The sequence below is a fragment of the Malaclemys terrapin genome, chromosome 6 (genome assembly GCF_027887155.1).
Source record: "Malaclemys terrapin pileata isolate rMalTer1 chromosome 6, rMalTer1.hap1, whole genome shotgun sequence".
NCBI lineage: Eukaryota > Metazoa > Chordata > Testudines > Emydidae > Malaclemys > Malaclemys terrapin.
Genome location: NC_071510.1, coordinates 31,892,186 through 32,157,605, shown reverse-complemented (window position 1 = coordinate 32,157,605; position 265,420 = coordinate 31,892,186). Strand labels below are relative to the sequence as shown.

General features: G+C 41.4%; 4 protein-coding genes across 12 annotated transcripts; 3 read left to right on the top strand and 1 right to left on the bottom strand.

Moving 5' to 3' along the window:
• Nucleotides 1-21,529: 21,529 nt before the first annotated feature.
• LOC128838837 (interferon epsilon-like) lies at nt 21,530-22,105 on the top strand. Its single transcript, XM_054031275.1, has one exon. It carries the CDS (start codon nt 21,530-21,532, stop codon nt 22,103-22,105), a length of 576 nt encoding a protein of 191 aa, XP_053887250.1.
• A 12,936-nt stretch (nt 22,106-35,041) lies between these two features.
• Nucleotides 35,042-35,605, top strand: LOC128839793 (interferon kappa-like). The gene has a single exon (XM_054033069.1). The coding sequence runs from the start codon at nt 35,042-35,044 to the stop codon at nt 35,603-35,605; it is 564 nt and encodes a 187-aa protein (XP_053889044.1).
• Nucleotides 35,606-40,245: 4,640 nt separating this feature from the next.
• HACD4 (3-hydroxyacyl-CoA dehydratase 4) lies at nt 40,246-69,040 on the top strand. 9 transcript variants are annotated; one of them, XM_054031542.1, is made up of 10 exons: nt 40,246-40,497; nt 47,082-47,244; nt 48,845-49,104; nt 51,204-51,307; nt 52,068-52,195; nt 55,351-55,463; nt 59,844-59,950; nt 60,653-60,784; nt 64,463-64,533; nt 68,968-69,040. In XM_054031542.1, the coding sequence occupies exons 3-9, from the start codon at nt 49,064-49,066 to the stop codon at nt 64,507-64,509; spliced, it is 672 nt and encodes a 223-aa protein (XP_053887517.1). In that variant the 5' UTR covers nt 40,246-40,497; nt 47,082-47,244; nt 48,845-49,063; the 3' UTR covers nt 64,510-64,533; nt 68,968-69,040. The 9 variants fall into 9 exon arrangements, 8 of the variants coding, with proteins under 8 accessions (XP_053887517.1, XP_053887516.1, XP_053887513.1 ...); XM_054031538.1 differs by lacking the exon at nt 68,968-69,040 and adding an exon at nt 62,846-62,934 and having other exon boundaries at nt 40,247-40,497; nt 63,681-67,580; XR_008445333.1 differs by having other exon boundaries at nt 40,248-40,497; nt 62,846-64,533; nt 68,968-68,986.
• On the bottom strand, nt 67,580-262,783 carry FOCAD (focadhesin). Its single transcript, XM_054031536.1, has 44 exons — nt 262,702-262,783; nt 251,065-251,154; nt 247,828-247,902; nt 243,761-243,915; nt 237,619-237,723; nt 222,699-222,800; nt 218,642-218,846; nt 212,005-212,211; nt 210,497-210,584; nt 209,565-209,767; nt 202,081-202,338; nt 170,460-170,564; nt 169,941-170,042; nt 166,929-167,059; nt 164,321-164,447; nt 141,558-141,692; nt 140,369-140,419; nt 139,675-139,758; nt 137,564-137,693; nt 133,439-133,627; nt 132,779-132,900; nt 117,432-117,524; nt 114,249-114,337; nt 111,954-111,995; nt 108,519-108,627; nt 104,773-104,889; nt 102,199-102,437; nt 100,307-100,396; nt 95,968-96,115; nt 92,295-92,414; nt 89,197-89,319; nt 85,675-85,752; nt 85,204-85,275; nt 84,903-85,005; nt 83,447-83,527; nt 82,348-82,476; nt 78,767-78,882; nt 76,107-76,367; nt 75,317-75,406; nt 73,926-74,103; nt 72,687-72,784; nt 71,546-71,797; nt 69,030-69,105; nt 67,580-68,033 (listed from the first exon to the last, which is right to left on the bottom strand). Exons 2-44 carry the CDS (start codon nt 251,119-251,121, stop codon nt 67,960-67,962), a joined length of 5,409 nt encoding a protein of 1,802 aa, XP_053887511.1. The 5' UTR covers nt 251,122-251,154; nt 262,702-262,783; the 3' UTR covers nt 67,580-67,959.
• Between the last annotated feature and the right edge of the window lie 2,637 nt (nt 262,784-265,420).

Sequence of the window (265,420 nt, the reverse complement as noted above, 5' to 3'; positions counted from 1 at the left end):
CATAATTTATCCACAGGCCAACTTTTATTTATTTATTTAAACATATACTTATTGCCCGTATTTATATTTATATTCATATTTATAAATAAAATTATTTTATTCAAACTATAAATCTACTACAGAAATGGTCTGAGTTAATTACATAAAAATTATGATATCTTAAAATACTTACATATTTACCAAAACATTTACCTCAGAAGTGGTTTACTTTAAGTTCACAATTCCCTAGAGAATACCACCAATTGTGTGGTAATCAATCTTTCCATTATATGGTGTGAATCTGCATCCCTTGTACTTCCAAAGGACTATTGCCAGGAACTGATGTCTTTGATGTTCAGGGCCAGGAGTGCAGGACCAGGCCCTCATTGTTATCTCCTGATATTTACTGAATTTATTCCAACTCTACCTGTACATATCAGACACTCTGATTCTGAAGAGTCTAACAAAACTAGTTTTTTTCTGAGATCCTTTCAAAATCAATCCTGCGTTTCATATAATAATAAAATATTTCTTAAATGAAGATGAAGTAATAAGAATAAAATATAAATCTCAATTATTGCTATTAATACCTTGAACTTATATAGAGCAGATGTCAGAGTATTTTATAACCAAATCCTTATGCCCTTATTCACAATAGTATTTCCATTAAAACAAAATCCAAAGTGAATTACTTCTGTGGTGTGGGAACAAGTCACCAGTTGGCATTATTAGACATGCCTCTCCTGTTGATCTCAGGCATTCTCAACCATTTTTATAGTGTGGAAGAGGACTTTTCAAACTATTGAGATGTTTGTACAGTATGAAAATGATTGTTTCATGGACCAGCTTCCCTGCCATTAGCGATCATATTCACAGAAATAATAGAAATGTAAGAGTGGAGGGGACCTTGATAGGTCCTCTAGTTCAGTCTCCTGCACTGAGGCAAGACTACGTATTATCTAGACCATCCCTGGCAACAACCTCCCTAGGGCTATGTACACATTACAGTTTAAGTCAGTATAAGTTATGTCGCTCGGGGTGGGAATAAGCCATTGTTCTGAGTGATGTAAATTATGCCGATCTAAGCACCGACATAACTACTGCCACTCGTGGTGGCTGGAGTAATTAAGTCGACAGGAGAGCTCTCTCCCGTTGGCTTAAAGCATCTGCACTAGCAGCGCTACAGCAATGCCACTGTAAGCTGTGTAGCTGAGTGATAGCCTAAGTGATTTGTTCCAGTGCATAACTACCCTAACAGTTAGGAAGTTTTTCCTGATGTCCAACCTAAATCTCCCTTGCTGCAATTTAAGCCCACTGATTCTTGCCCTATCCTTAGAGGTTAAGAAGAACAATTTTTTTCTGCCTCCTCCTTGTAAAAACCTTTTATGTACTTGAAAACTATTATCATGTTCCCCTCAGTCTTCTCTTCTCCAGGTGAAACAAACCCAATTTTTTCAATCTTCCCTCATAGATCATGTTTTCTAGACCATTTTTGTTGCTCTCCTCTGTGCTTTCTCCAATTTGTCCACATCTTTCCTGAAGCATGGTGCCCAGAACTGAACACAATACTCAGTTGAGCCCTTATCAGTGCTGAGCAAAGTGGAAGAATTATTCTCATGTCTAGCATAAAACAGTCCTGCTAATACAACCCAGAATGCTGCTCACTTTTTTGCTATTGTTGACTCATATTTAGTTTGTGATCCACTATAACCCCCAAATTCGTTTCTGTAGTACTCCTTCCTAGACAGTCATTTCCCATTTTGTATTTGTGTAATTGATTATTCCGTCCTAAGTGTAAGACTTTGCATCTGTCCTTATTGAATTTCATCCCATTTAATTCAGACCATTTCTCCAGTTTGTCAAGATCATTTTTAATTCTAATCCTGTCCTCCAAAGCACTTGCAACCCCTCCCAGTTTGGTATCATCTGCAAACTTTATAAGTGTACTCTCTATGCCGTTATCCAAATCCTGTATTATTTTCCCAAAAGATATCTGGGTAGTTGAAGTCTCTCATCACCACTAAGTCCCATGTTTCGGATTATTTTGTTAGGTGTTCCAAAATAGTCTCCTTTACCTCTTTTTCCGGGTGAGGTGGTCTATAGTAGACCCCTACCATGATATTGCCCTTGTTTTTTCACCCCTTTTACCTTACTTAGAGACGTTCAACAGGTCTGCCTCTCCCTTCTATCTCAACCTTAGTGCAAGTGTATACATATTTTATATACAAGGAAATGCCTTCTCTCTTTTCACCTTTGCCTATCCTTCCTGAGGGATAGCTCAGTGGTTTGAGCATTGGCTTGCTAAACCCAGAGTTATGAGCTCAATCCTTGAGAGGGCCACTTAGGGATCTGGGGCAAAATCAGTACTTGGTCCTGCTAGTGAAGACAGGGGGCTGGACTCCATGACCTTTATTTTAGGGGGAGAGTATAGCTCAGTGGTTTGAGCATTGAGTTCAATCCTTGAGAGGGCCATTTAGGGATCTGGGGCAAAAATCTGTCTGGGGATTAGTCCTGCTTTGAGCAGGGGTTTGGACTAAATGACCACCTGAGGTCTCTTCCAACCCTGATATTCTAGGATTCTATGATTCCTGAACAAGCTATACCTTCTATACCCATATTCCAGGCATGTGAATTATTCCACCAAGTTTCTGGATGCCAGTTATGTCATATTTGTGATTATTCATTAGTATTTCTAGTTCTTCCTGTTTATTCCCCATATTTCTTGCATTAGTATACAGACATCTAAGATGTGACCCTTTACCCAGGTCTCCACATTTGGACTTAACTATGGGCTTTTGTCTCCTGTCCCCATCGAACCTGGCTTAAAGCCCGCCTCACTAAATTAGCTTGTCTGTAACCAAAGATGCTCTTCCCCTTCCTTGATACATGAACCCCATCTCTGCTCAGCAGTCCTTCTTCCCGAAAGAGGATCCCATGGTTGAGGAAGCCAAAGCCCGGCTGACAATACCATTCATGCAGCCACGTATTTACCTCCAGGATGTGTCTGTCTCAGCCGAGACCACTTCCCTTAACTAGAAGGATCGATGAGAACACCCCCTGCACTCCCTGCTCCTTCACCCTCACTCCCAGAGACCTGTAGTCACTTCTGATCTTCTTAGGGCCATACCTTGCAATTAGTGCCTACATGGATAAGCAGCATGGGGTAGTAGTCAGAGGGCAAGACAATCCTCAGCAATATTTCAGTAGCATTTTGGATACGAGCCTCTGGCAGGTAGCATGCCTCCCAGGATGCCAGGCCAGGCCCTTAGAAGGGAGTCACCAACCACCAACACATTTCATTTCCTCTTGGGAGTGGTGGCTACAATCCTTCCAGCCTGGGGGCACATGGATTCTCCTCCTTCCCCTTTGGGGGTGATTCCTCATCCCTCATTGCCATGGCAGCATACAGATTTTTTCTCTCTCTCTGGATGGTGGATTGGGAGTAACAGTGGAGTACTGCCTGCTGCCAGAAGTAAACAGCAGCCAGCTTCCACCCTGTAAAGGAGCAGTTTCCTTCTCCCCTGATGGTGCAACTACAGTCCTCTCCAGCTGGATTTTTTTTTTTCAAACTTGGAGGTCTCCATATGCATGTTTTTAATGAATTCCTCCTCTGCACAGATGCTCCTCAGCCGAGCCATCTCCTCTTGTAGCTCTCCCACCTGCCCCTGTAGCTCTCTGACCTGCCTCCTGAGGATTTTACCAGTAGCACCTGTCACATTGGATGGTCCCTCCAGTCTGGTGTTCTATGATGGGGAAATGCAGTCCACAGTCTGCAAATCCACAACAGGACCTGGGTAGAGGCATCCATATTATGGGTTGGGATAAATTTAATTGACACTGGTGGGTGTAACAGCCACCCTTCATTTGGGAAAAATGTAAGACACTGTTAAGCTCTTTTATGCAACCAAGTAGCTGAAACAGCAGCCTCCATCTAAAACACAGGCGCCTGTCACCATCCAAAACAAAGGCTCATGTAAAGCATATGTGGGAGGATGGGTTTAACTGGACCTTGTTTTGTGAAGGTCTGTGTGTCTGTGAAAGAAAGGCACAAAGTCAAGAAAAGCGGAGCTAGATGTCACCATGGAAACAGCCACAGAGGCACTGGGAGCTTGGCCCTGAGAAAAAAGCTAGAAAAACCAAGTGCTGGCTAGAAAGGAACTTGAACCTGTGAGCAAAGAAATTGTCTCCTGCTGTTTGACTCCTGCTGTGTTCAGGGAAAGATGACTTTGTACATTCTTTATAAATAAGCAGAACTGCATCAAAAATACCTGTTTCCATCATCAATTTCTCCTCCTAACCTAAACAACCCACTCGACCCTGAATTTCAGCTAACCATTTGGGTCAAAAAGGGGTAATAGTATAACCACTGGTCTACAATTTTTGAGAAGTCGTCTGCTTCAGAGATAAAATGTGCTATTTATTATGTATTTTGATGTGCTGAATTCAAAGATGACAATTAAAACAACTGATTGGCTACTGTTTCTAAGATATTTAAGTTTTTACATTTTATGTCTATGTATATTGTGTAGATACTAGAGTTTTAATCATAAATTGTAAACCTAGGTCTTTTCATGTGTTTATGGTTGCTTTACATGATAATATTTCACCTGTTCTGTTTATGTAACACTTTAAAAATCAGCAAAAGGGTTATATAAATAAAATTTATTATGAAACAAAAGGCAAAAGACTATTATGTACATAGTTTAGTCCTATTCAGTGTCTACTCGGCGCTTCTTGGCATGTATCTTTTATTCATTAAATGGAGCATCTCTTGTCACTGTCCAGCAATAGTCTGCAAGCATTGATGGGCTCCATTCGCCCTGATAGCATTTCTCCATTGTTGCCATGTCCTGTGAAATCGCTCGCCGTGCTCGTAGCTCACTGCTCCGCAGTTCGGTGGAAAAAAATCTAGATGAGAGTGCAAAAAATGTATTTTTAGTGACATGTTGCAACCAAGGCTTTTGTATGCCTTGAGGAGGTTTTCCACCAACAACCTGTAGTTGTCTGCCTTGTTGTTTCCGAGAAAATGTATTGCCACTAACTGGAAGGCTTTCCATGTCGTCTTTTCCTTGCCACGCAGTGCATGGTCAAATGCATCATCTCGAAGAAGTTCACGAATCTGAGGACCAACAAAGACACCTTCCTTTATCTTAGCTTCACTTCACCTTGGAAATTTTCCACGAAGCTGCTTGTGTTTTGTCAATGGCCTTGACAAAGTTCTTCATCAGACCCAGCTTGATGTGTAAGGGTGGTAACAAAATCTTCCTTGATTCAACAAGTGGTGGATGCTGAACACTTTTCCTCCCAGGCTCCAATGACTGTCGGAGTGGCCAATCTTTCTTGATGTAGTGGGAATCTCTTGCACGACTATCCCATTCGCACAGAAAACAGCAGTACTTTGTGTATCCAGTCTGCAGACCAAGCAAGAGAGCAACAACCTTCAAATCGCCACAAAGCTGCCACTGATGTTGGTCATAGTTTATGCACCATGTTGTCATAGGTTTCCTTCATATGGACTGCATGACCAACTGGAATTGATGGCAAAACATTGCCATTATGCAGTAAAACAGCTTTAAGACTCGTCTTAGATGAATCAATGAACCGTCTTCACTCATCTGGATCGTGAACGATGTTGAGGGCTGCCATCACACCATCGATGTTGTTGCAGGCTACAAGATCACCTTCCGTGAAGAAGAATGGGACAAGATCCTTTTGACGGTCATGGAACATGGAAACCCTAACATCACCTGCCAGGAGATTCCACTGCTGTAGTCTGGAGCCCAACAGCTCTGCCTTACTCTTGGGTAGTTCCAAATCCCTGACAAGGTCATTCAGTTCACCTTGTGTTATGAGGTGTGGTTCAGAGGAGGAGGATGGGAGAAAATGTGGGTCCTGTGACACTGATGGTTCAGAACCAGAAGTTTCATCCTCTTCCTCTTCCTCATCTGACTCAAGTGAGAATGATTCTGGTGCATCAGGAACCAGCAATCCTTCTCCGTGGGGTACTGGGCATAGAGCCGATGGAATGTTTGGATAATGCACAGTCCACTTTTTCTTCTTTGACACACCTTTCCCAACTGGAGGCACCATGCAGAAGTAACAATTGCTGGTATGATCTGTTGGCTCTCTCCAAATCATTGGCACTGCAAAAGGCATAGATTTCCTTTTCCTGGTCAACCACTGGCGAAGATTTGTTGCACAAGTGTTGCAGCATATGTGTGGGGCCCACCTCTCGTCCTGATCTCCAATTTTGCAGCCAAAAGAAAGGTGATAGGCTTTCTTAACCATAGTGGTTATACTGTGCTTTTGTGATGCAAAAGTCACTTCACCACAAACATAGCAGAAGTTATCTGCACTGTTCACACAAGTACGAGGCATCTCTGCTCACTTTGGCTAAACAGAAATGTGTCCCTTTGCAAAATCAAACACTGACAAATAAGAGAGCACGACACTGTATGATTTCTAGAGCTGATCTAGGGCAATTTGTTCAACAGAGTGATGTAAGCTTCGTTATGATTGCATCATCCATGACTTCTAGGAATAACATGATGCAATTCATATCATGTATGATGCAATACCAGCTTCAGATTGCATCATTCATTGTTTTGCCTAAAAAGCAAGTATTGTCCAAACCCAGTCATAGATTTATTCATAGATCCAGTCAAAGATGTATTTTAGTCATTTCTGGTTTAAATTGAGATCCCTTCCCTTTAATGAATTCCTTATCCTCCGCCATTCCCAAGTCAAGGGTCGTATATACTGACCCAATAGGATATCTTGAAAACTAGAGCCAATCAACAATTTGAAGCATCATTTTCATTCTCAGTGACCCAGAATTAGTAAAGTTTGACTACATTTATTTCAGAAGCATTTTGGCTGTAGAGCTGTGTAATATCCCTGTGGCAACTACAGTAGATGTTTATATTGCCAAGTAAAATTAAAATAGTATGTATTCTTAACTGTCTGTAATATTCTAGACTAGACAGAAACAAGGAGTGCCAGGACAATCTCACCTGACAGTTCTTCAGGGCCTGCCATCAAACATTCTACAGTCCACAAGTGCTGGTGATCCAGAGACTACAGCATGTGAATCACTGTCATAGCTGCATAGGAATTAATTATTTAAATGAATGCTTATTAGTTCTGGTGCAGTTCTTTCCAGAAATTGTGCATCACCAATAAAAATCTGTTAATGTATAAATCTCTGACTAAAATTAATTCTCGTATGTAGCTGCTGCACACAGATTATACACACACAAGCAAATAAAGACAACAGAATTTGGCCCTACCAAGTAAGAAAGGGATATGAAAGGAGGATTTTGCAACCCCCCAAATCAGCCACTTTCATGAGGTAACACTCATTTGGTTAGGAGCATGCAGCAACACTAGAAATTAGTGCACAAGAGGAAGTGAAGAAAAATTCTATATCTATATGAAACTGCAAGAAGAACATAATTGTATTGGAATATGAATAACTGAGTTGGAATTCAGCCAGGAAACTGGAATTAACACTCCTAAAATTCAGAAAAAATTGTCAGGGGTCTTCAATGACCTCACTGCTCAAGGTCTTTGTTTTACTTACATAAAAGAAAATGGCACCATTCAACACCACAGTACCCAACACCAAGATGGACAGGCATTCCATAATGACATGGGGCCTACTGCTGCAGCACTTAAGCAAGTGAAACTCTCACTAAAGTCAGTGATGGATGAAGCCATTTATAGTGCCTGATCCAAAGTCAATTGCAGTTAATGGGAATTTTTCCATTAACTCCACAAGGCTTTCCATCAGGCTCATAGACTGCAGGAATAGCTCCACACAAATTGCCATGCGCCACATTACAAACACTACTTCCTGAAGATTTTAGGTGCTCTTTGGAATGTCAGGGAAAGTGGTAGTCATCTACAGTAGTAGCAATGTGGTCCATCCCTGCCCAGCTAGTAGAATATTACATAGTCTTGAAGTAACTTTCAGGCTGTATGAAAAGTCATCTCACACCACAGTCATGTGATGTGTCTTTGCTGTTTTATGTGGCAAAACCCAAGTTTGTCCTATTAGTTAAATAAAGACAGAGTGAAACTCTGGCCCCTTTGAAGTCAATAGCAAAACTGTCATTAACTCCAATAAGGCCAGGATTTCTCCCACGGTGATAGTAATTTGCATTCCATCAGGAATCTCAACGTGCTTTACAAAACATTAACAACATAAAAAGTTATGTTGCCATCTGAAATTTGGTGTCATTTTCTGTATGTGTATGAATCTAAATGTAGTCTTGACCCCTTAGAAGTATTCCTGATAGCTCTGTGGCAGGCCAAAGAACAAACAAATAAAAGCCATGCCTTTGGACTTCAAAAGATATTTAACCTGTTAGGAGCTTTGTTTCAGTTTGCCCCAGCAAGTCACTCCCAACTATCCACACTCTTTTTAGAAACTGGTGCAGATCCTCCTTAGAGATGTTTGCCTTTAAAACAATTACAAAGCAAAACAAACTAAGACAAATGGGTTAACTTGGGTACATTTTCAGGAAAAAAATCTCATCATCTTAACCAACCTCTTCTTGCTCTTCCTGAACATGGGGGAATCTGGGACATAAGGGAGTAGATAAAACCAGGGTACTTTCCAGAGAGCATGATGACAAGTGGGCTGCTGTCTATATTTCCTAGCAACTCTGCTCCCAAAAATCCTAGATAGAGGCCAGCTTGGCACTGAGTCAATGCTGTCCCACACTACTGAGGGAAGAAGTGAGTTCCAGCCCATACTGCTCATAGGTCCTGGGCCCTGGTTGCCTGAACCTCAGTGACTATATCCCCCATACCATATGCATGCCTGAAAAGGCAAAATCTGGAACAGAGAAATGCTGGTTCAGGAGGATTTCCTCAAAAGCCAAGAGGGCTGCTACCCAATAAGACATAGTTACAACGAAGTGGAATACAGCTGATACACTTACAGAGATGCAAGACTCTTGAAAACAAGAAGAAATGTTCCTGAAGATTTGGAGACATCAGCAAAAGGGAAGTCATGAGAGAGCCCAGCAACTACAGATTTATAAGCTTGTAGTATATTGGACATGCTCTTCTTCCTTTCTTTATCTTTGGAGGAGTTTTTCCTCCAAACACCCTTTACCTTTATGGGGAATCTTGATTCCTGTCTGCAAAATAACTTTGCTGAGCTAGTTCCTGTTTACTTTGTTACTTTATTCAGAGTTACGAGATGCAATTCAGTTGGGACTAATTCCTCCTGAGTGTCTGTCTGCCTCATTATCCATTCCAGTACAGGGGGCAAAACATATCAATATTCATTCTGTTTTCTTCTAAAAAGCACATAGCCCAGCCTAGGAGCTGCTACATTAGTTTCTGCCTTTCTTTAAAAAGAAAAAGTTGAATAATTAATTTAGCTCTTTGGCAAGATCACCCATATTTTGGGCAAACCAGACTCTCCTTTGGAAAAAAAAGCCATGAGTGGGAGAGATAAAGGAAAGAAAAACTCTGCCAGGACCCCTCACTGCCAGGACCCCTCACTGAGCTCATCCCATGCAGGGACAAGTCCATCCCCATACTCGCTGGATCCCCTGATATCTGCGTAAGTCACAGAGGATCTACAGAGTCTTTCTGCAGATTGAGTAAAAGAGTCAGTTCTGGGGAACCATCAGATGCTCTGCCCCTCTTCCAGATCCCTCGTAGCATAGCTCCGTTACATCCACAGTCTTCTCTGACTATCCCTAAGGCCTATCTTTCAGTGAAATCTGCATGGAGCTGACGAAGGGAAGATACACAGCTCCAAGGATTTGCCCTGTAACTGTCTGACCCCACCCCACGTACCTACCTCAGGACCTGCACTAACACTGATCCCAGTCCCATAAAAAACAGTCCACAGAGTCCTGGAAATTAAGGATGGGTCTCGAAGGCAAAACGGTTCTCTAACTAACATTTTCTAGTGAGCAGGGCAACTTCTGCGTCTGCTTGCTGTTAACATTCTGATTTATTCAAAGAGTTTGCCTTTACTCCTTTGAACCTTTTTTTATTTGATACTTTAGCCTTTCCTGTTAGTATTTATACTTCTTAATTTGTTTGTTTCTCTTAGTCATCCTCTCTTGCAACACAATCCTTCCATATAATAAACAACCAGAATACCTACTAATGGAAGATTTTAGTGCAGAGCCAATCACAGTGACTCATATTTTTCATGAACATAAGCAGATTTATTGTCTTTAAAGAGACATTAATTTAGGGCCATCTTTAGTTTCTGATAAAGGGAAGTGTATTGGGAGCCTGGGGGAATTACCCAAACTAATATGAATAGAAAGGTTGTCATGTTTTGTTCATGCCTTTTTGCTTTCTTAATTGTGTGAAAAATTGTTTTCTTTTTTTCTTCAATTAAAAAGTCCCTCTGCCTCCTGAAACGACGTAAACTCCAACATACCAGACTGGTGTTAGAGCATGAAAATCAGAAAGTGAAATTTGACCACACGAAGCAGATTAAAACAGACCAGTCCAGTTTCCCTGTCCAAACCAAGTAAAATCCAAAGTGTTAAAATAAATCAGAGACAGAAACAATAACATCACTAATATAGCATAAATGGTAAAAGTCAAAGTAGTTTATTAAAATATCTAAATTTTAATAATCTAGGGTAATAGTGGTAATCTATTTAAGGTTTTAAATATATATATACACAATATGGTTTTATAATAATTTCCTTTTAACCATACTATAAAAGGCCCTGTGTCTAGACAGGCAAAACGGGTGTTTTTCAAATGTGTTAGTTGCATTCAGTTTAGCTTAACATGATTTTAAAACCCAGTCAAGGCACAGGCTAACATTTAAAGCTGTTTTAGCTGTTTGGGTTTTAAAAAGAAAAAAAATCTAGTGGGGGAGACTCTGCTAAAGCAAAGTCAGTTAACACTGTTTCACATACACTACTCTCCATCTTGACAGAACTCTTCAATCATATTAATTTAACTCTATTGAGATAACAGCTTAAACACACATCATTTTGCCAGTCAAAGTATGTTTTAAAGGACATGGGGTTCTCTCGCTCCCCAACATTTATTGATAACACTGCTCTACAGCCAAAATGCTTCTGGTGCCTCCAGTTGGGAAAGGTGTGTCAAAGAAGAAAAAGTGGACTGTGCATTATCCAAACATTCCATCAGCTATACGCCCAGTACCCCACGGAGAAGGACTGCCGGTTCCTGATGCACCAGAATCATTCTCACTTGAGTCAGACGAGGAAGAGGAAGAGGATGAAACTTCTGGTCCTGAACCATCAATGTCACAGGACCCACATTTTCTCCCATCCTCCTCCTCTGAACCACACCTCATAACATAAGGTGAACTGAATGACCTTGTCGGGGATTTGGAACTACCCAAGAGTAAGGCAGAGCTGTTGGGCTCCAGACTACAGTAGTTGAATCTCCTGGCAGGTGAAATATTATCATGTAAAGCAACCATAAACACATGAAAAGACCTAGGTTTACAATTTATGATTAAAACTCTACTATCTACACAATATACATAGACATAAAATGTAAAAACTTAAATATCTTAGAAACAGTAGCCAATCAGTTGTTTTAAGTGTCATATTTGAATTCAGCACATCAAAATACATAATAAATAGCACATTTTATCTCTGAAGCAGACGACTTCTCAAAATTGTAGACCAGTGTAATTGCACAATCCATTTTATGAATTACTCTCCATGTACCATTTTTCAGTCCTGGATACATGAGTAAGTTTTCCAGTGTCATCTGCAATACTCCCTTAATTCTCCTACAGAAGTGTTTCCCCACTATCTACACTATTAAAATTCCTCAAAGGATATAGACAATATCATGGTCACACAGACAAGAAAGACCATTTCATCATTTTGATGCAGTCAGGACATTTTATGACTACATAGAGAAATGAGATCTGCAACAGTCCAACCATTTCCCGCACACAGAATGTTGTAACTTTATCAGAAGGAAGTTTCTGTTGTGGTAGCAGACTTTCCTACCTGTCTTATAGTGATATCTGCAGATAGATAGTTCTGAGTTAACTGAAGAAGAGAGTAACACAAATAGCAATATTCCAGAGTCAGTGACAATTTTAATGTCAGAGAGTTCCAGAAGGAAAAAGACGCATTTTACCAGAAAACAGGTTCACAGTTCTGCAATGGTACATTCAGCACTTATTTTTAACCAGGACAGGAATAGACATATTGAATTTTAGATATTGTGATATTTTATAGATAAAATACTTAATTTTTCAGTTGCTAAAAATGTGTATGTTATCTTTTCTTCCTGTACTCTAAGATGCATATTGCTTCACCACTTGTGAATCATGCAGCTATTACAAACCAATAAATGGTTTTCAACAGTAATAGAAACACCTTATAAAAATAGATATCCTAGGATGTAATTTGGGTATGGATGAGAACAAAAATGAACACCTTTTAAACAATCTCCAATCAAGATGACATTCCAGTCAGGATCCCAGAAACCTGAGAGAATATTCTATTCTTTTTTAAAATCTGCACTATATTTGAGGTGATAGCTTCTACTGAGGCCTTATTTTGAAATTATTGGTTTTGTTTAGCTTCCGCTTTAAGTAAAATAATATATAACAGGACTAATTGGGGTAAAATTAATGCAAGAAGGATTAGGATTTATGTTCTCAAGCATCCTTTAGAAAACATTTAATAGGGAACTATTCAGAAATTGACTGAGTTTTAAAATATTTTCTCTTTTTCATTCATGCTTCTATTTCTGATTCAATGAAAACAGTGAAATGAAACTGATGTGGGCACTGGAAGCCCTTGTTTTTCAGTTGCATCTTCCCATAATTATTTCCATCAAGTTAAAATTTTATTCCTTGAATTACACAATAGTATCACCCTGCTATGAAAATACCATCTGTATGTTATATTACTATATCGCTTTGCTTAGTTTATTAAAATTATATAAGAAGGATGTTGGTGAAAAAGTGCTAGAAGACAAGTTACTAAACAGAAAGGCAAAGTAATAAGCCTCATAAACATAAATCAATAAAGAAACATCAAAGAAAAACAAAGGAGTCTATGAAAGCTTTAACAAGCTCTAATCTTTACAGTTATTCACAAAGACAAGAACTGTAAAACTTCTTGATCGTTATGGTGACTGTGTGTTTGCTGAAAGTTAGCTGTATGCTACTATTCCCCACTGAAATCTCATCTCCAGACTTTAACTTTTCATTTCCAGCAAGACAATGTGAACCAAGGCTGCTCTCAAGTTCTGATAATTTTAAAAGGGGTGGTATTTTCTCGGCAATATCTAAACAGAACAACACAATCCATGTTCCCTCAAGAGGTTCTAAAGCTTGAATAGTCCCAGAAAGAGAATGTTAAAGTGGCAATTCAAGAAATCCTCAAACTCATCTGGCAACATCTAGAGGAAAAATCTCTCCCAAGCTGCCTGGGATGGGAGTTCAAAACAGACATTCCAAAATGGACTTCACCCAGTAAACTGACCAGCTGTGGGCATGTCTGAGTAAAGAGATGGAGAAAGAGATAACCTACTTAAGAATCAAGGGCCTCCAGCTCACCAGGAAAATAATATTTCCAAAGAATGAACTATTTCCAAAATAGAAGCAATACAGACCCTGTTCCTGAATGACACTTTGAGTAGAAATACAATATTTTCTATTTATTGACAAACTCACAGGGGCTTAAAACTAAGGCAAACAAACATTTTGTTGAGACATAAACGAACCAAGCAATACCTTTTTATGCCTCAGGCTGTTCTAAAGGTAGTCACTTATAATTAACAGAGGGTCCTGTGGCACCTTTAAGACTAACAGAAGTATTGGGAGCATAAGCTTTCGTGGGTAAGAACCTCACTTCTTCAGATGCTCTTGCAACCTCACTTCTTCAGATGCTCTTTTTTACCCACGAAAGCTTATGCTCCCAATACTTCTGTTAGTCTTAAAGGTGCCACAGGACCCTCTGTTGCTTTTTACAGATTCAGACTAACACGGCTACCCCTCTGATACTTGTCACTTATAATTGTTAAGCACTGTTAGTACATAATCTTTAAGTGCATTGTCAAGCTATTTTCAGGTCATTTCACTGGATCTGTAGTGCTATTTATCATATTAGTCAACCTTTATTTATAAATATCAAAAAAACATTTATATTATGTTGTGACCAGATCACCGGGGTGCAACCTGGGACTGTGAAACGACTGTGGCCCCCTTATTTCTCCAGCCTGGGTTGTCTCTCACAGTGCTTTGCTAATAACAAGAAGCAAACCCCTCCAGGCACTGTTGTCACTCAGCAAAACAGCATGTCGAGCCCCACACTCAGCTAGATTGCATGAATGTGCCCAGAGCCACTCATGAATCACACAGAGAAAGGCACCAGCCAAATCCCCCCAGCTCCCAGCCTTGTACCTCAGGAATGCACCATCTTGCACAGCTCAAAATGAGCAGTGCAATTTTTTTAACTGGTTCACCACTTCATCAATGGAAAGTGGATATACATCAGCCTTTGCAAACCTGAGCAGATTTATCACCATTTCAGGCAAACTCACTGGTAAAGAGAAACAGTAAAATAAGTTTATTGACAACAAAAGATAGGTTTTAAGTGATTATAAGTGATAGGCAAAGAGTCAGAGTTAGTTACCGAAAGAAAATAAAACATAAGCATGCAATCTAAATTCTCAACCCCATTAGACTGGGCAGCAACTAGGTTAAGCAGTTCATAGTACACAGGATTCACCCTTGAAACCTGGGCCAATCTCCTCTGTTGTAGTCTTCAGTCTTCTGAGTGTCCTTGTTGCTTGCAACATAGGTGGGGTAAGGAGAAAAGGCCCAGCATGGGGCCGTGGTGTTCTGTTTTATACCCTAAATCATGTGCTTGGAGAACACAAGTCCAGACATGTCTTGTGGGCATTGCTGAGTCACCAGGCAAGGTTGAGCCATTCTCCTGGTGTGGCCTTATGATGAGTCATTGAATTGTAACTCCCTTGCTGGACAATGGCTGTTGATGGTTGTTTGAAACCCACCCGGACCTTGGTTACTTTTCTTGCTGTTGTCTCTGGGGAACTAATATCTGGCCGATTCCCCAATGTACAGCATGTTTTACTGACAACCATACAACACAATCTCATAACTTCATATGCATTAATGATGTACATATTTAGCTGAAGGAGTGTGTTTCAGCAGATCATAACCTTTCCCATGATACCTTACAATGCATGCTTTATATGAAATATCACAATTATATGTAAATGAGGAATATGGGGATGTAGCAGGGTGCTGGTGCAAAAGCACCTAATTAGCCCCTGCCCAGTCAGCTCCAATCAGGGGAAGCAGATTGGGGCTGATGGAAAAGGCCTGATGCCGGCTGAGGATTGGCAACACCTGCTGGCCTGACAAGCCAAGGGCTATAAAGGCTGGGAGGGAGCCAGAAGGCAGGGGGCAGCCGGGCAGAACTTAGTCAAGGAGGGAACTGGAGGTCTCCTATCTAAAGGCTGGCTGTGCCTGGAAAGGAGCTTAATCCTGTAAAACTTGTACATAGATGGACACTGGTGGTGGAATGAAGTTAAGTTAATAAAGACATGGGTGTTGCACAATCCTGAATCCTCCCTGAGCCTTATTGGGGAGGGCAAGCGGGCCCCAGGAAGAAGGGTGGGTCATGAACTCTGTTACAGGGGGTTACAAGGTGCTTCCCCCAAGATATAGAATGTTACATATGTAATAAAGTATTTCTTCATAAAAACATGTCTACTGCATAAGTGACTTGGATTAATTATTTATTTAACCTGAGACAAACAGTTACTTAAGTTAATTGCACATTTAGGCCCCAATCCTAAACATATGCCAGTACTTAACTTTAAGCACATAAGCAGTCCCCTGAACTCAATTATACTATGGATATTCTCAAAATTAAGCACATGTGTAAAAGCTTGCAGGATTGGGGTCTGACCATGTAAATTACCTCAAAATGACCATATTTTCTTGCAATAAATGCATAGTGACTGTATAGGAAAAAAACATCTGATCCTGTATTCCTTTCACACCCCCAAACTCCTGTTGATTTTTAATTTTGTGCAAAGAATCCAGAATTAGGTCCATAGCATTATCTCCTCATAACTGTGCTATTGATTTTACCCCTGCTAAACTTGTACAAACGCAGATACTATTATTCTGAAGGGAGGTTGCAAGGCTAGTTGTACTTCTTCTCCCTTTCTGGTCTTTCTGCATACATCCCCTTCAAGTGTTCTGCCTCTTGCCCTTAACCTGTCTCAGGGTGGAATCTGGCTTCCACGCTTAGATCAGGACCCACGTACACTACCCTATGCATACCAACCACTTATCACCCTGGCTTTTGGACTTCTGTATTTCCTCCCTTCAGGAACCTGTGACCAGTGATACTGACCAACAGTCTTCTTAAGACAAAATATTTGTATGTAGCAGTTGGAATAAAGCATTAAAGAAAAAGAGGATTTTAAAACAGCTAACATCACACATATCTAATAACATATAATCCTACCTACCCTTCAAGCTAAATTAGATACATTTTCACACAACGCACAATCAACCTGTGGAACTCCTTGCCAGAGGATGTTGTGAAGGCCAAGACTATAACAGGATTCAAAGAAGAACTAGATAAATTCATGCAGGATAGGTCCATTAATGGCTATTAGCCAGGATGGGCAGGGATGGTGTCCATAGCTAGGAATGGGTGACAGGGGATGGATCACTTGATGTTTACCTGTTTTGTTCATTCCCTCTGGGGCACCTGGCATTAGCCAGTTTGGAAGACAGGATACTGGGCTAGATGGACCTTTGATATGACCCAGTATGACCGTTCTTATGTTCCTCTTAAATTACAGGAATGAAAAAGAACCAACTTGCAATCTCCTAATGAGCCCAGATCCTTCCGTGACCTACCCTGGTCACCATTCACAGCATTAACTGCAGTTCTTCTTACTGGTCCAGGCAAGCTAGGGGATGTCTTCATCAGAGTTAGCCCAGGCTTTTAACCAATGTGACACCCTCACCAACTCCACTCCAACCCATCCATCCACACAGAGAACCCTTTCACCCAAGTTTAGTAGCACTTTCAACCTGAGCTAGATGACCTAACTAGGGATGTGGTATAGATCACAGTTTCCACCCTTACTCAGGCTGATAATCTACCCACTTTGCAGTGAGGATGCAGGCTAAATCACTAAAGTGTTGCTAGTCCAATGCCTTCCTACAATTTCCAGAAGGACAGCCAAGTTCTCTCACAGTTCATTAGGAAAGAATCATAGGGCTGTTCATCTTACTGAAGCATAAAGAATCATGGGATATGCCCCCAAGAATCCTAGAAATACATAGGGTGGAGTGTAGCACCAGTGAGGAGACAATAATTTATGTGTGGCTTTACAGTATGGCTGCACACACCTGGGCTAACTCTGCAGCGAAGACATACCCTGAGAGTTACAATCTGCTTCTCTCAGTCTGATCCACCCTGTTCAAACAGATTAGAAGACTTTGCTTGTGAAGGATAGATTGGAAATGGAGAAATAGTTTGCAATTCCTCTGCATCAAGCATAATCTTTTTCAGGATTGGCTGAAATAGGTATGCTTCAAGGTAACTTGTAAGGAACTGTTTGGTTTAGGAACCTACATCATACTGGGCATTTGGGAGTAGGTCATTGTTTCACTCTCACATTCTCTAAAAAGTCATGTCCGATTTTGCCAATCTTCTTTGCAAAGAAATAGGAGAGCTCATCACACTTGGAGAAGTCTGAGTAATTTTTTTAAAAAAACAGACAGTATGATTTACCACAACAAAGTCTTCTAAACCACAATATAACTTCCATTCATCTGTGTGGGTCTTTTATTAATATATTTAATAGATTTAATCTGTTAGATTCCTAAATTTCAAACTAGCCAAAAGACAAAGCAAAGTTCATATTAAAAATTTTTAGTAAGATGATGTTAAAAAAAAAGTGAATAGAGTTTGAGCAATAGAAGTTTCTGGTTATCAGGGAATAACATACAGATTATCGAGGGTGCAAAGTTTTGTTTAAGATCGGGTGGCATAAGGAATACATAATCTACAATATCCCCGATTGGGGGTAAAAGGTTGATGGGTGAAAGTACAGGCATTGAGATATGAGGGTATGAAGTTCATAGCGTGGCTATGTTTGGGTGTGGAGTATAATGAGTAGATATGAGGATGAGGATGGATTGACCCTCATTTGGTGAGATTTAATGTTCAGGGAGTTTATGGTTCCAGTTCATATGATCCAACAGAGAAGATCACTTGGTCCCTTTCTCGTAGTGGGAGAATGATGTCACTCTGGCTCACACCTCCTGGTACAGTAGGTGGCCGGTGATGTGCTCGATGTAGATGTCCCTGGACCATCGGATGGCGTCTGAGACCATGAGGCACCACATGAGCCGTGCGTAGCGTCGACCGATCCCGCAGGTCCGCAGCACACACTCATTGCAGGGGTCCCAGGCACCCAGGGCTCCGACAATCAGGGTGTCCCTCTGCACCTCATAGCCCTTCGCTCTCAGAGTGTCAGCCAGGGGGGCGTACTTTTCCAGTTTACGAGCTCGGGCTTCGCGAAATGCTGGGGTCCTGTTCTCAAAGGAAACTGTGACGTCGACGAGGATGATCTTTTTCTGGGCCTCGTTGGTGTCTACAACTATACCTGGTCTTCAGGAACACAAATTTCTCAGGGCTGGTATCTATTACAGTGATGAATGTTCCAGTTTCTCAATGTCCTCTGCCAATCGTTTCTTGCTTCCATCTCTAGTTAACTGCACTTTTCAGTTTGCTGGAAACTGCATATCTCGAGGTTAATATTTTTTGGAAGGTGGGAGTGAAGGGAATACTGATTCATTGACAAAGCTTCCTTCCCCACAAATAGGAGTCACTCATGGGATTACCACACTTGATATCGCTCTCAAATACAGGTAGTAATGGGAGTGAAGGATGCAACATGTTACAATAGATTGCACAATAATATAACCAGAAAATCCTTTACAGTTTAAAAAGCAGTACTACCCTGAAAAGTGCTGCTGTAAAAATGGCATTGTGTGATTCCATGTGTATTATGCCTTACTAGATGCATATCAAATTGCTCAGTTTAAAAGATAAGATGTGTTTTCCTAATTGACAGCCCTGCAAAATCAATCTGGGAGCCTTTGGGGTGAAAAGATTCCTTAGGGCATATTATTCCAGAATATCCCTTTCTTGAGCCCTGCACTTGAGAACTGGTCAATTTTAGTGATGTTAAACAAGCCAGAATAAAATCCAGCTTGCTCTTATATAGCTGTGCTTACCTCTGAAGAGCTATAGTAACAAAGTAGTAGGAAAATGTATGCTACTAAGGTGAGCAGATGTAACAACACACGGGCTACACATTTCTTCAGTAAGAAGATGATTGTAACAATGTGGCTTGCCCCTTGAGGGATAGAGGCATGGGGACAGCCAACCCTCATTATTGAAGAGACATACCTGAGAGAGATCAGGTGATTCTATTATAAGAGCAGCAGGAAGTTATAGTGAGTTCAGGAAATGGCAAAGAGTGAGAGAGATTTTAGCAGAGAAGACCCTAACCCCAGGGGTGGTTGGAAGTCAGAGCTAGAAATCTGACCTCCACCCAGGTAAGGCTTGTGAACAGTGATTGAATTGGCACCCAGCTCTAGGAAGGTGGGCGGGGGACTCTGAATCTAAGGGGAGAAAGACATTAAATGAGGGTTTGGCCATGAGAGCCAAATGCTGTAAGGACTAAATAAACTGGACTCTAGGAGGACAATGTTTTAAGTTAACCTTGGACTGGGGAGTGGAGTTTAAAAGCCCCTGAAGAGGAGAAACTGAGGCAGGCTGCCTAAAGTGTGCCCCTGAGCCATGAAGAAGTGGTCAGCTCTATGACAACTAGCCTAGTCTGTAACATCCTCTCCCATCAAGAAGGCCAACAGTGCAGCAGTGGAGAGCAAGATGAAGGAGAGAGTCACACCAGGGACTGCAGTATCTTCTTGAAACTCCTGCAGGATCAGCAGAGGCAGTGGGAGGTGCTATGGTCAGTCTAATAGAATCAGCAGCAGTAGTATGAGGCCCACCACCATCAGCAAGAGAGTAATGCCCAGGGCTCCTGTTTCCAGTATAGGGAAGTCAGGACATAAAGAGTCTGAATGTTGCAGGTGGTAGCCTGATTCCTGGGTGTGAAGGCTAGAAGCAGAGAAATGCTGATGGATAGACCTGAATGCTTTGTGTGTGGAAAGGAGGGGTACTCTTCCATGAAGAAGCAGTTGGGGAGACTCTTCTAGAGCAAGGGAGGTAATTCTCCAGCCAGAAAAGTCAAGGGGGAGAGGGTGCAGCAGATCCCCACTCAGAAACCAGTAGAGATAAAGGCCAAGGAGCACTTGTAGAATCAGCCCCTCTTCCCTCCCCTCCCCGCCAGGATATGGACTACTATAGTTTGCTGGCAAATGTGCAAAGACCAGAGATATGGCATGAATGCAGACTGTCATGAGTAAACTGATTATACAGCATAAAATTACCCCCCCCCTTTTTATTAGACAGTATGAAATGTAAATAAGGGGGAATTAATTTCATGTTGTATAATCAGTTTACTCATGTCTGTCTGCATGCATTTTAGTTAAGGAATGTCTTTCAGCACAGTAAAGGTTTTCCCCTCCAGTAATGTTATAACAGTCAGTTCAGGGTGAACAGACAATATTTCAGAAGTTTCCTTTCTCGTTGTCATGTGCCCACCATTCCAATTCTCCATTAGCCTGCTCTGAGCCCATTACATTTCCCTACATCTTTTGCATATGTTTGCTGTTGGTAACCAGATGAAATTAAAAAGACATAACTTTGAAAGCAAGTTAGTGTAATACTGAGACTAATGATTGAGTTTTCACTCTTTCCTGAACAAATAGTTGTGCGTTTAACTAACTGTATCTTCAGAAGAAGCAGATAAACTTTTGGGAAACCTCAACACACTAGACCTCTGAGGAGGCACTTGACTTAGAAACAGCAGTTTGTGTGTCTGCTTAGCTCATTAAATTAGTAACCATTACCATAAGGATATCTGTATTCATATATAACACTTGTATAGGAGTGACAATTACTACACAAGCTGACTTTAAATTGAAGTGAAGTGACACATATGGCCTGCTTCAACTCTAGATATTGTACTACCAGCAGATAACATATCTATAAAAATGAAAGGTCTAATATTTGAATAATTTCATAACTGAAATGTGTTGTAGAATGCCATATTTAGTACATTACATATACCAGCACTTGTATAATTGACAGACATGTATGCATTTCTATTACAACCTTTGTAATTTGCTCACTTCCATAAAAAAGGAGAGTAGAAAAAATACCAAAAAATGAAGCAATTAGACAAAGGGCAAATAAGCCTCAAGGGAAAACTTGAGATGCAGAAAGTGATGAAAGAACTTCACCTATAGTATATTTAAATCACGGACATGGATGAAAAATACATCCATGAAAGACACTGCATAAGCTGCTGTCTCCAAAACACTTCACACAGAGGCGGAGCAAAAGAAGACCTCATGATCACCATGTGTTTGCTGCACATCTGCCTTATAATGCTGTTCTCCATTGAAATCTCTTCTCTGGACTGTACCATCCTTCACTTCCAGCAAAATAAAATGAACATGGAAAGCTTAGAGCTTCTGAGCAAAATGGGTGGACAATTTCCTCTACAATGCCTAAATGAAAATAGGAACTTCAGGCTCCCCCAGAAAGCTCTCAGGCCCAGAGAGTCCCAGGAGAAGAATGCCAAGATGGTAATCCAGGAGATCCTCCAGCAGATCTTCAATATCTTCAGCAAAAACCTCACGCAAGCTGCCTGGGACAGGAGTTCTGTAGAGACATTACAAAATGGACTTCACAAGCACACTGAGAAGCTAGAGACATGTTTGCATTTAGAGATGGAGAATGAGAGACCCTATTTGGGCAACAAGAAACTCCTGTTCCCCATGTTGAAACTGAAGAAATACTTCCAAAGAATCAGGGATTTCCTGAAAGAAAAACAATATAGCTTGTGTGCCTGGGAGACCATCCGCTTGGAAATGGGGAGATGTCTTTTGTTTGTTGACCAGCTGATAAAAAGGCTTAAAAACTAAGGTAAGATATAAATATCCTCAGAATAACTTATTTCAAACAATATTGCAACCCAAAAGGCATGAAGTAGAATTTAATATACAGTAACTCCTCATTTAAAGTCGTCCTGGTTAATGTTGTTTTGTTTGGTTGCTGATCAATTAGGGAACATGCTTTTTAAAGTTGTGCAATGCTCCCTTATAATGTTGTTTGTCAGCTGCCTGCTTTGTCCACTGCTTGCAGGAAGAGCAGCCCGTTGCAGCTAGCTGGTGGGGGCTTGGAACCAGGGTGGACTAGCAGCCCCCACATCAGCTCCCCACTCCCCTAAGTTCCCTGTGTGGCAGCAGGCTATCAATTGCTGCAGTTCAGCTGTCCCTCCCCCCACTGCCATGTGCTGCTCCTGCCCTCTGCCTTGGAGCTGCTTCTTGGAGCCTCCTGCTTGCTATGCAGAGGAGGGTGGGGGAGGTGTGCTAATGTCAGGGTGTCATCATCCCCTTACCTCATCCACAGAGCAAGGGGGACAGGACAGGGCTCAGGATAGAGGGAACTTCTTGGCAGCAGCTGCTGTCTCAACTTGCTGATCTAATTAAAAAGGCAATGTACTTAGAGTGAGGTCAGCGTACTTAAAGGGGCAATGCGTGTCTCACACACACAGCGTGTGTGTGTGTGTCTCTGTCTCTCTCTCTCTGCCATGCTGTGTGTGAGGCTACATTAACAAGAATGTGTTAACCCTTGAGGGCTCAGCTGAGTGCTAGTTCCTCATTTAGCAGTAAGGCATTCCCTGGGAAATATCCCAACCTCTGACTCCACCACCTCGACCAAGCTTCACAATCATCATTGCCGTGTACAGCATTAAATTGTTTGCTTAAAACTTACTTTGTGTGTGTGTATCTATATCTCCCTGGTACCTAAACCCCCCCACCCCATTTACATTAATTCTTATGGGGAAATTGGATTCGCTTAACATCGTTAGGCTTGAAGTAGCATTTTTCAGGAACATAACTACAATGTTAAACAAGGAGTTGCTGTATTTAGGGTTCTCTTCCCATAGAAACCATTTGCTAAACTCTTTGACTTCAATAGTAGCAAGATCAGGTGATTACCTTCCTCTACTGTGCAAGTGCTGTAAATTAGTACCACTGGATTTGTACTGGTATGTATATTTTTCTCTTTATAAGAAGCCATGTAACAATATGGTAATATCTAGGTGATGCATTCTATTTCAGGCCCCTTGATAGCCTCACCTGAGCCCAGCCCACTAATCATCTCTGCTGGTAATTATTTCAAATATTGCAAGCCCCTAACAGTTTCATACAGCTGCATTTACATTTTTTTAAAAGCTTCCAAAAATGTTTCCCTCCCCTCCACCCTAAAAATGTGTACTTACCACCAACCCCTCCTCCCCCCAAAAATTACACTAGCTTGAAGCCCAAGGCAATAACGTTCAGTCCTGGACCGATGACTCTTTGAAAGTCAGACTTGATATAACTGATCAGGCCTAGAAACTCAGTCAAGAGGTGTGGGAGTTTTAGGCTTTTGTTTAAATATGTAGTGATTTTTGGGGCCCTCAGTTTTCAGATGCCCAACTTGACATTAAAAGGACCCAACTTTCAGAGCATGGGTGCTTGACATTTTCTGGCCAGAACCTTTATACCAGAAAAGGGAGAGTCTAAGTTTTCAAATGAGGCACCGAGCATTTGTTTCTAACACTGGGGGATTAGAATAGATTCTAAGTGTGTCCCTTTTTGCATTAAAAAGGATGAACTTTAGGTAATCTTGATAGGCTTCAAAATTCATAAGCTATATTTTTTCTGTGTTCTATACAGCTTTGGCACTCTCAGGAGGCACAAATCCCTTTTCACTTATATTTGTTGTGTGTATTATATAAAAAAACATTGTATATCCAGGAATATAATTATTTCCTATAGGTTGAAGGAATGGAGAGGAGAACAAGCTACCTCTAAACAATCTTCCTCAACTTTATTGTCCTAAACCAGGGGTGGGCAAACTACAGCCCATGGGCTGGAACCGGACCATGAGCCATTTTAAGCCGGCCCACAAGCTCCCGCTGGGGAGCCAGGTTGGGGGCTGTACCATGTGGCTTGGCCCCGCTCTGGTGCTTCAGCCAGGTCACCAGGTTGGGGGCCACACCACACCTAGGGTCTGGGGCCACTCCCGGCCTAGAAGCCAGAGAAGCGACATGCCACTGCTTCTGGGAGCTGCTTGAGGTAAGCGCCGCTTGGAGCCCTGCCCTAGCTCTGATTCCCACTCCCGCTCTCCAAACCCCTTGATCCCAGCATAGAGCATCCTCCTGCATCCTAAACATCTCATCCGCAGCTGGAACCTGCACCCCGTCCTGCACCCTGGCCCTGATCCCCCCCCATGCCCTCAGTCCCAGCCCAGAGCACCCGCCTATACCCCAAACTCCTCATCCCCAGTCCCACCCCCAACCAGAGCCTTCATCCCCTCTCATGCCCCAACCCCAATTTTGTGAGCATTCATGGCCCACCATACAATTTCTATTTCCCGATGTAGCACAAAAAATTTGCCCACCCCTGTCCTAAACAGAAGTGTCATCTTGAGTGAATATTCTGTCCCCATATTGCATTATCATTACATAAGTGACTCCTGTTAGAGAGGGAGTGAGGGGCAGGCTGAAAGGGATAAGTAGAATTTTTCTGTTCTTCTTCTTCATGGCTATACAGAGCCAATAAATCTTGCATTGCTTCAGTTTATACGCACAAGAGCACCTTAACTTAACTTTCTTGCATTAATTTTAAGATAGATGCTCATTTCTGAAAATATTTATTAGAGATCCATTTAGAAACAGATTGTGTGTTTGAACTATTTCCCTCTTCATTCCAGCTTGGAATTATCAGTACTTCAGCTACAGATATAAAGACAACCGAATGAAATAGTCTACGCCAGAATCTCACCTTTCTCAGTTGCCTCTTCTAAGTGAAAAGTTTCTGCCTTTTGAATTAAGCAACAGACTGAGATAACATGCACTCTACACGTGTTCTGTATGATCAAATTCACTTTCATGATATTTTGAAATGCTTTGTTCACGTCTTAAAATTCACAGAAGAGGAAAATGATGGTAGCGGAGCAGGGAAACCACTTTGTTAAAAAACAAAAGTTTTAAGACTTGGACATAAATCAGTTCAGAAACATGGATTAAAATATATTGAGTCTGCAAAAGACTTTACAATCCACAGTTGATATTAACAGACAGGGAGTGTAAGACTACCTGAACTTGACAGCTATGTATCTGCTGCAAATGCTAAGATGAAGTCCAAGAGATCGCACATCAGAGCTTCAGTGTCTTTAATACAAATCTCACCCAAATTGCCCGGAATGGTAATTCCGTAAAGACATGCCAAAATGAACATCATGGAGACATGTTCAGATGCAGATTTGGAGGGGAAAAAATCAATTCAGGAAGTGTGTGGATCTAAAGCTTTACCCTGACACTGACAGGGGAATGAAACATTGCAAAGACCTATTTCCCAAAAGGTGAACTTATTTGCTTATATGCCTGAGAAATTCTCCAAACAGAAACTAAGTTCAGTTATCTGTTTACTCAACATCAGAAGGCTTAAAGTCTGATATAAAGATCAGGTCCTGGATCAAACAAAACAGTTTATACAAAGTTATTACCTAAAGAGTTGAGTATTTAAAACTATTACTTTTGTTTCCTAAACTGAAAACACTGTTTACTTTATTTTGTTTGTAGCACTATTTGTTTGAAATCATCTTTCACACTATTTGTAAATAAAATTATTTTTATAATCTAGAAAACTACTCCAGGTGTGATAGTTACCCAGAGAAGCAGTGACATCTGTTGATTTGTGCATTTGTCACACAATCATGTCACTTTGCAGCAAGTTCAGTGACTCTGATTCTGCATTCCTAGAACACACAGTAAATTAAATGCAAGAGTGCACCAAACCTGTTCACATGCAATCATTGCCCTTGATTTATTCCCACTTGATTTACTAGTTAGGATTCTGGGGACACTACAGGGATTTATCTCTTGCTACTATCCCATCAAAATAAATGCAAAAGGCCAAATCCCACTCATTAAACCATGAGGGATTTTAAGAGACCACTAATTTAAATAAAATAACTAGGATTAGGCCATAGCTAACTAAAACTATGGCTAGGGTTTTAAAGAACTCTAATAGTTTTAAAGAATATAGCAACACTATAAAACAATTTAGATGAAGCAATTAGTAGTGTCAGGATCTAATTCTCAAATCCCCCTTGCAGTTTCAATTTGATCAGGACACTAGAATTAACATACCCTAGTGGTGGGTAGAAAGGGGTGTTGTAATGTGAGTACCAAGAAACTATCACAAAGAACACTAAAAATGTATAGGCTAGAAGAGTGGTGACACAACTTTTTGTCATGCCTCTCCCCCCATAATGTGATCGGTGTGCTGCCCCTCCCCCTCAGAGCCAGGGTGAGAGGCTGGAGCTGGGGCCAGGAGCAGAGCTGCGGCTGGGCTGAGGTAAGGGCTGAGTGCAGTGGGGGTGCAGCTTGTGGCAGGGCCAAAGCAGGGCTGGATGGCACTCCCTCCCCATCCCCTGTGGGGGCTGACCCAGGCCCTGCCACGCTCTCCTGAATGTTCCTCCGTGCCAAGCCCTTCCTATTTAAAGGACAATTTTAAACTCTACCTGCTTAGGTGGATTGCCTTGATGTTTGGGGTGTCTTCGGGGGTAGGGTTACTGATGCCACTTTGGGGTCAATGGAGCAAGGGAGTTCCCATTTCTTAAAGCTGACCCATTCAACTCTTTTCGGTGCACAGAACTGGGGCTCAAACTCTGGCTCTGATCATCCCCACTGCACAACTGATCTCAGTCATTCTCCATTTACCCAGCAAGTGCATAGCTCCCACAACCCCTTGGGATATTGAAAATGTGACCTTTAAAAAGATTTCCAGTTCAGGATTGGTGCATGGCAAATGGAGGGGGTGTTAACGGGCCACTTCACCTTGAAAGATCCTTTGAAACGTTTGAGTGGTAGCTGTGTTAGTCTGTATCAGCAAAAAGAATGAGGAGTACTTGTGGCACCTTAGAGACTAACAAATTTTTTGGGCATAAGCTTTCCTGGGGTAAAAGCCACTTATGCCCAAATAAATTTTAGTCTCCAAGGTGCCACAAGTACTCCTTTGAAATGTGTTAACTACTTATGTTAAACAATCTGTTCAAACCTGGTATTTAACAGCATCCCTTTGAGTCAGGCCTTGTCTACACTGGCAAGTTTCTGCGCAGTAAAGCAGCTTTCTGCATTGTAACTCCCGAGGTGTACACACTGCCAATCCACTTAGTGCGCAGAAACTGCACAGTTGCAGCGCTGTAACAAATCCACCCCGATGAGAGCTGTACAGCTTTCTGCGCCGGGGTACAGTGCTGCGGTGCCAGTGAAGACACCCTGGTTGATTATAGTGCTGCAATTGGCCTCCGGGAGGTGTCCCACAGTGCCTGTTCTCGCCTCTCTCGTCATCGGTTTGAACTCTACTGCCCTGCCCTCAGATGACCAACCGTCATCCCCACCCCATAAATTCCTTTGCAAATTTGAAAGTTCCCTTCCTGTTTGCTCGGTGATGTGTGCAGTGGTCTCAGCACATCTTTCTAGGTGACCATGCCTGCTCCATGCACCAGGCGATTCCCCCACTTGGAGCAATGCCGAGCTGCTGGACCTATCAGCATTTGGGCAGAGGAGACTGTCCAGTCCCAGCTGTGCTCCCGCTGTAGGAACTGTGATACCTATGGACAGATTTCATAATGCATGACAAAGGGGCCATGACCGGGACACATTGCAGTGCAGGGTCAAAGTGAAGGAGCTGCAGAATGCCTACTACAAGGTGCAAGAGGCAAACTGGTGCTGCACCCACAAGCTGCCAGTTCCACAAAGAGCTGGACACAATACTTGGTGGTGACCTCACCTGCACTGTGAAGGCCACTGTGGCTACTTCGGTAGCTTGCGTGCCAGTCAAGAGTGGACCAAACCAGGAGGAGGAAATCTTGGGATGAGGAGCGGGAGGGGAACACAGAGGCAAAGGATAACTCAGGTCAGAGATGCATGCAACCCTGAGCTCTCCTCTACCCCAGAGAAGGCTAGCCAGTCCGAGCTGTCGGATCTTGGCGAAGCACAAACAGGAGAGGAGGCCCCCTGGTAAGTGGATTTGATTTGGGGAATCGCTGAAGCAAGTTGTTGGGGGTAGGAGGGTTGCAGAAAGCAGGCTTGTGTCTGTATGATGCACGTACCACCACATGCCTAGTCTGAGCAGTGGAACAGGACGTAGATTGACTCTCTCACTTCATGGGAATCTGCCTCAGAGATCTCCAGGAAACTCTGATGGAGATACTGGGCAATCTGCTGGTACAGGTTCTTTGGCAGAGCTGCTTTGTTTCTTGCCCCATTAAGGGTAACTTTCCCGCACCACTCTGCCATCACTGGAGGGCGGCAGGAGCACCATTGCTGCACACAGGTGAGCTGGGGGATAAGGAGCAAGGCAGAAGCTACTTTCTTGGAGAAGGCCATTCCTTGATTCCCTGCTCACCCTCAGCAGCAAGATATCATTCAACAGTCATTCTGCACCTGCTCAGCCTGTTGTTGAACCGCTCCTTTCTGCTGTCAAGGTGCCCCGTGTATGGCTTTGTAAACCACGGCATTAAGGGGTAAGCAGGGTCTCCCGGAATCACAATGGGCACATCGACTTCCACTATATCAGTGATCTTCTGGTCCAGGAAGAAAGTCCCTACTTGCAGCTTCCTAAACAGGCTAGTGTTCTGAAAGATGCATGCATCATGCACCTTTCCTGACCAGCCTGCGTTAATGTCTGTGAAATGCCCACGGAGAACCATAGAGAAATACCCCTTCCGATTAATATACTCGGTGGCCTGGTGCCAGAATTGGAATATGTGTGCCATCTATCACCCCTCCGCAGTTAGGGAAGCCCATTTGTGCAAAGCCATCCACAATGTCACGCACGTTGCCCAGAGTCACGGTCTTTCAGAGCAGGATGTGATTAATGGCCCTGCACACTTCTGTCAACACGAGTCCAATGGTCGACTTTCCCACTCTGAATTGGTTAGCAACCAATCGGTAGCAGTCTCGAGTATCCAGCTTCCACAGTGCAATCGCCATGCGCTTCTCCAATGACAGGGCAGCTCTCATTCTCATGTCCTTGTGCCACAGGGCTGGGGCGAGCTCATCACATCCCATGAATGTGGCTTTCCTCATCCGAAAGTTCTGCAGCCACTGCTCATCTTCCCAGGCATGTGGGATCCCACTACTCAGTGCTTGTTTTCTGAGCTCAAAAGCGGCATTCCACTGTGGTCAGCAGCTCCGTGAATGCCACAAGCAATCTCGTGTCATAGCTACTATGCGTGGTGAGATCAATGTTCCACTCCTCTTGCCTTTGTAGTGTAAGGAATAATTCCACTGCCACTCGTGACATGTTAGAGCGAGCAGCATACTGGACAACAGTGCAGGATCCATTCCTGCAGACCGAAGAGGCAGAGCATGCAATACACAAACCATTGAAAGATGGCGCCAAATGCGGATGGAAGCACAGGGACTGCTGGGATGCAAAGCAATTCATCACGGGGCATTGGGACAGGACCCAGGATGGCCCATGATCCCCTCCTCCTTCCTACAACTCTTAGCGGCAGAAGAGAAAGAGATGCTCTGTGGGATAGCTGCCTAGAGTGCACCGCTCCAAATACCGCTGCAAGTGTGAACACGCTATTGTGCAGGCAGCTGACAGTGTGAACACACAACAGGGGTTTCCCTTCAGCACTCTGAGTGGCGCTGTAACTCTGCCAGTGTAGACATACCCTTCATTTCCCACACCCACAGAAGAGCTCTGTGTAAGCTTGAAAACTTGCCTCGCTCACTACCAGAAGTTGGTCCAATAAACAGCAGCGGCTCCAGGCACCAGTGCTCCAAGCGCGTGCCTGGGGCAGCAAGCCGCGGGGGGCACCCTGCCGGTCCCTGCAAGGGCGGCAGTCAGGCAGCCTTCGGCAGCTTGCCTGTGGGAGGTCCGCTGCTCCTGTGGATTTGGCGGCAATTTGGCGGTGGGTACGCCGAAGCCGTGGGACCGGCGGACCTCCCGCAGGCATGCCGCTGAAGGCAGCCTGCCTGGTGTGCTTGGGGTGGCAAAAAAGCTAGAGCCGCCCCTGACGATAAAAGATATTACCTCACCCACCTTGTCTCTCTAAATGGATTACAATGCAGTTGTTCAGAAAGACTAGACAAGAGGGAGGGTTTCTAAGCCACGTTTTTACATGACATTGGTGGTTCAAGGGACATGATGAGGCCATTGAACCTGAGCTGTAGCAATATAGCTTCAAAACCTACGCATGGCAAAAATCTAAGGAAGACCTGTAGGCATATTGCTTCAATCTAGCCTTGTGGATGGGGAGGGTAGTTTTTTGGGGGGGAAAGCTTAATTGAGCACAACAGATAATTTAGAAAGTGCTCAAACTATTTTTTTTTAAATTACACCTGCAAATGCTTGCTGGGAGAAGGGAAGGGGCTGTTGGCTGTGGTAAGATATTATGGAGAGGGACTAAATGGGAACGTGTGGGAGGGGAAAGGAGTTAGGGGAGCTCAGGTCAGGGGGGAAGGCATGCGTGGGACATTGAAGAGGGGACAGTGGATTGGGCAGGGGGGAACCTGTCAATCCCACATCTTCTCTTCCTGTGTGTATGCTAGGATGGTGGGGAGGAGGGAGACCTGCCCCTCTAAGGGGTTCTGAGATGCTCTGCCTGCCTAACTGTGCTGCGATTGGGGGGCCTGCCCCTCTATGGGTTGAGGCTTGGTTAAGTGGCTGAGTAGTAGGGCCCTCACTCTGTGTACAGTTCAGACTACATAACTCAGAAAATGTGTAACTCTCTAGTCTGCTGCTGCCTGGATATGAATATGTAACAGCAGAGGGGCAACTTTTCACACCCTAATGGTAATGGGACAGGAAGGAGAGGATGAGCTAGAAACATTGGCTGGATATTGTATTTTGTGGAGAATGGCGGGGGGGGGGCAGTGGGTGGTGAAGGAGATGGACACACAAGTCTTCTCTCAGGCTCTTAAATGTATTGTAACCACCATCTAATAAAACTTCCAAGATTTGGGACCTAGATTATGTCTCACTGGCCCTGTTAGCAACTACACACCGCAACAATTTCAAAGCACAACCATTAGCTCCATTCCACTATAAAAGTATATGGGGGGGTACACTTAGATACACATAGCAACTGTGTTGCCTAATTGAGAGAGTACTGGACTGGGACTTAGGTTTTAGTCCCAGCTCTACACTAGTCTGCTAGCTGACAAAGTCATACTACAGCTATGTGACTCACTTTCCCCATCTGCAAAATGGGGCTAATAATCCTTTGTAACATACTTTGCACTGATCATCTACAGCTAAAAAGCACCATGAATGCCAGGTATTGTTATTACCTAGCTACAGTAGTATATCAACCTGTGTGATAATCTCAACTGCCTAAATGACCACTAATTCCTCCAAAAAACACATTTCTGTTTACAAACCCAGGAAATTCACTGACAAAGAAACATGAATGTACTGTTAATGTACTAGACCCTCTGGTGTCTAGTAGCCTTCCAGAGTGTTGAGTTCTATGACACTCAAACCCAGGAAATGAAGTATTAAGGTATTTCAAAATAATCTTCAGAAAACCAGGAAATACACAATTAAGGTACATGACAATGCAATCTTAACTCTTCCTCCCTGAAGTGGGCAATAGCCACTGAGAATTATCTGCACGCATTCTAGTTGTGTTTACTGTGTTACACCAAGCTCAGGAGGGAGGGATAGCTCAGTGGTTTGAGCATTGGTCTGCTAAACCCAGGGTTGTGAGTTCAATCCTTGAGGGGGCCACTTAGAGATCTGGGGCAAAATCAGTACTTGGCCCTGCTAGTGAAGGTATGGGGCTAGATTCAATGACCTTTCAAGGTCCCTTCCAGTTCTACAAGATAGGATATCTCCATTAATTTAGCAAACAGGATGTTAGGGATCATTAAAAAGGGGATAGAGAATATATTATTGCCCTTATATAAATCAATGGTACACCCTCATCTCAAATACTGCGTACAGATGTGGTCTCCTCATCTAAAAAAAAGATATACTGGCACTAGAAAAGGTTCAGAAAAGGGCAACTAAAATGATTAGGGGTTTGGAACGGGTCTCATATGAGGAGAGATTAAAGAGGCTAGGACTCTTCAGCTTGGAAAAGAGGAGACTAAGGGCGGGATATGATAGAGGTATATGAAATCATGAGTGATGTGGAGAAAGTGGATAAGGAAAAGTTATTTACTTATTCCCATAATACAAGAACTAGGGGTCACCAAATGAAATTAATAGGCAGCAGGTTTAAAACAAATACAAGGAAGTTCTTCTTCACGCAGCGCACAGTCAACTTGTGGAACTCCTTACCTGAGGAGGTTGTGAAGGCTAGGACTATAACAGCGTTTAAAAGAGAACTGGATAAATTCATGGTGGTTAAGTCCATTAATGGCTATTAGCCAGGATGGGTAAGGAATGGTGTCCCTAGCCTCTGTTTGTCAGAGGATGGAGATGGATGGCAGGAGAGAGATCACTTGATCATTGCCTGTTGGTCCACTCCCTCTGGGGCACCTGGCATTGGCCACTGTCGGTAGACAGGATACTGGGCTAGATGGACCTTTGGTCTGAGATGGTACGGCCGTTCTTATGTTCTATGTTATGAATAATGGAAGGAAGTGCTAAATTTAGAGAGATTTACACTTTTTTCTTTTCACAGTCTATATGTGATGTTAAAAGACAACACTTTCAGGGGCTTGGGTGTATTGAAATATCAGCTGCTATCACCTTTTCATTGATTCAACACTTTAATGTCCTGGTAGCTTCTTCAGCTCATATACAATCTAGTAATGCACATGTAGAAGGACTGTAAATCATCTTTAATTTTATGGTCATCTTCCTTTTGACTTTGTGACAAGAAAATTCTCAGAACATCATTGACATTAGAATTTTAACTCTTTTATTTAGTTCATTTGCTGAGAGATCCCTTTAGTTCCCTCAGTATTTAAAAAATTATGTTTCAAATGACTATTTTCTATATAAAAGCCTTTCAGCTTTAAAGACTTTCTAAGCTTAAAAGATTTTTAAAAAAGTCTTTAAACTTAAATGATCATCAAAGAAGATATTTTCTCTTAACAATTCTTAGAGAGGCGCTTCCTGTTTTTGAGCATGGTGAGAAAGTTGTTATTTAAGCAGTGTCTGATAACTAATTCCCTAGTTAATATAAATAATTTTATACTCGTGACTTCTTAGCCAATTACAAGGTTATTTGATTCTATAGTGATACATTGTTCAGATAATGATATCAGCAAGTTATTTTAGATGCTTTCATTTAGACACAAAACATTTGCAAATGAACATCACAAGGTGAATCTATACCACATCGAGCATTCAAGGAATAAACAAAGGTTTTTGCTTTTAAGTGGAAATATGAGGTTAGAAGTAAAGAATTTCCCAACTATACATGTTTACACTAAAGTTAAACAACTGAAGATTTTGGAGTACTTATAAGAGAAATCATTCACATTAAGAATATTTCTAGAATTCTTTGTGTAGATTTAAAATTGAGATTTTTCTCTATAAAGAGAAATGGAGTAGCACAGGGCTACTGGCCTAGCTTTTGTGGTCACGATAAACCAGGTGCTATACATCAGTTATCTTTGAGATCCTAGAAATAAAGAATAGTCATATTCCCTTAACAAGGGGAAATGACAGGCTGTTTCAGAAGACACTCTTATTGTTTGTTTGCCTTATAACCAAATAGTTTCCAAGATTAAAACAACACAACATGTAAATACATCTCTAACATAATACAAAATAATATAGAATACTAAAGACCTGTGTTATACATCTTATGAAAAAAATTTCCCCCTGACACCAGGCTGTGCATGGATTCAAAACACACTGAGGGCCTACTCGAGAGGAATCTAAGCAGGCAAAACTTCTGCTGAGGTTAATGGGAATTTACCTGCAAAAATAGGCCTTCAGATAAAACTGTCCATTGTTGCATTATTAATACCACTCCTGAAGCTCTGAAGTGTTCTTTGAAAGCTTGAGGGAAAGTGGGGGGGAGCACTCTTCCCCATTCAAGAATCAAGCCAGTCCAACTCTGTTTAGCTAGTGAGAGGTGACCAGAACCTAGCACAGGAGAAAATAGAAAGGAAGGAAAACAGCAGAAGAAACCTAAAATTGAGCCTTACCTGTCAAGATCCTAATATCAATGACATTACCACAAGCTTAGTATACAAATTCCTAAACAGCAGCCCTGTCTGCTTTTCTATACACACTTCCTCACCTCAGATTAAACAAAGCAAAAGAGAAAGGAATTATACCAATTTTACAGATAGGGAACTGAGGCAGAGACTTCTTAACTGAATTTCAGGAAGAGTAAGTCCTGCTAAATAATGTTAAACACTTTCCTGTCCCAAAAGGGAAATGATAACATTATACATGTATTTAAACAAACTCTTCTGGTGCTAAAATATTAAGAATGAATGACATTTCAGTAACAGATCTGGCACTTCTTTGAGACCTCTTTCAATCCTGAGTAAATTTACAATAGATAATTGACAGGAGTATGGAGTAGATGACCTAAGGGGAGATACCATATTTTAATTTTCTGATTAAAAGAAAAAGGAAAGTGATACAAGACAATGAAGTCATTAAGCAGAAAGTGAAAGTGGTAAGTTTCAAAAACACAGGGGAAAATCCTTGAAAACCAAAAGTGATGAAAGAAAACTTCTCCTACAGAATAATTAGGTTTATAGCTATGCAAGAAAAATGCAGGCATCTACAAAAGACCTTCAAAACATTCCAGTGTGTCTGTCTGGATTTATACTCAGTCGAGAAGTATAAGACATCATCATTATCATGACCATTTTTTGTTTGCTGCAAATTAGTCTGGTGCTGCTGTGCACCACCAAAATCTCAACTCTGGATTGTAATATTCTTCCCCTCCTGCACAACAAAGTGATCCAGGGCAATTTACACCTTCTGAACAAAATGGGTCAACAATTTCCTGAGCAATGTCAAAGTGAAAAAATTCACTTCAAGTTCCCTGAGCAGTTTCTAAAGCTCAGACAGAAAGAAAATGCCAAGGTGGAAATCCAGGAGATCCTGCAACTGATCTTCTATATCTTTACCAAAAACCTAACCTTAGCTGCCTGGGATGGAAGATCTCTTGAAAGATTCCAGAATGGACTTAATCAGCAAATTGAGCATCTGGAGGCATGTTTGACAGAGAAGATGGAGAAAAAACAACCCTTCTCAAGAAGTGAAGAAATCATTAGACTGAAACTGAAAAAGTACTTCCAAAAGATAGATAATTTTTTAAAAGACAAACAATACAGCCTGTGTTCCTGGGAGATCATCCGCCTGGAAATGAGGAGATGTCTTCAGTTTATTGACAAAGTTATAGGAAGGCTTAGAAACTAAGGTATAAACATTTTGATCTGAGAATTGGAATCAGAAAAAAAAATTATCTACCTACATTGTGAAAATGCTTCTAGTTAAATTTCACTGGTTTTCTCTTACTATTTATATGTTGTCAATTATGTATTGTTGCATTTAAATTATTGCAAAGTAATATTTTGTTTATAAACAATAACACTTTCTTTATTAAACAAATAATTGCACACTGACCACAAAATAACCCACATAATTTTCAATAAGTATGACTGCATAGGACAGTGGTAATTTTATGGCAATGAACATTATTGCTATAGTGTTCCCTTCTGAGAAAAGTGTGCTACTTATTTTGGTTCCCATTTCACCTGCCTACACAAGATCTCTTAATTCTGAAGGAACCATCAAGCCATGACCTTTTCAGAAATCATGTAAATCAATTATCTGGGTTAAAAATAAAATAATGGTATTTTTCTGCTATATATTTTTTAAATTATGTTTTTGTTTAAAATAATTCATCACTCTTTCAAGATACATTACTGGAAATAGCATATCTGATACGGTGTCTGGTTAATTCCAATGTTTGCTTTGTTCAAGCAGTTCAAGTTATCCTCTAAGGGTTTGTCTACAGAGGGAAATTGACCAGAGCAGCTATTGCAGGATAAACTATTCTGCAATAGCTCCCCATGCAGACACTCTTATTCCAGCATATGTGTGTCCATACAGGGAGCTATTCCAGAATACCTATTATGTTTTAAATGTATTCCCTGTCTTATTTTCCCCTGTGTAGACACATCTTAGGGTCATGTTAGCTAACTACACCTCTTAATGCTCTGTGTGTGTCTTCAAGCTGGCTGCTGAAATCACATACACCACTACTCACACTATTTTATTACTACTTAAAATTTTCTGTCCCTTACCCTTTGTTTGGAAGTGCAACCAGTGGGAAGAGTTAGCCCTTGGTATTCCTACATATTTTACACAAAAGCCACATGGTCCTGAACATAATAATTACAAAGTAAATGAGTTCCTCAAAATGTTAAACTTACTAGGGGTGAAATCCTAGCCTCTGTTGAACTCAGTGACAAATCTGCCATTGACTTACATGGGTCTAGAATTTACCCTTGTGTAAATATTCATTGATAATTGAATTCAGCTTCAGCTCATAGTTTTCCCCTAGTAATCTGATGTGTGTTATTCAGGGGAAAGCACATCTTCAGCAGTTCAAGAAACCAGGATGCAAAGTTGTAATGGTAAAATTCAATCTGATAAAAGATCAATGATGACAATGATATTCCACAGCCATTAAGACAGTATAGGTGGCACAGATCTCTTTGCAGGATGCACCTACTAACTTTCCTCCCTGATATCCAGTTGTGGATAAAAGCAAAAAAATCAAGAATCAGCTAAAAAGACTACAGTCCAAGGACAGCAGATCTGAAACAGAAACATCACAAACGCAATCAAGTACAGAAGGAATGAGGATCTGGGACAACAAAAAAAGAAAGATTGAAGGAATAAAGTTAAGACTGAACCCACCCTCTTTTGAATGAGACACTAGTCAAAATAATATGGTTTATAAAATTAACTTTCTTTGCTCATGTTACTAACACCACACTTAAATATTACAACTGCAAGGATGTTTAAACACAAATGTATGGTTATTTCTATTATTTGGCTGCTTTGTGCACTTTTTGAAGCCTATACTATGAAAATGCAGTTTGTCAGTTTCACTTCCTGCTTCTGATACACTAGCATGCTGCTGCAACATACTATGTTGAAATCTAAATGGCAAATTTTATTGAAATACAAGTTACATAAAATGTTAAATGTTAGAACTCACAGTAATTAGTAAAGAGCATATGGTAAAACTACACAACAGTTTAAGAAAGGAAGTGAAGAATACAGTAAATATCCAACTGAACCTGGGGGAGATTCAGGAAAGCTGAAAAGAATTACTTCAAAATTAATTTGTCCATTAACACACCTAGTCTCAGGAAAAGACTCCTAGGATCTTTAATGACACATGTTGATCAGGACTGCACAGCGCAGTACTTCCCAGCATCCTGCTGTGCATGTTCTTAGTACAGGAGCTTGATTTTGTAATGCTTAAGCAGGCAAAATTGCTTTTGAAATGAATAGGAATTCATAGGACTGCAGGACTGAGCCCTCAGATCGAAGTGTTATCTAGGACATCATGAATATCATGTTATAAAGCTCTGAGGTTGTTCCGAGTATGCCCCATTCAAGCCTCAATCTAATCCAACCCTTCTTTGCTGGTGAGAAGTGACAGGATGTTAGCACAGGGTCCTCTAATCATCCCATAAACTCTCAGCTCATTAAGCTTCTCTTTTCAGTTCCTACTCAACCGCTCTTATTTTTTGCACCTTGCAATGTAATCGCCGCAGCATTGCTGACTACAAATGTATGGAAATCTATTTCAATCAAAGGTATATTTTGCAATGCAGAAAATACTGCTACATTGGGCACTAGAGGGCAAAGTGAGATTATAGCTAAAATGCCACAGTAAAATCGTTCAGTGCCTTTAAAACAGTAAGAATTGCAGGGGAATAGGAGGAAATTTTTTTCGCTTTACCTATTCCAGTCAATTTCCCTGTGCAGACGAGACCAAGAGTTTTAGAATTTAGCCTGTTGTGCCATCATGTGCCATCTCTAAATTTTAGGTACAATCCTGCAAACCCTTATGCCTGTGACTAACCTTACACACCTGAGTTACCCCGTTGACAATAACAGAACTACTTACAGGCATAAGCATTCGCAGCTTGGGCGCACCGATAGCGGGTGCCATAAGACTTCAACGGTTCCCTAGATCAGGGGTTCTCAAACTGGGGGTCGTGAGGTGTCAGCCTCCAGCCCAAACCCCACTTTGCCTCCAGCATTTATAATAGTGTTAAATATATTTTAAAAGTGTTTTTAATTTATAAGGGAAGGTCACACTCAGTGGCTTGCAAGGGGTCACTAGTACAAAAGTTTGAGAACCACTGCCCTAGATTAACTTTCACCCCAATAAGGAGTCAGCAATTTCCTCATAGATGTGGGGGGCGGGGGGAGACTGTGTGTATGTATGTGTGAGAGAGAAATTTCTGGCACCCCAGAGAAGCAGTGCAAAGGCTTGGGGGGAGTCCAAGGTGTTGGAGAAGCTGAGAGAAGAGGAAGTAATTGTTGGGAAAGTACTTGGGAGTGAACCTGGGGTTTTGTTGAATGTGGTGAGAGAAGTCTGGAACAGGTTTTTTTTGGGGGGGGGGATTGTTGGGGAGCCTCCCTCATGCAGACCCTGCCTGACCCCTAGCCTCTCCCATTTGGTCAGGCACATCTGCCCCTCGCCTCATGTGTCCCTACACCCCCAACGCCCCTGTCCCCATATGGCCCTGCACCCCTCACTCCCATTCAGCCCAATGTTGTCACCCCACTAGTTCCCAGAGGTGCTGGAACTAGGGGTGCGGGGTTGCTGCAGCACCCACTGGCTTGAAGTGATTTCTGTGGTACACAGGGTTTACAGTTTGGTTCAATGGCTCTCAGCCCCCCACGATACACATTGTTCCAGCCCCCTGCTAGCTCCTGTGCCCCAGCCTAGTCTTCCCCCACTAGCCCGTCTGAGCCCCAGTGCGTGTGCCCCGCTCTGTGCGGCCTCATATCCCGGTTCTCCTCACCTGGCCCCTGGGGCAGTGCGCTGTGCCTCTGCCTCTGCCCCTCCCTCTGGTGGCTCTAGCCCCTAAGCCAGCGGCCCTCTCTTCGGGGGGCACAATGGGCACATCCGCCCCTGGTGGGGGAAAGGCGTAATTGCAGGAAAGGCGCAAGAGCCTTGCTTGGTGCACGGAGAGGGCGGCATGAGAGAGTAACAGTGATCAAAGGAATAATGAAAGGGGGAAGTCTGGGAACTCCCGTCATTCCTCGGTTTGCTCTAGGAACTTGAATTTACATCGCGTAGGTCCAGCTGGTTAAAAAGAATCCAGCGTTTTGAAACCTTCTTAGGAGGTTAAGTATTCTGATAACCTCCTCAAAATACCCCAATGGGGGCGGTCACCATTTCTGGTGCGGATTTCTACAGCTAATTCAGCTAACCCTGCTGACAGCAAGATATCTTGGTACGAACACGTCCGGATGCAGGAAACTCTTCTACATTAGGGCACCCGCTGGTTTAACTGAACTAGTCATAGCTGCGACGAGGAAGTCTCCTGGGTGCATTGCCCCTGAGTAAGACAAGTTTCAGAGCGAAAGCCTGGTGCTAAAGCCAAACAAAACCCAAAGGGGCTGCTGGAGGAACGCTGGGTGCTCACAGACCCAATGCAAGAGAGACAAGACAAATACCTTCCAATTCTGGATCGGCCAGAGACAGCCAAGACGAACTAATAATAATCATGAAAAAGATATGGCAGAAAATGACAAAAAGCAATAATCCAGAAATAATGCTGACGGTAAAATGCCTCCAAATCCCGGAAGCTCTCTAAAAGCAAGACCTCCTTAATGTCGCTGGAAATAGAGGTGCCCAATTGGTTTTTGAATGTCGACATAATACAACCAAAATGACCATACACTGTACCGGGGTGTAATCACGTTGCTGCTTGTATGCGAACCAGAGCTCTAAAGAAGAATGTTTATTGGCCCTTGAAAAGCCTCTGGGGGTTGGGGGCGGGATGAAAGGATGTGTCCATTTAAGACCAAATCTTCTAGGCACGGTTTTGTAGGTTAGTTCCGCGCTGGGGCTGTGAGGAAAGCTCCCCACTAAGCATTAACGCTGTACACATGTGGACGCTGGATTTCCTTCCCCAAAACGCTGCATGCTGGATTTTACTTTGTTTCCGGGTGCAATTTAAGACTATAAAGGGAGTGGGTCTTCAAGAGCTCAGAGATCACCTTTCTTCTTCGTACGTGTTACTGTGATAGCAGAGATCATCAGACATGTGAGCTAAGAACCTCCGGGTTTAATTGCGGGGGGGAGGAGAGGGGACTGCAGCAAGGGGTTCTTGCAGAGGGGACTGCAAAGCCTATGTAGAATTCAATTCGTGCCTTAGTTGGCTGGAACCTGAATGCATTGACCTTCGGGCTGTGCTGCAAGGCTAATTTGTGTGCTCAGGCTGATATGCTTAAAACATGAGTGCCTAAAGTTAGGCTCCTAGATCTGTATTTAAACGTAAAACTTAATAAACAAAAGTAACCTGAATTTTTAGGGGTGTGGAATATGCTCCATTCCTACTGACATGATTTATATTTGTAGGTACTCAGCAGTTCTGAAAATTCAGGCTCCTTTCCTAAATACGGATTTTTGAGTCCTAACTTCAGGTTGAAAAGGTGTTGTTCCTCCCCTCCTCCCTCCCTTTTCTGATTGGAAGATATTAGTGGTTGCTTGAATAAGGGCAATAAAAGGAGGTAGTGGGTTATTGGGTAAGATTTGGAAAGTTTATTTTTAAGATCTCTCTCTTTTGGGGGGGGGGTGGCTATTTACTATGGGATATTTCCACATGAGCAGAGTGGGAGATGGAACCATTTTACAAACAAACAAAAAAACCTGTTCCTACTGGATTTAACACTGTAATTGGCCAAATAATTAGCAACCTCAGTCCTCTAACACAATAAAGGTTTGAGTTCCAGAAGGGCTGAGCACTTGTAGTTACCACTGAAGTCGGTGAGGTGGTTGGTTCACTTGGTTGATAAATATCCTGTGGTGGGAGAGGATAATGTTTCAGGGGCAATTTATTCAAAACATCCACATGCCTAAACAATGAATGGAGCATAGTTTTTGCATTTATGCGTCAGATGGTGAGAATCAAAATGCAATCTATGGACCAGATCACCCTCTCCTATTAAAAGAGCCACAGGATATGGTAAACACGCAGCACCTGAAAAATCAGGCCATATATTTTCATTATCAGGGTCATTAAATTCACCTTCCTCTTATCCTCTGTCTTTGTTAAAAGTGTTTTTTTGTTGTTGTTGTTGTTTTTTTTATTCAGAAATGTTTTCTTCATACTTCCAATTACTTAAGAAAATCCAGTCTTGCTTCTGAGTCGTTTGCTTTTGCTCTTACTATCAGCTGTAGTCCTAAGGTTTCTTATCTTGGCAGGCCAGAGGCTGAGTAGTTTCCTTTGGACTATAGCTGGAATACTGTCTGTTTATAGTTTGTCTTCCTTGATAGGAAATATCTGGAAAACTTTATTTTTATAAAACAAAAATGTTTCCTCAACTGCTAAAAATACCTAAAATAATTTCCAGTGGTTCACTGTAAAAATAATACCTTACACCTTGTTTTGTATTATTCGCTTTCCTAACATGCAATGTTTTCCATTTAGCCATCTCCACCATTGGGTACAGCCCTGAACTCCTTATCTGGACAAAAATCCCACTGGCTCTTTTGCAGATTTTATTATTATTATTTATTATTTGGAATATCTTAAACTTTTGCTGCTCCATCATAGAATTTACACCATTGCCTTAGTGATGAGAATGCATCCTGTTGCAGCATCATGCACACATTCAAAGAAGGTTTGCTGTGCTGAAAAAGACTTTTCTAGGCATCAGCTGGGAAGCAAAAGAGCCCTGGTAAGAGTTAATGAATTAAAATAAAATAATTAAAGGATATTATTTAAAGGGTCCTCTGCTAGACATTGGAATTTTTTTTGTAAAAAAAGCTCCATTTTTTAGACAAACAAATTGACATTTTCCCATTAATTGATTTTAAAATGAACTGTAGAAATTTATATTCGATTCAGCTTCTTAAACAGCAATATAAACAATGATAGCATTTCTTTACTACATCATAAACTCAAGTTACTTCTGTGCAGCTCTGATTTTTATAAATGGATTAAGATCCATTATTGAAAAAATGAGCTTTTATTCTATGGTAGGAGTACTTGACTGTATGGTGTTAAGTTCGTGATTAATATCCTATGGTCTGAGGTGATAAAGTTTCCCCAAATTTATTGCCCAAATCCAAAACCGTGTTTGCATTTATGTGTCAGAGGGTGAGTACCGAAGTGCAATGTATAGATCAAATCCCCTCCTCACATAAAAAGAGCTACAGGAGAGGGTAGTTAAGGTTAACTCCATGAGGTTCCTCTCAGAGAGTTTTCTCCAGATCATTCCTTTGGGGAATTTAGCTCCCAGAATCTCTTCACTGGCTTCAAGTCCCCTGAACTTCCTCTAGCTTTCTGGCAGCTCTGCTCCACCTGAGCTGTACAGTCAAGGACTCTTCCATCAGCCACCACTTCTCTTCTCAGGGGCTCGTTCATCTGCCAGTGTGATATGTGCCAGCAGTGCCCCTCTGCCATGTACATTGGCCAAACCGGACAGTCTCTACGCAAAAGAATAAATGGACACAAATCTGACATCAGGAATCCTAACATTCAAAAACCAGTAGAACACTTCAACCTCTCTGGCCACTTAGTAACAGACAGAAAGGTGGCAATTTTGCAACAGAAAAGCTTCAAAAACAGACTCCAAGGAGAAACTGCTGAACTTGAATTAATATGCAAATTAGACACCATCAACTTAGGCTTGACTAGAGACTGGGAATGGCTGAGCCATTACACACATTGAATCTATTTCCCCATGTTAAGTATCCTCACACCTCTTGTCAAACTGTCTGTAACGGGCTATCTTGATTATCACTACAAAAGCTTTTTCTTTTAATTAATTAGCCTCTTAGAGTTGGTAGGGCAACTCCCACCTTTTCATGTTCTCTGTATGTGTGTGTGTGTGTATATATATATATCTCCTTACTATATGTTCCATTCTATGCATCCGATGAAGTGGGCTGTAGCCCACAAAAGCTTATGCGCAAATAAAATTGTTAGTTTCTAAGGTGCCACAAGTACTCCTGTTCTTTTTGCGGATACAGACTAACACGGCTGCTACTCTGAAACACTTCTCTTCTGATAGTCTTTTTATTTCACGTGGACATGAATAAACACACATTTCTAGACGTAAGTGTTACCCCTTTCACCCAGGTGGCTAGGTTTGTCTTCCTTGATAGGAAATATCTGGAAAACTTTATTTTTATAAAACAAAAATGTTTCCTCAACTGCTAAAAATACCTAAAATAATTTCCAGTGGTTCACTGTAAAAATAATACCTTACACCTTGTTTTGTATTATTCGCTTTCCTAACATGCAATGTTTTCCATTTAGCCATCTCCACCACTGGGTACAGCCCTGAACTCCTTATCTGGACAAAAATCCCACTGGCTCTTTTGCAGATTTTATTATTATTATTTATTATTTGGAATATCTTAAACTTTTTGGGCTGTAGTCCACGAAAGCTTATGCTCTAATAAATTTGTTAGTCTCTAAGGTGCCACAAGTACTCCTGTTCTTAGGTTTGCAGGGTTGTTTCCATTAGGATAAGAAATTGATTATGAGTTAGGGATGTTCTCAGTGTAACTTTTTTTTATTTACAAAAAAATGAACACAGTAGAAACAGCAGAAGGCAGTTCCTTTGCTCAGAAATCCTCACAATTGCTGCTTTAGTGAGCTCTTTGCTGTAGAAGCTCTATCTCTCTGCTTCTTCTCACAGTCACTCTCACTTCTTCTCCTGGCTTTCCTCTGCCTCAAACATAGCACACAAACCAATAGCGTAGCCCCTGCTTTTGCAACCAGGGAAACAGCTCAGTCCACATGGTTTAGCTCTGACCTGAAATATAGAGTATTTCCTGGGGCAGTAACGCGCCCCCCCCCCCCCCTTTTTTTTTTTTTTTTTTTTTTTTTTTTTTGCAACTTCTATTGAGCCTGCAAGAGAGCAGTTGGCACATCCATTGGCTTTAATGAGGTCTATAATTGTCTTTGGATCCAAGATTCCCTCTATGACAGCTATTAGCACCTTTCAGCCCAGCATAAAGAATCAAAAAGTTTGCTTTAAGATGGTGAATATTTTAATTTAGGGCCAGATCCTGGAAAGTGGTGAGAGTCTCCCTGCCCTGGTCAGAAGTCAATGAGAGTTGAAGGCGCATAGGACTTGGCGAGTGGCACTTAGCACCTTGCCAGACTGGGCTCTTAATGTTTAGGGCTAGACTGTGAGCCTTGCCCACACTGGTAAGCAATTACTCAGACAAGTAGTTCCACAGAAATCAAGTGGAACTATTCATGTAACTGCTCACTACGTATGAGACTCGCAATCTGGCCCATAGTAATTTGTTTTGCCCTGACTTATGATAACCATGTTTTTAGATTCCAGACACCAAGCCACAAAACTCACATAACCTCTCTGCAGAAGCAGAGAAGACCAGAGAAAAAGAAACCTTTTAAATATTCCAATTAACTTTTACTATTACCTGTTCCTCTATGACAATTTTATCTTTCTTAGTACAATGTCTGGTTGAAATAATTACTCTCACAAAGATTCAAAGAAGAAGGCCCCCAAATAGAAGGTATTTAAGATTCAAAAGTACTTGTCAAATAAAAGTTTGGAAAGAGTTTATTTTTAAACAACTACTTTGCTCACAGCTCTTAGACTTTAGGGATGTGGTTATTGTTTGTGCACAGTGCATTAAAAACCACAACATAGAGCTCCATGTCTCTTCCTTTTGGGCTAGACCAGAGGTGGACAAACTACAGCCCGCAGGACCCTCCTGCCTGGCCCCTGAGCTCCTGGCCCGGGAGGCTAGCCCCCAGCTCCTCCCCTACTGTTCCCCCTCCCTTGCAGCCTCTGCTTGCTCTGCGGCTGGCGCAATGCTCTGGGCAGCGGGGCTGCAAGCTCCTGGGGCAGTGCAGCTGCAGAGTCTGGCCTGACCTGGTGCTCTGTGCTGCGCAGTAGCGTGGCTGGCTCCAGCCGGGCGGTGTGGCTGTAGCGCCACCAGCCATCGGTGCTCCAGGCAGTGCGGTAAGGGGGCGGAGAGCAGGGGGGATTGGATAGAGGGCAGGGAAGTTTGGGGTGGTGGTCAGGGGGCATGAGTATGGATAGGGGTTGGGGTGGTCAGAGGCAGGGAAGAGGGGGGTTGAATGGGAGCAGAGGGCCCTGGGGGCAGTCAGGAATGAGGAGGGGTTGGATGGAGGTGGCGGGGGGCAGTCATGGGACAGGGAACAGGGGGGTTGGATGGGGCAGGAGTCCCGGGGGGGGGGGGCATCAGGGGGCAAGAAGCAGGAGGGGTCGGATGGGGGTGGGGTCAGGCCACGCCTAGCTGTTTGTGGAGGCACAGCCTCCACTAACCGGCCCGCCATACAATTTTGGAAACCCGATGTGGCCCTCAGGCTAAAAAGTTTGCCTGTCCCTGGGCTACTGTAACCTTATAACTTTCCCTGAGTGAGGGAGAATGCACAGCTGCATGGCTCCAGGAGCAGCCAAAAGAATGAGTCACAATTCCTCTCCTGCCGTGGGGAGCAGTTAAGTTACTTCACCCCTTTTTATCCACCAGCTCACTCTTTGCTGTGCAGCCAGCCAGCTACTCTCACTGGGGATGGGAGAAATGAGCCACGGTTCCTCCCACTGTCCACCCTTCACTTCCTCATTATCTACTCTATGGGCAATGGCAAGGGAGTAGCTGTGCTCTTCCCCCACATTTTGAGTCACAATGTCACTGAATATCCTCTTGCTCTTGTACTATGAGGCAGGGGAACAGACGTTCCTTCCTTACCGTCTGTAGACCATTAATTATTTTGTATATTTTGATCACGTTTCCCCTCTGATTTATCTCCTCAGTTCCAGTCTTTACAATCTTTCTACAATTGCGAGTATTTCCATGCCCCAAACACTCCTGTTACCTCTTGGTTATCTGGCTCTAATTTTGCAATATTTATAAGTGGATAAATCAGCTAAAACGTTACAAAAATATGGGGTAAAGCATTGTAATAAGCTACAGATTAAATTATATCAAACAATGAAATATAGGTAGCATAACTTCTGCAATGCGTCTGGATGGCCTCTAAAGTGATAAGTAATATAGTCTAATGGGACACACATTCATTCCCTTAATGTACTCCATCCGTGACCGTGTAGATTGCTTTGTCCTGTGTCTCATTATGTGTATTCTTGCTACTGACAATGCTACTTTGATATATTTTGTCATGTCAAGTTATTTAATATATTCTAAATTATTTAAAATGCAAACATCTGGATCAAATAAATCACACGCACCCAGCAAATCTTGTATATACAGGATCGCATCTGACCAAACATCTGCACATTTCCAAACTATAGGCATAAAAAGTGCAGTCTCCATTTCCAGCAAAATAATAGAAACAGCATTATGTAGCATATTTATTTGCTTTGGAGTCACTTTGAGTCTGCTGAAAATGAAATACCATCATGTTCTCTTCTATTTATGGTTACTTGTTTAACTGGCTTCTGTCTTCGCCAGAATAATGTGCATTTAATTTTGCATGCTTATTCTCAACTGGCCTTTGAAACTATCCCTTCTGACTAACCACAAAAACTAGTGGAACTGAGTCCAGAGGAACTATTTGTAATAAGGCAAGAAACATGCCTGAGCTAGTGCCTGTAGAAGAATGATAAAATGAACGAGGATCCCTTGAGTTAGTGGTTCCTTCCTTTTTACTAGGAAAGTGTCTCCTTCGCTGTAGTGCTGCTTTCAGTGACGCTGGGGGGAGAAAGGAGGAGGGGTAACCTCCTAGAAAACTGCTGTTGCAGCTGTGACCAGAGAAGGAGAGAGACAGACACAGGAGCGACCCATCTCTGCACCATCTAGTAACTCTTGAGCAAAGGTAAAAAACAAGCTATTCAACTCACGCAACTGCAGAGAAGCGGGGGAGGGATATGCGTGCAGGAGGAAACATGTTTTTCGTGCTGGTTTTCAGTTTTGTCCTTTTTCCCTCCCTCCCCCCCCATCCTGAGCTGTAAAGCTTGGGGGAGGGGGGGAGAAGGGGGAGTGTTAAACTAGGAGCTCAGACCACTATGACAAAGGAAACCAGGGCAGCAGAGGGGGTTTTCTACCAGCTTCTCATTTTTTATTTTTTTAAAAACCCCTCGTTCTTCAGTTTCCATGAGCTATTGGTTCATCAGTGTCTATTTCATTAAGTAGCAAGTGTTCCCCTGGGGGCTGTGTGGAACTGTATAGGTACTAACAGGGGGTACTGTTTAGCTCTTTAAGCTATTCTGGGAGATTCCTCCGTTGGGAGGAGGAAGTGACCCTGGCCGCAGTCTGTGCCCACACCACCCCTACCCAGGTTGTCATGATCTCTGTCGTTTGGATGTACTATTTAGTATCATAACAGAGAGAAGCCTTAAGAGGGTATGGTGGAGGTTTACAAGCCCACTGTCAAATGCAGACACCCAGGTATTAATGGTGACAGTCCCCACAGAAACACAATCCTATTAAATAATAAGAGTAGTAGTAATATGTAGTTCTGTAATCATCCTATTCCTGAAAAAATCTGACTTTTCAAACTAAAACTATAATGCTGTTACAATCTCATATTCTCGGCTGGACAACTAAAGCATAAGCAGGTATATGCTATCTGCCTGTATATTTTAGGAAGAAATAGGACACCCCCGTCTAGCAAGTTATCATGCTGAGGGAAAACAGAGATCCAATATCTAATGCGGTCTCTCACTTTTCCAGACCTGTGGGTGTGCAAGAAAAAGCAAAGTTCTTCTGAACATGTTGGGATCCACCACTGGGTCACAGCATCATAGAGGTTTCAATGTATTTGGGCAAGTTAATAATTATAACTTTATAAAAATTACAACTAAAGCACTGTCCATAATAAACTCAGGTGGCTGGATTTGTTTGCAGTGATGCATATCACTCTGTCTCTCCATTCAATTCTCAAAACAGGCAGGGTTTTGAAATGCATAATATTCCTATAGAACCTTTCATCTGAGGATTTTAAAAGCACTTGACAATATTAAGGGATGTTTTCTTAGATCACCCCTGAGAAGTATGTCATCCCCATTTTACAGATGGTGAAACAAAGGCACAGTGAGTCTGTGTGACAGATGTGGGAATAGAACAGCTATCTCTAGACATCCCATCCTGTGCTTTATCCAGTAGGCCGTGCTCTATCTCTAGGAATGCTGCAGGATCAGGCAATCCAATGTAAATGTGGATGGATTCCTGCTGTGACCCCAAAAAGCAGGAAATCTAATTAAAGCCAACCACCTTTGACATTGACCCCTTAAGTGGAAACCGATGACAGTGGAGTTTTGCATCAGACCTGTGTAATAGGTTCCCTCTCAGAACATTTCTTTTGCTCCTCAGACATAAAAGATGCTGCAACTCACATATAGGAAATATTGTAGCAAAACAATTAAACTTTCTACTTTATTATTTTTCATTACATTTAAATCCTCTTTCTTCAACAGCTTTCCCCTCTTCCCTCAAAGGCCCTGCATGGTAGGGACCTTCCATGGGTGAAGAGGGCTGGATAAGATTCCTCTTGGAGCTCCTCAAAGACACTTCTTGTTTAGTGCCAGAAGTCCATGTGGAATGAAGAAAAGTACTCCCAACTAACAGCCTAAATGTGCTACTTAAACAATGTTCTTAGCCACTGTCAGCCTGGTATATGAAAGCCCCAGAGTCCAATGTGGTCCCTCATAAGACCGTGTGGAATGCCATCCTCCAGGTCAACCCTTCATTTAAATAATTTTAAGCTCTTAATTTTGGGTGCTGCAGTTAGTGACTAACATTATGTATTGATGCCAGTTACAACATAGTCCCTAACACACTTACACTGCTCATCAGGATGAGTTTTAAAACAAAATGACAAGTATATTGGCCAAACATTGGAGAACACTGGCACATAATATTTATAAACATCCTCTTGGTTACCATTTGTTCTCACATAAGTGGTTTAAGAGTACACAGGATTTGCAGCCAACATTATCCAGCTATTTGGCTGATGAAAGATTCAGAGGAATACCCCAAAATTCTTGGAATAGTTTCAAACTATATTGAGGACAAGGAGACAAATGCTACAAATTGTACATATCAGAGAGAGAATATATGAATTATAAAGGATAGTACCTGGGCTTTGCACTGTGTTTATATCATTAAACTCTGGTGATTGTGACTAAGTAATGGAGGATCTTACCAGAACCTCTCAAAATATCTAACAACTTGTTCATACTTTTCCTATTGTTTTAATCTACAGATCCAGTTACTGGTTATTAATGGTACTTGACAGAGCAATGTTCATTTTCTGTTGTAACTTATTATTTTTCCCTTTTTAGGGATTTTTTTTTTCTTAGTGCAGTAAGCTGCACAACAGAGAATACGTCAGCCACTATTAAATCTGTAGGTTTTTAGAGCGATATCTATACATCCCTGTTGGCATCATTTCTATTAAACTGTATAGGACTTTTCCATAAGGCGTTTGTATGAATGTATGTGTTATAGCCCCCATTGTCATAACACTGGAGCACCTCAGAGTACTGGAAAATAGAAATAACATCAATTTCCTTCCTTCCTGGCTTGTAGAAAATAGTTTGATTGGTTGTAATGTCTTGTCTTCCTCTCTAATACATAACAAAGGGAAAGTCATGTCAAAGAGATGAGTTTGCATTTAATTCTGATTTAGATCATTCAGTGTCTGGGTCATCCTTAAACCTTGCAGGAGCAAATTCCACAGTCTAGGTCCAGCTCCTGTGAGAGTTTGGTCTCCCACGCTCACAAAACTCCCACTGTTGGTTGACATTTACATGCTTTCAGTAACACATAACCGTTGTGGAAGGCCCTGGTTGCCTGGAGAAGAGATCTTCGATTGGAGAAGAGATCTTCCAGGCAACCAGGGCCAATCCCATGTATATCAGGAGGGAGAGCCTGAGTTGGATTCTGTAGTCAGTGGGCAAATAGCACGGAGCGCAGGACATTGGAATGATATTTTCATGTTGGCCTGTTGGGCCGATTCATTGTATACCAGTTGGAGCTTTATTCAGGCTGTGAGGGTTAATTCCTAGATATGAGTTGCAATAATCAAGCCTGGAGGACATGAATACATTTTTCACCATGCCAGATAATGGATGGCCCAGTAGTTAATGCACTAGCTTAGGATGGGGGAGACCTACTTTAAGACCCTGCTCTACCATGGACTGTGTGACACCTTAGGTAAATATCAAGGCTAGGCCTACACTCGCACTTTTGCTGATAAAACTTTTGTTGGTCAAAGGTGTGAGGGAAAATACAAGTTTCACTGAAAAAAGTGTGGACAGTGCTATGTCTGTGGGAGATGCTCTCCCGCCAACAGAACTACTGCCACTCCTGGGGGTGGTTTAATTATGCCAGCAGGAAAGCTCTCTCCCGCCGGCAGAGAGAGGCTACACGGGAGACCTTACAGCGGCGCAGCTGCAGCACAGCTGCAGTGTAGACAGAGCCTTAATCTCTCAATTCCCCCCATGTAAAATGGGAATCAAAGAATTTCCCGACCTCACTAGGGTACTGTGAGGATAAATACATGAAAGATTGTAAGGCACTCAGATACAGAAGTGATGGCAGCTTTAAAAGCACCTTAGATTGATTTATGTAAGTCCACAAGGAAGAAGCATGATTTTCTGGCTATTGACATAGACACACTTATTTAAAGTTTCAGCTCCTTTTCCTGGCAGTGGTAGACATATTCTGAGTGGGGGGTATAATTTGCTTTGGGACACTGGCACAAATTGTAACATCATACAAAGTAATGCATTTTGGTTTTGCTTATTTACTTTACTGTTTCTGCCTTTACAGCTGTACAATGAACACTTATCTCTTCCTCTACTATTTAATCCAATTCTGTGGACATTCCTGGATATTTACAAATATGATCATCAGGTTCTTGTCATTTGGGAAAGGTAAGACTCTTATTCATTTTACATTGCTTTTATCATTTTTACTTTAAAATCCTTAAACTGGACATAACAAACAACTTTGTAGGACTTTCTTTGTTACTATGTCAAGTTATAATTTCATAAATTGATGGAATACGGCATCGTTCGATGCAGATGAGCATTGGATTGGTTGAACAAAACAATACCAATACATCCGCACTATCTTTATAGTTCTTGCTGCTATGCTTTTTTTTCTGCTAAGAATCATTAATATTCCACCGTATTTGATCGGACTTACTGTAATATGTTGGAAGATCAGAGCTAGATTTGGCCCTATGTTGACTGAAGTTCTGGGATATAATAGAAAATGACTGACTGCAGAGTTAAAAATAAATGACAGATGGTGGGAATACAAAGGACAATGGTTTACACAAACTATAAAGTCCAGGTAGCAGATATTTTATGAAACATCAAACCGTCCTCTATTGCAGAGGAATGTTTCTGAAACCAAATATCCAGGTCCTGCACAGATTTATTCAGTGTTCATTACAGCCACTTAACTAAAAAAGGTATGTCAGATGTAGACTATTCCATGCCCTCCTTAGCTTCCCCACTATGTATACTACTCTCCAGACATCCTTTCTGTGGCTTCTGTTTGTTTCAAAAGGTCGGTGGCATGTGAACTTTACTTTTTGACGCCTCGGTAGTCATATCTGAGGCTTGGCATGGAAAGGGTTCAGAGATTTAACTAATGGCACTGTTTTCTTCTCCCCTGCGGTTGTAGATTCTTTGGCCGATACCTTCTATTCTATAGGACTTGTAATGCGCCTTTGTCAGTCGTTGTCCATATTAGAGCTCCTGCACATCCTAGTTGGCATTGAAGAAAACCGTTTTCTCCCAAGGTTTTTACAGGTAAGTCAAGTTATACTGTACCAAAGAATCCCTGGCTCTTTCTGATTTGACATACAGATTTAACCTGAGATGCAGTTGGTGCCCAGGAGATACTTGCAGGACAGAATACATTAGGAATTATACTGGGGTAACTTCCAGCAACTCAAACTCACTTCCTTGCCCCTTCCCTACAGTTAAGTGTATGCTCATCACCAGACCAGCATGTTGAGTATCAGAATCCCTAAATGTATAATGGAAAAGAGCAAAATAAAAACACAATGTAACCTACTGGGTGACCAGTAGAGGAGAACGAAGGGAAGATTCCCTCCATGGGCAACTGAGTGTGCTTTCTGGAGCAGTGTTTATAGTCAGTAGGAGACTAGCTAATCCTGAGGGGTTGAATTCTCCCCACTTCCCTCAGCTGCCAGTTCCTAACCAGTTTCCTAAGGCAGGAATAAGCAATGGGGAGGCACCACATGCCCAACCACATGTGAGGAGGAACGGCAACTGGAATGCAAAGTGGTGGCTGAGAAACCCTTCCCAGCAGTTCAACAGGCTTGTTGCGGTTTGCGGGTGCTCATTGAGGGAGAGGATCTCTTTTAGAGAGGAGCAGGAAGGGAGAGAGGAAAGGCTATGGCTTGGCAGAAAGAAAAGAGCAGTTCTATTCTTTGATTAAAGGTCAAAGTTAGCACAATCCAGACATGATATAATCAATTTACAAAAGGCTCCAGGCATTGTGACATTTTATAGGGATTTAAGTGCATACCTTTTGTTGTGGGAGTAAAGAAAGAACAGACAGGAACTATGTGCTCTAGCAGAGAACAAGAGAACTTTGTTACGTTCTCCTAGGAACTCTCTTGGTCTTACAGTTCCTAGAGAGGAAGACCAAAAACTCTCAAGTTTAAGTTAACTCCAAAGCAGAGAACAAGAATGCTACACCTCCTATTCCTTAACAGGTGAATATTGAGCAGGATAGGAGGATTGAGGATATGAGTTGGTATTATTTGTATTATAGTTGCACTTAAGTTGTGTCTTCACTGCAGAGTAGTCCAGACTCCTTCCTCCTGTCCATACAAAGAAATGGGTGGGGAAAAAAAAAACCTCACTTGGTTATTTTCAACCCAGGCAAGCTGGCACAGTTGGGGGTATGGGTTACAACCTGGGTTCTGCTTTCACTCAAGCTGGTAATCTGCCCACTTTGCAGCAAAGATACAGGCTAAATCACTCAAGTGTTGATTCAGTCCTTCAATGCCTTCCCATAATTTCCCTCATGTGCCCAGAAGGACAGACAAATTACTCCACAATTGACTCTGAAAGAATCAGAGTGGATCACAAAGAACCATGGGATATGTTGCCAGAAGTCCTAGCACCACTCCTGGGTGAGTGCAGCACCGGTGAGGATGCAGTAACCGGAGTGTGGCTGTGTAGTGTGACCACTCATACCTGAGTTAGGCTAAGACTGGGCACTGATTACCCAAGCTAACTCTGCACCTAAGGACATACACTTAGAGGCCTCCGCCAAGGCACTGTTCATGTACACAGACATGGTCGCTGTGCCAAAGCGCTTACCGTATAAGATGAAAGACAAGTGTATATAACAGATGGATGGGGGAGCACAAGGTAACAGTTAATATGATTATGATAAGTGTAACAAGCAGTGATCATAGCACATTGGTAGCCTGGCCATGGGGCATTGTTATGTAGACAGTACAGCCGGGGTGAATTTTAAGGAGAGATTTGAAGGATGAACATTGTGGCTCTACAATGTGCACAATCCCTCCCTGTACAATCTATTTTGTCCTAAATGAATTTGATCTATTGCTGTCTTGCTCACTCTTAAAATGGTCAAATTATACTGTGGAAACATGAGTCGTGTACAGAACTGAGTGGATGCTGTGATGGGGTAGCCGTGAGAGAAAGGAAATTCCACTTTGATCTTCATGTACTGAATGAGGACGAATGAAAAATGAAACCATGCTGTTTACGTTTTGTGAAATGACTGCATGTGCTTCCTTCTCCCTTTTTAAGGACATGAAAAGACATGGTTTCTAGTGGAATTTTTTTTTTTTAAGAGTATCAAGGCAAATACTTTACCATAGTCAATTAGGGATTGTAAGAGCAAGAACAAGAAGCTACATGCAAACCCCCATTTACACACAAAGAAACAGGTTTTTTTCTTTAAACCAAAAAAAACCCAACCAAACCAAAAAAAAACCCACCCTACTTCTTTCCCAATTTACTAAGGTAAATTGCTCTCTGTTGACAGATCCCTGAGAACCTGTGAGGAACCCCATTGACTTAAGCAGGGTTATTGCTGGCAGCTTTTTAGTTTAATAATTTCTGAAGGCTGCTCTGTCAATCCCTTTAAGCTTTGCTCACTGGCTGAGACTGGAGTTTGATTCACTCCCCTCAAGAATTTACTTCCAGTGTTAACATCTGAAGGGGAAGAAACGGCCAGAGAGCAAAGATTAAAATTTGTGGCATACTTTAAAGATTTTCAAGATGAGGAACTGGATCCATCAGGGAGGGCTGTGTTCTGTTTCTAGGTGACTAGGAGCTGGCAATAGGAAATGTGTCCTCGCGTGAATTTGAAGAATAAGCTGCTGTGTGAACATTTTGCTTTATCTGACAGATGTGGAAGAGTTTTGTTGTTTGTTAAAATTATAGTCTGTGCCCAGAGTTCCACACAGGAACTGGTAAATAAGATATAGAAAAAGTGCTGTACAGACAATTTCATTATATTCTAGTTACGCAGTGTTCATTTCATAGTGGGTAGATACTTTGCCCATTAAATTTAAATCTATAAGAGTTAAGAGAACAGATTGTGTGGGTCAGTTGCTCAGCTGGTATGATGTCAGTGTAGCTATCTTGGTTTACCCCAGCTGAGAATTTGTCCCTATATTTCAAACACTTTCAATGCAAGTATAATCCAGAGTGGATTAACGTCAGTCTTTTGGAAGGATTACACAGGCCTTCAGGATTTTTTTGGTACTGCTAAAGACATGAATGCAGCCTGGGGACCTAAACTGAAGGAAAGTAAGGGGATATTGGACTTAGTGTAATATACACTAGTGTCATGGCATCCTTGTTGCTGAAGTGATGCAGAAATCAGAGATACACAAACCATACATACAAGTAGAAGGTCATTATTACTGTAATTATTTTCTTCTCGTCAGATAACTGAGAGAATCATCATTTTATTTGTTGTCATCACCAGTCAAGAAGAAGTTCAAGGGAAATATATTGTGTGCGTTTTATTTTTCCTTTGGAATTTACTGGATGTGGTCAGGTAAGAAATCAAAGTAACCTCCTAAAAGTAAAGTAAGCACTTCTGTCAAATGGAACTATCCAAATACAGTGCATGGCATCTGATTTTCGTTATTTTGACCTCAGCAGAATCATAGTTTTACATTTTAAGCAAATGTTTGGATTTGATAAGGCACACTGTGGTTTCTAGAATAATTGGTATATCAGTTAGGCAAAACGAAAACCTATTGCCTTCTTACAAGAGTAAGCCACTGCATTAAAGTTTTCTATTTCAAAAGATTTGACCTTTCTAACACCAATTTAGAACAGCAGCACAGCTATTTTTTAAGGAAGGGCGTTCCCTAACACTCTAATACCTTTGCTTTGATGTATAAAAGCAGTATCTCCTTTTTACAGCTCATTTAGGCCACATCTACAATACAAGCTAGGGTGCGATTCCCTTGCTCATGTACACATACGCACCGTTGCTGTCCCTGGGCTAGCGGGAGTAGAACCAGCAGCATAGCCACTGTAGCACAGGTAGCAGCAGAGCTGCACCCACCAGTTTCAGGCAGGTTTATACTATAGGTGGGTCAGCCATGCCTCTGTTGCTGCTGCCCATGCTACTGTGGATACACTACTATTTATACTCGTGCCAGATCAATGAGAGCTAGTGCAAATATGTGTGTGTGTGAGCAGGGGGGAAAATCACACCCTAGCTTGTAGTATAAACAGCCTTAAACACAAGACTTGTAGTACAGTAACTCATAACTGCAGGCCATTCATTAAGATTTTGATTATTATGCATTAAGTGGAAAATTTCTAGTTCTTGCCCATGACCTGAAAATTTAGGCTAGATAGAGCATATAAATGACACAGGGAGAAATCACAGTAGGCAAAGAGCATGGGAATAGAAGAAAGATTTACACAGTATGAAGTTACAGGTGACTTTCAATGGAATGTGTTAAGTCACTTACAATCCCACCCTTTGCATTGGACATAAAACTCATCCCAGTGCAGAAGGCCAGTGCAAGGAACTATGCGCTGCTTAAGTGCCACTTAAATGGCTGTGGATTTCAGTTTCTTTACTTAAATCAAGGAAGACCTGTAGGCTTAAGTGGCACTTAAGCAGCGCATAGCCCTTGTGCCAGTCCTCTGCAAAGGGATGAATTTCACCTTGGCAGCATTGTTAATTCCATTATTTGTACTAAGATGACCTTGATGTCAGGGTCAGCATTGGAGAGGTAGCTGAAAGTAGCATGGTATGAAGAGAGCTGGAGAAGGAAAATGAATGGTATATGGGACCAAGAAGATTTTTGTTTGGGTTCTAGGTGGATTTGTTTTAATTATTCATATGCCCCTCTCCCCCCATTTTTTTTAAAATTTTTAAAGATTGAAAGGTAAAAATAAAACCCCCTGAAAATGCACTCTTCAGCTAAAGCAAAAAAGGAAGAAAACATCAGCAATGAAAAGCTCCAGCATAGAATTGTCAATATGTAATTATTAACTGTAATCCTTAAAGACAACTATTATGGTCAAAATAATGGCAACCATAGAATGTGTACATGGATGAGACCTCGTACATAATAGTACTGTCTCCAGCATAAATCTATGGTTCAAATGATAATGTAAAATGTTTCATATCGATGGAGAACATATCTTTTTCTAGTTCCCTTTCCTTTGTTTTAGTGTGTGTGTGTGATTGATATAAAAAATGACTCAATCTGATTTGCATCACATACAACCATAATCAGTAATGGATAAATTAGCCCTGTCTGCTTGGTTGTGTTGGACTTATTAAATGTTCTATTATGCCTTTGAGACACAACTTCCTGTGGGGGATGTGTCAGAATTCTGGTAGTGCAGCCGTCTCTCTCCTCTGCACCGAACCAGCTTTGTTGGGCTGGTATGTAAAGGATGTTGGGCCACAACATCCTCAATGTTTTGGGGTGTATAGATGGAGCAGTCCCTGAGTTACAATGGAATGCAATTGTACTCAAACTGATATAGAGGGGCATAAGAGGAAGGGGCTTCTTGCACATCCTCCTTTGCCTATTGCAGAGCAAGTGGGCACATTTTAATCCAAAACAAAAAAGTTGCCTATATTGCAAAGTAAACAAATATTAGGATATATTGTAACTTTTATGCCTGAGGAACAGAAGACTTAAGCAACCTGGGCAAGTCCAGGAAACCACTCCCAGTGTAACACTAGAACAATAATAACTATCCGAGTTACCAGGAATGTCTGTCTGTCTGTCTTATGCACTGAAGATCAAGGACTAGAGCTGTTTCCGAGTATATAGTATAAATTAATAATAATCATTCCTCAAGGAAAGATTATTAAGTATTGTTTAGGAGAAGTACCTGCTCCTTAAGAGAATTTCCTTTAACTAAATTTGAAAACATACCAACAGAAATTTCACTAGAGACAAACCCCAGGAAAACAACAACTCTGCAAAGCTCAAATTTAAATTATTTTCAATGTTTTCCACTCTCTAGGGAATACTAATATTGTCTTTAATTATTGATTATGGCTGAGCATCTGAGAAAGCATTATTATTTGAAATTACAGAATTCTGTTTTGTCAAGGCTTAGATATGTGGTTCCACATTTTGGGGCAGATCTTCCAGTGTGGTACAGTAGCGTTATGTCCCAGCACTGGTAGATCCAGTGTGCAGGGTGTTGAGAAGATCACACTAGTAAAAGGGGATGCTTTTGTGGTATAGAGCCAGAAGGAAGCTCTTCTTTCATACCCTAACAACTAGTTCTAGATACATTCTTAAAAGATATGAAATTTTCTGAGCATTAGGGCTAATGACACAGGGCGGGTGAATTCTGCCTACCCCTACAAATCTGATCTTTCTTGCTTATTACCAAGTGCACTATCTGCTTTTTATATTATATTGCAAGTTTGCTTTTAAAAAAAAGCTGGTGAAAAATCAAGGAAGAGAGGAGAATGTACAACACAGTTTCCCCTAACCTATTAACCTTTCCATCGGGTGTACCACCTAGGATTTCACAAACAGTTGTTAATACTGGGGCCACCAGGAAGCTTGCCTAGGGCTGTGTTATCTGCCAGAAACAGTCCCAGCTAATGGTGGCTTAAACACACTTTTGTATAGATCTACAGCAAGTGTAGGGCCTTTCAACTGACCAAAAATGTGATCAAACCAGTCTCTCAAATCTTCAGAAAGTTACTGGGTCACTCAGTTCAAACAACCCTAGACCACCTTGAGACTCTAAAAACCAAATCTCATAGAGAACAGCTAAGCGTTCTGGATTCCCATTATGCATTATGACTGCTCAATTTCAGAGGAGATTGCTAATTGCCACATAGCCCTAGGAAAGAAGTCTCCATTATGAAGCAGCAGGAATTCCACTTAGCTGACAATCTACCAGTGTTCTGGAATTCTTGTGTTAGTACACACAAGCCATTTTCCATTTTACTTTCCTGAGATGGCCAAATCCTACTCCCAGACCCTATAGGGAGAGAGTGAGACATGCTGAATGGGGACACAGACTAAGCAACAAAATGTTCTTAAGAGTTCTGCCTGCATTTCTTCACACAAGGGGCTCTGTGGGCTTTTTTTTTAACCCCCTACTAAATCATCTGAAGATTCAAGAGTGCACATAATTGGGATATGGAGACTTATTGATGGGCCCTTTCTGAGAGGGCTGCTAGGTCCTTGGTGTTCTCCTGGGTCCCTATATCCACCTCAAAACTTTTTAGAATGTCACCCATGTTGTGTAGTTACTAAGTCTGACCCTCAGTTTTTTGCACAGTGAGGATAAGGGAAATATTCCAATGTGCATTTCTGGGCCCCATGATGGGGGGCTGCCCTCTTACTGAACAGTAGTGCCATCTGTAACCATGGCAGTAATCAACTTCTAGCCTGCTTCAATAATAATTTAGCAATAATGTTTATAGTTTTTATATCAAATATTAAGGACCATATTCTAGTGTCTGTTACACGTATGAGCCTCCCATTGAAGTTACATGCATATCTGAAGCCCATTTTCTGACAAACCAATATGAAAGCACATTGGAACCTGGTTTTGCATAAGAACCTTCATGATGAGAAGTGTAACATAGAATGCACCATATTATTGTTGTTTTCATCTCTTTCCCCCCACCCCGTAAACCAGGGTCACAAATAAAAGAACTCTTCAGCAAGTTGGTTGTCTCTGTGTTCCAATGCGAGTTTGACACTAAATAAAATAGGTGCAATTTTTCTCTAACACACGTCCAGCATTCCATCTGAGTGGCTCAAACGCTTAGTGTACAGGAATCTGGAATTCACAGATTTCTCAGTATAGATGGCTGTTTTAAGGAGTAAGATGTTTATTCATTCCTATTTTATCTGAATTTGAAAAATAAACACAAGTTCCCTGTCTTTTTTTTTTTTTTTTTTTTAAATTCCAGATACACTTACTGCATGTTATCAGTATCAGGAACATACTATGGAGCTTTGACATGGCTGAACTACACACTATGGATTCCAGTATATCCCCTGTCAGTTCTGGCTAAAGGTAAGAGGGAGGGAGTAGGCGTGAGGCAAATTACTTGTTTTCTGAATCTCACTCAGAGTCTGATCATTTAGATGAGTTTTTGAGAAATAAGACACGTTTAAACCTCTTTACTCTTATCTACACACTTTTTCATCTAACTTTCCCCTTTCTCTGTTTCTTTCTTGGTTTCTACAGGACAGTTCCTTTCTCCTGGAAAATTAACAATTTGTTAGCACAACGAAAGCCACAGAACATCAACCTAGGATGCCGACACTTTTCTGCAGTCCTTGGTGTAGCTTAATTCTAGGCACCCAGTGCAAAGCACAGACAAAGCTGGCAAATGCACTGGTGCAGCTGACCCCTACTTGAAACCATCTTATGCATGAAACCATTGTGGCTTATAGTAGTTTACTGTGCCTAGACTAGGTGTGCGCACTATACCTGTAGCCGAAAACCCCAGCCAAGATGAGGACTAAGTAAATATTTGCTAATCCTAGTTATCAAAATGATTACAACTTCAGTCCCAAGAAAATGAATTAAAAGTAAAGCCATGTATGCATTGCTAAGTATGCTGTTTCATACAGATTACATTTCACAAGATAAGGCAGTAGACCAAGACCCATTTTTCATGCCCCTTAAATGTAGTTTTCTTAGAGATGATCTTTCACTTAAGTCTTTTACTATAACTCCAGCTTTAAAAAACATCAAAACATTATTTTGCAGCATTTGCCATCTATGAATCACTGCCTTACTTTGAATCCTTCGGCACATACTCCACCAAGCTACCATTTCCAGTTGCCTTATCGATCTACTTCCCGTACATACTAAAGCTGTACCTGGCAATGCTGTTTGTAGGTAAGATTTTCATCACTTGTGAGCAGGATCTTAATGCCACTGTGCTGGAATTCACAAGCCTGAGCAGGCAAAAATCAAATCAATGAAAATTCTTTGTAAGCTGTGCCTTCTCCTAGGCAGTTCCTGCACTGACAGCTCTGTGTTAAGGGGGAATTCATGTTGCTCAGGAGTTGGCTGGTTTGAATTCCAGCATCTCATTTAGAAGTTAATTATCTGTTTCTAGAGAGAGGGAGTGTGGGGAAAAGAACTATTAAGAAAAAAAAGTGGATGGAAAATGAATATAGTGTGTTTGAGCCACCTTCATCACTATAGATGTTAATTCAACAGAAAGTCCTGAGTCAGGTCTTGATTCTGCTGCCATTTGTAGTCAATGGAAACCTTTCCACAGATTTCCAGTGGGCATTAGATCAGGCCCGCAGTTTGTTTGTTCTTTTAAACTAGGTCTGACATCCTGTACCAGAACTCCTCCAGCCTTGAGGAGATTTGGAGCTAAATCCAAACTTCATAGCTTGTTCCCCCACCTATGGTTACTGTGGGTTACAGCAAAATCCTGGATCCAAACAGGCCCGCACTTTGGAGAAGTTTGGATCTGCATCTAACTTTCTGGCTGACCCCATTTGAACCCCCTCACATTTGGGTGCTAATTTTTGTAGCATGGGCCCATCTGTTTTTAAAAAACTCATTGATGCTTTTAGATGAAGTACATTGTTGGCTGGTTCATAAGGGATTCTTGTTCAATCCTCGACCAGAAAAATGAGGACACTAGTCGTGGCTGTGAGGTGGACCTGCTAATCTGGAAAAATATCTGTGTACATATGCATCAATGTAATGGCAATAACTGCAGTATTATAATTACCCTATATATAGCAGGTGTGCTTTAAGGGTTTCAGGAAAATGTCTCAGGACCTGCATTGGCTAGATTTACTTACTGAGGTCCAGGGCCGCCCAGAGGATTCAGGGGGCCTGGGGCAAAGCAATTTCAGGGGCCCCTTCCATAAAAAAAGCTGCAATATTATATTAACATGTATTTGGAAATGTAAAAAATAACCAGTGAAATACATTCAAAATAATTTTTGAATGTAATTTGAAAATACGTGAAATACATTATTTAAAAACATTAAATGCTTTAATGGTATGTATACATTTGCAATTACATAATGGGCTGTCACTGGGTGATGGTGATAGTTGGTGCCAATGGGCTGTCGCCTGGGGATGGTGCTACTGTTGCCCATGGCTGGGTGGGGAGCTGGGCTCTGGGTCGGGGGGTGTCAGCCTCAGAGGGGCTGGGCTCAGAGCTAGGGGTTAGGGCTGGGGGGGGATGGGGTCAGGGGGTGCCCGGCTCAGAGGGGCTTACCATGCCACTTACCCCCTCTCCCAGAGCCTCAGCGAGCTGCGTCCAGGAGCTCCTGCTGCTCGGCCTGCCAGAGCTCGCAGCCCCGCCCCCTTACCACGCAGCTCTGAGCGGAAGGAGCACAGGCCACGCGGCTATAGCGCTGTCCCAGGCCGCTCCTGGATGCAGTGTGCGGAGCCTCCGACATTCTTGTGGGGGCCCCTGCGGGGCCTGGGGCAAATAGCCCCACTTGCTCCCTCCCTGGGCGGCCCTGCTGAGGTCTCATATAATGTATTTAGCGTGTGCATAGTTGTCTAGCCAAGCGATGGCATCTTCAGTGGCGTGATGCAGTTCTAGCCCACCGCTGAAGCTAGTCAGCGGGCATTCATTGGCAATGTGCGTCATCGTCTCTGTTGCGCCACAGCTGCACAAAGGGCTGTCACGAAGGCCCCAGCATTACTGATTGGCTGCCCAGAGACCTTGCCCAGTCCGGGCATTATCTCATATAATGACAGATACCTAAAAATATAGTGTAGTTAGTTACAAGAATATAGAAGCTGTCTGAAAAGGCTTACTCCTGTGGGTTTAATGGGACTACCCACAGGACCATTTGGGTCAATTGGACTCATCCCATTAGGGTTTTTAGGTGCAGGTCCACCTGTTGTTTCTAGGTAAATGCTGGGCCTTTTGGCATCTGCTTCCCTGCACTTACATTTTATGTTTCAATTTAGGTATGTTCTTCATCACTAGATACCTCTGCTCAGAAAGGAAAGCTCACCTAGGAGCCAGCTACATCAAAGAGAAAAGGAGCTAAGTTAATATCTTGTCTTGAGGAAAATGCTCTAGAACATGCTATGCTAACACATTATGTGGAAATAATTTAGACCAAGATTTTCAGAAGTGCTTAGTGATCTTATGTGCCCAACTGGGAGCGCCTTAGAAGTTCCCAATTTACAAGGGCAGGTGCTCCACGCTTTCTGAAAATGAGGCCCTTTAAGGCATCTCACATTGGGCACTCAAACATAAGCACCTCAAATCTCCCGTCACTTTTTAAAGTCTTGGCCTCAGAGGTTACTCTAGCTTTTTCTAACATAAAATGACAGGTTACAAAATGTGGCAAAAAATGTCAATCATATCAGCATTTCCTATATTTTAATAATGGGTTCCCATCCCAGCAGTAGCATGGATTCTGCATTTTATAGCAGTAAAATGTCAATGGTATTTTGTTTTTATCATTATCTCACCTGTTAGACTATGTAAAACAGATGTATGAATATCAAATTTGCTGGAACTGCAATAGATTATGAAGCAGAAGCTGGTTGTTCTGCATTTTGCCACATTCACACAAATACCAATAGGTAAAACTGTTCACAGAAAACCCATCCTCCTCCACTCGCCCCCCCCCACCCCGATTCTTAAAGTAAATGTAAGTGACAAATGCAGTTAGTGTCTATTCACTATAAGTCCTAGAGGGCATTTCACGTACAGAAGTAGAAGTTATGATTCTAATATATTTCCAGTAGACACTATTGACGGATCTGTTTTTCTTAACTGTGACATCCAGATTTATCTTGGAACTGAAGAAACAAGACAGACAGACGCTCACTCTTACTTAACTCATCAAAGTATGATATAGTCAGTCCAAGAAATACTCTGCCTTTAAAAATAAGATAATGGATTATATAGACTATAGGCCAAATCCAAATTGTCTCACACATGAGAATTGTCCCATTCATGTCAGCAAGGTTACTTGTGCAACAAAAGTAATTAGGATTTGGTCCTATGAGGTGGGGAACTACTTATGAGAAGAAGCAAGAAAATAGGATACGTTTTTCTGGGGGACAAATTACTTCTCCGACTGCACAAGCTACTCGGGAGAAAACCATAAGCTGACTTGTTCCCCATTGGTACTATTCTCCACCATCCTTTGGGCTTGAATAAAAGACAGAAAAAATTAAGTGGATTAAAGAGTGAAATGAAAACACTTCTGGTCATGAAAATTCTCTTACCTATTTAAGCCTCTGAAAAGTGAAACCTAAGTATGCCTTTGTCTTGAGACAACATTTGAATAACCAGTGAGTGAAGATCATCTCAAATTGATGATTTAGTGGCTCTAGGACACGTCCACAGCCACACCAGGCAGCTCAGCTGTATCTGAACTGCCCCTACCTTGCTACCACGGCTACACTGCTATTTATGCTGGAACTAGCTTGAGTATGTGTACATGAACAAAAGAATCACACTCCTAGCTCGTACTGGAAACATAGCCTTAGACAGGTACATTTGTTTGTTACCTGGGAAGAGTACACTAAAGTGGGTACCATTAAATACTTTGCTTTTGCATCCAGGTATTATTGTGGTGTGCATGCTAACATACAGCACTTTTCGTCAGTAAATCTCAGCGCGCTTTACAAAAGAGGTAAATATTATAGTATTGCCTGTATTTAGGAAATAGAGCGAATATTGTTGTAACGTTATTTAGTTACAAAAGCAAATGTGATGTTTTTAAACATGATCATGCTATCTGTTGAAGGAGAGATTTATGTGATCCGGGCAGGGGAGAATTCCCTCTGTGCACGAGCTGAGGAAGACAGGACCCTCTTAAGAATCCTGGGATAGCAGCTGTGCCTGGTGTGGGAAGGGAGTATCAGAGGCAGGGCTGCAGCATGTTACCCAGCAGCGATTCCAGACAGCACAGCTAGCTGTGGACATGCTACTGTAATGTAGACAGCCCACCTGAGGCTACTTTAGCCTCTGGACCAGTCCAGATTCACCAGGGCAGAAAAGGTGGGTCAAAGTGAACTTAGCACACCCCTGCCACCCGTTCTGCAGGCTGGGAGCTCTGTGCTGTCTCTCTTAGAAGCACAACCCAGAATCTCACCTTATAAAGCCTATCCTGAAAGAGTAAAATGATGGTGAATCCCTAACATTTGTTGAAAAATGCTGATATTTTTCCATTCTGTTCACATGGTACAGTCTGGTCAAAATTTTCAAACTCAGGTTCCTAAAGTAAGATGCCTTAAGTCTATGTTTCGGCACCCTAACAAGGGGCTTATTTTTCAGATGAACTTTGCACCCACTCTACCAACTGAAGAGGGAGTTGTAGGTATTGACTGCTTTTGAGAATCAAGCCATTCTTATATAGGGGCCTAAATCTGAACTTAAGCCAACTTCAGGCATTCAAAAATGAAATTGTTTGCTGAAGTTTGTTGGTGTAAAAAGTTACTGATCCACAGACCTACTGTAGTTGCTGGTGCTGGCAAATGGTTTACCATTTAATTCATTGTTTTTACATTGAACCACACTTACATGTAAAATCCCACCACTAATATTGTATTTCAATTTGATACATTCATATTTAATTAGTGAACATTATTTTAATCTGTGCAATTTATTTACTTATTTTAATTTTGAATGATAGCAAACCTATTTTAAAAAAATCTTTGGTTGAAAATACAGCAGTAACTACAAAACCTGATTTATCCGCACATAGACACCTGGAGCATGTAAATGATTTTCAGTTTTACAGTGTGTATATATCAGTCAATATTGATTCTGCACTAGCAAGGTGCAAGATGTTCAAAACTCAGATATGTTTGCAGCTGCTGAAAAGTGTGTTCAGTTAATCTCTTAAACTACGCAAAGAATTAACAGGCTAATCTGATTAATCATGATCTAGATCAGTGGTTCTCTAGCCATGGCCTGCTTGTGGCCCAATCAGCACACAACTGCGACCCCTATGACATCCTCAGGGCCATATGGGTGGTATATATATTGTGTGGATGCGGTCCACATAACACAGAGAGCTATATATGCGGCCCACAACTGTCAACAGGTTGAGAACCACTGGTCTAGATGGTTCTTAAGAATTACTACTGGCATGTTAATGATAATACAAAGGCTACATCTACCCTGTGACCTGGGGTGTGATTCCCAGCTCTTGTACATGTACTTGCACTAGCTCTCAGCAATAAGAATGAGAATGGCAGCATGGCTTAGCCATACTGAGTACAAACTGACCTGAAACCCACAGGTACATGTACACAGCATAGTGGAGCCATGGCACCCTTACTTGTGCTGCCATGGCTATACTACTATTTATACTCGCACTAGCTCAATGAGACCTCATGTGAGTATGTGTACTTGAACTGGGAATCACACCCCTAGCTCACAGTATAGACACAGCCAAAATGAAAACACATGTCTTGAGAATGCATATGTCTATTGCAATATAAAACATACACAAGTACCGTACCAGATTCTCACTGGTTAAAGGGTCTTGGTTAAGAGAACCAAATAGCAGACATAGAAGATTTATTCATTCACTTCAGCTGTTAAGAATACTAAACTGGGAATAGTAATAAGAGAATGAATATACTACTGTGGCGTACTATGCAGATGAATACTTGCCTGAGAAAACTACCATATCTAGAATAGCTAAATTACACACTGCTCAGATTGAGGTCACTGCAGTAGACACTAGGGACCAGTATGGGATTAGTTACTCAGTCAATTACAGACGACATTTAGCCCAGTGCAGAGGGGGCTTCTTCAAGAACCTTAGCATCAGTTACGCTTCTCTTTAAGCTCCATCTTGTGTGGACCCTTGCATTGGGGTATATTTTCCCTATTTAAGTTGGAGACATAGGGAGCTAAAGTGTGAGACACACAAATGGGTTAAAGGGAAGAAGAGGGAGCAGGCCGAAATAAGATTCAGAAAGGGGACTTATAAATGTGAGGGCACAATGCCAGGAGGGTAACATTAAAAAAAAGGAAGAGGGAAATAAGATTTCAGTAGCAGGAGAAATGCAGGAGCTTAGAGGGAGGTGAAAAAATGGGCTCCCCAGTAAGAGTAGATCCATATGCTTGCTGGGAAAAAGAGAAAGAAAAGAGAAGAAGTCCTATGTCCTCTCAGAGACATTAAGATGCTGAGGAGAGAACAGACTTGCCATTTTCTTTTTAACATGGCAAAGGTAGAAAAGACCTGCTGTCCTCTCTCCCCCCGCCCCCCCTGAAGCTTGAAGGTATCTATGGAGGTAGGGGAAGGGTATTATTGGAGTGGGAGATTTGAGGAGATGGAACATTGTATGTAAGGAAGATGGGGTCTTCATAGGTTTTGAAAAGCATCCAAGCTTCTGGAAAATTATCCAGATCCTAATTTTCTGAGGCCCTGAATTGAAATATTCATGATTAAATTAACCTGAAATTCATCAAAATGTACCTAGCAACACCCAGATCCCACACTTACCTGGATAAGTGTCCCTGGTAAAATTGTTACAAGGTTGGTAACTATGCTACTATCACAAAAATAGTGTTGTGCATGGTATAACAACAACATCGGATGATGAATGTTATAATATGGAGGAATCATGTTAACAGAAATTTTGTCAGTTGAAATGAAAGCTAATTAAAAAGCCAGAATAAAGAAATATTGTGCCTTTTAATAAATACACCATGTCAAACAATTTTGCAAGATTTGTTTTTAATTTTTTCACCTATTCATATAAAGGTTCCACTTATTACAGAAAGAAGGCTTTCTGCAGCTTTCACTACCGTATTTAAATACCTCTGAAATTTAAATTTCTAACTCACATTCAAAACGTAGCCCAAAGCTTGTCCTCATACCGGGGCAAGACAGCTCAGGATAGGAGCTGGCCTACTGACCAGTCAAACCAAATGACTTTTCTATTCTCTGAATCCCTGGGAAGAAAATCCCATAATACTTCATAGTATAAAATTTCTTTGGAATGACACTTATTGATGACTGAACATTTCTGCTATGCATTTTTCTCTCAGGATTAAGGGCCGTCTCTTTATCAGATATGATGATGATGCTATCTTGTGGCTACCAACCGTAAGCCTTAGTCCATACTGCTTTCTTCTTGAACTCTGGTAGAAACCTCAAAGCCAGAAGTGTAGCTGAGAAAACAAGGACAAGTCACATGATTATGTACAAACTGTATAGTAAAAGACAAGAATCACCTGTATCACAATTGTTTCTATATTATTTTCATTGGTTGTTTTCGGGGTTCTGCAGAAGCTAGTACAAGGGGGATAGTATTTGAGCCAGGGTCTCCAGGCACAACCACAATACAAAATAACATCCCATCTCCTTCTCATTCCCTGCTCTTCAATGTTACTCCCCAAACCCCCTGTTGCTTCCATATGAATGGCAGGTCACTGTGAAAGAGATTAGCTAAGGAAGTGTGTCATTTCTAGCAAGGGAAGGTTGGTCATATCACAATTTGCTCCTCCCATGGGACCCAACCTGTTTGTGGCCACTACAAACACTTCCCTGTCCCTGCAAAAACATCCCTGGGTGCACACTAAAAAAACTTTAGGAAAATGGTTAGTCTTGAAGCAGTTTTACACTCTTTAGGATTAGCCAGGTTACACAGGATTAAATAATTTTGAATTAGCTATCAAAGATTAAAGGCCACATTAACTGATTGGATTACTGGTCTTCCCAGAACAATGACACACTAGGAAATGCAGAACAAAGCTTGCACTAACACTTGAAGTTTTTTAAAATATATATTTTTTATAACTCTAACTTTCCTTAAAAATAACATGTACTCAAGCCATTGATATATGCCAGTAACCTTAACTGGACATTAACAAAGCTTTTGGTGTTTGACGCTATTTTATGCTAAAACTGAGAGTAACACTTTATTCTATCTGGATTTTCCGTTGCATGGTGAGTGAGAGAGATAAAAAGAGGGATCAAACAATCTAAAAAAGGATTTAAAGAGAGAAGAATGTTTATTTGCTTGTGGAGGTTATCTTATAGCCAATATGTAGTTCTGTCATCAACATATGTTGTTAACCTACACACATTTTTCTTGTTTAACAGACTAATGCTGTTGTCCTGTGCTGAAGGAAATATAGGAATAAACAATATCAGAAATACATTACCTTTCAACATGTCTCTGGAGGATTCAGATAGCACTTCTTTAGGGCTCTCCATTATATTAAACAGCCAGTCAATAAACTAAGATTAAAATGAATAGCAGTTGTAAATTAAAAGAATGTCCGTATCAGACCACCACAAATTCTCTCTGACCAAACTGGCTTAAGACATGCACCCTACTCAAGTTTAGCTACAGTATATTTGGACTGAATGGCAAATCCACCCAAGTTAGTGTTGCCCATCACTGCATTATAACGGTCCATTAGTATTTCATTTAACACAACAGTAGAGGAATTATCTGAGTGATGATCAAAGTTATTTCTTTTTGCAGTATGAAAATGAGGGAAGCCCTCACTATTGCCTATTTCTATTATGATACTCATCTTTGATCAGTGAATTCCCAAGACATCATTTATTTGGTTGCTGGTGAATATTGCTGTTCATTCCTAACATGGACATATAATATTCAGTGTCTTACTATTAAATCTATAAAGTAGTAACTCATGATTGGGCAGAGAAAAAAAATCAAATAGAAAATGAGTCACTATGTTTATATGTTTTTCAAAAATCATTGATAAGCTATTAGAAATTGTTACGGGTGTAAAACAGATTTAGAACTAGACTGCAGCTTAAAACCTACTTTCATGTCAAAGGGCAAAAGTTACTGTTGGATGTTAGAATTTATAATTATTTTTCAAAGGCTATTTGTTTGCACACTTGCTACTTAAGTTTTTAATCATCAGCCATGGGTGGAATGGGACAGACATTAGGGCAAAAAAGGAGCAGTGTTTTAAGTGAGCCATTTGGCTGACTTGATATTTTGTTTGCAAGGCATGCTGACACTGTTTTGGAAATATACAAAATTGCTAAAGAAAACAGTTAATAAAGTTCTGAACTTTGCTCGTGCAAAACACCAACTAAAACAGTGGACATGCAAAATAATAAATAAAACACTGCAGAACTGGAGTGGATTGAGAGAAGCTGGAGAATCATAGTAATAACATGATTATATCACTCATATTATGTCACTCAGTGCCTCTCTCCGTCAATGCAGAATTGGTCACTTAGTAAATGTTCAAATATTTGGTCCAGTCTAGTTTTAAATATTCCAAGCAATGCAGTTTCCACCATTTCCCTTGGAAGAATATTCCACAGCTTAATATATCCTACTACAACATACTGTCACAAGATCTTGCCTGACAGTCTGAATTTTGCCTTCTGGGGACATTTCCCTTCATCCCATTATCCCCAGTTACACTACTTTGTAGCATAGCAAGCACAGTAAATAATTCATCTCCATATTTGACGTTTACACCCTTTAAATATCTGCACTCATCCTCCTTTATCAGTCTGTAAGGGTCTGATTACATTGCAAAAAGAGACCACAATAGTGAATTTCAGAGCCTGGATCAACTCACTCAGCCTCATGAGGCTCAAGCTCACGCTACAGGGCTAAAAAAACCCAAGATGTTCTCACTTGGGCCAGTGCCTGGTCTCTGAAACCTGGCAAAGGGAATGGGTCTCAGAGACCAGGCTCCAGCCTGTGCAAGAACATCTACATTGCTATTTTTAGCCCCCTAACGCTAGCCCCACAATCTAGAGTCAGTTGAACCTGGCTCTGAGATTTATGTGGGTTTTTTGCTTGGTTTTTTTTTGCAGACATACCCTTAGCCAGACTTCCCGAAGTCAATGCCCTCAGCACCCAGATCATTTTTAATCACTTTTTTCTGACTTTTCTCCAATTGCTGCTGTTTTTCTGGTAACGTATGTTGCCTAGACGAGAATACAATATTTCAGATATATCTGGATGGTTTATTTTTAAAAGGCACAGACTCAAATGCTTTATTAAAACCTAATTACAAATTTGCACATTAATGGCCTAGTTCTGCATTCTTCACACCCTCCGAACTCTCACTTCAGTGGGAGTTTTGCACGTGCAAAGAAGGCAAGATCCAGTCCTCAATGCATACATGTTTGTTTAAAATAATTAAATGTCGATGTACAGAGGTCACCATTTATATTCATTATAGGAAACTCAAGCCAGATTTGCCAAGTTAGGCACATACAATCTCACACACACTTATGCTTACCTAATTTAGGCTTGCAAGTAAATGATGTGCACAATAAACTGGGGGTGGGGGGAGGGAGAGATCGTCCACTGGTAGAAGATTTGCCCTTAAGTGTTTACATGCCGAACTAGCCATATGCAGGAGCAAGTATACACATGCACACACCCCTCCCCCCAAGTAAACCTACTTAATGTTAAACGCCCAACCCTTAAGTGTTCTTTATCAACTTGCATCTTACTTTATTTAAGGGCATGTTTTTAAGTAAGTCATATCTGACTGCGATAAAGAAAAATGAGAGCTCAAGTCAGATGCAGTAGATATAGAGGAAACAGCTGCCTCACATAAGACCTGAGCTGACTTCACTGAGAACTGAGGGTGATCTGTCACCCTCAGAAAGTGCTTAGCATCTTGCATGATCAGGCCTTGAGAAAGTAAATTATGTGCAGCTTTACCTTTTGTGTTTGTTCTTTCCAAGGCTCTTTAGCCAGCAAAAGCTGCACACTGTTTGGAAGGAGAGTAAGAGTCTCCTGCACAGAGAGTTTTTCAATTGGATGCTTGCCAAAATCATCTGCAGACAATTCTGGCAATACTTCTTTGTGTTTCCATGACGACCAGCTGGCACTGAGGCCAAGCAGTAGTGGAGCAGCATGGTCAGCCCAGGCAACCACAGAAGCTGCAAATATCCACAACAGGAAGTCTACAGCCTAAACAGGAAACAGACAAGTTTGGTTCATTAGTTAAATAATAAAGAAGAAAAAAAGGTTATGACATCTTATTCTCCAGGATAAATCCTAGGCAACTGAATACTCAAACTTTAAAAGAGAAAGACTAAAGGCAGTTTAATGGTCTGGGTTTTGTACTTTAAAGTAGTACAACAGTATTTTAAAACTACAATCCTTAAAGCAAGGGAAGCAAATGGAAACAATTCTGAACCAGACTTCTTTAGCAATGCACTTATTCATTTTTTTATCTACACTGGAAAATAATGCTTATGGACAGGCATTTCAACAAGTCTGGCATCCTGTTCCGTGCAGCAGCCAACAGCTGGTGCTCTAGGATGATTAGTCACATGCTCACCTCCATACTGCACATGGCTAATAGTGCTATACTATATAGCAAGGGAGGAGGCTCCTTTCTGATGTCTGCAGCAATCAGGTGATGCCCCAAAGCATGAGATTTAAGTATCTTAGCAAGCATAACTACAAATAATATTGGTAGCCCTGAACTGTCCAACCCTTGTAAAAAAAAAAAAAAAAAAAAATGCTGCTGTAATACTCTGACCTACTGGGACAATGAATGCACAGATAAATTAACATAGTATAAAGGAGCTTTTCCTTTGAACAGTTCCAAGTGTATAGAGTTCTACATGATATAGTTTCCTTTCATACTGTATCATTGTTCTCACAGGTTAGGTGCTAGACTTACTTATTTAAGAGACTTTAAATATATGTACATTTTAAAAACCTTTTGAGGACAATCAGTGATTTTCCTTATGGAGATAAAAGGAGATTTAAATACTTGTTCCTTGGAAAGGACATAAATTACACCAGAAACCATTTTTTTCTGAAAGCTACATATTTTCACAGTATGTACCTCTTTAAGATCCAGATTTTGTATAGGTATTGACTTGTAAGCAACATTTCTGATATAGCCCATCAATTCTAACAGCCAGTCCATTCTTTTCAATACTTCTGTAAGAACAAGAATATTGTCTTACGTAAATGATAGTAAATACTCCTTTTTCTTTAAAAAGCAAGTACCAGGAAACACCATAGCAATCAAACAGCAAGCCAGTGGAGGAATAATAGCAACAATCATAACATTTAATTTTTGTGTGCCTATGCCAAAAGGCATATAGGCACATTAATAATAACGCCTGAAACTCACATTATAACACAGACAATATGGCTGTAACAATCCCTAAAGCTAGCAAACTAAAAACAATACATTGAAAAAGATAATGAAAAATAATCTTTCATAATAATTCCATCCTGCAGATATCACTGATCTGCTCTGTGGACATCCCTTATAGATTCCTGATCATGACATTCCAACACTAACACAGAAGAGATCACCCCCCAATCAAATAAATCTAGGCTTTGCGTTGAGTCCAGTGCATGCTGGGAAAGAATCTGGGGAGTATAAGAAGTGGTGTGTAAAACCTTTTCCAGTGCAGATTTGATCAATAAAATTAATACAGTAGCTATATCTCTAATCAACTAGTCTCAGTGCTTTAAGGAGTCTCCCAGTACCCAAAAGCGTACCACCATATAACTCTTCAATATAACTATAACATTCCTTCCTTATAACTGCCTCACTGAGTTTTTGTAAGAGCTACCAAGACCAATCACACACTTTTCATCAATCAATCAGACCTGGCTAACTCAAAACACAGCCCTGCCTTCTTTATCCAGCATGAGTATTGGGGGTGTGTACTCCCTTCCTTTCTAGCTTGCCTCTCAGTTGCTCCTTTTATCATCTCCTGCTACTCTTAGTTTTATATTTTCTTTCATGCATCTCACTTCTTACATACTAGTTAACCCCCCTTATTTCAATCAAATACAGCACTTTTGCAAATCCTTCAAACACAGATGACATCTGAAGTCCTTCCCATTTAAACTCCTATCCGTTTGTATTTGTATAAGTTAGACTTTAAATTTTGGAGAGCAGTGACCTTGTATTTTTAATCTATAAATTCTCACATCCATTTATAATACTTCAGAAATAATACATAACACACCTAGAAAGACTTGATTGGACCAAAACTTTTATTTAAAATAATGCGTGCAGATTCATTAAGCTTTTTCACTTCTTCCTTCAGTGTGGCCTTACCTGTGTTTTCATGGCTTACAATTCGGGCATGGTAGAAACTATGAAACAACATCCATGCAATAGTTTCTTTCTGCTGGCATCTTACCGCAATACCAATCACATCATTCAAGCTCAACAAAGACAGTCGACCTTGAGAAACTAAATACACTTTGATGAAAGTGGTCTTTTCTATATTGTTCTGCAAAAGCAACAAAAACTTGATTAAAATAAAACATTCTTCCTGGGTGACAACAGTAGAAGATACAACATTTCTCTGTATAGAGATGGGAGGAATCCTTCAATCATTAAGCCAGCTGATTTCTCTCTTTTTTTGGGGGGGGAGGGGGGAAAGAGAGGATAAATGGATTGGACAAGATACAGCATATAATACATATCACGTGGGGCTATATAATAGCACATGAAATGCACGTAAGTCGGTACAATCAGACCATGCTTACGCTTGTAAACAATGATTAGTACTTATGGAAGGGGTCAATGTGACAACCCTGGTTTAAGTCTTATTTGCACAAGACAGGAACAACATGGGCTGCAGCAATGCAGATTTTCTCACACTGCTTTTCCAATGTGACTTCATCCTGACCCCAAGGGACTAACCTCATAGTGAAAGGATAGTTCAGTTTCAAAGGCCTGTTTAAATTCTTGGACTGCTCTCAACAGAGTCTGCCAGCAAGGGTCCCATGGTGGTTATGTGATATGGACACTTGCATATAAGGGGGCTTGATCTGAGATCACCAACTCATTCCACTGAAGTCACTTCATCACCAGATCATAACTTTTGATCATTATCAATCTCAACTCTATTTGAGCGAGTGACCTGGAGTTGGAAAGCTTTATATTTCATTATCCTTCTCAGCCACCCTGTCCACCATAAAATATTTTGAACGCATCTGAAATACAGTGTGATAAATCTATAATACTGGCAAGTGTGAAATCAAAAAATTGCAATACAATTTTTCAATTTTGCAACAGTATCCAGGATTCATGAACTCAGACGCAGTTGATTACGATATTGTATTTAGTCTGTTTAAAGAATCAGATGGCTAATGTATAGAGGGAGGTGGTCTTGTGGTTAAAATACTAGACTGGGATTCAGGAGACCTAGTGTCTGTTACTGACCCTGCTACAGACTTGTCTGAATTTGGGGAAGTCATTTAGGGCCTGATTCAAAGCCCACTGAAGTCAACAGGAATTTTTCCCATTACCTCAGTTTCCCATTTGTAAATTGAGGATAATGACATTACCACACAGGGTTGATGTGAGGATACATTAATCAGTATTTGAGAGATGTTAAAATATTCTAAGTGACGTGTAAAACGGTATAGTGAGTCTTCATCCCATACATAAACAAGTGTTGGGGAGAGTTCTAGAAGCCTACAATGAAACACGATTACCTTGGAGAACTGGGCAATCCGGTCAACCTCTGAATCTGCCATTTCTGAGAGGCATTTTGCTACCTCAATATACATCTCCACGTCGCTTCTCTGGAAAAAGAAAAAAACGTGTGTGTTTATACATGGATAACTGTATTTTAATATCATTAAAGTAATGAAGAACCTAGGAGCCTTTTTATTCATTTGGATAATTTAATAAAAAGTTTCTAAATAAAATGAAGCTGGAAAATATATCACTTATTTTTCATTTATGGTGGACTTGAATGTATTTAATTTTACTATTTAACAAAAACAACAAGTTGGAAACTTGTAAAGAAAAGTGCTTTTCCTTTGGTGTATTTTCTGTTTGTTGTCCTCAAGGAATTTGTCACTGTGAGAAATTTTCTGTCTAAAATTGGTTTTTTCCCTGATTATTCTCTGCTTCTATTTCAACAATTATTTTACAAATTCTTTATTTTTTTAAATTGCCTAATTATTTGTGCGGCAAAGTCCACTCCAGTCCATTACAATTTACCATATTCTAAAGAATATCTGAAGAAATTTTCACCGGAATAGTATTAGATTATTTACCCAAAACTCCTGCATCAAATTTTAAATCCAATGGCTCAGTACAGATTTCATGAAAAAAAAAAAAAAAAAAAAAGTTTTTGCCAACTGCGGAAAACTCAGGCAAACATCTTATAGTGGCTTTTTTATCCCTCCATCCAGCCTTGCTCCCTAAACCCTCCCTACCCTAAAAAACCAAACCTTTAAAATTCTGTACTAGAATGTGAATATTTACTTCTCTTACCTGAATCTCTTCTGGCAAAAGCTCAAATATTTTCTCTGCAGCCTGGCACAGAAGGTTCCAGCAGTATTGGGCAGGGCTTGGAAGTTTCATAGCCTGGCTGAGTCCCTGTAAGATACTCTGGCAAAGCTCAGGATTTTTTGGGTGCTTCTTTGTTTCAAAATGCTGTACTAAAAACACTTCAGTAAAAGTCTGTAGTTTGTCTTCTGCAACGTGTTTCATCCATAGGGGCAGAGTAGTAAAAAGATATTTCCTGGTTTTCATCTGAAGGGCAAATACAGTGCATTACTGTACACTGGTTGTGCTCAAAGTCTTTCCTCCTACCTTAGATAATTAATACCATTATCTCACTATTCCTAAGGTGCTTCCTTTTACTAAGTATAGGGAATACTACTAATATTGAGGTAAAGTGAACTAGTTACAGTAACTCCTCGCTTAACATTGTAGTTATGTTCCTGAAAAATGCAACTTTAAGCGAAACGATGTTAAGCGAATCCAATTTCCCCATAAGAATTAATGTAAATAAAGGGGGTTAGGTTCCATTGAAATTTTTTTCACCAGACAAAAGACTATTAAGATATTTCCCAGGGAATGCCTTGCTGCTAAATGATGAACTAGCTTTTGGTTGAGCCCTCAAGGGTTAACCCATTGTTGTTAAGGTAGACTCACACTCTACAAGGCAGCACGAATGTAGGGAGTGGAGACAGCATGGGAGACAGAGACAGAGAGACACACCCTGCGTGACAGAGATGCGCATTGCCCCTTCAAGTAGGCTGACCCCACTCTAAGTACACTGCCTTTTTAAGTAGATCAGCAAGTTGAGACAGCAGCTGCTCCCAGGAAGCTCCCTCCATTCCCCCCTTTCCCCCAATGGAGATGGGGTAAGTAGGGTGCAGGAGCAGGGGGTAGGGGGACACCCTGACATTAGCCCATCCCCCTCCCCCCATCCCCAGCACAGCAAACAGGAGGCTCCCAGGAGCAGCTCCAAGGCAGAGGGCAGGAGCAGCATATGGCAGTGGGGGGAGGGACAGCTGAATTGCTGGCAATTGATAGCCTGCTGGCCAGCTGCCACATAGGGAACTTAGGGAAGCAGGGAGCTGATAGGGGGGGCTGCCAGTCCACCCTGGTTCCAAGCCCCCACCAGCTAGCTGCAACGGGCTGCTCTTCCTGCAAGCAGTGGACAAAGCAGGTGGGTGCCAAACAAAATTATAAGGGAGCATTCCGCAACTTTAAACTTTCACCTAATTGATCAGCAACATAACAACAAAACAACATTAACCGGGATGACTTTAAGTGAAGACTTACTATATTAGAGGCAAAATTGGAAAGTTTTAAATGGCTCTAGAGTACAGTACACAGAACTTAATCTTCCCATATGATTTATAGCAGAAAGTAGAAGAGATTTACCAGTGACTCAAATAGTTTCTCTCTTCTTCTATGTTAAAAAAATTTAGACTCCACCATCTCTTAGTTTTAGATTCAAACCTCCATTGTCCCTCAGCTATAGAGAACGCGTAAAATTTTCAAAAGTGCCGAAGTTACTGGGACTTGAGGCACTTTTGAATTTTTTTCATCCCAAATAACTATAGATGCTTCTCCCACTTCTTTAATATTGTTATTATTTATTATTTGTATTACCATAGTGCCTAGGAACACTAGCTGAAGCAGTAATTTAATCCCTTGTGCTCTGTTAAGTTTTCCTCAGGTTCTCTCACATACTGAGGATTGTGTCCTATCAGGCAGAGTACAACTGTGGCCTTCCAGCAGAACTCTTGGCCCATACTACACAAAATGCACAACCCAGTACAATTCTTTGGCAGAGAGGTGCAGAAGCACCTCTTCAAGATGGCTTCTTAATCTTCAGGATGATGCTAAACTCTCCACTTCCTGGAGCTGAATGCACTACCCTTGTGGCCTGCAGACTCTGTTGAGAAATGAGAGGCTCAAACTCAAGTCTTCTCCTTACTGATGACAAACACCCAAACCAAATCCCAGAACTTTTAACATCTTTACCAACTCTAACGGATTACCAGTTCACTAAACCATGGAGAACTGGAGGATCATAGACTAAAACGAGCAGGCTTTTCTTCTAATTTTCTTCTAATGATTCTGGGCCAGCTTCTCAGCTGATGTAGACCAGCACAGCTCCATCAGAGCTACATTATTCACCCTAGCTAAGGCTGATGTGGAATTTTGCAGGATTTCTAAAGGACTAATTTCATGCATTGCCGGGGGCCTTGTAGAGCCCATACTGAATTTCCACACCTTGATTCCCACTTTTAATCTGAGGATATCACCAATTTTGATGCTAACACAGATTACCTTTTCAATTGTATAAGGATTAATTTAGAGGAACAGAAGGGGAGGAAAGCAAGATGAATAACTGACATAAATAAGTAAACAGATAGGTGATGGAAGGTCTCAAGTCTCTGGTATAAGTAATTTCAGAGAGCCACTAAAAGCCATTTGCTGATATAACAAAACTTTTAGAAAATTCTGCACAAATGTCACTTTGTGTTTGGATGAAATGCAGGGCTGGAATAGTAAGCATGTAGGTGCGCAGGATTAACATGTGCTGTCCTGTGTAAGGAAACTTGTACACAGAAAAGAGGACCCAGAGGATTCATAAGCCTTCTGGAGTTCAATGCTGATATCATACATACGCTAAGACTGTAGACTAGAGGTGGTACGACCCACATCCCCAGGAGCATTGCAGCATTCTGAGATGACTGAGCCTGGGTCACTGCAAGTTCAATACACAGTTGCTGAATCTCTTCACCTAAAGGGGAAGAAAGTGAACAGTCTACAATGCAATTATTTTAATTTTCAATTTGTTCTCAGTTCATAATGCAGAAAAAATAAAAATGAAGGTAAATGTTTTTATTCTAGCAGAAATACGTTGTTTTTCTTGTGACACCACTGGTAACATTTAGAGCAGACCTCTCTCTCTATTTATGTAACTTCTTTATTACCCTTGGATGTGTCCAGAATCCAAGCATGTGGCATTCACTCAAATTTAATTGAGAAGAAAAGCATTAAAATGTGAACATGGGGAATAAAAAGAATCAATGTTCTTTGCTAAATGGAGAGAATAATCCAACTATTAAAGAACCCCTTGAAGGGGAACTAAGGATTGATATTCCTTTTTGCTAAGCTCAGCCTGTTCTGCTCCATTTACATTCAGCATGCTGTGCACCGGTGTAAATGTCGACTTCGCAGAACTACAGGTAAATCATTGTTATTGCTGTTGGAACATGGGCACAGACATTCTTCTGGTCTGGGTGTAGGGGATTTTTCTAAAGAATAGATTTTTTACGTTAGTTATTGAATTCCTAATTAGTGGGTCCCGTTCAGGCTCCCCAAAAATCTGAAATTGTCTGTCCCTTGATAAAGATAACTAACCATAAAAATCTGAAAGGAGTTTGCTTTGCACAATGGAATGGCTTTTGTAACAGTTCATTCTATTGTAGCTGCACATGAAGGACAGGGATTTCAAATTTAATACTGACACTTAAAGTTAGACTCATAGATGTAAGGTCTGAAGAGAACATCATGATAATCTAGTCTGACCTCCTGCACATGGCAGAACAGAGAATCTCACCCACCTGCTCCTGAAATAGACCCCCTAAGCTCTGGCTGAGTTACTAAAGTCTTCAAATCATGCTTTTAATACTTCAAGTTACAGAGAATTCACCATTTTATGCTAGTTTAAACCAATCTGACGGGGGGAGGGGGGAGTGGCGTGGATTCCTTCCTGATCCCAAATATGGCGATCAATTAGACCCTGAGTATATGGGCAAGACCCACCAGGCAGATACCTGGGAAAGAATTCTCTGTAGTAACTCAGAGCCCTCCCCATCTAGTGTCACATCTCCAACCGTTGGGAATTTTTGCTACTGGCAGTCGCTGATGGGCCACATGCCATTGTAGGCAGTCCCATCATAACATCCCCTCCATACATTTATCAAGTTTAGTCTTAATTCAACTTTGCTTTATATACATTTCCAAAATACTTGAAAGTGGAACCATTTGTTATTAATCTTATTTATTTGGGCCAATATTTTCAAAAATGGGAGCCTAAAGTTGACTGCAATGGATGCTGTTGAGTAGTTTTACTTCTGAAATAAGGTTATTCACTTCAAATGTCTAAATATGGATTTAGAAGTCTAACATTATGCTAGTGTTTTTGAGACTCTTGACCTAGAAATTTAGCCTTTTTCTTTAGCATATTGTTTGGTACCCAATCCAGATTGCTACAAAACTATTTGTCATTTGTAAGCAGTCACCAAATAGTTTGGATTAATAATTTACAGACTATAGATTGTTTGCAAACTGTTCACCCAAGCTATTTGTTGTTCAGTAGTTGTGAGGTATGCCTATCCTAAATCACATAGTATTGTTTCAGCTCCACAAATGCAGCACCGAACTTTTTAAAACAGGAGAATAATCTGCTTTTGTTATCAGTTTATGGATGAATAAATCATTCATGTTAGAATGTGTGAAATTTCAGGATTCATAACCATATTCACAAATATCCATCCATCATCCAAATATTCATGAATAACTATTATTATGACTAAACTCAGTATGTGTCACAAAAATATTCATGATCATGTTTCTTGAAAATTACTTCAGGGTTTCACATTTCCAGTTTGTATGTCAGGCTAAAATACAATTGCTCTGCTTTCTGCTTCTGTAGCCCAGCTCTGCTCATGAGCCACCTACTCATACAAAGAGGTATCTATTCATTTCTTTATGCATATATTCAACTTCCATAGTGCTACTCAGGTACAATGAGAAGAGTTTACAGGTCAAAGACCGAGTAGTCTCAAATGCCATCTAAATTCAATTAAAATGAAGGAACTAAACGGATGCACTGTTTCTTCTGGAACTTCTGAGGTTTACAGTAACACAATTTTTCCAGTGTGTTAAAGAAGTTTCACATTCAAAGCACCATTCAGATATTGAGAGCAATATGGACAATTTGATTCAGTATGAGAAATGCTCTTGCAAATTTCTCTTATATACAAAGGTGAAAGTAAGCCGATACGCCCCGGTACGGCGTACCGGCAAGAGCAAGAAATAAGTTTCAGTGATAGCCGTGTTAGTCTGTATCAGCAAAAAAAACAAACAAAACAAACAAACAAACAAAAAAAAAACAACGAGGAGTCCTTGTGGCACCTTAGAGACTAACAAATGTATTTGGACATAAGCTTTTGTGGGCTAGAACCCACTTCATCAGATGTATGAAGTAAAAAATACAGGAGCAGGTATAAATACATGAAAGGATAGGGGTGCTTTTACCAAGTGTTAATCTCATTAGACTGACCTAACACTTGGTAAAGCACCCCCATCCTTTCATGTATTTATACCTGCTCCTGTATTTTTTACTTCATACACCTGATGAAGTGGGTTCTAGCCCACAAAAGCTTATGCCCAAATGCATTTGTTAGTCTCTAGCAAGAAATAAGAGCAGCCTCCCTATTACTGAGTCCTCCAAAGCATCACAATCTAAATCCAAGAGCAAAAGCATGGCTCAGCTGTAGGGGAATCTGTAATGCCAACAATTACCATTCCATGAAGCAAGAGGCACCAAATTCAACAGAACCAAATGACAATGGAATGGAGAACTCAGCACCAGAGATATTTTTGAGTGAAATAGTTAAACACTCATTAGACATTTATAGCCATGCTTCAGATAAGGAGGTGGTCTAAATCTGGTATGAGAAAAAACTTCTTGTCACGGGAAAACACTGAGAAATCAGGTGTATTGCAGAGGGAAGGGCTATGCTTTCCTCTGACACATCTGGGATTTCTGTTAGAGACAGTATATCACACAACTGGTATGCTGTAAAGATTAGAACAAATCAACATTTCTGATGTGAACCTTTCTCCCTTACCATGGACACTGACAAAGTTTAGATCCAGGTCCCAATGTTGCAGTAGGCTCCTATTATACTAAAATGGGCCAAATCCCAAATCTGATCCAGACACTTCTGAATTCTGGGGAATTTCAGATCTAGTTCTGAACTTTGTGGCTCTGACTTTTCTCTAATTTGTATCAATATTGGAATGCCAATGTCCCCGGGGGAATGTTTGCAAACATAAGCTCAGAAACACAAAAATCATACTTCAGGCTATGTTAAATGCTCTAGACTCTTTAAAGAACTCTGGACAGTATGATCTTTTGAACACAAGTCACATGAAAATGATCCAAAGGACTCATAAAATCATTAAAACTTACCAAAGTTTAGTCTCATCAAAGGAGAAAGAACTGAAGCCCAGTTCACAGGTGGATACTGGTAGCTTTCTCCAACTAAAGCTATAGGTGCCAAAGCTACTTTCACCAAGTGAGGGAGAATGGATTCAGGGCCTGCAACAGAACAACCAATTATCACCTGAATTTCATGATGAGCAAATTGGGTAAAATAACCAAACAAGGAATATAAAGATATAAGACATGAATTTATAGTATTACATACTGGACTGAAAAACAATTTGTAATGAAAGACAAAGACATTATAAAAGCACCTAAAAATATTCTGCCATTTGTATTGCCTGCAATTGGCTGAATATGCTGCAAACTTTTTGGAATGTAGTTGTTGGATTATACAAAGAATGGTCTGCTAAAGAAGTGTTCTTCTGTCTCTGCTGAAGGGGAGCTAGTCTAAAATTAATTTTAGAAATTAAAATGAATAAAAATAAATTAAAATAATTTGTACTTCTACAGCAACTCCCATCCAAGACTCTCAAAGCACTTTACACATATTAATAAATTAAGCCTTATACCGCTTCTCTGAGGTGAGTAATTACTGTCTTCGTTTTACAGGCAGGGAAACTGATGCAGAGAGATTGCATGATTTATCCATATTCACACAGGAAATCAGCACCAGAATTTCGGAACAGAGCAAAACTTTCTGCCACCTGTTCCTCAAGTTCTATCCAACAGACACCTACAACCCAAATTCTAGCCTTCATTTAACTTCTACCAAAGCCCAAGTCGAAGGCTTTGTCTTCACTGCAAAGGTGGTGTGGGTTGTTTTTTTAAACATCAAGATAGCTAACTCAATATAAAGTCCGACTGGAGTAAAGGCACAAGTAGTTGAGAGCTGGCCTCAACTAGCTATGCTGTAGTAAAAACTACCTGGGTCTTATCTCTACTCTGATTTTCTACGCAAATTTAACAAGGTTCTAACATGGTTTATATTTTTCACTGAAATTTCTATTTTTAATGTAATTTGTTAATGATTTTTTATAGTTTATTACAGGTAAAAACATAGGTCAAATCACATTTTACAGAAGCAGCACATCATCACATCTTTATGGAATTTGCTCAATCTCACCTTTCTTTCCTCCTTCAATGGCAAAGTCAATAGCTGCCCTGATAAAGCTGTTTTCAGGCAAGTAGCTGAAATCTGGAGGAACTGTGAAGACAAAAAATATGAAATAAGCCAGCAACTTGGCAGGACGAATAATAATTGCCAACTACCCTATACAGTCAAAGGCAAAATGAGGTCTTTATGAACTGATCCTCGGTTAGACACTGATAGTGACTATTTCTATTAGATCAAAAGACTGATGCAGATGTTATTACTGGCTTCCTCCTAGCCCATCATGCTTTCCATGTGAATTTAGTGTTGAGGAAAGGTGCTGGACTGCCAGCAATGAAGAATGGATTCATTCATTTGTCCACTAAAAAGCTATTATGGTGTGTGAACTTCTCCCTACACCTCAGTTTATATGCCTCTATCCTAACCTGTAGGGACTGCTAAGGATAATAGCACAGGTTACACTCCATACCCACTAAGTCCTTGGCCTCTCTGCCAAGACTGCCGCCAAGAGGATTGAGTTGTTTTTGTGGTGTTGACATGTTTTTCCTCCTTGATGCTACTGACTCATTCACAACTTGAGTCAGATTGAAACTAACGGCCTATACTTAGTTCCCTCTATTGAATTATATTTCCCACCAATCATCTTGCCCTGCAATCATTTACCTGGTGGATTACTGGTGAAGTTATAGTTGGTCACTCCATACCATTAGGTGAAATTCACACCTGCACTGAGGGCCAGTAAAGAGTCTATGTACCACTTAAATCCCACTTAAGCTCTCTTGTAGGTTTAAGTGGGACATAAGTGATGTCTAGCCCTCATGATGATCCTCTGCACAGAGATGAATTTCAGCCTTTTTGAATAGCATGCTGGACTGCTTAAAACGACAGATTAGTTGTGCCTTTTAGCTAATCAGAGAATAGCTCACCTGTAGGATTACAGTTATGAAAAATTAATCTCATTTATTTTCCTTTCTTCGTATTGGTTGGTTTTTAAATGTTTAAAATATTTAAGGGAAAAAGATGCTGAAATAAGAAGTCAGCAAATCTGGAAATCCAATTAGCTCTCAGAGCACAGTATAAATATTTCAGTTACAAAACATAGATCAAGGTCCTCCTGCACAAATCTAATTTTAAAACAATTATGAATTATTCTATGTTGTAAATTTAAAACTAGAGAATACAGATTGGACTGGAACAGCTTAGCTTTTAAGCTCTTAGACTCTGATTCTGCAAGCAGAGACATGTGAATAGACCCTTGCACTCAACACCACTGACTTTAATGGGGCTCTGCACGGATACAAAGATCTGATTGCATGTTACAACTTGCAGGTTCGGTGCCTTGGATTGTGAGCTTTTAGAGCCAAAGATTGTCTTTTCATGTTTTTACATGGGTGCAGTGTTCTAGCATAAGAGCTTCCCCCTAAAGCCTGTCATGTATTCTTAAACAACAACAATGAAAGTATCTTACCGGACGTTCTGTTCTGGGTTGAGGACAAACTGGATTGATGAAGGTGTCCTAAAAGCCAAGCTGCATTTGTCTGAAGACCAATCACCCCAGAAAAACTGACTATCTGTAAAGGCAATTATTGGACATGAATTTGTAGGCTAGTCTCATTAATGATAGTCTCTTCATTCTGTGCTGCAACAGCAAGCTGGACACAAAAAGATGGTACTTTTTTTTTTTTTTAAATTAAATCTGGATCCTCCACACAAGGTACTATAGTACAGTGCACATCACACATTATTGGAGACAGACATGATCCTCTCACCTGAGTCAGGGTTCTGATGATTTCATTAAGTTTATTTTGAAACTGGGATGACTGGATAGCCTCAGATTTCAGCTGCCAGGAAAAAAACAAACAAAAGGATGTGAACATCTGAAGGAAAAGCAAAACAATGAAATGCATAGTTGGTGGTGGAGGAACCGGTTTAGCTCTCATACACAACAAATACTGTTGAAAGCAACCTAAGGACCAAATTTTATTTTCAAAGATATTATTCTGACAGAGGAAATACATTTTTGTACAATTAATTCAAAACTCTGCAGCAAACTGAATGTTTTGCTATTAAATAAGCCTAGTTATTTAATTATTCAATGTATTAACCACCACCTTCCCCCCAAAAATCCATTCTGGTGTTATAGGTGCTCATAGAGATGTGATCCCATTCGGTTTTCCAGCCTGAATCTTTAACTTTGTTTCTAAAGGAAACACAGGTATCATGTGCTTATATCTTTTTACCTGTATCATGGATGCTTCAGAACCCACCAACGCGACCAGCCCATTGACAGCAGCCAGACGCTGCATTGTGGGAGACCCCTACAAATCCAAGCAAAATCAACATATGACAAAGGGGTGGAAGGCGGCATAACACTGAACAGCAAAGGCATTTTCCTCCAAGAAAAGACTCTCTTTTTAATTAGGAACTATATAGACATACCTCTCCCGCAACAAACTCATATGCTGGCCTCCGAGTGTGAGACCCAACTATGTTACCAAGGCTGTGAAATAAATAGCATTTCTGGGACTTGCTCCTTTTCCCAACTCAAATAATAGTATATTTCTCATTAACATAGCACGTCCCACTACAGTATGTTCCAGTCTAACACCTTTGAAATGCATCACCCATAAGAACATGCTGAGATGATCTAGTCTTTATACAGACTGTCAAAATTTTGTGTTATTAATATTTACCTTCAAATCCCATCTTGGAGGATTCATTTAGGATCTCCTTTAAAAATTATATTTCATATGTAATTTTTGGAACAATGGGATAAATCATTACTATGGAATTGTAAGCAGAATAAATGAATACATTTCACTCAATTCTTTATTCAATTATAATGACAGTGATTAATGTTGCCTTCAGTAGGCCTAGAATTGTTCAGCTCCACCTACTACACTAAATGCAATCTAAGCATCACAGTGAGGTTTCTGTATTCACTGGGCATACAGATGGCAATTACGGGCTGATCAAAGTAGAGCTAGAGCCATTTATTACTTAATGAAATATGCACTTACGGTAAACAGCAAAACACAATTCCATTTTGCCAGTCTAATTTTTGTTAAGTACCACCGTACTTCATAAGTGATCTCAATGTTAGTGTGACTACTCATGGACTAAAATACTACTCACGGTGAGTAAAGAATGCAGCTGAGCTCTCACAGACTATCTGGAATATTTTTGGTAGAGAGCTGTCTTACATTGCCTTGTTGCTTATAAAAAAACAATGGTTAATAACCTTTCTGTAACTATTGTTCTTCGAGATGTGTTGCTCAAGTCCATACCACATTAGGTATGCGAACGCTGCGTGCACAGTTGCTGGAGATTTTTCCCTCAGTGGTATTCATTGGGCTGGCTCTAGTGCCCTCTGGTACATCCGAATAAGGAGCTCAGCTGGCTCCTGAGTTACTTCTTGCCAGCTAACTCCGACAGAGGGGCAGGAGGGTGGGTCGTGAAATGGACATGAGCAACATATCTTGAAGAAGAACAGTTACAGAAAAGTTAGTAACCATTTTTTCTTCTTTCAATGCTTGCTCATGTCCATTCCACGTTAGGTTCCTCCCAAGCGATAGCTTAGGAGGTAGGCTAAGAGTTCATGGACATGCAGATTGCAACACTGCTCTTCCAAACCCAGCATCATCTCTAGCCTGCTGGGTGATGGCGTAATAGAATGAAAAAGTATGCACCGACGACCAGGTCGCAACCTTCCAGGAGAGATATGACAAGGGGCACGATGTCAGCAGCTCAAAAGGAGGGCCTGAAAGTCTTGACAGGGACCAGGTTTAGGTCCCAAGGGGGAATGGGTTCACGAATTTGTGGGTATAGTCTCTCTAAGCCCTTGAAGAAGCAAATGGACATTTTGTGAGAAAAAACTGACCTACCATCAACCAGAGGGTGGAAGGCTGAGATGGCTGCTAGGTGTACCTTAAATCGATGAAATGGCTATGCCCTGCTGTTACTGAAGGAGCAGATCCTCCAACACAGACTGGAGAGATAATCCAGCGGGTCAGAGGCCTTATTGGGAGGACCACACGGAGAAACACTTCCATTTGGTGGGGTAAGTCACTCTACTAGTGGCCATGTGCTCCTTTCTGCTCCCCAGCAATGACACCACCGACTCTTGTACTGCTGGCGAAAGCAGTACCGATAGCTAAGGCTAAGATTTTGTCATGGTTATTTTTAGTAAAAGTTATGGACAGATCACAGGCAATAAACAAAAATTCACGGAAGACAGGACCTGTCTGTGACTTTTGCTGCTGCGGCTCCATGGTTTCCCACACCACTGTGGTGGCTGGGAGCTGTGGGGTTCCTTCTTCACCCACGGCGGCTGGGAGCTGCAGGGTGACCATATTTCCCAAAGAGAAAATGGGACACCTGAGCCGCTCACCCGAGGCATCACCCTCCCCCCACACAAGGCTGTCACCCTCACTGGAACACTGAGGCGGGCCCCCTCAGGAGTCTGTCACCTGTCGCTGGAGCTCTGCAGGCATCTTCTCTTCTCGCTGCTGTCGCCTGTCACTGGAACCCTGCCAGGGCCCCACTGGCTGTCAGCTCCAGAGTCCTGCAGCCCTGGGGCTGAAACAGAGAATGTCAGGGAGGTCTCTGGAAGTCCATGACCTCTGTGACATAAACTTAGCCTTACCGATAGTGCCAGCAGGTCCCTGGCCACAATGAATGCCTCCAGAGTAGACAATACCGTGATCCCACTGGTGCTGTATTGCCCTTCCGATGCTGAGGGATTGTCCGGGACTGGACTCAATGTAGTCTGCATATGAGGCCAACTCAACGGTCCCACCCTCAGAGCAGGGGCAGAGGAGTGGCCTCACTCAGATCACACACCACTGTGCTCCCCATACTTGGCTCTCTTCAGAGTCCCCTCTTGGTCAGCTGAATCTTATGTTTTTTCTTTGGCACAGGTGAAGGAGAATGATGTCGAGAGACTCACTCAGTGGGAGGAGCACGCTGCACCAACGCTGAAGTACTGGGTGCTGAGTGGGACCTTCTCGGCTCCAATGAGGGACGAAGTGCTGCCTCCATCAGGAGGGACTTCAACCTGGTCTCCCTGTTCTTCTTTGTATGGGGCTTGAAGTCCCAACAGATCTGGCAGTGGTCCCCGATGAGTCTCTCCCATGCTCTTCAGACAACTGGAGCGGGTCACTCACAGGCATGGGTTGGCTGCAGGAGGCACAGGGCTGTGAACCTGGGGACTGAGGCATGCCCCAGCACTGGACGAAACTCCACTAACAGGGTGAGAAGCACCATCTAAGCATATACAACTAATCTACAGCAGTCCAAACTGAGAAAATAAAGAACTGGGATAGAGAAACAAGAAAAAAGGACTAAACTAAGAGCACTGAGTAAGAGTTTGTCAATGCAGGAGGAGCTGTTCCAGTGACCGTCACGGGTGGTAAGAAGGATCTGAAAGGGTGTGGAGCCAGCAGGCTACTTATATTGGGGCATAAGCACACAAAACCATAGGGCACTACAGCTGGCCCGATGGATACCACTGTGGGAAAAATCTCCAGTGACCTTGCACACAGTGCGCGCACACCTACCGTGGAATGGACATGAGCAAGCATGCAAAGAAGAAAATATTGCTTTTTCTTTAAAGAGACTGCAGAGAGAGTCTTGCTTCTAAATGTGAATCTAATCGCCTGCTCAAATAATTCAAACTATTCTTAACTATTTTCTTCTCCTTAATGAAATAAACTCATTAGTAATTTATTTTTTTTAAAAGGACAGACAGACAGCTCTTCTACCTCTGCAAGCACAATTTTCATCCAGGCAGGAAGCAGTCTGTTACTCAAGTCTTCTGCTTTCCCATGTCCACAGACTGACAAACCATGAACTATGCTACCCAATGCCAAAGCAAAACCGGATGTCTGCAGGAAACACAAGATGTCGAAAACAGAGATTACAAAACAGCTTTCACAAAAGCCCATGTATTCCTTTTTCAAAAGAAAAACATCCTGCATTTTCCAGGTGCAGTACGTCCCACTGATATGTTCAATAACACAAACTACATCATCATTCAAAATAGCAGGTGCTTTTAAAATGAATAGTTGACTAAAACAAAGAGACAAAACTACAGGTATCAATTTCAGGAAATCGATTTATATGAAGCATCCAGTTTTACGATGTTGAGTCCTGTCATGTTGTAATGTACTGGTTTGGTGCGTGTCTATGTATACATATGGAATTATGTTGCCCTCTAATGACTGGCTTGAAAAAAGGATAGAGGCTGCTACTGCTATCAGTCAATGGACTTCTTTAGGTCAAGTGACAGACACCTGTTTTTTGAGAGCTGAAGAACAAGTGTTGTAGTTCAGAGAGATATTTAGGCCTTCATCAGCAAAAGCTTAAGCACCTGCTTAAATCAATGGCGTTATGTATATACTTAAAGTTAAGCATTTGCGATGTGTGTTATTTGCAACATATATATTTTTAAGGATACCAGGCAACATCAAGGCCTCCTTTGCCTTAACCAGGTGACGAGGCAGGAACTAGTGGAATGTAAATGAGTTAATAATGCAACTATTAGGACATCAGCAGCTGTATAGACACACATCATGATCAGAGTGGAGTCTCATTGCAAGTTTCTACTCCTTGATTCTGTGGGACAAGGTCTGTGCTTTAGGGCAGGGAATTCTCAACCTTCTTCCGTATGGATCACATTTGAATATCAATATTGTCTCCTTGACCAAATCCCCTCCCATTCACAGAATACCTAACTTCACAATTACACAACATCCTTGTTGTAACTGCAGCAATTGCTTACATGGAACAGTGATATTAGGAAATAATGTAATGTATTTTTAGCTTCTTTAATGTGATTTAGCAGCTGGAAAAAAGAAGGAACCAGTATCATATGACCAGCTAGTTGTTTGCAGACCACCAGCAAGTGCCCCAGGGACCAAGGTGCCGGAGCCTCTCTTTTAGAGGATGGTTTTCTGATGTGAAGAAAAAGGATTACAAAAGTAAATGTTGATTTGCCTCCCATTTCCAGATAAATGTACTAGTCTGCTGGTTATTGTGAAGTTTGGTTTTGATTGTGAACAGTCTTGTCAGCATTTCCTTTCAGTGACAGCACTTCTTCTCTTTTCCCATTGGTAGAGATTGGCTAGACAAGGAGGAAGAAGCAGTGCTGAAACAAGGCTGTTGGAGTGAAGCGAGTCAAACTGTGACAGAAGGGCAGTCAAGGGATGCTGAAGTAACAAAAGGATGCTGTTTTGGTCATCTGTTAGATGGAGATCCTAGAACAGGGGTTCTCAAACTTCATTGCATAGCAACCCCCTTCTGACAACAAAAATTACTACAGGACCCCAGGAAGGGGGACCAAAGCCTGAGCCCACCCAAGCCCCGCCAGCCCAGGTCATGGATGGGGGTAAAGCCCAAGCCCCATCTCCGCAGGCAGGGGGCCAAAGCCAAAGCCCAAGGGCTTCAGCCCCAGGCAGGGGCTGCCTACTGCCCAGGGCTGAAGCACTTCGGCTTGGGCTTTGGCCCTGGGCCCCAGCAAGTCTAAGCCAGCCCTGGCAACCCCATTAAAACAGGGTCGAGACCCGCTTTGAGGTCCCGATCCACAGTTTGAGAACTGCTATCCTAGAACACTGACTGTGTGGAAAGGGACACCCTAGAGGAAGTTGTGGGTGAGACACCAAGCTATTAGGGTTGTGTTTGTGATCTGCTGTATAGCGTCTACAGAAAGAGTAGACATTCAGTTGCCTATAATTAAGGCTAAGATTTCATCATGGATATTTTTAGTAAAAGTCACGGATAGGTCACGGGCAATAAAGAAATATAAAGAAAAAAAGCCCTGTCCTGTCCTGACTTTTATTAAAAATATCCATGATAAAATGGGAAGGGACCGGGCAGCTGTGAGGTGGCGGAGAGCTCTGGGGCCTCTACCACTGGTGTGGACTCAGAGTTCCAGGGTCCCCCTGCCACCAGTGGCAGAGGGAGCTGCATGGTCCCCCTGCCCCCATCCCAGTGGCAGGGAGCACTGGGGTTCCCCCTGCTACACATAACAGCAGGGGAGCACTGTGGGGGTCCCTTGTCCCCCCCATGGCAGCAGAGGAGCACTGCGGAAGTCTCTCTGCCCCCTTGCGGCAGCAGGGGAGCTGTGGGGCTCCCCCTGTCCTCCTGCAGCGGCGGGGAGCTGTCAGGGGTCCCCTTGCCCCGCCACAGCAGCAGCGGGAAGCTGCCGGGGATCCCCCGGCTGCCGCGGCTGGTAGGGAGCTTCGGGGTACCCCCACACCTGTGGCGGCTGGGAGTTGCGGGGTATCTCCACTGCCAATGGCGGCTGAGAGCTTGGGGGTCTGCTGCTTCAGGCGGCGAGGTGTATGTTACAGCTCCCTGCCGCTGCAGGAGGTGACGGGACCCTGGAGCTCCCAGTCCCCGGGGCTGAGGTCACGGAGGTCTTTGGAAGTCACGGATTCTGTGACTTCCTTGACCTCCATGACAAAACTGTTGCCTTACCTATAATTCAAGAGAACCCAGTGAAAGGCTATTGCCCCAGGAAGAGAGGGTCTCAAGAATAGAACTAGGAAGAAGATATTAATTGGGAAGTTCAAGGTGCTGAGACACCCTGAAAAGAAAATGTAAGCTTTTCCCTTAAACATAGTCAGACTATATAAATTCAGTTTTTGTCTCACCCTTTGGTAATGAACAGTTAGAGGGAATATACATATTAAACAAATGGCCTTCATTGTACCCTCCCCCAAATCACACTCTTTCAAACAAATACCCAAGAAGGATCAAGGAATTTCCATCTTACGCTGACGTGGGTACAGAGTTAAAGATACATAGGAAAAGACAAACAAATATAATGAAAGAAAGGGGTCCAAACTGTGGATATAACCTGCTGATTATTTTCCGCTAACGTCCGCAACTTGTTCATGATCTCTTCAGCCTCCACTGCCTCTATGATTTTCATGCTGAAAGCAGAGACGCAGGAACAGGCAATGGAGTAGGCAAGGATCTGAATAAAGAGAAAGGGGAAAAATACAGGTTAAAAAAAACAGGTTAACATTTCCCAGGGTGAGAACACATAGGGAACAGCTTTTATTGAATACTGTAGATCAGGGGTTGGCAACCTTTCAGAAGTGGTGTGCCAAGTTTTAATTTATTCACTCTTATTTAAGGTTTCGCGTGCCAGTAATATATTTTAATGTTTTTAGAAGGTCTCTTTCTATAAGTCTATAATATGTAACTAAACTATTATTGTATGTAAAGTAAATAAAGTTTTAAAAATGTTTAAGAAGCTTCATTTAAAATTAAATTAAAATGCAGAGCCCCCCCGGATCGGTGGCCAGGACCCGGGCAGCATGAGTGCCACTGAAAATCAGCTCGCATGCCGCCTTCGGCACACGTGCCATAGGTTGCCTACCCCTGCTGTAGATATACACCAAGGTACCTCGTTCCTCTGCCCCACTCCAGATAATAAGTAACCCACCCTAAATGTATTCAAGGATACCTAATTCTAGGAAACAAGTGAAATAAAATGTGGATACAATCATTCAGTATAGGAATAAATTCACTGTAAAATAACCAGACCAATACAAGTTTTCCACATGGTTTCCAATGCTGCTGCATGCTACATGTCAGGATTGTGATAACACTCAAATTTACAATATCTGACCATTAACGAACAATCTATCAATCATTAAAATTACACTACTGACCAACTGATATTCCAAACCTAAGGAAATCCAATGTTGAGAGCTACACGTATGCCCTCAACCCAAACTTTTGTGCCCAGGTACTACAGATAGTAAGAGATGTACCTCGTATTTTGAAATTTTTATGAATTCCTATATCTAAACCAAAGTAGTATATTGTAATTGCTGCCTTAACTCTGGTCTCCTTTGCCTTTGTATATTTTATTCAATTCACTGTTAGCACAATGCAAGTATTTATTGTCCATTTGGAGACAGTGTTGTGACATTTTAAGATCATACTAAATTCTTCATTGTAGTGAACAGAAACTTTACGTAAGATTACAAGAGATGGGTTTATAAGGACCATTTCATACTTTAGGTGTCCAGAAAAAGTTTACAAAGCAAAGACTTGCTACTGACAGTACAGTGCCTCTTTAGGCCAAGGCAGCAACCATTATGCACTCAGCAACAGCGCTCACAGCTCTTCAATACTAGAAACTGCTGAGAGAGGAAATCTGGTCAGGACACCCAGATTCTCTCTCACTCTTCCTGAAAAGTACTATAAGGTCTTTACTTTTCTCTTGACAACCACAAGGCAGGTAAAAGACCTTTGGTTTAGGATCTCATCCAAATGATAGATAATGAGATGTACCAGGGATGTTATAAATACTATGTAATGGAATTCATACTATAACTATATCTCCTGGGTGAGCAGTTCTCAACTAGGAGTCTGGGGCCCCCTGAGGGGCCGCAAGCAGGTTTCAGGGGGTCCGTCAAGCAGGGTTGCCATTAGACTTGCTAGAACTCAGGGTGGAAAGTTGAAGCCCCACTGGGTATGGCAGAACCCCAGGGCCCCGAGCCCCACCACCTGGAAATGAATCCAAAGTCTGAGCAACTTAGCTTTGCGGGAGCCCCTGTTGTGTGGGGCCCTGGGCAACTGCCCTGCTTGCTACTCCCTAATGCCTGCCCCGGTTTTTAATTTACTGGATATGCAGAAAAACAGTTGTGGGCCAGGAAGTTTTTATAGCATGTGTGGGGGGGGAGGCTCAAAGTAAAAGGTTGAGAACCCCTGTCCCAAGCAATGCAGGATGCTGATGGCTTATGCATTTAAAAACATGCAGTGCTGTTCTGGCATAATTACAGTTATGGTAAAGAAGGTTTTTTTTTACAATTATAAGCCTTTTTTTCAGCTGTTTTTAATTTCCTAGAAAGATTCGTCCTCCAGGCTGACATTTTTTGTATTTAAGTCCAAAACTACATGCTTAAAAATATTTTTGGTAAAATTTTGTTTGACCTTCCACACACATGGTCACATTTTTCAGTATGTGTAATCAGGAGATCACACAATGAAAGAAAATACTTTGAGGTTATACCACAATGTGCTGTGATCCCATTAGCTCTCATATGCAGCAAGGTTGGACCAGCTCATTACTTGGATGGGAGACCTCCAAACAACACACCAGTAGCAACAGGATACAATATTGATGAGTCAGGGATTAACCCTGTATGGTGCAGGTGTGGAATGTTGAACATACTGGACAAGAATAAGACAGGGAGTGCAGAAACCTTCCCCACAAACACAAATGGTAAGCTACGGTCCCGAGCACTTCTGGTCATTAAAGATTCCATGGCTTTTTTTGTAGGTGTAGTCATGTCCCAGTATCCTAGGCAAACTGTAACTGGCGTAATTACATACTTTCTCCCCAAATTCCCTATGGAGTTTCAAATTGAAAGGAAGTATGCTTTACATCTTATTCCAAAGTATTTTGTAATGTTAAACAGATGCTGCAATTCATTCCAGCAGTTGCTGCATTGAAGCCTGTGTAAAGTTTGTACATCAGTTAAGATTCTGTAAAGCACTCCATAATCAATGGGGATGAAAAATTATTTTATAGCTATAAAACACTTTACTGCATAATCCAAGAACTATAGAAGGCTAATACATAACATATATTGACTGCAAGCAAAAACAGAACTATATAAAAATATACCTTTATTTAAAAAAAGAAAATAAAGTTTTAGTGCTGTATAAAAAAAGTAGAACTCTGTACCGATAGCTTATAAATCCCTTGGAAAAATAGGGAATTATGTAACGCAACTATTCAGCATGCAATGGGCTTAAGTGTGACAGGAACGGGCTTTTTTTAAATATAAGCACATGCTCAAATTTGCTCTCTTGCTTAGTCTCCATTACAGTTTCCCCAGTGTTGTCAGCCTCACTAGTCAAGTTACATCTCAACTTGAATTGCTAACTCTTCAGGGCACGGATGACATCTCATTTGTCTGTTAAGTGTCATGCATTTTGGCACTATATAAATAATGTCATGCTTAAACCCCACTCATCTGAGTTTTAAAACACTTGAAAACTGTTATAATGGGAAATGCTGACAAACCCACAGCCACAGTAGCATTTCTTAGTGCTACAATCACAGGAGCAAGCAAAAGGAACTTTCAAAGAAAGGAGTAGAGACCACTTTAAAGGAAGGGTTATTGTTTATCAGTAACTTGCTTTGTGCTTTCTGGGAGACTACCCCTTGCAGCAGGGATTCTACCTAAGAAGAGACAAAGTTTCTATCTAAAAAGAGTTTGATGTATTATTTCTTAGTGCCTGTGCTGTATTAAATAAAAAAAATTTAGAATATCAAAGCAGCTTTGTTTGATAAATATAAAGCTAAAATGTTATGATAAAAGAAAAACTAGAAGTCAAAGATTCATGCATAAAAGGAACATACCTTGGAATTGTGTATCATTAGTCTGATAGTTATAGTATGTATGGCGCTGTCTTCGGTAAAAATCGATGTTATGGGTGGGGACGAAGGAAAAGTGGAGGGGGATAGAAAGTTATAATAAAAAAAAAAAAGAAAAGAGTCCTACCTCCTGGAACATTCTGCTTTGTTCTTCACTGGCATCCAGGTAGCTACAGAGTTTCCTCAGAGAGGCAGAGACATGAACCCGTGATTCTGTTTGGCTGCTGTGACTCATAAATGAAAGAACAAGTCCTACACCCAAGATACATCCAGTGCTTAAAAGGAAGAGAAAACATAAAATGGTTAGGAAGAGTTAAGGAAGCCTAGGCTCCCTTTGGATCTATTTTTCAATACTACTCAGGATACTGAGCTGTAGAAACTCAATTTGAACCTATATGGCATTTCAACTGCATAGATACTACTAATGTGACTGATACCTAGTCTTCTTAAAGGACAGCTCTTTCTCTCTCTTCCTCACAGACACACAGATAAGGGTTCATTGCCTCTAGAGATGAAGCACTCCCAGCCCTTATGCACATGATATATTATACTGATGTCACTAGCAATATCAACTGTTAAAGTGAACAGTCAATGTAGTGTGAAACAAGGAGGGCAGGAGTTCTGGGGACTCTTGTTAAAACTTGGGATATCCTGTTAAAATTAATGCCGCTAGTACTCAAACTAAATAAAAATAACTTCAAGAAATACTTTTGCCTTATCTTTAAATATTTAACACTTTCCAACAGCAATACAAGGATTGGAGACATTTTTTTCCCAGTCTCTATCTACGCCTCAGAGGACAATGAAGATAACCCTCAGCAACAGATACTCCTAAATATCACTGGGATATATGACCTATAGAACAATTGGAAAATTAAACATTTAGGATTATCACAAGTTATCATATATACATTTTATATTATAATTTATTCTTAAAATATGCAAAAATTAGAGACAGTTTGACTAAAAGAAAAAAGTGTTTGATATAGTTAGATTTCCAATCACAACAATTTTCAGTGCAACAATGCTTTAAAAAAATAATTTACATTTCATAGGGGAGTGTAGGAGAAAACGTTTTGTGAAGAAAACAGTGAATTTATTAGGGATCATTCTTACTTTTCTCTTTTTAAATTGTGTCTATACGGCTATTAAAAACATACCAGTTAAAGTGCCACAGCATGCTCTATGGGCTCTTACAGTAATATTTCTGACATAATGGCAATAATGCTATCTTCTCTTCTCAGTGGAATAATTCAACCATATATAATACTGTAGCGTATACTACACCACAAAGTGCTTCACAAATAAGTAATGCAAAAGTAAAAGTTAAAAGGGCTGATATTATGCATAAGGGCTAACTCCTGAAATCACAGATGTTAATGGGAATTTTTGCCATCGACTACACTGGGACCAGTAATCTATAAGAAGGTTTAATGATGGAGTTCCATGTTGAAAATGTTTGAAACTTATCCTGTACTGCTGTCAATCAGTTATTTGATATTAAGCATTTTGCAGAGGCAAATTAATTTATTGTCCGCAGATGTTAGATGATTATTTGAATGGAGGCCATTTAATGCCTTGAAAATTTCAGATTTATCAGGCTCATTATCGCACATATACTGAACACATAAGCAAGAACATTCATTTTTGCCAAAATCATACTTTTTTGTCCTATCATGTTTGTTCTTCAAGTAGTTGCAGTCTAGTTGAGCTATACCATAGATCAATATAGTAACCAAACATTTGAAAGACTATATAAAAATATACCCTAAGGAAGGAAAAATATATATTTGGTAAGCCACAAATACTACCACTTATTTGTGACTTATCTTGGCATTCTTCAACATTTGGAGCATACATAAACCACAGTCAACCCCATTTTCAACACACAGTTCTTCTTAGGTTGAAAAAGAAAAAATTTCCCAAATCAATACGTAATAAAACAAGGACCGAATGTAGTATAATATATTCACTATCTGCATATTGTATTGTAACAATTGGGTGAAATTGGATGTTCTCTTTGGATTGGTTCTTTTCACCTTGCTTTCTCTGTGATCCTTGTAGAATTGAATTTGTTTAGAGAGATAATATATTCAATGTAAACTAGATCAATAACATTAAAAGGAATTATATAACGAATGCAAATGTATAGTGAACCTTCTGTGTGTCAATAATGTTGAGAGAGAGAAATATTTGTAAATTTTATTATGTAATTTCCACAATAAAGGAGTCTAACGACTCTACTGGTGACTTAATTGTTGAATTATTTGTCAAAATCCCCCATTTTATATATATTTACAATTACACATATACTCAACAGTAATGTGTGTGAATATAGGTTTCTAAACAATATTTATTTAATTCTCTATCTTAGGGTTTTATATCACCACCCTTCACTGCAGCATCTGAGCACCTTCCATGTAAAATCAATAGCAATAACGAAGTCCCTAGATGACTGCTTGGAGTCTCTGATATGTCTCCTTTTTTGGGGATAAAGTTTTTGGTTTTCTAAAATATTAGGGTTTTTCTATTAAATCGACACACAAAAAATCTATAATGCTCTTTGATACATAGAGCATCTCACTGCATCTTCTAAACGATGCATATCATGTATTAGAAAGCAGTACTGAACTACTAGTTTGCAAAAAAAATTATACAAACCAAAACATCTACTGTACAACAGCGAAAAAATTCGCTAGTAAGTGATGTCTTTCCCACTAGATGGCAGCAAGATACAAGACATATCCTCTCCAACCAAATGGCAGCTCCGAGCAGCCAGAGATCTCTTAATAAAAGCTACACACCTTTTAAATCAGGCCAGCATGATGAATTTGCTCTTGATGACATATCTCCAGAAGCAGCTCTCCCAGAAACATATTAAATTGAAGCAACTTTATTTCAACCACATTTAGAGGAAACATATTTTGGGTGTAAAATTGAGCCTTTTTCTTATTTATGTAACATATATCTATTTGCAGACAGTTTGTAGCATATTTTTGATGGAACAGAACACCAGAGTATCTTCAGACAATCTCCAGCAGATGAAGTCCAAATGAAATAAACATACTACTGAAGTCACATAGGCAAAAGTGTCTACGATGCAAAATATAAAGGCTAAAGGAACCCACTTTAAAAATAGCTATAGTTTTAGCTGGACAAGAATCAATACCAACTAAAGCCTAAAAATACTTCCTTGCTTAGTTTCAAGTTAAGGATTCACACTGCACACCAATTTTATAACTAGCTTAACCCTCCCCTCCCACCCCCATCCCGCTTTACACTTATATCAAACGGGGGTGGGGTGGGGAGAAGGCTTTAATCTTTCCTCTCTTCTTCTCGATTGTTTTGTGTTCTTCTGTCTGCCTCTTGCTGGCAGGTGGGGGGGAGGGGGGGGAGGGCCTATTTTGGCTGTTACTGTGAAGCTTTTATCTTAAGCAGCAGTGGGTACAACAATGTGATGCAGCTGATACAACTCCCTGTGCATTCTATGCCAGCCAAGGGCAGAGAAACTCAAATCAGAATCCAAACTAAGCTTTCCAAGTTCAGAGCCCAATGAAGTGCAGCTGTGACCCCTCCTGGGCTTTTGAAGAAGTACAAAGGGGGAGGGGAAGAACAGAAATTGTTGCTCTGCTGACTTTGGTAACAGAAGAATCAACATAAGTGGTCATCATTATTAAGTTAATATTTACTCACAGTGATACCTGAGATATTTCAGATATTTCTCTGTTCCTAGAAAGTAACTATCATATCTGAGATGCCATTCTGTGATACATGTTGATTGTTAAATGGCAACTAATGTACAGGAAATAATTCAGTATGCAGATACTTCTGGGCTTGCCTAGGTTGGTAACTATGAATATTCTTCAAAAATTTCTTGCCCTGCTGACACACTGCTTCTCTCTTCAAGGCACTCGCAGCAAATGACATACATTTGCCTCCCTTCATATTCTTCATGCCATCCACAGCTGTTAATTTAACAGGCTGGCTCTTCCAGATAAAGGAGCCATGCGAGGCAGCCGCTCCTATGGCTCAGACTATATTGTGCACACATGCACATTCCAGTAATAGGCTCTGAAGCAACAGCAGCAGCAGCAACTAGACTCCATTGAACATCTTGGCAGCTACAGAAGAACACTGAGGGGTACTTTCAAAAGTGTTTTTCATTAATGAACACGCACAGGTAAGGTATGCAACAATGCTCCACCTCAAATTGCTGCTACTGCCTGCTGCTCCATCTCCAGTGAACAAGATAATTGAATTTTTAATCCTAACATTTATGTTAAAATGAGCATGGTAATGGATTTGGAAGATACAAGACAGGTAGAAGTATCCAAGGACAGGATCAGTCTCCTCATAGCAACAGGTTTGTAGTCCTAAATTCAGAATTTGTGGGTTGAAGCCCTAATGGCCTATATGAATTGTAGCAATCATAGTAAATACTGACATCAGTAATGGAATAAACCTACTTGTACTCCAGACTGGTGTCAAAGCAGCAATCTTCCAATGCATCAAGGGACTTCATTAGAAGTAAATTAATCTGTTGGCCAGACACATCACTATGAAAAAGAAATAAAATAGAAAAGACACTGTTCAGTTCTTCATGCTGCTTGTGATATTGGGAAAAATGAACTTGCCATTCAACATTATTTTTTATTTGCTAAAAAAAATAGATTCTCATTCTATGTAAGTGCACGATTGTTCATTTTTTGTGCTTTCACACAACTACATGTACAGCTGAAGTACAAGAATCCACTTCAGAACCCACCATTGTTTCTAACTGGCTCAGTTGTAGTGAGGCAGCACTCACACAGAAGCCCGAGACCTTTACTGCTAACACCAAAAAGGAAGAAAACCACAGTACTACATGCCCCATAAAAATTAGCTGCAGCTGCACCTTTAATTTTTCACAGGCTTAATGTTTTAAGACTTCATTTTGTGGCTCGGTCTTGAAAAGTTGTTCCCTTACCACCAGCACCACAAATGAAAAGCAAAATCCTTGGATCTTATTTGGAGAAAGAGGCCTGAACATCCTGAACTAACCCCCAAAGGATTTCTTGCTTACAGAATGTACTGAAAATTCTCTTAAAGAGTAGGAAGGCTTTGGTGTAAATTATCTCTCGGTTCAACATAAATACTTTTCTAAGTCAGAATTTGGTAGCTGAATTTAAGGAATATCTATGACAGAGAAAATTTGGGGGCAAAAAAGCAAAAACTGACCTGCCTTAATATGTAAGGAATTTAAAAAAATGTCCTCTCTTGCTATTCTCCTTTCAAATAAAAAAAAAAAAAAAAAAAGATCAAACTATATTTCAGGTCCCCTGGTACAGTGTGATGATCTAATCCTGTTTTCTCAGAAGGCTTTTATGGCTTATCTGTAGCTCAGTTGTCACTACTGACTAATTATCCTCAAACTGTGCTGTAGGTTTTTAAAAAGCAGGGCAATCTTATTTTCCCATTATCCCCTTAGTATTGAGTATCAGGGTAGCGCATTAATGTAAAATGCATTTTAGCCAAAGGAGGTGATTCAGAAACCATCAGATTGAAGGGATAAAAATAATAGCTATGCCAGCAAGACCTAAATCAAGTACCTGTATTTTACTAAGGGTGTAAGCAAACACAAACCCTAAAAGTCATGAAATAAAAACATCCATAGCCTAAGGTGAGTGCCTGAATTTCTTGGCAACATTCAGGAATCTGTGGCAATCATCTTGGAGAGTCTCCTTTCAACCTTGCATATATGCTGTAGGATAACTTCTACCAAACAGTCCCTGAAAATGCTGTCTTCACCACACAGAGTAATGATACACTTTCAAGAAGGTCCATTTTACTGGATATACACAGCTTTTAGAAAGTTGTGTGTTTCATAATGCAGCCAAGATGTTTAGTACCAGGTGCAAGTAACCAGACATTCTTGTTGTATGTCATACTTCTGCAGCATATAGCTTAACACAAACAGTGACAATCATGTTCTTACAATAGTGAATACCACCATACAATGATATAAATAAGGGCAGCTAATCCCCTTAACATTCTTTTTGTGGCTGTATCACTTAAGTGAGTCACACGAGCATCTTAACACCTAAACAGTTATGAAAACTAAAACGCATCATTAATCTTGAGAATGTGATGCTGTATTTAAACAAGCACACCCAGCACAGTATGGCAACAATAACAGAGGAGGGGAAGAAGAAGAGATTAATCAAGAAATGAAAAAGATGTCTTAAGTAATCTTGCAGAAGACCTTGGGAATCATTAGACTACAAAATGTAAACACTTTATTCTGCAAACTTAAATGACACATTACGGGAAGGGGAGGAAGTTAGTTATTTACACACCTGCTGTAGACTGTAATCCATACCTGACTTTTTCTTCAAACAAACGTGAGATAAACATCCCCAAAGCAAGGCCTATGTGGATTTGAACAGCTTGAGACTCATCAGCATTTGGTTTCCCAGGTAACCTGGCAGTCAGTACACTCAGGACTTCCTCAACCTTCTCCTTGCAGGATACAATGAAAACTGGCACCAAGAGAGACAAAGCAGTGGCTGCACAGGAGCGAGCAATAGCACTGGCTGTGTTTTCACCAGAATATGATTTCTAGGACACATTAAAAAAAAAAAAAGAAGATGTTTTTGTTCTTTTTTTCCAATTTGTGAGGGAAAACAGTATTTTAGGAATGTAAAAATATACAGCATACAGTACTGTAATTGCATTTCTATTTGGGAGCATATAATAGTTCATGGCTTTGCCTCCAGCAACATATCCTTTCCCCCCACAACCAGTTTAATAATATGGTAATTGAAAATATACCTTCTAGAATCAAAATAGAATGAGTAAATATGGAATTAAAAACAAAGTGGGTGAGGGAAATAGGAATCCAATAGCTGGTCTGAGCATAAATACATTTATCTCTTTTCATATTCAGCTTTCTCGCTAAAATATTCAGCAGAATGATCCAACTCATGTATGTGTAAATAAAACAGGCATGCGATTCTGTAATTACAGAAAGCCAGGAATTTATCAAGAAGAAAAAAAAATGCTGCTTTAGCGGTGGGGAAGCATCAAGTCCAGAGTGGAAAAACATCAGCAGAGCCTGCAAAATTTTTGGTGGAAAAGCTTCCCAGGAGACAGATTATTCACCACAAAGACTTTAAATTCCTTTCCATTTTAAAAGCTGAAAGCCCTTTAACTGCCTCTATTTACAAAGCTATAAATAAAAGCTGATTATATGCAATAGCCTACTATATGTGTATTAGCTTATATATAATTATGGGAAGAAAAAGATTCAAATCAGAATGCTAGGTATCCTGTAGAGCAGTGATTTCTACAGGAGGCTTTGTCGTTTGAAATTTACAGACTGAGAAAGAAAAAACATTTGAAAAGATATTGTATTTTGGAAGAGGGAACTGCTGTGAATGAAGTCCTTGGGCTCTGTCTCAAAAATACAATGTATTTTTAAATTGTACCATTTTGGAGGCAGGTGTTTTGGAAGATTGCAACATATTAACTCTAGTACCAACTGAGTCCCTGGATTTCCTTGGCCCTTGGCAGTCTGCCATTATATTTGAAAGTGGTGTTAAAACTGCACTGGTTTTGGTGGTCTGGGCCCTCCCCCCGGTGATGACAGAGGACTAGGATTGATATTAACTCTTTTAGATCTATCAGTCTTCAACAAAACATCAAGGGCAACAGTACTGATGTGGCTGGATGTGACCACCCTTTATGGATCAGTTCCTTCCTTTCAGAGAGATTGTAGAGAGAGATCTTGTACAAATGCTCATTCACCTTGAGCCACCTCTTGCACCTTTAGCAGGAACCATTCTATTAGCCCCCTTCTGTTCAGTCTATGTGAGGCCACTAGGGAGACAGTGAGAGGACTGGAGCTGCGGTTCCATCACATGGCTTACACCCCACTCTATGTTCCTCTCATTTAACCCAAGCTGTGTGGTTTCTTTGCTTTCCCTGCAGACTGGTCAAGACAGAAACAGATAATGGCAAGGTGGTTGAAGCTCAGATCGACGTGATATTATTAAGTAGATGGAAGAACTTAGAGAGGGACAGCAGTTGTGTCTTCCCCTGGGAAAGGAGTATGCTCACCCTTTATCAATGAGGCTCACTGTTATGCAGTGCCCTTGAAGGCTCCTCCTGCAAGGTGTTCTACACAAGGATACCGTTTTGAAGATAATCTAGAAAGGAAGCTTTAGCTAATGCAGAACACAATTGCAGTGTACTTAGCAGTGGTATCTGCACGGAACATATGACACCTGTTTCCTGAAGACTACACTGGCTTCCAGTTCACCGCCAGATGCTATTCAAGGGGTTCAGGTTCATGGTTTAGGTTCTAGTTATAAGTCTGAAATCAGATAGGATGCTTCTGCTAATAGTCCCTAGATATGAGAGTTGAGCAAGGCATTTTCAGGGGAAGGACCTTGACAGCGTAACTCCCCATTCAGAGTCAGAGTTATATAACCAACAGAGCATGATTTAAGAGCCATGTTTTTATTCAAACTCAGAATTTTGATTTGTGGTGTGGTGTGAGCATCTATTTAGGTTGATATGCTAAGGTTTTATTGTTAAGTTTTGTACATGCAGGTAGAAATGTTATGGAGGTTAGGGTTGGGTTTTTTAAAAACTGCAAAAAAAATGAAATAGATATCAATAACTGCTGAAACTCAGAGAAGAAAATTCAAGAGACAGTTGAAGGAAAAAATCTGAGGAAAAAATATAAAAATAAGAAGCAAATTTGCTAAAAAATAAAATAAAGCCTTTTCATCCTCCCACACGTCTTTTTGCAAGAATAGCATCAGTAAAACCAATTATTTCATACAATCAACAACATTAAGATCACTAAATCCAAATACCTATTCTCTTGCCCATAATAGTTACTGTTTTACCCTCTTTCTTTCTATATATTTTATACTTCTAGACGTACCTGGTAGAACCAAGGGAAAACTTGACCTTTAGCACGATAGCGACTGTTCACAATACTAAGAAGTGTTTCTATCACCATAGAAATCCAGTGTTTTGTGGGAAGAAAATCAGGTTCGATCTACAGGTAATGAAAAATGACATAAGTAAATAAACATTAAAAAACAGCTTCCAAATATCCATTCATTTCTATTCTTAAACCAGGCTACATTCAAGGACAGAAGACAGATTCTGCAGCTGATGGGCCAGCTATGAAGTATTTAGCTACTCAACAAGGGTCTAATTCTGCCACTCTTACTCACAAGTAGCACATTTTATTCCCATAAATCATTCCATGAAGTTAGCAGAATAAGGTATTATTCAGTGACGGCAAAGATGGCTGAATCAGGCCCAAAACTAGCAGCAGTACAGGGAAAAAAAACAGAGCCCTAAACTGTTATGGCTCAATATGAGCAAGTAACTAGCTGTATCAATTCTCCTAGAGCCCGGCATAAATTAAATGTGGAAACAAAAGTCATGTAGTCGAAAACTTGAAAATTTTCAGCGTGAAACATGATATTCTCCAAGGACACTATAGTTAAATATTTTTCATTTCTTGAAAAACGACATGGGGTCTTCAATTTTATGTGGGTAGCCACTATATATGGGCAGACAGGACCACAACTTGTGTCTCAGTCAAACGGCGCCTTTTCATATTCTGTTTAATGGTTTGTGCTGTAGCAAGAACAGAATGTATTAAAACAGACACATAAACAGAACATACACACAAAATAAACAGTAAACTGAGGTGTCACTATGACACAGGAAGTGCAATTTACCAATGCAATAAATGATGCATGGATTAAAGTGTGCCATGTATGGATGGTACCTCTAACAATACAGTACCCTGACCCATGCCCCCAGTAACAGACTGTAATTTCCCTTCTGGAAATCTGTCCTAAAAAGTCCTTTTCCCCTTGAGACAGAAATAAAATGGATAATAGACAATTTTCTCAGAAATAGGAAGCAGTATGTGCCTCAGTCATAACATTGTTAGCAAAATAATAACAAATATTGTGTGCTTATGTAGTGCTCTCCACCCTAGTCTCTCAAGGTGCTTTACAAAAGGAACAAAGCCAGCCTTAAAATATGTCTGGGACACTCTACAACTCAAGAAACGGGCTCAGCCACATTGAGACTTGCCAAAGATCCCCTAAAGACTGTGACAGAGCTAGAAATAGAACCCAGGACAGAACAAAGATTATTATTCCACTTGAGAAAAGATGAAAAAAACCTATTGTTTGGAATAGGAAATCACATGGCCCTATTTCAGTATTCCATGTTATAACAAGTTAATTTAGTAGCTGTAAGTGGATAGTAGTTGTGGTTGTTCAGGATACAAATATTATATGAATTCACTTGATTGAATTTGTTCTCTGGCACCCCTTATGGAGAAGAACTTAATTCCATTTCCCAGAAGTACTATTTCCACTACCATGACCCAGGAACTTGCAGACAGAACATATGTCATTATATTTTTTTCTCATTAGCTTGATAAGATGTGTTTAAAACCACAGTTGAACAAACATACTGAGATATAGATGTAGTTTTTCCCACAATTCAGAAGTCAATTCTCTAAGGGGGCTATTTACTAATGCTTCCCTACTTGTTTTCCTGGTAGAACTGACTGGAAAGGCTCCTGAAGGTTACTCATATCAAAAATTCAGTATTGCCAACCCAAAAAGTGCAAAAATTGTGTAATGCTAAAATCATGGCTTTCGGGTCTGTTTTCTGATTTTTTGAACTCTTCCTACCCATAATTGTCTGTGGCAATTTACTGTGTTGCCAATTCTTACAAATTAATCACACAATGCAATTTTTGTCCCTGTTTCAGGAGCTCTTGCTAGAGAATCCAACCAGCCATCGTGCTAGGCACCGCACAAACACTTTCATAAGAGATTGCCCTTACCCCAAAGAGCTTAAAATCTAGTGAAAAGAGATGGGAATGAGTTTGTGATATGGAATATGGAATGGGACACACCCCACACCTCTCATACAGAAACTTCCAAAACTTCCATTAGGTGGAAACAACTTTTAACTGCCACTGAACTGATCTAGAGCCAAACTGGTGTCCCATAAGTGAAAAGGCTCTGTAGCTCTTTAGCTGTGTCCTCAATTCCCTAATAAGTGCAAATGTCACACCTCTGAGAGTAAGGATAACTTTCTGAAAACATAAGTTGTTTAAATCAAATTCAAGTTCCAGCCTTCTTTGGAGCTTACATACGTAGGGTCTTCAACACTTTGGCCACACAGGCAAAATCTCAAACACACACTACTGTAAAATGCTCCACCCTTTTCTGACAGCTGCTATTAACCAAAGTAAAAACACTAAAAATGAAAGAATGAAACAAATATTAACAGGGAGTCCAAATAACTATGACAAAGATTGACCTCGTAACAGGATACCATAGTAACCTAATGGAGACTGGGTTTCAGAAGAATCTTCAGGAAGTCAACATGTTGAAAACCAGCTACATGATGGAGACAACAGGCAGAGTTTTCTGGCATTGGGGCAAGAATACTGGGAGACCACAATGTATCAAATAAATCTTCATTCCTCTCACTCTGAAGTCCTTTGAGTCTTAAAGATACATACTTTTTTTCCCACTTTAACCTCCTTAAGGCTTTGCATCATCACCATGTTTTTCATCAATAAAAAGGCTGAATTACTGTCCTTCCAGCACCTGTCAAAACTGTTCCTGACCTGGACAGAGTGGTCAGTGCAGAACAGTGTGTGGCATTCCCAGCTGCTGGGGCCCTTTACAGTTCTTCCAACCCATACAGATCCAGTGGGAAGGTAATTAACATAAGACAGATTCAGACTACTAGTTTGTGGTGTTTCTATTACACTGAAAAGTTGGACATAATAATTCTACTTTTCACATTTAGCTACAATCCACATTTCCCTCTCCTCCTAGTTATATTTTCTGTTATGTAAAGTGTTACAAGCAGCTTCTTGAGCCAAACTATCTATCAATTTATACTGTGTTACACTGGGAAATACCAGCAACTCCATCATCACTTTATTAGCTGAAAAATAGATTCATGTTAATAATGATCTTCATGCAGAACAGGTGTTCTCCTTTCCTGACCAAATAATGCACCAAGGTTAAGTATTTGAGGTCAACATAAGAATGCCAGTGCCAATACTCTGAGGCAGAGGACACAAGGACTAAAGTTGTGAATGTAATTATTTATATACATAAATCACACACCCACACACACTGTGGATATATCTATTTCTAAAACAAATGATCTTTTCCAGGTGTGAATTTAGAGATCATGACAAGTGCCAAATTGCCAGTCCCAGAAAGTGAAGTCCTCTATTGAGCTGCAGTACAGGTAGAGCACAGGCAGAGGCACTGCAAACTCTCTCAAAACATTTTATTAAGTCTGATCTGGAAAAAGCAGGTGGGGGAGCCTCAACATCTACTGGATCTTTCTCTGCTCTGACAATACTGACAACAAATGTGTCAACTGTGGCGTTTTGTGTGGGGAGGACACACTCAGATTGAGACCACCAAGCTCATTTCGCACAGAGCAGAGCTAGCAGATGGTCACTACTGAGCAGGACTAGATATGAACAGATGAGAGAGTGAGGGGTTCTGCATTCCATTATCAGACCTCTCAGCCATGCAACCTCCCAGTGCTTTTGTTTTGATTGTAAGTCACATTAAGATGACAAAACGGTGTTTCTAAGGTTTAACTCACCTCTGGTCCTACTTCAGTGTCTGAAGAAAGGCTATTTTCATATTTTGCCACAGCAACTGCAAGGCCAGTTAAAGCTAAGATAGAGTTTCCTTTCACCACTGGGCTGTCCCTATTGAAAAGAATAAACAGTAATTAATGAGACATAAGAGATCGAGATAATGAAACACACTAATAATTGGGAAAGCACATGCCACCAGAGTTCTGTATAGCAAATACCAACCTTTCAGCGAGATTCTCAAAGTTAACTACTATCTCAGATGGTTTACCCACCCAATGGAAGTGCCCCACATCTCACCCTCACATCACAGTCAGATGGGAGGAAACTAAGCTTACTGTTTCAATAGTTTTTTTTTTTCCTTTGTCATCCAAAGCCTAACACAAACGTGTGTGTATATGTATATGAGAGAGAGAGAGAGAGACTATTGCTGCAACTAAAGAAAGTCTTTTGAAGCTAAATAGTCTACCTCACACCATTTATATATTTTGCTTTTGCTGAAAAGATCTAAAATTCTTTCTATATAAATTTGTCTGATGGTGGTACTAATCTTGCAAAAATCTTAACATGGCTGAATCTAGCAGCCACACTCTTCCAAAAGCGTGCAATGCTTGGAGAGGTAGGTGCTTATTGCAGTAGCAGCAGCGGTGCGCGCGCGCACACACACACCTCGCCACAAAACAAGCCACAGTCTTACCTGGCTACAAAGCTTTATGCAGCTAAGTGTTGTGTGGCATTCTTACCATACAGCATTAAGATTTCATACAAATGTAATAAAGAAAAGTTCCAGTATGTGCTAGCACAGAAATGCAACTCTTCCCTGGTACACAGATTGGAACACTCTCACAGCTGTGCACAGGATTTGCTGACAATGCTGGATAAATGTACGCTCCCTCAGTATTTTGGTATTTAAAAGTTTCTTGTTATAAACAGATCAGTTTCCAGTAGCTCTGGAGTTTAGGTGCACGAGTTGCTTAGCCATACTCTTTCGGCATATAGGAATCAGGCAGTGAAGCAGTAATCATGTCTGCAAGGTTAAAATGCATAAAAAATTCCTAAATGTCAGTGAAATTATAGGGAGAAAACCAGCACCAACTTTTTTACCTTGTGAGACATCAGGTGCAACTAGAGTTGTGGCCAGCACTGACACTTTTAAATCTGAATTATGCTATAGCACTAGAGCCACTGTTAAGCACTTTTGAGGTTCTGTGCTTGTGTATGTGCTGGAAATGAGGAAGAGGAAAACTGGGTTTTCATATCCAAGTTTTCCCATCAATTAAAATTTAGATTGCGATCATCTTGATTTTGAAAATTGCTAGGGAACAGGTACTCTTGTGAGCCTTTCCTGCTAAATTCTTTGAGATACTTTTTCTTAAGATTTTCCTAAAACAAAGATATTGGCATTCAGATTATGTCTAGAAAAAGGACTACAAAGATAGGCTCCAAGTACTTCTCTGTCATCCTGTAGTCTATCTTTTAGGTATTATGTAGAATAGAACATGTGAAATACCATCATACTGGATGCTGATGTAATGTACAGTACTGGTTAGATGAAGTATTCTACATTTCAGTTTCCGTTTTTACACACTGCATCACTGTATTGCATATCCAGAAAGACTGCTCAACTACTACTATAAATATGTACTACTCTGAAAGCTCAAACCCATTCTCCTGTCTTTAGAGATTTCTTTTTGTATCTGAAAATAGTTTTTTGATAAGGCAGATGAACGTCTTAATGGAATGTCACTAACTTTTCAGCTCTGGGACACTAAACCTAGACCACTCTGGATCAGAGATAGTTAAAATAATTTTGATTAGGTGGCTAGTTCATTTCTCAGAGTATTCTTCTTATGTTACCTTAAATCACTTCCGAATGTATTGGTGTAGTCATTTATTTTTATGTCTATTGCTAGTGACAGTGGTTGCACTCTAAAATGACTCAACTGTCAGACACTTTTAAACTGCCCCTCCTCCCCCCGGATGCCTTAAATTCATAAAAAACATTCTACTGTCATAGAACAAAATATCAGCCACAGACCCACAAACCACTAGGTTCTATGAGAAAAATCAAAAATGTTTCAAAGCCTAGACCATTCTATCCTGGAATTTACTGAAGTTAGACTAGGAAATAAACACAAAACATAGCAAAAGCTCCAGCGGCATGGTCTGTCCATGGGAAATCCCTTGAAGCTAGCCATGAAGAGAGTGTAACCCCAGGAACCAACAGTAAAAAGTTACCTAATGAACTAATTTGACCAGTGAACTATTTTCATGACAAAAACCTTGTACTTTCTTTTTCAATACATTGGCTCTTGTTACTTAAAGCCAGGAAATGACATTCTGAGAGTTCATTATGTCCCTGTATTGTATCTTGCTCTTTATAGTAGTTACACAAAGGATTTCAACCTTTACTTCTCTAACTTTTCATAGGCATTTAATGAGTAGCTAAAATATAGAGTTCAATTTTAATCAGTTCCTCTTCTTCATCTCCTCCTCAACCCAGGAGTGAACTACCTGAAGGTAGATTGGCAGGGAAGCATGTGGATGTGAACATTTCCAACAGCAGCATTCACCAAGAACAGTTGCATGGTTAAAAAGGCAAAAACCTTCAAAATCTTTACAGAAAATTTGAATATCTAGAACTGCCAGAACTCTGAATTTCCCAATATATTTAAGACTAATCTTCTCTGCAGCTCAAGCAGGTACCACCCTCTGAATCAGCCTATGATAAACAGCAATGTGGTTCTAGCACTGCTGCGATCTCCATGGCAGAGCCCATGATTTTAAGAGTTATTTTTATCCAGATTCGTGGCTTTTGGCACCTGTCTGGTCGAGTACAAGATGCTGTTATCCAGGTTAACCAACCACAGAGCACAGTGAAGTGATGTCCATCAGTGAAGTATGTGTACGCAGGGAAGAAATCAAGCTACTAGCAACCATTCCTAAAGCCTTTCAGTGGTGTTTGAGGGTGGAACCAGAGTGTTCACTGCTAACCCAATGCCATGAGCTAACATGCCAGTGACCGCCTGAAAATATGTATTTGCATCTACCTTCAGGAGGGAGAGGGGTCTGGACACAAGCAGGAACCCTTAAGAGTGAGAGACAGTGGGTTAGCTTTGAAGAGGTGATGCTCCACCCCAGAGACAGCTGAGAGGAATAAAATTATAAAAAGAATGACTTAAGGAAAATTCTTTGCCATACAAGATTGGACCAATAGTGCATAGAGTGGTATTCTGCCTTTTGAGCAGTCTATGCCCAATTCTTCAGAAAATGCACCTAGCCAACTATACAATGCAGTACATGGAGGGAAAGCTCCTATCATTATACTTGTGGCTATGAGTTGAAATCACATCAATAGGAAATATTGGCTTGCATCACCCACAATGAAAAAAATCCAGAGGAAATCACTCTCTAGCCTCTAATAAAGGAACAATTCTTACTTTGAAGCACCTTTGATAACATCAGTCAGCATGTCTCTGACCCTGCAGAAGAGACAAAAAGTAAAGTTAGCACATTATACTTTACATTGCAGCATGAACTTGTCCATGACGCATTTTCCCTCTAGTCCTCCAATTGACCACTCTATGTTAGCAAACATCACATCCAATACTTATTTTATAAAGCTTAGTGTAAACTAGTAAAAATTGTCACATACCATCTTGCATTTTTCACATCCTTAAATCCATTAAAACTGTCCTCTAAAAAGGTTCTTATCTGATTTTATACTACATTGTGGAAAATACAAGTTCATGCAGCAGCCATAAATCTGATCATCTAGCTATTGCAGATAGCTTTCCAGGTCGATGTTCTACGCGCCAGCCTAATAAAATGAAAATATTCTACAATGGAGAACTATAACAATTTATCCAACATTTATTATAGTCCAGAACACAACTATGTGTGGTTAAGCTACCAGGTGGTGCAATAGTCTAAATTTATTGAAATGAAAGCTATAGGGTCACTTAGAATACTTTCTATGTTACTGTGATCAATTTACAACACATTACTTGACTTCATTTGTTTAGTTTTGCATTCATATCCACAGGATGAACTGCCATTAATCTTTTATATTGACAAGTTTTTTTTAATATATAAATCCCATACACCACAATTTACAATATGAAGTAGTAAATCTTAACTAGGACTGTCATCCAACCCAAAAAGATATCTATCCTTCAATCAAATTTCTACAACACATAATAAAATGTTTGAAATTGTAGCTATAAAACAAAGTGTATAGGTCACTCATACTTTAAAGAATAAAATCAATGTTTCATTTTAAGCACAATATTTGTTTTTGCACAGTCACTAAAAAAACCCCACCTAAGTTGAAAGCATTTACACTGAATGGCACAACCAATATAATGGTGCAAAAATGCATTAAACAGTAAAATTCAGTATTGCCCTCTCCACTATAGCAAACCTCAAGGTCAGATTTCAGGATGGGCAATACTGATAAATATCTAATATGTCCTCTGAGTGCTGGCCCCTCCTTTTACCCTCATCTGATCCTGTAAGGTGCACAGCACCCTCAAATCTCTTTTTAAGTCAGTAAGAATTGAGGGTATTCAGCACCTTACAGGACTGAGCCCGTGAGGAAGGGCCTAGAGAGACTCAACCTTACAACCGGGAGCCCAGTTCCTTTGCTGACTTAGCACTTGCATCTGAACCTGCATAAATTTAAATCACTTTTTAAAAAACTGTTAAATTTAATAGCTTAGGTTAAGCAATTACAAACACTGGGGAGAGGAGGTTAAGGCAGATTTTGTTGGTCCCCTGACCTAAAATGCAATTTTGCAAAAATGTCTTCTACTTCCACCCTACCTCAGAAGTTCTAGGAGAGCATACACTTTTCTCTTTATACCTTATGGGATACAGAGGATCAAATACAGTGCCATTGGCAAAAATCTCCTTCAAGAGATGAGAGAATCAGGCCTATTTTATCTACCATAGACTCAGTGCTTAGTTGAATAAAATAACTAAGAAATTACATTTTCCTTATCAAATATGACTTTATACCAACTCACGGTTTAAATTTATTGTAAGGACCATCCTGACTGTGTATATGTGAATGTGTACACATACATATAAAATACTGAGAGAGAGAGAGAAATAAAGACATCTATAATAAACACATGACTAAATCCTCATCTGCTGGAAAAGCAACATAGCTCCATTGACTTCAATGGAACTACACTAATATACACGAGCTGAAGATTTGGACAAGAGTACGCATCTTTAAAAACACACACACACACACACACACACACACACACACACACACACACACCCTCTTAAGTTTTATATTGTGCCCATCATCATGGTATCTGAGAATGCACCCCCAACCTCCCTCCTCCAAGACTGTCTTTACAAGAAATGTAAGCTTTGACATGACAAAGTCATACTCAATAAAGACAGCATAATTTTTGTCTGTTACTCAATTATGCACTGAGCAAAAGGTTTTCATATAACAGGATATAAAATAACTGCAGTTTTCAATTCCTTCCAGCTACTGTCACTACTGCAAAGGGTTAGCTACCTGTGAATATAAGCATCCTTACCTACACTCTCTTCTCTCCATCTTTTTTAAAATTAGAGATCATATCTGTTTTTTCTCATTAGCACTCATACTGATGATTAAACTTGCAACATTAAAGCCTTTGAAGTATCCCCACCCTTTTGCCCCCCCTCACTTGCAGTTACAAGTGATGAGGAGCAGACAGTCATTCTCTTACCAGAGCCAGGCTGTAAATTGTTTGTACTGCACCTCTTCAGGATCCTCTTTTCCATGTTTTAACTGCATCTCCAGCTCTGCCTGTCTCCCCTGCAGAATCACAACATAAATCAGAAGGAGATCTTGCATGGGTAATAATCCTGAGATTTCTGCGGGGAACACTTGTGCAACAGATGTAACCTTTCCCTTGAGATACATATCATGACTGGACCTAATTGTTCTTGATACTACATCCCATTGTAATATACAATGTATTATGTGAAAGAACTGCAATTTTTGATTCTGGGAAGAGTGGAGTGGTTGCTATAGATAGAAATAATGGCTCCAGCTTCCTAACGATGGAAGGAAACTTATTCCCTCATAACAAAGAAGGATCAACAAACTTGTATCCCACAGGGAAGAAGATTTGGAAACCAACTACCTCAAAGGTACAACGACAGCAAAACCTATTGTTTACTTAATGTATCATTTAAACCAGAATTTCTCAACCTTTTACTCACTATCCTCTTTGCAATCCTTCATGCCAGTTCTAGCTGTGCCTCAAAGGATGTGTTGTTGGATTCACCACAGTGGTTTATGGGATGCTTTTGTGATCTGAGGAGGACTGATTGGAAGGTGTAAGGCAAATCTGTTCAGTAGGAGACTGAGAATGGGTGTCTAGGTTTAGCTTCCACCCCCAAGACAACCACTGATTTTATTAAGTCTTGATGGAAAAAATATATGAGCACAAGCACTGTTTTTCAAACATTCAACATCTTTACGTGGGATAATCATGAAAACTTGAGAACACAAGAGAGTAATCTCTGCAAAATCCAAATGGCATTCACAAAATGTGAATCAGGGCTTGTCTACACAAAGAGTTAGTGCATGGCAAGCCACGGTGTGAATCTTCGGCGAGCTAGCTTGCCACGCACTAACTGACCACGTGGACCCTGCTGCTGCTGCGCACTAGAAGTTCCACAGTGTGCTTAAAAGGGGAGTACGTCAAAGCACACCATGAAACTTCTAGTGCACAACAACAGAATCCATAATATGTTCTGACCCACTTCCATTTCAAGCACACTGTGGAACTGTTAGTGTGTGGCAGCAAGGTCACATGGCCAGCTCGTTTGCTGTAGATTCACATTCTGTCTTACTATGCACTAAAACTCCTTACAAACAAGCACTAAGACTAAATAAAGAAGTCTGATCATAGTAGTTATAGACAGGACCAGGAGTCAGGTCTCCTTCGTTCCATTCCCAGCTCTGCCACTGATTCGCTATGATCCAGATTCAGCAGAGCATCTAAACACATCCTCAACTTTAAACACATGCTTAAGTCCATTCCAATTCCACAAGAACCTAAGCATGTATTTGTGCACATTGCTAAGTTCAGGCCTGTATGACTGTAGTCACGGTGGGAATATTTACACTGCAGTTGGGAGCGTGCCTCCCAGCCCCAATAAACAGACTCGACTGGGGCTTGAGCCGACCTACTAAAAATAGTGAAATGGATGTTGCTGCACCCATGGAGGCTCAGGCTAGCCACTCGAGTGCAAGCTTACTTGACCCCTTGGGTCCGAGCTTGGGTGGCGAGCCTGAGTCTCTGCCCGTGCAGCAACATCCACACTGCTATTATTAGCACACCTGTCCGCTAGTACAAGATTGTCTACCTGGGCTAGAAGGTTCACTCCCAGCTACAGTGTAAACATACCTTTAAGGCTCAATCCTGCAAGGCACTTAAGCATGTACACATACTCTTAATGGGACTTCTCAAGTGCTTAAAGCAAAACACATACTTACGTGTTTTGCTAGATTGGGTAGAGTGCTCAGCACCTTGCAGGACTGAGCCCTTAGGCGCTCTGTGCCTCAGTCCTCAATATGTAAAATGGGAATATAACTCCCTCACTTCCTCACAGGCATATTATGGTAACTTATATTTGTAAAGTGCTTTGACAGCATCAGATGAAAAGTGCTACAGAAGCATAAGGTATAATTATTATTCTAGTTCTCTGAAAAGAGGAGCAAGTAAATACATGGGAGCAGACTTCAAAGTTACAACGATATGCTTCAATGCTCCAGTAAATGACAGAAAATCCTAGAGAGGATTTCAGAAGCAGAGCTGATAAAAGCTGTTCTTCTCACAAAATCTTAGTGTTCGAGGTAGACGGATGAAAGAAAAGGATAACAAAATATAGGCAACAAGTACTACTCTGTATAGTTAAGACCTAAAATTACTATTTAAAAAGTAGGTTTGCTAGTTCTGTTTTGTAACAAGGCTGTGTTTAAACCTGACATTTTGCTGCTAACTAAAAAGTGATTTGCTTTGAAAATGGTATCTCTAATGGTCCCTCATTCATGTATAAATTCTGTTACATTACCTCACCAAAGACGATACTTCCATGAAACGTTTGGAATTTACTCAGCAGTCTGAGCTGCTCAGACTATGAAAGTGTCCAGTATCACTTGACATACATGGGGAGAAAACATGAATCATCCCTGATAGCAGGACAAAGCCAACCATACATTGCTTTTGACAGGGAAGCTATTTATTGCTACAATTTTATAGATTGGAACCTCTGTGGTCTGGAAATCAGGCTGCATAATCTCACTGGAACAGATTCTCTGGTCAAATTTCCAGTACTTCCTGCTTTGGGGTGGGTCAGAAATACTGCCAGTACAGTCTCTCTTATAATACGACAGCATTTCTCTTTCTAGTCCTGACTGAAACAAAGGATTACAAAGAGAAAGGGTGTGTGGGTGTGGGTGGAGAAAAAAGACTTATATGAAACTTTTTTTTTTTTTTGGAAGGGGAGCTCCGTTTCTTTTCTATCCAGATTGTCCCACTCTCCAGTATTTTCATACAATTCCTTTCAGTAATGAATAATTTATTAAAATTCAAGGTCAGAGCCGAAATTCTAATAGTGATACACAATCTGAACCATTGACTCCAGTGGGACTCTGAACAGGAGTGTCAATTCTTGAGCAGGATTTTGCACCAGACCTGTGCAAAATTTGCCTTCATCAGACGCTGGCTGTGGCTGAACTCTTATCAACCTTTAACCTGAAGACTTGCCTTATGTTTATTTAATTTTGTTGCATTCAAGTTGAAATGCAAAGTCTTTCTAAAAAAATGTTGATATTTGCAGGGAAGTCCTTGATTGTAAAACTGAAAATACACAAAACACCACACAACTCCAATTACCTGTAAAACTGCATGGTATGTTCTACTCATAAATCCCAGCCAGCACTGAGGAAGAAGGAGAGAGCGGTGCCATTCAGAAGGCTGGATACTAACCTGCATGACAAACCGAACAGGACTTACGTTATATTAGAATTAATTTAACAAGAATGTTATTTACATCCATCGCTAGCATTTTAAGAATAAAGACAAATGATCTTTTTTGTACTGTACTTAACTGTCCAAAGAAAAATAAAATACTAAAGCTAAAGACAATCTAGCTAACTGAAGGAGTACTTGAAAGTTTTTGAATAGAATAGTATTAAGTTTAATGGGTCAAACTCTGCTTCAGCCACACAATTGAAATGCCACTGAATTCAATTACAATTTCTGCAGTGTCATGCAAGTTATAGTGCTTTACAAGCATAAGACAATGTTCATATGCTCCGAAGAGTTTACAAATTAATGGGCTGATCCTACAAACACCCAAGTACAATACTCACTGCTATGATTAGTTTACAGCAGCACTTAGATACTATGCTGATGGATGCTATTTCAATATTCAAATGCTAATGAATTGATAAATTGATCCCAGTGAGGTCAGTGCATTATTCCCAATAGGAAGCACTACACTTAGTAGCCGTTGGCAGGTTTGGGCCCTGAACTAAACATATAACAAACAAGGGATTCAACAGAATAGAGAGTGATTTAGTTTGTTTTTATTTGCAATTGTGGTTTGGCTTGATAGTTCGAAATTTGTTTGTTTTTTCTTTAAATTCAAGTTCTATTTTAGAAGTGCTATGTTACACACAAGAACAGAAGTAAATGACAAAAATGGAAATTAGTTGTGGCAGGTTAATCAAAGTAGCGAGTTTTAAGGAGGGATGGAAGGTGGGGTTATTAGTCAAGGTAGCTGCAGTCGGGCAACAGAGTAGATTTGGACCCAATCTTTACAGACAAGCATTTTTTTAAACAAAGGAATTTATCTACGAAATATTCTAGCTTAAAACTCAGACTGGAAATTTCACAGCTGAAATCAAGACAAGATAAGTGGTCTTAATAACAACAACTTCATTTTCTACCCATTGGTAAATTGGTTCATTGGCTGTTCATTTCCACAGAGCCTGCCTCTGGTAACCATTTGTGCAGCTTAACAACAGTTTGTTTACTAAAGCTGTTGTACTGCACCAGAAAGTAGCTAGCTACACTGTAATGGGATTGCTCAAGTGTTCAGAACTAAGCATATGCTTAAGTGCTTTGATGAACTGGGGCCTAAATTTACAGAATCATAAGCCCCAATCATAGGTAAAACATAGCAATGAAAAATTCTTGCCAAAGAAACTGGAATAATTTAATTATGTTGGGGTATCATTAAAAGCAACTAAATATCAAGACCCCAAAACCACAAGCACCTCAAAATCTGTAACAGAAAAAAAACCTGACAAGGTTTGGAATACACAAATACAAGGTTCTGGAGTTTGAGTAATAAAAATCCCCTAACATATGTTTACAGAAGATAAAGAAATGCTAACATTAAAGAATCATAGAGTACCCGCCATCCCTCAATAGATTTAATGGTAGAAGGGTAACACATGTATACACATACGCACACACAAAGAGAAATAAAAATGAAGGATCGTTAATTATAAGATTAAGAGCTTTGAAACCTTTTTTTAAATTACGGATAGTGAATGAGTATAGATAAGGTAACATTTAGGTCAAGACCTTACCTGACCTGAGTGTGTTTTTGCCAATTCTTTTTGATATAGATTGCTGATTTGTTTAAATTTATATTGTTGCTGGCAAGATCAATAGTGTATCATACTGGAAGTAGTAACTAAGAGGTACAAAAACAAGTAATGATAATTAACCCCCACACACACCTTTTTCCGGCTGACTCAGGATAACATGACCCAAAAACACCAAAACCAGCAGGAAAAATGCAGAAGTTGCATAAAGTTTGGACATGCGTAATGTACGGGTTACATAAAAAAAAAAAAAAAAAAAAATCAAGTGGTGATATGCTAAAAGCCAACTGGATAAAAATTAAATAATTTGTAATATGAGGATTTATAAGGATCCAAGTGAACATGGGCCCAAACTGGAGAAACACTGCACCAGAAACTGAAGGATGGGACTGAAGGACCAGACCAGGAGATCAGGGGAGGCAATAGAAGGACTTCTCAGTGCCCTTTAATGTGGTAACTTGGGCCCATTTACCTATTCTGTCTTGTCTATCTTAAATTTATGACCAGACACTAAGTAACAGTAATTCTGTCTGAAACTGTATAAATAAAGGCGAAAACTGATTAAGCCTAAATTGGGTTTACTTCTGACTCAGTTTCCCACCCTACATACCCAATCATCAAGACCCTTAGACTCCTCTGAATGACATTTTTAATAAAAATGAACGTTAAAGAAATTTTGGTTTGTTAGAATTTATAAGCTTATAGAAAGGAGTTTACTAAACAAGCAGATAAAATACTAAAAAACTAAATGATAATACTTTTCTCTCTCTGTTTAGCAGCTTAATTATAACAACATTTTATTAAAAGAAGATGAGGATCACGGTTTGGTTCCCTCACTACCACCTTTTTAACAGCAGTGTTTTCCGGACCACAACAAAAGCAAGCTCTGTAATTTAAATGACTGCTGTGCATTGTTATGTCTCACAATATTCCATGGTGGTCAGAAAAAATTAGTTTTTGTTGCTGCTAGTGTCCAATTATGTCTACTGTCTGCCTTTACCAAAAACATAAAAAATTGTCATGACAGCCATTGGAGTCCACTGGAAACAAGTTATTTAATACCAGAGGTTTCCAGAGTAATACATTTTTAATAAAGGAAAAGGAAACATGTCAGGCAGGGTGAGATGAGATATATTTCCATATCCATTTTTTAGGGTCTATACTTTTCACTTTTAAATTAAAAGAACATGCCAGATTCTCTGTTACACATACCAACACCAGGCACGTCATACCTAGTCTAAAGCCTACCTACAGTAAACAATGCTGTGAGGCTTAATCCCAGAAAGTTATTATTACTCTTTCTGCTTACACAGACTGTAGCCACTGCTCAACATGAAAAGCATTCCAAAGTTCTATGAACCCAAACACCTCCTTTCTACACTATTGGCACATCCATTGGTCTTCTCCTCGCCTTAGGCATGGAAAGCATAACCAAAATAAGTACCTGAGTTCAACTACATCATCATTTATCTTCTCACGTCCCTGAAGTTGTCCTTGATTCTTTTGTATTTCCCTTTTCTTATGTAGTTAGTTTCCTCATGGACTACAAAAAGGGGATGTTATCCTTTATTTTTTAAAAACAATGCCCACACAAAAGCTGAGTGCCTTGCCAATAATCAGATTTACAATAACCACTGGCAAAATTAATATTAAAACACAAATAAATTAACTCCAACAGCCAGCAGTTTTAAATAATCAAATGGAGATAACAAAAAAGGAAAAACTCCAGAAAAGCCTCTTACCTCCAAAACATACCCTCATTCTTCCCCCAAACGAACAACGCCCTACCTCAGTATTAATAAAGATGCTATTTGTCTGTCTTGTCACATCTCTGATCTTGTCTCTTCCTCATTAGAGGATCACCAATCAGTCTAGTTTATCTTTTCTTCTCCAGTGGCTCTCTTTAAATAATTATTTATTTTGAGTTCTGGTTTGATGTCTGTCTTTAGTCTCTTCTCAATATGATCCCCTTCAAATTCTTCATAGAGAGAGAGAGAGAGAGAGAGAGAGAGAATAGATATTTCCTTCCATGTTAATATTTTCTTCCATCATCTTCCTCCAACTTGATCTCATTTGTGGTCTCAGTCTGCTGCATCTTTGTGATTTATCCTGTTCAACTTCCCTGGTTTCCCTTAATTTCAACTGCAGTCCTTCCACCTTGTCTTCTAGTGTAGAAATCAGCTATATAGCCCTGCTTGATTCTGTGCTGATTGAAGCAAAAGGGGAAACCCAAACTGACTTAAATGAGAGTAAGAGCAGGCCTTTATAATCCTCTATGTTTTCATGGAGGAGGAACAGGAATGCTGTTCGTAATGTGCTTTGATATGTTTGAATCAAAAGCACTACTGAAGCATAACGAATTATCAGCAGAATATAGTGCCTTCCAACTGTAAATCATCTTTGTGCACCAGCATCATGTTGTCAGAGTTCTCTGAATAAAGTTGCTTGAAGAGTGTTCAGTGAAAAAAGCCCAGCATATATTGGATTTTTTTCAAAAAAAAAAAAAAAAAAAAAAATCTGTGAAGCTGCCTTCGTTTTGTGGAAATATTCTGTATTTAAAAATATTAAACATATATTACTTTGAATAACTCTCAGTCTCTGTTGAGAATCTGCAAGAGAGTCAGGGATGATGTTCTTTACTCTTGCTCAGAAATCGGACACTCAAGTCAAATGGCTTTGTTTCTGTTCCCTCGCTTGATGACCATAGCTTTTTATAAAGAGCCCTGGTGGATTTAATACACTCAACATTGGATGTACCATGCTGATGACCTCTGAAACGTTGTGGATTTATAAGTACTAACAGGCTTGGATGATGCTGGATCAAACTAGAGCCCTAATACTAGCAAATTCTTTGTGAATATGTAATTTTGGTATTCGACCATGGGACAGGTCTTTTGGAGCCCCTGCAAGGGATCATGGAGCTCTGCCACACCCTGCTCCAGTGGTGTTCTTAGGAAGGTCCTGCCAAGCCAGGCAGCCTGAAGTTTTGAGGAGAATTCCCAGCTTAGATTTCAGCAGCAGCTCAGGTAGACACTACCAGCAGGGAGCCAGCTACATGCAGCTCACTCTAGTTAGGCTTAACACGTTAAAATAAGGGTGTTTTCTCTGTCAGATGAGACACAAGCAAAGAAGTTGTGCAGGGAGCTCTGGGAAAATACAGGAGAAGCTACCCTCTATAATTTTGAACTTTTCTGGGTTTGTATTTTTTTAGTTAGCTATTTGTAAAAGTGAGAGGCAAGAATGCAGCTACAGACTTCTGTAAAACTGGTGTCAATTTGGGTAAAACCAGAAGCCATGCAATAAAACCCAAGCCAGAGAGGGGATTTGGATACATTTTCTCTCTCAGCATTTGCCCTTCTATGGACCATCCTTTGTGAACAGTGTTCATTCATCCACTGCAGATACATAGCCAGCAGAGGGCACATGTGCCATTTTATGAGAATAGCAAAATAAACCCTATTAATTTTGTATGTTTCTTGGCAATATGAACTTAGGATAATACTGTCTAGGCACGAAAGAGCATACTAGAACTAGTTTGGGCTATTGTTCTGAATTTTCCAACCTTTATATATATCCCAAATATAACTCCTAATGTTACAGGACATTAGGCTGCATAAACCCTTTAAATTATGTGATTATACTGTAACCAAACCAGCACAAAAATGAGCATGGGGTGATCTTCCCTGTGTTTCACAAAGACACATTTCATCATGGTACAAACTGAAGAGCTTACTTAGATTGTAAATTCTTTGGAGCAGGGACTGTTTGTCATTATGTGTGTGTGCATGGTGCCTAAGCATCATCATCTAGTATTTGTATTGTGATGGTGCCTAGGAGTAAAGCCCTGTGTGGGACTTTTTTTAATCTCGTTCCCACTATTATGACAGTGAGTCCTGCAGGACCTGTAGGATCCTAGTCCCACTGCAGGGCTCTACGCTAGTCCTGCACAGGACTCCACCTAGGAGCCTCAGTCATGGACCAGGACCCCATTGTGCTAGGTGCTGTACAAACACAACAAAAAGGTGGTCCCTGCTTCAAAGAATTTACAATCCAAGTGGGCCCCAAACCTCACTGCAGTTTGTAGCAATATCCCAATACAAATAATCATAATAATACATAATAATGCTAAACAATTTGGTTCTAATAGGCCTTCTTTGTTTTAAAGACACTCCAGCAATCAGGAATTAAAATGCCACTGTTCACTGTACTTTTGTACCAAAAGAAGACTTCTTCAGATACCATTTATATGTAACAAACACAGTCCACTTCATCTCCATTAAGGAAATAAAAGATTAGTAGCTGGGTAAATGCTTAACAGCTTTAATGCATCTAACCCAAAGCATACATTTACAGAACCATCAAAACATATGGGCCATGATGTGAACATATGTGACTATTCCTACTGATTCATTTTCATAATAAAGACAAGTGAAGCCTAAAAGGGATTATTCCCTGTAAGCCCATCCTAGATAATGATTCCAAACTGCTGAAACAGTAGCAGGTAATTATTGGCCATTCTAGCCCAAGTGATAGCGATAAACCTTAAGAGATTTCTTGCACAACACCAGCCAAGATGCATGGTGAGGTGGGCCCTTTAGAAAATAATAAAGTAGATACACATGATTTAAGTGACCTTTGACCAATATTACTACAGTAACTCGAATGTTCTTTCAAAAGCACATTGCCAAGCTTCCTTTACCAAACAATAAAACAGTGCTCAAACACTTGCGAGGGAGAGACAAGCTGCTCCTTCAAGTCACTAGTGACCAGTAAAGGGCAATACGATACTTCAAACACACCACTGTTTATTGAAGGCATGTTCTGCTTCCCATGAGAAACCAGCTCAAATAACATGGGGAAAAAATATCCCTGCATCTTAATCTACTCTTGTTGACAGATATTATACCTACATCCAATGCGTCAGCTAGGATAGCATCTAGGAGACAAACAGTAACAGCCTAATCCCTTAAGATTTAATAGCAAAATTACCATTGTGCTATTGTTATAGTTACATTTAAACTGCAGCTAAAAACTGTTTTGTTTTGTTTTTACTTGTTTTTGTTTTATAAATACTTGAGCACATGGAACGATTTACATAATATTCTCTCTCTTCGGATACACAACCTATACCTTTTGCTCAGATATGCACACACACAGAGCAGAACCTCGTTAATCTATACATTGGATAAGTCTCACAACAAACTTGGTGGCCTCAAGCCCCACTTCTCATCACAAATTTGGAACTTGATTTTCAAAAAAACCACATGCAAAAATACAAATGTAATTACACAACTTATTTTCCACATACAATTACTGCAATTCCCCAAGTAAATATTCACAGTGGTGAGCCCAGAATAAGTCCCTAGAAAGTGACAAACCTGAGTGTGCCACTGTGGTCATTACACTGATAACCTCTAATCCCTAATCAATTAGATGACCACAGAGCACTATTTGGTTGATCTTTTCAATAAAGGATCAAATAAATTAATATTTGCTGCCCCCAAATTAACCTTGATTTTAAGTCTTTTCATTAATGTTAGCTAAGGGCTGTGTCCTTAGAGGTGCTATAATGCTAAGTAGCATGCTTCACAGGTTTGACCAGGGGTCGGCAACCTTTCAGAAGTGGTGTGCCGAGTCTTCATATATTAACTCTAATTTAAGGTTTCGCGTGCCAGTAATACATTTTAACATTTTTAGAAGGTCTCTTTGTATAAGTCTATAATAGAAGTCTCTTTCTATAAGTCTATAATATAGAACTAAACTATTGTTGTATGTAAAGTAAATAAGGTTTTTAAAATGTTTAAGAAGCTTCATTTAAAATTAAATTAAAATGCAGAGCACCCAAGGACCAGTGACCAGGACCTGGGCAGTGTAAGTGCCGCTGAAAATCAGCTCGCGTGCCGCCTTCGGCACCCGTGCCATAGGTTGCCTACCCGTGGGTTAGACTCTAAGCACTTTCGTTAGTAAAATACTACAGTTATTTTGAATAAGAGAGTCACATGAGGTAGAGAAAACAGAGAAAATAGATAAAGTTCCTGGTAGAGTCCGGCAACTTCGTAGATATCCGCTTTACATCTGCAGATATACATTTTGTATCCATGCAGGGCTGTATGTATATACTGTGTGCTTCAGGTAAGGGTACCATGCTTGTCTGGGCCATGTCGGGACTATGAGGATAACCTTGGCCCTGTCTGTTCGCATCTTATGTATCACATGTGATATAAGTTGAATCAGTAGAAAGGCATACAAGTTGCGCCTCCCCCGTGATCGTGGTCCCAGTCTCACATGCATACAGAATGTTGCGCATGTGCAGTTCGTTGGGGATGCAAACAAGTCGATAATGGGAATGTGCCACCGGTTGAAGATTGATTTCAGAACCTCGTCATTCATCTCCCATTCGTGGTCTTGGGAGAAGTACCTGCTGAGTGTGTCCACCATCGCATTCTGACACCCGGGTAGGTAGGATGCCAAGATGTTTATGTTGTGTTGTATGCACCAGTTCCATAGTTTCATGGCTTCGGTGCATAGCGAGTGTGAACAAGCTCCTCCTTGGCGGTTGATGTAAAACATGCATGCAATATTGTCAGTCATGATGCGAATGGACTTGTTCTTTATATGCAGGCACTGCGGACTACATGCTGCTCTAGTAAGTTGATGTGTAACAGTCTCCACCAGAGACCATTTGCCTTGAATCGTGTGTTGATTCATATGTGTGCCCCAACCTATCAGTGAGGCATCTGTGGTGATCATGATTGATGGGTGTTCCAGTTGATGCCTATACAAATGTTTTGTAGTCTTGTCCACCATGGTAAAGAGTCCAGGACATTGGGTGGTACTGCGAGTCATTTGTGTATGCTGTTTGCTGGGTATGTATACTGTGCTTAACCAGCCCTGTAGGCACCGCATATGTAGTCTTGTGTGTCATACCATGAATGTTGTGGCTGCCATGTGTCCTAGTAGTTGCAGGACAGTACAAGTCTGTATTTGGGGGTTGGCTCATACCTCGGAGATAAGCTTTGTGAGAGTTGTGAATCCGGCTGGGGGCAGGGATGCCTTGGCTTCTATGGCATTGAGGTGTGCCCCAATGAAGTCCAGTTGTTGGACCAGGATTACAGTCCATTTCCGTTCGTTTATTTGTAACCCTAGTTCCCAGAACAGTGTGATAGTGGTCTGGACTGCATCCATTGTTTCTTGTCAAGTTGGGCCTTTGAGAAGGCAATCGTACAGGTAGGAGAAGTTCATAATTCCCTGTTTGCATAGAAATGCTGCTACCACAGCTAGGGTTTTGGAGAAAACTCTTGGTGGAGTGGATAGGCCAAATGGTAGTACTCTGCTGGAAGTGTTACTGTCCTACCATGAAATGCAGAAATTTCCTGTGAGCAGGATGAATGGTGATATGGAAATAAGCATCTTGGAGATTGAGGGCTCCCTGTTGCAGCGCTGGGAGAATCATGCCCAATGTGACCATTTTGAACTTTTGGGAGCGTACAAACTTGTTGAGCTTCCTTAGGTCCAGGATAAGTCTCCATTGCCCGTTCTTCTTCTGGGTCAGGAAATAATGGGCGTAGAATCCCTTCCCTATGAATTGTGATGGAACTTGTTCCACGGCACCTAGTTGTAGAAGATGATCAACTTCTTGTCATAACAGGTGCTCGTGAGAAGGGTCCTGAAGAGGGACGTGGAAGGGAGTAGGGTAGGTGATCGGGAGGTAAAGGGGATAGTATATCCCAACCTATTTCTAAAATCCATTGGTCCGATGTTATTGAGGCTCAGATGTGATAAAAAAGGGAGAAGTCAATGACCAAAAATTGGGGACGGGTCAGGCATAGGTGCTGTCTTGTGAGGGAGGTTGTTCAAACCCTCGACCAACTTTTCAAAATTGTGGTTTTGGAGGAGCTGATTGGGAAGCGGGCGCCTGTGACTGGGGCATTTGTCGACACTGTGAACGTTGCCATTGATTGTTGTAAGGCTGATGTTGTTGCCGGCTGTTAGAGGAGTCTCTAAGTCTCTGATACGGCCGGTACCTTCTCTTCACAGGTGGGATATATGTCCCCAAAGTGCGGAGGGTGGCCCGAGAGTCCTTCATCGAATGAAACACCTCATCAGTTTACTTTGAAAAAAGCTTTTCTCGATTGAAAGGTAGGTCTTCTACCTTTGTTTGGAGTTCCTTGGGTATACCCGTGGCCTGTAGCCAGGATGCCCAGCACATTACTACGACTCTGGCCGTGGTTCTGGCTGCCATATCCACGGTGTCCAGTGACGCCAGTAGGGCTGTTTTGGCTATCAGTTGACCCTCCTTGATGATGGCTTGAAATTGTGACTGTTTCTCCTCTGGGAGCTCTGCTGTGAACGAGCTAAGTTTCCTGTAGTCATCGTAGTCGTATTTTGCCAACAATGCAGAATAATTGGCCACTCTGAATTGTAGGGTGCCTGAAGAGTACACTTTACGCCCAAACAGGTCTAGTCTCTTGTGCTCTTTCTCCTGTGATGTTGATTTAAACTGTGGTTATTTGCCACGGTGATTTGCAGCATTGACCATTAAGGAGTTGGGGGGTGGATGTGCAAAGAGAAAGTCTGCCCCTTTGAGGGTACATAGTACTTTCTATCCGCTCTTTTGCACGTTGGCGGAATTGAGGCTGGTGTCTGCCAAACGGTCTCCGCTGGATCTAAGATGGCATTGTTGAAGGGAAGAGCGATTTTGGAGGTAGATGATGGTTGTAGTATTTGTACCAGTTTATATTGGTTTGTCTGCACCTCCTCTAGGAGGATGTCCTGGCTGTGAGCGACCTGCTTAAACAGTCCTGAAACTACTTGAAATCATCTGCCGAAGCTGGTGGGAGGGGGGCATTATAGCCTCATCTAGGGAGGAGGAAGAATTGTGAGCAGGAGACGTAGTTTCTTGGTCTGTGCCAGTTTCTGTGTACTCTCCTACATCCTGAGCCTCCATGGGCTGCGGCGTGGGAGACACAGGGTTAGAGCGCAGTTTGTGTCTGTGCACTGTGGAAGGCCTGGAATGTGGACCCCTGTAAGATGCCCAGGGTTCCCAATGTGCCCATGGCATCAGTAGCGTAGCTGGGGGGGAGCGGCCGATCCCCCACCGAGCACAAGTGGCACCTGTTTAATTTTACTCATCCGGGTGTCTTCAGTGGCACTGAAGTTTCATCGTCGAAATGCCACTGAAGACCCGCAGAGCGAGTGAAGGTCCCGCCGCCGAGGTGCCGCTGAAGACCCGGGAGCGCTGCTCTGTCAGTAAAAGTGCCGCAGCGGGTGGCGCCTTTTTTTTTCCCATTCCCGCTCTTCCCTGCACCTGGCTATGCCACTGCATGGCATGGGGAAGGCCATAGGGGGGTAAATCCACGGTGATCCGCACCATGGTTGAGTCGTCTGGTGGTATCTCGGTCCCATATGGTTCCACGGTGTGCTGTGTGCTTTCGGTGAGGAGTGGTGTGGTGAGAAGGTGTTTTGCTCCGACATGTCCTCCTCGTCTTTGCTGGAAGATTGTGCAATGTCATGAGAGCTGTTGGGATCTCCTCCATAGTCTGTTGGAGAGCCCATGGTACCAAATATCAGGGAGTGCGGTGTCAACGATATCATCAAACCTTTCTGGCGTAGCAGAGACTGTGTCGGTGCCAATGTCCGGACTGTCGGGTGCCGCAGGGTCAGCTCTCGCCAGTGTCGGCATTGGTGCTGACCGACACTGTGACTGTTTAGTTGGTGCAGCCGGTGCCGACTTGTTTTTGTCCACCCATGCTGACTGCGCTGTCAGTGCTGAGAGCGGAGGCATGGCACCTGAGGAGGCGCTTGGTGCTGAGTCCCATTCCAGTGAACTCAATGCTGTGGAGGAGGCATGTCTTTGTCTGTGCCTCGTCTGTCTCCTTCGCTCGGACCTCAGCTGTGCCGGAAGTGCTCGGAGTGTCATAGATGCTCACCTGAGCATATGTCAGCATCGGGGGGGTAGCGATCTGGCAGGAGACCATCTTTGTTTTCGCGGTGCTCTCTGAGGAGAGAAGTCTTTTTTGGTCTTTCAGAGGGTCCGTCTCCTTTCCCATTTGGAGGAGTGCCTAGAGAGGCAGTCTGCTTGTCTGACACTAGTTGGAGGGATTTCTCAATTAAATCATTTTCAGCCGTAGATCCCTGTCGCATCAGGCTCTGGCTTTCAAATTGCTGCAGTGGAGGCATTTCTAGGAGATATGCCCCTCACCCAGACAGCATACACACAATGAGTGCCCGTCTGAAACGGGCATAGCTTCGCGGCAGGAGCCGCAGGGTTTGAAGCCTGGAGAACTAGGCATCTTAACGGGTAACCGTCCCCTGAGGGGAAGTAGCTAATGAAATAACACTTTTTTTTTTAATAAAGTAACACTAACACTAACTATAACTTTCTATCTGACTAATTATCTAATTAAACTATTTTTCTAACTGTTTTAGGGAAGAGTGCTAACACTGCCCCAGAGCTCCGTCTTCAGCCAAGGACAGTTGAGAAGGAACTGGAGGGCTTGGGTCATACGTGTGCTACACGTGGCACTGTGAGGCGACCCGCGCAGTCACTGCTACCATAAATCTCCGATCAGCAATGGTGGGACGCACCAACACCTGAAGTGGAGAACCCACAGGGACAGCACTCGAAGAAGAACCTTAATTAGGCATTTCCTAACTTCTGAGTGCTTGATTTTTCAACCTTAATGTTCTTTTAAAGTACTTTTTATGGATGATTTCATAAGGTTTTTTAATAAAACAAACTGAAAAAAAAAAAATCTATCATGTGACATCACACTGACACCCACATGGGTCATCATCAGGGTTGGAACAGTTAGATCCACTGAACAGACGTCTGACACTTGAGCTAATGGAGTATCTCAGTGGTGACCAACCTTATTACACGGAGGGCCACGTAAACCTAAGCACAACCTTGTATGGGCCAAATACATTCTACTTATTTTAATAAGATTTAAAGTCACCACTAATGATTTATATTTTAAGTTCAGCTTGTTTTGTATGTATTTAGACATGTTGTTTCTATGTACACTATTCTTTATTTACACACTTGTGTAAACTAAAATGATGTAAACATGACAAAACACTAATGAATCGGCCATTAGTATACTGTGTTGAAGCAGGCCGCGGGCCTTCCGAAATGCTCTGGTGGGTCGCGTATTGCCCGTGGGCCGTAGGTTGGGCAACCCTGAAGTAACTGATAGCAGATGTAGGTCGTCGTCTACGTGAACCAGCCACTAAAGTATGCTGAAAGTAATTTTATCAGTGGATTTCACAGATATTTGCTGACAGCAAAGGAATACAGACACTCAGAAATCTTGGGTTTAATTCCAGGTTCTGGAGTGTTCTCAAGTGGGCACAGAGCCTTCTGCCCCTTTTCTCGCCAAGCTTGACCCCTTCTGGCCGTACTTGTCCCAGATTTGTCTCCCAGATCCTCTTCCCAGCCCCAATCTCCAAGTGTGTCCTGGGTTCCTCATCCCAGTCCCAATCTCTCCCTCTGGGCTCCTTGTCAGAATCCCTGTTTTCCCCCAACTTGACTCCCATTTCAACTCTCGGTCTCCCTTCCTTGGACCCCCTTCCCTCTCCTCACTCTCAGGCTTCTCAGCCTGGTCATCTTGCCCACCCAGTCCCAATCTCCCCATGCCTATATAAACAGTTCTTCGTCCAATCTATCTTCACTTACTACCTTCACTGGCTCCTGATACCAACTTCTACACCTACCCAGTCCCAGTTTCATCCCGTGGCGCCGAGTCCTACTATTCCTCCCTGCCCCCTCAGATCCCAATCTATTCTGCACAGACTTTGACCCAATCTCTACCCTCCCACAAAACTCCCCAGACCTCTGCATTTCAGTCAGGCTTCCTCCTCCTCTACATTGCCTGTGACCAGAAGGGGGACCACTGAGGGCAATGGAGACAGACTCCTTACTCTCAGGTCCTGTGCCTGATGCCACAGCCAGCTCTGACTGCCAAGAGGAGCAACTGCAGGCAAAATATTGTTCTGCCCCTGCAACTCGGGCTGGGGCATGCTCAGTGAAGGTGGATTCTTTGGAGAAATTAGCTGCCAACTAGCAGGTTTCTATGAATCATGTGTGAACTGAGATTCTTTGGAGCCTTAAAACTTTGTCAATTTTTTATGGCACATCCCTGACCAAATTGACAACACCCTCGGCCAAATTGCAAGTCCTGCCTTCAAACATGGAGGAGCTAAAACTGCTCAACAAATGAGTTTAAGCATTCTTGAAAATATGAGCAAATTTTTTTTCCTAATTCCTAATCTCATTCTTTAGAAACAATTTGAGCTGAAACTTTAAGAAAGATCAACCTGACGCAGAGCCCTGGCATGAAAATTTCAGCCCAAAGAGATGAAATTTGACAAAGTTATAAACAACTGAAAACATGTGCTTATAACAGAGCGTGTTGATCAACCTTAACTATAGGTGTCACTACCAACTACACCTATAATTATAACTTCGTTATTTTTTATGAGGAAAAATGGGCTACTTGTACCCCAGTACAAGGGACAGAGGGAACAAGCATGGCAGTTCTGTCTTCTGAACATTTATTTTGTTGTTGCATGAATAAAGAAATAGTTTTTGGCATTGTTCTGAAGGCACTTTTAAAATGTACATCTATCACTATGTTGTTATTTCTAGAGGAGCTACTCTGGGCCCAGACTTAGATTTTTTACAAAACATATTTTTATAATCATGTATGCTCTCCTGCTTGTCTAACACATGACAGAATAGACTTGTATAATTCTGACATTCTCATTTATGACCTGTGAAGAGAATCTTCACCCTAAGATGCACATAAGAAGTCTCCCCAGTAATGAAAATTGATCATATTAACTCTTCTTTCTTTTATGAACTCTGAAAGAGACTAACATGTCTACTTGTGCTAGTAAATGCTCAAACTGACATGAAAAATGGGAAACCAACATTCATTTCCCAAGCTCCTGTCTAGCTACTTATTTGTTTCCCCAGTCTCTGCAGTTTCCAAAGATCAGTTTTCGTATCAACTGTAATGCCATAATTCTAAACTCCCTGTAAGATTTGATAACAAGCTCTTTCTTATTTTCTGTAATGATTAACTGGATGTTCATTTCTTGTACCTTTTCCAAAACCACACAAATTTAGACGTTACAACTCCAGTTTACCAAAGTTCACTGCATAGGATCAGCCACATCAGCATAATATTCCCGGGACTTGGAAACAATTAAAAGATATGCTGTGTTATTACTACCCTAACGAGGAGGTGGCGGTCACTCCCTATGGTGGAATCCCATAATTGTTGTTCAGACACACCAAAATACTAGAGCACTATAGCCTGATTAGGCACCACTGCTGAGAGGAGGAGGGGCAAAAGGAGAATGTCAGTTTCCATTTACGCCAACGATTTTCAGAGGGAGCATTTCAGCAAAGAGAGCATTTTATTAAATGTATTTACACGTTCTATTCATGTTAATTGTCCCTCACAGCAACTTTAGTTAATTATGGTGCATTAAAACATCACATAGCTTGTAGCTAGTATTTCCTAATTAAAATAAGCAAATGTGACTCTGTGGGGAGCAGGGAGGAGAAAGCAGCACAACATTTCTGAAAAGGGAAGAAAAGCCGAGAATGCTTACCTCATGAATGAGAGCTATTAACATCTGTTGGAAATTGCGCCCTCTGCTAGCCAGAAAACGACTGATAGGTTTGCCATCTTTGCCCATGTGGATTGGAAGGTCATAACATAACAACATGCCAGCTTAAAAAAAAAACCATATAAATGCATCAACATAAAATACTGCTAAATAGAGCAAAAAAAGTTTCATGCACAATAGCTGAATGCAAATTTTAAGAAAGATCATATAATGTTTCTAAAGTTACATTTTAAAATGAGAGTGACACTGACCAGTGGGGAAGATCATTCTGGAGTCACTTAATGATTCATGCTTCCAGTGCTGCTGGGTAGTAAGACTCATCACTTAGAGGATGAGTTCAGACTTTGAGGAAGAGGCAGGGAGAAGGGCAAAGGAAACATCAGTGTTATAGAGTACATGATTGTTGCTTAAACTGATGCACTCTCTGATCTTCATTCAGGAAAACATCGCTATTCAGGACAATATGTAAGCACATGGTCAACTTTAATCATGTGCTAAAATGCTGTCCTGAAAAAGTTTTGACTTAAGTATGTCCTGACAAGCTTTTCTGAATCAAGGACAACACCACATTCAGAGAAAACTACCATACATTCTGAAACATTAGTCAAGGGAGTGATGTGACCAATGACAGGAGAGGCTCACCTGCAAGGCCAGGCTTCAGGCCTGGCTGCTTGTTCCTCTCATACATTTTCAGCATGAAGTTGGGAACTCCTGCTACGGTCTTTCCTTGATCCGAGCGTGTGGCCCCTCCTCTCAGGGCAGAATGATACACTCCGCGGGGCATGTTGGCCATCTCCTGTTTCACAAGTGACGCCACAAACTCTTCAAATGCTGGAGGAAGTGGGTGGAAGAAAAAGGTCAGGGGCTGAAGAGAGGCCAAAAAATCCCAACAAACCCAAAACCACAGCTTCAGGGCAGTTATGCTTAACTAAACTAGCAACTACACGTTCAGCTGAAAGCTCCAAGGTTACGGATTTAGAACTCCTGGCAAGTCTTCCTGACTCTATGTTCACCTCCACTCAAACTGCAGGTCAGGAAGCTCTGAATAAGTGATGTCAGATGCTCAGACTCAGAAGAAAAATAGCCTGAACCATTCTCAGTGCTGTTGATCAATGTGTTCTTTGTTTGTTTCGCCAATGACACAGTCACAAACTGGGACAGTCAGAAACTAAACTGACATTTACATTTGTCAATGTAAATAAAATGTTCCTTGCAAATGAGTTTTTTTCTTATAGGCTTTTTCACCATTAAAAAATAAACAACTGGTACTATAATTTCTCTGAACATAGTTGTAGGTACTGTTTATATGATGGTATGCTCTCATACTTGGGCTTTTTATATTTTATCTGGGTTCAACAGTGTAAAGAAATAAAGTAATGCTATTGCTTGGTTATGAAGTTAGATTAAAGTAGCCCTTATGGTTGATGTGTGCAGTGTTACTGCATCCCAACATGAAGCCAACATTAGACCAGCACCTGGCAATGCTGATAGATTTAAGAGTCTGTTAGTGCTTTCATTATATGACCAAGTTTTAAAGGATTTATAACAACTGTTTCACATTACTCTTGAAACTCTGGCGTATAAGTTCTCAAACCAGATGCAATGCTGGTTTCCTAAGAATTAGAGCACATATGGGTTGAAAGAGCATTTACCTACTCTTCTGAGATCCTGGCAATACCTGAGGTACCTTGGAACAAGTTAATGGAAAGACACATCTTATCCTGGAACTTCCTTACTTTGGTCATTTTCAGTCAGTACCCATTATTTTAGCAGCATTTCCTTCTTTTCCATTTCTTATTTATTTTATTAACAGTATAAACATGAGAAAAAGACTGCAAAATGTCATAAAAGAGAGCCTTTTTTTTTTTTTTTTTTTTTAAACAGATGAATGTGTACCTAGGCAACTGGGTGTCTGTCCATGGCTACATAGTCTAATCATTATTACAATGTCCCCCCATAGATTTCTTTAAATCCAAGTGGTTTTTTTTAAACTGATTATAACAAAGAACTTGTTGCTTTCAAAATGCCTATCAATGAGTTTGCTATTTCTAATCACAATGGCAAATAAATGCAACCTAATGATCCAGAATGCCAGGCATAAACCAAACAGGGAAACCTAGCTAAACTTCATGAAAGACCACCAGATTCTGAAGCAAATGATAATGAATCATACTTTAAGGGCTGGTACAAATCTGAAGAAAAACAGGCAACGACTACTGAATGTATTATGAACCAAAATACTGACCTATCTTCTGTATATACATCTACCATTGAATAAGAAAAAAATGGATTCAATTGGTGTCCTTTAAAATGTACATACATCACATTGTGTTGCATGGGATGAACTTTTTTTTTTAAAAAAGGTACAAGTTTCTAGACTGCATATGACACCCACCAAACAACAATCAAGGATTAAACTGGTTTACTGAAAACATGGATGCTTTGTGTGTGCAGACTCTACTCTCTCTACTCCCACTGCTGGCTCTCTTTCTGTCTGCAATAGGAGTACAGAGATAATACAGCTTAGCAGTTGAAATTGACAGTGTGGCTGGGCTCCTAAGGAGCTCAGAGAAGAGAAGCTTTCCCAATTTCTGTTTCCTTTGGCTCACACAAATGTAGATGCTAAGAGAGTAAATATTAAGTGTGGTATGCTTCTGTTGCAGAAAGTCTATGGGTTTATTAGTATTTTTCCTTTCAGCTGTCTAACTGAGGTAACCTCGATGGATTTGTTTGTGAGTGAAGACAGTTTTGCCCTCCAGAGTAGAGGAAGGCTCATGGAAAGACAATCCCTCATTCAACAAGAATTCCAGGAGAAAAACTGGCTTTTGATTGGAACTCTGGATTTTAGCTCCAGTTACCATAGAAATAAGAATTCATCTCTTCCAGAAGTGGCATATGGAGGCTAGGAAAGAGTTTCCCCCACGAAGAGCGGGGAGGGGAAGGTGAGAAGAGAAAGTTCTGAGTTAAGGGAATCATCCAGAGAAGCCCAAGGAGAACAGATGTCTCAGCCATCCTCTGGAAGCTCCAGTCAACATGGTACCATTAGCAAGGACATCAGGGAAAATAGGGACTGCTGGCCTATACCTTCCCATGGGTTGCCATCTTAGCCAAGGAAACTGTGAATGATCTTGGTAACATCTAACAGCTGTTCAATTAGACCAGGTTCCACAGCCTCACCTGTAAACAAGATTTAGTGGTCTCTGAGAGATCTCTATCATTGCTTTGGGCACCTAATATCTTAGTCCATCACTAGAGTTGTTCATCCATGCCAATAGCCCTGATTCTACAAAGAGCCCTTTTCTACAAATTTTTATTTACAGTTTTCCTAGCCTCCTGTTAAGCTAAACAACATCACTCTGGGTGCACTTGCCCAGCTTTGTGTCTTTGACAGCAAGCACTGCTCTCATTAGTTTAAATGGCTTACTTGGTGTTTCCCTGTAAAGTTTCCTAAGCGGACTATTGCCTTACATTCAGAGTATAGAAAGTGCTTCCCCACATGGAAGCAGCATATATCCTCCAGTCTGATACCTCCTTGAGAGTCCACACAGGTCCCAGTCAATCCAAGCTTCCTAATGAAAGGACCTGAGGACCAGAAGATGGTCTCCTTCCCCAGATGCAAGTGGGAGAAGTTCCCATAAAAGAAATATTACATAGAGATGTATTATTATTTATACTATGGTAACATCTAGGGACCACGTTCATATACTGTGCTAGAAACTGTACAAATACATAAAAAGAGATAGTTCCTGTCCTGAGGAGGTTACAGTCCTGCAACTGTTGCATTGCTGACTTTAGTGGATAGTTAGCATTAAAACTATAATTAAGTGAACATTTTAAAAATAAATGTTATCTTTAAGATGAATCAGTTGTTCAGGTATCAAAATGAACCTGTCAGCCATAGGAGTCTCTCTTTATACCAGTGATTCTCAAACTTTTGTACTGGTGACCCCTTTCACACAACAAGTCTCTGAGTGCAACCCCCCTTATAAATTAAAAACACTTTTTTATATATTTAACACCATTATAAATGCTGGAGGCAAAGCGGGGCTTGGGGTGGAGGCTGACAGATCGCAACCCCCCATGTAATAACCTCACGACCCCCTGAGGGGTCCTAACCCCCAGTTTGAGAACCCCTGCGTTATACCTATTTAAGTCTCACTAATGCTTTTTGTTACTCTTATTTTTCATATTCACACCTTTATTAATTAACTATGTTTTATACTGCATAATGTCTTAATATTGTTTACTTAATGATGTGATTTTAAGTTATTCAGAGCACTATGCACCCTCTTCACAAATACATTACCTGGAAAAAATAGCAAAGAGTATAACTTACATGAGGCAAATACATTTATAAATCCTGTAACTTGGTATTTCCTGCTGTTTTACTTTCATACAAAATTCAGAATTGCCTTAAAATGCTGTCCTTCAGTTCTCTATGTTAGGCCTATATCATAATCAGCGAACAACTATTTGAAATATAGTAACTTGTAACCAATTATATAACTACAGAAAAGAGAAAAAATGAATAGCATTTATAAGAAGAACTCTTAAGTAACATCCTTGAAAACATCTTTATTCACTGCCAGGAGCTCTTAATGTCACTATTCTTCAAATTGGTGAAGTGTTTTAGGATATAATTTTTATGGAAGATAAAATAAGGTCTCAATCCCACATGTGTCTTCATATAGGTAGAACTCTATACCCATGTGGAGTCACTCAGATTCTAAAGCTGTATAGAAGCTTCCACTTATGAAAGCGCTCTACCTGGCAAAACAGAACGATGAGTTAGAGACAACAGTTTGATATATGAAGAGCCAGGAACAGAAAGGTCCACCTCCTTCTCCTCCTCTTCATTTATGTCCATCTCTTCTGATGGACCAACTTCTGGTCTTGCCTGAAGGATGACAAAGGCAGCAATAAAACAAAACAAAAAAAATAAAAATAGAAATAAACATTGCCTCTTAATCCACGTTTAGTTTCAAGGTCCAGTGTGACAAAGATAAGGATCATTATTTCAGTAAGGAACGCCCTCCAGTTTAATGAATTGAGTTGAAACTGATCAACTGAACGTCTTTCTTCTACCAGGCTGAAGAGTGTATGTAGATCACAATAGGCTTATAAAAGCAGTGAGCCATATAAATTCCAAGATATCATTAGTGGTAAAAATAATCAAGGCATTTGTGGACTGAATGGCAATACTCGTAGTACTACTGGGCCTTGGATTTGACTTAGTCTGACCCTTCTGTAACAATTCAGGAAAAGAAAATAGTTTATGTTTGTATTGATATTCAACCTATAAAGCACATTTCTAATAGGAACAGAAGTGTTTTTTCTTCTTTTCATTAGACTAAAATCTGCAACATGTTTCTAACTGATTAAGCCTTTAAATAAACAAACCTACTCATCTTCTACATTTTCTGATGGGACATTATACCAGGTTCAATTACCAGGATATTGCCTATGTGCCAGCACACAGAAATTTATTTATTATTGCACTAGCATTTAGAGATTTGTCCTTAATTTGTATCTTCTTCTCTTGTGACAAAATGCCTTCCCTTTTCATTTGTAGGTTTTCACTAAGGGCTTGTCTACACTACCGCTTAAGTTGATGTAAGTTACGTTGCTAAGGGGTGTGAAAATGACACCCCCCCGAGTGACAAATTACATTAACTTAAAGCAGTGTCCAGACCACTCTATGTCTGCAGGAGACGCTCTCCTGACTACAAGGCTATTGCCTCTCAATGAGGTGGAGTAATTATGCCAACAGAAGAGTGCTCTCCCATCGGTATAGCATGTCTTCACCGGGCAGCTGCGCCGACGTAGTGCAGTAGTGTAGAATACCCCTCAGACAAGGTGGGTGAGGTAATATCTCTTATTGGACAAACTTCTGCTTGTGAGAGAGACAAGCTTTTGAGTTTACACAGAGCTCTTCATCAGGTATTCACTGGACATTTCTTCACAAGTTTCCATAAAGTATGGTCTCTCTTAAAAAATCTGTTTATTACGTTTTCATGATATATAGCCATAGCACCATATGGAGCCAATTATGTAATATTGTAGGAAATCGAAACATACAGAAGTATTTACCAGAACCATAAAGTAACAGTGATTACCCATTACTGCCTACACTCTCATGTAGATTACCTTACATGAGAGTCTCCATGTACTCTTCCAGTGTGTACATGTATTGAGTCAGGAATTTTGCAGGGTAAAATATAAGAGGAAACAGTCCTTTACATATACATAAAGCCACGAAACAAACAAAATAATTTTCTTTCCACCTGCCTCCCCACAAAAGGAGGAAAAGTACCTTAAAAGTATATGGAACACAGGAAGACAAGATTTTATCTTGATTCAAAACAAACACTTACTACCTAAATGGGCAAGTTTGTCTCATAAACTGAGGTATTAAGCATGAGCTCAGGGATTATTACTTTGAGATACAACTTTCAACAGAGTCTGTGTCTCTAACTACTTCCCTATAATTCAAAGCGTGGTCCCAAACACTCTCAGAATAACAAAAGATACAAATCAAGGACCCGCTCTCACCTGTGAAGCCCCACTTACTAATTAATGAAGTAATAAAAGTTGCCTTCTCTCTGATCACAAAGGCATCACTGAACTGTTCAGTTAGCATTCTCCCTCTCTCAGGAGCTTATCCCAGCACTCTCTGGTAACTGTCCCTTTTATTGAGGAGAGACAACCAGCTACATCCCTAAGGTGGGTCATTTTGCTTCTGATTCTGCTGTCTGTTAGTTCATCTGGGCTAGCGAGCAAGTATTCCCCTCCTTTCATGTGGTTTTGCTCTTTCCTTTTCCATTTCATTTCTAAGGAAGTGGCACATACTCTCACTCTTTAAAGTACAAAATGTCTACCTGTTCAGGAAGATGAAGGATGGTGTGTTCTTCAGAACCAAATTCTGACAGAGATTTATATGCTGAAATTGCTACAATGGAATCCTAGGAAAAAATATCACAAGCATAGAAGGCATTATTGCTGTATAGTGGAGACAGAACTCATTTGGTTATCCCCTAAGCTAAGGGAGTTTATCCGCTAACAGTTGAATGCTGAACTCTTTTATGAATGTCTTTGTTATATGTAATGAAGTCTCCTGTGAAGCATATACTCAATCAGCTATTTTCTGTACACAATAAAGCACAATTGGGGAGAAATCCATTATCAAAATCGACACCCTTGTTGGTAGTCTCAACAGAGAAGTCTATTATTAATGGAAACCCTCTCACCCTAACAGTGGACCCAACCAAGCCAAGGCTAAGACATATAGGGGAAATGCAGGCAATGTGGGAAGCTTCAATCAGTTTTGACTGCACTGTCCTGGCTCTGAGGAGAAGCAGAAAAATTTGTCTCCAAGGTTGTCTGTCTACCTCCCTTCACAAACACCAAGCTCAGTGAAAGAGAGAGAAAACTAAGCACTGACAGGCAAGAAAATATTGCAATAAATAAATAAATAAATGACACTGATACCAATATCTTCAAAGAGAGAGGAGGGGAATCCTTAACTTATCTCACTGACCACCTTAATTAACATTTTCCTGGCACCTCACTTACCTTGCTCTGAGTGTGGCTCCAAAGTGAACTGACAACTTGAGCTTTAAATTTCTATAAAATTAAAAAAATATTTAGTTATAGATAGGCACATGGGTCTATTCAGTTTCTATTTCATTATGTAATATGGACAAAACTGAAGCAAGGAGTTATCAGAAGTTATCAGCAATTGAAAATGTACTGTATATTGACCATTATGGATTTTTTACAGTGAGGCACTTAGATACCATGGAGATGGCTGCAGTAAAAATACCTAGATACTATAGCTTAGGCTACGTCTTCACTACGGGAGGGAGGGGGTTTGAAGGGTGGAAGGAGTGGGATCGATTTAAGATACGCAAATTCAGCTACGCGAATAGCGTAGCTGAATTCAACGTATCCGAGCCGACTTACCCCGCTGTGAGGATGGTGGCAAATTGATCTCTGCGGCTCCCCCGTCGACGGTGCTTACTCCTACCTGCACTCGTGGAGTACAAGCGTCGATTCGGGGATCGATTGTTGATTTCTACCCGCCGATTCAAGTGGGGAGTGAAGACGTAGCCTTAGATTAGCTCCATCTTTATAATAGTTTAGGTGGTAAAAACTATTCTATAAAAATACAAACCAAGGCTCCAGTCCTGCAAACACTTATGTATGTGCTTAACTTTAAGAATGCATGTAGTCTTGTGAAGTCAATGCCTAAATTTGCAGGATGGGGGCTCTCATCTTTTAAAGTCTGTCTACATGGAAGAGCAAACAGAAAAAGGGAGTCTGTGCACAAGCAAAAATAGTTTAGCAAAAAATGTCACTGCAGGATACTCAGGGTGGATTTTCACACCTATCCTTTGATTTATTAGCCCAAGGGAGGGCAAACTTTTTGGCTCGAGGGCCACATCTGGGTATAGAAATTGTATGGCAGGCCATGAATGCTCACAAAATTGGGGGCTGAGGTGCGGGAGAGGGTGAGGGCTCCTGCTGGGGGTGCAGGCTCTGGGGTGGGGCCAGAAATAAGTTCAGAGTGCAGGAGGAGGCTCCAGGCTGGGGCAGGGGTTGGGGTGGGGGGGTGAGGGCTCCAGATGGGGGTGCAGGCTCTAGGGTGTGAGCAAATGTAAAGATACAGCTAATTATTGTGACTTGGAACATCCCTAAATGAGCAGACACATTTAAAGCTGCCATTAAGAGAAGAAATACACTTTAAACCTGGGACACATACCTCATACTCATTTGTATTCACTGTTAATGAAGGAACCAGGGCGAACAATTCGTTCAGTGTTTTTAACATGAGTGGACGGGTGTCACAGCTCAACTTTGGTGAGAGTGCGTTCCACGTAGAGCGAATACAAACGACCTGCAAGGGAAATGAATGCATCATTAACACTGGAAGTCTCAACTTGCATTTCACAATATTCGTTTCAGCACTTTTCTGCCGATCTATGCTGGAGCAGGAATTAATACAGGACACATTATAAATATGGCAAGCATGTTAAGACTTCACTTAATAACAGTCTCACAATACATTAAGCAACATCATATAACAACGGTAAATAACATCTCTCCACATAATGCAGCTGTTTGAAATGTGGTATCTTTATGGAGGGAAGGCAAAAAAGAACTTATGGTTTCCAGAGCTCCCTGGACCAGCAGGAAGAGATCATCATATTGGTGCAAATGAACCAGCAAACTGCAAGATGTGTCACAATTACCCTACTTAATTTGTTTTAGTTAGCTTAAAATCAAGCTGAATGTGGGAGTGCAGGAGCAGCCACACTCCATCGGAGCTCCGCACAACAGAATGCTTTTAAATCACTAAAGCCAACCAAATCTTGAGACCTTTGCTGAACAGACAGAAGGGGAGCAAATACTGCTGGGGCATAAAATCTTTCAAAAACCTAAAGTATCATGGCAAAATAAGCATAAAAAAGGTTTTTTTGAGCCACACCCCAGTACAGAACCAACTTGCTTCAATGCAATAGAGAGCAGGCCAGAACCCTGAAAAACAACACTAACTCTGCTTTATGAAACAGTACCAACAGTATTTTCAACTGCAAGCTTTCAAAAATCATAAGAGTCAAGCCTTCCAAAACTCTGAGATTGGCTTAAAAATCATGGGATTTCTTTTAAATAATAAATTTGAGGGATGAGGAGGAAGAGCATATGCTTTCTGGCTTCTGAGTTCTTAGGATGCACTTGCTTCACCTTTTCAAAAAACTTTCCTCTGCAACCAACAGGGCTGGAAACTTTAATTAAAAAAAAAGGTAAGAGGTTTTCATGCAATCTCTTGATTCTGACCACTGTGGCTTTCAGAGAAACACCAAATATTGTGATTTGGCAACATTGTTAACTAAATAGAATAAACTGCAGGCTTCTGTGCCATGTAAGGAATAGAAAATAACCTGGAAAACGTCAATGTAGTTAATTAACTCGGGGGGAAGGGGAGTGTGGCAAGGTGACAAGCACCCCTCAACCCAAGTGAATGCAAATGGAAGTTGAAAACTTCCATCAACTTGCAGGATAGGGCACCTGGATTCAAAGGTCAGTGCTTCTGAAAAGAGATTAGAAATCACTGAAAACAAGCCAATGAGGGGGATAACACTTTAACAAAAAGGATCCTGACCCAATCTAATGTCTGCAGAAAGAAAGACAGAAATTCCTGAGAATTAAGTTAGATTCTGAAATGTATGTTGTGATGAATTGGGGCTGTGTCTGTACAACTTGTAAATTCAGAATTATGTTGTGAAGGTGTATTACGAAAAACTGCCGTATTAGGAGTGCCTATATGTATGTGGATCCACCACTGCTGACAAGCCCTGACAATACAATAGAATGCTTCTCTGGACCTACTGAACCTATTCGGGTGCAAACATCTCAGGACAATGGGTGAGCTGCCTCTTTAGAAAATAAGTTTAGCAGCTGATTCCTCTGAAGGGAGTGGGGAAGGTAGGAACAGTGGAAACTTACTATGAGTAGAAAGAAAGAAGTCATGTGACCAGGAGGGATTTAAATTAAGAAACACAGAAACAGGAGCCAGGCAGGAAGAGAAAGCATAGGGCAAGAGAGAACAAACTCTCTCATAGAGACTGGGTAAAGAGTTCCAGGAGGGAGAGGTTCCCAGTATGTAGCAGCCTCACGGGGCAGGGGAGTTCTGCCCACTTTCCTGAGACCAGATGGCTTCATGGACTCTGGGCAACCCATGGGACTCATACCACAGCCCAAAGAATGTCTTGGAGTGGTGGGCAAACTTAGGTGGGGGCATGCTCTGATAGAATACACCCCTGTGTTCACATCCTACACACTACTGTAATAATCTTTATACAAGTATGCCTTGTAAGATATCGTTTAAAAACTCAATTTGCTGATCACTATTATCATGGAAAATGTGAAATTATAAATTTAAGCTGAGATCATGACTAAAAGTATGTTTTTCAGAAAAGTCTGGGGAGTGGCCAAACCAGGCCCACAGAGACAAAGTATAAACTGACACTGTAACCAGGTGTAAACAAGGCTGATGGACCATTACCTGCTAAGTGGCTATTCTTTGGCAGGAAAGAGGGGCAAAAATCTACATCATAGCAAAGAAACAGCATGGAGTTCCCTTCCACACAGACTGCCTGTTGCCTTGTTCCCAGCTGGAAATGCTTCTCAAAGAGGAGACAGGACTACAATAAGAAGGGACAGACACTCAAAGGACCTCCCCTCTCTCTCTACCCATCGATTCACTACGCCTAATGGACCAAGGAAGTAGCTGTTGCACTAGGGGAGGGATTGTGACCTAAGTTTGGTCAGTAAATAAATAAATTAATGGCGATATCCTATCTCCTAGAACTGGAAGGGACCTTGAAAGGTCAGCAACTCCAGCCCCCTGCCTTCACTAGCAGGACCAAGTACTGATTTTTTCCCCAGATCCCTAAGTGGCCCCTCAAGGATTGAACTCACAACCCTGGGTTTAGCAGGCCAATGCTCAAACCACTGAGCTATTCTTTGGTTTAAATTTAATATAGTTTGTTAAGTAAGACACGAGTAGCATTGTACCTTCATTTTTCTTGGAACCATTTCTGACTTTTATGCCTCATTACTTGTACTCACTTAAAATCTCTTTGTAGTTAATACACTTGTTTTATCTAATCAAATGTATTTAAACTGAAGTATCTGAATAACTATTTGTAATAGTAAGATGGCATAATAACTTGTATTGTGCAGGAGAGGACTAGGATGTACAGGACATACATTTCTTGGGAAAGACTCTCAAACTGGCAGTGTGTGGGCCCTGAAGTATAACCAAAGCTGGTGAGAGTCAGAGTGTAACCCAAGTGTGGCTGGCAGGCTGCAGCTACACACAGACACTCAGGGTGTGGCTTGCATGCTGGAAGGCTGTTTGTGAGCAGCCTGGCGGAAACCACTTCAGCCAGGCATTGTAAGGTACCTAAGGTTGCAGGGCAGGGGTGACATAGCTGATCATTAGTCTGGATTATACCCTGGTATGTCACACGTGATTAGCATTTATAGTTCTGTATGATCTGTACTCTCCTGCGCTTTACATGATTAAGTATAAGATCATAAAAGTGTTAGTCTGTGCAAAGGATATGAGTGTTTATTGCTTCACAACCGCTGCACCCCCTGAAAGAGTTACTGAAACCAGAATCTTCACACCTTTGGCACAGAGTTCTGGCACAGGAGTCTGTTTAAGTAACTGAGGTATCTCAGGGGTCAGCGCTGGTACCAGTCCTATGGCAGGTGGGCTGAGGAGCCCCATTTCCAAGAAGTGGTAGTAGACAGTTAATGCCCTGGCAATGTGCCAGAGTGGCCAATGGCAGAACCAGTTCTGCAGCCTGCTGAGGCTCCAGAAGCTTAACATACCCCAGAGGATCCAGAGGACAAGGGATTGGATTTCCCCTCACAGCAGTCTTTGTGGAAGACCAGGAAAGGCTGCTTCTAGGATCCCTGACATAACAGTCCAAGGTATTTCTCAAGACAAAACAAGAGCATAACTAGGAAAAGTTTTATCTGAGGCCTTAAATATGGATCTTAAAGTAAAGCCAGTTTGAAAGGAGAAATGTTACATACAGATACCAACGAGCACAAATTCAACCGACATCTGAGAAAGTGTAAGAATCACAGAATCCCTATCTGATAGCCAGGACCCAAACAAGATTTTTGTAACTTGGGAGACAATATGATGACATTATCTTACAATACATTTCTTTACACTGGAATGGTATTACTAATTCCAAAGCGCTATTTTAATTTTTCTTTTCATCACTCTCAAATTTACTGTTTCATAATCAAAGTGAAAATGAATTTTTTTTTTGCCCTTATCACATGTCTCTTGATGGTTACAAGAAAAAAAACCAATAAGAACAAGAATTCAGTGTATTAAAAAATATATTTAGACCAGCCGTTGTATTACTAGACATGAGATTATTAACACAATTTATCAAATCAATAGATTGTTAAATATCTTAGGGGAATTGTTTGGAAGATTGGCTTTGGAAACTTTTTATACGTCACTCCAAAAACATTTAGGCCCGGATTCAACAAGGTTGTTAAGCTTATGTTGAACTTTAAGTATGTGAGTAGTTTCACTGAATACATGACCACTTATAAACTTAAAATTATGCATGATGGTTTTAAAACAGATTTCAGATTTAGATTTGTAAGGCACTATTGGTTACCAAATTAATTAAAAATAGATTTTAAATGGCATCTGTTCAGCTAATAGATGCATCTCAAACTCCTGCTTATAAAACTTTTATGTTATGCCTCCATGTCTGAGAGTAAACAATGAGAAAGGTGTAGTATTCAGGTTGATTTAAAATGTGAGCATACAGCTTTCATAAAGCATATAATGCAGACTTTCTAAATAAGAAGGCCATGAATGTTTCCTTGGTTCTGATTCACAGCCAGCTCTAGGTATGGTTTTGTACCTACAGGGAAAGAAAACCAGTTCCTAAATAGTTTGCCAATAACTGTCGTGGTACTTTCAAATCTACTTCCAGAAATTCAGGACAGGTGTGTTTTTTTTTTTTCATCCGATGTTCAATCCAATGAAGGAAGAGTTTTATGAAAGTTTTGGGCTATGAAAACAGAGTTATCTGATCTTTTCCTAATAAGAGCTAGAAAACAGCTTTCACAATTAAAGGACTAAAGTCAGTAGTGCAAACCTGGCCTGTGTTGATAACTTGCCAAGAGCCTGAAGGCTGCACCTAATTTGCATATAATTTTACAGTTAAAAGAGGAAGGATGATCTCGTGGGTTATAGGACAGGTCTGGGAATTAGGAGACACCTGGGTTCTGTCTCATTTGAGAGGTTGAGCAAATCAACCTTTCCATGCTTCAGTTTTTCCCAACTGTAAAATGAAGTAATACTTACCTGCCTCACAGGTGTGTTTCACAGTTTAGCCAATGTTTGTAAAGCAATTTGAGCTCTTCAGATGGAAGACACTCTAGGAGTGAAAAGTATTATTGCTATGTAATTTTATCAGAGCTAAATGCACACATTTATTTTTCGTTGTGCAGTGGATATAGCACTTTACAAATAAGATAAACAGAGAACATGCTTTGAAGGCTGCAAGTGATGGCATAAAAATGAGAAAACTGGCACTGCTCCACTGAACCCAAAAATTCTTGATGTCCAGCTCTCTCCAATGCGCGCACACACAGAGAACGTGGTTCACGTCTGTTAGGTAAGTGTAGTATTTGTTTTTTTCAGAAGTAATTGCTGAATTAAGCAGTTATTTCAGTGATTGTGAAAACACTTTAAAGAACAATTTTGAATCTGTAAAGATGAAGCTTTTAGGAATGCCTATTAAGTCCATTTTAGGAACAGGCATATCCATGAATACGTTTTTATGGTAACTAATGTTGACAGCTACTGAAAAGTAATCTCACTATATATTGAGTGAAAATGACACCCCTTTATCCCCATTTTCAGAAACACCATTCTCAAGAATTAGAAAGACCAATACTACTTCAGTGTTCACAAAGACAGAGAAATCTTCTAGGATTTGAAGAGGTATAACTTTTTTATGTGCTGGTCATTTAGGAAATGAGGCATCTTGATTTATCATGTGGAGAAACAAATTAAATAAAACAAATATATATTGTGGAGTCTGCTCAAGTCCTGTAGTTCAGGAAAAGTACAAAACTAATAAGTGCAGCAAAGTACACTATTCATGTTGACTTTCCTATGAATCATTTAAGCTCTACAGCTCCAGTAAACCATAACAGGGACAGTACTCTGAAAGTAGCTTCAATTTAGCACATAATTAAGCCACACTCATGTCCAATGGCAGATCACATGCAATGACCAGACATGTTATTTATGTTGTGTGTTGAACTCCAAGACAGAACAAGGCAGCAAAGACTGAAAGAACAACAGTATATAACAAATGTCTTCCTGTATCAACCAACTGGATTTTTTTTGAGGGTATATATTGCTTCTTTGCTGTTGACATGAAATTTTGTGCTGTAGCCCTCCATATAGCTGTCACATTAAACATGCATAAAAGCCTTTGAAATACAAAGCGAGAAAGAGTCCTGTGGCACCTTATAGACTAACAGACTATTGGAACATAAGCTTTCGTGGGTGAATATCCACAACAAGTTAGTCAGGAAGCCTGAGGTCTAGAGTATCACTTATTCTACAGCATAGCCATGATACCAATATTAGCTGTGAAACAATACCCTATATTGTAGTAATCCCACAGAAGACAGAGCAGTACTTTGCATGCTTAACTTGTTTCCTAGAAAAATATTAATAAAATATGGTCCACATCATGCTACCTGGGATCAGTTTATTTCATACTGACTTGTGTTCTGATGCCTCATACCAGTGATACAAGGGTTCATAAGAGAATGTCAAACCCAGAAACCAATATGAAAACAAGATAAGAATTAAAAGCAAACTGAAAATCCTGTTTGGATTAACATGACACTTTTGGTATTTCCTTTGGAACAGTTCTGCCAGGACTAAAAATCACAAAAACAATGAAGGATTTGTATGGATTCACATAAGGACTCTAATGGCAACACTATACTTCTGTATCAAAATTCTTCCAAGACAGATTTACAAGACAGACCATAATGGTTTGTAGTAAGTATGGTAAATAAGTGGCTTAGAGTAAATGCCCTCTTAGCATTAGCATAGCTACCAAAATACATCTTGAGATAGCAGAACATAATGAACATTTCCCCACAGTAAAAATATAATATAAAAGGATTGAAGTTCCATGCAGAATGATGGCTAGTTTTCTGAACTCCATATAGTCAAATATACTTTCAAGTATCGTTCAGCTTTCTCAGTTTTGTTTTTAATCTTTGTTCATTTTTTTTCTGTTTTGAGTTTTCTTGGTGACTGAAGAGATAGAGAGGAAGATGGGAGGAAAGTTAAGTTATATCCCCTTTCCCTCACTTACAAAGAGGTTCTGTTTTATCCTGTATGGAAAAAGTGGCATACAGAATAAATAGGATGGATCCATATAATCTAGCCCACTTGTGAGGGATCTGGAAGGGAAGTCTGCAGGCTCCAATTCATGGATCTTGAGCAGGTAATTTTAGCATACCAGAGAACAAGTAAGCTGCATATAACAGAGAACAACACTGCAAGACAGAGAGATTCAGGATGCAGATCTTGAAGCAGGATGGCATCTCCATGTTCTTAATTAAGAAATCTGAAGTTCTGCAAACTAAGATGTCTATATTGGAGAACAGACTGAGTTGTGTTTCAAATCTCCACTTAATTGAGATCCTCAAGGGCAGAAAGAAGGAAAGTCTTGCTATATCTGAGAATAATTTGAATTACTTATAAGTACCATTAACTCCTGCTGCGTGTATATTCCACCTTTCTGCAGAATGTTTGCAATCTATTCCTTAGACCTGTTTACCACTAGTGCCAGGACAAACATAATTACTTACGCAGCTATTTTTACTGTAGCAAAAGATGTAAAGCTATGACCCCAATAATTTCATCAGAAAAAATAATACCTGAGATTGGAATCCACAGAAGGGGTTAACTGCTGATACACTTTGAATCACTCTTGTAATGTAGACAAGCCCAAGCTTAGATCAGGCTGCGTTAACTCATATACACCTTGACCTGCTAAAGTGAAAAGGTGTTATAAAGTGCCTACACTGGCAAAAAGGTAGTTTAGCTGGGGTCAGTCAACAAAGACTGACTTAACCTTAACCTAATTTTCTAGTTCAGATGCACCCATTAATTGGCTTTAAATAGGGTTGCCAACTTTCTAATTACACAAAACCGAACACCATTGCCCCGCCCCCTGCTCCACTCCTTCACTGAGGCCCCGCCGCTGTCCCAAGACCCCCGTCACTCATTCTCCTCCATCCTCATACACTCGCTCATTTTCACCGGGCTGGGACAGGGGGTTGGGGTGCAGGAGGGGGTGAGGGCTCCAGCTGTGGGGTAGGGCTCTGGTCTGGGGTCAGAAATGAGGGGTTATGAGTGCAGGAGGGGGCTCTGGGCTGGGGGGGTGGAGCTGAGGGGTTCAGAGTGTGGGAGGGGACTCTGACCTGAGGCAGGGATTTGTGGTTTGGGAGGGGGTATGGGCTCTGGGCTAGGGGTGCAGGTTCTGGGGTGGGGTCAGAAATGAAGGGTTCAGGGTGCAGGATGGGGCACTGGGCTGGGGCAGGCGGTTTGGGTGTGGGGGGAGGTGTGCAGAGTGCGGGCTCCAGGAGGGAGTTTGGGTGTGAGAGAGGACTCCAGGCTGGGACAGGGATATGGGAAGGGGTGCTGGAGGGGGTGCGGGCTCTGGGAGGGGGCTCAGGGCAGGGGCAGAGGTACAGGAGGGTGCTCAGAGCTGGGGCAAGGGGTTGGGGCACAGGAGGGCATTCTGGGAGTGGGCTCCAGGCGGTGCTTACCTCAGGGGGCTCCCCAGAAGCAATATGTCCCTTGGCTCCTAGGCATAGGGGCAGCCTCTCAGCTCTGTGCGGTGTGTGCTGTCTCTGCCTGCAGGCGCCGCCCCTGCAGCTCCCACTGGCTGTGGTTCCCGACCAATGGGAGCTGTGGAGCCAGAGCACAGGGCAGGGGCAGTGTGCGGAGCCCCCCTGGCCGTCCCTCTGCTTAGGAGCCAGAGGGACATGTCGCTGCTTCCGGGAGCCGCATAGAGCGAGGTAGGGAGCCTACCAGCCCAACCAACTGGACTTTTAACGGCCCAGTCAGTGGTGCTGACCAGAGCCGCCAGGATCCCTTTTTGACTGGGTGTTCTGGTCAAAAACTGGACACCTGGCAACCATAGCTTTAAAGCTCATTGTCTACGTGTATGTAAGGAAAAAAAAGGCAACTATTCTTGAGTAGTTAGCAGCTAATACTAGCATACTTTTATTTGTTGAACTCCAGTGATAATAGAGGATGGGAGATATGATTGATTTGGAACTGCCCTGTGACAATCTGCAATATTGTATGTTGGCTTGGTTTTGGGGGGATGAATTTATTGGGTTATCTCAACAACAGCATTTTGAAAAAAAGGCAGGAAGGAAAAGAATGGCACAAGAAAAGCCACCCCTCAAAAAGCACTTGATAGTTGTTCAGGGACAATGTCAGTACCACAGATCCTGAGGACTCTGGCTTAGTCTCCTGCTGACCCTACAGAAAGGACAAATTAAATTAAATAATGGAGATATCCCATCTCCTAGAACTGGAAGGGACCTTGAAAGGTCAGCAAGTCCAGCCCCCTGCCTTCACTAGCAGGACCAAGTACTGATTTTGCCCCAGATCCCCAAGTGGCCACCTCAAGGATTGAACTCACAACCCTGGGTTTAGCAGGCCAATGCTCAAACCACTGAGCTATCCCTCCCCAGGACAAAGCCCAGGAACAGAGAAGAACAAAAGAGCTGCAGAGATAGGGACTATAAAGAGAGATGGTGGTTGATCAGGGGAACCAGACTGAAACATCAGGACCCCCATGGATGTATCTGAAGAAGTTAGCCCTGCCTAGGTTGTGATCAGAGAATAGTAAGCCTTGAGGTAAGATAGACATGCTTTGCTCTACTGCTAAAATAATAATACTTTTGTTTTAAGGAAGCTGTCCAATCATTGTATACCACTGGTCACAGGCTCTGGAAGGAAAGAACCACAGGTGCTAAACTCAGTCAGACCTGTGGTGTAATAGTTGATACACAGGTTACCACAGTTCAGGGCTCAGTCCGTGAGTGGCATATCTGCAAAATTCCACCGGGAGACAGAAACAAGACCTGATACCTGAAAGAATGTGCTCACAGGAACAAGTGGTTTGAGGCTGAAAAGTTTTCCATAGCAGCTCATGATAGTTGTGTTTGACACGATGCAATTACCCAGGAGAAATTTAACACAGAACAGTTTTGCTGGAACTCTGAATCCTGTGCTCTGCATCCATGTAGCACAACATTCTTTACTTATCTTCATGGATTAGATATTACTGCCTTTTTAAAAAAAACAAACAACCACCACCCTATCAACTGTTGATTCCTGGATTAGCTCTATGTATTCAACCCATTATGAAAAATGGATTTTAAAAGCCCTTCTTCTGGTTGAAGTTGAGGGTTACATCTATTGCAAACCCAATGTGACCTTAAAGGAATTATTTCATTAACCTTTTTACAGTATTTTTGAAAATACTTGTAAGTGCACATTATTTCAGTTCTATTACAGTTTTCTAACCACATACCAACCACACAACTTCTAAATTGTGTAAGCATCTCTAACACAGACTGCAAAAATCAAAATTGACTCTGCTCAACTGAATACGGCCATTAATCAAAAATATGCAAGCTATGCTGCACAATTTGTTATAAAGGTAAAACAGAAGTATACACCACTAAATACAGGCGAAGCAAATGTGGAAAGCCAACCTAACCATAAAACTTACACATGCTCAATGAATAGTTGTTTGGATACCAAGGAAACTAGCACCTCCTCATGTAAATATATGATATGATAATACAATCTTTAATTACACGATCACAAATCATTTATCAAACAATACAATATAATACATGCAAGGTATGCTACACTTTTAGCGACACATGATCTCGTACACTACAATAATTTCATTGTCATAAATACCCAAGTATCATCTGACTTTGACCTTGTTTGACTTGAACTATTCTGTATTTTAATTGTTTTATCATCAACCACACATGTATGTTTAATTTATACGGGATATTTAGTTCTTACTTTCATCAAATATTAGTGTTATACTGTCTTTACAATACTGTGAATCTGTATCTTCAGTTTAGCCAAGAATATTGTGCATAGAATTTATATTTGTACACCACTAATTTTAAATATATCGATATATGTCTAACGTCATAGACACAAGTCAATTGGAAACTGAACTTTTCCACAAGCTGACATAAAGATGCTTTGGGTTTCCAGGTGCTAAGTATTTGATTGCACTATATAGGTATAGTGTACTTACAGTAAGATTTATTAACTGAGCCTCATTGATACTGACACTTATTGAAAGATTTTACTTGTCAACTCACATATGACAGCTTATAATGCTTTTAACTATAACTATTCTTGAAGTCAATAGGGCTACTCATGTGCTAAGAGTTAGAGAGAAGTTTAAGTATCTTGCTAAATCAGGGCTTTACTGTGTAATTTTCATGTAACTGAATATTGTAATGGAATGTTATAGCTTGCACAACACACAGCTCCACATACATACATGTAGAGTCATCAGAAAAGTTGTATTAAGGAGTAGTTTGAGAAATAAAGACACGTAACTGAAAGCTGCATCATAGTGCTTAGGACAAATGGGTCAAGGTAAGGTTGTGTTTGACCGTGGCTTTAGTGATATTTGTCTTCTGAGTACTTACCTTCACATTCACAAAGATTTTTATATTCAATTTCCTAGGATTTTTAAAAGAAACAAAGGAATTAGGGAACAAACCAGAAGAAGATTCCTTAGCCTCTAGAGCAGGGGTAGGCAACCTATTGCACACGTGCCAAAGGCGGCACACGAGCTGATTTTCAGTGGCACTCACACTGCCCGAATCCTGACCACCGGTCCGAGGGGCTCTGCATTTTAATTTAATTTTAAATGAAGCTTCTTAAACATTTTAAAAACCTAATTTACTTTACATACAACAATAGTTTAGTTATATATTATAGACTTACAGAAAGAGACCTTCTAAAAATGTTAAAATGTATTACTGGCACACGAAACCTTAAATTAGAGTGAATAAATGAAGACTCGGCACACCACTTCCGAAAGGTTTCCGATCCCTGCTCTAGAGGCAGTTTTGCTAGTGGAGCTTGGGGCTTCCTTTAACCCACTGTAATACAACCCCAACTACCTGCAAGTTGAGGGGACACCCATAACTTTTAGATAATTAAAGATTTGGATAATGGACACAGAGGTGCCAGCCAGCTACTGGGCCAACACCTGGGTTAGATCAGTTAGCTTCCCAGAGACTGCTGGCTAGAGAGCTCCACTCTTATGGAACTTACAAGCTCAGCAGGACAGAAGCTTCAAGTCCCGCTGAATTTAGAAATGTCAGCAGGGCTGAGTGGCATAAGGGCTCTCATCCTTGAGAGACAGAACAAGGAGGCTCTTACTTTTGATGGAGAGGCTCTCCCTTCCTCAGCATGTGGCACTTGGGAGTTCTGCTGAATACTGGATTCCTTTCAGTGGCTCAATTAACTAGCCATGTATGCAACTAAACAACTCACCTTAAATGTCAATGGAATTTTCTATTGCCAATGTTTTCCCAAATTAGAAAGGCACATAATACTCTAATGTCAGAGTCACCAGGCAGCCAGCTGAGGCAGGAGCAGATGCAGGCTGGAGCAGGGACTGGCTAGCATGGAAACAGGCACAGCTAGAACAGGAGAAGTCTGGAGCAAGGGTCAGTTGGAGCCTTAGTAGGCAAGACCACAGCCAGTCATTGAAATACTGGCAATGGGAGTGTTCCCGGGCAGGTAGTGATGCTGAACAGACTGGAGAGACTGCTTCACTTAGGAGACTGACTACCTGCTTGTGATCACCAGGATAGGATCCTGCCTGTGGATGGTCTGAGCCCTCGCTGAATGGCATGGGGCCTATCACAAGACTTGCAGGTAATTGCCTCTGATACTTATCACACACACTGGCTCAGGGATGACTCATCTGGTTTAGGCAGGCTCAGAGGTATCACATCTAATAACTAATTAAAACACTCTATCTTGAAGTATGACTCAGAGTTATAGGGCTCCCATGACCATTCTGTTTGGGCATACAATGTGCTGAATTCAAGCACCATTCCAAATTCAAAGTAACATGGCAACCCAAGGGAAGGTATAAACCTATATAAATACTCTTCATTCACTGAATAGCATAGTTGCACAGACACTTATAGTCTCAGCCATGATATTCTTTCCAGCCCAGTGGTGTTAATTTGGATTATCATGCTTTGCAGCCATTGAGCCAGGCTCCTCCGCTGCTAAATGACAAAATTAAAACCTTCCCCGTTTCTTTTAAACAGGGGCGGCTCTATGTTTTTTGCCGCCCCAAGCATGGCAGTCAGGTGGCCTTTGGAGGCATGCCTACAGGCAGTCTGCGGTCACACGGATTCGGCGGCGTTTCTGCCAGTCCCGGGGCTTTGGCGTACCCACCACCAAATTGCTGCCGAAACCGCGGGACTGGCGGATCTCCCGCAGGCATGCCGCTGAAGGCCACCTGACTGCCACCCTCACAGCGAACGGCACGCTGCCCCCCCGCGGCTTGCCGCCCCAGGCACACGCTTGCTGCGCTGGTGCCTGGAGCCGCCCCTGCTTTTAAAGATCCCTCAGAGCTTCACTGAGATCTAGAAATTCACCAACACTATCCAGAATACTGCCTGTATTCTGACACAGGACAACCACAATAAAGTTTTCCAATTTAAAGCAGATGCTCCAATAAGGCACTAATCTATCAGCCCATTGAACTAATCGTAGCAGCTCAAGTATGAAAACTATCCATTTTGCCATTCTACAATCCAAAATACAAGAGGCACGAGCGTACACACATTTGAAAATCTGGCTCTCTGTGTGCGCGCGGGGGGGAAATCTGAAAATCATGATACCATTTCCAAAGCTCATGTAGTATTGTAATATTTCAGGAGCTATAACATTTAAGGACACAGTCTAATAAATGTATGGGACATCAAAAGCAACTAACCTTAAACATTTATTGCTGTAGGTATTTTATATGATTTTTCCCTTGACATGCTTTAAAAAAAATAATCCTTGTAGCAATAATGATTTTTCTTCCTCCCACAACAAAACAAACAAGATAAAAAAGACAAACAAGGCAAATAAACATTCTACTTTGCATGCTTCCCACATAAACAACATATGGCATGCATGGGCCCTTAATAGCCTGCTTCCACAATTCAGACTGTTGTAGGACTTACAATAAGTCACTTTTTTCCTGTTTTAAACTTCTTGCTGCTAGCAAGAGTAAAATAATAAATATAATGTGTGTCACAATAATGCAATAAAATAATGGGAGACAATTTAGAGCCCTACATAAGTTGTATCCATATATAACTTAAGAATAATGCAGGGAGGCAAATTCTTTGATGCAAATAAGCCGTGCAGGTTCTACAAAAGACGAGTAAATTGGAAGAAGACTTCACAGCTTACAAATTACTGCTTTGTTTTGAGTCAGACTAGAATTTGCAATAGGTCTTGTCTGTGCACAAATACTCCTTGCCCCAGATTTCGGTTTGAGGAAAAGATGATCTAGTGAATTTTCTGACTGGGAAATGGCACCAAATAAAACATATGACTCGATCTAAAAAAATAACACTGTTTAACCACACTATTAAAAAATCTCTGGAATGTAATAAATATAGAAGCTACAGTCTACTAAAAAAACCTACTGTACACAGCTGTGCACTCTGGCCAGCCATTTAGAGGCTTTCAGCTATGCCATCAAAATTCCATAATAAATTATTTTTATAACCCTTAAAATGTTAAAACCTAGAATTCGGATTGGCTCCTTTTACAAGGAAATAATTCTCTAGAACTGTCCGACACAGCAGCAGCCCCATTGAAAATCATCCACCCTGTAGTGTTGTGAAGAAACAATGGTGGGTGAAAAGAGAGGGAAGAGGTACTTTGCTCCCCAAACACTTCATTTTTAAAAAGTAAATAAATAAACGGTTATAATAGCAATAACAACCTTGGCATGGCGCATATCCGGAGGAATAGCTGACTGTGATAAACAGCCTGAGGTGAACTCTCTCTGCCGGTCATGAATCCCCAGGAAATGCCCTGTGCCTCAATAGTTATTGCTCAATTGTACAATGCTTCTCTTTGAAAATACAACACCCTCTAGGAAGTGAACAACATGAAAGAGCTTTTCTTCATGATGCCGAGGCGCCTATTAATTTTTGCCGCAACAGAATTGTTGCCGATTAGAAAAAGCATGTTCATAAATCCAGACTCTCTAATCTAAGGCTTTTGGTGCAAGTTCTTTGTACATTTGTTTTTGTCCTTACACTCGTTGGTTCTATTTTTGTTTAGATTGACAGATCATTTCAATCTTGAAAAATTAACAACTTTTACAATTTATGGAGCTTTCAGGATTTCTGGTCAAGTCAGTTTTGTCTTTGGTTTTTCTGAGTTTTAAAATGCGTATCTCACTGCTGGACAGAACACTGCCTGGAAATACATTTGCTGGAAAGGAAAGTTTTAGTTATTCAGATCTACTGATCTCAAGGAGAGGAGCACCACTGCGAGAACATACTTTAACTTTCTGTACTGAACTGGGGGGAGGGGAGGGGGAGACGAGAGGATGACATTTTAAGTAAATTTACTCCCTGAGAAAAATAAAGCATCCATTTATATTGAGACTTCATGTGGCTGCTGGCACTATCAGTAGTAATGTGGTTATAAGAACAAACAGTTGGAGGGTTACCTGTATCTCTGTCCCGTCTCAGTTTCTCTGAATGCACCCTCTCAATCTCTGGCCTCATGCCTTTACACGCCCTGAGATGGAATTCCACAATTCTCCCCACTCTTAGACCAGGCCTAGTGGCAGAGTGTCCGTATATCAACTATGCTTATCCAGAAAGAAGGGAAGAAGAATAGCTAAAGATAAGCCATGCCACAGCAAACACCTGAGGGTTGTTACAGGACAATGGCAGAGCCATAGGTGCCGAGGAATCTGCTTAGCCTACAAAAATGGTTTTGACAAGAAGGTCAAAAGCCTGGGAATTTACAAAAACAAAGGGACTCTGGATGGATTAAAAGGGGCACACTAGCTCTCATGCTCTCTCTCGAAAGAGAAAGGGAGGGAGGTGAGATAGTTGTTTGGGTGGTATTTGGGAAAACCAGACTGACACAGGCACCCATTGGGGTGTCTGAAGATGCTAAGCCTGCCTAGGTCACCATGTATGGCAGAGCTTTAGGTAAGATACCAACTAAACAAAGTGGGTTTGACACCTGCAGTTCTTCCCTTCAGGAGCCTGTGACCAGTGATGGATACAGTGACCAGACAGCCTTCTTAAACCAGACTGTTTGTTCTCACAGTAGGAGTGAAGCATAAGAGAAAAAGGATTTTAAAAAACAGTCTATATGCACATCTACCTTACCTACAGCTCTGCCATCATGTGATAGTTAGCTAGGAAGGCCTAGCTTCTTCAGACACAACAGCAGGAGCCTGAGTCAGTCTGGTTCCCCTAACAAGATAGAGAGACTCTTAATCTAGACAGAATCCCCTTGTTCTTGTCAGTTCTCAGGCTTTGCCCTAGTAGGCTCAGAGGAGGTCAAGGCAGACTTGTTGGAGCCTATGGCTCTGCCATTGTCCTGTAACAACCCTCAAGTGTTTGCTGAGGCATGGCATATCTTAAGTTACTCTTCTCCCCTTATAGATTCATAGATTCATAGATTCTAGGACTGGAAGGGACCTCGAGAGGTCATCGAGTCCAGTCCCCTGCCCGCATGGCAGGACCAAATACTGCCTAGACCATCCCTAGTAGACATTTATCTAACCTACCCTTAAATATCTCCAGAGACGGAGATTCCACAACCTCCCTAGGCAATTTGTTCCAGTGTTTAACCACCCTGACAGTTAGGAACTTTTTCCTAATGTCCAATCTAGACCTCCCTTGCTGCAGTTTAAACCCATTGTTTCTGGTTCTATCCTTAGAGGCTAAGGTGAACAAGTTCTCTCCCTCCTCCTTATGACACCCTTTTATATACCTGAAAACTGCTATCATGTCCCCTCTCAGTCTTCTCTTTTCCAAACTAAACAAACCCAATTCTTTCAGCCTTCCTTCATAGGTCATGTTCTCAAGACCTTTAATCATTCTTGTTGCTCTTCTTTGGACCCTTTCCAGTTTCTCCACATCTTTTTTAAAATGCGGCGCCCAGAACTGGACACAATACTCCAGCTGAGGCCTAACCAGAGCAGAGTAGAGCGGAAGAATGACTTCTCGTGTCTTGCTCACAACACACCTGTTAATGCATCCCAGAATCATGTTTGCTTTTTTTGCAACAGCATCACACTGTTGACTCATATTTAGCTTGTGGTCCACTATAACCCCTAGATCCCTTTCTGCCGTACTCCTTCCTAGACAGTCTTTTCCCATTCTGTATGTGTGAAATTGATTTTTCCTTCCTAAGTGGAGCACTTTGCATTTGTCTTTGTTAAACTTCATCCTGTTTAACTCAGACCATTTCTCCAATTTGTCCAGATCATTTTGAATTATGACCCTGTCCTCCAAAGTAGTTGCAATCCCTCCCAGTTTGGTATCATCCGCAAACTTAATAAGCGTACTTTCTATGCCAATATCTAAGTCGTTGATGAAGATATTGAACAGAGCCGGTCCCAAAACAGACCCCTGCGGTACCCCACTCGTTACGCCTTTCCAGCAGGATTGGGAACCATTAATAACAACTCTCTGAGTACGATTATCCAGCCAGTTATGCACCCACCTTATAGTAGCCCCATCTAATTTGTATTTGCCTAGTTTATCGATAAGAATATCATGCGAGACCGTATCAAATGCCTTACTAAAGTCTAGGTATACCACATCCACCGCTTCACCCTTATCCACAAGGCTCGTTATCCTATCAAAGAAAGCTATCAGATTGGTTTGACATGATTTGTTCTTCACAAATCCATGCTGGCTATTCCCTATCACCTTACCACCTTCCAAGTGTTGGCAGATGATTTCCTTAATTACTTGCTCCATTATCTTCCCTGGCACTGAAATTAAACTAACTGGTCTGTAGTTACCTGGGTTGTTTTTAGTTCCCTTTTTATAGATGGGCACTATATAAAATATAGACTGCCTGCTTGCTTTTCCACACAGGCTACTATTAAACAAAACCGACATATTCAGATGGTAAACATCCCAATAACCAAGTCAACATATAGCATTCATAGGTTATTACAGATCAGCTCTACATCCCTCACAGTCATCACCTGAAATGTTCAGATTATGCACTAAACTACAACTCCTATTAGAACTTTTTCTAGAACAGGCAACTACAGCAAAACCCATCAGACTTGCCCTCCATTTCAAAGCGGTATATTCATTCAGTAATTTATAGAGCATTTACAGCTATAGCAACTATGAGCTATTTGCAAAAATAAAATTGTTTTTGAACTCACAATGCATTGTGTATAATAAAAATGACCACTGCTGCTATATAAAATTTGTGGACAGCCAAGCTGCAAGAATAAAGTAAACAAAATACACTTTGCACAATGCCCAAAAGTGAGCCAAAAACTTGGGCTTTGGTGAACCACCAAGAGGTTCAAGTACAAAGGCAGAAGTCCTTGGAGCAAGAACATCACACTTGATAGTAACTGCCACAATAGGGAAGGATCAGTCTCTTACAACAGGGTTTCAGACCATTTATGGCTATGCTCGCCTTCATGATACAGCAGGTACCTCACTAGTCTCATAATCTGAAAGTCCTATATTTGCATGTCAGAGAAGACTCTCTCGACTATTTAGATTATTTTCTATTTAGTCTGTGAGTTCTTAAGAACTCTTACAATCTACAAGGGCTGTTAACACTTGTCTTACTGTATATGCCTATAGAGAACTTAGCACACTGTTATGTGAATAGAAATTAAAAATATATAGAACCTTTTTCCAAATAAAAAGCCAAGTTTGTTGCAAAGTAATATTTAAAGAAATACAGTTTAAGGTTTACCTTTGTTCTGAAAATTTTTTAAGCTCAAGAACTGATTGAGTTTAAGAATCAAAAAAAAACTTTCAGAAACTTAAAAAAAAATGGACTCCCCCTTTAAAGCACACTGTTGAATTAAAAGACAAATTGACGCTAACTATAGTTTTATTACTACTTACTACATTACAGAGACCATAAATGTACTAGCTGCCTTAAAGTATAAAGAAGATATGGTCAGTCTTTGTTCCTGTCCTGCGGAAATTACAAAATAAATTCAGATATGATGCAGCAAAGAGAGTAACAGAACAACAGGGTTAGGAAAAGGATGGATGGGGCAAAAGAACAGGGCTACACCAATAAGACTGTGTAGTTACTCAACAAAAGCTAGTGCAAAGCATGGTGAAAACTATCATAGGGGAAGTGACAACGAACCAAAGCTTTAGGTTGCCTAACAATGAAAGAAGTAGGATCTTAGGGAGAAAAGTGTGTGATCATTAATTTGAGACTGTATCATAATGTACACAGAACAAAGATGAATTAAGGTTGGCCATGCTAACTTAATTCTGGTAATTCCTTACCTTGAAGTGCTTGACTTGGCAACCTCAATGACTATATTTTTACATTCTTTTTGGTATGTGAGTTGAATGAGGAGAAGGTAGTGGGCTTCCACAAAGCAGAGACATTAGTGGGAGAAGCAGATGAATAGGGAATGGAGGCTGTCAAGCACATCTTTAACATTTCAAAAAGTCTCCGATGGTGAATATTCCCACCAACCAGATGAATCAAAGTTCTCCACACTACTGTTGGGGAGATACAGGCAGGTCGGATTTCCAGTCCCACACTCTTGTTCACTCATTCTGAGAGTGACAGGAATGCTGTGGAGGGAGCACACTGCCCTGGGAGGGCTGAAATTGGGCTAAGGAGGAGAAAGCACCTTGCATCTCTCAGGGCATGTCTACACTTACCTCCAGAGCGATCGATCCAGCAGGGATCGATTTACCGCATCTAGTGAAGACACGATAAATCGACTGCCAAGCACTCTCCCGTTGACTCTGGTACTCCTCCGGAGCAAGAGACACAGGTGGAGTCGACGGGGGAGCATCAGCAGTCGACGTACCGCAGTGAAGACACCGCGGTAAGCAGATCTAAGTACGTCAACTTCAGCTACATTATTCATGTAGCTGAAGTTGCGTAACTTAGCTTGATTTCCCACCCCCCAGAGTAGACCAGGCCTCAGTAGCAGGGCCGGCTCCAGCATTTCTGCTGCCCCAAGCAAAAAAAAAAAAAAAAAAAAAAAAGCCGCAATCACGATCAGTGGCAGAAATTGGTGGGGGGGAAGCGATCTGCAGCAGCAGTTCAGCGGCAGGTCCTTCGCTCCTAGAGGGAGTGAGAGACCTGCCGCCCCCGAATTGCCGCAGGTGCCGCCCCTCTCCCTTGGCCGCCCCAAGCACCTGCTTGTTAAGCTGGTGCCTGGAGCCGGCCCTGCTCAGTAGCAACCCTTCTGGACAATTAAAGAATAGCATCTGTAATCCTGGCTGAAGGAGCTGAACTAAAATGTTAGTAATGCAGGGCCTCGTGTGGCTGGGAATGTAAGGCTAAGAAAAATACCTTAGTGGTGGTGATGAATCAACAGGACTCGATAAAGGACACAAGGGAAATCTTAATCCAAGGGGAAAAAATTCAAACCACAATCTTAGTTTCTTCAAGTATTAAATGTAAAAAATGTTTAACCTTAGTTTTAATAGCCAAGTTATTAATGCACACTGTTTTAAGACTGTCCAACATTGCAATTTCCACTAAACATCAAATTCACTGGTTAGCATAATTTGTCATCTGTATAATTTTTATTTCACTATACTGCTCCACTTTGCCAGTTCCCTTTTTTGGTCAAAGACAGACGATAAATGTGGAATTGTGGAGCAAACAGCAAGAAACCACTTCCAGAAACAGCTTGGAAGAGGGTTTTTTTTTTTTAAAAAAAAACAACAACTATGCTTAGCATTTTCATTCTTGAATCTTTCTTGGCCTGCATACAACACTTTACACATGAAATCAATTAGAAACCAGGATAGATGGCCTCTCAGAAAGTATGCTGGCTTCTGTTGAAATCATGCTGGCAAAAAAAAAACAAAAGATTCGCCCAGAATTAGTAAATGTGGCCTGGCAAGAACTACTTTGTATATTTTACAATTTTGACATGCAAGTCAGTGCATACTATAGTTTCATTTAAAGATCTCTGTTACACAAAAGCAAAAAGGAAGATTTAGCCTTCTTCATAAATCTCCCAAATGCAAATCCAATGCTCTAAGTGATGTAAAAAATTCATGTACAGTGGTACCTACTTTATGTATACATGGTATACCAAACAATTATTATATTCAACTCAACTGAAAACTACTATTCAGACTAAATATTAGCACTACAGCAAGTTTTATTATAATTTCACTTATATAGGAACTTTCATTTGAGCATCTCAAAATGCTTTACAAACATTCGTTAAACATCAGACCACTTTCTTAAGGACTCATCAATGATTTTTGCCAAAAGCCCATGTACATAGTTGTGCCATTGCACTGGCTCAAGTGCAGACTCGGAAGCAGATTCTGAGTGTGCCTTATGCCTCCCCGGCAAGGGCGTGCAGGACAGGTCAAGAAGACCCAAGAAACTCTGACTAACCACCAAATATACTGCGTCTCAAGTTCTTGCTCTGGAGACCGATGTTTAAATACTAATTAGGGGAAAAAACTGTTTTACTCATTCCAAAATATGGTTGTCCATACCACTACCCCATACAAGAATTCTCTATGAGAGGCCCAAGGCACAGAATAATGTGATAGCAGGCCTGGTTCCCCAATCCATGACACTCGTACGAAGTTGATGTAACAAAGTAGTAAATCAGGCGCACTAAGGCTATGGCTACACTAGAGAGCTTGCATCAGTGCAGCTGCACTGCTGTAAGCTCTCTAGTGCAGCCACTCTAAGCCGATGGGAGAGAGCTCTGCTGCCGACTTAATTAATCCACCCCCAATGAGCAACAGCAGCTGTGTCAGCAGGAGAAGCTCTCCTGTCAACATAGCACTATCCACACTGGTGCTTAGGTCAGAAAATATGATCTAAAAATGCTAGTAAAGGGGCAAGCTTGTTTAAATAGTAATTGATGCTAATGTTGAAAATGCGTTGATAGGATCAAAAAGGGTGATACCCCACTTTAAAAGAAAACTCAGGGATAATTTTCTTGAACCAGATGTTGGTTTTTAGCGGCAGTCTGGACTCTGTTGTTTTATACAGGTGTTTATTAATTAAATTGCATGCTGCTGACATTATTATTAAACATGTACATATTGTGGTAGTCCTTAGAATCTTCAACCAGATCAGGGTTCCATTGTGCTAGGCTTAGTACAAGCACATAGGAACTGACAGTCTCAGTCCAAAAGAGCTTACAGTCATAACAAGTGAATAACATAATGAAAGACATAAGTGAATGAGACAGTCAAAGGGACCAGGGTTAAGAACACAGGGTAACAAAAATAATAGGATGTGTGCACTTCTTAGCCAAATAGAACTATGCACCAAGCCACATCTAAAATTTGAAGGAAAAATTCTTGAGGGGACATCTGCCTGTTGATAGACAAAAGAGCTGGGAAGAGACTTAAAATTCCTGGCCCCATGTTGGAGGGATATCATAGCAACTGATCAGGGAAACACTCAGATTACATTTCCCAGTGAATAATTAATAAATAGGAAAAGATAAAAGTTTAATTTAACAGAAGGAAACATGGTACTATTCTACAGCAATGCCTGCTAGAAAATGGAAGCGTGCAATGCAGAGCAGTACTCAAAAAAAGGACAGTCCAAATTAACCTTACCTCAGCTTGGCAAAGTGCATGAAGACCTTGTAATACTAAAGCAGCAGGTGTGGCTTGATCAGGTTTTGTGCATTCATTCAATATCTGGGAAATTGCAGCCAACATATCAGCTCCATGTTGATATGGCCTAGTGGAAAACAATATTGCATGAAGGCTGAGTACTTAAAAAAATTCAGTTTCACCTCTCAAAGCTTCTTGACATGTAGAGAAATATTTAATAGCACATATTCTTCTACACAGGACCGCTTCCTATTTAACACTTAATGACTATTTCTTTAAACAACTTGGATAAATAAATCATCTGACCGGATGATGTAAGTACAGCATGTTTAGGCTTTCTAAGTTTTCTTTCTATAGCCTCTAAATCATTTCCACTGTGCTATCACAAATCCCATTTAAATTTTCAACTCTAATAATAGTTATACTTTTTATTTTATAACTATAGTTCAACTCTAATAACATCACTTGACAGCAAATGTTACAGTTACATTGAGACTTCTTTTATAACCCAGGTTCCAGATGCTCATAACTTCCAAAAAAAAATTTTTTTGGCTGAAATATACCATGATCAAAATAAATCACACATTTGCTACTCTAAAAAGAGTAAGGTTTTTTTATGTGCATTCATAACTCAGAAAGTACTGAATGTCACAAGAGGTATGAATCATCCCAGGTGTGTGGTCTTCACAGAAGACTAGTCTCCAGGTAGGTAAGTGGAAGTGGGAGAAAGAGACAACACTTACAAGCAACTGAAAAAAATAGTTTTGCATGAACAACGGAAAAACTACTTTAGGTTTAAAGACAATAAAAAAAAGACAACACAGGACTATGGAATCATGTAAATATATAATACTAATGTTCATGGATTTTAAGGACACAAACTATTAGATCATCTAGTCTGATCTCCAGCATAACACAGGCCACAGAATTTGACCCAGGGTATGTCTACACTGCAGCTGAGAGGTGTGATTCCCACCACAGGTAGACAGATGTGCACTAGTTCAGCTCGAGCTGGCACACTAAAAATAGCACCGTGAATGATGCAGCAGTGGCATGGGCTAGCCACCTGAGTCCAAGCCCACCAACTCCCTGGGTCTGTGCTCAATAGACATACCCCCAGTTACCCCTGTACTGAGCCCAATAACTTGTGTTTGAAAAAAGCATATTTTCCAGAAAGGCATCTGCTCTTGGACTGAAGACATCAAGAGACATGAGAACTTACTAATTCACTTGTAGTTTGTTCCAATGGTTAATGTCCCTCCCTGTTAAAAATGTATGCCTTATTTCTAATCTGAATTTGTCTGGCTTTAGTTTCCAGCCATCGGTTCTTGTTATGCCTTTCTTTGCTACTTTAAATGTGTAGACTGAATTTCACAGGTTTAATAATCTGACCAGAGAAAGTGGTTCTGCTCTAAAATGTGACTTTATAAAAATGGCATTGTGGAGGTTCTGTGTTTGTATCTCAATAATTCTACCTCAAATGGTCTGAGTTTACACGTTAAAAACTGTCAGCCCTGCCAACAAAACCTGGAACCTGACAGTAAAAATGGGATCCCTCTGGCTTATGATGTAACACCAAGCTAAAGATTCTACAATCCAGAATTTAGTCCATTATTTGATTAACAATGTGTGAGTCAAAATAGAATCCATCTCACCCTCCAGATCTGTGCTGGCTCTTCAGTGCAACCAAGAATCAACAGTAGTAAACATTTATTTCAGTCAGTCAAGTAAGCAGCTGTCTCTCTAAATTTACATATGGAGAAGGAATGACTAAGAAGGAGCCTTTTTAATACAATCACTCTTCAGTACATAACTCCCATTTACAGCGCTGATTATGCAGACATTAAAGTACACAGTGAAATCAGAACAGGTTTTTTTCTTTAGAAAAAAATATCAGAAATTAAATACAAAAAATTTACATTAACATAATGTTAGGATTATAATTTTGCCTACTCAATCCGGAAATGAAGAAATGATGGTCCTCAGAGTAAATTTAGCAAGTCAGACTGATTTGTGGATGGAAAGGGGGGGGCGGGCGGGGAGGGTTGGGATCAAATCTGAGACAGAGCCCGGCCTTAGTATGCAGTGTAGACATAACCCCTGATGTCCAAGAGGACAGTTGGGGTGTCAGCTAGCTGCATGGCTCATTCATTTCCATATCTAAAATGACATTCAAACAGTGGTTCTATAGCAGCATATTAATGGAGGACAAAGCACACGGTTGAAGCCAGTGGTATGATTCTGGCTCTTCCATTGTGGACTCCAAGTAAATTTTGCACAAATGCGATGTCTCAATGAAACTCTGTCACAGAAAGGCCCGAGAAAGTAGAATTCCTTCGTAAATTCTGTTCTGAAGCACTGTGTTTCGTTTATATGTGCTTCCTATGAGTCCTTCATGTAGTCCCATTCTGTTCGTATTAAAAGGCAAGTATACACATTATACTTACTAGCTTCTGAAGTATTGCCTAAGACAACGTGTATCTATTACAGCCATCAAAAACCATAAGCCCCACAATTAAGATAACAGGTTCATCAGAAGTGACCAGCACAGCTTTCCTTTAAACACCCTGCACCCTCTCGAAGTTGGATAACCAACATTCATTCTTACCTCTGTCTGCATATATCTCTGATGGAAGCAGCTTTAGCTATCACCTTTTCCCACACAGTATCCTTCCCAATGGACAAAGAGGGCATATTGGACATTGCCATGAACCTCTGCAGTTCTGGGTAAACCCGATCCTAGAAAAAACATTTGATTTTTAAAATATATAATTAAGTTTATAAAAGTTGGTGAAATGATTTTATGCAGCTAAAGCCTTTACACAGCTTCTAAAGGAACATTTAAATTGCAAATCACATTGCATTTTGGTTCATCAGTGGAGAAGAATAATGTGATATGATTTAAGTGGCTTCTTTGCACAGAATCTATACATTTTCCCCCATAAGCTAAAAAGTAATCTACTAACATGCAAACAAATAGAAATGATTATCACTCATTGCATAATGCATTGAAAGTATCAGAGTAAAGTAGTATAAAGATATCTTTCAGAAAATTATTTCATAATTTCATTCCAAGACTCAATGAGATGCAGAACAGGCTCCATGAAATACCAACTGTAGATGCTGTTCAATACATCAGAATTAATAAATGCATCACTGACACAATTTGCTTTCCACAACAATAATCAGGCACTAGAATAATCAATCATTCAAAATGATGTACTTTTCCTACCAGGGGAAAGCATGTAAAATGATATCCACTGTAGTTTATCTTGGTGAGACTGTGAGACAAGCAGGATCCAAACACCTGTGACCGAAAGCACCCGTTATCCACACCCTATCCACCACTGCAATAATCTTTGTGCAAATATGCCTTGTGAGGTATCATTTGAAAACTAGTAACTTGCTAATCAATAATATCATGATTAAATGTATGTAGCCTCATTATATGTAAAGTTCTGAATTTCCCCATATGATGATATTACCATATATTCAAACCACACAGCCCTGACTAGACAAAAGTTGTTAAAAAGGTCTATTCTAAACAAAGGAATGTGTTTACCTCAATTTACACATAAGTAGTAAACTGGGTCTTTGAGACAACAAGAGGGGTAAATGGCAGGAGACAAGGCAAATCTGCATTTCAGCATCGTGAAGAAAAAAGAGCATGGAACCACTTTCACCACCAGACTCCATTATGCCTTCTTTATTGTTTGAATAAACTTGCTTTGAGGGGTAAGCCTCATAAGAATTCACTTTAAAGGGCGAGTGGACTATCGAAGTGAGGGGCAAAAATACCCCAAGGCATCTTTCCCAATCTCTCCCCCTATTTCTCCATCTTTCACCTAAAACAACAAAGGAGTCAGCCCTTTGACTTTGGGGGAGCTCCTGACCTGAGAACTTGGTCAGCAATGTTGCTGAGAACCTGTGGTAAGGATTTTACCTTGAACCAAATCTAGCTTGTTAAGTTTTAGCTACCAGAAAGCATTTTACCTTTATTTCTCTTGTAACCATTTCTGATTTTAATTCATTATACTTGTACTCATTTAAAATCTCTCTCTTTGTAGTTAAATAAACTTTTTTTTTAACATAAACTATTCCAGTGTTGTGTTTACACTGAACTGCTTGATAACTCCACTTAACATAGCAGGACTGTTGAATATTGACCCTTTACAAGGGCAAAGAACCTATAATATCTGAGTTGCCCAGGAGGGGGTTGGACAGAGCTGAACACATGTTTTTGGGACAATTCAGGACTGGGAGTATGTTGTGGTCACCCTGGAAGTAGTAACCAAGGCTGGTGGAAGCCAGACTGTGGCTGGTGTGTTGCTGACAGGCTGCTGGAATAAGAGTTGCTGGACCAGAGCTGTACTATACACAGACACTCAGGGTGTGACCTGCATGCTGGTAGGCTGTTTGTGAGCTGCCCAGGTTTGGAGCTACAACAGGAAAACATTGTATGGCACCCAAGTTGCAGAGCAGGCAGTGACAACCACTCATTGGTGTGGATTGTACCCTGAAATGTGACAACATCCCCACAGGAGAACGAATCAACTGGTTGAACACAATGTTAATGAGTATAAAATGTGTCAGGTACTGTCTTTTATGAAAGCTTGTAATGTTCTGAACATGATGGTCATTATGAGATATGTATACAAACTGTGGTAATGAATTTATGTAGTTGTGTAGATAAAAAACTATGCTCATAATTTGTGCTGCAACATTCAGCTCCTCCTCACAAATAGCAGGGAGGGGCTGCCTCCCCAGCCAGACAAGATTAGTTCCAAGCACTTAGCATTATACAACCCAGGAAAAAGCAAATGACAGACCATTAAAATTAATGGAAAGACATTGAAACCGAAAGAAAACCCCATCCTTGGAAAAGTATGAAAGTAAGCAGTTTCCCCCACTCTGACTAATGATAGAAAAAACAACAAGCCTTTTTAGAGCAGGCTTGTGTCGGAGGTTTGGCATCCAGAAACTGAAGGCCAGCATCTATGCGAGGTGCAATTCTTTAAGTGCTGGATCCCCTCTATGATAGGGGGGCATGCTGGGAAACTGTTAAAAGGCAATAGGTAACACTTATTAGAAAGGGGAATTTATCTCATATAGAAGTGTAAATAGAAGTGTAAATCTTGAAGTTGCATCTTTGTTTATTTTCTATTAACTTATATGCGTTTGTTTCCCTTGCTATTTCATCTTTGAGTCTGATTTTTTTATAAAATTAACCTTTTGTTTATTTTTACCCCAAGCAGATCTCTATTGTGTAAACTGTGTGTCGTTTATGTACCAAAGGGAACTGATAACTTGGAAAGGTTTCACTGCTTCGGGGGGGACAAACCAGAAGGGGAAGTCCAAATATCTGGTAGTTAAGAACTAGGGGTAGATAAATGTGGGGAGACTTGGGACCAGAAGGGCTGTTGAGGTCACCCTGCAAGGAATAACTAGGCTGGCGGAAGCCAGGGTGAGACTTATGTTTACAGGCTGGCTACTGGTGTCAAGGCTTTGAACCATAGCAGCATAGCATTAAGCACCCAAACTTATAAGGCAGACAGTGAAAGAACCCTTTATTGGTATGGATGATCTCCAAAACATTACAGACTGCACGATTTTTTCTAACCTGTTTCTCCCATAAGGATGTCATCAGGCGTAAAGTAATAGGTCTAAGCTTTGGCGTGCTCCCCAGCACCTGTATCACACGTAAAATCTGAGCGATGCAGACCTGAAAGAGATTTTTCACCACATGCATTTGTTATTTTAATATCCATGAACAAGGAGATGCTTCACTTGTGTCAAATATCTCAAAGCCCATGGCAGCATCAAAAAGAAATGGGGAGTCATTTTCTAACAGATTTTGGTGTATAATGATCCTAAAAGACATTTTCATGAGATATATAAATACAGTATAGATAGTTAAAGCACAATACATAATTCATCCCTTAAAACTAGTTGTTATATTCCCATCATAAATATTAAGTAACAAGTTATGCAGAAGCTCACAAATCACTTATAATTTTAAGCAAGTTATGCATATCCATGTCTACATTCACTCATTCAATGTAACTAGTTACTTACTAATACAATATACCCTTTATTAACTATCATTTTTGGATGAAGTACGATTTCTATTCATACTGACCTTGTGTACACCCAGAGTAGGCAAAGTATATAAAATATCCCGGTACAAAAAAGGCTCCAGTGGCCTTCCCAACTTAAACATCAGAACTGGGATTAGATTTGGGACCTAAAATAAATGGAAAATATGTAATACATACAAACACACCACTGGAATTAAAGAAGCCAATTGTTATGACATGGTTAACAGCCTATGTAAAGACCAACAATAAATCCAAGATAGCATACACCCCAACACTCTTCTTGCATTAAAATTAGGGGGGTGGAATTAAAAGACTGACTCTGCATAGGATTCATTTAGAGCTTTTTTTAGTTGCCTTCTTGGAACCTACAAGTCCTGTACCCTCAGTTGACTTCATGGGGAAAAAAAATCAATCAATAAATGTTAAGCTAATAGAAGAAATGGAGTAATATGGACAAAATAATAAAAATAGTAAAATCACAAGCAACCCTTACACAGCTGTTTTCATCCATAGATCTTAAAAAGACTTACAAAGGTTGATGCGTTAATAAGTAGTAGATTAGCTTCATTTTACGGATGGGGAAAGTGAATCACTGAGAGGTTAAATTACATGCTCAAGGTCACATGGCAAGAAAGTGGCAAGAACTAAAGCCATGTTTCAATTCCCAGTCTCATGCTCTAACCATTGGACAACAATGCTCCTCAGCTACACCACCTCACTTCCAGAAGCAAAGTTTAGTTGAATTATATCATAACCTTAGTTATACTACAGAGTATAACACTTCAGGTCAGGTCAGGTCAGTCTTGAAAACCTGCTGAGGCCTTAGAGCAGTGTTTCCCAAACTTGGGACGCCGCTTGTGTAGGGAAAGCCCCTGGCGGGCCGGGCCGGTTTGTTTTCCTGCCACATCTGCAGGTCCGGCTGATCGCGGCTCCCACTGGCCGCGGTTCGCTGTTCCAGGCCAATGGGAGCTGCTGGAAGCAGCGTGGGCCGAGGGATGTGCTGGTCGCCGCTTCCAGCAGCTCCCATTGGCCTGGAGCAGTGAACCGCGGCCAGCAGGAGCCGCGATCAGCTGGACCTGCAGATGTGGCAGGTAAACAAACCGGCCCGGCCCACCAGGGGCTTTCCCTACACAAGCGGCGTCCCAAGTTTGGGAAAAACTGCCTTACAGTATTTAAAATATTCTTCATATTCAGAACACAGAAGTATACGGACTACTGAAAATACGGAGGTACGGGTAGCAATTTATTTAAATCAAAATTAGCAAGCATAGGGGTCACCAGTTTATATTTCATTGCTTTCATAACAATTAACAGATTTTCAGTTTTGTTGGGCACAAGTAAAGATTTAGAGGCTTTTCATTGTGTGCTTACAATAAAACGGCCTTAACATCTTGAGTGCACAGATCTACTGGAACCCATAGAAAAGTTCTCAATTTCCTCTCTATCTAGACTGCATAACAAATTCATTTTAGTTTGAAACTTTCATTCCAAACTTCCATTGAAAGAAACAGAAGATACATCAGAAAAATCCACATACCATGTCAAAGAAGAATGAACTGAAATTTGATTGTCAGTCATTCTACCAGAATTCTCATGACCCTGTATCACAACTCTCAACACATGAAGAAAAAGGAATGTTACTTAACCCTCAGTTCCCCTTTCCTTCAGATATTGGTTTCCATAAAATATTGTCTTACATTTAACCATAGGAGATAGCCTTTCGTGAAACAACCTGCATCAGGGGATCCTATCGTTCTCCTAGAGCAGTAAGGCACGTTAGGAAATTCAGTATTTTGTAATGTGTGGACTTGATTATTTCCAAGTCTTTTGGATTTTATGCAATTATTTTCATTATACTGTCACTGGATTATACAGAGTTCTCCATTTCAGTCTTAGTATTTGCTTCTTGAGTGGATCACTGTTCCAAACATTTTCTGTTACCTTAAATTACTGTAACCTCAGAACTTTTTCCAATGATCCCAAGATTGGACAATTTTGTTGGCTGGAAACATGAGGATAACCTGAAACCAAAACCTATACTTATTAGCAATGGGTAAATTGGCTCAGATAAAAGACAGAACAACCCTAACACTAAATCCCTCAAAGTAGTAGTAAGTCAAACAGATTACAAACCTCTCTGAAAAAAAAATTGGTATGGTCTGGCCAACCCTTTATGCATGCAAGATGTAGTATTTTGTACCAGGACTGCAGACTACTGCAGTAGTTTTCTCCTGGTACCTATCTACATTCCACAGTGTGCCACAAGATGATAAAATCTCACAGCATACAAAAGATCCATCCTAGCAAATGAAAGCCACTGATCTTGTAATGGGAGAAAGATTCGCTAGTGAGCGCTGGGATTTTATAATCTTCAGGTTGCAAATTTCTATGCATCATCATCAGAGAATGGTCCCAAACCAAAAATCCAGCAATTTGTTACTATCTTTATATGGGATCAAGCCAAACCCCAGATCTGTACTTCTGCAATTTTTAAATAATTTTAAAGCCCAGCTCCAAGTTTGTCATCTGGAGGCCTAGACTTAATATTTATAAAATTAATTTAAAATTTAAAAACATCTCTTGTAGGTTTTCAAATTAGTTATTTAGAATCCCTTAGCAAAAATATTTCCTTTTGTTAAGCTTTTTCTCTCACACAGTTTTTAGCTGAAGTGCCATTATTTCTCTCCCCCTGCTTTTCAAGATGACGACCCACCACCAATAAAGAAAGCAACTCTTAAGTTAAGAGATAACAATAGCTGAGCTTGAGTGTAACAAAGGGTTTGTGATACTATCGTGCAGCAGAAACAATAAAGAAGTCAGAGAATTTAACATAATGCACATTAGAGTAGAATTTCACCCAAAGGGGCAATTTTAATGCAAGTTTCATAGTGCACTGTTCTCTTTCTGCTTGCTATGTCAATCTGAAAGTGTCCTTTTTCCTTGCTCCTTGTTCTAGGCTTTCAATCTTCTGTAGAATTAATAAAGAAATTGAAGAGCTCTTCATTTTTATAGGAATTATGTTTTTAATAAAAAATTGTTTTAATCTAGGAAGAGGATGGCACAGAAGAGTGAAGCCAGAAAGGAAAAAGGAACAGGCGGAGGGAGGAAGTCAGGCAGATATCAAGCTTGAACTGTGCTTAGGCCCCATTTTCACATCCTCCCATTTAACATGCATGATAATTTCTTCTGTAAACAAGATTCTGCGTGGGCTAAATCTTGAAAATCTGGTACCTCAGGTTAATTTTTACCCAAATGTTTAAATATTAATTTTCCTTTTAAATTTTAAGATACAGATGAACCTACTAAATAATTGCAAATAGAATAGCAATGTGGTAATGGATTAGTTTACAACTTCCTGGCCACAACCCTTTAAAACAATATAGGACCTACTACATTTACAAAACGAGAGGGGTGGATATATGAAGAGATGCTGTTAGATGGCATATCATCTCAGCTAGTGAATCACTGTGGCTGATCTGGCTGGGCAAGAAACAGCACATGTTAGTCTTATTAATCCATGTAGTGAGGCCGAGTGGCCTCGCTCCGAGCAGGAGAGGGAGGGTCCACTACACTTCCCTTGGTGGGCAAGGCCTATCCTGCCCTGCCCCCCCTCACTGGAAGTGCCGGGGCGGGGCCAGAAGTATAAGAGGAAGGCCCTGCAGCACAGTTGGGGCAGAATCCTTGAAGAAGGCCGTACTGCCGTGCCCAGAAAGGGAAACTACACCCACACCCGGTGTGACGGGTTGGATCACAGAAACCCCCTTGGGAGCTGCCACCAGATTTGCAAAGACTACCCCTGCTTCTGCTTTCCCTGCCAGCTCAGGACTCCAGCACCCTGTCTTGCTGAGCCAGACACTCCCGTCTGGCTCCAGACACAGATCCAGGGTCTGAATCTCCTGTCCCAAAGCTGCAAGTTTACCTGAAAACAGCTCACAGTAGCATGCTTGTCTTTAGCACTCAGATGCCCAACTCCCAATGGGGTCTAAACCCAGATAAATCCGTTTTACCCTGCATAAAGCTTATGCAGAGCAAACTCATAAATTGTTCGCCCTCTATAACACTGATAGAGAGATATGCACAGTTGTTTGCTCCCCCAGGTATTAATACATACTCTGAGTAAATTACTAAATAAAAAGTGATTTTATTAAATACAGACAGTAGGATTTAAGTGGTTCAAAGTAGTAACAGACAGAACAAAGTAAGTCACCAAGCAAAATAAAATAAAATGTGCAAATCTATGCCTAATCAAACTGAATACAGATAATCTCACCCTCAGAGATGCTTCAGTAAGTTTTTCTTAGACTGGACATCTTCCAGGCCTGGGCACAATTCTTTCCCCTGGTACAGCTCTTGTTGCAGCTCAGGTGGTAGCTAGGGGATTCTTCATGATGGCTCCTCTCCCTCTCTGTTTTCTTCCACCCCTTTATATATCTTTTGCATAAGGCGGGAACTCTTTGTCCCTCTGGGTTTCCACCCCCCCTCACTGGAAAAGCACCAGGTTAAAGATGGATTCCAGTTCAGGTGACATAATCACATGTCACTGCAAGACTTCATTACTCACTTGCCAGCACACACATATACAGGAAGACTCACAGGTAAATACAGCCATCTGCAGACAATGGGAGTCATCAAGATTCCAAACCATCATTAATGGTCCACACTTTACACAATTACAATAGGCCCTCAGAGTTACATTTTATATTTCTAGTTTTAGATACAAGAGTGGTACATTCATACAAATCAGATGATCATACTCAGTAGCTTATAAGCTTTGTAATGATACCTTACAAGAGACCTTTTGCATGAAGCATATCCCAGTTACGTTACATTCACTTATTACCGTATTTTCTCTAAAACTATTTCAGTTACATTATATTGACTTATTATCAAGTTTTTATAAAACCATATAGACTGCACAATGTCACACCCGGCTGTCCCATAGCTGCAGAAGTGGGAGACCCCGACGAGGAGTGGCTGCAGCATACCTCCAGGAACCTGAGGAGCCCTGGAAGTGAGAGGTACCAAAGCCTGGGGAGGCAGGAAGTGGCCTGGCCATGACTGTCTGGTGCCCAGCCCTATTGTGGGCCTGGGAACTAGAGGACCTGGGGGGCCTTGCTCCACCTTGGGCGGAGACAAGGGTCCTAGACTGTTCTGCAGCTTCGTGCCTTGGCCAGACAAGCCCGAAGGCAACTTAAACAAGTGGCCTCCCTCCAAGCAGGAGAGAGAGGGTCCACTACAATCCAGATAAAACTAAGTCCCAAGCAGCCTCCAAATTACAACCAACTCAGAATTAACCTATCTGGATGGGACATCGAGCAGATGGCAACTGTCAATTAATGGGGTAGCATCACAGACTGGAGGATGCTTGAAAGATATGGACACTTGTATAGCAGCAGTTGATGTGTTTTGGGCCTTTCAGCAGCTTCAGTGGGGATGTCACGACTTTAAGCTTGCTACAAAGCTGTGGATCTACAGACCTACAGTTATACCAACTCTACTGTAAGTCAGTGAAACATGAGTGTTGACGAAAACTGAAGTGCACCATAATGACATTTTTGATTCTTATCTTCATCAGCAGCTCCATATCAAATGGTAGGACAAGATCAGAAACGAGGATATTCGAAACCTAACCCAACAACTGCCTCCATCATCACTGGTTCAGTTTCAGTGGTGTTCCTGGTACAGACATATATTAGGATGGAAGGCCAATGAAGCGTGAAGCATGTTTGCTGCTAGATCGCTGGCAATCATGTGGTCACCAAAAGCTTGAATATCCAGCTAGACCACCTTGACGATCTAACTAGAGATTGATCTGGGTGGTGCACAATCTGCAAGGAGGCTACATCACTTTGGGATTTCCCATGACGATGATGAAGCCCAAAACAGATGATTTATAAAACTAGTAATTACAAAAGATATCAATAGAAATGTATAATGTTTTTTAAAATGTTTCAATGGTGACAATTTATTTATCTAAATTATTACGATAGTGCTTATCACCATAGCATCTGGGTTCTGAACAGGTAATTTGGAGCTGCATGGCAGACTTCAAAGTGGATTCAGCTCTTTGCCTCTCTCGGGTGTTCTTCTAGGATTTTTTTCTCCCCTCCCTATATTAATGATCCCCTGTCCCCTTCCTAGATTAATGATCCCCTATTATGTTATTGTCAGAAGTAAGGAATAACTTCTAACCTGTGTATTTGCTAGCTTAATCCCAGGCAGTCTAACAAGTGCAATTGGGCCCCATATTTAAGCCTCCTGATTGGCCAAGCCGCCTGACTGGTTGAGGGGATTAGCAGCTCTTCTCTTAAAATCAGCAACAGGACACTAGCTGCTCAAAGCATTGGCCCACGACTGCAATAGCTCCTGCACCTGCTCGTTCCCAGCCTTGCTCCCACCCTGTGTTCTAGCCCTGCACCTGCCTTGCCTCACTCCAGGTAACCCAGTTGATATTCCTGACTTTTGACCCTTGGCTTTGGCATTTGGAATCTGGCCTCTGAATGGGGGTTCCTGACATCTGCTAAGAGTACTAGGCCTGACTCCCATTCCAAGCATTAGGCACAAATGCACACGTCCCAGTCCCTAACAGTTATAGATTAAAAGCTTTGAAAAATAAATAAGCCTTGTAGTGCACTCCATAAACAGCAAGACTTTGGTTTCATTTGATATTTGTTCCAAAAGTTGAGTCCTTAATCAAAATTGCTCTATCTCTACTACTCAAAAAACTTTGGCTAGGCCTAGTTAGCTGCACTGATCTGGAAGAGTGCAGCTGCCTAAATGGATTTTGATGTAGTACAGTCCTGAACCATTGATAGCTTTGCAGATTAAGACCAAGGCATCAAACAAATTTATTTCACTTCTAATTCACACATGAAATATTCATTATTCCTTATATAAGGGGACCATAAATCCCAACTTTACCAATATAGTCCTGGCTTTTCATATCACCATGAAACACCCTGATTTTGGTTTTGTAATTACAAATGGTTTGTTCAAGGCATATTATTATAGCGATCAGAACATGTTCCATGTATACCAGGAATAAAAAGTCCCAGGGAACAAGTGTTTAGTGTAATGAACAAAATTTGGAGAGATAAGTCAAATGAGCAGACACTATCAAAGCTGTTCTTTTGTTCAAAATAAAGAAATATGCATGAGTCACGGCTGAGTCAGAAACTGGCAATAGTAACACCAGCGCTTACATAAGAACATATATAATTTTTGAAGTGCACTTTTGTCTTTTTATATGATTAGTTCACAACCTTATAACATGTTGCTGCAAGTGTCCCAACTTTTTATTATGAAAATATAGTCTCTGTAAGGGACATAGGTACTAATTTAGGGATAGAGCTAAGTAGTTCGTGGGCAGCTAAATAACCCCAGACTTTGGGAAGAGTTTTGTGACCCTTGTTGCAATTTTGAAAGAAAACCCAGTTGTATGATTTTTATGAGTTTTATTACAAATTAATTAAAAGACACACTTAAAATAAATTAATATTCTAGCCAAAACTAACTATTACAAATCTTACTAACTAATTAAGGATAAAACAGTACAACTATAAAATCAAAACCACAACGGGAATTGAGTTAACAAATCAAGCTGACAATATGGAATAAAATCTGCAACTGACTAAATCATTGGATGACCCCAATCATGACTTAGATCATGACATTAACTTAACATGTAATCAATTCCTATACATATTAAACCTGAAGACCTAAGGAGGCAAAGTCTACTTCTCAGCCTTCTAAAGAAGTACTTAAACTCCTTCAAGGTCGCTATTATGAGGTGACTTCTAGGATTGACTCCCTCCCTCCCACCGGATTTATCTAGTAATTGCCATACAGAGTGATTAACCATATCCAATGCCCCTTTTTAGGATGGAGTAGTTTCTGGAAACATTCTTTTATAACCCACGGTGACACAAAGTGATTTAGGACAGTATTTACTCAAAACTTAAACGTTCATGTGCTATTTCTTGAACACTCACAAGCACACACCCGTACACAAACCCTCTCTCACTCACTCTCTCTCTCGCGCACACACACACACACACACACACACAGAATTAGAGAAAAGAAAAAAAAAATCAGGCATCCCTGCCAAATAGATTACCAAAAAAAGAGGGGGGGAAAGGTTACTTTGAGAACAGGATGGCTCTATTGTAGTCTTGGACTCCTCCTTCCTAGAGGAAGGAGAGGCAGAAGCCCTTCTTGGTATTGTGGTGCCCAGGAAGAATTGCACCTTCTTCCATATTTACCTGGCTCTCTAAGGATGTAATCCAGTTCACTCCTAGAAGCCTTCTGAGAAAATCATGGGATATCAGGTTTCACAGTCCAATCCGGGTTGAGAGTGAACAAGCTTGACCTTTGGCCAGCCTAGCACATCCTCTCTCTTTTACTGGCAGCTTTGTAACAATATAGCTCACCAAACTGCAATAGATGTACTCCAAAAATGTGAAGATCATGTGAACACCAAGAGATCACTCCACGGGTGCACTTTTGGCCCCCCTTCTCTGTGGGGGTAAAGATGGAATGGTTCCTCTAAACCACTACAAATTTTGGATGTGATCAAGAGCATTATTATTTCTTACATCACTCATACTTCCATTCATTCATTTTCTCAGCATTTCTTAAAATAGTCTTTTTACTGGCAAAAAATTGAGAACTAAAACTTTACTTATCTGGATAAAGGGCTCTCTCTTAGCAAAACAGCTTTCAGAGTTTATTCATACAAAACTTAAGGTAAGAAAAAAAATAGAAGTGTAAAAACAAGAAAAAAGACGGTTACTCACCGTTGTAACTGTTGTTCTTCGAGATGTGTTGCTCATATCCATTCCATTAGGTGTGTGCGCGCCGCGTGCACGATCGTCGGAAGATTTTCTACCCTAGCAACACCGGCGGGTCGGCTGTGGAGCCCCCTAGAGTGGCGCCTTCATGGCGCTGAATATATACCCCAGCCGACCCGGCGCCCCCTCAGTTCCTTCTTGCCGGCTACTCCGACAGTGGGGACGGGGGGCGGGTTTGGAATGGATATGAGCAACACATCTCGAAGAACAACAGTTACAACGGTGAGTAACCGTCTTTTCTTCTTCGAGTGCTTGCTCATATCCATTCCATTAGGTGACTCCCAAGCCCAACTTAGGTGGTGGGGTCGGAGTGAGACATTGCTGTGTGCAAAACCGCTGATCCGAAAGCAGCATCGTCTCTGGACTGCTGCACTAGTGCATAGTGAGCTGTAAATGTGTGGACTGATGACCAAACCGCTGCTCTACAAATGTCCTGGATCGGAACTTGTGCCAGGAAAGCCGTCGAGGAAGCCTGGGCCCTCGTGGAGTGAGCGGTGAGGTGCGGTGCTGAGACACCTGCCAGGTCATAGCAAGTCCGGATGCAAGACGTAATCCAGGAGGATAGGCATTGTGAGGAGACCGGTGAGCCTTTCATTCGGTCGGCCACTGCAACGAAGAGTTGCGTCGTCTTTCTAAAGTGCTTTGTGCGGTAAATATAGAAGGCCAGGGCCCTTCGTACGTCCAGGGAATGCAAACGTTGATCCTGGCGAGTGGCATGTGGTTTGGGATGAAAGACCGGGAGAAAGATGTCCTGGTTGATATGAAAAGGAGAAACCACCTTAGGGAGAAAGGCAGGATGTGGACGAAGCTGCACTTTATCCTTATGGAAAACTGTATAAGGGGGCTCGGATGTAAGCGCCCTGAGTTCAGAAACGCGCCTTGCTGAGGTGATGGCTACAAGGAAGGCTGTCTTCCAGGATAGGTACAAAGAGAACAGGTGGCCAGTGGCTCGAATGGAGGACCTGTGAGCTTGGAGAGAACCAGGTTGAGGTCCCACGTCTGAACGGGCTGACGTTGTTGTGGGTACATCCGGTCTAAGCCCTTGAGGAATCTAACGACCATCAGGTTAGAGAATACCGAGGACGCCCTGGGTGAAAGGCCGATATAGCGGCCAGGTGAACTCTAATTGAAGATATCGCCAACCCCTGCTGTTTTAGGGAGAGGAGATATTCCAAAATGAGAGGAATGGGTGCCTGCAACGGGGACATGGCTCGTTGTTCGCACCAACAGGAGAACCGCTTCCACTTGGCCAGGTACGTGGTGCGTGTTGAGGGCTTCCTACTGCTCAGCAGAATCTGTTGGACAGAGTGCGAGCATTGCTGCTCTGCCTGGGTGAACCATGGAGCAGCCACGCCGTGAGGTGGAGTGATTGCAGGTCGGGGTGACGCAGCCGGCCGTGGTCCTGAGAGATGAGATCCGGACACAACGGAAGCGGGATCGGTGTCTGAACCGAGAGTTCCAACAGTGTGGTGTACCAATGTTGTCTCGGCCACGCTGGAGCGACCAGAATTACCTGTGCCTGGTCTCTGCGCAATTTGAGCAGTACCTTGTGGACCAGAGGAAACGGAGGGAAGGCATAAAACAGGTGGTCTTTCCAGGGAAGGAGAAATGCATCCGAGAGGGAGCCCGGAGCTCGACCTTGTAGGGAGCAGAACACGTGGCACTTCCTGTTGTCTCGAGATGCAAACAGGTCTATCTGGGGAAACCCCCACTTTTGGAAGATGGAATGTATGATGTCCGGACGGATAGACCACTCGTGCGTCTGGAAGGACCTGCTGAGTCGGTCCGCTAGAGTGTTCTGGACTCCAGGGAGGAACGACGCCGTGAGATGGATTGAGTGGGCGATGCAGAAGTCCCACAGGCGAATGGCCTCTTGGCATAGAATTGACGAACGTGCTCCTCCTTGCTTGTTGATGTAAAACATGGCCGTGGTGTTGTCGATGAGAACTAACACACATCGGCCACGTAGGAGGTTGAGAAATGCCTGGCACGCCAGGCGCACCGCCATCAGTTCCCGAACATTGATGTGCAGGGCTAGCTGGGGTGCAGTCCACAGGCCCTGGGTATGGTGTTCGTTGAGATGGGCGCCCCAACCCAGAGATGAAGCGTCTGTGACCAGGTGCAGAGAGGGTTGTGGGGCGTGAAATGGCATCCCCTCGCAGACCACATTGTGATCTAGCCACCAGGTGAGGGAGGTCAGGACCGAGATCGGGACCGTGACCACCATGTTCAGGCTGTCCCGATGTGGTCGATATATTGACGACACCCAGGTCTGGAGTGGGCGAAGCCGAAGTCTGGCATGCCTGGTTACGTACGTGCAGGAAGCCATGTGACCCAGCAGGGTAAGGCACGACCTCACCGTGGTAGTTGGGAACGTCTGGAGCCCTTGAATGAGGCTCGTGATGGTGCCAAATCGGTTGTCTGGCAGGATGGCTTGTGCACGTCTGGAGTCTAGAACTGCGCCTATGAATTCTATTCTCTGGGTAGGTTCTAGAGTGGATTTGTCCTTGTTGAGTAGGATGCCCAACTCGTTGAATGTGTGCACTATTATGTGGACGTGAGCTTGAACTTGCTCCTTGGTGCGACCGCGTACCAGCCAGTCGTCTAGGTACGGGAACACCTGTATCCCTTGCCGACGAAGGTACGCTGCCACGACAGCCATACATTTCGTGAACACTCTTGGGGCCGAGGATAGGCCGAAGGGAAGGACTGCAAATTGGTAGTGCACCGCGTTTACCACGAATCGCAGGAAGCGTCTGTGAGGTGGGTAAATTGAGATGTGAAAGTATGCGTCTTTCATGTCGAGGGCGGCGAACCAGTCTCCAGGATCGAGGGAAGGGATAATGGCCCCCAGAGAGACCATGCGGAACTTCAACTTTACTACGAATTTGTTGAGTCCGCGCAAGTCCAAGATGGGCCGCAGACCTCCTTTGGACTTGGGGATCAGGAAGTAACGGGAATAAAATCCCCTGCCCCTTAACTCTATCGGAACCTCCTCTATGGCCCCCATGGCCAGGAGCGTAGAAACCTCCTGTATAAGAAGTTGCTCGTGAGAAGGGTCCCTGAAGAGGGACGGGGAAGGGGGGTGGGAGGGGGGGATAGAAGAAAACTGGATAGCGTATCCCCTCTCCACCGTGCGGAGGACCCAACAGTCCGAAGTTATAAGGGACCAAGCGCGGTGGAAGTGGGAGAGACGATCCTGAAAGGAGGGGGCTGGATCCTGGGGGATGACTGGGGCGCCGTCCTCGACCGCACCTTCAAAAGTTCTGTCTAGGACCTGAAGGTGGTCTTGGTGGCCCCTGGTTCTGACCGGGTTGAGGGCCGGTCCACCTTCTCCTACCACCTCGCCCTCGCCTCCGGGCCGAGTCTTGTCTCTGACGAGGCGGGGGGGGGGTAGAAGCGCTGAGGCTGCGGCCTAAATGGTCTGCGCTGAGGGCCCACAACATGCATCTCCAGGGAGCGCATGATTGTTCTCGAGTCCTTGAGGCTCTGCAGGCGAGAGTCCGTCTTGTCCGAGAACAATCCATGTCCCTCAAAGGGCAGATCCTGTAGGGTTTGCTGCAGCTCCGGAGGCAAACCCGAAACCTGAAGCCAGGAGATCCTGCGCATAGCGATACCCGAAGCCAGGGTCCTCGCAGCTGAGTCTGCTATGTCCAAGGAGGCCTGCAAGGAGGTCCGAGCCACCTTCTTGCCCTCCTCTACCATGGCCCCAAACTCTTCCCTGGACTCTTGGGGAATCAACTCCTTAAACTTTCCCATAGAGTTCCAGGAGTTGAAATTGTAGCGGCTCAGTAGCGCCTGTTGGTTTGCCGCTCTAAGTTGTAGCCCTCCGGCTGAGTATACCTTACGGCCAAACAAATCGAGCCGCTTAGCCTCTTTTGATTTAGGCGCTGCAGCCTGCTGGCCGTGGCGCTCTCGTGCGTTCACTGATTCCACCACCAGTGAACACGGTTGGGGGTGGGTATACAAGTACCCATAGTCCTTAGATGGGACAAAGTACTTCCTTTCCACCCCTCTCGCTGTGGGTGGGATAGAGGCAGGAGTTTGCCATATCGTATCCGCATTGATTTGTATCGTGCGGATCAGGGGTAACGCTACCCTCGATGGGGCATCCGCTCCAAGGATATTCACGATCGGGTCGTGCACCTCCACTATCTCCTCCGCCTGCAGGTCCATATTACGGGCCATCCTGCGCAGAAGATCCTGGTGAGCCCGAAGATCTATTGGAGGTGGGCCTGTGCACGATGTGCCCGCCACTGCCTCATCCGGAGAAGAAGAGGAAGATGCCTCCGGTGGAACAGGATCCAAGGGCTGGTCCTGGTCTCTCTGTTCCTGGGCTGGAGCATCACCTGCGCCTGGGTCCAGGGCGTCAGGTGGTGCGGACACAGAAGCCTCCATGCCCCCTGGCGGAGGCCGCGAAATGGTGGACTCCGGGGCCCCTCTGATGGAGTGACCGGAGTGAGAGGTCGAAGCAATTGGAGCCCCTTGCGCCTGATGGTACGCCCACGGGGTCCAAAACGACCAGTGAGATGGGCCATGAGAATGGTCCTCTGCCATCTCCTGCCAATGGCCCAAGTCCTGTTCCTCGGCTTGCCCCTGAGGGGGGTATGCCGATCTCGAGAGGTCCTCCGAGGAGTGGGACTCCGATCTCGATGGCCACGGCGGTGCCGAGAGCGTCGAGACGATTCCGATTGGCTGCGGTGCCGCACGGTGCCGGTCCGGAGATGATCTATCTCTACGCGGTGCCGGCGATCGGTGCCGGGACCGCGACCGGTGCCGATGACCTCGTCGGTGCCGGGAGTCGGATCTGGACCTCGACGAGGACCTGGAGTATGCCCGGTGCCGGGAGCGGCCTCTCGACGTCGAGCGTCGACCGTAGCGGTGCCGAGAACTACGTCTCGATGTTGATCGGTGCCGACGATCATAGCGGTGCCGAGACGTAGAGCGGTGCCGCGAAGAAGATCTTGGCCGCGAGTACGACCGGTGCCGAGGCGATATTCGGTGCCGGGACTGCGAGCGGCGTGGGGACCTGCTTCGGGACCTGGATCGGTGCCGAGGTTCCAGCCCTTGCGATGGAGGGCGCATCAAGGCAGGTTTCCCCCTCGACTGGACCGGGCGAGTCAACGGTGCAGTCGGTGCCGGTGGTTGAGGCGGTGCCGGCTCCGTGAGAGCTATTAAGTCTCTCGCCGCCGCGAAGGTCTCTGGAGTCGACGGGTGGCACTGTATCACCGCCGGTCTCGGTGGAGACGCTATCTGCACCGGACTCAACGGCCTCGGCGCCGGAGTCGACGGTGCTGGAGGCACCTGTTTCCGGTGCTCCACCGGCGGACGCGGCTCTACCCCCGGCACGGGGGGAGCCGGCGTCTTCGGCACGGATGTCCCCGTCTTATGGGCTTTTTTATGCCCCGGGGATAATGACCGGCGCCGAGGCACTGCTTGCGGTGCCGACGAGGTCCGGTGCCGGGGAGGCTTGTCTGACGCCACTCGCGTGGTCGTCATAGCCGGTGCCGCCGGGGCACTGCGCACCGAGGTGCTAGGTGCCGGGGCCTGACTTGTAGATGGAGCGTCCGGACTAAGTGCCGCCTCCATCAGGAGTTGCCAGAGCCGAAAGTCCCGCTCCTTCTTGGTCCTTGGTCTGAAGGCCTTACAGATCTTGCACTTATCTGTTTGATGGGACTCTCCCAGGCACTTCAGACAGGAGTCGTGCGGGTCGCTCGTGGGCATAGGCTTAGCGCAGGAGGCGCACTGCTTGAAGCCGGGAGCGTTGGGCATGAGCCCGGCCCCGCGGCCGGGGGAGAAAGGGGGAGACGACCCCCTTAATCCCCTGAACTACTTAGAACAACTAGAACAACTTTTAAACTATTTAACTATTTAACTATAAACACTATAACTATAACTATAACTATAACTGTGATACAACAAACTAAGCTAGGGAGAGTGGAGAACAGCTAAGCAGCGCTCCACAGTTCCAACGACCGTCAGGGGCGGTAAGAAGGAACTGAGGGGGCGCCGGGTCGGCTGGGGTATATATTCAGCGCCATGAAGGCGCCACTCTAGGGGGCTCCACAGCCGACCCGCCGGTGTTGCTAGGGTAGAAAATCTTCTGACGATCGTGCACGCGGCGCGCACACACCTAATGGAATGGATATGAGCAAGCACTCGAAGAAGAACCTGAAACTTCTTCAGTTCAATAATTGTTAACAGTTCCAAGATCGCATGATTGGTTGAAAAACCATACTCAGAGTATTTATCAATGGTTCGCTGTCAAAATGGGATCCAGCAGAAGTCTGTTCTTGGTCGGATACCATTCAATATTTTCATTAATAACTTGGATAATAAAGTGAACAATGTGCTTATTAAATTAGCAAATGACACTAAGGTCAGAGGGGTTGCTAGCATTTTGGAGAACAGAATTAGAACTCAAAACACCCTTGACAAATTGGAGAATTGGTCTGAAATGGTCAAGATGAAATTCAAGAAAGACGTGCAAGGCACTACATGTAAGAAGGAAAAATCAAATGCACATATATAAAATGGAGAATACTTGGCTAGGCAATAGTACAGCTGAAAAGGATCTGAGGTTTATAAGGGATCAACAAATTAAGTATGAGACAAAGTGATGTAGTTGCAAAAAAGGCTAATATGATTCTGGGGTGTTTTTTTTTTGTTTGTTTGTTTGTTTTTGTTTAAACAAGAATTTCATATGCAAGACATGGGAGGGAACTGTCCCACTCTACTTGGACTGGTGAGGTTGCAGCTGGAACAGTGTGTCCAGTTTTGGGCAACACGCTTTACCAAAGATTTGAACAAACTGGAGGAGAACTACAAAAATGATCAAAGAAAAGGTTAGACAAACACCTGTCATGGTATACTATGTATACTTGGTCCTGTTTCAGTGCAGGAGGCCGAATCAGATGACCTCTTGAGGTCTCTTCCAGTCCCACATTTCTATGATTCTATGAAAAATGAAGTTTATAAACTAAGCCTCACTCTAATAGGAGCATTTATCACTTATCACCTTACACTTACAGCTCCTGTTTTCTAGGCAATAATAGTAAGATATTCACTTCTAGTGAGGAGTGCTGGGTGGGCGGAATGGGGCAAGCCCCCACCTCCTGACCCTGCTCTCTCGCTGGAACGCCGGGTGGGCAGAGCGGGGCAAGCCCCAACGCCCCGACCCAGCTCCCTCGCTGGAACGCCGGGTGGGCAGAGCGGGGCAAGCCCCAACCCAGCTATGCCCCTGCCTCAACCAAGCTTCACAATCATTGGTGAGGACAGTATTAAATGGTTTGTTTAAAATTATTTAAAACTTATACTGTATATGTATATAATGTCTTTTGTCTAGCGAAATTTTTTTTTCCTGGAACCTAACCTCCCCTATTTACATTAATTCTTCTAGAGAAATTGGATTTGCTTAACATCATTTCGCTTAAAGTAGCATTTTTCAGGAACATGACTACAACGTTAAGCAAGGAGTTACCGTACAAATTTTTTTTTTTTTTTTTTTTTTTGGGAGGGGGCGGTTTCTGAAAAATTCTCCAAAGTCAAAAATTTGTCTGGGTTTGTAACACAATGATTTTTTCATAGTTTTAGCCCTCTTTAGTGAAATTAATGACTAGTGTATATCACTGCTTCAAGATGCAGCATTCTCTAGACCAATCATGCCTCTCTTCCACCCCTTCCTTTCTTTTTGGTCTCAAGATGTTTTAACTTTATGATAAATTACAAGTAGCAAATGTATTACTGCCTAAATGATAAGAAAAAACAAGTTGCTCCAAAAATTAGACTGCTTCCACATTATTAATTGAGTCACAACACATATCCTATCCTTTTCACATATGTGATACTCTAAAGATTACACGTAGCAAGGAAATGAGGAAGAAGGGACATTGCATACATACACAATGTGGATGAGTTACATTTCCAGTGTTAACTTTTTGGAATGTCTTGACTTTTGACAGTTTGATTTTGTAACCAGAAAATTCCATCAAAACTAGATTTTTTTGCATTTAATTTTCCTGTTTTGCTAAGAAGAAGAAAAAAATTAGAAAGATCCTGAGTCCTGTGGCCTTGAGAGCTGTGACAACAGAGCTTGAAAGCTCCTTGGTCTTGATAAAAACTGCAGTCCTGCAGAGCTTAGGTAAAATCCTACCTCCACTGACATTAGTGGCAAAACTCCCTTTGACTTTAATGGGGCCAGGATTTCATCCATTGACTCTGCAGGTGTGCCACAGAAAGTGTTTGTGAAATAATCTTTGGGATGACACCAGGCCTGGACAATTTCAGCCGCAGAGGAATTTGTTGGGAAAGTTATGAAAAACTGAAATTCAGAACGGACATTCTATCTATCTTACTTGTATGACTCCCACTGCCTTACAATCTTCCATCATGTATTATACCCGCAACACCACTGAGAGAGAGAGCTATTATTCCCATTTTACAATTGGGAAACTGAAGCACGGAGAGGCTAAGTGTCCAAAGTCACATAGGAATCCTGTGATGGAGCAGGACCTTTAACCTAAGCCTCCCAAGTCCTAAACTAGTGCCTAAACCATTGGACCATCGTTTTTCTCTTGGAAGTTGGATCTCTATTATAATTACAGTGGATGTTATTCATACCTGACTGCATTAATGTTAGAACACCATCCAGATGTTTATAGAAGTCCAGACATTTGGTTACAGCAGTATGTAAGCCCTGAAAGGTTAATTTCCTCAGTCCCATCCTCACTCTGCAGTGGTCAGGAGAAGCTGACTGAGAACACATCTGATTTGTTCAATATCAGCTTATTATCTGAGCGGTATGAATTCGAGAAGACTGCATGATGTTCTGTGACAATTATGATCCTCACAGCAAATGATTTTTTTTTTTTTGTTAATAACTGTTGAAATGTTGTCTGAAGCTCTATGGGAAACATTAAACACTTGCTAGTAAACTTATATAGCTATCAGTTACACAATCCTCTATTGGTATTTCCTTTTGAATTTTGTAGTTAAAAAACAACTTCACTATACATTGTGAGTTTAGAAAAACAATACGCTTTAGCATCACAACCCCTTTCCCCCTAATTTAATGGATAAATAAGACTTGCCTGGGTACCCGTCAAAGATAAATAAATATTAACTCTTCATCGGTTGTTGAACAGTTTCAAAAAGCCAACATGAAGATTCATTAGCTCTTAGTGCATATGAACATGCTCAGAAGGCAGACAAATGTGTTGCCTAGCAACAGTGCATTTTACATCCCTCATCATCCCCAAAGATGGAGCAGTTAGGTCAAGCCTCTCATTAGCAACCCAACAAAGGGTTTTCAGGGTTTTGTGTGTTTGTTTGTTTATTTTGGGTTTGTTTTAATTATTCTATTTGAAAAAAATGTTCAAGCATCCCAACAGCCCCTCTTAAAAATAAGTTTAAATATGCTACACAAAGATCTAACTGTAACAAAAGCTGCTATTCCCCAAACCAACAGGATTTATATGCACATTCACACATCCACTGCAATTTGGGGATTTATTTTTAAGCTATAAAACAATTAGTCTCTTTATAAGCAGATGCTGTGATTGACTGGAGGGAGTAAGGGGAAAACAGAATCCATCATTCCCCTTTCCCTTTCTCCCTGTCTGAATTTTTTTAATGGATTTTTTCCCCAAACAGCTCCTATGCTACAGCTGCTAATAAAATTATCCTGAGATTAGCTCAATAATAAAATTATACCCAAACAGAACAACACTTTACAAGGATTACGATCCACAGTTTAAAAAATCCAATTCTCAATTTAACAACCTGGTTGTAGAACATTGACCTCGTATCAATGGCTTTTCATTCACGCCTCGCTTTCTTAACCTAAATACATATTGCATGGGAGAATTCATCTACGTTAATTCGACAATATTAGAGAGAGTAAGATCCTCTCATCACCGCAAACAAAAAGCAAATGGAACTGCAATTAGTTTTCTAGGTTCTACTTCAAAATTTTACAACACTGGATTCATAGGACTAGATTTTCCAGAGTTCACGCTCCAACATTTCCCATTTAGACATCTAAATGAAATGGCCGGTTTTCAAAAAAGTGTTCAGCACACAGCAGTTTCCAGTGAGAACTGCTGAATGCTGAGCACTCTTGGAAATCTGGTCACTTCATTTGGGTGCCCACGTGAGTGTGGTTTTTTAAGATTTGGGCCCAATTGTGATTCTGAGCACTTAAGAGAATCTGGTCCATATGTTCTATAAAACTGCACGTGCTTCAGCATCCTAATAAACTTGTAGCAAACATCCCTCCAAGATTCTGTCCACAGAATGTATTGTAATATGCCAATTCCACTAAAGCCATTCTCTGGTATTAATAGCAGCAGACTTAGAATAGTACCATCGAGTATTACTTAAGACACTTTTCAGACACCCACATCAAGTTCAATGGATTTTTACACATAGCTTCTAGATGAATAAGAAGAACATATTTTGCTTTTTGTCATCTTCCCCCCTCCACCCCCACTTTTTTCCCCCCTCCGAAAGACAGGAGATAATGCATCTTCAGATGAATTTCCCAGAAGGGTGTCATTTACCACTAAAATATTTCATTCGAGCAGTTGAAAACCATAAAAGAGTGAATGTCCTCTAGAGCCTCATAATCCCCTAATAATGGTAATAGATCTTGTGTTACTATTCACAAGTGACCTCTCAGTCAGATGATTTAATTTTTTCCCTCTGCAGCATGGTTGGTTTCACACACAGTGTAATAACAGTTTTTGCACAACAAGACAATTCATCCGATTAAAAGGACTGTATAAAGTCTTTCATGAACAGCATGTGTCAGTGCAGCTCAGTAATGATTTGATTTAAGTCAGCTTGATAATATATGCACTGTTATTCATTCTTTGGCCTTTTAAAAAGATTTCTGGACTTTCTTCCAGAATGTTTCAGACCATTACTTCAACACTTTTCGGCTGGTGAGATATTTAAAAACTGATCAGATATAAACATTCATCTTGAACAATAAAATAGGCTTTTCAGGCTTCTGCCCTAGGGTCAGAGAAAAAACAGAAAAAGTAAAGAAAAAATTATCTATAGGCTTTATGAAAAGAGAGGGGGGAAAAGAAGGGTGCTGTGTGCAAAACTGGTTATTGCAATCATTTTTACTAAGAAAATTTCTGCATGCTCCATTAATTTATTAATGTCTGTGTCAAAAGGTATATCAAGATTGAAATGGAAGACCTGTTTTTGAGCGCCAGTCACTCTCATGAGGTAGAGTTAAAATAAATGCAAAACTCAAGGAAGAGATGTAAAGTCTATGCAGCTAAATTCAAGCAATAAAGATAGGATTCTACTCAGACAGCCTCTCCCTGACCCTCTTCCATCCAGCACATCACTCTGCCACATACAGACTAGACCTGCGCCATGAAGTATCTCTAGCTTTGCACTAATCATCAGCACCACAAAGCAGTGGAATTAGATCAGCAGTAGAACCACTGATTATTTTAAACACTAAAATGGACTGCACAAAATTCCCCCTGGATCTTTTCTCCACAAACTCTGCTATGTCAAAAGTATTCCACCACTTTGCATCTCTTCATTCAATTCTACCTATACACCCATCACTATTCCTACTGAATCCTTACACACTTAGACCTGTTCAGATCAGGGTTACAATGACATGATGCTAAGAACATCAGCAGCAGCCAGTCACCTATCTATAATTGTAATCTAAATGTTGCTAAGATCAATGGAGATGAAGAGTGTTAGTAATAGTGGCAAAATTTTGGAAAATGTCCTTAGTGTACTAGAGCTTTTGTCTCCTGCTTTCACTCATAACTTTCAGACTGTCGAGCCTCCTCCTGTAGCAGTACCACCTCTATCATGATCAGTGGAACTGGAGTCAGAGGGTCCATGTTCTGGGGGGGGAGGGGCGGGGAGGAAGGGAGGGGGAGTGTTATTGAGGAAACACTAGGAAAACAGAGGCCTTGGCTACACTTGCAGCTGTACAGCGCTGTGAGTTAAACCTGTCTTCGTACAGCTGAGTAGGGAAAGCGCTGCAGTCTGTCCACACTTACAGCTGACAGCGCACTGTCGTGGCCACATTTGCAGCATTTGCTGCGCCATTGGGAGCGGTGCATATGGGCAGCTATCCCACCGAGCACCTCTTCCCATTCTGGCGCCGTGGCTTGTGGGAAGGGGGCGTGGGTGCAGGGCATTCTGGGTCCTGTCCCAACGCTCCGTGATGCATCGCTTTGCATCCCAGAAATCCCTTTGTTTCCGTCCACTTTTGGCACCATCTTTAAACGGTTTCTGCGCAGCGCGAACCGTCTGCGGGAAAAGGAGTCCAAACTGCTGAGGCGTATGCTGACTTATCTCGCCAGCACGTCACGTTTGGCTGTCAAACTATTCCTTAAGATCCAAAGTGACAGTGAGAGTGAGGAGTCAGACGATGCTATCGAGCCGCGTAACGCGTACGACACGAAATTGCTTGTGGCATTCACGGACATGCTCAGCACCGAGGAACGCTGCTTTTGGGCTCGGAAAACAAGCACTGAGTGGTGGGATCACATCGTCATGGAAGTCTGGGATGACGAGCAGTGGCTGCAGAACTTTCAGATGAGAAAAGCCACTTTCATGGGACTGTGTGAGGAGCTCGCCCCCACCCTGTGGTGCAAGGACACGAGATTGAGAGCTGTCCTGCCAATGGAGAAGCAGATGGCTATTGCAATCTGGAAGCTGGCAACTCCGGACAGCTACCGGTCGGTCGCAAACCAGTTTGGAGTGGGAAAGTCAACCGTTGGAATCGTGTTGATGCAAGTTTTCGGGGCCATTAATCACATCCTACTCAGAAGAACTGTGACTCTGGGTAACGTGCAGGACATAGTGGATGGATTTGCACAAATGGGGTTCCCTAACTGTGGAGGGGCGATAGATGGGACGCACATTCCTATTCTGGGACCACTCCACTTAGGATCCGAGTACGTTAATCGGAAGGGGTATTTCTCTGTGGTTCTCCAGGCGCTTGTGGATCACCGTGGGCATTTCATTGACATTAACACAGGCTGGCCCAGAAAGGTGCATGATGCACGCATCCTTCAGAACACTTGGCTGTTCAGGAAGATGCAGGCCGGGACTTTTTTCCCAGAGCGGAAGATCACGGTAGGGGAAGTTGAAATGTCCATTGTGATCCTTGGAGATCCCGCTTACTCGTTAATGCCATGGCTCATGAAACCCTAACACAGGGAGCCTTGACAAGAGCAAGAAATGGTTCAACTACAGGCTGAGCCGGTGCCGAATGACTGTGGAGTGTGCCTTTGGCCGTTTAAAGGTCCGCTGGCGATCTCTGTATGGGAAAGCTGGACTTGGCCGAAAACAGCATCCCCACGGTTATATCCGCATGCTGTACCCTCCATAATATTTGTGAAAGGAAGGGTGAAAGCTTCACTCAGGCATGGACCTCCGAGGTTCAACACCTGGAGGCTGAATTTGCACAGCCAGAGAGCAGGGCTATTACAGGGGCCCAGCGCGGGACTGCAAGGATAAGGGATGCCTTGAGGGAGCAATTTGAGGCTGAAAACCAGCAGTGATATCTGGTGCCCTGCACGGGAGTGAAGTGCAGTAGTTCCAATCTTTAGGAATCAGTGTTTGCTAAGCAGACTTGCAGTGCCTGTTTATTTCCTGGGCTAAGGAGTCTTTTACTTTATGCAATAATAAAGAATATTTTCAAAGCCAAAAAATCCATTTATTGAAAAGAAAAAAAATTTATTTATTGAAAAGAAACAAGGGGGTGGAGTGGGGAACGGTACAATCACAGATTCGCGTATGTCCTGTCTGGTGTGCTGTGCAGTGAGTGCTGCACTTCAGGACAGCTATACTGCATGGTGATGGGGGTTGAGTGCAGAGGGTAAGGGTTGTGGTTTTCAGGGCTGGGTGGTGAAGATACTGTTGTTGGACGCAGCTGGTGGCGTGAAGAACATGTAAGTTGGGGAAAGTGGGTTGGAGGTAACAGTGGGGCACAACGGAAAGAGTTTTGGGACAAGGGCTGGGGGGGGTGGCATTTGCGTTTGCGGTACTGCTCCTTCTGCATGGCTACGAGCTCCTGGATAGCGTCTGCTTGGCGCTCCAGGATGCTTATGAGCCGATCAGTGCTTTGTTGCCGGTGCTCCGTGCTTTGCCGCCGGTGCGCTGCGTTTTCCTGGCGGATCCTGCTTTCTCTCCCCCTCCAGTTCTGTGCTTTCTCATTATCTTTAATAGATTGCCACATCACTTCTTCCAGCATGTCTTCTTTGCTTTTTCGTGGTCTCTTCCTGAGTCTTTGCAGTCTCTGAGCAGGCGATAAGAGGGACGGCTGAGGTCTCAAGGTTGATTCAGCTGTATAGGCAAAATGCAACATTTAACAGAGGCAGCACTGTTTATACCAGTCAGAGTAAGGATTTCCCCCGCACTTAAGGAGTAGAAAACACACAGGGTCTACACAATAGCATAATTTTCCCGTCCGAAACAGAGCACACATATCCCACGGGAGCCTCAAAATGGTGAGTAAGGGGGACTGATTGTTTCAGGGCTGCACTGTCCTCTCGGTTTCTGTGCCTTGGGGAGAGCCAACAGCTTCAGGGGGCATCTACGCTGAATACTGTCCCAACATTTTCCACAGGAGTTCGTCCTGGATGATATCTCGCTGCTGAGGGTGACCTGGGAAGCAAGGGAGGGTCTTCTACTGCAATGCGGCTTCCGCCCTGGCACATATGCAGCTTGCCTGCGTGCAGCAATGGTTCCCCCGCCCCTCGTGGCACAGTGGCGTGGACACGTTAGCCTGGCTGGGACAACCTGCACAAGCGCATTGCACACATTCTGGATGAGACATTCGAGGAGATTACAGAGGCCGATTACCACGATGTGATAAACCACATCAATGCACTATTCCGCATCTAGGCATGCATGCCTAACCCTCCTCTCCCAAAGAGCCCGCACCAAAAAAAATTCCTTCCCGAAAAAAAAAACTGCTTACCGGGAACCTGCTCTTCTGTTTGTCCTCCACCAAGTACCGGCTGCTGCGACTGGCTACCTTCCTCCTGGCTCGAGAAGAGCTCCTGGCTGCATGGCTCCAGGGATTCCGGGGTGTCTCCATCCAGCCCACCACTCTCACTCCCGTTCTCCTCCTCCTGAACAGAGCAGATTGGCTCTAATCTCCTACACATCCAGGAAAGCACGAGTGGAAGAAGCACAGCCCTTTATAAAGAGATAGGGACTCAAGATTCATTTAGCTGGACAGGACAGAAGAAAGCCCAGAATTCATTTGGAGGTGCAGGGGGTAGAATTCTTTAACTAGGAAAGAGCCCAGAATTTACTAACTGGGAGATTATGTGGGGTGTACATATCAGAATTGGTTTTGATGTTTGGAAGGCAGAGTTGGTAGAATTGATTAACTGATGTAGTATGAAAGTTCAGGAATTATTTTACTTGGGAGTGCAAAACTAGTTAATGGATGGGGAGAACTGATTTTATTTAGGAATGCAAAATGAATTAGTTACTATACACCACATGACTACCTGGCTTCCATGCTCCACCCTAGAAGCACTAGCAACACACTGGGAAAGTGATTCCAGTGTTATAGCTGCATAGGATGGACTGTTTGGTCCATTCAACCTGCTTTGAACCATTCCATGAAGCTGCTGTAGCAGCTCCTAACTAGTCTCCCCTTCTAGCCCTTGGTAACTGAAAAGGGAGTATGGCTAGAATAGTCCTTCGTCATGGTAACCCCCATGTCCCTTTGGAGCAATAAGCAGCCAGCATAAATCAGAGCAGCCTCAGGATTGCTCTATTTATGCCAGGCACTGGACCGAAGGCAGATGGCCCCAGGACTGGGGAGGCGCAGTGGTAGTTTAGTTCCACTTTTGCTTTACTCCCCCAGCACCACCTCGACCTTGCACTCTGCATAGCTCAGCCAGACGGAACAATCTGGCCCATAGTTTGTAAAAGGCCTTGGGATCTTTTGGGATGAAAAGTGCTATATAAATGTACAATGGTATTATTATGCAACCTTCCATACAAAGCATTCACATTTCCCTCATAGCACTAGTCTAGAGACCAACAGGGGATACATCCCCACAAAATTACCCACCACAGTATACTACTTGTTCCAAGTTTGAAAAGATTACCTACAAGAATGACAACTATAATACTATTATGTGATACTAGTAAGAAGATACTTGAAGTAAGATATTTTACATTCTTTACAGAAAAGCATTTTAAAATGTACAATTATTTAAAACAAAAAGTCACTGTCTGCACAGTGCCTGTTTGTAGACCAAATGTGACCCAATTAGAGAACAACAAATAGTTATGGTTTGAGTTTCAGGTTTTATGTAGTAATTCCCAATCCATTTGGATCCACCTGCTGCTGGTCATTAGGGAAAAAAAAAAGCCGATGTAATTTTAAACTTCACTTCATCATTGTGATAGCTCACTGGAGCTACTTGTGCCCAAATATTCCACAATATTAGCAGAGGTTATCCCCCTAGTCAGGAGGGCCCTCCTACTTACAGTGAAGACAGACCACCTAATCTAATGTTTGATTCTGCCTTTGTCAATCTTTACTATATTAGCACACAAAAGCCTATCCTTAAGGTTTAGTCATACAGTAAGCAAAGCAGGACACTTTATACTAGAAGTTACAGTCTGGGTCAAATTCTGCTCCATCACATCTCTATGAATCTGGTGTAACTCCACTGACTTGTATTTAAATTTCTCTCTGAATCTGTTAAATTGAAGTCAGTGAAGTTACTCCAGAGTTACACCAGTATCACTGAGAGCAGAATCTGTCCATAGGTCTTCAACTCAACTCATTCTGCCTAGGTATTGCAGTCTGCAGATTTCTGTAAGTTAATATTCTCTCTCTTTCTTTTTTAAAATTATTTCTTTATTGAATTTTGAACAACCATATTAAAAAGTTAGGAAGTGAGGCATTAACATTCACTGTTTCAAGTTGTGGAATGTACTATTATTTATCACACACACAGTTCAGCTACAGAGCATCTAATTCAATCTGAGGCTATGTCATGTGCCCTACATTTAAATTTGTTAGTAAACACATGTACCAATCAGAGAGAGGTTATTAACGTTTGTTTTAAATTCTGAAACTTAACCCATGAATGTCCTTGCAAGACGAAAACAGAGTTAATGACTATAAGGAGGAATGTAGTGTATTTCAATCAGCTCAGTTTCACCTTCAGGCACAATATTGCTCTAAGTTTAGTTTGCTTTTGTTTACCCTGCCCCTCCAATCTGGTTACGTATTTCTGAATTAATTGAAGACCTACTTTGGAAATGGATTTCCATTTATTAGACAACTGTTGCCAAGATAGAGTTATGTAAAGGAAGCAGACATCAGCAATATAACCCCCTCCTCTGCTAAACAAAATAATGCAACTGCATTAAGAAACATACCCAAATATAATGTCTTATAAATTTATCCATCACCACTGTCTTGAGATTACAATATCGTGTCTGGCCACCTCCTTCTGTTGCCTATAAGCTTTACACTCTGCCACTGTTGTCATTATGATCAGCCATTCTCCCCTCACTTATATTACAGTTTTATATGCAATGTACGCTATGCCAATATTATTTGTCAGTGCTTTTGTGCTGTTCCTAGAATGCCCGTTTTAAAACCACGTGTACGCTTCCTGGAGCGAAGCACTAGATTTTGTTTGTTTTAAATGTGGCCTGATTCTGGTTATTACATCAAAGTTGTATTGTGTGAATAAAGTAAAAACGTTTGCCCCATCTTTCCTGTAACTGATAGCTCATACGAGCCACAGAGGAATGAGGTTTGCCTCTCAAGCATAAGAATTGACCGTGGAAGAAAAAGAACGATCTGAACCCTAGTTATCAATAAAGATCTTTTAGCTGATAATGTATTTCATATAAAAATTCTGAATCCATTATAGCTTACATTTTTAGATTAAAAGAAAGATTCTGTGATAAAAACCAGAGACCTTCTGCTAATAATAAATTCAACGATGAAACACTTTACAATTCAAATACCTGAGTTTTTCAAAATCCAAAATGCATTTTTATAGCAGCAATATGACGACCTGGGTTTAACCCGTATTCTGATCCGTGACTAAGCAAATAATTTATAACAGACTGCCACTGGCACAGTGCACATTACAGTACAAATCTTTGTATTTTCCCATTACTCAGCCTCAAAAGCAATTTTTAATCCTAAATGAAGGCCTCAAGCAAGGACATGTGAACCCATTTGAGAAGGAAGGTTTAAAAAATTCCCCCAAATTCATCAAAGTAATTTACATTTATCTGTTTTGAATTAATACAGTATAAACTTTCCTCAAAGAGACACCTGCAGACTGCAATTCCCACCAAGCAGCACCACCACTATTTTGGAAAGTTGTCTAGTTAGAGTCACTTCAGGCTTTTCTGTTGCAAGTTGATTTTTTTTCAGGTGCAAAAGACTTATTTTCCTGATAAGTCTAGGGGTAGGATTTCCAAGTCATTGTTTTCCTTCCTCTATATACTCGAGGTCTTTGCAACCAGGTATTACGCAATCTAAGGGTGCTATCTGAAAAAACAAAAAAAAGCAAGGGTATTTTATACTGAACTGTTAGACAAGGATGTCTTTTAGGATTGGAGAGTGCAGGTCAGGGAAGCAATGGGAGTCCGGAGCCACGTGGCGCAACAGAGGCAGATTCTAGCAGGCCCTCTTGCCACAGAAATCTGAGGAGCTCCCTTATGTCTAACACCACTAGTGTAAGGTTCTGACTAGCTTATGTCCTTTTTGTCTTTGCTCTGTGATATGCAGCTGCTCTCTAGAAGGCAGAGAGGGATGGATATAACAGTTAAGAAGGACTAGGAATCTGTTGTGGTGTAAGGGGAGGGAGTCATTGGCACTCCTGGGAATCAAAACTACAGTGAGATACTAGGAATGATTAACAAAGCAATCATAGTTAGGGTGGAGCAAGATCGCTGGGAAAGAAAGAATGATACTTTGTTTTCTATTTTTCTCTTTCTCTCAATTGGACTACTCATGCTGAAAGTTAAGAACATGCATAAATCTTTACAGGATTGGGGCCTTAGACTGTAAGCTCCTGGGGGCAACCTGTGTTCTAATAGCTGTTCAATATAGCACACAGAACAATAAAAATAATAATCAAATCAAAGAATCAAATCCTTGTCCAAAGGACAGTCAGAACTAGCCTGCAGACTACACAGCTTCTTCTGGGAACTCCGCAAATACCAATTGCTGTCCAGTCTCTGTGCAAATAGTGTTACCTTGAATCTACAACTACCTGTGAACTCTCTGAGACAATATCTTATCAAACATTAGCTCAATGATAGTTGCATTAATTTTGTGCACAGCATGACATAAGAACTTCAAATAATAAAATGAACAAAAGATAGTATCTCCCCATTTAATTCACACAAATGCATGGAAATACAACAAGGGTGAATTACCAGATAACCTCTTTCCACTCCACTGATGGCTACATGGGGTTTGGAATGCACATTAGATGGGTTTGCTGACAGACTGAGGTGGATGTAACTCTTAGCTTTGATTTGCAATTTTGTCTACTTCTCTTTATTGCCATGTCTCTTGCTAATGTATTACATTCATTGTTTACTTCCAGACTTAATCAGCCTTATGGACACAGAAGTGGCAGCAAACTACCCCTCAAAATGCACATAGATCTTTTTCAAAGCACTGTACATGTGGGTTCCCTCTTGGTAGTCTGAGAGAAACCATGAGTAAAATGACTTCAGGGCGTTATCCAATTCCTGGAACCTCAACTACATTGCAGAGCAATGCATCCAAAGGGCTTTTTGTTGGTTTACACATAATACATTTTATCCTTTTTTCACAGTAGCGAGCTTGCAGTTCATGTAAATTAACACATTCTACAGATTCTTCCATGCCCACACAATGCTCATAAACTTGATGAGTAACTCCAGAACAGGAGTTCGCAATCTTTTCCAGACTGAAAGCCATATTTTTTTTTTTTAATCTGTTGTCATATGTCTGAGAATGAAAGGGGTCAGCTAATATTTCCATGTGACCTGGCCAGCATATTTGAGGTCCAAAGCTTTTAAATCTGCCAAAAAATATAAATAAAAGGAATGTTTAAAAATGGGGGGGAGGGAGTGTAAACCTTTGAAGTGATGTGTTTTTTAAAAAAAGAAAAATATTTCAAAAAAGTTATAGGAAAATTACAAACAAAGGAAAATCTCAAAAACCATGGCCAAATACAAAGCTATAGGGGGAAAAAAAGACATGTGCAAAAGAAAAATACCAATCTCAAAAGAATCAAAATATCCAACAAAAAACAAACAAACAAAAATTCATCTGCCCTCCAAACCCATGTGCATATGCAGCCCCCTCCACTTGACAGAGAGAGAATAAGAAAAAATAAAAAAAAGACATAAGCACAAAGAACATTGAGAAGAGAAAAAGAGAGGAAGATGAATAATAGGAGTTCAATAGGTAACACAGTGCTAGTACCAGTACCAAAGGTATAGTTACCTCTGAATGCACTGCATGATGGCCCTGATCGAGCAAAGCACTTAAGCATGTGCTCAAATGTAAGCACTCAAGTACTCCCATTCAATTCAATGCATCAGGACCAGAGCACCCAGCACTCTACAGAAACAAGCCTCTACTCGTCAAACCACATGTTGCCAAATCCTGCTCTAAAGGGTGTGCAAACTAACATTTGAAACAGAAGTCAATTGAAGAAATGGACAAAAAGCTGGTCTTTATGTTACAAGAGTATCTCTAATTTTTAAAAGGACTCTCTCTTGCTTTCCAACATATATGGCCATCCAACATCTTGACAGATGAAAGGAGATGTGACAAAGTCGGTCTGTCAGTGGTGCTTAGCAATGATGTCAGAAAAGAGCCCGATGCGTGAGTGGCAAACCTTCCCACTCTTCAGATGGAAGTTGAAGCATACGCTGCTTCCTGGCTCGCCTGGGCTCTCTGATGGCTCTCCGCAGTGACTGCACCAGTCTAAACCCAGCTTCTCCAAACTGAACTATTGTGAGCAGGATTTTCCCAGCTGTCACTAGGAATGCTGAATTTCTTGAGGCCTTGCTTCACCTTGTCACTGTAACAGTGTTTTGGCCTTCCTCTGCATCGTGAGCAGTTCTTAAGTTGTTCATAGAGCACAGCCTTCGGGAGACGATCTTGAGGCATGCACTCCATGTCTCCCAACCAGCAAAGCCTGCATAGACTGTAGGCCAGTTCTATCAAGGATTTCATTATTAGTGATTCATTGGTGCAAAGTAATTCTAAGGATTTTTCTAAGACAGCGGAGGGAAAACTGTTCAATCTCTGCTCCTCCTTGGAATACGCAACCCAGATTTCACAAGTGTGAAGGAGGGTACTAAGGACACAAACCTGATAAACAGACACCTTTTTGTTCAGGGTTAGCAACTTGTTACAAAGACTTGAGGTAAGTTTGCCAAAGGTAACTTAAGCTTTGCTGATTTTAGCATCAAGTTCCCTATCAAGGTTAAGTGAACTGGTAAGAATTGCACCAAGACAGTAGAAGTGATCCATGTTGTTCAACATACAAACATGAATATTTTATAATCTACTGTATTGCCTTAGTTTAGTACCCTTGACTTAAATAATACACACATGACAATCTGGTGTTATGATTGCTAAATTATAAAGCCTGGTATCTATTTTTGTCTTTCAACTTATGCAGATATGTATATGGATATTGTGAAAAACCTGGCTTGAATTTAGAGAGAGTGAAGCAGACAAAAAGATAGCACAGACTATTCAGGTAATTTTGAAATGTAAGTATACAGACATCAAGGGACTCTGAGATCATCACAGTAACCACAAGAGGGCTGTGATTTATGAGGTCATGAGAAGCCAGAAATGGCTTAGTAGACTTTTCTCAATTTTCTTGCATTGTATTCTTTATATATATATATATTGGATAAGACCACAAATAAAAGTCATTTTTCTAACCTTGCACAGCTTACAACTAAAAAAAAAAAAAAAGAGAGAGAAAAATAATCTAAAAAGGAGATCATTACAAAAAGGTGAATGTGCTAAAGCATAAACACGTTATAGTTTGGAAAACCTTTTTCTAATTAAAGTTTCAAAAGTTACCACAAGAATACCTCAACTCCATTTTGGACTTACTCCCCAGAACATTCAAATAGACATATAGCTAAAAGTTCCCATTAAAGGTCTCACAATACTTCACAAACTTTAGTTAATCCGTACTACTTCCCCTACAGATTAGCCCACTTTTACAGACTGGAAAAATTGCAGCTCTAGTGGCGCAAGTTCACACAGCAAGTTGATGACAGAACCAGGAATAGAAGACATATCTCCCACTTCCTCATGACATGCTCTAAATATAAAACTAGTGAAAACAAAGGGCATAATTCTCCATTCTGTCACACCAATATTAGAGTGGCATAACACCACTTCCAACACAGTAACACTTTAATAAAAATGCTTTTATAACTTCAGTGATTCACTACTTATAAAGGGCAAATTCAAGACAGTTACCACTGTGCAGCCACCAGAATGAAAAAGTCACAACTCTCAGAACTTATTCTATTTTGGTTTATTTTTTAAAAACATACCCCTTATTATATTGCATTCCACACCCTGAAAAATTAAAAACTCTTCAGTTACTGCACAGCGGTAAACGATTTCTCTCTTCACCAACATTAAATAAAAAAGGCTAGTGAGCAATTTTACACAGACACAAAGAGCGCCTTAAGCACACCACCCATATGCACTCAATGAACACTGCTGGTGGAAACACAACAGAGCAATCCATTAATGGTCAGATTTTACCTGAGAGGAATCTGCCTTGGCTATATCCACAGTAGCACTCAGTACTCCACGAAGACTCTCTCCATTTTCTTGAACCAGGAGATAAGCAAGTAGAAGGAAAACATGAGTTGGGACTTGATTCATAATAGGTAGCAGTGATTTAATGGAAGACAACCAGGTAAGCACTGCAGACTTCTCTTTCATGTGTTCTAGGATCCTCCAGGTTGTATACAATAAATTGTACGTACTGGTTATAGGAAAGATGACCTTGCAGGATGACTGGAAAACACAGACAAATTAGTACCATGAAAGATTAAGTACAAATCTTGAAAAACAAAAAAGTAACAAATCCAAATTTTCCCACCTAAACTTTTTGTTTGAGATACCCTATTCCTTAAAGAAAAAAAAATTAATTAAATCACTAAAGCTCTCTTTTTTTACTTGCTTGTCCATGGGTTCTGCCACTGTTTTGACGTTCCCCTCTGCTAAGCAGCAGTCATCACTATTCCTGCTGATAATTATGGTTCTATTTCCCAACTGAAGTGGAGACAATGAAACTGGAGTATATTAAAAGTACCTGTTTCTGACAAAGTGCCTGCCATTTTGGAGACTGCGTCATGTTGCTTTAAACTGCCAGGTTATGAATTGAAAGAGAAAATGTAAGTTACTTGTGACCTGTTATGCTTTTGGTTTACTTTTTTGCATTTCATCCAGCTTTGGACAATAATACTAAACCAACCAATGTTATTTTTCAGTTCTTGTGTTCCAGCACAGGTGTAGTTGTGTAATATTTGGGTTGGAAATAACAGAGAAAGATAAAAATCCCAACAAGAATCAGTTAGCTATTTCTTTTTTTAAATCATGGAACAGTTTCAATTCATATTATTGTTAATTAAAAGATAACACTAATTCAGAACATAAACTACCTGACATTTTTTATTAAAACTGGATTCTCTTATAAAAGGAAATGTTTTCCAAGTGTTCTTCCACACCCAATTCTAGATTACAACTGAGAGGCAGCCTTAGGGGAGGAAGCATTTAGATGCAATACATTTTATATATGAAGCAAGTAAGGAATGAATTTGAAAGGAGGTTTCCAGCTGGAAACTAGAAATTGACCTATAATTCAGACTCAGTCAGGGTCAGGACTTGTTCACTCTTGAATTTCCAAGTGGAAGAGATATTCTGTATCAGCAGCTATAGCAGTTCTACATAAATCTTCACACCTTAACTTTAATCACATTGTTTAATGTAATGTAAATTTATTTTGATTAATGAGAACTATAATGTCCCTGTACTTTAAATAACCTTTTTAGAATAGCATTTAAATTAGAATTAACTCTTACTCCAATATTTATTCCATCAGTTATTGTATGTGAAAAATGCAACAACCTGCAACCCACTGTTCCTTTGTCGGATGAGATCACTTAGAGCCAAATTCTCCCCTCAGATACACCCAGGGGGTCTCATTTACTTCAGCTGCTATCATAGAGGCTGATTTAAGATCAGAATGTAGCCTGATGAGAAAGTTCAGGATCTTTAGGTTCTATTGTTAGGGACCTGATCCAGCAGGGTATTGGCTTACTTCAGCTCCCTCAGGCATCTGAAAATCAGGATCAGTCCCTAAGATGTAATTTCACTATAGCTGAAACCAATACTAGAATTGAGGGGCATAGATGGTTATACCCACACCTCAAATTTCTCAAGCTGAAAAAAAGCTGGAACACCCTAAGTGTTTTGGAGTTTAGAAAGGAAAAATATATAATCACTGCCATTCCAGTCGGAGGACTGCCCTGGACAGAAATCTAACTGGGCAACTTCCACTGGAACTTTGCAAGCACTGACAGAAAATATACCCCTTACTGGCGGAGACAGATCAGTTTTATTGTTGCATTTTTCAAAATATTTGAAAAAACAAAAAACAAAACCAGAGTTCAGGCATGTTTTCTACTGAATCCTGTGATTCAGAGACTGTTCTCTGGAGATGTGTTTGTTTTCCTTACCATTAAACAGCAGGAACAGTAGTAACCTACACAGGCATATAACATTCTCTCACAATGACTTACTCCCTTTCTGACACATTGTTCTCTTGGGAAGAGAGGGGAGGGAGTCTCAGCATTTAATCGGAACAATTTCATTTGTATTTGTGCATTTCACTGAAATGAACAATGACTGTGGTGGTAATAATTTCTACATAATAACTATATGCAGTGGAGCTGGAAAAATACAAGCCCTTATGTTACAATGATTCTCCTCCCCTCTAGAGAATCATGTCCCTTTCCCCTTTACATTTTTGGGAGTGCTATTGTTTATTCATAGAAAATTTGCCAGAAAGTTTAGTCATGGTAAGCATTAACATTTAGCAGCTCAGTATTTGTTTACTGCGCTCTGACAATGTGTTCCATGTTGCATTGTACAAAGACTATGACAGGACGCTGTCCCAAGGGTTTACAATCTCATTTAGATAGGCAGTACAGACGCAGCATACATGTGCCAGTGCCTTCTACTGAATGAAGTAATTGCTCAGTTGTATGTCATAGTAGTAAAGGACCTAACTAATGGAGATTCTTCTGTCTTAAGTGGTAAAGGCTTCTGCTGTCAGAGAAGGAGGATTCAAGTTGTAGCCCCATGTTGCTACGATTTGTGAGCAGCAAAGCAGAAGTCAAGTAGTTGTAAGTGCCCACAAACTGGTTACAATATACTAGGTGGGCAAAGAAGGATCTCATTTCATGTTTAATATTATTGATTGAAAAATGTGGTGGCACATTACTGAGGCTTTGCTGAACGAGAGAATTTATAGGAGTATGAATGGAGAGAGGATTCTGGTTCAGAAAAAGCAACCCTGTCTCCAGAAGAGGTGACAGCCCAGAAAAAGACTCAAAGAGGCGAGTGAGAGAAAGATGAAGCGAGCTGGTAAGGTTGTGCAGAGCAACGAGGTATTCTCTGATTGTGAGCCCCTGGAGGCAGGGACTGTTATTTTGTTACAGCATCTGCCACAGTGGAGTTCTAATTCTTATTGGGATCTCTGACTACGAGGGCAGTCTGTTTGTTAAATCACAGGAAGAAAGGAGAGCAGAATAGCAGGCAAGAGCAGACTTAAGTAAAACCTTGAGGGCCTGTACTAGGAACCTCACTGATACAAGAGGAGACGGTTACCAGTTAAGGATCAAAGAAGGGATGGGATGTGGTCTAGAAGGGAAAAAGCTATTCACAGAAGCATTCTGGGTGGGCTGGAGGACAGAGATTAGAAGCTCAGAGACCTAGCAAATTAGAGAAGTTGAGGCAAGAAACGAAGACGACACTGATAAGGGTTTTCCCTGTAGGAACAGAGCACAAAGCACGAAAAAGAACACATGTGGAAATTCCATTAAAGATTATATTCTGTTAGTGATTTGATTCTGGTACACAAATTCACCAAGCATGTGGGAACACACACAAAATTACATTCCTGGTCCTAAAGTTAAGAAATATCATATCATCAAGGTACTAGTTAAGTCCACAATACTGCATGCCGTTCTGGTCACCCGATCTCAAAGAAGATATAGTAGAAATGGAAAAGGTACAGAGAAGGGCAACAAAAATGATCAGGGCTATGAAACAGCTTCCATATGAGAAGAGATTAAAAAGACTGGACTGCTCAAGCTTAGAAAAGAGGTGACTAAGGGAGAATATGATAGAGGACTATAAAATCATGAATAGTGTGGAGAAAGTGAATAAGAAAGTGTTATTTACCCCTTGACATAACACAAGAACCAGGGTTCATCCAATGAAATTAACAGGCAGCAGCTTTAAAACAAACAAAGAAGTAGTATTTCTGCCCACAACACACAGTCAACCTGTGGAACTTGTTACCAGGGGATGTTGTGAAGGCCAAAACTATAAATGGGTTCTAAAAAGAATTGGACAAGTTCATGGAAGATAGACCTATCGATGGCCAATAGTAGCCCTATGCTCTGGATGTTCCTAAGCCTCTAACTGCCAGGGGCTGGGACTGGTGGGGAATGGATCTCTTGATAATTGTCCTGTTTTGATCATTCCCTTTGAAGCATCTGGCATTGGCCACTGTCAAAAGACAGGATACTGGGCTAGATGGACCTTTGGTCTGACCCAGTTCGGCCATTCTTATGTTTTTAAGAACTACAGGTTATCACACATCTCCATAGCTCATCAGTCAGTACAGTAACCAGGTTTCTGGAGCCTTGAGGAGAAAATCTGGGATACAAGTCCTTAAAACATCTCCCTAGGACAGGGGCAAGCAAACTTTTTGGCCTGAGGGCCACATCGGGTTACCAAAATTGTATGGAGGGCCGGTTAGTGGAGGCTGTGCTTCCCCAAACAGCCAGGCATAGCCTAGCCCGACCCCCTATCCGACCCCTCCTGCTTCTCGCCCCCTGACGGCCCCCCCCGGAACTCCAGCCCCATCCAACCCCCCCGTTCCCTGTCAGCCCCCGGAACCCCCACCCCTGACTGCCCCCCGCCACCCCATCCAATCCCTCCTCTCATTTCTGACTGCTCCCCCTAGGACCCCTGCCCCATCCAACCACCCCTTCTCCCTGTCCCCTGACCACCCCCGGAACCCCTGCCCCTGACTACCCCCCGCCGCCCCATCCAACCTCCCCTCTCCTTCCTGACTGTCCCCTGGGGACTCCCACCCCCATTCAACCCCCGTTCCCCGCCCTCTGACTGCCCCGACCCCTATCCACACCCCCACCCCCTGACCACCACCCCGAACTCCCCTGCCCTACATCATCCCCCGCCCCCTGCCCCCTTACCGTGATGCCTGGAGCACCGGTGGCTGGCGGTGCTACAGCAGTGCCGCCCAGAGCACCAGGACAGGCAGCCACGCCACCCGGCTGGAGCCAGCCACGCCGCCGCGCAGCACAAAGCATCAGGTCAGGCCCCGGCTCTGCAGTTGTGCCGCCCCAGGAGCTCGCAGGTCCGCCGCCCAGAGCATTGCACCGGCGGCGGAGTGAACTGAGGCTGCAGAGCAAGGGGAACAACAGGGGAGGGACGGGGGGCTAGCCTCCTGGGGCAGGAACTCAGGGGCCAGGCAGGAGGGTCCCATGGGCTGGATGTGGCCCGTGGGCCATAGTTTGCCCACCTCTGCCCTAGGAAGATCTAGGGAGGCATTCACTACCAATATGATCTTGCCAGACTAAAAATAGTTAGAGGTATAAGATTTTAAAAGCTATAGAACAACTAAAACCTTTAGCTCAACTTGAGAAAATCCTTCACCTTTTGGAACTTGGGATCCTGGGAGATCACTTGAATGACTAGATAGTACAGCTCCCTTTACAAGGAACTAAAATTATTCCCTGTGATCGGAAGACATCTCTACTGATACCAGGCTAGGTTTCTGGAACAACCAAAGAAGAGTGCATCACTAGACAATTCACCGCATGCATCATCCTTAGCCTGATGGGACAGGATTTAGTTAGTGCTACATGGTGCAGAGATGACCATTTAAGTTAAAAAGTTATACACTTCGATATTGCATCATAGTGCCTTGATCTAAGAAGCTCCCACTCATCTGTGACACAATATGTTTATCTTTTGTGGACATATTACTGCATTACCTGGACTGGCATCTATGGACTTCTGAAGAAAACTAACTGGGAGTGGGCCTCTAGGATAAATGTATATTAGACGCAGAAACTAGAAGAAATGGTATGTTTTGCTGTCTTAAATGCACCACCAACCTGATCAATCTCCAGAAACAGTTGAAAACAGCTGTAAAGAAGCAAATGAAGCCTAACTTCTACAGTGCTGAGAATGTCTAAATGAGAAGGTAGGCAGCTCTCATCAGGGGCGGCTCTATGTTTTTTGCCGCCCCAAGCACGGCAGTCAGGCGGCCTTCGGTAGCATGCCTGCGGGCGGTCCGCGGTCACGCAGATTTGGCGGTGTTTCTACGGGTGATTTGCTGGTCCCGCGGCTTCGGCGTACCCGCCGCCAAATTGCCACCGAAACCACGGGACCGGCCGACCTCCTGCAGGCACGCTGCCGAAGGCCACCTGACAGCCGCCCTCACCGCTCCCCTGCAGCTTGCCGCCCCAGGCATGTGCTTGCTGCGCTGGTGCCTGGAGCCGCCCCTGGCTCTCACCTATCCTCAGAACATTTGGATGGAGGTTTTCAAAAGGAAGCTGAATAGTCATCTGGATCAATTAGACAACAAATCCTGCATCTTAGTGGGGGTTAGACTAGATGACCTTTGCGGTCCCTTCTAACCCTATGATTCTATGAACACATAGATGGAGTCTAGAGGAGAGCAACACTAAAGCATTTTGAAAACCTGATCTATGAGGAAAGGTTAAAAAAACGGGCATGTTTAGTCTTAACAAAAGAATACTGAGGTTGGACCTGAAACCAGCCATCAGGTATGTTAAGAGCTATTATAAAGAGGATGGTGGTCAGTTGTCCTCTATGTCCACTGAAGGTAGGACAAGAAGTAATAGGCTTAATCTACAGGAAGGGAGATTTACGTTAGATACCAGGAAAAACTTTATAACTGTAAGAGTAGGTGAGCACTGGAATAGGTTTCCAAGGGAGATGGTGGAAATCCTCAGTACTGGAGGTTTTTAAGAACAGGCTGGACAAATACTTGTCAGGGACGATCTAGGTTTACTTGGTCCTGGCTCAGTGCAGGAGGCTGGACTTGATAACTTCTCAAGGTCCCTTCCAGCCCTACATTTCTATGATTCTGTGGGAGAAGGAGGGAGAGTTCTCAGGCTCAAGATCCTGCATCAGTAAATAAGAGGGGAGCAACAGGAAGTACAAAAAGATTCCAAGATGATCAGTTGACACCATAATACACCTCTCCCCCGATATAACGCGACCCCGATATAACACGAATTCGGATATAACGTGGTAAAGCAGCGCTCCGGGGAGGCGGGGCTGCGCACTCCGGCAGATCAAAGCAAGTTCAATATAACGCGGTTTCACCTATAATGCAGTAAGATTTTTTGGCTCTCGAGGACAGCGTTATATCGGGGTAGAGGTGTAGGTGGTGCCCCCCTTTGCCTTTGTTCTCCCTCTCTTTCTACAACAAAGCGGAAAGAGAAGAAAAGAGTGGTGGTTGATGAGACTATACTGTTACAAGGAAGGGGATGAATAAGAGTACCATAAGCAAGAGTCTGAAGGAGGCAAAAGTTTAGCATTCTATTGAGGGCTTCCTATTTGGCTAACAGCACAGGATGAAAATGTACTAATACCCTTAAATCTGTATGAGCTGACATAAGGCTGTAAAAAAAAAAAAAAAAAAAACCACCACAGGTAGAAGCAATGCGCAAGCGCAAAATTAGTTTTTGCTGCCTTCCTAGCACTTTCCATTTTACTCATCTGTAATACATGTTTTGACAGTTTCCATGTCAAGTTTAAAAAGAACACACACACCCCATCCATCTTTAGCAGTCTCTAATGTAAATTACTGCATGTAATAATGCAGAGAAACTTATATCCCCCCCAACCCAATCTGCCCCAAAAGGGAAGAGCATTAATTAAATCTTTACCAATTTCTTTTTATCCTTTGTGCCTTCCTGCTGTACCATTTCCAGAAGATTTATAGCCAGCTGTTGCCTAGTGGGGCCAGAATCTTCCTCCGATATACAGTCCTCAACTGTTGTTGAAGATAAGATCTGCAACACAGGCATCACCAAGATGATGGCTGTGGCTGGAATTTTCTGAATTTCTGTACAGGAAAGGAGCTTGCAAGCTATTTGAGCAAAAGAAAAAAATTAGGTAGAAAAAAGAGTTATGCTTTTCAGTATGACATGCACATTTTCTAGCAAATACTCTGGTCAAGCACAGTAACAGTCCCCAAAAGAGTTGCAATATATATATACATTGCACTGCCACAGTGCAAACTACTTTCCTGATAAGGACCACATCACCAAATGTACATTTCATGCCCTTTATAACAAGCCACCTGAGCACCTTACATCAATAAACACAGAAATGGAATATAACAGAAACCCCTGCTTGTTAATGTAGCAGCACGAAAAGTCTATTCTCTATTACTAAAACAATAAGTCAAAAGCCCAGCCAAACAAATAATCTATACGCTGTGCCCTCAAGACTGTCAAACATGAGATCAGAAGAACTGTCAGAAGTAACAGGTTCAGGAGGCCTGAACCCTGGCAAAGGTTATCCTGCTGCTGGCTGGAAAAATTTAAACCCCTATACAAAGGCAGAACAAGCCAGCAGATTCTAACATCCATGACAGGAAACAGGAGGGGGAAAAGATTTCTTTTCGCCTTTGGCTCCACCATATCAAGCTTTTACTTTTTATTAACAAAAAATTACAGCTTAATACAATGAGCATTCCAATCACTGCATCTAACTTCAAAGACTGATTACAAAAAGACAATGTCTTAAATTTAAGGAAACAAAACAAACAGGAAACCATGATCTTGGAAACTGGATATTCCAAGCAGAACTTTACCTAGGTTTAAGATGGGTTTCTGCTGACATGCTGGAGTCTGTAACAGAAGTAAACCTAATCCAAGTATGGCCTGTTCAACTGGAAAGTCCTGAAGAGGCAGAAAAAAAAATGTTGTTTGAAGACTTCAGTTTTGAGCCAGATGGGGTGTGGAAATAAACAAACATATCAATATTGCAGGTCTTTTTTACGCACATAGTATATACTGAACACAGTGTACCTGTTCAAACCTCACAATTTAAAAGCAGCAACCTTTCAATAAAGATAATTATCTGGAAAGCATGAGCTTCAATACAATTCAAGTCTTTTATTAAATAGTCACAAGATTCTGATTAGTTTCTCTGTAATTTGGTTTAACCTATACTGACCAGGTCCCTACACTACAGTCTACATTGAATCTAACAGTCAGCACTAAAACATAGTAGTCGATATATGGGGACTTCATAATTTAAAATTTTCTGGCTTTTTAGGTTTTGCAACGAAGAAACAACAACAACAAAATTTAACTCAGGCTTCATCTATCTACCATAAGCAAACACTATGGTAAAAGCCTTATTAGTTTAGATAAAACAGTTCAATGTCTATGTACTCTACATAGGCCTAGAGATCTTCAAAAATGGGTGCCTAAAGTTAGGCTCCTAAGACCATATTCTAAGGACCTAAATAAGTACCTGGATGTCTAAAGTGCTAAGCATCCTCCGTTGATGTCAGTAGGAGCTTCTGGGTAATCTGCATTTTTTAAAAACACGTGCTTACTTAGATCCCTTAATATGGATTTAGAAGCCTAACTTTAGGTACCACCATTGGGGAGGGGCTGGGAGGGGGGGAAATTTTATCCATAGTACACAAATCTCTGTGAAAATACTGAGCCTAAAGCAGTGAAATTCACAGACAGTGGCAACCTGAACTCTACAATGGTCAAAACTATGCTCCTAGATCATGTTTCTAATAGGATGGAGTGATTTTCTCTAGGTAGCAAAAAACCTTTGTCGCTTCAAAATAAAGCTACTTCAACATTAATAATGAAAAGTTATTTAGATTTCCAATACATTAAAAGTTATTGCGAACTGTTTTAGACTTATAGCCCTTTTTTTTTTTTTAAATGCATTAGGCTCCTAAGGCCATATTTAGACACCAAAGGTTGAGATTTAAAAAGCATCTTAGGAGCACAAGTCCCATTGACTTGAAACTGCAAACCCTGATTGAGGTTTACAGCCTGATCAAAACATTTCAGATTTCTTAACTTGTAAAAGTTCAGTATATTGGAAGATGGTGCTTGTTGCAAATACAGAACATGCTATTTGCTTATAATTTTGTATTAACTTTATGTTGGTCTCACAGTGAGGTTAATGAGAACCTTTGACTTTTTCAGCACAGATGAGCATTTTAAACAAAGATTCTTAGCAAGAAAAAATAACTGCATGTATAGATCCACTTTGAAAGACCACCTTTAAAATGGCAACAATCTTTCCATTTAATGTCGCTTTCTGTATCTTCTCCCAAATCCTTACCTCTTGCAAGAACTCAACATTTTGCTCTATTAAGCAAATTGTAGATGAACACTCCCCTGTCACGTTCAGACAAATCTCACAGAAGCACAAAATCTGCAGACAAAGCTGGGATAACTGGACTTTCCAAAAAACAGGGTAGCGAAGCAGACTCCGGAATAATTCTTCTAGAAAGAACAACGTTTCCGTTATTTGTGGCAAGTCCTTTATCTGTAGAGAAAAAGAAATAGCTTAAACACATACACACACACACTTTATTTATTTTTCTTCTCTCTTACAAGATGTGTGGAAGAGTTTCAATTTCTATAGTTGGTCCTAAGAGTTGTATAACTTTTTCATTGCAAACTTTTCTAAGAACACTACAAGAAACACATTCAGAGATAAACTACCAACCCTACCATTCTATGGCAGATGGCAAGATAAGCCTTGAAAGAGACAAGCCTCTCTCCAGTTTGAAACTCAGCAGTAAAATCAGACAAAAACTTAAAGAAATAACAAGCACTGCCCTTTTCCTTAAGAGGGACGACAAACAGACATCTTTGGTTTTGGGTCCTTCGTTCCTGATTTGCTACTGCATGCAATTCAATTCCTGAGCTTCTCTGGGTTAGTGATTGCCAAATGGAACAAACGGCGTAGAGGTTTTCTAATGCTGAAATGTTCTTATTATTGAGAAACACCCCCCGCCCCCCAATTCACTTTTCTTATTATCTAATCTTGATTCCAACTTCAGTCTCCAGAGACAGCAGGTCAGTATCTTATTCCCCTGAACCACCATGTAAGTTTATCTACAGAAAAAAATTGCATTTGAGTGTCTTGACCAAAAGTGTCATTCTATATTTGGAAGCAGTGCAGAAGAGGATTCAAATGGCAGGGTGCCTCAATAAATTAATGCGTTAGATATGAAAGATGTTCTGGTCTTGAAAATTCCAATTCCAACCAAACCCAGCTGTTCTGATCAAAATTCTGGAGCTGGTGTTATGAATATGGTTTTGATCTCATCCACATTGTCATTTATTCCAAGGGATTAAGAACAATGAACCATCTGCTCTAATCAGGCGCCTTGTGTCTGCTGAATTCATCAACAGGAAAGTCTGCAGGTGACCAGCTGAACCTTTCACCAGTGGTTGCCACCATAAGACAACAAAATGATTATGAAATGTTTCAGCATTTATGCAATACACATTAGCAGGACTAAACAAGGGGCAAGATAAAGAAAGGAAAAAAAGGGCTTGGGGATCGGAGGAGGAAGAAAGGACAGGTTATGAAAACAAGCTTATGAGTTCTTGGGCCAAAGATTTTCCTAGCTGCAGTGAAAGAGACACTGTGGACAAGGGGACAGTGAAGAGAATGTAAAGCTTAGTATACATTTAAGAAAATAAAAGTGATTTATAGCAAAACAAACTTCACTCCTGTAGTTGTGTGTTTTGGTTTTTGGGGAATAAAGCAGGTTCATAACCATTTTTCTGAGAAGTTTCCTATGTCCCTTTTGAAGTCTATTAGCATCCTACAATCTTTAATGTATTTATCCTCACTGCACCTAATATTCCCATTTTACAGATAGGGAACAAAGGCACAAAGAGGCTACGGCCATGTCTACACACAAAATTATTTATGTCATCATACAGTCACCACAGTTATTAAATTTCTTGTACGTACACACTTGACTCCTTGTATTGGTGGTGCGTGTCCTCACAAGAAGCACTTGTATCAATTGTATTGTCAGTGTGGTGATTGTGGGATGGCTCCTGAAAGCCAGTAACCGTCAACGTAAACAATTCAGTGTCTACACTGACACTATGTCAATTCAATTATATTGACACCGACTCTACACCACTCGGGGAGGGGGCGTCACTACATAGGCACAGAGAGGCACTTACATGGGTGGGATCCAAATTTACGAGAAGACACTTCCACAGCTAGGTTGATGCAAGGCAGCTTACGTTGACCTAACTATGAAGCATAGACCAGACCTAAGGGAGTTGCCAAAGCTCACCCAGGAAGTCTGTGACAGAGCAGGGAAGTCCCTCCCGCATCTCCTGAGTCTCAGGCTTGCAACCTAACCACTGGACTATTCTTCCCCTCTTCTCCTCAATGAGCTATGGCTGAGATTTTGAAAGAGGCCCAAGACAATTAGGCACCCTACTTTGCATTGAATTTCAGTGAGAAGTAGGCCCCTTTGACAATCCCAGCCTACACAGAGTACAGTTGTACCTTCCGGTATACAGTCCCACTGGCTTCAGAGAGTGTCATACTTATTTACGTAAGGGCAGAATTTGTGTTATCTTATTAAAACACAAGAACTTTGTATAGCCCATTTCACATTTTAAAACCACCCACCCAAATTCAAGTGTTACAAGTTTTCTCAAAACAGCTCATGATGTTGAGAACTGGCTGTAAAAAAGGTTACCTACCTTTCATAACTGTTGTTCTTCAAGATGTGTTGCTCATGTCCATTACACTCTAGGTGTGCGCGCATCCACGAGCACAGCCGTTGGAGATTTTTGCCTTAGTACCAGTAGGGCTGGCTGTGGCGCCCTGTGGAGTACCGCACTCATGCCTCAGAATATCAGGTGCCGCCAGCCCTATGCCCTCTATGTTCCTTCTTGCTGACAATTCCGACAGAGGGGCAGGAGGGCAGGTAATGGAACGAACATAAGCAACACATCTCTAAGAATAACAGTTACAAAAGGTAGGTAACCATTTTTTCTTCTTTGAGTACTTGCTCATGTCGATTCCATTCTAGGTGACTCAGAAGCCAAATCAATGGAGGTGGGCTCGGAGTGCACAGTCTTGCAACTTGCATCACTGCTCTGCCAAAGCCAGCATCGTCTTGACCCTGCTGCGTAGTGCGACGCGAACGTGTGGACGGACAACCAGGTCGTGGCCTGACAGATCTCTTGGATCAGCACCTGTGCCAGGAAGGCTGATCATGATGCTTGCACCCTAGTCGAATGAGCTGTCACGATGGCTGGTGGGGTCCCCTTTGCCAGCTCATAGCAAAAGCGGATACAGGCCGTGATCTAAGACAAGATTCTCTGGGCTGACACTGGGCAACCTTTCATCCCGTCAGTGACAGCAATGAACAACTGCATTAACTTATGGAACAGCTTTGTTTTATCAATGTAGAAGCCCAGTGCCCATTTGACATCCAGGGTATACAGCTCACACTTCTCATCCATCGCATTAGGCTTTGGATAAAGGACTTGTAAGTAAATGTCTTGACCAGGGTGGAACTGGGCGATGTTCTTGGGCAGAAAGGCAGGGTGCAGATGCAGCTGGACCTTGTCCTTATAGAAGATCGTATTGGGTGGCTCCAATGTTAGCGCCTTGATCTTGGGCACTCTACAGGCCGAAGTTATAGTGACCAAGGAGGAGACTTTCCAGGAAAAAGGCAGGAGGAAGCAGGAAGCCAACGGCTCAAAGTGGGGAGCCTTGACAGCACAAGATGCAGGTCCCAAGAGGGGACCAGGTCCCAGACATGCAGGTAAAGGCACTCTAAACCTTTTAAGAAGCATGCCATCATGGGATGGGCGAAGACCGACTGGTCTTGAAACGAAGGGTAGAACACCAAAATGGTCACCAGGTATACCTTGATCGAAGATGGTGACAGACCCTGGAGCTTAAGGTGCAATAAATAGTTCAAGATGTCCTGCAGTAGGGCCTCTTCTGCACAAATGTGTCAGTCCGAGGCCCAACACGTGAACCGCTTCCACTTTGCCACATAGGTAGCCCCGGTGGTCGGTTTTCTGCTGCCCAGCAGGACCCGTTGGACACCAGCGAAACACTCCATTCATCCATACTCAGCCATGCAGCAGCCAAGCCGTCAAGTGCAGTGATGCCAGATTCGGGTGCAGCAGGTTCCCATGGTTCTGGGACAGCAGATCCGGCAGAAGAGGTAACTGCCATGGGGTGGCTGTTGAGAGACTCAGCAGCACGGCGAACCAGTGTTGACGAGGCCACACTGGGCTATGAGGATAACAGACGCTCTGTCTTGCTTCACCTTCAGTAGTACTTTGTGGATCAATGGTACTGGTGAGAAAGTGCACATCAGCGCTCCCGACTACAGAATCAGGAAGGCATCCGACAGGGAGCCCTGGTCCCTGCCCCACAGAGAACAGAACAGGTGACACTTTCTGTTATGCCTAGACGTAACAGGTCCATCCGGGGAGTCCCCCACCTGCGGAAGATTAAGCAGACCACCTCTGGATGAAGCGACCATTCGTGGCAAGACAAGAAGGTCATGCTGAAGCGATCTGCCAGGACATTCCTGATTCGCCTGATACGCCAGGAAAACCGCTCTGAGCTCCCTGACATTCAGGAAGGAGGGGTGGCCAAGAACTGCAGGGTGTAGTCCCAAGCCACTATGTCCAAGACGGTAGGGAGAGAGGCGGTTAGGATTTGGTCAACTGACTGGGCATCATTCTTGGGCGCACCCTCAAAACAATCGCTTCCGGCCCCCAGGGTGTTTCACAGCCCCAGGCTGGGCTGGCAAGCATGAGGAAGAAGAGTGATGATGACCAAAACTAGCATCTCTTCTTCTCATAAAGCCCTGACAAGGTTGCCAGGGTCTTGGCAGTGGCGGTGGTCGAAAGGGCTTTCTGGCTGATTGCGGCTTGTGCATGCCCAACAAAGGCTAGCCCTAGTATCCTTCAACCCGTGCAGCCTGGTGTCGGTCTGATCCGAAAACAGACAACGCCATCAAAGGGGAGGGCCTGGATTGAGGCCTGCATCTCCTCGGAGAGGCCCGCTGTCTGGAGCCAGGAGTTGCCACCGCCGATGTGACCACCCTTGCTGCCAAGTCCACCGCGTCCCATGCCATCTGCAGGGAACATCTAGCCACCGCACACCATGGTGCCAAACTCTTGGGCCAGTCCCAGAGGGAGGGATCCCTGGAACTTTCCGAGACCGTCCTAGAGATAAAAATTGTACTAGGCCAGCAGGGCCTGATGGTTCGGCACAGAAAATTGCAGGTTGGCAGTTGAATAAATAAATAGAGTTTCTTAGCCTCTTTGTTTCTGGGAGACGAGGAGGTGGGGACCTGCGGTACCAATGCTGGGGAGACCAGTACCGGGACAGGGAACTTTCCCACTGTGCTGGTGATTGGGATCGATGCCTAGAGGACGACCGTCAAGAGAGTGAGTGGTGCCGGGAAGTAGCGCCGAGGGGATCGGGAAGTTCACCTGGGCGATCAACAACGCGATTGGGATCTGCCCCAGGATTCCAAACACAGCGGAGAAGATCCAAGTCTTCTGTCCGGCGACCAGTGTTGTTCCCCTGCTCCTGAGGGGTTTTAACAGCGGGCTTGCCCTCTTGGGGAACCTTAGCCAAGTCCTGTGGCACCGGAGTCTTCATTGGAGCAGGTGGAGACCTGTGCTCTCTCTGCACCAGGGGAGCCTGGGATGATGAAGGTGCAGGCAGGAGTGTGGGTCCCATACTGCTCCCAGGAGTCGGTGGAGGACTTTTAAGGGGGCTGGGAGCCTCAACTGGGGAGGCATGATTGCATGGACCTGGAGCAGCCTGGTGGGGAGTCCGAGGTCCCTTGCTAGATGACTCCTGGGCCTTCTTGCTCAGTACCCAGGAGCACTTCTTGGTCTTCTTCTTTGGCAACGGCGATGGTGAACGATGCCAGGAGGAGTCAGGTGCCAGTGCTGCGCTGCGCACGGAGGTTGAGGCACTAGGTACGACCTGTCTGGACAGCTTTGAAGCCGGGTGGAGGGTGGATTCTATCAGGAGAGTCCTGAGATGGATATCCTGCTCCTTTTGGGTGCAGGGCTGAAAATTTTTGCACATTCGGCACCGCTCCTTAACTTGTGACTCCCCCAAGCACTTAAGGCAGCTGCCATGGGAGTCACTCACAGGCATAGGCCTGCTGCAGTCCGAGCAGAGCTTAAACCTGGGAGACCAGGGCTTAAACCCAGGAGACCAAGGCATGTCCCGCCTGGGGCAAAGTCCCGCTGGGACCCTAACTACTAACTAACACTTAACAACTACTTAACACTATCAAATGCGAACTATGTACAACGGCTCTAAGGCGCGAAGGTCAGAATGGTAGAAACCGCTAGCTCTTGCTCAGCAAGAAAGGCGCTCCGACCGACCACCACAGGCAGTAAGAAGGAACTGAGAGGGCGTAGGGCCGGCAGTGCCTGATATACTGTGGTATGAGCGCGGCACTCCGAAGGGCGCCACAGCCAGCCCTATGAGTACTGCTAAGGCAAAAATCTCTGACTGCCACGCATTTGGGCGCGCACACACCTAGAATGCAATCAACATGAGCAAGCACTCGAAGAAGAACAGCAGACCGTGATTGGTTCAGGACAATAACTTTCTGTCTCTCACATTCTGCTCTCCCAACTTAAACTATATACAAGGTCATCAGCATCATTAGTTACTATCACACACAACACTTGTTTCCAGTTAGAACTCGCATGGTCAGATTTGATCACTTTAAAAAAATTATATTACCTTCCCCGAGAAAGTCAGACTTTATCAGCTCTGGATTTCCAAGCTGCTGATCAAATCTAGTTTGGGGAGTTGGAATGCAGCATTGCATGTGAACACACAAAGGAGTAATACAATAACAAAGCTCCTTTAACAAAGTTTATTTGCAGAAGGCAGGGCCAAGCATTAAATTAACTTTTACCTGAAAATGTGGAATCAAGTCACAAAGCAGCTGAAGAATAAGGTGTTCTAGTGTAGAAGGTGCTTCTTTGTTCTCAGGACCATGTGGCTGAAGTAAGATTTTAAGTAGACCCATTCGCAGTTCAGCATTCTCCCCCAGTTGGGACGGTTCACAATACAGGTATCTTAGAAATGGGGTCATTATACAGACACATGAACTCTGTGCCCTGCAGTTCAAAAATAAGTTTGCTGAGACCACTTACTAGTAAAAGTCAGCAAACAGTGAAACCCAAGCAACATAACATTCACAGGCTCTACTGGTATCAGCATTGTGCAGGATGTATATTAATTATGAGAAGACACCATGAGAGTCATTGCTAAATCCCACAAAATAAGCAGTAACAATTTGATTTACTGGCACAGAACAATATAATGAGCTCTTGTATAGTAAAGATGCAATTAAAGTACTACTTCAACAAGGGTTGCTACCTGGCAAAGAATGTATCACTGTATTGTTTCATTGGAATCACTTTGCTAGAAACTCACAACTATACATTTAAAAAAAATCCAATTGTTGATCCATTTATGACTCACTGTCTCAAAACTGAGAATCAGAATATTGGTTACAATGCCCAGATATTGTCAAATAATTAAGTACCTCCAGAAACCTTTTATCTTCTCCCATTCATGTCTCAAAAAAGTCAGTAATACATATAGATCACTATATTCTAGATCTATGATTTTATGCTATAAAAACCTTTGGATAAAAAGTGGGAGGAAGAACAGGACAAGTGGGTTCTTCTAAAGAATGCAGCTATTGTTAAAAAAAAATTAACCAGTTGTCACTCCATATTCCCATTCATCACACAAAATACCTACTATACACCTAAATATATACTAAATACATATAAAATAAAGTGTTTCTGGCACCGTTCAATGTCACTGCAAATGTTGTCACTGATTTCAGTGGGAGGATCAGGGCCATAATAATTTTGCATTCAATCTAAACCCTACTAAAGTTAATCAGAATTTCTCCACTGACTTCCAAGGACTTTGAATCAGGACTCGACTCCCTGACAGGTTATGAAAAGCTATCTGTGACTTTCACCTTCTGCATACATTTTAAAATACTCTATTGTGATGTCAGTAGTGGAAAATGCATGTATTCATGACAGAACACATTCATTACTCAGGCACTACTCATTGACTTCAGCGAGAGTTTTGCCTAAGTAAAGATTGTGAGATTGGACCAAAAATGAAATACATTTTAAAATCTCCTGTAGTTATCTGCAAGTAACAAATGTATTTATTTTAATTAATTATAAATCTCTAGCTCCAGCTCTAGGTGTTATTACAGTAGTTCCAAAAATTTCAAATAAAAACATTTCCATGAAAAACAGAAACAATGTAATGTTAAATTTTCACAATACCTCCCTGTTTTCTGAGCTCTACGAATAATAAAATTCATTAACATTTTAATAGATCAATATCAACTAAATTCCCTAACAGCCATCACCATCAGGCCACCCCATCAGAAAAAAAAATACAACTAAAACGAAACACTAAGTCCCTGATTCTGCAAACTCTTATTCATCCACTCAACTTTATGTATGTGAGTAGTCCTGCTGACTTCAGTAAGTGTCGGCAGGATCACGGTTAAGGAAACAGACAGGCCTTATACCTTAAGAGTGAATTCCTGGTCCCACTGAAGTCAATAGGTGTTTTGCCATAGACTTCAATGGGGTCAAGGTTTCACACTTTTTCTGCTGCCCATTCAACAACCGATTATATCGCACCCACTTATGACAGGATTCTTTATGAACACTGAATTCCAGAATTTTCAGGTGACTGGAGGATCTGTCTTTCTAATATTTTGTTTTAAAATGAATCTACCTTTTTAATTGGACATCAACTTAAAACTCAAACTTCTGTTTGAAGATTCCTTAACTTCTATCATCACAAGTAACAGCTAACTTCACTATAAAATAAAGAGAATAAAGGGAAAAATATTTCTCTTGAAAAATATTTATCTTACCCCAGGTGTCTATTTTCTGCAACAGAGCACTATATTTATTTAGTTAGTTTCAATGTATTACTACAGTCAGTTCCCCTGTTTGTGAGTCTTTCACAAAGCAACAGAAAAAAGACATTTTTAAAAAGATATGGAAACATGTTTTGTAAAACTACAAAAAATGGCCAGTGGCTTAGGGGCTTGTATAATACTTGATAGTGCTTTAAACTCATTTTTCAAGATTATTTGACAGTGTCCTTTTAGATCTTTATGTATATGTAAATGGTATGGATCTGTTTTTTAACAGACAATTTTTAAAAGAAGGCTTTGCAATTCAATTTTTTAAATAAAAAAGCAAGCATCTTCAAAAGCCACCATTTAAAATCACCATCATTTAAACTTAACAGAAAAAATAGCTTATAGCTATGGTACTAGGTTGCTGCACAATCCCAGAAAAAAAGATCCCACTTTACCTGCAATGAAGTCATGTTATATAAAAGATATTCATGGACCTCATCAATGGACAAACTGTGCTGTTATACAGCTTTAGCCATTAAAATGTCAGCAATTGCCAAGTTATCACACAGTGACATTTGAGATTAACACAGTTTCCCCAGCCACATATTAGCAGGCACCTCTCATACTTCTGTGGTAATGCTTTGCAAATGTTGACTTTTAAACGGCCTTCTGTTCAACATAATCTTTCCCAAAAGAAAAAAATCAGCACTGAAGAAGGCAGAAAACTTCGTGAATTGCCACACCAGAACACACCAACTGTCCATCTATTCCAATATCCTGTCTAACAGCAACAGTACCAGATGCCTCAAAGGAAAGTACCTGAAACCCACCGTGGACAATAACAGAGTAACCTGCCCATATGTACTCATGTCTCATTATTAGGCAGTTGGCTTGAGGGTTAATACTCCCACTTTTTACTTAGGTATCTAATGTAGAGGATTTTCTCATTGCCCATGTAAATAGCTACTCTTTTTCTAAGTCTTTCTGAACTCTTGGACTTAATGACGATGTCATAGACAGCAAGTTCCACAGATTCATTATGCGTTGTGTAAAATAAAAATATAACTGTTATCATCAGATTTAAACGTGAATGAACTGAACATCCTCCTGTGCTTGTTATGAGAAAGGTACATAGGAACATCTGATTTACCTTCTCTATATCATTCACTATTTCGTTTAATAGATGTCCCTGCTTGTCTTCTTTCTAAATTAAGCAGTCCCAATCCTCCTAAATACAAATTTTGTATCCATTCAAAAGCCAACTGGCCAATTAAAATAGGGAAATATTTTTTTTTGGTTGGTTTAGTGAACTATTAATTTTTCCATTAACATCCTCACTGTGGTAGATTTTCTGCCTGGGCTAGACCATTTCTGTGACAATCTTCCAAAGTTATCCTTAATATTTGGTTTCCATTATTACATGGTCTACAACAAAAGTGAATTAAATTTTTGAATTTAGAGTTTTTATCCAACAACGACCTTTTTTCAGAAACTACATTTTTCATGAAAAATTTGTGACTTTTTCAAATCGACGGCATCATCCAAAACATTGAAATTGTTATCAAAAATTCAGATACCATTTGCACAGCATTTTGAATAACTATTTTGATTACAAAATTTAGCAATTTTAAATATTTAGAATTTTTCCAACACTCGGAAACAAAAAACTTTGAAATATAATTTTTGGCTAAAAAATAACCATTTTTCAACCAGCTCTAGCTGACAGTATGTATTATTCAAAGAAATCTAAGGGTATGTCTACACAGCAAAGAAAAACCTGCAGCTGTCCCGGGCCAGCCAACTCAGGCTTGCGGGGCTGTTTCATTGCTGTGTAAAATTCCAGCCTCGGGCTGGAGCCTGGGCTCTGGGAACCCTCCACCCCACTGGGTTTTTCTTTGCTGTGTAGAAATACCCTAAGAAGTTTTCGTTGTTCTTTTTTAAAAACATACAATCATGTACTTTACCATGTCACTTCAGCAAGCACTTCTTTGTGGAATTAGTACATGTTCTACAGATATAAACAAACAATTGAACTATATTTGTTTTTTACCTCTCTGGACATTGCTGGAAAAATACTGTTATCTGCTGCAAGAGAATTGGCCAGCAATCAGGTCTGTTTTCAAGTACAGTGATTAGTGGATGAGGAAGATACCTGAAACACAGAGAAATCATATTTGGATCTGTAATGCAGGAGGCAAACATATGAGGTAACTATCTTCAAGATAACAGCTGTAGATGTACAAAATTTAACCTCTGCCTTTACCAACTTCCTTCACGATACTATACATGGAACTAGTATGTTTTTTGGGATCCCCTGGAAACAACATTCAAATAAACTGTTTATTAGATATAGATTTAGGCAATGATTTTTTTCCACGGAGTGCTTATAGTTAAATTAATATGCCCATAAATAGGTGCCTAAAAATCAGGTAATTTATTTAAATACAGACAGAGGGGGAGATTTTCAGAAACACACAGGCATGTTAGGTGCCTAACACTCATTGATTTTCTGTGGGAGTTGGATGCTTAACTGCCCTTTGTGTCTTTGAAAGTCGCCCTCCACAATACTATCTTTAGGATCTCATATTTTAAATTCTTCGTCTTTATTGTCATAGAGCACCTTTCATATTTAAGGGATTCGTAAAGACTGTTTAAAGCAATGGACTTGGATACCAGAAGTGCACCAACTGATTAACCCATAAAAGGAGCCATTATCTGCTCAACAATAAGCGTGTCACATACTACAGGATATTATAACATATTTTATTACCAAGTAAAACAAAGAAGCTCATAACATATTGGGGGGGGGGGTATTAAACCTCTCCCCAATTAAGGGGAGGCCTCCCCAAAATTAAGGTAATAGCCCAAAATACTCTGAAATGCTACAGGTACCTCAATAAGCTACAAATGACAAGACTAATTATTAAAGAAGAAAACATAAATCACTTAACACAAATAGGTGTAGGTTATGTGCTTTATACCTCCTATCCTCTGTTTTTGTTGTTGTTGTTGTCTTTAAATAATTCTTCCAAAGATTTTCCCCCCCTATTACTTTACCAGTAGTACCCAGACAAAAGTTCTGATCTGCACATCACCCAGCTCTTTGGAGTCTTTCAACCACATACATCTCTTCAGCGGAAAAGGCTGCCTAGAGTGGCTGGCCCACTGAAGCAGAAATTGCAGCTTCTCAAACCTGGTCTTTAAAGTCTGCCACCAGTTTTGCTGTTTGACATATTACCAGACGGGAGGACTATTGGTGTATTAATACTTTTCTTTATTCTCCAGCCCATGACAGGGTCAGCTGTAGCTTTGACGGCTGGAGAGTAAATGATTTTACAGTCACCCTTTCCCAGCAAAAAACAAACAAACAAACAAACAAAAAACAGAGCCCGCCTAAGAACCTAAGCTTCCCAAAGGTGGCTAGCCCTTGACAAGACTCTTTGGCAGAGGTGTTTGCTTTTTTGGAGGTGGGCCTTCTCCTACTGCAGGTTGCATGTATTTGGTCTCCAGGCAGTTTGGAACAGAAGCAGTTCCTCATGCAGCTTTCTCAATGGAGTCACCCCTACACTGGTTCTGTCGTTGGTCTGCTCCACTTCTTTCTCCTCCTCCCATTAGTAGCTTCTAGTAACTCAGTTCCCCATGGGCCATTCATGCACCACCACCATCCTACCCCACTTCCACGCTCTCCTCTTTATTCCACAGGCTCCGTGCATGCTGAAGTGTTCCCAACGCCAAGAAAGGGGATTTTTATTGTGGTCCAAGGCCAGCACACATCACTAAACCAGCTTGGAATCAGGAATCAAAGAGATCAGCTTTCATCTCCATGAAGAAGTGGGTCCAGCTGCAAGCAGAGGGGCCTGCATACCATGATCAGTATGTGTTCTCCTGTACCCTCTCTCAGACTACACACCAGGAAATAAGAGTATGGAAACAGCTATCAGAAAGATATCAGCCTAACTGCCATATAGTGGCTGAAGGGGACACCAAGAGAGGGACATGAGTGCCAGGGTGTTATTTTAGAACAAGGCATGTCTACTTTCATTACAATACCAGAGTCTGGATTGCTAATGTAGCTACTAAGCCACATGTGCACAGCCAAGAGGTTGCAACTGTTTCGTTTTGATGCCTCTCATCAACGCCTTTGCCACCTTCAGAATAAACTATTGCAATACACCAGGATATATCTACATCAGGTAAGTTTTGTGCCACTCCACATGACACATTTCTCACCAGGGAAAAATGGTAATGGATTTCTCCCTAGGGTTCCCCTCAGCAGTGGAAAGGGTTGTGGACAGGGGGAGGGATCGGAGACTGAAGCCTATCCCTTGCACCCTGCAGAAGCAAAATCAAAACCAGCTTGGGTGAGCACTGGGAGCCTGGATAAGCGAGTGTGGACAAACGTTATTGGAGGGAGGTGGAAAAATGTGGCATGGGAGCTTGTTTGTGGAGAGGGGAAAGGAATGGGTCAGCCTAAACAAGAAACCCACCTGGGAATTTTGGTGGTGGGGAGCCTGTTATAATGACAGTTGTTGGAAGTGGGGTGCAGCTCCCCAATCCTGCCCCTGCTCACCACTACCTGCAAACAAGAAAGACTGTTGCCTCATTTAATAGGATGCCTGGGGGCCAGCAAGGGGCACACTAAGAGCACAGGACAGTCTCCCTGACCTCAGTATTGACACCTGGTGCCATAATTTCCCCCCAGTGACCAAGAAGGGAAGTTGCAGGAAAAGTCCTGTTTGATACATGAGATTTAAACAGGGTTACAGGAATAAAGGAGAAGGTGGGAGTGCACATCCAATGCATGACACTTAGCAGTCTTGATAGGACTATATCTTAAATCTGGAAATTTGCAACTGGTGCAGAATTCTGCCCTCAGTTTGTTAAACAGTGTTTCTTTTCACAAGCACATCAAGTCTATGCTCCAACATCTGCCCTGGCTGCCAGTTGTTTCTAGGTGGATCTTAGAGTGCTTATAGTGATCTATAAAGCACTAAATAACCTGAGACCTATCAAGCTAAGAGGCCACCTCTCTGCCCAAGATAATGCCATAATCATAGTCAGGAGGAGTGCCGGGGCTGGAGTTCCATTATACCTTTTGAATTCACTAGCCAACCCCATTTCCACATAATAGCCCAAATTTTCTCTAACCTTCTGGGTATGCTACCAGGCCCATCTTCCCTCTCTGGCCCATAAGGAGACTAGTGATGGGCAAGGCTGGCTAGCAGTGCATGGTGGACTCTGATGGAGACACTGTTAGGAAATTTAAATTAAGTTGTATTTCTGTTGTTGCCAGGGAATTTGATGGAATCTGTTTACCAGGATATTTGATGGAGTCTGTATTCTTTTTTTAAATAAAGATTGTTAGGAGAGCCCAAGCCTGGGAGGTCTCTCATTGTAAAATACTAAGCATATAAAAAATTCAGACATTTTTACATTATTTCGCATTACACAGAAATGTTTATGGCCTGATTTTCAGCAGTGCTGAGTAATACCAGCTCCAAATGCAGTCATAGAATCATAGATTAGGGTTGGAAGGGACTCAGGAGGTCATCTAGTCCAACCCCCTGCTCAAAGCAGAACCAAACCCCAACTAAATCCCCAAATGGTCCAGGACTGAACTCACAATGCTGGGTTTAGCAGGCTAATGCTCAAACCACTGAGCTATCCCTCCCCAACAGTATCTGCAGGAGTTTCACACTTTAAAAAAAAAAGCTTAGTTTTTTTCTCTATTATACATCATAGTTTGACTAAATAGTATGATGGTACCTTCAGGCTGTCATTGAACTATGAGACCATACCCATCTGCTGTAAATATGACCCTGAATACAAAAATACTGTGCCCAGTAACACATTTCTGAAAAATGAACTAAAAGATCCTTTTGTTTTAAGAAAATGTAGGTGCTCCATATTATGGCACTTTTTTCTCTCTGACCTTATTAGAATACTGGGTAAATGACTGGATTTCAGTTTACTTAAAGAGTAATAAATGTCACCATTATCCAAATGAAATGTCTGACAGGTTACACAAGATGACTGCAGAATGATCTTTCATACCTAATGCTCCTTGTTTCTTTAGGAGCTTGTCAGAGGAAAGCTAACAGCCAAGAAAATTGCAAATATTATTGACTCTACTCTAGTAAGAGACTATAGTGGAACATGACCCATTGAACTCTGCAGGCTTGGAGTTCACCTCATACTGCATAGCTGCAGGGTTTTTAAGATCTGCAATATCCTACTCTTAATAAAAATTCTGTGGCATCTAAAGTGAAAGCAAGTTCCAATGTATTGTTTCTTGCCAAGAAAATAGATCCTGATCTGCACTGTGAGCACTATTTGCTATAGAAGATTGTTGGTGATGCAGCTGTATAAATGTAAAGTAATAATTTTATCATCATCATAAATTACTTGCATTTTGTTAACATTTTTTAGGCTGCCCCCAAACAATTAGTGCTTGGTTGCTTCTGCAGATAGATAGAACCAGGCAGCTGAGCCTGAGAGGACATGTAAAAAAAGGTGTAAGGAGGCTGCAATACCCTCCATTATGTTTGGACATAAAGACAATTTTGCTCTTTAAACAAATACAATGGGATTCTCTGGAAAAATTGAGGATTACAGATAGTAACTTATTGCCATTTTATTTCAAAATACAGAAACTTTATCTAAATATCACTTAACTCTGAAATACACAGTTTTTGACACAGGTACAACCCATTACTGGACTTTTGCATTCAGCTGTCCTCAATTCAAGAAGGATGTTGAAAATTTGGATTGGGGTCAGAGAAGAGCCACAAGAATGAGCAAAGGATTGAAAAACATGCCTTAGAGAACACAGACCCTGTACGCCTTGCATGCCAGTCTCCTTTCTTGTTCTATTGCCCTGAGTTCAGCTGTAAAAACAGTGTGGGCTCAAGAAATAATCAACAAGTGTCTTTGGAGCAAGGAAGTTCATGTTAAAAAGACCATGACAATTCCACCACCTGGTCTCAAGATTCTCATCTTGCTCAACAGTACAGTAAACCTAGAATTGGACTGTGTACAGGACAGCAAACCAAAAACATCCAAGGTTCTATTGCTACAGTGTGTTAGGCAAACTAGGACTTGCAGCGCGCAAACTATGACAATTAGTCTGTTAAATTTGGAGGAGAAACTCAATAACTAAAACAGAGGGATTTTAGTCCTGCTTTAACTGCAATACTCAATACAACTTTCAAATAAAGCTGCTACCTGTGCATCCCTAATTCATCTTAGAATGTATTTAATGCATCCACTACTTATTTTGGTTTGATTTACTCTTAGTTTTGTAATTTTGTAAACATGAGGACAAATGAAATTTAATGAGCAGATAGGAGTCATGTGGAACCAAAAGTCAGGAGATCTGCAGCAGGAGATCAACATTGCAGAGAAAGTCTATGGCATGGCCAAGTCACTAAGTCTCTATGTGCCTCAGTTTCTTCAGCTATAAAACAGAAGTAATACTCACTTAGCAGGATGCTAGATTAATTAATGTTTGCAATGACTGAGCATGTTTTGTTCCTCAGATGGCAGGCATTAGGTAAATGCAAAGTTTTATTATCAAGTAACATCACTATGGCTGAACAAGGGTAGTAATCAGTGTTCACCATGAGTGACATTTCCATCTCTACTGTAGGTTTTGTATAAGTTTGCTCAGTACCGTTTGGAGAGCTCAGGATCTTTCTACATCCCTGACTGCAAAGCAATCAACTTCCAGGACATTAACTGTCATGCATACAGATACCAGAAGAAAAAAAAAAACTCCTACTATTCTTGTAAATCTCAGGTCAACTGAACGGGAACAAAATAGGTTTCCCTACTATTGAAAGCAATTCTCATGAATATAGAGAACAGTGTGGAAAACAAAGTTTCTCACTACCAAAAATGACAGCTGTCCAAATGTCAAGCCGGCTGATGTGATGGGATATTTGTAGGATGTTTACAGAATTCCTATTGATATGGATGTAATGAAAAATGACCAACTTTGCATGCCTAGCCCAGGTTTGGCCCCAGATTGTTAGAGACCTAACAGAAGTAAAGGGCATAACTCCACTCTCTCCCTTCCTCGCCTGTGACTGTTTCCCATATACACACATCCCTGTGCATACCCACAATACACCCATCCTGTCTAACTCCTTCCTTTCTGCACTCCCTTTTAGCAAAGCTCTTTGGTCCCAGTGACTTCCTTACATGGACTGGGAGGGCAAAGTATAGTGCTGAAATGCAAGTTTCCAAAGGGTAGTGTGAAAGGCGAGTTAGAAATTAATTTCCTATGCTGGCATTAATCAGACAGGATCACAGACCCGGGAATATGAGATGGCCCTCTCACTGTCAGATTAGGTATGATTTACATGTGATGTGGAGCCTCTGAAAAAGAAGGGCTGTGTACATTCTGGCCTAAGGCAGCTGCATATTCAATTATATTTTAAATATATTTTCTTCTAATTAGGTAAAATAATTAGTCTTCATTAAGTTCCTGATCTTGCTTCTACCAGGTCTTGTTTCTATATTGAAGTCAATGGGGCCATCAAGGACTAATGGTATGCCAGGCATCAGGTTCTAAAGTTAAGCTGGTTTCAAATCAGAACACGGCAAACATTTTAAATTTAGAAGGATTCCGATTCTGTGTGCTCTTAAAGGTCAGACATCTGGACCAAATTTCATCAAATTGACCACAATATTTTATTCTGTTTTTAATCAGAGTGATTTTAAAATAAAACATGAAAAGATTTAGCCCTAAAGAATTCAACTTGGAAAAGTTATAAATAGTAGAAAAGAAGGGTTTGGGATAGAAATCTCTTTTCAATCTTAAATTCAGCTTTGCTAGCATTGTGCTGTAACATCTGCACTTTAACTGAAAAAATGAAAATGCTATGTTCTTGATTCTATTGGCAAGAACCTAGGATAAGGCAAGACATGCAACCAGATCCAACTATCCAAGTGTAAATACATCCAACTAAAGGCAATCAAAAAAGATTAGTCTTATGGTAGGCAACAATGAAATCAAAAGTTATCTGTAACCTTTAGGTCACCTCAACCTTTTTGTTACATCTCTGAACATAGCAGAGCTACAATTCAATTTACATCATAAATTCAGTGAGGGACAGATTGCTTTTTCTGTACGAGGAAACAATGTTGCATTCACCATGCATTTACATGTATGCAGCTGTGACCCTGACTCTTTCAGAAACAAGGCACAGCACTTTACTACATCAAATATGCATTTTAAAAGCATTTTTCTACCTGCTCTGAATTTTTATTTCAGACTGCTGATTGGAAGCAAAAGAGACATTTGGGAAGGGTGGGGGAACAGCTTTTCAACATTTTAACACAATAAAAACAAAAATGGTGAATAGTTATAGAAAATACAGAATAGTCAAATCATTCACTGAAAAGAAATTAAGGAGGTTAATGAGGAAAAAATAACATATCAGAAAGTACTGACAAACACAACTATAAATAAGCTCTTTTGTTGTTTCAACTCCAGGCTTTTTAAGACGAATTGCAAAAGCGACATTGATCTCAACATTTTATAGCCAATTTCTTTCCTCTATTCTGTTGACTTTGTTGCTGAAATTCTGTTCCACTTAATTTTAAAATATTCTTTATGAACACCGTTACTATTACTGCACTTTTCCCAGTCTCAAAAGCTTTAGCAGAGATCTGGTGAAATATAAATCAAACAGAATAAACCCACAATGGAAAAGAAATTATTTTATTTGTGTCTCAAGTTTATTTAGTGGTCAGAAAACTACACTGTATACATCCATCCAAGATAGCTATATAAACTCAGGCCGGTGAGCTATCTGGCTACAATACGAGATGCACAATATATAAAGCTTGATATACTTTCAAAATGTGTTATCACCACAGGTGTTCTCTCAATCCCAAGAATAATAAAATTACTCTTAAATACACCCTTCACGCATTTAGATAGCCTAGCTTTATCACACAGGTTACCAATACAGAAATAAAAATTGTTCATTTCCATAACAAAACATGAAACACTTAAATTTTGTTGTAAGCTATTCCAAAGAATATATATCTGAGAAATATATCTTTTCCATGTATCTAATGCCCCATTACATCTCTATTTGTGAATGTTTCACTGTAAGTGCAAATGTATACCAGAATCCATCTAAATCAGTGGTCACCAACTAGTCGATCACGATCTCTGGTGGTGCAGTGGGACTGCTGCTAAGGCAGGCTCCCTGTCTGGCCCGACCCCACGCTGCACCCAGACGCGGCCAGCACGCCCCCATGGCCCCAGGAAAGGGAGGGGGGGAAGAGGTCTCCGTGCACTGCTCCTGTCTGCAAGCACCGCTCCCACCCCAGCTCCCATTGTCCGGGAACGGGGAACTGTGGCCAATGGGAGCTGCAGGGGTGGTGCCTGCAGAGAGGGGCAGTGCATGGAGCCACATGCCCCTCCCCCCGCAGGGGCCGCTGGGGGACTTGGCCCCTTCCAGGAGCAGGGTGGGGCTACGGCAGGCAGGGAGCATGCCTTAGTCCCACTACATTGCTGCCCGAGGTAAGTGCCACACAGCAGAAGCCCTCACTCCAACCCCCCTCCCAGAGCCAGCATCCCATACCCCTTCCTTCACCCCATACCTCCTGCCCGAGCCCTGACCCCCCCTCTCAGAGCCAGCACCACGTACCCCCTCCTGTACACCAACACTCTGCCCCAGCCCAGAGTCCCCTCCCACACCCAATCTCCCTCCCAGAGCTTGCACGCCTCATCCCCACCTGCACCGCAACCCCATGACCCAGTCCAGAGCTTGCAACCCCTCCCAAACCCCAACTCTCTGCCCCAGCACGGTGAAAGTGAATAAGAGTGGGGGAGAGCAAGCGACGGGGGGGGGGGGGTGGAGTGAGCGGGGCAGGGTCTTGTGGAAGCAACGGGGTAGATCCTGGGTTGCCCTTAAATTCAAAAAGTGATCCCGGGGGTAAAAAGGTTGGAGACTACTAATATAAATTGACAATGTTTACAACGCTGCCCCAAAAAATCCTCACCAGCCACTAAAACTCATCCATTCAGGCCTGAGTTAACAGATAGGTTTTGCAATATGACCTGAAAGTCATCAAAACCAGGCTCTGTTCAAGAATTGAAGGCCCTCCACAGGGAATGCCTGATCCCAGACCATTGACATGCCAATCTAGGACATCCAACTCAAGTGCCAAAGCCGATTCCAATTTATGAACTGTTGAACAGTGCTGAGCATCCTGAAGCGCCAATTGATTTTAAAGTCAAAACATGTACTTAAGGATTTTAAATATGGATTATGAACTTTAGGCACCTTTTAAAAAAAAAAAAAAAAAAAAAACTTTGCTTTGGTCTTTATCCATCATCAGAAGGACTTCATTGATCAAAGAGACTAGTGAAGTTTACATACTCATGTTTAAAACCATACTGAAAAGGATCAAGGAACTCCTAACTCCAGTACCAGAGGGAAGGGTAGGGTATAAGAATCTAAGTACTTATAATGGAGATCAAATGAACACCTCATATGTATCTGTCAGAATACAGATGTTCAGGACAGTCCAGCATACCTAATCCTGTCGCAGCACAAGGCAGAGCAAGGCAGGGGAGAAAGAGGACTAGATGACCTCTTGAGGTCCCTTCCAACCCTACATGTCTAGGATTCTATGACTTAAAAATAGAAAAATCTCATTCATTTTTCCTTCACAGGAGAAATAGGCTGATTAGTTTATAGTGTTAGACTAGACTATAGAAAATTGAGAGAGCCATAGCTACGTTGCCACAACCTCCCTAATAATTTTCCTCAAAAGACGGCAAAATTGGAGACAAGGAAATAATTGGTGAGAGTGTCAAACATTAAAGAAACAAAAATCAAAAGCAATTGTAAGACATCAGGAGCTTCAATTTCCTTCTAAGAATTCTTCATAGTGTGATGTTACCAAAATAGATAGGCCATAATAAGTTGGTCTTAGTCAATAGAAAATATCACTAAGCCCTAATTTTATTTAACTTGTACTATTATTTTAAAAAGATGACAGAAAAGATGACAATAATTGTCTATTTCACATTTTGGTGCTTCATCAATTCTCCAATGATTTTTGCATTGAACATTTTTGCATACCTGACAGCGCACTACATGAATATTGTTAAAAGGAGGTTACCCTTCAGGAGTTATTGGGTATACTCTCCCTTTTCTTTAGGAAAGAAAGTCTTGTGACAGTTTCACATTAACCTCAAGTGTGACACAGTAGTTACAAGCTGGAAATATAGTATAGCAACTGATAAAATTGTGCGACTAAATACGTAACCTGACAAGTCTTTGAATTTTTTTTAAAAAGTGTTCGTTCCTAATGTACAGAAGGGCTTTAAGCCAAAACCCAGAATCTCAACACCCTGAACTCCTGCATGTTCAAAATTTAGATCAATTTTTTTCCATTTGACTCTACCTCTCCAAGAAATTAACTAGCAGCAACAAAAGCCTGCTGCAAGATGCTGGCTGAATCTACAAGGCTTGATTTGTCATGATGCCTAGTTTCAGTTCTTAATTACTTTAAACAGCTTTAAAATTACTGTTAAACACCACCTTCCACACTTCTGTCAGCAGCTATAATTCTTTGGAAGTCCCTCTCTTCCCTGAGGAGAGGGAGGCTCTAAATTCTTGTAGCAGCTCTCACCATCCCTTCCCACACTAATTTACATCATCATAATTTTAGCCAAAGAGGTTTCAGAGCTGGACAACACCACTAGAGCTGGCTAGGGACAAAGAAACTGGGAATTAAGTGTGCTCCATCTGCACACAAAAATCCTAACTACCACTAAGCTGCAAATTAATTCTCTCCTGATGAAAACTACTATGTCAACAGCTTTCTTTCTTTGTCATAAAAAGGAGTTTGCACAGTATTATGGGATTTTACAAAACCAAGATCCATGTCTGGGAAAGTGGATATAGTGGTGGCCACTAGTAAGTCAACATTTACTCAGTGTTACTATAGAGCTAGCTGAAATCTTAAAGCATTTCCCTATGCTAATACTATATTATACTATCTGTGTAGTAATTTTGGGGACACATGGACTATTTTTATGTGGCACCCAATTTAGAAAGAGAAGGAGATAGAAAGAAAACATAATTTGATAAAAAAAACTAAGCTGTGTCCAGTGGTTTAGTGTCACAAGTGGGAGGAAGGCATTCTAGGTTCTATTCATCTAATCATCACTAAAGGGGATTTCACCATAGCATCCAAGTGCATAATAGAGTCTCAATGTATTCACACACACAAATTAGAACCAAGATGTTCCCCATACTGCATTCTTGATATCTGTTGTCCTAGGTGGGATCAGTTTGGTGATAGACTTCCAAGAGCCCAATGCCTGGCCAGCCACAGTTCAGTTCAGCAGCAAGACTTGGTCACAGATCACCAGTGTAAGTGACTCCATGACCTAGGACCTGCCATCAAAAGTGCCGAGTCCCAAGTTAATTGGAGTTTCCCCTAAGAAGATCAGTCACAACAAGTACAATCAACAGAGATGGTGAAGCTGAGACATGTCATTGAGAGAGAGATGGGCTGAGAGATATTCCAATTCTAGCATATTCAAGGTTTTAAAATATAATCACCAAGACCTTGAAGTAGTTCCAGAATTAGATTAGGAGCTACTGAAGACTGCTAAGCACTGCAACAATACGCTTGTTTATATGCCCTACTGAGGAGATGAGATGCTATGTAATATATCAACTGCAGTTTGACACCCTTGAACCCCAATATTCACCACTGTCATGTAACTAGGATATGTTTTGTACAAAGTATGGCTTGTGAGGTATCATTCTAAATATCTTGATCTGCTAGTCAGTAATATCTCACTGGATTGTATGTGAAGTTATGAAGTTTGGCTATGTATGTGTTGCTGAAACATGTGAGGTTGAAAACATCCACAAGCAGCCTTTCAGGTACAACAGTAAAAAGGCCAAACAATGTTAATGGCTTATTGAGGAAATGCACACAAGCACAAGGATTACCCCAGGAAATGTGTACAATAGAAACCTCTCAGAGATAGCACTACACACTGGGAACTGTTTGACCCAGTCACAGCAAAAGAGCTTTCCAGCAAGTGGGAAAAAAAGATATAAAAGGGGAAAAAATGACATCATGATGGTACCTCACTCTCTCTAAAACAACACACTTGGAAACTCCTGAGGAGCAAGGACTGAACTGTGGGAAGTGATGCTCCCAGCCTAGAGGGAATCCTAGCCTATGTATGAAAACCTAGAAAACCCAAGCTGCAAAGCCAAGGCAGCTTATGCCTTAAGAATCTGCCAGCCTGTTTATCACTCAGGGTGAGAATCTACTAATTCCTATCCTACCTAGATAGTGTATTAAGCTCAGTTTGCGGTTTTGTTTATTTACTAAGAGAATCTGCTTTGATCTGTTTGTTATCACTTATAATCACTCAAAATCTATCCTTTTGTAGTTAATAAATTTGCTTTTGTTTTGTCTAAAAGTCAGTGTGTGGAAATTTTAACTTGGGGTAGAAAGCTGTTGTATATCTTTCTCCACATTGAGGGAGGGGGCAAATTTTGAGCTTACTCTGTACAGTTCCTTGTGCAACGCAAGACGGTATAATTTTGGGTTCCAGAGGGGGGTGCTCCTTAGCAACTGGGAGATGCCTTCGCTGAGCCTTCCCATGCAGAGTTGATCTCAGCATCTGGATGAAACTGTAGCTGGGTGCGTCCCTATCTATGTGTATGCTGGTGAAAGAGCAAGCTTGGAGAGTTTGGCAATTTATCACAGCACCTTATCACAGTCAGAAAGGGAGCCCAGGCTGGTGGGTCAGGCAGGCTCAGTGGTACTCCAGTTCCAAGTGGAATCCTGGGGGGAACCTATCACATGCAGCTTCTAGCCTCTGCCATCAGACCCAGACAAAACATGCTTCAGTAGGCCAACCAGTAAGTGACAACTGTATTATGACTGTGATAACATTTTAATATTCTGGCTATATGAAAGTGCAGAACAACCACAAAAATCACTCTAGTATTGCTGCTATCTAGACCATCTGGAAGAGCTGATGAACCAACAGGTCCCCTAGACTGCAAACATGAGTAATAAAAGGCAGGTATCAGAGGGGAAGATATCAATTCCAACACTTCATCTGGTTGCTTCACCCAGCATCACTTCCTTCTTAGCAGTATTGACCATTTTTTCTAATCTAACTTCCAGTGGTACAACTGGATGGACAGGGTACACATCTTTCTTGCAGTAAGAAGGACCCTCAAAATTATTCTCTCTCTCTCACAGGGAAACTACAGTCCAGGCATGAAAATCTATGTGGTCTCAGTGAATCAGTGTCATCGGATGACTAACATTTAAAATGTCATAAGGCTCTTCTGTACCCCATACCAATGTTACATGGGCATTATCACTGGGATCCTGATTCATCACCATTTCAGATAGTTACATTCTGCCAACCTAGACTCCCCGGTAATTTCAATTATTTCACAGCATTTTTCACTTCTTATCCTACAACTGTCACATGCTGTCAAGAAAGGCAATTTTCCTCTGGTCAAGAGGAAGGTGCAGACTAAAAGTGCTTTGGGGATCTGAAAGACTCTATATATGTAAAGTATTGTTGCAACACTCATCAAGAGTGCCCTATGTTGCCTGGAAAACAATTCTATCACTTACAAAATTAAATATAACAAAATAACATAAAACTGACAAATAGCATTGTATATGAGTTTAAATAAATGGCAAAAGCTCTATAGTTACCATAACAAAACATCCAGTTTTCTTCAATCATATTATTACACCATAATGGCAGCAAGTATTTTATGTATGTACCAGAAAAGCGGAGTCTTGGTAAAGGCTCTAGTAACTGCATGCAACTATTATTATTGTGGGACCATATTCCAGGGGCTCTACAGATCCCCAGTTCTGGCAGCACTACAGCACACAGATGCTGGCTCTCTATCTTTTGTGGACTAATGAGTATAAAATGAGTTTTTCTCTATGATTCCCTCCCAGGCATCCAATGTCTCCTCTTTTAAGTACCTCCTATTCTTTCAGGGATTACTATGCACTTCTTCCATTAAGCTCAGTCAAGTCTTCTACTCTACTTTAGCCCCTTCCTTTAAATGGAGAATGTTATTTAAACCTTTTGACCAAGGGTTAACACCTTTGCTTTTAGGATAATTACTACTACTACTACTCATAGACTCATAGACTTAGACTTTGAGGTCAGAAGGGACCATTATGATCATCTGGTCTGACCCCCTGCATGCTGCAGGCCATAAAACCGTCCCTACCCCTTCCCTGGACTCTGCTGTTGAAGTCCCCAATCCTGTGTTTAGTGACTTCCATCGGCAGAGACCCTCCTGCTAGAGACCCCTGCCCCATGCTGCCCCATGCTGCGGAGGAAGGCGAAAAACCTCCAGAGGCTCAGCCAATCTGCCCTGGAGGAAAATTCCTTCCCGACCCCAAATATGGCGATCAGTAAGACCCCGAGCATATAGGCAAGAGTCTCCAGCCTGACCCCTGTTAGCCATTATACTATTTACCTACCATTTCTTGGTTTTCCTTGACTACTATGTTTTACCATTAAACCATTCCCTCCATAAACTTATCTAACTTAATCTTAAAACCAGACAGGTCCGTCGCCCCCACCGTTTCCCTCGGAAGGCCGTTCCAATATTTCACCCCTCTGACGGTCAGAAACCTACGTCTAATTTCAAGCCTGAACTTCCCCACGGCCAGTTTATATCCATTCGTTCTCGTGTCCACATTAGTACTAAGCTGGAATAATTCCTCTCCCTCCCTTGTATTAATCCCTCTAATATATTTTACTCATTAGCTAATGTAAAGTCTCCTTTAGCCCCAGTGGCAGAATGGCTGTTTTTGTATCAGAGGGTTAGTAAACACTTATATATGCAAGTTTTTGTCATTTAAAAATAGTGATTATTAAAACACACACATTCAGCACACATGAAGCTCACCTGATTGAATACAAATCCCAAACAGCTTCATCTCCATTTTTTCCCACCGTAATGGCCTGCATCTGTAGTAATTTCCCAATAATTTTTACCAAACCATGTACATTCCTGTTGAAACACAATGAATATATAACATTATCATCATCTAAAGGACAGTGGATTGACTGACCCTTCCATGAGAAGTATGATCTAGTTATCCAAGCACAAAACTGAGATATCAGCTCTCCTGAGTTCTACTCCCTAAGCTGACAGTTACTGCCTCTAAGGCAAGTCATTAGCCTGTGTGCAAAATAGAGATATTACTTACCTATAATCGAGAATTAACAGACCAATCCATGTCTGTGAAGCACTTTGAAGATGAAAACCCTTCTAAATGCACTAATTCACTGTTAATAATTTACTCTACTGCAGTATTTTTATCATATTAAAACCAACAGGTTCCTGACTGCAAGAATAAAAAAGGTAAATATTCAGCACAGTAGACACAGATTTTACCATGCAACTCTGATTATCAAGTGTCATGGATCTAAATCCCCGACATTGAAAATTAACTCCTAAGAGAATCTCAGGTCAACGGGTTTGCTCTTCTGACTTTTGACTGGAGCAGTAAGGGGTCCTTTCATGAAATTGCTTTATCTCCTTCTTCCCACCTTACCTCATTTACTATTCATGAAAACCTACTGAGCAGCAATAGGATTTCTGGAAGTTTTATAGGATTCCCTATAATCTTAAAAAGCTTCTCGAGAGGCTCTAACAGAAGCTACTGCAGTCTAGACAGAGGAAAAACAAGTACACTGGCCGGGCAATCAGAAATTTTTTCTAGACCATGATTTCAATAGTCCATTGGCTGAGTTCTGCAGAGGGACAATCCTAAGTGTTTTGTTTACTTTTTTGTAATTAATATTTTGTTCCAGAGCTTTCAAAACCAGAACGTGCTAGGAACAACCTGTTTCCACCTCAGGTAAATAGAATGAATTTTAAGTCCTTGGTTAAAATAAAGCAGAGGAGAAAAAATAAGCCATTATTTTTAAAAATGAATAAGCAACGCTTCAGGGTGCTCTAAATACATCTTAAAAGCTTCACACTGGGTTTTGCCCCAGCCTTATTTCAGTTATTACAAAATGAGTAAATATCCACTGGCAGAAAGAGAAGGGATAGCAAGTCATCACATGAATTAAAAACCTAACAGAAAGAGAAAAGGAATAAAATGACGTTAAGACATGGGGAGAAATTCCTTTAAACAATAAATGGGGTGGGCAAGAGAAGAAAACTGACAGCCACACATTTTATGACTGTCTTTCTCCTTTTTTCACTAGGAGCAATAGATCTAAGCAAGTCACTTAATCTGTATCTCAGTTTCCCCGTCTGTGAAATAGGAACCAGTAGAAGCACCTAACCATCAGGCAGATTTAGCTAATTTGATTCTGATCACATTTATACAATGCTCATGCATAGATCTCAAAGGTGCTTTGAAGAAGGCAAGTAAACACTACTATTCTTATTTTACAGATGTGGAAACTGAGGTACAGTAACATTAAGTGACTTGTACAAGGTACATTATGCTCTACACTTGCTATTGTAAATTGGCTCTTAATGGACCTTTCCACATCAGTTTCATTGACACCCACAGGACTTGTCTACACAAGGAAGTTGAACATATATAACTATCTATTTAACTAAATCGGTACATCTTTCTCATGTTGGCAAGGCCTCAAACACAATCAGTGTTTTATCCCACTGATGGGATAATACAACTTATCTTACAGGGAATTTATGGGGCTTGATTAATATATACAAAGGCTTTGAGATTCATCCATAAAAGATGTTATATTAAGGATAAACTATCATCATCTCTACAGTGCAATAATCCTAAATCCATGTAATTCCTAAGAAGAAATCAGAAACACACAAAATCACTTGATTGCTACATTTTTATTATTTTCCATCAACACTGACAGCCTTTTCAAAATGAATGCTCAGCATAAGTTTATACAACAATTGGTGGGAGTCATTGGCATGAGGATCTAAAGATTTCAGAATCTCCAGAGTGGATTCCTCACCCAAGAATTAACACTGATCTCCAGGATGTGAAGTACAGTGAGCAGTCCATCTCTTCCCAAAGATGTGTCTTCTGCACTCCTGCAAAAGGTACTACTAAACATTGGCGCAGTTCATTATTGACAGAATCCGGCTGCTAGGTATTTTGTTTTTGTTTTTTTAAAGTAAATGGTGCAGTTCTAAGATGTTTGTAATCATTAAAATCACAGGCTGTCATGACTCCTCAGCATCAAAACATTGAAAACCTTACTGTAGGAGAGGTTACAGCTTTATTCACAATCCTGTTGCCAAGCAACAGAAAAAGATGACTGCAGAAGGCTTCTGGAAGTTTGTATACTAGCTGACAGAGATGGGATGGAGAGAGGGTCAATTTTTGGAATGTTTGGCCTTAGAGAAAATTCAAGGCACACGTCACTCAATCTAAGAAGAGTAACTATGAAGTGATTGAGCAAAACAAAACAGCAGGACTCACTTTTCATAAAAAAATACCAACAATATCCAGTCCTAGCTCCCACTTGGAATCAGGGGAGGGATGTTTATGTTAGGACGTGTATGTAATTTATGAACTAAGCCAAAAGATCTCCTCACTAAATAATGCAAAGAGGGGGGTTCTGTTCTCACTGTGTGCATTAATCCTAATGTGAGAAAAAATCATTTAAAAGAATGCAAACAAGTATTTATTTACAGTAATTTCCTAAATATGTAACAATAAATCGCATTGATTCATAGACTTTAAGGCCAGAAGGGACCATTATGATCATCTAGTCTGACCTCCTGCACTGTACAAGCCATCAAATTTCATCCATTATTGGGGCAGATCCTCAGATGGTGTAAATTATTGAAACTCCATTGAGGTCAATGTATCTATGACAATTTACACCAGTTAAAGAGCTGCTCCATTGTCTTTATGCTGAGAAACAAGGCATGGAAGCCTGGGATAACAAATATTCCTTGTAAGAGTGATATTCTTAGGAAAGTTAAAGATACTTCAAGACATTCTAGGAAGTTCAGGCTCTAAGTAAATATTATCTTTTTCTAAAAAAAATAAAAAAAATAAAATATGGAGATATACCTCTCTTAGAACTGGAAGGGACCCTGAAAGGTCATTGAGTCCAGCCCCCTGCTATCACTAGAAGGACCAAGTACTGATTTTGCCTCAGATCCGTAAGTGGCCCCCTCAAGGATTGAATTCACAACCCTGGGTTTAACAGGCCAATGCTCAAACTACTGAGCTATCCCTCCCCCCCGTACTATGTAATATCAAAGGGTCTAATTCCTAATGATTGTTCTGTAAAGCATTGATCAGTCTCTCTCAAGAGTGTTTTCTAAAAAATTGCCCATTTTAGATTTCTATGTAAAAAGTATTGTTAAAAAACCCCATTAGATGAAATTCCATAGAAATATTCTGTAAGGGAGGTAGTATTAAAGGATCAGAGGAAATCAGCAGAGCTTTAAAACTGATTGAGGAGGAAACTTACGGGGAAGTGAGGATGATAATTTGAATGTGAAATAATTAGGTGTCACACGCAAAATATCAAACCATGTGAGCTCTGGAGTACCCATCCCAGAATACAGGTTGTCCTTCATGGCATATGAAATATGTAGCACAGCAGAAAGACCAGCAGGTATGCTAAACCCCTGCCTAAGTCATTGCAGAAGTTGCAGAGAGTTGCTGAGGGCAGAAAGTTGTCTTCTCCACTGTCATAACACACACCTGCTTTAAACAGAACTGGAAGGAGCCCACCAGTTTTGACAACCTTTCTGCTGGGCTGCCATTGACAGTCAATTTCATGTTTACATGCCTTTAAAGACACAGTGCACTCAGTGTTGCAAAGCCCCACAACAAATCTGAATAAAAATCTGGCAGGGAACAGGATGAAGGAACAGCTTGCCAAGGTCTGGGAGGGTCAAAAAGAGATCAATGTTAAAATGAACCAAGAAGAAAAGGCTAGGTTAGTCAGTCATTACTCCCTGTGGTTGAAAACATTTTAAACCCATATACCCTTGTGGTTCGGCTACATATACTGTTTTGCAAATCATAGTGGATGTGGTTTGAATTCTTGGAGTCAGAGGAAAAATGTCAAAATATACTAGATTTTTATATATTATATGGGTTTCATGGGTAAACTGCCAACACAGCCAGTGGTTAACATATCAACCATCTGAGATACCAGTCACAGGCATGGATCTGTTTCACATGCAGGGTGAACAGAGTGGTGTGAAAATGATGGTACAGTTAAAGTCGTTTGAAATATCTTAACTCAACTTTCTCACACATTTGTTTTTAACATTAACCTTGACTTTGAATGTCCTAGTTTACACACGTTTTCTAAAGTACAAAATTTGATTAAAATTAAATTCTCCTTAAATTATTGCTACTGTAGCAAACTCACAGCCATATAGGAATTTCACAGTTGTCACTAGTCTGCTAACCACAACTAATTAAAACTTCATAGCAGCAGCAGGGATAGGACTGAGATCCTCATGCTCCAAAAGCACACCTACAGCTTGTTAGCTATGACACACAGCTGAACTGTTCTGCTTCTATCCTGTAGAGGGCAACATGTGCACACACTAGCCAGTTTCCTGTAATACATATTTATAATACTTTTGTCTGGGAATTCCAATCAAAATATTGTAAACCTAGTCTAAAGCAGACATCCTTGTAACAAGTTTTCAGAGTAAGCTGATTTTGAATTATCTGCTGGGAATGACTGTAATGTATTTTTTAAAGAACAAAACTGCATTTTTTTTTAATCAGCTGAATTACTCAAAAATGGTTCAGCTAAGTTTACACAAACTTAAAATCAATCACCTTTGGCTGAAGTTAAGCACAAGAAATTTCAGCCTAAACCTAATTTTGTGAAAGTTAGAAGGGGTTAGTTACAAATATGTTTTGAATGGCATGGTTCCTGCAACCTTGACTCTGGGGTCACTACCATGATCCCATAATACAGCACAAGTGTAGCATCAATTAGTAGCTCTGAGCAAGACAATATACTAGTGTTCTCTATGCAGAAAGGCTTAGTGCTAAAAACCAAACACTTGCCATAAGTCAGTGGACAGAACAGTATCTCACTGAACTTTGCAAGGAGACTAACAAAATACATCTTCAAACATTATTACACTCATGTATTTGACTACGTTCACATGTTTTTATTTGTAGGGTTTTTATGATGCTCAGCAGTATATTATCTATGCACCACACAACACATTTATCCCAAAACACCCTTGAGAGATGCTAAGTTTTATTATTCTCATTTTACAGAGGAAGTGTAACAGTGAGGTAAATTGATTTGCCCTTGGTTACATAGTGAATCTGCAGCAGCACAGGGACCAGAAACCAGCTCTCCTGCATCCCCATCAATATTTTCAGACAAGATCCTAAACATTCCAGTGGGATTATTCATATGTGCAAAATTACTCTCACACATGAAATAAATGGGACTCCCCACATGGGTCAAATTACATATGAGCTTTATTGTTTGCAGAACTGCTGCATTAGACATCTCTAAGAAAAAAAACTGTCAGATACCCTTTTCTTGGTTTTCTACCCTTGATCTCATCCTGGTATGTAATTCCCACATCAAAAAAACATGTCTTTGCAATTGTTTCTCCTATTTTTAATTCATCTGTTTATTAAAAAGCTAGAAGACATGCTGATTCTCTCTATCTGAAATTCAGTTTAATAAAAGCTGAAATGGGAGGGGAAAGTACGTGTATTATGTTTAATTAGATGGCGATTAAAAAAAAAGTCTTTTTACATCAATAAGCAAGGCTCCAAACCTGCAGAGTGTTAGTATGTGCTCAACTTTATACACTGAAGCCCCAATGAAGTCCATGGAACTACTCGCAGTGCAAAATGTACATGTGCACAACTATTATTATTTGTATTACGCTAGCACCTAGAACATCAGTCACAGACCAGGATTCCATTGTGCTCAGCGCTATACAAACACAGAAGAAAAGACAGTCCCAGTCCCTGACCCATAGAGCTAACATTTTAAGTTTAGGACAAGAGATGGGACCTAAAACTTTACTGATACCTGACAAACAAAAGGCCCCAAATACTGTGAATGAATGTTACCTGGCAGAGGGAATCAGGTTGAGAGCGGTATTGAGAACATAACTGAACTCTGCATAATCCTGTGCAACAAGAGTCACCAGGCCTTCGCAGCAGGCTGTCCGCACAACCACATTCTCACTGCAGCACTTCTCCCAGAGCAAGTTCAAAGCAGGAGTCTGAAATCAAAAGAATGGGGAACAATCATTTAGGATACTGACAGAAGTTAAATATTATTCACTCTAAGAATTCTGTTAGACAAAACCCTGCCTGACATCATCTTCCCAGAGATGCAACTTAAAGTAAAGAGTAGGTGCAACTAAGATCAGGTTCTCAGTTTTCTTTGGGCATTACTGTATTTAGTAAACACAAAGGCAAGACAAAGCCAACCAAACCTCTGTTATCCAATGATGCTGCCAAAGTAGGTCATTTATAAACATCTCTCTTACTTTCTGTTAATAAACACACAGAAACTTCAAAGCAACACTGTCATGTTAATGTCTTAAACATTTTGCTTACCTACATTGCTACTAATACCTTTGATTACTAAATCTGAAAGTTTTGATAAAGTCTGAGGTACTTTTTGCTACCAATGCAGTTTGTTTTCCCATGAAAATTTTCAAATTAATAATCTCTATTCAAAATTTATTGTTGGAAGCAACATTTTCCTATGAAAAGTTTCAGTTCGGTTCCCGGGCGGGGGGAGGAGGGAGCACGGACAGGATCAATTATGGATGGGGGGAGGGGGAGATGTTGGGAAAAGTTTGTGGACCACTGCTTTTAGAGCTGCTGCATTTCCAAATGTCTGAATTTGTTATAGACAGGCAATAATCCCTCTGTAGAACTGAAGTGACTTTAAAATTCTTTCAACCTTAAGCAAAATATGTTCTTAACCTGGAGTTGTGAATACAGGAAAGCTTGATCCAAAACCCACTGACTTCGTTGTGTTATGAATCAGGCCCTTTTTTTGTTATTTTGATACTACACATCTGTTAATTGGTTGATTTACTATTTACTACTTGGTTTGTGAGCAGAGGTAAAAGGATAATACGTGTTTTTAAACTCTAACAAATCAACACTTTGAAACCCTTACAAAGAGAACACAGAAGATGTAAGTAGAACTATCCTTATAGTTAGAAAGTTTTCCTAATACTTAACCTAAAACTCTCTTGCTCCCGATTAAATCCACTGCTTCTTGTCCTATCTTCAGCTGACATGGGGAACAACTAATCAACATCCTCTATAATAGCCCTTAACATATTTCAAGACTTACCAGGTCCCCCCTCAGTCTTCATTTCTCAAGATTAAACATGCCCAGTTTTTTCAACCTTTCCTCATGGGTCAGGTTTTCTAAACCTTTTGTTACTTCTGCTGCACTCCTCTGGATCCTCTCAAATTTGTCCACATCTTTCATAAAATGTGGACACAGAACTCCAGCTGAGGCCTCACCAGTGCTGAGCAGAGCGGGACAATTACTTTCCATATCTTGCATATGATACTGTTGCTAATAAATCTAGAATTATATTAGCCATTTTCACAACACCATCAGATTGCTGACTTGTATTTAATTTCTAATACAGACCAGTATTACTGCCTAATCAATTATCCCCCCTTTTGTAGTTGGGCATTTGATTTTTTGTTCCTATGTGTCCTTATTGCATTTCATCTTGTTGAGTTCAAACAATTCTCCATTTTGAATTCTAATCCTATCCTCCAAAGTGCTTGTAACTCCTCCCAGTTTGGTGTAATCCACAAATTATATATACACGTTCCTAAGAAGTGCTAAGCACACGGTACTCACACAAACACATCCCAATATCAAGTGGTACCAGAACATCCCAATATCAAGAATGGTACAAAAATATTCCCCAAAAAACAACAAAAACACACTGACCCCTCCTAAAAGATACAGACAGGATAACAGTACATAATAAAAATGTTTTAATCAAACCAGCATGTACAAGGTGATGGGTAATAACTAGCCACATCAGGGGGCAGTAACTAACTATGTCAAAGGCAGTATTAACTTGTTTGTATCAGGGTATAAAATGTATCATAGAGGGAGTATCTTTGTCCAGCCAAGAGGGAAATGGAAAGTCCCACTATTCACTGAGCTGCATTCATTGTCACGGGCATACATGTCTTAGTATCCTCGTAAAGTCTGCCAGGTGCTATTACTGTGCTTTGCCACCAATAAACCTGGCCTGGCGCCTTCGTACCTTAACGAATCTTGTGGTCACTGGGCGGTTCGCTCAAGGTCTCCTGCCGGCTATCTGCGCAGAGCTGGGGCAGCGCACACGCGCACACACACACACACACACACAATTTTTCATTTCCCCCACAGTGTCTCTACTAAGGTCACCTTTTTTTATATCTACCTGTGGCTTTTGTCACCTGCTCTCTTTGAACCTAGCTTAAAGCCCTCCTCACTGGTTGGCAAGTCGGTGCCCAAAGATGCTCTTCCCCTTCTTAGTCAGGTGGACCACCTCTCTTCCCAACAGTATCCCACGGTCAAATTAAACACGTGTTCAACTTTAAACACATGTGCATTTCCCATAATCATCAATATTACAGGAGTTTTCATTTCAGAATCTAAATACCTTGAGTGTCCTTCTCACCTAAACTCAGTCCTTCTGAAGTTGAGACCAATAAGCGTATAAAAGTGTAAAGACCACAGAAGGTAGAAAATGGGAGATTTTCAGAGCAGTCTAGGGTAATCAGATATGTATCGTCAATATAAAATAAAGGAATATGTCCATCAAAATCCCCTACACTACTCTGAAAGAAAATCTTACCCTACATCTCTGAAGGTTTCATTTTAAAGACACCTTGCAAAAGGAAAAAATGGGTGTGTGTCATTTTTTTTAAACCAAATGTTTAAGATATTTCAGGATGAGGGGGAAAGAGGTTAAAAATTAAAGAGTTGGGTGTTTTCAACTTTAGAAATTCATGTCTACCATAGAAGATTCTATGGATGGCTAGAGAACTACTAATATAGTGACATCACAACTACATTCACAAGGAAGCAAACCTTGCTTAAGGCCCCGTTTCAGTACTCTCTTTTCCTTTCAGTTAAGACGATTCAGTGAGGTACAAGAAATGTACAACATTAAGCACATGGGCATAACCCATATGCTTAAAATTAAACATATGCTTAAGTATCTTCCTGAATAAGGATCTCATGGGGGAGGGATGGGGAAGATAAGCAGTTTTATTCAAGCTGTTAAACTCTTTAGATTTTATTTGCTATTTCTTAATACCAATTTGTCTAAAACATTTTTGTCATTCAAGAACTTCAAAAAAAACACAAAAAAACAAGACTTAGCATGCCTGATATCTTAAAGGAAAACACATAAAACCCCACCTTTGTAAATGATATCTTTCAAGTCTTTATATATCCAAAAACAAACAAAAAAGCCACAAAACCATTCCTTCCTTCTCCCCTTTTACAGGTCACCTTTAGAGAAACGGAAATGCCAACCCTGAGCCCTTTCCTATGATGCTCTGTGACACTCATCATGACTGGCATTTTCTACGCCGCTCGACTAACAAAGGTTGGACAAACTGAAAAGTAAATTATGGCCTTCAGTCACGTTGTCTCATAAGGAAATATGAACCCTAATTTGCTAATACAAAAGGAAACATTTAGCTACAGAGAATTGAAATTAAATATGTCCTGCAATTTTAACTCTGAGGTCTAACTTGCAAGATTTTAATATACAAACTGCAATGATGTATGTAGGGGCATTACATGATAATCTGTTTGAAAAGTTCATTAGCATCACAGATCCCACAATGAAATTCTTGTCTGCAGTGATGCAAATTTTCGAAAACAAAACTGTCATCAGCCTAAGTCTAGCAGCCAGTTAAACATTATCACTCTATTGTTGGTTACTGTTAGCTACTGGGTCTCAAAATGGAAAAAATTGGTTACCCTTCAGATCACAGAGATTTACAATCTCCAGCTGTATGCTCTGAAACATAACACAGCATTTGCAACTTTATTCAATATGAACCAGAGAGTATGGGAGACCACAGAAGAAGCTTGGAATCTGATGTGGGAGAGAAGTTGAAAACAAAGTAATACAGACCTGGTTAGTAGACTGTCTGATCTTGTCGGATAAAACATTTTCTTTTAGCACTGCAGCAATAAGATGACCCACTGCCTATAAAAGACACAAAAATAATTAAAATATGCAGCTAAAGCTGCACTCTGCACTATTGTTTAGAAAGGAGACCAAGATCAAAGCTGCAGCTGCAGTGCTAGGAAAGCCAAAGAGCTTGTTAATGCAACATCTGGATAAAAAGAGATGCCAAACAACAATTTGCTAGAGAAGTTGAAATGTAACATAGAACCACCAATATCCAGTCTGCAGCCATATCACCTTGCATTATTATCCTGTCAGAAACTAACCTCAGTAGAGCTCTGCATAGATATGAGGGTCCATCCACATGGAACAACTTGCATGTTTAGGACCTAAACCCTAATCAGGCCTAAGCAGAAATTGTTGATACTTTAGAACAGGAGTGGGCAAACTATGGCCCGGGAGCCGCATCCGGCCCTCCAGACGTTTTAATCCGGGCCTCGAGCTCCTGCAGGAGAGCAGGGTCAGGGGCCTGCCCCACTTCACATGGCTCCCAGAAGCAGCAGCATGTCCTCCCTCCGACTCCTACGAGTACGGGCAGCCAGTATTCGACTTAAGTTGTATCTTTTGTAGAGATGGGCTCATGCAACAAATTCATATTTGAATTTCAAAAGCCTCCAAAGTTCAGGGATTATTCTGCTCTGGCGTTTTGTTTATATCCATTACAATAATAAGGTTCATTAGTAAAATTTAGATAGAGGGTTGAGATTTTAATTTAATGGAAGATGTATCAAAGTCCCCTAGACTGCTTGAAATTCTCAATTCCAGCTCAGATTTTAAACAACTGCACATGTACAGGTTTTTGGAGCCACAGTTTTGGCTCATATCTAATTATTTGCTCTTTGTTGTTTCATTTGTGTTGCTGTCTCTAAACGGAAAGCCTTTGTGAGAGATCCTTTCACAATAAAAATATATATAAGATGCTTAGATGCTTAGATATTACTGTATCCAAAAGAAAAGCTGAATTTATTCATCATTGGCTAGGGCAGATCATTAGTGTCTGAGAGAAAAAACTAGGATGCCAGCTAAAAGAAAAAATAGCGCCTCTATTTCATTAGTGTGTAAAGAAATGATGAAGGGACAGGAATGTAGATTGTTTTAAACATTTCCAAGCTCCCTCTTCCTCCTTTTATAGTTTAATTACATCTTCCTTCAGACACTAGTTGATAGCATGCCATGATTTTTTAAATGTAAACCAGTAATAATACTTCTAGTTAACAGTTCACATTTCCAGAAAACACAACCGCAAATTATAACCAGTTCACTCTGTCCAAGATTACAAGAATGACATTATTCAATGCACTGTTTTAAGTATTTTAACATATTTTACCAAAAAAAGAAAAAAAAAACAGATGGTTTATTATCTGTGTGTCTTGTTATTATGTAAACCAAGAAAGAGAATGGCACAAAGTCAGATATCTAAGATTTTCTATGGAGAGCCCCACACTAGTTAACTGGTTAGATCTGCATGACACTGTCCTAATGGACTTCAGTGAGCCTTCTGTTCATCTCTTTCCTGGTTATAAGCAGCTGTGCTTCAGATATACATTCACAAACCCATCCTTACAGACACTCTGGTTATGGTGGGAAAGCTTTATCAATACAGAGGGCTTTGCAGTATTCAATAAAGCTGGTAATACTCTGGGATCAACCTAACCTCCTCTGGACATCATTTCACAGGCAAACCCTCTTGACCAAGAACATGGCCCTCACATCTTTATCCTGGGCTTTGTAAGCCACATTGTCCCAGAGTGCAGCTTTCTTGGGAGGGGAGAGGGGTGTCACAGATAGAAATGTGGTTGTTTATACCGTTGGGTCATGAAAGTTGGCTCCTGATGAATTGATGGCTTTGAAGATCACGGTACAACTCTGGAACTGGCAACAGAAGCAAAGTGGGAGCTAGTGGAGTAATCAAAGCACAAACACAATACTAGTGACCTTAAAAGATAACCACCCAGGGCAACGGATAGCAAATCTCACTGCTGTTTCAAAGGGGTAAATGCTCAAAGAACTAGCCAGGATACTTTCCTTTTCCACTGAAGGAATCGGACACTGGTTTATCAAGTGGTTCAAAGCATCAGGGTCCTGTTTGTCTTCTCATTAAGTCTTAATAATCCAGTTTCATCAATGATGAAAAATACCTTCCTTCTACCTCCAGCTTTTTAGGAAACTCCACCCCTTCCCGCAACACAAGGATCTAGCCACACTGCTTTACGTATATCTCCGACCGATAGGATTACTGTAAATCAGTGTACCGGGGTTAAATGTGGAAGCAATGCAAAGGCTCCGAGTTGTACAGACTGTGTTCACAGTGACCTGTCCTGCTGAGGAAGCAGGTTGCCACAAAAATTAAGAGTTCTGCATGGCATTTCAATTTTTAAGGCAGAGCAGCAGAAAGAAGAGAAAGGCAAAGGGAAAGGTGGAAGCTGGTTATAGGTTTAATGGTCTGTGCAGCTAAAAACAGTATGGATATATATATGTATTTTAATGATTTAAAAATAATCATGGGTGTAAGGATGACATATTTTAACCATATTCTATTACTATTCTCTAACCCATTAAAAATAATGGGCGTAGGGATATATTTTTATTTTGCGTGATGAGATTCCAACTCTACCACTGGGAGTTGCTTTATGGCTGTGACATCATCAGAGAGGCTTAGCAAGCCAATCAGAATGTAACTTTCAACAATCAGCACCCTCAGCCATTCTCTGATGGGTGCAACTGTTCTCTACTGGCTTCAACTTGCCAGGTGTAGCAAGGATCTGTTTTTAGTAGGTGGTGGCTTAAATATTCCCAAGGACTTCCAGAGCTACACGGCATCCACAAGGGTCAAACTCTGTCAAGGCAGTTGGGTGGTTAATGCCATCCAGCCTCACTTAAAGTTTGCAGACATGGAGAGTTCCTGTCATATTCAGTTGATCTATTCTGCAAAGTAAGATGAGAGCTCTTTACAGTGGGGGGTGACTGGGTTTGATGTTTGGATTGTGCAGTCAGGTTGATTAGCCAGTCTTTATTATATGAGAAAGCTCTGCTGGCTTTGATTTTATGCCTATAATGGCAAAGGAGGAGAAAGGTTCATTTTGTCTCTTTACTGCAGGGGTGCAGAGGGAAAGGTATGTGTATAAAATGAAAAGTTCTGAATGTGACAATTCACCAGCTTAGTATTAAAAAGTTAATTACCTGTGACTGAATAAGCGTGTTAGGAAATTCCAGCCGCTTCTTGATATCGTCTGACATTTCTGGTTCTTTCACATGATATTAATTTAGGTTCTGCAACATAGATTAAAAATATAATGTTTAGGACTAGGAAAGAAGGCATATTACTTACACACGAGGAATAAACAGTACTAAAAACTTATTACATTGCACTTAGACAGCAAGATCTAAGGATCACTTAGGATTACTAGCATCGACCATAAGTAGGTTTATTTGTAGGACCCTACCAAATTCACGGAGGAGAAAAACGCATCACAGACCGTGAAATCTCGTCTCCCCTGTGAAATCTGCTGAGGAGGGGCAGGGCTTGGGCACCCCAGCCTGGGCACCTACCATGCGCCGGACTCCAGCTGCTAGTCCTGGCAGGGCTGGGACTTCCTCTTCCCCTGCAGGGGCCACTCGTGGGGCCAATTCAAACCAACCTCTGGGAACCTCCCCCAGTTGCAAGCAGCTCCGCAATCCCGCCCCACTTCCTGCCCCATCACGCCCCAGATATAGGAGGAGGAGTCATAAGAACAGCCAGACTGGATCAGACCAAAGGTCCATCTAGCCCAGTATCCTGCCTTCCGACAGTGGCCAATGCCAGGTGCCCCAGAGTGAATTAATAGGTAATCACCAAGTGATCCATCCCTGTCACTCATTCCCAGCTTCTGGCAAACAGAGGCTAGGGATACCACCCCTGTGGGGGGGCACCATTATCAGCTCCTCCACTGCAAAGCGCAGCCCCAGCCAGCGCCGCTCCACACCTGCCCAAGGTTTGCAATCTGAGGGGGGAGCAATGCTGCCCCCTGCCTCCCAAACTGCCCATGTTAAAAAGAAGGGGGCCTGGCTCCTGGCCTTCCTAGTTCCGGCACTGGTGCCCCCCCGCCTCCTACAAAGGTTCAGGCACCCATGCCGTTGCCCCCCCGCCATGAGACCAGCCCTGCCCCTCCCAAGTAATGACCCCCCCCATACCATGAAACCCTCACATCTGCACTGCTTTCTGCTCTCCAGTTACCAAACTCTGAAGGCAGCGCTTCCATCAGCAGCAGCGCAGAAATAAGAGTGCTAATATCACGACCCTCCTACAATAGCCTTGCGACACCCGTGTCCCGTCCCCCCCCAATCCTTTTTTAGGTTGGGATCCTCATGGTTATAACACTGTGAAATTTCAGATGTAAATATCTCAAACCATGAGATTGATTTTTAAAAGCCTATGACCGTGAAATTGACCAAAATGGACCATGAATTCATTTGACACATGGGTAAGAAGCAGCGCAAGGTTAAGTAACTATCCCAAGGTCACATGAATGGCTAGAGTGAGTAACTGAGGCAGGATGTTCCAGTTCCCTACCCCCTGGATGAACCACAATGTAGTTACCTGCAGACTAATCCTTGATGAGTCATCATCACAGGCATCTGCGTGTTGCAAAGCCCCAAAGGTCCTGATCCTAGAAGTGCTGAGCGCTTACCACTCTTGCAATGAAGTGTAGATGCTCAGCAACTCTCAGAATCAGCCCATGCCAGTGAAATGAATTTCTATCAAATGTACTTATATGGCTCCCACTACTGTAGTATCTGTACCTTATAATTTTTAATGTATTCTTCTTCACAATACCCCTGTGAGGGGTAGAAGTCTAGTATCCTCATTTTATGAATGGGGAACAGAAGCAGAGGGAGAGAGGCTAAGTGACTTACAGTCACACAAGAAGCCTCTGGTGGATCATGGAAGTGAGCCCAGGTCTCTCATATCCCAGGCTAATGACTTAACCAAGGGACCATTCAGGTAGTCAAGTTACAAAAATTAGTTATGATAGGCGCTGGACTACCAGCCCTCAGAAGTGTAGCCCTGCTCAGAGAAACTGGCACCACTGGGTTACAGCTGCACTGCCAAAAATGTCTTATTTTTCCAAAATTTAAGTATAAAACCCATTGGTGATCTTAGGACTCCAAGCAGAGAAAGTAACTGAAAGGAGGGGCACACTAGAAAAATCAACAGAAGAATGTAGCACTATAGTCACTGCCAAGTTGCACATGCAGAAATAACAAAATTAGGCCTTGTCTACACTGCCCAATACAGTCACTGCATACTTTGAAGATAACAGTTACACCAAACTGTTCCCTAGCATCACTGTCAAATTTCACAAGTTAAAGCAAAGACAGGCCTACCCAGCACTGGGATATGAGACCAACAAGAAGAGGTACTGGTAATTCAGTTGGTGGCTCTTTTCCTTCTTGGTATTAAGCCAACATCCCAGCATTCCAGAAGAGGACAGGGTTTTGCTTTTCAAATGAGATTTAAAACTTGCCGGCCACCTGTGGCCATTCAAGATCCCATGACACGTCCTATTCATATAGAATTGTCAACCTCAGTGTCCTGGCCTAATTCTAATTTGAGTAATTACCTGCTACCAGACTAAAATTCCGACTTAAGTTTCTATCAGAGTTCACCTCCTAGAAAGTGATAGAGAGTAGCTACTATGGACTGGTTATCATGTAAATCCATCCCAGGGGTTTTGTCATTCTAGTGTCAAAAGAATTAACTGGAATGATAAAAAACCCCACACAGCAGTACAGTCTTTAAACTTATTAGCATCTTTCATGAGGAAAGATGCCAAAAACAGTTGAGTTCTTCACAAGTCTCCTATGACAAGAGATCATTGCTGCTATCTTTGAAAAAGAATTATCTGAGGACAAAGACACTATTACATAAGACAGCATAAGCCTTTTTTAATTCTGTGCCAAATGTTAACAATCATCCTGTGAAAAAGTGGTTTTTGTCCCAACCTGCCTCATTTTCAAACACAAAAATATAACTTGTAGCTAAGTCACATCTGCCAATAGACTGAAAATGTAACTGCCCCCTTTTTAAAAAAAAAAAAATATTATATATAAAAATCATAGGACTGGAAAGGACCTCGAGAGGTCATCAAGTCCAGTTCCCTGCACTCATGGCAGGACTAAATATTATCTAGACCGGGGTGCGCAAACTACAGCCCGTGAGCCATTTTAAGCAGGCTCACGAGCCGCACCACGCATCTTGGCCCCTCTCCGGTGCTCCGGCCGGGGCGCTGGGTCAGGGGCCGCACCATGCTGCTCGTTCCCGCTTCGGCCGGGGCGCAGGGTCGGGGACGCACCACGCCTGAGCCTCGCCTGAGCTCGCGCAACGCTTTGAAGATTCTAGTGTAGATGTAGCTTCTGTCTTCTCTTTTCCAGACTAAACAAAACAATTTTTTTCAATCTTCTCTCATAGTTCATGTTTTCTAGACCAGTGCTTCTCATAGTCGGGTCGCTGCTTGTTCAGGGAAAGCCCCTGGCGGTCCGGGCCGGTTTGTTTATCTGCTGTATCCGAAGATTCGGGCGATCGCGGCTCCCACTGGCCGTGGTTCGCCGCTCCAGGCCAATGGGGGCTGCGGGAAGGGCGGCCAGCAACCACTGTTCTAGACCTTTAATCATTTTTGTTGCTCTTCTCTGGACTTCGTCCAATTTGTCCTCATCTTTCCTGAAATGTGGAGCCCAGAACTGGACACAATACTCCAGTTGAGGCCTAATCAGCACAGAGTAGAGCGGAAGAATTACTTCTCGTGTCTTGCTTACAACACTCCTGCTAATACATCCCAGAATGATGTTTGCTTTTTTTTTTTTTTGCAACAGTGTTACACTGTTGGCTCATATTTAGCTTGTGGTCCACTATGACACCCAGATCCCTTTCCGCAGTACTTCTTCCTAGGCAGTCATTTCCCATTTTGTATGTGTGCAACTATTCCTTCCTAAGTGGAGTACTTTGCAATTGTCCTTATTGAATTTCATCCTATTTACTTCAGACCATTTCTCCAGTTTGTCCAGATCATTTTGAACTTTAACCTATCCTCCAAAGCACTTGCAACCCCCCACTGCCCCTCCAAGCTTGGTATCATCTGCAAACATTATAAGTGTACTCTTTATGCCATTATCTAAATCACTGATGAAAATATTGACCAGAACCGGACCCAGAACTGATCCCTGTGGGACCACACTCATTATGCCCTTCCAGCATGACTGCAAACCACTGAGAAATACCCCCTAGGAATGGTTTTCCAACCAGTTTTGCACCCACCATCTAGGTTGCATTTCCCGAGTTTGTTTATGAGAAGATCATGCAAGACAGTATCAAAAGCTTTACTAAAGTCAAGATGTAGTGCCTCAACAGTACAACATAAGGTCAAACGTTTCTTTAAATAATAAGTTTGGCTGCAGGATCATCAATCCATGCACCGTTGATTTAAAAAAGGGACAGCTCAGAATGAACCAAATTACTGAGATGCAACCATAGTTACTTACAGCAATTTAACATTTGCTTTCTGAGTCCTCCAACTATAGGCTATTTATTCACAGCATCTTTTACATTTAAAAAGAAAAAACAATTCAAATTTCTCAGCTAACTTAGACTTACATTTAGATTTTGTTTTAAAAATGTATAAAATATTAATAAGAAATTGTTTATGATATCTTAAAAATAATTTTGATTTGTTTTTGGAATGGACCAAGTCTCCGTGTCAGGTTGAACTCCCAAACACAATAACATTGTGCCAGTGCACAATAACCTGAACTTAAAAATAATTAGAATCTGACTTGCCTGGGCTCACCATTCAAATTGAAGTGCAAACAGTATAAATATCACGCAATAAGTTTGGATCCAGTTTAGTAATATGTCCTTTGTAACACAGGAACAAAATCTAGTGTGGATTGAAATTTTAAAAAATAGTTCTACATGTGCAAAAGCATTCATACAAAAAAAAATATATGCACATGCTTCAGATCTGTGCTTCACTACCCATGGATTTCCTGTCTCTACTGAAATCTATGAGAATTTCTCTACTGATTTTGACTGGAACAGAATCGGGCCCTGGAGGCACACCATTAGAGCCTGTTATGTCTTTTGGTGCAACTCATAATAGAAGGAGAATCACATCCACCAATCACAGGATAATTGTTACAACCTCAATTAACCCAAACCCCCATTAGCTAAATCAGGGTCACGTCCCCCAGTATTTCTGAGTTACATTTCTACAAACTTACTCACAAGAGTAATTCCATTTATTTCAATGGGATTATTGTGAGAGTAAGGACTATTCATGTCAGTGTTTCCAGTATTAAATCCCTCCTGTATAAAAATACATTTTATTTTATTGCACAAAGCAGATATTCATTCATACAGTAGATCAACAGAGGAAATAGATACGGTCTATCTTGCAGAGAGATTCATTTCTGACTACAACTGGTCAGCGAGCCACTTTTTATTATTCACGTTAAAAAGAAGTAACAATACAGGATCATTAAAAGTGTCGAATCTTCTATACACAACTAGAATCAGATGTCCCAGCTTTAGATAAACCAGAAGTCTATTAATTGATGTAAGCAATTATTGCCTTATCTACAATAACCCTCCAATGTAGTATGTCTTCTGCTGTAGTAAGTATTTTATGAATCTATCAGTGACATTCAATGTACAAAGTATGAACTAGCCAAGTGTTTATACATTTTAGCTCAAATTGCTCATCCATCATCTTCAATGGGAGTCATGAGAAGAAGGGAAGCAATATTTCCCCCTTATGCACTCTGCATTAACTTTTACAGCAGTAAACGTGAACTGTAAGCACTCACTTAAGTGCTTTTCAGAATCAAGGACTTAAACCTGAATGTAAGCTCATTAGGACCGAGATTCCTTATTCAAGTGTGTCTGTAAACGGTGCTTTGCACATTCTGGGCACTATCAGAATACAAATAATGATGCAAGGGGAAAATTGAACATCACACTAGAATGAAGTAGAAAGCAACGTTCTTTCCAGTTACAGACAGATACATCTATTAATTCAGTTTTGAACTTTGTTCTAGCAAGCCACTAGATCAGTGGTAGGCAACCTGCGGCCCGTCAGGGTAATCCACTGGCGGGCAGTGAGACTGTTTGTTTACATTGGCACGGCCGCCCGCAGCTCCCAGTGGCCGCGGTTTGCCACTCCCCGCCAATGGGAGCTGCAGATTACCGAGAGGCCACAGTTTGCCTTCCACTGCACTAGATCAAAGAAACTTTGCTGCAACTGCACCCAGATTACAGTATAATAATATCTTACATTTCAATGATACCTTGTGTTGCACAAATACAGCAATCAACTCCCTACAACTGAAAGGCAGCCTCCCCTGCAAAGTGCATCAGAACGAAGACTATTAATCCCCACAACACTAAGTTGACTTGAGCATTTATTTACATTTACAAGCCTAACATGCAACAAAAACTGGTTTAAAAACTTACTTTAGACAGCATTATTGAAGTTCTATTAAACTTTTACTCTCATGGGGAGGTTGAGTGGAAGAGGTTTCAGACAATATTCACTCAAGTTAAAGCTCATTAAAAGACAAGCCTAAGCACAGCCTTATGCAGGCAAACCTCCAATCATGCAGGCAACACATTCACATCCTGACTTTAAATATGTCAATTTATTCCATTTCTGGACATCCCATGTATAGGTACTGCCACATACTGTGGAAACATTGTGACAATCATTTGATGGACCTCTCTGGGACCTATGCTATGATGAGCGTGAAGGCAAAGTCTAGGAACAGGAGCACAGCTTCTAGCAGTTTAACTGCTAAAGGCAGGTGACCTTACACTGCAGAAAATCTCTACCACAATTTATAAACACACCGCAGCAAGTGGAGCCAGCAAATTCTCTCTCAATTGACCTCAATCATCCCCTCATGCAATGCCTGGGCATGGAATGTATACAATACCCACACATAGATCTGTGTATAGATCACTAACATTATTATGCGCTTTTTGTTTAAAGGTAAGTAATCTACCGATACTGCAGTCATTCAAACTAAACCACTGACCTCAAGGGGCCAATGAATATGAAAATATATAGTGTCCTAGTAAGCCCCTTCCCTTAGTGTGCAAAAAAGAGAAAAAGAAATCGTGCTACCATTCACAAGGCTGAGTTCAAGTATTTTTCTCTTAGTTCATTTTCTTATCCAATTGCATTGACTTCATGAAAATTGTAGCCGTTGAGTCAAAACTGAGCCAATCAGAAAGTCAAAAGAACAAATGTTTATTTTGTTTTTACTTCAGTTTACAAAACAGCGTTAGTTTAATACTTAACTCAAAGTCATTTGTTGACATAATTTTAAAAACACAGCCACTAAAATACACTGTACTGTACCAAACACTGCCTTATTCTATGATGCCAAAGCCAATGTTGTCCCTCATTCCAACTGGGAACCCCAAGGTACTCTGTGGTTAAGCAGCAACTATGTGCATCAGAAATTATTTTCCATACTCACCTGCTAGCCAAGAGGGCATATTGCAGCCACGGGGTGATGACAACTCTGAAGCTACAGAACAGCTGCACTGCCACTGCACGGCCAAGGGAAAGGATTTCCTCCCACTCATACATCACTTTAGCACAGGGGTTCATCAGCCTTTTCATAGCGTGCACCTTATTTCACAGAAAGATTGACTCATAGACTAACTCCCCGCCCCTTTAGGAACATATGGACCACTTCCTCCCCCTTTCCCGATAATGTAACATCCACATGGCAACTACAGCAATTGCTTTTATGGACAAGTAATATTAGAAAATTATTTAATATACTTTAGCTGTCTTCTAATGTGGAAACAAGGAAGAGAGCCAGCACCATGTGAGCCATCAGGTTTCTATGAACCAACAAGTGTTTGGCAAACCACTATGAAACACTGCCCTAACACACATTCCAGGTTCTCAGACTGTGCACTGGGGGCAACATTTGGCCTCAAACAAATAAGAAATGATCAAGTTGTTTCAATCTTTAAAATACCGTGAATGCTATGTAATTTACTATCCCACCACATCACATGCTGAACTCTTGCATAGGTAATATTTTATAAAATGCCAAAGCAGTAGTCCCTTAAAACAAATCCACCTCAGCCCCAATAAAACATCAGACTGAGCTGGAAGTTATTTTCCCCCCATGCTTTTCCTCCAGAAAATAGAAGCAAAAAAATCATATTTTTCCACAGAAAAACAATTATTCCCCTTCCCAATACTATTATAATACTAGGTAATTTTGCATAATTGACATTCATTTACTAAATAAAAGCAGGGAAAGCAGTTTAGACCCAAAATTGTTTGTCTATGAGTCAATACACCCCCAAGCCTCCTAAGTGTAGGTCAGCATCCTGCCTTGTTAGCAGTAAGTAGTTAAATGTCAATTGCCCTGACTGGGATTTTGTTTGTCCTCAGCTACTGGACAATAAGATTTTTCCTAGTCTGACTGGTGAAGAGGCACTTTACACACATCAAGCAGCTAGAGAGCAGGAGTAAAAAAAACCCACAAGAGCAAAGAATAAATAAAGAACACAAGCTATAGGAAAGACTCCTGTTTGTTTTTCCTAATGAAGCCAACTTGCATGAGAAGTATCCGGATACATAATACATCAACACATTGGTAAAACCGTGAGGGATGGCCAAGACTAGGTCAACTCTAACAGAAAGGACGATTCTGCCATCCAGACCTAGGATTTGTATTGCGACAGTGTGCAGAAACATAAATAAAAAACCAACCACAGTATGTAAGTTAAACAAGACTAAATGACATAATAGAAAACATTCTATTTGGATCATTCCGATAGTAGTTCCCATACTTCTCCTCATACTGCTTTCTACTTACTGGGAACATTTGAACGAAACCAGAATCACGGTCTTTGTTTCTTAAAGGTTCAGTCCTGCATTCCTTAAGCAACAAGAAGTCCAATTTGACTTCCAAAGAAGTTATAGGTCTACTCTACAATAATGACAATGATTTGTTCCACTTAGTCAGTGGCAAAAACATCAACGTGAAAAGTAATCAATCTCAAAATAAATGAGTTTAAAGTAGTTTTGGATACTACATAGGCATCTGAGTTCTTCCAGCCTATTTGTGATCCTAGAAAAAATTTCAAAAATGGGAAAATGTGATTGTATCTTCTGTTCCTGTGAGCAAGACCACATCCCATCCCCATCCCACCCTCCACCAAACACACATACACAAAATTGAAGAACCAGGGGAAATGAGTGTACACACTACATGCTATCAAATGCACAAAAAACAAACATAATAGAAAAGTTAGAGAAATGTCTCTTTTCTAATCCTTTGCGATTATAGTGATCTCAGGTGATACTTATAACAAGAATAGGTTCACTTTTTCAAGAAAGTAAATTGACAACACCCCTTTAATTACCAATATAGGCAGAATAAAATCATTTTACGCACTGTTAAAAAGTGAGTCATGCTTTGTTGAGCTAAAGCAGCATTCCATTAGCTATTAACAGTATAAGGGAGGGGTAGTCATTAAGCAGACCATAGGCCAAATTTGGACCACCAGATGCTTTTGAATGGACCATGAATTTTTTTTTTAAACTTATTATCATTATTGTTGTTATTTCTGTATTATTTTCTCTGCAGTTTGAACCTTAACTGTACCTTGACAAAAAATAATTGATTACCCCGGTATAGGGCCATACCTCACAGCTGAACCAGAGTCAGTCACATTATCACATCCCAAAAATCCAACCCTTCGACATGCTGGGGAAGCACTTGGCCAGCTGGTGGGGGGGAGCGCAAAGGTGGCTTTAGAGCATTCTTACTGATCTCCAATCCGAGGGGTAGCCAAGGGCTGTACAAAATTGTGCCCTTCTGTTTATGGCTTTAAAAAAAATTAGCAAATGGGGATTCCCCCCACAATGCAAGAGTGTTCCAGCCACATCCCTCTTCGGTATGAACACTCCCTATGCTAAAGGGCCTGTGGGTGTGAGGAGGAGTGCAGAGACACTATGCTAGTTCTATGTCAGTGGGGGAATTCTCCTTAAACTAGGAAAATCCCCAGGTAGCTAGTTTAAACTGTTTTACCAGCAGAGCAGCACAAAACATTCAGATCACAGTGGAGGATCCAGCTCCAAGTCTGAATCATGGTTTATTTCTCATACAGAGCTGAACACATATTTTGTCCTATCTACACTTCAGCTAAGCCATTTTCAACTCCAGCTGAATGTTGAGAGCCATTTATCCACAGCAGGTTGATTTTTTAGGCTGTGTCTACACTGCCACTTTCAGCACTAAAACTTTTGTTGTTCAAAAACTCCCCCGAGTGACAACAGTTTTAGCGCTGAAAAGCACCAGTATAGACAGTGCTTTATCGCTGAGAGTGATAAAGCTACCACCCCTTGTTTGGGGTGCTGTTGTTTTTTACTCACCGAGAGAGCTCTCTCCTGGCGATAAAGCGTGTCTACACTGCCCACATCACAGCACAGCCGTGCTGTAACGTGGGCAGAGTAGACATACCCTTAGAATACAGAGGTTAGAAGTTTATCTGCTCCTGCCACCCATTCCTCACTCCAGTCACAATCTGCATGTATCAGAATTGCTATGGAAATGACTATACCACAAATACAAGAGTAGGATGGAAAATAAGTAACAGGAGCCTATGTCCACAGCAATACAAAACTGAGAGGGGGAAAAAGGCAGAAAACTTTGTGAATGGTCAGATTTATTTTTAAATTTGTAGAATGCTTTTAATAGTTCACTGTGTTTCCCACAGCAGCTATTAGATTGACAATAGTCCCGACTTTGACAGCCTGCCCTGAAAAGGGGGGTGGGAGGGGAGAAAGAGTACAGCATCAGAAAGGGCTCACAGAACAGGTAGGGTTGCCAACCCTCCAGGTTTGGCCTGGTGTCTCCCAGAATTGGCATCCATCTCTCAGTGATTATTAAAAGCAATCCAGAATATTTTAATAGGATCTTTAAAGAAAATGACATTATGTCATTTTGGGGGAAAAAAATCTCCTGGAATAGCTTCAGTCAGAGTTGGGAACTCTAGAGTCACAGGAAGTAGTAAGACTTTCTACTTGTTAGGCTGAATGTGCATTATTCCTATTACAGCTAGTTTGCCAAGGCAGGATTTGCAACCCAGGCCTGTGAGATGGGGTGCTCGCTCTCAACTCCCACTGAAATTAACAGGACTTGAGGCCTCAAGGCAACTTTTCAGGCTAGGGCACTCACTTGGAGGCAACACCCTTGCTTGAGGGGTGTCTAAGGATGCGGCCGCCTGAAGGAGGAAGATGACACGCAGCAAAATCTATCCTCCGCATCCCGAGAGGCTTTTAGACCCGCATATACACACACGGGGGGGAGGGGGGCTCTCCCCTACCCTAACAGGAGAAAAACAGCCCTGCTGCAGTTGCACCTTGATGTTTAGAAAGGCGCTCCCACAGCGAGGGGAGGGGACCGGTTTTTCTCCAGCCCCTCACAGTCAGACCCGCCGGGGAGCAGCTACCCCCATATCCCTGACACCAAGCACTTCCGCACCCATCTCTACGGCTCCGGGGCTCTGTTTCCAGGGCAGACGCTCGCAAAGCCCAGGGGGACGCACCAGATCCACCCCGTATCACGGCACAAAAGCAGGGCGATTTGTCAGTTTCAGGCGCCCCGCCGCCCTGCCCACGGCAGCCTGCGCGGCTGACCTGCCGGGCCTTGGGAACGCCACAGCCGCTAGCGCTCCAACGGACGCCCCAACGGGGCACTGAGCAAGCAGCCGCTGCCCCCGCATTCTGGAAACCCCACTGCGCCGCTTACCTGACTTAGCCTCCCGCCCCGCAAGCTGCAGCTACGTTCCCCGCCCACGTGCCACCGGAGCGTAACGCAGCAACGTCAGTTCCCTCCCCCGGCTGCAAGGCAAAGGAGAGCGTGAGATTGCGATCCTTGGGGGTGAGGCAGCCCGGCCAGAGATCCCGACATGCGCACTTGCACCCATGAAGCCGCTGCCCTTGTTCTGCCCTCACCCTCTGAGCCACCCCAAAGAGATAACGCACAGGGCAGTGTGTGTCTGGGCTGCTGCTGGAAGCAAAACCTGAAGCTGGTCTAGCCCAGAGCGCAAGGCATGTCACGTGCTCCCCCTTGCCACAGTGGTGTGCCTTGTGTTTTTAGTAGAGGTACAGGGCTAAGTTCTGTTGTTACACTCTTGCAAGCCCACTGATTTTGATGAATTTGACAGGTGTTACCAAGAACAGAATTTAGCCCAGCCCTAATCTAAAGATAAGTCTCTGCCTGACCATAAAGTTTGGGTCCAGATCCAAAATGTGGGAGCATTTGGATTAACAGTTTTGCATTGGTCCATTATGGAGATCTGAGCTGACCAGAATGCGCAGAGCTAGATGCAAACTTTCCCAAAGTCTGGATTGTTTGGAATCAGGTTTTTGGTTCAGGACCCTCATTAGGTAAAACATACTAAAAAAAAGTTATTTTTATAAAATTTTCACAAAATGAAACAATCCTGAAATTAATTTCTGTAGGGTTCAAAAGTTTACAGAAGGATCTTTTCCTATATAACAAACATTTTGGAAGGGATATTAAACTTTCAAGGAGTAAACCAATCTCTCTTAGAGGTCAGGATAAAATCTGATGTTGGCAGATTATCCCACATCTGCCTACTGCTGGGTTCTTATAGCTTCCACTAGAGCATCCAGTACTGGCCATGGTTAATTTGGAGGGTTTGAACATTTGACCTCTGGGGGAATCAAATTCAGGGGCAGTTTAAAAACTGAGCTCATAGGATAGGGTGGAAGCACCCTATCTCTGCCAGCAACCATTGCCCTGTGCTGTAAAAGAGGGGTTTTACTGGCCACTGTTAGAGACAAGACTCTGGATTAGACGAGTATGCCTGGTTGAGAACCACTCCTCCACATGCCCAAATAAATCTGTTACTGTTTAATGTGCCACCAGACTCCTTGTTGTTTTTGTGGCTACAGACTAACACGGCTACCTCCTGATACTGCTCTACATAATGGGACAAGCCTGCCCTCAGCTCAGAATCTTGTAGAAAGCAGTGTCTGTTGAGGCCATTTACCCTCCCCCTTCACCTAGGGTTCTGGGAGTATAAATGGGGAGTGGCCCCCAACAGCCACTGGGTTCTTGTGACTGTTGAAGATGCTGTGAGCTCAAGGCTCACTTGGTATCCTTGCACTTTCCTCATTGTTGTTTCCCCCCCCCCCCCCCGTAACCATTTTCACTCCTGGACTTACAACTACCTGCTGCTGCATCCCAAGTCAGGTGCAGAAGACAAAGGATTTTAGTTGGTTATCATTCTCTTCAGGTGGGCACTTCCTGCAGCAGTCTGGCTCAGTAACAATAGGCAAGTGACTGGTAGTAAATCAGAACAATGGTCCCAGCTCAGGATTTCCTTCCCTCAGGGAGGTTGTGGCAGGCTAAAGTTCATTCCTAACCCTAGCTAGGCTTCTCTCACAGAGTGAGAGCTGGAGATGTGCTCTCCCTTTTAGGCAGCACCCAACTGAAATGGGCTCTCCCCTTTTTTGGCCCCCGACTCCAAGCCTGACCCAATGTAGGTATAGTGGATTGGGGCTGGCTGAGCCCACAGCAGTTCGTTAACCCTTTCCTGGCTGGTGAGGGGTGTGTATACTCCATCAAGCTGCCCATTAATTGGTTAGTTTTTCATTTTTTCCTTTTAAAACAAACCAAAGGAAATAGTATCTCCATGTTGCAGACACCCTAGTCAAACAAGTCCAGTGCTGAAAGTCTGGCACTGTCTGCTCCAAAGAACACTTGCTATGAAAGCTTTCTCCCAGGTGTAAGTGACTTGAGATCCCTGGGTTTGTCAGAGTTTGTCCCTTTGTAACGTTTTGGTGCTCAGGGTCTGGCCCAGTCTATGCTAAGAGGCATTTCACTTCCATAGGCTGCTCATCAGAGTGGTTTTATGTCTGGCATAAGAGACTTTGGTTCCTCAGGGTTGACTGAGTCCAGTGCCAAGGGCCCAGCTTTGCCAATTTCAAGGTCCTGGATATCATCCAGGTTGACCAGGTGCAGCGCCAAAGGCATGGCACCATCAATGAGAGGGGCAAGTTAACCCAGAAGATCTTTTTATATTAAGGGTCTGTAGATTGCATCAGAAACTCAGGTCTTGTCTGAGTCAAAGGAGAGCTCTTCTGCATGGAGTCCTGTTTAGTGAACTCAGGTCTCTGGGATCAAGGGTCTTGCTTTTAATTGTCAGGGCCTTCTTGGTTGGAGAACTTCCAGAAACTGGTCCTCAGAACTGGATCGTATTGTCTGTGGTTCCATGAAGGGGCACAATAAATCAAGCCCTTTTACTCAGCAAAAAGGAAGCCACTGGAGTCCTTAGAATCCTGACTGCCAAGCCATAATTGGGATTGTTCATGCTCTACACTAAAGCAGCCTGAGTCAGCCACAAGCTTTGCTGGGCAATTCACTTTCACTTACTCCATTCAAATCAAATTCGCTGCTCTGGGAATAGACCCGAGATGGTCCTCAACTGGTTTTAACT

Excerpts from the sequence above, each read along its gene's own strand:
- LOC128838837 (XM_054031275.1), top strand. The coding sequence starts at position 21,530 with ATGATCACCATGTGTTTGCTGCACATCTGCCTTATAATGCTGTTCTCC.
- HACD4 (XM_054031538.1), top strand. The coding sequence starts at position 49,064 with ATGTGGTCCCTCATAAGACCGTGTGGAATGCCATCCTCCAG. Across the intron at positions 49,105-51,203 it reads TGTGGAATGCCATCCTCCAG|CTGTACAATGAACACTTATC; the intron begins GTCAACCCTTCA and ends CTGCCTTTACAG. Across the intron at positions 59,951-60,652 it reads CCTGTCAGTTCTGGCTAAAG|CATTTGCCATCTATGAATCA; the intron begins GTAAGAGGGAGG and ends ATTATTTTGCAG.
- FOCAD (XM_054031536.1), bottom strand. The coding sequence starts at position 251,121 with ATGTCAGACGATATCAAGAAGCGGCTGGAATTTCCTAACACGCTTATT. Across the intron at positions 96,116-100,306 it reads GACACCAGTCTGGAGTACAA|CACTGGATGTATCTTGGGTG; the intron begins GTAGGTTTATTC and ends CTTCCTTTTAAG. Across the intron at positions 85,006-85,203 it reads TCATCAGAACCCTGACTCAG|ATAGTCAGTTTTTCTGGGGT; the intron begins GTGAGAGGATCA and ends TTGCCTTTACAG.
- LOC128839793 (XM_054033069.1), top strand. The coding sequence starts at position 35,042 with ATGACCATTTTTTGTTTGCTGCAAATTAGTCTGGTGCTGCTGTGCACC.